This window comes from Lepidochelys olivacea (assembly GCF_965140295.1).
Source record: "Lepidochelys olivacea isolate rLepOli2 genome assembly, chromosome: 4".
Lineage (NCBI taxonomy): Eukaryota > Metazoa > Chordata > Testudines > Cheloniidae > Lepidochelys > Lepidochelys olivacea.
The window spans coordinates 91,558,034-91,834,771 of NC_140414.1; the positions used below are offsets into that span (position 1 = coordinate 91,558,034).

General features: G+C 41.7%; 4 protein-coding genes across 6 annotated transcripts; 2 read left to right on the top strand and 2 right to left on the bottom strand.

The window, feature by feature from the left end:
* The first annotated feature begins 39,445 nt into the window (after positions 1–39,445).
* MTMR7 (myotubularin related protein 7) lies at positions 39,446–126,982 on the top strand. The gene is made up of 14 exons (XM_084625552.1): positions 39,446–39,635; positions 69,611–69,733; positions 71,981–72,143; positions 78,119–78,276; positions 82,010–82,138; positions 82,809–82,943; positions 94,282–94,414; positions 104,475–104,584; positions 112,040–112,165; positions 112,790–112,839; positions 117,823–118,023; positions 120,174–120,314; positions 124,480–124,606; positions 125,280–126,982. Exons 1-14 carry the CDS (start codon positions 39,579–39,581, stop codon positions 125,634–125,636), a joined length of 2,010 nt encoding a protein of 669 aa, XP_084481678.1. The 5' UTR covers positions 39,446–39,578; the 3' UTR covers positions 125,637–126,982.
* A 3,523-nt stretch (positions 126,983–130,505) lies between these two features.
* On the bottom strand, positions 130,506–150,821 carry VPS37A (VPS37A subunit of ESCRT-I). Its single transcript, XM_084626855.1, has 12 exons — positions 150,553–150,821; positions 145,404–145,478; positions 143,948–144,062; positions 141,780–141,880; positions 140,483–140,690; positions 140,202–140,272; positions 138,499–138,626; positions 138,357–138,415; positions 138,206–138,274; positions 134,309–134,452; positions 133,037–133,117; positions 130,506–132,713 (listed from the first exon to the last, which is right to left on the bottom strand). Exons 1-11 carry the CDS (start codon positions 150,678–150,680, stop codon positions 133,037–133,039), a joined length of 1,179 nt encoding a protein of 392 aa, XP_084482981.1. The 5' UTR covers positions 150,681–150,821; the 3' UTR covers positions 130,506–132,713.
* A 204-nt stretch (positions 150,822–151,025) lies between these two features.
* CNOT7 (CCR4-NOT transcription complex subunit 7) lies at positions 151,026–182,567 on the top strand. 2 transcript variants are annotated; one of them, XM_084625405.1, is made up of 7 exons: positions 151,026–151,165; positions 152,567–152,767; positions 153,271–153,464; positions 156,492–156,653; positions 171,104–171,248; positions 177,186–177,296; positions 180,958–182,567. In XM_084625405.1, exons 2-7 carry the CDS (start codon positions 152,651–152,653, stop codon positions 181,084–181,086), a joined length of 858 nt encoding a protein of 285 aa, XP_084481531.1. In that variant the 5' UTR covers positions 151,026–151,165; positions 152,567–152,650; the 3' UTR covers positions 181,087–182,567. The 2 variants fall into 2 exon arrangements, with proteins under 2 accessions (XP_084481531.1, XP_084481532.1); XM_084625406.1 differs by lacking the exon at positions 151,026–151,165 and adding an exon at positions 151,384–151,405.
* Positions 182,568–199,052: 16,485 nt separating this feature from the next.
* ZDHHC2 (zDHHC palmitoyltransferase 2) lies at positions 199,053–276,136 on the bottom strand. 2 transcript variants are annotated; one of them, XM_084625404.1, is made up of 13 exons: positions 275,904–276,136; positions 245,901–245,927; positions 234,855–234,949; positions 230,118–230,238; positions 228,901–228,970; positions 226,187–226,219; positions 219,972–220,092; positions 214,801–214,933; positions 212,890–213,016; positions 212,589–212,681; positions 208,268–208,377; positions 207,629–207,715; positions 199,053–202,572 (listed from the first exon to the last, which is right to left on the bottom strand). In XM_084625404.1, exons 1-12 carry the CDS (start codon positions 276,052–276,054, stop codon positions 207,666–207,668), a joined length of 1,131 nt encoding a protein of 376 aa, XP_084481530.1. In that variant the 5' UTR covers positions 276,055–276,136; the 3' UTR covers positions 199,053–202,572; positions 207,629–207,665. The 2 variants fall into 2 exon arrangements, with proteins under 2 accessions (XP_084481530.1, XP_084481529.1); XM_084625403.1 differs by having other exon boundaries at positions 199,053–203,730.
* Positions 276,137–276,738: the final 602 nt, after the last annotated feature.

The window sequence follows — 276,738 nt, forward strand, 5'->3', positions numbered from 1 at the left end:
TGTCCAAACCAAACAACGACTACGGGATCTGTATTGGTGGCCAGGGATGGACTCTCAAACTGAAGAACTCATAAAATCCTGTGTCACTTGCCAAATGCATGATAAGACAGCAGTGACATGTACCCCTCCATTACAGCCTGTTCCTCTTCCTGATCTGCGTGGGAAAAAGTGGCGATTGACATTGTAGGGCCCTTTGGTACTGCTCCAATTGACTGCCGTTATGCCATCACTTTAATAGACTATTTCAGTAAATGGCCTGAGGTAGTGTTTACATCGCAAATCTCTTCTGCTACAGTAATTAAGTTCCTCTCTTCAGTTTTTAGCAGGGAAGGTAACCCCAAAGAACTGGTTTCAGATAATGGTAGTCAATTTTTTTCCCTGGAGTTTGAAACTTTTCTATCACAGAGGAACATTTTACACAGAAGGTCATCCCTATATTACCCTCAAGCCAATGGGGAAATCAAATGGTTTAACAGAAGTTTGAAAGAGAGTTTGTAAATGGCTAAACTGGAAGGGCGATTGTGGATAACCTTCACTACTGATTTCTTGCAAGCATACCGGGCTACACGACATGCCACAATGCAAAGATCACCCGCAGAGTTACTGCATGGGAAGCAGATGAATACTAAACTGAACATTGCTGTATTGTTAAAGGCATGACCTGATGCCCCAAAGGAAGATGATGTGAGAAAAACAGTTGAACAGAACCAAGCAAAGTCTAAGGCTTTCAGAGACAAGCAGCGGGGTGCTGAGGAACCAAAGTTTGAGTGTGGTCCCTTCGTTAGAATATGAAAACCTGGAATTTTACGCAAAGGGGATCATAAATTCACAGCTCCTCTTAAAATCATAGAGAAAAAGGGACCTTACACCTGTCGACTTTCTGATGGGCAGGTATGGAATGCTTCTTATCTTGCACCTGCCTATGCACTAGGAGGAGATTATGCCAACACCCAGTCTGCATTGGATGACTTCACCATAGTACCAACACAACAAGACGACATTGCACTGGAACCAGGGCTTGAGAGACGGACTGTCAGACCCGGACGACAACCTGTCTGGACTAGAGACTATGTTATGTAGTATCTACAGGTTTCAGAGTAACAGCCGTGTTAGTCTGTATTCGCAAAAAGAAAAGGAGGACTTGTGGCACCTTAGAGACTAACCAATTTATTAGAGCATAAGCTTTCGTGAGCTACAGCTCACTTCCTCAGATGCATATCGTGGAAACTGCAGCAGGCTTTATATATACACAGAGAATATGAAACAATACCTATTCCCACCCCACTGTCCTGCTGGTAATAGCTTATCTAAAGTGATTTCCAGCACAAATCCAGGTTTTCTCACCCTCCACCCCCCCACACAAATTCACTCTCCTGCTGGTGATAGCCCATCCAAAGTGACAACTCTTTACACAATGTGCATGACAATCAAGCTGGGCTATTTCCTGCATAAATCCAGGTTCTCACATCCCCCCCACCCCCATACACACACAAACTCACTCTCCTGCTGGTAATAGCTCATCCAAACTGACCACTATTACCAGCAGGAGAGTGAGTTTGTGTGTGTATGGGGGTGGGGGGGATGTGAGAACCTGGATTTATGCAGGAAATAGCCCAGCTTGATTGTCATGCACATTGTGTAAAGAGTTGTCACTTTGGATGGGCTATCACCAGCAGGAGAGTGAATTTGTGTGGGGGGGTGGAGGGTGAGAAAACCTGGATTTGTGCTGGAAATCACTTTAGATAAGCTATTACCAGCAGGACAGTGGGGTGGGAATAGGTATTGTTTCATATTCTCTGTGTATATATAAAGCCTGCTGCAGTTTCCACGATATGCATCTGAGGAAGTGAGCTGTAGCTCACGAAAGCTTATGCTCTAATAAATTGGTTAGTCTCTAAGGTGCCACAAGTCCTCCTTTTCTTTTTATGTAGTATCTACAGTGTTTTCAGTGTAATATTTCTGCCAACAGTATAGTGTCTTGTTTCATATTTGTTCCTGTGGTTAGAACAATAATGTTTATTTTAATTGGGAGCATTTCTTAAGAGAGGAGGGAATGTGGTGTTTAGATATTGCTTGTAATCATTAGAATTGGGAGCACTGGCTGTTGGGAGTCTGGAAGGAGCAGGGAGGAGTTGAGAGGCTGGGAGAAAGCTACAGAGGGTGCAGCAGCAGCTTGGTAAAGAGTTTTTTCCACTTTGAAAATAAAGTCTGGTTGAAGCTTGTTAGTACCTTGCCTGTTTGATACAACAACCTTGTTGTGAGATGACATTGCATGCAAACTCCTGCTGCCAGCCTGCGGGATGCAAGAGATTCCATCCAGGATCCATGACAGGGCTGCCAGATGCACAAGTATCACATAAGATACAGGACATGCAGAAGCTCTGTCTCTCCATAGCTTGTCGAACTTGTGTCTTCCCCGCATATGCTAATGTTCAGCTAACATATCTGAGAGCTGCATATCACTTTCCCCCAATCCATGAGTTTAGAATCTTTGTGTAGACTACAAACACCAAAAATAGCTAGGGGAAATTCTTACAAACTTCTCTCACACGCATCACATACAAGCATATAACTTTTCCCTCATTACTACTCTAACATAAAATATGCCCATGATTAATAAAATCGCAGAAATGATTGTTCTCCAAGTTTCTACCTATCTACTTTCCACTCCATTTGTAAAGCCCCATCACCATAGTTTCTAGGTGCCAGAAATACTAACCACAACTTTTAAATGTTCAAAGAAAAACACAAAACAATGATTTATCAAATTATATTCTCACTTGAAATCTTGAATTTATAGCCATTGTAATATTAATTATTTTGGTATGATTGGTAAAATATAATTTAAGACATTCCAAATGGTGAGGACAGAAGTGACATATTCATCCATCAAGGTTATGCACACTGTGCTGTTATTTACCTTAGTAAATTAGATAAGATTAAAAGCAGCAGTGTTGAAAGAAAACAGAAGCCAGAGCTCCAAGTAGTTTTTATTTATTAGTGAATTCAACAATATTTTTATTGGTTTACTTAAACAAGGGAAGTGTGAGGGATGTTAAATGGTTTAAAGGAATTTAGGTCTGTTCTATACTTAAAAGTTATATTGACATAGCTATAGCACGCAGGGCAGGTCTACACTAGAACGCTACATCAATGCATCTGGACCAATGCAGCTGGGCTGCTGTAGCGCATCTGGTGAAGACATGCTACGCCGATGGGAGAGCACTCTCCTACCAGCATAATTAGTCCACCTCCATGAGTGGCAGAAGCTGTCAGTGGGAGTATGTCTCCCGCTGACATAGTGCCGATGTGGACAGTGATTAGGTTGATATAACTTACTTCGCTCAGGGGGGTGTCTTTTTCTCACCCCTGAGTGATGTAAATTAGATTGATGTAAGCGGTAGTGTATACCAGCCTTTAGTGTGAAAATCTACATCTCTGAGTGCCATAGCTATGCCAACCTAACCCCACACGGTAGATGCAAGTAAGTCAATGCAAAAATGCTTCTGTCAACCTAGCTACCACCACTCAGGGGAGAGGGTGTTCCTGCAGAGATTGGAAAAAAACCCTTCTGTTGCTATAGGCTTCATCTACACTACAGGGTTACACCAATCTAGCTACAGTGCTGTAGCTATGCCGTTCTAGTCTCCATAGCATAAACATGGTCTAAAATCTGAAAAAGTAAAAAGGGAAGGGAGTTCATTCAAGGCAGTGTTCAGACATGTCATTTTTATTTTACCATATGAGCTCCTGTAGTCTTCTCCCTAGTGCAAACTTGCATTTCAACAGTTCAGTATATGTTAAGGCCATGATCTTTCAAACACATGAGCTTATCTGTGTAAATTAGTCAAGTGCATAAGTGCTTGCAGGATTAGAGCTACAGTGTGTAAAAGTGGTATTAGTTTGAATGTATTGTAACTTGAGTTAGGCACTTGGAAATAGGATGACTAAATGTGACATTCTTTGCCATCTTTGATAAAGATCCTACATTAGTATGGACAAAGTTCTGTATTAAAGGAAGGAAGCCACCATGTCTTGACCTATTCTCCAACTACTCAAAGAGTAGTTCTACTATTCAATACACTATTGTCTCATCATTCCTGTTTTAAGGGCTGATGATGAATAGGAATTCTCTTTTGCCCTGTATGCTCTTACATTTTTTTTAAAACCAAGAATGAGTTCATCCACTTCTTTTCTTCCTAATTCTGAGCAGAGGCTGCTGTGCTGCTTTGCCATTCCTCAACGTGGAGAGCTCCCAGAGCTACTCATGATGCTGCTCTCGGCAGCTGAGGGGGCTGTGGGAGAACTTAGAGAGAATCCCAAGATGCGCAGCGATCAGCTCTTCCTTCCCACATCACTGCACTGTGGGATACATACCTCCGGTGCATTGCTCACCCTGCCGACGATGGTATCCCCAATATGGACATGATCTGTTGACAGAGGGAGCAAGTGTGAACACACTTTTGTGATTTTTATTTTGTCGACTTTTGGGTGTCGACATAAGTTCTGTCAACAAAACTTGGTAGTGTAGACAAGCCCTAACATGTCTTTGTGGAAAAAAGATTCTGGCCCTTTGTGACGTTATTTGATTAAAATATGTAGACCATTATTGCTACAACTGTTATATAATTGCAACAAATATTGTGCAAAATATTTCAAGTAAGGTGTCTATGGAAAGGGTATGATTTGCTGAATATGATTATGCTATCTGTATGCATGTATCATTTTTGTATTTGAAATTATGAGTATTGGCACTATACCTCTATTTCAAATATGTCTGCTCCTGTGATAACGCCCACAAGATATTTAGCCTGCACATCTTGAAGGGACTATTCAAGTTAATTGGCACATCAAGGAACATTTAACTCACAATGGACCATGGGAGATGCCTATCTACACTTAATGGGCTTTCCTGTAAATATTCTATCTGGAGTATAGGTAATGGCTTCTGCTGTGACTAAGAAAAATTATGCATGGACATGTGATTTGCCCATGTGACTCCAAACACATCTTGTTCCTTGTAATTTTCCACAGTGAGAACAATGGGTTTCCCTTCACTTGGCAAAAGCTATAAAAGGCCCTGGAAACATTTCCATTTTGTTTCTTTCCTGCTCAAACCTCTGGACTATGGACTTATACTAATGGGAGCATTCTAACCAAAGGACTGAGGAACTGCCAATGATTTGGAAGCAAACAAAGACTTGACTTAAGTCAACAGTTTATTCAATCACTGCTACAAGCTTGAACCAAGAACTTTGCAATTATTGTATGTATTTGATTCCTTTAGCCAATTTTAACTCTCACCTTTCTTTCTTTCTTTTTATAAATAAACCTTTAGATTTTAGATACTAAAGGATTGGCAATGGTGTGATTATTGGATAAGATCTGAGATATATATTGACCTGGGTATGTGGCTGGTCCTTTGGGATCAGAAGAACCCTTTTGTTTGATGAAATTGGTTTTAAATAACCACTCAACATTAAGTCTAGTGTTTTTGGTGGTGATACAAGAACTGGAATGGCTAAGGAGACTATTTTTCTGACTTCTTGTTAGCCAGTGTGGTGAGACAGAAGTTTACTTGTTAGCCAGTGTGGTGAGACCAGACGTTGCTGGTTTGGTATATCTTATGGGAGAATAACCACTAGTTTTGGGGTGTGTCTGCCCTATTTCTCAGCAGTTTGTCCTGAATTTGGTATTCGCAGTTGTGACCCATGAGATATGGTGACACCTTTAATTCTCTTAAAGGCTAAATTAGTGCCCTTTAGGAAATGTAGTAGTATTTTGTCAGATTTATTGTCGTAGATGAATAGGTTTTGCCTGTTAAACTGTGTATGCTTCTCCACCTGTTCAGCTCTTTAACAACTTACTATTATTTGTATTATTATAGAACCGAGGAGCCTTAGTGAGGGACAGGGACCCATTGAGCTGGGTGATATACAAATACAGAACACAAAGACAATCCCTCCCTCCAGGAGCTTACAATCTAAGTATAAAACCAGAGACAACAGATTAATATGGGCGCGAGTGGGCTAGAGGAGGGGAGTACAAGGAAACAATGGGACGGTATTGGTCAGCATGATAGACAGTGGTCTCAGTACACCTAAGCATTGTTGAGGTTTTTGTAGGCATCACAGAAAAGAAGAGTCTGAAGGAGGATAATGTATTTGTTTTGTAGATGTTTACAGGGAACTCCTCCCAAGTGTGAAGGGCAGCATAAGAGAAAGCATGAAGTTGCTTGTTTGAAAATTTAACAAGAGGGTGATTGAGGCTGGTATCATGGGCCAATTGGAGGTGGGAGTCAACAGATCAGTAGCGAATAAGAGATGATAGATAGTGCAGGGATAGGCTGCAAAGGACTTTGAAGGCGAAGACAAGCAACTTATGTTTGATGCCATAAAGGAGGGGTCAGTGAAGAGATGCAAAGAGAGGGGTGAAATGGTCACAGCGACCAACTAGGGAAATGATCTTTGCAGTAGCATTCTGAATGGATATCAGCAGAACAAGATTACATTTGTCAAAACTGAGAAAAAGATGTTGCAATAATCAAAATGCAAGATTATGAGACCCTGGATGAATGCTTTAGCTTCATAGATGGATAGGAAAGGCTGTATCTTAGAGATGTTATGCAGAAAGAATATGCAAGTTTTCAACAGAGTGGATGTGATGATCTAGACAGAGATTCAAATCAGAGATGACATTGGTATGTGTGACAGGCAGGATGGTGGGATTGTCCATAGTGATCAAGAAAGGAAGTAGAAGGGTGGGCTTGTGGTAGTGGTAGGGGGGAGATTAAGAGTTCTCTTTTAACCATAAAAAACCAGGAGTACTTGTGGCACCTTAGATACTAACAAATTTTTTGGGGCATAAGTTTTCGTGGGCTAAAACCCACTTCACTGCATGCATGCAGTGGAAAATACAGTAGGAAGATATATATACACAGAGAACATGAAAAAATGGGTATTGCATACCAACTGTTGTTACTCACACCTTCTTGTCAACTGTTTGAAATGGGCCATCCTGATTAGCTCTACAAAAGTTTTTTTTTTTCCCCTCCTGCTGATAATAGCCCACCTTAATTGATTGGTCTTATTACAGTTGATTGGTCTCATTACAGCCTTAGGCTTGGTCTACACTGTGGGGCGGGGTGGGAGGGGGGAAATCAACCTAAGTTACATTGACTTCAGCTACAAGAATAGTGTAGCTGAAGTCAATGTATCTTAGGTCAACTTACCTAGTGTCCTCACGGCACGGGGTCAACTGCCTCTGTTCCCCTGTCGACTCCGCTTCCGCCCCTCACCGCAGTGGAGTACAGGAGTTGATGGCAGAGCAATTGGGGATCAATCACTACCTGCCTATCCGGCGGGTAGTGTAGACATACCCTAAGGTGCCACAAGTACTCCTCGGTTTTTTTTGCTGATACACACTAACACGGCTACCAGTCTTTTAACCATGTTGAACTTGAGCTGATGACTAGACATCAACAAGGAGATGTCAGAGGGACAGGCTTGAGATTTTAGTTCGGATTGAAGGAGACAGGTCTGAAGTAGGGAGGTAGATTTGTGAGTTGTCAGCATAAAGAGGGTAGCTGAATTTATGTTTGTATTTCCTCAAAATTTAAAGACAGAGTAGTTGAAAGAAGTCATAATGGTTGCATAGCAGCATATGTCACATTTTACATGGAATAGTTTACAAACTATAGTAGTTAAAGGAGCAATAGAAGCAATGGCCATCTTGCCTATGAGGAGAGAGGAAAGGGAAGGGAAAGGAAATTAACAGCTTGTCTGCACAAACAATTAGTTTATGGCCATCAGCAGGTTCATGGGGATAGTCAGAGCATGGTAGGCTAGTGCAGGGGAGATTCATATCAAAGCTTGTCATGAACTAAATGTTTGTGTAGACAAGCCCTATGTTAACAGAACCATTGAGCTGTATATGAGCAACTGTCATCTTATTAGTATGCAATGTCGTTGTAGCTGTTTTGATCTTCTTCAGGTTTAGAGTTCTGTGTAAGTTCAAAAGCTTGTCTCTCTCACCAACAGAAGTTGGTCCAGTGAAGGATATTACTGCACCCACCTCATCTTACAAGTGCCACTCTGCCCTTCTTAACTCATTCCCTGCTTTTTTGTCTTATGACTCTTGTTTATTGTATCATACCAAGTTTAGGTTGTAATCTGGTTGGGGTAGGGGTCATGTCCTGGTCTTTTGTGAAGTGCCTAGAATATTTTTGTTTACTCAGATTATAGCTACTGTTGTTAAAAGGAGTTAGACAAGTAAATGGGGAGAAAGCCAATTAAAAAAAGGCAAGTTGTAGGGGACACTAGAGCAGTAGCTCTCAACCTTTGCAGACTGCTGTACCCCTTTCAGGAATCTGTTTTGTCTTGCGTACCCCAAGTTTCACCTCACTTAAAACTACTTGCTCACAAAATCAAACATACAAAAGTGTCATAGCACACTATTACTGAAAATTGCTTACTTTCTCATTTTTACCATATAATTATAAAATAAATCAATTGGAATACAAATATTCTACTTATATTTCAGTGTATAGTATATACAGAGCAGTATAAACAAGTCATTGTCTGTATGAAATTTTAGTTTGTACTGACTTCACTAATGCTTTTTATGTGGCCTGTTGTTAAACTAGGGAAATATCTAGATGAGTTGATGTACTCCCTGGAAGACCTCTATGTACCCTGGGGGTATGTGTACCCCTGTTTAACTCTGGTTCTGTTGGACTAGAGCCTCTTCCATCGCTACAATTTCCTTTCCTAATGGCCTTTTTAAAGCAGCAAAAACTATCTGGTTGGTTAGGTCAATGCATTTCCTATAAAATATGCATCACTAACATGGACGAATGACTTAATTGAGAAATTTTCTTTTAAAAGGAGAGAGTTTAGCAGTAGGATAAGATTTGTCCGGGTATAGTGCAGAATACTATGGAATTGACTTCAGTCAATTCCACTTTGTCTTGTCAATTTATTTTAACTACTGGAAACAATACTCAGGGCATAGAAATTTCCCTTAGACTCGTGTACAAGGTGCTAAATAGACTAACATTTCATTAGAGAGTTAAACATCAGGTAAAAGTTACTGCAACCAACGTTGATAAAGGCTCTAACAATTCAGTTCTTCTTCTCTTCTAGTTTATCACTAATTCCATTAGTTTTCAATTCTTTTAAAACTTGTTTTGCCACATTCTAGAGACAGCCTACAGAAGCTATTGGTCTAGAAAGATGTTTTAAATTTAAATCCAGATCTAACTATAAAAAGAGCAATTCCCTCCAGAATCGAATTAGATAATGTTTGGAATAAATAACTGTTGATCAGGACCCAATCAGTGGCGGATTAACCAATGGGCACATGGGGCCTATGCCCAGGGGCTCCGGCCTATTGTGGGGCCCTGGAAAAATGTGCACCCCACCCCCAACAGACAACCACTGGGGTGGGGCGGGGGAAGTCTCCACACCTCAACCCTGCTCCCCAGAAGAAGCACTGGGTGGGTGGGGCAGGGCAAGCCCCTGAATCCTGACCCCATTCCCCGGCAGCAGCGCCAGAAGGGCTGGGTGGGGCAAACCCCCATGCCTCAACCCCAATCCCCGGCAGCAGCACCAGGCAGGGCAGGGGAAGCCCCCTGACTTCGCTCCACTCCCCAGCAGCAACGCCGGGCGGGCAGGGCAAGCCCCTGCACAGTGACCCCACTCCACTCTCTGACATCAGTGCAAGGTGGGAGGGGCAGGATGAGGGAAGCCCCAGCACCCCAACTCCACTCCGTGGGGGAAGCCCCAATGCCTGGATGCCGGCTGCAGCCCCGGGACTGGAGGAGCTCTGGCTCCCTACTGCAGCCTCAGGGCAGGGGGAACTCTCACTCCCCGCTGCAGCCCTGATGGGGAGAGAGAGCTTCTCTGGCCTTGGGGCCACAGTGGGGGGGTGGGGGAAGAAAGGAGCAAATGGGAGGCCTGCAGTGGGGGGGTGCAGAATGAGCGGTACCGTGGGTGGAACAAGGGCAGGGCTGCAGGCAGCATGGGGTGGGGCCATGGGATAGGGTTGCCTGATAGGATTGCCAGTTCTCTGATTTTCAACTGGAACGCCCGGTCAAAAAGGGACCCTGGTGGCTCTGGTCAGCACTGCTGACCGGGCCATTAGAAGTCCAGTCAGCGGTGCAGCAGGGCGAAGGCAGGCTCCCTGCCTGCCATGGCTCTGTGCACCATGCGGCTCCCTGAAGCAGCGGCATGTATCCCCTGTCCAGCTCCTACGCATTGGGGTAGCCAGGGGGCTCCGCACACTGCCTCTGCCCCAAGCATCGGCTCTGCAGCTCCCATTGGCCGGGAACCACAGCCAGTGGGAGCTGCAGGAGTAGCATCTGCGGATGGGGCAGCGTGCAGAGCCATGTGGCCACACCTCTGCATAGGAGCTGGAGGGGGACATGCTGCTGCTTTCAGGAGCTGCTTAATGTAAGTACTGCCTGGAGCCTGCACCCCTGACCCTTTACCATGCCCCATTCCCCTGCCCCAGCCCTGAGCCCTCTCCTGCCCTCCAACCCCCTTGGTCCCAGCCCAGAGCACCCTCCTACATCCCTGGCCCCACCTGAGAGACTACACCCCCAGCCAGAGCCCTCACCCCCTCCCACATGTCTACTCCATGCCCCAGCCTGGTGAAAATGAGCGAGTGAGTGAGGGTGGGGAGAGCAAGCAACAGAGGGAGGGGGGATGGAGTGGGGGACGGAGCGTCAGAGGAGGGGTGGGGCGGGGGTGTTCAGTTTTATGCGAGTAGAAAGTTGGTAACCCTAGCTGCAGATGGAAGGGGCAGAAGATGTGGGGTGGGGCCCCCCCACTTGCTCTGGCCCAGAGCTCCACAAAACCTTAATCCGCCTCTGGACCCAACTGAGTTTCTTTTTAATTAAATGTTTTGGTTGTGAATAAGGTGATTGACATATATGTTTCAGAGTAGTAGCCATGTTAGTCTGTATTCACAAAAAGAAAAGGAGTACTTGCTCAAATAAATTGGTTAGTCTCTAAGGTGCCACAAGTACTCCTTTTCTTTTGGCATATATGTGTAACCCATGTGCCTAACAGGGAGATCTCTTTAAGAGATCTATTGAGGGGTGGGTAGGAATGAGTTGGTCTGGGTCATTGTTGCTAGGCAGATGCACAATTAGTTTTCTACACTCAGAACTTTCTGGAATTGGATGTGGTGGTTTTCGGTGTGCTCAACAGGTTCCCTGTTGCTGGACTCAGACTCCACAAGGACGAGTAGTCAGGGCAACTGCTTTGCACAAGGTCATGTGCACTGTGGGGGTTGGGAGAAGCTGTGCCCAAGGAACAGAAAGCAGGCTGTTGTCCCTAACTCTGAAGCATTTTGCAGCAGGTTAGTGATGTTGTTAACTCTCCAACAAGGAAGCCCTGGCAGTGTTAATTATAGAAAGGGGAAATTGGGAGAAAAAATTAATTTTTTATTTTAATTCTATACTTTGGATGTTGTTTGATTTTAGCCAAACTCTTTTAGTGAAATTGTCTCAACCAGTATGATTCACATTTAAATAATAGAAAAGTTGGTGATAATGGGGAAAGAGTTATTTATATTTTGCTACTCAGATTTGTATTTTCTTGTCAGAGGTTTGTTTTTTTTTTATTTATATACTTAACTGGAGTGGTTGGTTAATTGGTTAGCTGATGAGCTAACAGTGATTTCAGCAGAGGAGGAGGAAGAGTCTACATGGATTCCAGCTGGAGATTTCTACAAGCAAGTGGAGGGAAGACCTTGCTTTTGACACAGCAGACTGTATAAATTTGATGATCAAAGACTAACTGAGATTCAGGTGAACTCAGCCTAAGCTTTTGGGAGCTCTTGAGTTTCTTCTCACTGTGCTTCTGTTGGGCGTGGGGACTGACCTGTTTAGATGCAACTTGTTTTTCTTTCTTTATGTTTATCCATAACTGTAGATAATGTAAGTAGCTATGTTATGTTGTAAAAATTATTATTTATGTTTCTTTATCAAAAGATTTTATAAAGTTGGTACTTAAGAATTAAGTTCATTCCTGTTGTTCATTTGGACTTGAATGTGAGGCGGTTGACCCTGTGCAATCCTTGCTGAAAATCCTCAGTGGCTGAATTCTGGGTCTCCAGTACTTTTCAATGAGATTTGGGTTTCTTAGGCACTGGAAAAGGGCAGTGAAGTAAACTTCAGCCTACCCAAAGATGTCCATACACCGCAAGCAGTTGATGGCCCTTATTATTGTGAATTTAGGGACAGATTGTGCCTATCTCTTGCTTGGGTGGGTGCAGAGGGATCCTCCCTCCTTTATACCATGCAAGGCCCCAATCTGTCACAGCCTGTCACTCCATTGGATAGCTCCCTTCTGATGTTTCTAGGGGCTCAAGACACCCCATGGGGGCAAGAAAGAGGCAGCATAATGGATTCTCTCCTCCCTACTGCACTGGTAAAAGTGGCTGGGCACAGAGATGGGAGTTTGCTATATCACTAGGGATTCTGCAACATGCACACTTCCTCCGCATGCCAGGGAACTTTGGGACACAATCCCTCCCACACCTCCCTATAGGGCAGTACAGCTCTACACCCCCACCCCAAGTGAGCCAGTGTTTACATTGCACAATCAGGCCATTTATGTAATTGTACGCAAAGTCAACTCTACCAAACAAGTAGGACAGAAAAACACTAGGAGCAGCAAAATGTTTAGTGACACAACACTGCGTCTGTGACTGCAGGACTGGAAGGAGTGAACAAAAGTCCTAGAGCCACTGACTGTCAAGTTTTTTTCTCCATATGGGTTGACCTCTATTACTCTTATTCTCAATAGATTTTTTTCAGACTTTTCAGGTCCAGCATGGAATGTCATGGGCATGCTGAGGGGAAAAAAAGATCTACACTGTTAACTTCAACAGTACATCAAAGAGTTTTTCTATATTGCACATCACTTATTTGAAGGGATTACAGTACTATGAGGAAGGCTATCAAGCCAAAACACGATCTCCAGAATGACAATAAGGGTTTTAACTGAGTATTATAATCCGTCAGAATAAATGGTGTGCATCACCGGAAAACCCTTTGAAGTACTATTGAAGCAGTAATTTTATACCAATCAGATCTGACAGTGACCCTTTACCTAATCTCACTGTGCTCAGATATTACAATACATATATAATATCAGATGCGGATGGTAACTCTGTGGCACAACAGGACGAATTACAGGCATCACAGCAACTGTAATACAAACTTCTACTCTTTTTGCAAGTTTCCCTGAACATTATCATTATTGTTGAACTTCATGTTTATTATTGTGGGAATACACAGGTCCTTTTCCATCCCCTTCATTTATTGGGCCAGTAAAAGATTTTTTTTTTTTTAATCACAAATAAAGAAATCTATAGCCATTCACCCTTTCCTCCCACCCACAAAACTCCTACTGAAATGGTGCATGAGGAACATAGGACTGGGCCCTCAATTTGTAAGATGTTTCTTTCTGTCAATAGCTTAATGAATTGCTTTTCCCTCCTGCCATTTCCCTTTAGAGAAGATCCCAGTACAATTCTCTATGGGCTTATTAAATTGTATCTATGTAGAGCATCACTCAGTTATTAATGGCTTGCTTTATGTGATAAGTGAGCCTTTTACACTTGGGGGGAAAAAAGCTGCAGAGATATTTTTATATTTTGTGGCCAAATTTTTGAAACGTGGATCCCTGAAGTTAAGCTGGTTAATCTAAATTTAGACACCTAATAAAATGTATTTTCAAAGGTGTTAAAAAGTCCCAGAACCTTCTTCCTCCACCCTTTACAGTGGAATTATATAATATTCCAAACTTTTAACTAATGTTGTATGTAAGAACGTTTTCTAAGCAAAATGCAGGATTACGTTGAACTATATATTTTTTTGCTACAACAAACTTTGACGTGCTTCTCTTGCATATAATATATTACATGACCACTGAATATGTGCAGTAGTTAAGTTTCAAACAGAATACCCAATCCTGCAAACAGTCCAATATCTATGCTCGTTTTAGGGTTGCCAGCCCTCCCAGATTGGCCAGGAGTCTCCCAGAATTGGCTTTGTAGCAGGGTGCTTGTGCAAAAGCACCTAATTAGCCCCTGCCTGGTCAGCTCCAATCAGGGGAAACCGATTGAGTCTGATGGAAAAGGCCTGATGCTGGCCTGAAGATTAGCAACACCTGGTGGCCTGACAAGCCAAGGGTATAAAAGCTGGGAGTGAGCCAAAAGGGAGGGGGCAGCCAGTCAGGAACTGGAGATCTCCTAGCTGAAGGCTGGCTCTGCCTGGAAAGGAGGAGATTAATCCTGTAAAACTTGTACATAGATGGATACTGGTTGGGCGGTTAAGTTAATAAAGGCATGGTTGTTACACAACCCTGCAGCCTCTCTGAGCCTTATTGGGGAGGGAAGAGGGGCAGGTCATGAATCCTGTTATAGGCCTTAATCTCCCAGTTGGTATTGAAAGCAATCCAGGAGATTTTAATAGGCCAAAAGTCTGGTCAGCAGCACAGTGGGGCTAATGCAGGCTCTCTACGTGCCCTGGTTCTGCACAGCTCCTAGAAACAGCCAGTATGTCCAGGTCCTAGGTGCACGGGTGCCCAGGGGGGTCTCTGCACACTGCCCCCACCCCGAGCACTGCCCCTGCAGCCCCCATGGGCTGGGAACCACTGCCAGTGGGGGCTGCAGGGGTGGTGTGCAGAGCTGTCTGACCACCCAGGAGCCACAGGGATATGCCACCGCTTCCGGGAGCCACCTGAGGTAAGCACTGCCCGGCTGGAGCCTGCACCCCCTCCCACACCCCAGCGCTGAGCCCCCTCCAGCATCCAAACTCCCTCCCAGAGCCCACACCCCAACCCCTCTCCAGCACCCCTGCCCCAGGCTCAGCCTAGAGCCCCCTCCCACACTCCAGAAACCCCTGGGCCCCAGCCCAGGGACCCCAGCCCAACCCCCTGCTGCAGCCCAGTGAAAGTGAGTGAGGGTGGGGGAGAGCAAGTGATGGATGGAGGGGGGATGGAGTGAGTGTGGGATGGGGCCTCTGAGAAGAGGCAGGTCAGGGATGTGACCTCAGGGTGGGGTGGGGCAGGGCAATGGTGTTTAGCTTTGTGCGATTAGACAGTTGGCAACCCTATATGATTAGTCCCATTTATCTCAGTTAGACTATGCATAGTAGTAACCATAAAGTATGAGAATGAGATTGCAGCAGCACATCCTTCAATATCTTATTTAATTTCTCCCCCCTCCCTTTCTAAGTAGAACTAAAAAGAGGACTCACTTTCTGGGAAACTTTAATTAAAAAAAGCTAAAACACATACACAGGTAGTTCTATTGAAATCAACGGAACTATTCAGTTAGGGAGAGCAGGATTCAGTCTATGGTTTATTAGTTTGAGGAAAAACAGCCAAAGCCATATATATCTATTTCTATAGTTCTGTAATTTCTGCTTGCTTGATCTGTGCATCATTTATAAAAAAAGAAAGTAAATACCTGTAGGGTTTACAAACTTGGGCCCTAATTCTGCAGTATTTCTGCACATAGAACTCCCATTCACATCAAAGGGAATTCACCACATCCAGTGAGTGGTGACTTAAGTAAACTTGATCTCTATATAATTTCAAACAGATTAAAAATCACTTTAGAAATAAATTAAGAAACTTTTAATAATTGTTTGTCATTTTGCTTTTTTTCTTTTTTGGTAAAATACTTATGAAAAATCCAGGATTAGTTTTTTTTTTAAACTCTTTGCTCTGATGTCATGGTTTATTACCATAGCTTTTAGTAAAGCTACTCTAAGTAATTTTTTTTTAAAATGACTTTAATTAACTGGTTCCAGATTGGGGGTTGCACAGAAAGGTGACAAAGCTTCTTGAATAAATTCACTTGACCTTAAACTCTCTCTTTAGGTTTCTAGAGAAAAGGTGAGGGAGCTTTTAGAGTTTGTGTATGGGATTTGTTCCAAGATCAGTGAAAAATTTAACAAATTAGCGTTAAGTCTAAAGCATGCTCTCTGAGCTCACACAGAGCAAAGGAGATCATTTAACCTCACAAATCAGTAATTCCACATATTAAAAGCTGCATAATCTTTGGGCAATGGAAAAGTGCTTTTTGTGAGGATTTGAAAGCTTGCGGAGAGTTTTTCAGGTTGACAGTATGTTATTTTGTTATGGGATGGATTTACAGTGTAAACCACTAATACATTTTCCTCAAGGGTAAACTTCTGACACTATGTGATTTAGCTACATATGGCAGGCTTCTGATTAGAGGCACCAAGGGGGTGTGTGAAGGGGTGTGTGAGGGGGAGTGGTAGGGCAAGCCGCAATCGCTTTCAAACTTCCCCAGAACACTGAGGTTAGTGCCAAATACCAGGAGCAACTTATGACAAGCCTCAGATGTTGGGCAACTGAAGTGGTGTCAACGTTATAAAAAGTAGCGCAAATACGCGTGTACAATTTTCTTGGCACATCTGTGTGGAAAATATACGGTTTATTATCAGCAGACTGTTTACATATTAACCACTGCTGTACAGCCTCTTTTCTTGGCAGCTAGAACAGCTCACAAGCTCTACATTTTCTCTACTGAGGCTTCAATCTAACAAAGTACTTAAAACTATGGTTAAAATTAATCATGTGAGTAGTCTCACTGACTACTCACGTGCTTAAAGTTAGGTGTGCCCTTAAGTACTTTTGCTGAATCAGGACCATGCTAGGGGAGTTTCTTCACACTGAAGGAAGGAAGAGGTGCTCTCTGTGATCATAAGTGTTGTCTGGCTATAGTCTCTATTGGAGCTCTTAATTTTTTTAGTTAACTGCGTGAGTTAACTGCAATTAATCAATTGCAGTTTTTAATCGCACTGTTAAACAATAGAATACCAATTGAAATGTATTAAATATTTTTGGATGTTTTTCTACATTTTCAAATATATTGATTTCTATTACAACACAGAATACAAAGTGTACAGTGCTCACTTGATATTTTTATTACAAATATTTGTACTGAAAATAAAAAATAGTATTTTTCAATTTTATACAAGTACTGAAGTGCAATCTCGTTATCGTGAAAGTGCAACTTACAAATGTAGATTTTTTTTGTTACATAACTGCACTCAAAAACAAAACAATGTAAAACTTTAGTGCCTACAAGTCCACTCAGTCCTATTTCTTGTTCAGCCAATTGTTAAGACAAACAGGGTTGTTTACATTGATCAGAGATAATGCTGCCTGCTTCTTATTTACAATGTCTCCTGAAAATAAGAACAGGCATTTGCATGGCAATTTTGTAGCTGGTGTTGCATGTAGCTGGTGTTGCATTTACATGCCAGATATGCTAAACATTCGTATGCCCCTTTGTGCTTTTGCCACCATTCCGGAGGACATGCTTCCATGATGATGCTCATTTTAAAAAAAATACATTAATTAAATTTGTGACTGAACTGCTTGGGGAGAATTGTATGTCTCCTGTTCTATGTTTTACCCGCATTCTGCCATATATTTCATGTTATAGTAGTCTCGGCTGATGACCCAGCACATGTTCTTCATTTTAAGAACACTTTCATTGCAGATTTGATAAAATTCAAAGAAGGTTCCAATGTGAGATTTCTAAAGATAGCTACAGCACTCGACCCAAGGTTGAAGAATCCAAAGTGCCTTCCAAAATCTGAGAGGGATGAGGTCTGGAGCATGCTTTCAGAAATTGTAAGAGAGCAACACTCTGATGTGGAAATTACAGAACCTGAACCACCAAAGAAGAAAATCAACTTTCTGTTGGTGACATCTGACTCAGATGATGAAATGAACATACATCGGTCCACACTGCTTTGGATCATTATCAGCAGAACTAGTCATCAGCATGGAAGCATGTCCTCTGCAATGGTGGCTGAAGCATGAAGGGACATATGAATCTTTAGCGCATTTGGCACACAGATATCTTGCAAGGCCGGCTACAATGGTGCCATGCAAACACCTGTTCTCACTTTCAGATGATATTGTAAACAAGAAGCAGGCAGCATTATCTCCTGCACATGTAGACAAACTTGTTTGTCTGAGTGGCTGAACAAGAAGTAGGACTGAGTGGACTTTGTTTTATTTTTGAATGCAGTTTTTTTTGTGCATAGTTCTACATTTGTAAGTTCAACTGTCATAATAAAGAGATTACACTACAGTAATTGTATTAAGTGAATTGAAAAATACTATACTATTTTTAGTGTACATATTTATAATAAAAATAAATATAAAGTGAGCACTGTACACTTTGTATTCTGCATTGTAACTGAAATTAATATATTTGGAAATGTAGTAAACATCCAAAAATATTTAAAATAAAGGGTATTCTATTGTTTAACAGTGCAATTAATTGACTTTTTTTTATCGCTTGACAGCCCTAGTCTCTCTTTTATCCTTCACACATGAACTGCTCATCAAAGTGATGCCCTAATCCCCATGAGAGGATGGGACATAGGGCAATCTCTAAAGTCAGGTAGATTGTGATTTTTTTAAAAAAGTGTCTCCCTAAAACATGAAATAGGGTTCAGTTCTGCAATCTGATCTGTGCAGGAGGATAGGCGGAGTTCCACTGAAGAAAACAGGGTTCTGCACTGACATTGGATCTGACTGTGAAGATTTGATTGCAAGGCTAGGATCATAAATAGAGAGAACAACAATGCCTAGCAGCAGCAGGGTGGGGGATGGGAGACTGTGGGACTTAAATTGCAGTTCCATTTTGAAAAGCAGTAGTGCAAAAGTGGCATTATGGGGTACCATGGCAATTATCTCTAAATGATATCCAGGACCAATGCCCTCAGTTTACCAATAAGAGAGATTCTCTTCCTCCCACCCCAACCCCCCCCCGCCAGCCCTGCAAACTCAAGGCAGGCTCTAGAAGGCAAGCTGGGTTATTTTCGTCTTGTACATTATTACCAGAGCCAATTCATTCCATGATTCTGTGGCCTCAGTTCTCTTCCTGACACAAAAATGTGCTCCCAAAATCTGCTTTTAATTCACAACGGTGTTTTTTCCTCTTATGATTGTAAAGAGAGCCTAGAAAACATGACCCTAATAAAGAGATGCAATGGCCATCTTACGGGGTTTGCAGACAGCCTGAAACAACTGCTCTTAGAGACATGAACTGTCCCATTCATCTTAACTGGCACTTTATTTTGAAATCTAGAGAGAGCAATTTAAATGCCAGTACTGTTAAATAATTTGCTGCCAAACATGTGAGCAGAAGCATGAAGCTAATATGCTTACTCTGCACTTCTATATGGTCTCCTATACCTATCAGCTACCAAAAGCCTCAGTTGTCCTCTACTCAGCTGCCAAAACCTCCGGTTTCCTCCTGGTGCTTTCTGTGATGCTGTTAGGTACTGTTACAGAGCCTCAACTGGCATTTTTACAGCATCACTTTACATTATTAGAGCTGCATTTTAACCAAGATTTCCCAGGAAGATTCCATTGACCTCAGGGTTGTAGCACAGTCCCACACACAGCTATTCTTCCCCTTTCCTTTGGTTAGGGACATGAGAAGAGAGCTTCCCACAGGAAAAGTGTGGGAGAGGGCAGCCAGATGTGGAAGACTAAACAGCCATGCTGTCCTTGGAAATGAGAGCATATGAACACATTTTAATCTCAGCATCTGCCTAAGAGAGAGGGAAGGAAGTTATCTGGATCATTCAAACCCACACTAGTTACACCACTAATGAAACAACAGTGTCAATATGCCCGGTTCCCCCCCTTTACGTGTCAAGAATATTCTGAAATGCTCCCCAAGGAACATAATTTTTATACTTGGGGCCTGTAAAAAACAGTAGATAATGTCACCAACATCATTATTAGGAATTCACATATTCTGAAGGTTTTTTTTAAAGCAGGGGGGAAAAAATCCCTAAAGAGTATGTTTGCAGGTTTCCTCCCTAGAGATAAAAATATATATGTTTAAAATGGTAAGGAAGAATTAAACACTTAAAATATGGGATTGTTTTGGATATTATTTCAAAAGTCCCCCATTTGTTTTATAATTGATCATTTGAAGCTGTCTGTACATTTGGGAAAAAATTAAGACTTGGGGCTCTTTTCTGAAGTTACCACTGGATTTGGCATTCTTTTTTACTTCCTGCTGTGAACTCTTTAATACTAGACAAGAAGACAGCTGAACAGTTCCATCCCAGAGTTTACTATGCTTCAGCACTGGATGAAGTGATCCTTGTATATTTAGTTTGTAAAGTTCTTTGGGATCCTTCAAAGTGAAAGGTGATTAAATATCTAAGATATTATTCATATGATAGACATGCATATATCTTGGCTACAGGTCTTTATTTCATACACAGCTAATGTGGTTTGTACTCAGTTAATTCTGTTCTGATATCTACAATGTTGGCCTCTTAAGTGATGAAAGAGAGCTTTAATTTTCTGCTGTAGAATTTATGTGGATCAGCAGCCATATTTATGCCTTTTCCGCTTTTGGCACCTTATCTTATAGCTATCATTCTTTAGGCAGAGAAACTCCAAATGTCCCTCCTGAGCCGCTTTAGGTTGAGAAGCACCTGTCAGTACCATTCATCAATCAACAGGAGGGGCTGTTGAGAAACTGAAGGAGCTCCATCTTTCTCAAGACCTCAATGGGATTATTCTGGAGCACTCCTAAATTTCAATTGTCCTAATCAAATACATGCATTTGCTCTGAGTATAATGTCTGATTGCTGGATGCAAGAACTTATTGCTAGACGGAAGGATCCCATTTTATACAAGTTTCACAAATTAAAGGTAGAGGAAGTGATTTTGATATTGTTAGACAATTGGTTTTATTACTCATAATGCAAAGAGGTTAAAAGAAAAATCACTCTGGTCTAGCGATTCTAGCAGAATAGGAACCAGCTTAATTGGACCATTTTCTCTCTACAATACAAAGACGCTCCTTAAGAAAAAATTCCACATCTGCAAGGCCCTCTGTAGAAGCCCATGGGAGGAATCAGTAATTCTGATTCATGAGCACATGCAGCTGTGGGAGGAGTAAAGCTGAAGCATTATGCTGTGAATGCTGGTACAAGGAAATCTGCAAATTTTCATGGCTTTAAAGATAAATTTGGACAAACTTCATTAGAATCACTATGTTTGGGTGACAGAGTAACAGCCGTGTTAGTCTGTATTTGCAAAAAGAAAAGGAGTACTTGTGGCACCTTAGAGACTAACCAATTTATTTGAGCATAAGCTTTCGTGAGCTACAGCTCACTTCATCGGATGCATACTGTGGAAAGTGTAGAAGATCTTTTATACACACAAAGCATGAAAAAATACCTCCCCCCACTCTCCTGCTGGCAATAGCTTATCTAAAGTGATCACACTCCTTACAATGTGTATGATAATCAAGTTGGGCCATTTCCAGCACAAATCAAGTTCCCCCCCCCACACACACAAACCCACTCTCCTGCTGGTAATAGCTTATCTAAAGTGACCACTCTCCTTACAATGTGTATGATAATCAAGGTGGGCCATTTCCAGCACAAATCCAGGGTTTAACAAGAATGTCTGGGGGGGGGGGTAGGAAAAAACAAGGGGAAATAGGTTACCTTGCATAATGACTTAGCCACTCCCAGTCTCTATTCAAGCCTAAGTTAATTGTATCCAATTTGCAAATGAATTCCAATTCGACAGTTTCTCGCTGGAGTCTGGATTTGAAGTTTTTTTGTTGTAATATCGCAACTTTCATGTCTGTAATCGTGTGACCAGAGAGTTTGAAGTGTTCTCCGACTGGTTTATGAATGTTATAATTCTTGACATCTGATTTGTGTCCATTTATTCTTTTACGTAGAGACTGTCCAGTTTGACCAATGTACATGGCAGAGGGGCATTGCTGGCACATGATGGCATATATCACATTGGTGGATGTGCAGGTGAAATCATATGTTGAAATCATGGTGGAATTCTTCAAGGGCTTCTTTTCCATGGGTCCAGATGATGAAGATGTCATCAATGTAGCGCAAGTAGAGTAGGGGCATTAGGGGACGAGAGCTGAGGAAGCGTTGTTCTAAGTCAGCCATAAAAATGTTGGCATACTGTGGGGCCATTCGGGTACCCATAGCAGTGCCGCTGATCTGAAGGTATACATTGTCCCCAAATGTAAAATAGTTCTGGGTAAGGACAAAGTCACAAAGTTCAGCCACCAGCTTAGCCGTGACATTATCGGGGATAGTGTTCTTGACGGCTTGTAGTCCATCTTTGTGTGGAATGTTGGTGTAGAGGGCTTCTGCATCCATAGTGGCCAGGATGGTGTTATCAGGAAGATCACCGATGGATTGTAGTTTCCTCAGGAAGTCAGTGGTGTCTCGAAGGTAGCTGGGAGTGCTGGTAGCGTAGGGACTGAGGAGGGAGTCTACAAAGCCAGACAATCCTGCTGTCAGGGTGCCAATGCCTGAGATGATGGGGCGCCCAGGATTTCCAGGTTTATGTATCTTGGATAGTAGATAGAATATCCCAGGTCGGGGTTCCAGGGGTGTGTCTGTGCGGATTTGATCTTGTGCTTTTTCAGGGAGTTTCTTGAGCAAATGCTGTAGTTTCTTTTGGTAACTCTCAGTGGGATCAGAGGGTAATGGCTTGTAGAAAGTGGTGTTGGAGAGCTGCCGAGCAGCCTCTTGTTCATATTCCGACCTATTCATGATGACAACAGCACCTCCTTTGTCAGCCTTTTTGATTATGATGTCAGATTTGTTTCTGAGGCTGTGGATGGCATTGTGTTCCGCACGGCTGAGGTTATGGGGCAAGTGATGCTGTTTTTCCACAATTTCAGCCCGTGCACATCGGCGGAAGCACTCTATGTAGAAGTCCAGTCTGCTGTTTCGACCTTCAGGAGGAGTCCACCTAGAATCCTTCTTTTTGTAGACAAATTGTTAATTTTCTTACGAGTGAAAGACCCAAAAAGCTAAATAAATTGTAGATAATGATAGAGTTTTATAAAGAGGAATACAGTATTTGGGGTTAGATAGCATCTGATTTAGGCTGTAATACTTATTTTGGTTCTTTTATGTAGCAGTGAAGTCATTACCTTGTGCTCTCTGCTAGTCAGTTGGTAGACTTTGTCTATGTGTTACGTTATGATTTGGTCATCTGTGATCGATATTTAAGTTTGTTAAAATTCAGGCCCATTATCTTGTATATAATATGTTAAACATATTATACATTAAGTATTACTAAAACACTGAAACTGAATATAATCTGGATTCTCCCATGGCAGTGTAGATCTGACTGATTGAAGTTAATCAGAGATTTGCCATTAACATTGACAGGGGCAAGATCAGGCAGGCCTGTTAGCACATTAAACCCAGAATAAATGGTTATCTAGCCTCTGCACACCAAAATGATCCCACATAACCCCATAGCCTGCAAGCATGGGCAGGAAAATCCTTGAGGATTTAAAATTTTGATAGCTTACAATTTTATTGTAGTTTTCAATACATCACATGCAGTTCTCAAGCCTTTGGACTACGTGGAGCCCCAATAGAATTCCAGTGCTGGAGTTTCTCAATATCTTAAATATATTTTTGAAGCAGGCAGCTCTTACACTACTGTCAATGACTGCCTCAGTTTAAAGATGAAGATATTTATTCACTGAGCATTCTCTGTGTGTGCCAGGGAATGTACAAAAATAAAGAAAGCACAGTTTCTGCTCCAATTAGCTTATGATATCTACAAGTCTGATCCTGAGAAATCCTGAGCTCCCACAACTCACTGAAATTGGGCACAATCTATATGTTCGATGTAGCTAATATAATTCACATAATACAGAAGATACTGACCTCATTTGATGAGGACTGCCACTTGGTGGCTGGAAAAGGAACAATTTTATTTTGAGTTCTATATAGTATGACTGGCTGCAGTTTTATACATATGCAAACTAAAACAAGGTTTTGAACAGGTGTCTGACTGGTTGAGATGATAGTTATATAAAGTGATCACCACACCCAATCATATGAGTGAGTCACCAATCGAAAAACCTGGTTTTAGCAAATTATATATGCTACATCAAGTTTGTATAGCAGTTTTAACAAGACAAATTCTTTGTCACTTAAGTTATGCTACCTTCTTGCAAGCCAGCCTAGATGAGCATGTAGCTTATATGTACTGTTAATAATAGTCAATCATTAATATCTCAATTTTGAAGAGAGGTGAAGCTTTTATTCCTTTTTTTATTTGGCAGAAGAAAAAGCTCCTTGAGAAGTCAGCTGACTTTCCAGACTTATCACTGCTAAAAAGATGCTATACTACAACTAGAAATAAATGTAAATAAAATGTAAAGAGCTAGATGGTAAATTCCTCTGATCCTGGGATACCCTCAAAGTATCAGCGTACTAACTGACAGGCATGGTGCACCACTATGTTATGTCGTTCCCTGGATTCTTGTCTTAGCAAGGTAGCCATTGGCCAACTCATATCAATGATACCATTGACATCTGAACCCATCTTGCTTGTCATAACAGTATGTGACCAAATAGAATGTACCTGAAGAGTTTTCAAATGGTTGCTTAATCAGCATAACTGCAGTAAGTCAGCACATCAGCTATGGATGCAACCCTACCATCTTATGTAGGCAAAAGAGCCACTGAGTTCAATTAGAGTTTTATATACAGGACTATATACACATTGTGTAGGTTTCAGAGTAACAGCCGTGTTAGTCTGTATTCGCAAAAAGAAAAGGAGTACTTGTGGCACCTTAGAGACTAACCAATTTATCTGAGCATAAGCTTTCGTGAGCTACAGCTCACTTCATCGGATGCATACTGTGGAAATACACTTTGTGTATTAACTGATGACAAGTCCCAGATAATGGTGTGTAGATACCTATCCTGCCTGACATGAAACGTACATGGTTATTGCTATTTTTTCTTGTTGTTGAATACTGATATAGGCTCAATGATGTTCTGGAACAGAGATATCATATTTCCTGTTTTAAGGAGAGTAAAACTAGAGAGACTTGGTATCTTCCTACTTTGTGTCTATAAAAAGAATTAAGGAAAAAGCACCAAAGTTTTACTAATCTTGCTTTCCCATATAGCATCTGTAACAGGTTTTGACAGAGGCACGGATCAAATCTTGCACTTAGCAGCTTCAGAATAAAACACACTTTTTAACTTCATATGGTCTTACTTAATTTGATAACACTTGAGGGTTTTAATGTCTACTTTGACATTACTGTTAGTGACAGATACACACTAGTAGAGGATGGGGTAAGGACATCCCTCTTCTGAATAGATCAGAATTCTCATTTTGAGTCTTTTGACTCACCTAATTGTCCTTTTTCTAGAACCAGGTTGGTGTTACAGATGGTTTGAGCTCATACATTAATGCATACCAGAGTGGTCAGTCTCTTTTCTCTTGGCTGTAGACTTCAGACTTGGGTTAGCTGGTGGTTCACCGCTCCTTCTCCCAGAAGATAGCAGTGTAAGGCTTCAAGTGTCATCATTGGCATGAGAGAGCACTCATACATATAACAGTAGCTGAACTGCCAATGCAACGTTTTTTCATGGATTGCATGCACTGAATGTAAACTTATTTTAAAAAGAAGGGTCTTGTACTCAGGACCCAATCTTACAAGATGCTGAGCATCTTCTGGGAGGTGCTAGGCATCCCCATAATTCCCACTGAAGTCAGTGGGAGCTGGGGGCACTCAGTATACTGCAGGCTCGGGTCCTCAATCACTAGAGAAAAACATGTTTTCATTAGAACAGAAAGAGCAGTTTGGGTGTAGAAGGGTGTGGGACTATTCCCAGAAAAATGAAGATTTGCAGCTGACTCACACAAAGTACTATCTAGTAACAAAAACAGAAACACTTTTTCTATACTTAATGTAACCCACACTCCTTCTGGATGTGGTGTTCTGTCCCATCTAGTGGCACTGAGACCCCTTATAGCAATGGTTCTTAACCTACGGTGCGAAATGCCCTTTCTGGGGGTGCGAGACATGCCAGATTGTTTTAGAAGGTAAATCATCAAAAACACAAATTAAGCACAGGTATGTAAGTACAACTATTTTGTTTCATCAAACCTATGTATTTATTAACATTATACATTTTTTTAATGATTATTGTAATATACAAACAAAAAATATATCTAGGTTTAAAGAACTGACCTACTTCAACGATTTTTGAGAAGGGGTGCGAGAACATATTTTGAGAACCAAAGAGGTGTAAGCTGAAGTAAAGGTTAAGAACCACTGCCTTAGAGAGAGAGATAAAATGAGTCTGCTCTATAACCTTAGCTAACAGGCAGTTGGCTTTTAGCTCATGTGGTAGAGGCTCATGCATTAAGCTCCAGAGGTCCTAGGTTCGGGATACAGACATTACATTAGCACTACTTGATATGTGTCTTTTTTTTAAGTGGAGGTTGGAAAAGGGATTGCTCTATTCCTTTCCAGCCAGGCCTGAAACTTTTTGTTATGACTCACTATACTAAATGAGAGCTCTCATCCTGTTCTCATTCTTACCCTCTAAATAAGGCTAATTTTGGCAAAATATTTTTAAATTAGATCTTTGATTTTATCTTACGTATTTGTCTCATTGGGTTCCACTCAACTAAAGCAAGGGAGACAGCTACATATTTTAGATGTAGCTTTTTCCTACCAGTTTTCTACAGTTAACACACGAGTACCCTCAGCTTAATTTTTTGATCATGTACAGACATAGAAAAGACAAAGGCATTCAGCTTAATCTTTTCTGTCAGGTACAACAGCCCGTAAGAACTCTTTACACAAAAACGCCTCATCTCACAATGCCTCAATTACACAGGAAAAAATGTTTTTATAAACATTCAGAGTAATACAAAACACTTCTCGCATGTCATAGAAATGACATAAATTTCTTCTTTGTTTTATTTGCACTCTCTGGGCCAAGCTACCATTTATGGCTCTGCTTTTTCCAGTACCTTTCAGCTATATGATCACTATAAATCCTCAGAAAATACAAATATACTTTGCTCCAAAGAGATAGAGTTAAAATCTGCATTTAATCCAGTGGTGTAAAATCAGATTCTTGCCCATAGTCTCTGAAATTCTGGTCCTTTTCAAGTCAATGAGAGCTTTATATCAAGGGGATACAGGATTTTATCATCTATATCTATACAGCTTGCTTAAATAGATACTCAAAGATCTACAATTACCAGTATGATGAAGAGTTTTATTACTGTTATTGTGACATCATAACTATGATCCAAATTCTAATAGACAGTCACCAGTAAGCCTGCTACTTATGTAGGATGGCCAGGTGTCTGGTTTTTGACTGGAAAGTTCAGTCGAAAAGGGGACCTGATATGTCCACTCAGATCTACTGACTGGACACCCAAAGGGTGTGGGCAAGGAAGGCAGGGAGGTGCCAAGTCATCACCTGCACCAGCCCCTACTCAGCCAGGGCCACCTCCTACCTGCATCAGGTGGATGCAGCTCCTAGCCCCGGCTCTGCAGGTGAGTCCCTCCCAACCCATGCATGGGGGTGAGGGAGAGTGGAGAAGGAAAGAAAAGCGAACAGGGGGCGGGGTCTCAGGGGAAGAGGCAGGGCAGGGGTGTAGGCCAAAAGCCTAATGGGAAAAAAATTGTTTCAAGTAAATTGTACTCCATTTTGCTTATTACTCCATTTTGCTAGCTTTAAATTAGTAAAAACAAAAACTGTAGCCTTAAATTAGTAAGAAAAAATTGTTTTAAGTTTATTCTTTGCTAATTGTGTTAATAATCATTCTTAAAAGAATAAGAGTTTTATGCTGTAATTATTGCCTTATTTACTGTTTGGTGTGTAAGTAAAAAATGTTTGGTATACTAATTAACTAAGACGAGACAGCTGGGCTGAATAGTCAAAAGGGAAGTAAAAAAGTCAAGAGGCACCAACTTTATTATCAAAATCACCCTGATGGCAAATTAACAACCTAAAGCAAAGGCATACACCCCAGAAACAAATTAAAAAGTTAAGCCAAAGGAACAAAATAAAAAACAGCTGCGGATCCTCCTGGTAACAACTCAAAGTAATGCTAATTAAGAACAACCTTGAATACCACATAATTAACAGCTCCAGTGTGACACAGCAAGGTCCATAGACTTGTATGGAAACTTATTACTATTAAAAAAGGGTGTATTGCCATGGAACTTTGCGTTCATTCTGCATCAACATTGGAGCTTCAAACGTGTTCAACAAAGACCCAGCTCCCCTCCCTCGTATGCAGTTTTCAGCTGGCCACTGGAACTGACTGAGCAACACAAGGAACTGGTAACTATAAAATCCAGCTGCAAAGCCTTTTGGTGTGTGTATGTGTGTGTTAATTTTAATGCTTAAATTCTACTCTCAATAAATGTGGCATATTGCCTTTTCCCTTTAAAAGGATTCTGTGTGCTTCTTATAAGCATAACAGGGATGAGGCCTGGGGGGAAGGTTCCAGTACTCCTGCTGGAGTGTCCAGTTTTTAAATATTACAAACTTGGTAACCCTATGCAGTAGCTCAAGGCAGAAGCTGACTGCCTCAGTGCTGGTTCTTCCTAAAACCTGTGGAACTGTAGGCTGTGGAACCTGTATAATATGTGGAATCTGTAGGCTGTCCACAACAGGAAGTATCTTCTGGCGTAGGGCCCAGGCAGTATGGTTTACTTGTCTGTGTGTGAACATTGCGTAGCTAACCAATGATACCTTCATACAGGTACCTGTGAAGACTATGCATTCTCCTGGTGGGAGACAGCATGAATGGGCTGCTGCTGGGCAGGATAGTAGTGCATATTAATTCTGCTTTTCCAGGGGGGCCACACCACTTTCCACTTGCAGTAAGCATTTGACTCATAATTAATTAATTCTATAGTATGTATGAATATAAAAGAGCCATTCAGAAGAGAAGAATCTAGCTGCAGAAGTTCTGGGTATCCATAAAGGCCACACACATTAGGCCCAATTATCCAACTGTTACAAATTTGATAAAAACAACATGTGAGGAATTAAAGTTACACTAGTTATAGAGACAATGGCTGAGTGTTGCACTCATTTACACCCTATATATCAACAAAGGGTATAAAACGGTGCAGAACTCCCCACAAATTCACTTCTCAAATGTCTGAATGGATTCAGCCTCTGGTTTTGCACCTTATAACACATTCAAAGTTAATCTTTTGACGTTAGTTCCAGTACACTTTATCTTGTGGGGATTGTACCATTCATGAGTTGTGGGCTTAACAAATGTTACAAAAATGTGTGATTATGACGAAAGCTCTTTCTCTAAATTATGCTGTGAACATTTTATTTTATAAAATAAAATATATAGCTCAGGATTTGTCTCTCTTTATGCCTAGAGCATGACTGTGGCAGGCAGGTCAACAGTTATTGCTAAATCCAATCCAAATACAGGTCACTCATTGCAAGTTAGAGCCTCACATGGTTTAACAATTGTGGGGGAAAATATTTCCTGTGTTTGTTTACAGAAATAAATCGCCTGCAAATGAAGGAGCCTCTTGTCAAGCCAGCATTCTAAATAACACAACACCTCTGATCCCAACTCTAATCTAGCCATATTATGTGCCCCTATTAAAGCAAACTCCCAGGTCTAACTGACTGTGAAATATGTTGTTATACACATTGATAATGTCAAACTTTGTAAGAAGTTCAGACAAAATCGGAGGGACTATATCTGTTGTTTGAATCATGCATCTTCTGATCATATCAGCCAGCCAACTTACCTCTAACTCATGTTGGCTGTCACATAAAAATAAAAATACTTCGTATTCATAGGAAAATGTTTATAAACATTTTAAATTATCAGCTACCTAATACCGCTGCTCCTCCCAGAAACATCTCAGCTTTGTCACTTTAACTTTGCTGCAAAAAGGTCTATGCCTCTCGTCAAGGTGGTTTTATTTTGTTGGCAAAACAGCAGAGTTTTGCCACCAAAAGTAGCTTTGTAGTGTCTCCACTGTTTTGTCGGCAAAAGTTGCCTTTTGTCAGCAAAAACTGTGTAGCGTAGACCAGGCCTGAGCATGTAAGCAGTATACACCATCCAGGCATCTAAGAAACAGAGTTCTCTGTAACACTTTAGAGCACTAGTCGACCCCATCCAATGTCCAACAGCCTGCTTTTCAGCCTCTGAATCATTTTTGTTAGTGCCCAGCACACACTGAGTTCTCCATGAGTATTTAATTTTCTTGCAACCATTTGGAAGAGACATACAAAAACTGATGACTGCACATTAACCTAGGCAAAACAAAGGAACATAGGAATTGTCATCTCAGATCACACCAATGTCCCACTTAGTCTGGTTTCCTATCTCTGGCAGTCGCCATTAAGGTGTAAAACGTTCAGGATGGACAGTTGTACCCAATCTACCATGACTGTTGCCTCCACTGAAGATATCTGTGCTTCATGAAACACCTTCTACTACCTCTGCTTTTACCTAAAGATCACCTCTTTTCTTCTCTGACAAGGACCCATCGGTCATGTTGACTACATGCGGCAGCTCAGGATAGGACTACCGAAATTCCTAGGGTTGTTAGCCAAATCCATCAGAAACTCCACCTTGAACAGCATGCAGCAATTCTTGAACAGGACTCGCCAGCAAGAACATAATATGCCAGTACTCCGGACATCCCACTAATCCTAATCTTCAAAGCCTTCAGAGGTTTGGGAACAAATTATTTGAAAGACTACCTGTGGGCTAGTGCCGTAGTGCATCCGCACCTCCTTCTGGTCAGGTGGATCGTTCCACAGAATCAAGTGTGTGTCTGTACAGTAGTCGCATCCTTGGGGTAAGGATGTTAGTTTCGGTCTCTCGGATGTGCATAGGCTTCCCCTGTCATTTGTCGGGGGACGGGTCCTTGTATTCAAGGGCCTTGCAGGCCCACTTTGGTCCTAAGTCTCTGTTAAGGAGCAGCTTAAGAGACCAAAGCCTGAGCCAAAGGGTTAATTGGAGTCACAGTCAGAAGGTGGAAGCGAGGGTCAGAGCCAGGAAGGAGCTGGAGCAGGTATAGCCAGAAGCAAGGCTAGAGACCATGGAGGTAGGGACAGAACTAAGCACAGCTGCAGGCTAAGAATGTGGTAAGCAACCGATGGACTGCTGCTGCTACTTAGCTTAGTATCAGCATGCAGACCCCTGCAGCCAATCAGATGCTGTGGTCAGACAGCTTCTATCAAGGCCAGCTGCATTCATTGAGGTCCCAGGATAGCCGCTCTGCTGCAGGCTGTCCCCTGAGATGCCCACTTCTTGGGAGAACAAAATCCTCCTTCTTTTGGCAGCCAGGGTGATGCTCTACTGAAAAAAGGCTGCCTAGAATCTGTTCTATTTCACTGGCCACCTCTGTTCAGCTTATCAACAGGTCTCTAATACTATCTTTAAGTGGGGCCAATCCTGTCCCAACAGAACTGAGTGTGGTAGTTTATGTGGTGGCCCGTTTGTCTGCCTACTGCTAAGTGGACGTTAGTATAGAAGTAGTCCCTCGTGTGTCCATGAAAACATGTCAGGGACACCAGGCCTTCTGAGTGGACTTTGGCCTCCTTCAGCAGGTATTCCCTCAGTAGGATTTGTTCGCAACTCAAGTCCACCAGGGCTTGTAACTCTAGGTCATTGATGTGTACTATGGTTGTCAATTTTGAACTGACCAATGTTTGGTTGAGGCTGGGGAAGTTTGAACCTGCACCATAACAACACTCCATGGTTAGGCAATTTTTCTTCATATGATCTTCCTGCTCACACTGGAAAGAGACCACCCTCCCTGGGAATCCTGTAATGGCAGGATACTCAGGACTTCAGCCTGGTGCAGCCTCCAGGGTCAGAACTTCAGAACATGGGTGGGGAGTAAGTTATGGAAAATTCTTTTTGTGAGGTCTTATCTCTTGGGGGTGACATTGGAGACCACAGGATGAGGGCCAATCAGATGCTCCCCGTTCAGGCAGCCCTTGTTGAATCAGGAGAGACAGACTCCATCCTCCTGGGTCAGGTTTGTGGGGTTTCAGCCTCTAAATAGTTCTGTTAGCCTCATTGCTTCTTCCAGAGTCTCCAGTCAGTGTCTCTGTAGCCACTCTTGCATGGCAGTGGGGAGGACACTAAGGAACTGTTAAGGATGATCAGTTCATGCATCTGCCTGCTTGTCCTAGTCTCAGGTTTCATTAACTTCCATCTGACATCTTTGAGTTTCTGGGCCAGGGCCATACATGGGTGAGTTAAATCTCTGCTGTGAAATGTGATGTTAAGTTTCTTCACTTAACTGCAGCCCGTCATCTATGGCCTTTACCATTGGATGCTCAAGGGTGGTTTGCAGCTCAAGGACCCTGTTGGTTGCCTGTGCTTCCTCAGTCAGGATGGGCACTAGGCGGATAGCCCATGTCTCATGTTTCCAGCAGATATAAAAGTGGCGAGTGTTAAAAAGTCTCCAGAAAGGCCTCCAGATCATCATCGGGTACCATTTTGGACAACACAGGGCTGCTGGACCAATTTGTCAACTCCATCCTAACCCCAGCTGGTGGGAGTGGCGTTGCCCTGGTGATTTCCCTCATCAGTTTATCCAGCTGCTGTTGCTGGGTGGCTATCATGTCTAACATTCATTGGCTCTGTTGTTGAGCCACAGCCTGGGCCTCCTGCTGCTGTAGCTGAGTGGCAGCTCGTTTTGCCACTGTTGGGCTTATAAAAGCGGTAGCATGAAGGTGAGCATTTCTTGTTGTTGTTCCTGTGCTGTTTGCTGATCTAGAGCAGTGGCCTGTTGCTGGGATAGCAGTCATAGGGCTTCTTCCATCTTGGGTCTTGCCAGGGCTTGCTTCTCTGTGCTGGGGTTGTGGGGCAAGGACACAGAGGAATCCCATTTCTGGTACCACATGTGGCCTGGTGCCTGAATGCATCAGCACACCCTTTTGGTCACAGAGTCTGCTCAGTCCAGCTGGGTGGTCAATCAATCCTCCAGGTCTGACTCTCTGTAGTAATCACATTCTTTGGATACGGATGTTAGTTTCCTAGGGTGCACAGGCTTCCGCTTGTATTTGGCAGGGAACTAACTGGTCTTTGTCCACAAGAGAGTTGGAGGCCCCCTTTGGTCCTAAGTCTGTTAAGGAGTAGATTAGGGAACCCATGCCCACCCACTCCACTGGGTTCCAGCTCAGGACTCTTAAACCAGGCAGGCAGAATCAATCTTCAGTAATTCTCCTGCTGAGCTCTGAGCACCTTCCTACCTCCCTTAGTTTTCAGGCTTCTTCAGCTTGTGATTCTGGTCATCCCTTCTCTGGTGTGTTGTCATTAGTCAGGATGGCATCCTACCAGTTTGCTGGTAGCACCTTCTCTCTCTAGCCTGCTTGCTCCTCTGGTAGCCACCCCACCCCTCTGCTTCTCAGCTCTTTTATTCTCCCAGCTGTTGTGAGGCTGCCAATCAGGGTTGGCTGGTACTTCCTGCATTAGTCCCTTGGTTGCCAGGCCAGCATGGAACATACACATCCCATAACACTACCTCTTCATGCACAATCCAGGAAGGTAATTAGTAGTTACCAAGGATATAGAGCTAACAGGCTGGAGGATGAAACTTTCAATAGTCACAGGCAAGGTATTTTCTGAGGCTTTCACAGGGACTTGAGCTGGGTCTTAGACTGTGGAATATTCTGCTAGGGAAGATCAGAATGAATCTAATTGTTTTCAGAACCCAGTCTAAAACTCACCTTTTCACAAAATTCTACCTGTAGCTGTGGAAACTGAAGAAGGAAGAACAAGGAAGAGAGATGCAAGGAAGGATAAAACACAGGTATAACTGGTCAAATTATGGAACAGCAAACACAGAGTCCGTTTTGATTCGTTTATAGGCTTAGCTACTGAATGTGGTGCCCAGAGATTGTGTTGATAGATGCTTTACCAGTTAGATAGATGATTAGATTAGATCCATCCTCAATTTGGAGAGGAAAAAGTCTCTTCGTTGACACAAGGAAAAATGTGAGTGGGATGGAGAGAATTCAATCATTTTTTGCAATTTAAACACTGAGGTGTCTATGATCCTTGATTAATCAGCTATTTCTTGGAAAACTATAGTTATTCTCTGTATTTGAAAGATTATCACTTAATCTTAACCTCTTTTCTCAAAATGCTTGGTAAAACCTCATTGACTGTACTTTTGGAAAAATCAGCTTAGCTTCTTAACACCAGAGTAGGCAAGGAGCCAATAAAATCAATCCCTCCAAAGCTGGGAAAGTGATAAGTCTTGTCAAAGATGTAGAAGTCAGCCAAAAGTGATTCTGACCACTTACTGTGATGGACGTTTGTCACTCAATGCCCTAGCACAGTGTGACATTTTGGTTCTTACTCGGTTACCAGTAAAAGAATATTAAACTGTATTTTCCTGGTACCTTTTCAATCATTTGTATATATATTTGATGTAACATCCAGCTGTTTCACGCTATTTTTCACAGAAATTCAACATATTCTATTTGTTTTCATGATTTTAACAGTTAGGTCATCTTATTAGAAACCCCACATCCCTATATCAAGTCCTTTGTGCTTTCCTCTCATGTGCAGAGGGGAGCAAAATATTTCTTTCCATTGTTTGATGAATTTTGTTTGATATGAAATCATTTATGGATTCTTCCAAACTACATTTCTGTATCATTGGATTACGCTTACCTTAGACACACAGAACAGTTAGGAGGTAATAGAAAATATTTTAATAAAGCTTTAGCTAATTCTTATGAGGCTCCTATAGGAGACAGTGCCTCTATCATCCACTGTCTCGTTCTCCTCCCTCCTTTCCTTTCTTTCCTTATATTGAATGCTGCACAGTCTCACTCTTCTTTTCTCTCATGCTGCAGAGCATGGTTTATGCAGACCACTTACAGGTATAGCCCCAGCCGTTCAGGTTTTCTTCTTGAAAATTTTGGAAGTTGCTTTATAATCATTTTATTTTTATTATTTTTCAGACAGCAATACCATGTTCAGAGAAAAAAAAAAGAGATCTGCTTTGAATACAGAGGTTTTATTTGTCTCTAAGGGAATGTGAGAATTTTGGAAACTCTCTGAAATCTGCCAAGGGTTTGAAAAATGTCCAGGCCTTCTCAATGTACTGCAGAAGATCATGGGGTGCTGGAAGAATTCCCAGTTCTGATTGACCTTCTGATTCTGAACTTTGGGATGAAAAGAACTTGAAAAGATAAAAATATACTTCTCTCTTTTTATATTACTCTCATATAATTTATGGAAAAGTTCCCTGTATGGGATCTTGGATGAAATGTTCTAAAAACATTTAATGTAACACAGCCAATGTCATCTGGAGAACCCCTACATGATTCTTTATGTGTTGGGATATACTTAACATTTCTTCAAAAAAGAGAAGATCACTCACTATTATTCCCATTATTCATGGTTCACATTTGCACGTCAGTAGAGTTAGTTGTAAAATCTCAAATTTTGAATTTGTTTTCTGAAAAAGGGACACATTTTCATGAAAAATGTTGTTTGTTTGTTCTAGTCTTCATTCTCTTTCCACAGTTGTAGACTTATCAGAGGACCAGGCTGGCCCAAATACATCCTTTCTGGGGCTGCTAGCACTGCTGATATAGTGGCTGGCCTCCCTTTGCAGGATCCCCAATAGAGACATCCAAATATAGCTGTTCAGATGCAATGAGGGATGAGGGGAGGAATCATCTTTCCTTTTATTATCTAACCAACTAATTGGCAAGACAATGTGGTTAGAAATATTTCCATGGTCTTGGTGATGGATTCATTGACCCAAGTGAAAGTCTGTGCTCATTAGCTCCTTTGTTTGTCTACTGTACCTTTTGATGTGTTGTAGCGGATCTGTATTGTGTTCTTCTGTACAGTGGGTGCCCTTAAAATTTTGTACATTTTGAAAGATTGTAGCATTTCAAGTGAAATTCCCCATTCTGTACCCTGTAAATATTGCTGAAAGGAGTAGGATCTTCCAAAACAGTGGAATTTTTTAGTTTGCCTACTGTATTCACAGAAGTTTTACAATCTTCTCTTCTAGTTATGGTGAATCTTTCGCTCAATAGGGAGACCTTTCTTATCTTGCCAATATACTAACAGCTGTTTGCTCAATTTTGAGGATCCTTGCCCTAGTGGTGACCCAAATTAAATCCTCAGTAGTTCTACAGTTGGATCTATTTTATTTCTCTCTTTCCTACTTCAGACCAATAGCATTTCAATTCAGGACATTCTGACCATAAAAGTCAGAAAGCTCCTCATTGCTACGGTTTCCCTAGCACAACTAATTCCCTCTTTCATTAGATCTAAGGTAAGGTAGCAATGAAATATTTATTTGAATGACAAAGTAAAAGTTAAACCAAATGGCTTTTAACCAAATTAAAGGTTAAAGTTAAAACTGACCTATCCTCAGGTGCAAGTTCTGTCACATGCAGCTTCCTGCTGGACCAACTGGAGGAGAAGTTTATTTGTCCAAGCACATCAGCAAGGAGAAACTTGGGATATGCACTTTCCCAGAAAATGGCCACATATGTTTATATTTGTTTAAAGACTTATCTAGCATTTCCAGATCCATAAAAATTCATTCCTCTGGTTACATATACAAGTACTGTAAAAACACAGACGCAAAGTATAGGTGCATTTGCACACTTGGATGCATGCCTATGTTCTTTAAATTAAGCATGTGCTAAAATGCTTTGCTGATACTGGGGTCTGAAAGCTGTCTCACTCTAATGACTATTTGGGGGACTATATGAATAAGTGTAGTGGTCCCAGTTCTCAATGGACAGGTATTCACATGACAAAAAATATAATCACTCCTATGCTTGGTGTTAATTGACAACTCGGTTGGAGGTTTCAGCAGATAACTCAAGCACTGAATGGGCATGAAAACTGAACTATCCTGTCACCCCTGAAGATAGTCACTCTAGGTCAGGGTTGAGGTGCATTGAAGGAGTTTATTGCCACTACCTGTGCTGTACCTCTCATCTAGATAAACAAAGGATTTCAGTCTCCAGGGTTGTCAAAATGGCACATTTCATGAGCACTAAATACACATGAAAAATGTAAAAGAAACTTAAAAAAAAAAAGCAGAGCTTACTACAGCTTTCTATGCAAGTGCGACTGTCATAACTTTTATTTAAACACTGTTTCTATTGCCGTTTCTACGTGCAGTTCTCCATTAATGATTTAATCAGTTCAAGACAGTAGCAAATTCTTGCAGCATATTCAAAGGCTGGTAAATAAACAATACTGTGTACACATTCTTGTCTTAGCACCCACTTAGGAATCTGAACTGGAGATGAAGGTACCGGTCATGTTCCCATTTAAGTCTGGTAGCTTTGCTATTGACTTGAGTGGGAGAAGGACTAGGTTGAGTTTGCACAAAATGTACCCAGGAAAATATAGATATCAGCGGTGACAGGCAGGAGTGCTGGAACAATTTTTATAATGGGGGTTCTGAGAGCCATTGAACCAAACTGTCAATAATGGAAAGCATTTCAAGCCAGGGGTGGTCCTATGGTGACAGGGCACTGAAAATTGGAAGCCTCTTTCTTATTCCAACATGATGATGTTCTCTTTCAATTTTCCCTATTGTACTGACAGCAATGACTGCCAAATGATGATAATATAAGCAGTGCACCATATTATTGTTACTACAAAGGAAACATTTAATGACTGGATAATTCTTAGCAGTTGTCTTTGCCAAAATGCTCAGAAGAAAGAAAAAAGTGCCACTAGTTAAATGTCTGTGAGATTCAAAACCTAGTAAATGCAAATAAGTTTATGGATCCCACTCAGTGTATTTTCAAGCAAGGCAGTGCATCCCAGCCCTCATTCCAGATCATAATTAGATACTGTCAAATGAACCATTAAAACCTCCCACCCTATTAGTTGATGATGCCTAGTGGTGTCTCAAAACAGAGGAGTTCAGGGGCTGCACAGAGATGTAGAACTCCTCCATGAAGTTAAGATTTATGGAGGTGAGCGCACACATCCGGACCTCCAACCAGGGATTTTCCGCAGGAGAGTGCAGCAATCCCCACGCAGGCACAGCCCTGGCAAGTTTCAGGGTAGATTATCATCCTCCGTTAGGGAACGTGCTTAAGCCATCCGAGCATGCCCAGTAAGAAACATCAAAACATCCGCTGAAGCAGCTGCAGAAACGGGGAAGAGTGTGCAAAAATGGGGGCGAGAGACGGGGAGAGCTGCAAAAATAAGGGAGAAGGGCTGGCCCTTGATAGCACCCCGTACACAGAACTGCGGCACTGAAGTCCCAGCCCAGCCCAGCCCAATGCTTACACAATGCAGCGGTGCTCTGTCAGGAAAGCTGTAAACAGCTGCCCACTAGGGATTGATCCAATTACTCTCAGGCCGGCCCCCATCTCCCCCCAGGGTTAAATGCTTCCTTCCAGATATGGTTTCGGTGTTTAAAAGAATATCCTGCCGATTGAATTAATGCTCACACAGGCGCTTTTTGCCCCACATTCACCCCGCTGAAAAGCAGGGAAGAGGCATGAAACGGGGGCTAGGGGAGGACAGCTGCTGATCCAGCGGGGGCGTCGCTCCACACCCCCATTCTTCTGCGCTTTTGCGCGCCTGCCTCTCTCCCAGCCACGCGCGCCTCCAGCCCTCACGCAGGAACCGTCATTTCCGACAGATTCAGCACAATATTTACGTCCGATCCTCCCAGAGGATCAAAGTGAATCCCTAGGGTGGTTCACGCCAGTCTCTCTGTCTTATTGACGGGTCTAGCCGGAGGCACATAGAACCGAATAGTGGCTACAGTTCCCCCTCTCTGTTCAGAGAAGGGTGGCAATTCCCGGTTGGTTTAGAGACAGCTGTTTCTCTCCACTTTGCTCTCCGGCCCCAACAGCAAAGGACAGGCTGGGGGAGTCGAGGTGGTTCTCTTTGGTCCCTTAGCCTGCATCCTGGGGCAAGGAACGGGTGGGGGCAATTTCTGACGCAGGGCAGTGATTGTGTCAGGATTGTGTCTCCCCTTGCACAAAGTTGGGGATGCGATTTCTGACAGGGCTGTCTGTCAGATATCAGAAACGCCATCTCCTGGACCTTGGGGTCATGGGAGGCGGCAAGGCCAGCGACCGCAGCGTCTGGAAGTCGCTTACACTGGACCAGGGGATGAGAAAAGGAGAGGGGATGCAATTCGGGCAGAGTCCCTTTCTCATCTGTCACATTTCCCTTCCCCAGGACCTAGGGGATGAGAAAAGGAGAGGGGATGCAATTCGGGCAGAGTCCCTTTCTCATCTGTCACATTTCCCTTCCCCAGGACCTAGGATAAGGGGATGCTTTTTAAATAATGGAGAAAATACTGATGTCAGCTAACGTCAGAATTTGCAACTGGATGCAAAATTAGACAGAGATGCATTCATTGGCACTACTCCGGCATCTCTGGAGCGGCACTAGATAAAGGCAAGCCTGAACCTGTCAGTCTTTAGGGCCTTGCTGACGGCGGTTCCTTGCCGCCTGTGCGGGCTCAGGCTGCATCTAAGCTGGGGGGGCATGGCAGCTGCCCTTGGGGGTGGAGCCAATGACTGACCTGCACGCATCGAAACAGAGGTACAATGTATCCCCCCGCCCCATCTTCCCCGGAGCCCAGGAAAATAAAAATCTGATCTACAGACTAGAGATCCCTCTGAATCCATCCCTGCTCATTGTGGAAGGTGCATGAGACTCTCATCTGGGAGCTGCCTGGACGCCATGGAGCACATCCGAATGCCCAAGGTTGGTACCGGAGAAGCAAAGCGGAGGAGGTTGGATGTCTGCAGTGATGAGTGATGGCGAGGCTTCAATGCTTGGCTCAGGGGAAGCCAGCAGGAAAAAGATGTCTCTTGTGTGTTGCTGATGTTTTATTCTGGTTCGTATGGAAAGAGATTAGTTCATCTCTAGTTATTAAAAAAAATAATAATAAAGCCCTGCAGATATCAGGGATGAATATCAACCTACCTAGCTGCTTTAACATTTTAGACAACTTCCTATTAAATTAGGCAAAATATTCCAAGACATGCAAAGCATTGCTCTGTAAAGTTGATTGAAATGTATGCGACGGCTTAGTTACCCTGGCTTAGCCATTGTTGCTAATGGAGACCTCAGCCATGGCTGCTCTTGCTTACCAGAAGTAAGGGAACCCAAGCTTATCTGCTTTTCATATTCCTTTACTTTTATTTTACTATTTAATTATCTTGGCCAAGATTTTATTTAGATTTTGGAATCTTGTATTTACCTAGTCTAATCAGTATATTTATATAGCTGTGCAGAGAGAAGGTCTATATTTATTAACAAAACTACAGGCTTCCTAAACAGAAGGAAATGTGATTTCAGCATACCAAAATTCAATATAACAGAAAATTCAATCTGAAGCAAAAAATTAAATTGTAGCTACAAGTAACATTTAATTTAGAGGAATAAATGCTAGTTTAGTTATTTATTTATTTTAGTTTTGGCTAATTTTGTGTGTGTTTATAACCCTAAATCAGTGCTTCAGCATTGTTGTTTTTATCTGGTTTGTATATATTCCTTGTTCATTATTGTTAGCCATCATGGTACCATGAATTCAAGATCAGGGCCTCTTGCTGCTGAACCAAGATTACTAGGCCTGTAGCTGCTGGACAGTGAGTATACTGTGAAAATAGAGTGATTTTCTGCATCAGAAAAGGCCTTCTTATTTCTTGGGATTTTGCTGCCTTCCTGGGTAGAGGAAGAATACCTGTTTTTAGGGTCTGTTCTACCATGGAAGGAAACACCCATTGAGAATAGTGTGTGTAGATCTTCTGCCCATCACACAGTGAAAGTGTGCATGAGTAAAAATTGAAAATACTGACAGATGGGAACAAAAACTTAAACTAAAATAAATATTTGTGTTTCACTTTAGATAAAGGGCCTGATCCAGCTGCCATTAAGACAATGAGATTTGGCTCATTGGCTTTTCCAGAAGCAGGCTTTCAAATTGTTCCCACATAAAAAGAAAATATATTGTATATCAGAGTGTCAGTGACTTGAGACTCCCAATGTTTCTTTTGCATTGAATACTCTATTCAAAATTGGATGGCGTTGGCTCCTTGTCTTCCAGCCAGGGCCTTATATTGTGTATCAGTAATAATGAAAGAAGTTACCTCTCTGATATAATACAAGACATTTAGAATTAATATGTTTATTTAGAACAGTAGCGTTGTTACAAAATCATTTGTAATCATAATCATAACAGTTGATGAGAAAACAAGATGCTAAATGTGAGTGGGGTTTGAAATAACTCACCTGCCCAGTTACTCCCAGATACCACTGAAATATCACTACTATCAGCAGTTAGCTGACCTGCCTGGTAACAAAACAAAAATCTTTGGGTTCAATGTGAAAAAAAGAAAAAATTAAAAAAGGAATTACCAGAAAAATAATTGTGTTTCATTGACTTCAATCCTGAAGCACTTACATGAGAGGAAAGTGATCAGGAACAGTCAGCATGGATTCACCAAGGGAAGGTCATGCCTGACTAATCTAATCGCCTTCTATGATGAGATTAGTGGTTCTGTGGATGAAGGGAAAGCAGTGGATGTATTGTTTCCTGACTTTAGCAAAGCTTTCGACACGGTCTCCCACAGTATTCTTGTCAGCAAGTTAAAGAAGTACGGGCTGGATGAATGCACTATAAGGTGGGTAGAAAGTTGGCTAGATTGTCGGGCTCAACGGGTAGTGATCAATGGCTCCATGTCTAGTTGGCAGCCGGTGTCAAGTGGAGTGCCCCAGGGGTCGGTCCTGGGGCCGGTTTTGTTCAATATCTTCATAAATGATCTGGAGGATGGTGTGGATTGCACTCTCAGCAAATTTGCGGATGATACTAAACTGGGAGGAGTGGTAGATACGCTGGAGGGCAGGGATAGGATACAGAGGGACCTAGACAAATTGGAGGATTGGGCCAAAAGAAATCTGATGAGGTTCAATAAGGATAAGTGCAGCGTCCTGCACTTAGGACGGAAGAACCCAATGCACAGCTACAGACTAGGGACCGAATGGCTAGGCAGCAGTTCTGCGGAAAAGGACCTGGGGGTGACAGTGGACGAGAAACTGGATATGAGTCAGCAGTGTGCCCTTGTTGCCAAGAAGGCCAATGGCATTTTGGGATGTATAAGTAGGGGCATAGCGAGCAGATCGAGGGACGTGATCGTCCCCCTCTATTCGACATTGGTGAGGCCTCATCTGGAGTACTGTGTCCAGTTTTGGGCCCCACACTACAAGAAGGATGTGGATAAATTGGAGAGAGTCCAGCGAAGGGCAACAAAAATGATTAGGGGTCTGGAACACATGACTTATGAGGAGAGGCTGAGAGAACTGGGATTGTTTAGTCTGCAGAAGAGAAGAATGAGGGGGGGGGATTTGATAGCTGCTTTCAACTACCTGAGAGGTGGTTCCAGAGAGGATGGTTCTAGACTATTCTCAGTGGTAGAAGAGGACAGGACAAGGAGTAATGGTCTCAAGTTGCAGTGGGGGAGGTTTAGGTTGGATTTTAGGAAAAACTTATTTACTAGGAGGGTGGTGAAACACTGGAATGCATTACCTAGGGAGGTGGTAGAATCTCCTTCCTTAGAAGTTTTTAAGGTCAGGCTTGACAAAGCCCTGGCTGGGATGATTTAATTGGGGATAGGTCCTGCTTTTGAGCAGGGGGTTGGACTAGATGACCTCCTGAGGTCCCTTCCAACCCTGATATTCTATGATTCTATGACTTTGTCTTTAGTTTTTACTACCTGGAATTTAGTATAAAGCAGACCCCTTTCAACCCCAGCAATTTTAAAGGAAATAAAACAGAATAGTGTGCAGGTAAAAGATATCCTCACTGAGCTGTCTGTGTTCCTCTGAAATGGATTCCCCCATTCCAAATCCATCCTCAATCAAGTAACTGGCTTGTTCTGTATCTCATCATACTGACACCCCCTTACACCCAAAGAACCCTAACCAACCCCTCAAAACAAATGTCCCAGGAAATTAATAAAATCTAAAAATTCAAAAGAAAATCCCTACCCAAAGAGAATTTTCACCCTGAAAAGGGAGAAGTGCTGAGATTCCTTGAAGTCCACTAGGGGCTTCATTATTGCTATTGTTTTTACGAAGAAGGTGGTTAGATGCTACTTTGATGGCTGCCAGTATAAAACCCTGAGATAAACCAAAAGTGTTATACATATAGCTTTGAATATCCTGGCATGCAACTGTTTATTTTTATTTATTATTTTTAATAATCTGTAATTATTTCACAAAAAGAGTGACTAGCCAATCTACTGTTGTTAAACTACTTAATAACGATCATGTCCTCCCTCTGAAATATATTGTGTAAAATATATACATATTTTAGGAACAGTGTATGAAATATAGTAAGTCCCTGAAGTGTAATTTATAGAGCTGTTTGAAAAAAAATCAGATTTTGAAATTGTCTAGCAAAAAAGGGGGACAAATTTTCCACCAAAAGTTCATGAAAATTTCCAACTTTTCAATGAGCGCTAATAATTTAGTCAGGCAGATCCACCTTTTTAATCTGAAATCTCCGTAAGAAGCATCCTTTTAGAAGTTGAGGCATAAAACCAGGGGTGGGCAAACTTTTTGGCCCGAGGGCCACATCTGGGTGGGGAAATTGCTTGCAGGGCCGGGGCAGGGGGTTGGGGTGCGAGAGGGTGCGGTGTGCAGGAAGGGGCTCCAGGCAAGGGGTTGGGGCAGAGGAGGGGTGCAGGGTGTATGAGGGGACTCACGGAAGGGAGTTAGGGTGCAGGAGGGGTGTGAAGTGCAGGAGGGGGCTCGGGCAGGAGGTTGGGGTGCAGAAGGGGTGCGGAATGTGGCAGGAGGCTCAGGGCAGGGAGTTGGGGTGCGGGGTGAAGGAGGGGTTCAGGCTCTGGCCCGGCGCTGCTTATCTAGAGTGGCTCCAGGGTGGCAGCGGCGCGCACCGGGGCCAGGGCAGGCTCCCTGCCTGCCTGCCCCGGCCCTGGCCCCACGCCATGCCACTCAAGGAAGCAGCCTGCACCACATCCCTGTGCGGCCCCTGGGGGTGGTGGGGGAGTGCAGAGGGCTCCGCGTGTTTCCCTCGCCTGTGGGTACCTCCCCTGAAGCTCCCATTGGCCGCGATAACCCGTTCCTGGCCAATGGGAACTTTGGGGGAGGTACTCACAGGCAAGAGCAGCGTGCGGAGCTCTCTGCTGCCCCACCCCCACGGGCTGCAGGGACATGGTGTGGCCGTTTCCTGGAGCGGTGCAGCGCCATGCGGGGTGACAATCCCATGGGCCGGATCCAAAGACCCAAGGGGCCGGATCCGGCCCGTGGGCCGTAGTTTGCCCACCCCTGCATTAAACTATGGCTATATTGATCAGGGTCCTTCCATTTCCAAAAATTTCACCTTAATTCTGAAGGTGTGCTCCAAGCACAGTACTTTTTGGACAGTACTCAAGTCAAGTAGAGAAGCCCATTTTTGCCACAGTTGACTTCAGCCAGTTTATCAGTTCCCAATATACTACAATTTGTGACTTGTTCCGTTAAGCATGTTTTAATCATAGAGGCTGACTGAGTTATTTAAATACTCTGTGGCCAAGAGAAAAAGATGCAAGCAATTTAACAATTATCTAACAGTGATATTCAGAAATGGTATAAGTGAATGTACAGCTTTTCCTGCAATTAGTGATAAGAAAGAGACATATTATTATTATTTACAACATGTATTACAATAGCACCTACATGCCTCAACCAAGATCAGGATTCTATTGGGCTTGGTATTGTACAAACATATAGTAAGGGATAGTCCCTGCCCCAACAAGCTTACAGTTTAAGTAAACAAGACCAGCAAGTGTGGGAAGAGAAACTGACACACAAAGAGGTAAAGTGACTTGCCCAAGATCACAGAGCAGCTCAATGGAAAAGGCGGGAATAGAAAAGAGATCTCTTGATGCCTATGCCTATGCCAATGTGCTAGCCACTAGACCACACTGCTTTAGTTCAGTACTCTCTCTTTTGCATTCCTTAATCTCTTTGGGAGTCAGTCTCTTCCAAAAATTGTAGCTGGCATGGGAGTGGATGGTAATTTCTGCCATTAGCACTGTTTAAGAACATGAATTCTTGCCATTGAAACATTCTGATTCTAGTGTGCTTGATAGCTATGTTTTCTACAAACCTGTTAAGATCCAGCCTTATATTTCTAAGGGTGTTGTAGGTCCTCAGCACCAATCAGAATCAGGTCCAGTAACGGCAATAGAGTCATTCTAAGTTAAAAGAAGATATGGAGACCTTGAACATGAAGCATTCTATTTCCAGTTACACACAAACCAATGCACATATTTCTAGTAGCACATATAGTAATAATTAACTGCACATAATCCATTGAATTCCCCAGTAAGTAATTATGTAAGGCTACATATGTATTATACTATGGTAAGGTCCTCTTCACACTGTAGATGCCTTCTTATGCAAGAGAGGTATAATGTGACCAGATTTAGCAGCAGCTTACAATCACCCATTGTTAAGCAGTGCTGTGCATACCATGAAAAAAAGGACTATCTTTTTAGAAGCAAAAATGAACAGTCAATCACTTTCTGCCATTAATATGGATCAGACAGTAAGGAACTTTAGAGAAGCTGCCACTAAGTGAAACTAACAACCCACAACAATCTTCAAAAATTAATAAACTATGTTCATGCACAGACTAAAAATACACATTGTTAATCTATATAGAAATGTTTCTGACCATGGACATGTTAAGAGAAAAAGAGCCCAAAAGATACATTGGCTTCAAATAGAAATTTCATTCACCGTTGCTAGTGAGATGTTACATTTTGTTTAGCCACATCTTGTAGCGTTCATCTTTCACTGTGTATTGGCAGCAGGCCTTCTGAACTGCAATATTATCATAATGAATATACCAGACTGATCCCTGGTGTAATTCTGTTGTCTTCAGTGGAGTTATTCCAGGGATGCATTTGGCTCAGTATCTTTTGTTAACATAGCACTTACGATGGTTAAGGTTGCTCTAGTACTTCCATTTTTACGCAGTTATAAAAAGATCTATTTTGATAGTCTATAGCTCAGTAATTATTTAAGGTAGTGGTTCTCAGCTGGGGGTATGCAGCAAGGAGGTTTCGGGGGGTCCACCAAAATAAATCATGCTTCAGCCCTGGGTGACAGGGCTCGGGCTTTGGCTTCAGCCCCACTTGGTGAGGCTCAGGCTTTGGCTTCAGCCCCAGGTGGTGGGGCTCAGGCTTCAGGGCTGTGGGGCTCGAACTTTGGCTTGAGCCCTGTGTGGCGGGACGAGGGCTCTGACTTCAGCCCTGGGCAGTGGGGCTCGGGGAGGGATTGTTATCTTCACCCCCTGACTCCCCTTAGTGGGCCACCCAGTAACAAGTTTCACACTGAGTAAGTAAAACAAATATTTTTTTATTTTTGTACCTATTTTATCCTTTTCTCTTTTATATTATATGTGTGTGTGTTTAACTGTATAACTATCAATCTAATACAGCTTTTAAGCTCCTGGGTATGCAGAAAAAAAGCAATGCACAGGTGGGCTGAGGCATTGTGAAAGCACGCTGGGAGGCATCAGAAAGCAAAAGGCTGAGAACCCCTGAGTTAAGATATAGATACCATTGTATATGCTTATATGACAATATTCTTGCCTGCCATATTACACTCCAAAGATAATTTTAAGTAGCCAGACTGAAAATTTGTATCAGAGTATTGTCTCCTTTAGTTTTAAATTCATTTTTAACTATTTTCGGCCAATAAAAATAATAATACTGTGCATTTATATCGTGCTTAGCCTACTTTTCTTCTGAGGAACTCAGTGTGGTTTCTTAAAGCTTTTTAACACTTCCTCTGTGAGGATGCAAATATTAGCACATACTTATATATAGGGCACAGAGTGCAGATGATTTGCCCAATGTCACATCTGGGTCAATGGTAGAGCCAGGAACAGAATTCAGGAGTACAGTCTTCCACTCTCCTCTTATGATCACAAGACTATGTTCCCGAATGGGAGCAGAAGCTCATACTTGAATCATCCCTGTTGACTTGCCAACATTCCAGTTTCAATGGGCAGAACATATTATCTAAACTGATTACAAGATTCAAATTGGTGAAAGTGGAAACAACTTCTGACCTCTGATCTTTTACTTGCAAAAAAGCACACGTGCTTTTTTTTTTTTTTTTTTGATAAACCACTCGTGCATGTAGAACATGGACTGTCAGCAAGTTTCTTTCTTTTTTGGAGCTGTGTAATGATTATGTGACCAAATTATAACATATGTCCAGTTTCACTGCTACTGAATACCACCCCATGACTTCACTTTTGAATGCTTGGCAAGTAGCTTGGCAACAAATCTGTGTTTTCCATGACCTTTATGTCTCAAAAGAATTGGATTGGAGGACTCCGCCACTTCAAGGACAACCTCGACTAAAATTAGCTATTCTTTTTCTCATTCTGTATGTAGAGGCATAGCAGTGATGGGGCTTGTTTGGCCTTTGCTCCTGATTGAGGCTTTGGGTCATTTACTTAACACTGTGTAAGGTACTTGTAACACAGTGCAGACTCACCACCACAGCATCTCCTGCTGGTCACTCTGGGAATTAGCTCACATAGCCACAGAGCACCCTCTATGGGCCGGTGTCTCGCCCTCTGTTACTTGCCCCATTGTCTCCACCACCTCTGGCCCCGTGTCCCTCCCAGACCCCAGTGTCCCTTACCTGTGGGTGCTGCCCCACAACAGTGCCCCCACACTCTGGGTCTCCGCTTCCAGGGGAACCCCAAGCCCCTATACCCACCTTGCTTCAGTGTCTGCTACAATTCCTCATCTAGCCCCTTCTCTCAGGGGCAAACACTCATCACGGGCAAGGGAGTTGGACCTGCTGTCTTTTTAGTCCCAGCTGCCTCCTTACAGTCCTAGTACCTCCCCTGGCCTTTAGCAAGGCCTCAGCCTGGAGACTCACCAGGCCAGAGCTCCTCAGCTCCGCCTGCCCTTCCCCAGCCCTGTTCTGCCTCAGATACCCTGCTTGCTCTCCCGGGTAGCCTGGTCCTCTCTGCTCCCCAGCTGAATCAAGAGTCTCTCCTATTGTATCAGCCTGCCCTTTTATTAGGGCCGGCTGTGCCCTAATTGGGTGCAACCACACCTGTGGCTGACTACCCAACCAGCCTCCCTGGGCTGCTTTTAACCCCCCACTACAGTACTATGACCCCTTTTGAGTGCCAAGTTTTTTGTCTGCTTTCCAGGCACTGTTTTGGCCATTATTTACCATTCTGTTCTGTAGGCATGTAAAAGAACTCAGCAAGTACTGGTGCTTTCAGATTTGGTAACCATTGTTCGATCTTTTACTGTGTTCAGAAGATTTTAGTTTACATTTTGATTAGCCTTTTTCTTCTATTTTGAATATGATCACGGTATTTGACTTAGATTTGAAGTAATGGATTTTAACAGTTACTCACTCACTTAACTGAAAACGGCCTTGATGTCATGGTTTTGTGATAGTGCATTATTGAGTTTTTCTTATAGATAAGACTCCTATTTTTAGGCCACTATTAAAAGAATTTTTAAAAGTTTCCAGTTACTTTGGTTTTGTGCCCTTTGACCTTGACAATGACTCAGAATCTGACTGCTAATGACATTTAAAATGTAATGCACTGGAAATCATTGTGATCAGACACTCCAGAGATACATTTTCTAGAGATGGGCAAAAACTTGAACTTCACGTCTGAACCATTGGGAATATTTGTGGACAAAGGGTTGGATTTGAATCCCTAGATCTGTACTTAATCCTAAAATTTTGGTTCTGGGTTGAATTAGAGTGCTGAAGGGGCTTGTTTACTACTATTAGTTTGGATGTAGCCTAACTCTTTCAAGAACAGCTATTCTAATAATATTTCATCATAAAATTGTGGAAATCTTATGAAAACAATTGGTTTTGTGCAATTTCCATCATTCATAGAATCATAGGACTAGAAGGGACCTTGAGAGGTCATCTAGACTAGCCACTGCACTCTTGGCAGGACTAAGTAATATCTAGACCAACCCTGATAGGTGTTTGTCTAACCTGATAGGTGTTTGTCTAAAAAATCTCCAATGATGGAGATTCCACAACCTTCCCAGGAAATTTATTCCAGTGCTTAACTACCCTGGCAGTTAGGAAGTTTTTCCTAATGTCCAACCTAAATCACCCTTCATGATCGTTACCTAATGAAATGTCAACCATTTGGGTCTGAAATTATACACAAGAACATCTCACAAGATTTCAGTCCTTTCAAATCTCAGCAAGCACTCTAGTAGAGATTTGAACCCCAGACCATAGCCTAACTACAGTGTGGCTCAGAACAGCTCTAGAATGGATGTTTATGTTCTAGTTCACTCACACTATTTTATTTCATAAGCTAATGACACTGACCTACAAGCCAGCTAGGAATTTCCCATCTCGGTCTCAGTTTTCCTATCCGCTTCATGGTACTTTATGGTACTGACTACTTTATGGTAGTCAGTACCTCTTTAGGAGTAGCACTGTTGGAAATCCAGATCTGTCTTTGATTTGGGTGGGCTTCAACATGATTTAATTATCTAGAGAGTTAAATTAGCTTCTTCTAATCAGCAATACTACACTACAGTTTAAGTGTATGACATAGCCAGAATTGCTCTTCAACGGTTTTCTTCATTACTCTAAGCATCATTGTTGTCTCGCTCATTTCCCACTATGAGGAGACATTGGAATGTTTTTGTTTATCTAGATTAGCAGGATTCTGCTCAGTAAACTGTTTTTCCTCTTCCTTGTTCACCATCTTTGATATTTGATTCCTTTCCCCCAGGTTTATTTAGTAGTATTGTTGTGCTCGTGTCCTCTGTTAGAGTGTTAGTTTAAATTACTCCCCTCTGTCTACTCTCCATCCTCAAGTTCCACAAGTTATGGCTGATCCTCTTAACAGTATAGTTAATTTATTGCATGCATCTTGCTTTCTGTCAGAATTTCAATGTGCATTAATTGTTCCTGTTTATAAAAATGTGTCATTCATTCATAGCCTTCTGTAATTCACAATTTCTGGCCTATAGGCCTGATTCCAAGCTCGCTTATGCCAGTGTAAATCAGTATTAACTCCACTAAAGTCCCTGGGCCTCATTCATCTGTGCCTCACAGTTCCTTTATGCCAATGTAGCGGAGTCATAATATGGTTGTAGGTACCGGCTGGAGAAATTCCGCCAATATTGAGGGAGCTCTTCGGTAGTTGTAGAGACAGATTCTCAGGCACTACGCCATCCTCCCACACAGAACCCCAGGCATAGGAGATGTTCAGGGAGTTGGAGAAGACATGGCCAGAGTGTCCCTTAACCCATAGCAATACATCGTTGCTGAAATTGGGCACAAGTTATAGGGCAGGCCTCAGGGCTGCTCCAGCTTGACCCAAGGGCCAAACCAACCTCCAGGAGCTCCAACATAGGAGAGGCACAGAGGTGTCATAAAACCCCAAATGCCCTCCTCCCTCCCCCTATGCCAAACTTGACTGTAGTATGGGGTGAAGTTGGCCTGATGAAGTTATACTGATGTAAAATTGGTGTAAATCAGATCAGAACCAGACCACAAAATGTCTTGGTTTTTTTTGTCTCAGAATTGTTGGAATTTAAAAATTTTATCTGAAAATTGAAAAGGAGTACTTGTGGCACCTTAGAGACTAACCAATTTATTTGAGCATAAGCTTTCGTGAGCTTAGCTGTAGCTCACGAAAGCTTATGCTCAAATAAATTGGTTAGTCTCTAAGGTGCCACAAGTACTCCTTTTCTTTTTGTGAATACAGACTAACACGGCTGTTACTCTGAAACCTATCTGAAAATTGTTGCTCAGGATCAGTTCCTAACAATCCTCTCTCTTTTTTTCATCTGAGCTCAGAGTGGGTCACTCAACAGAAACTGATATGTGGTCTGTAAAGACCTTGACAAGTCTAAATCAAGTGGGTTGTCATTTCTCTTGATATTTTTGGCTCTGGTGACAGCATTTGACATATTAGTACATGCAATACTGGTATCTAAATGATGTTGTTCATTTGGCACCAAATCCTGTTCCTGTTGGAGTCAATGGCAAAACTTGCTTGATTTCACTTGGGAAGGATTGGAACTTTGGTGTCCAGTTTTGGTTTGAATTTTACCTCTCTGATCATTTTTTCCCCCAGGTAGTTTGCAGTACTATTTTCCCCTCATGATTTCCTTTTTGGTGGTCATTTGGGCTCTATGCTTTATAAGCACCTCTTCCCCTTATGTCTTTACCTTCTCATTACACTAATCTATGTCTCTGGTTTTCATTATGTTTTAGATCTCTTCCCATCTCCTTTAGTCTGAGTCACATCTCTAAATGGATGTATGCTAATCTCCCATTATAAAAGAAACAGAAAACTGCTTTTGGCATGTCCACTCATCTTTCCACTTTTGAGCCTTTTCTCATTCCATCTTATAGTACTTCTGTGTCTGTAATATAGAATCTGAGTAACATCTTTGATTCTGGCCTGTTGTTTCATATGCAGACTTGATTAAGTTGTTAAGACCTACTGAGACATTTGAAAAATTTAACATATGAAAAATCTATTCTGGTTTATCAGTCATTACACCTAAAATCTGGTGAATGCAGTTGATTACTCTATAAATTCATTGCTGATTAGCATTTACTGGCTATGTCCGAACTGCTGTCTATCTAGAATCATCTGGCTCATCTGATCATTTGCTGTTCATACTTGTGTCAAGTGAATCAATTATTCAAGTGCATTATACAGAAATTGTCATACCAGCTGTGCATCTAGTCCAATACCCAGGGTTTCTGACAGTGATTACTAGCAGATGCTTCAGAGGAAGGTGCAAGAAGCCGCATAATGGAATCACCTGTCTATATGACATTTCTTTTTAATTTATGCCCTGAAGCATGGGAGTTCATGATCCTGATCCAAACCCCAGTTAAGTCAGTAGAAGACTTTCATTGACTTTAATGTGTTATATCCTTCAGACATTTTTTTATCCTATTTTCATTGGTGACTTTTATTTTTATACAACAATTGAAAGTTTGGGTCTAACAGCAGAGCTCTCCAGTTTTGGATGTTTTTCTAAATGTGAGATTTGATTTTCACGAACATCCCTGCTCACAGTCTCTGGTACGATTCTAGTGTAATACTTTTTTTTTTTTTGCCACTCTGTCTAAATATCATGTTTTTCTCACAATGTCCAAGCTTGGAGGAACTTGCTCCCTTGTGAGATCCATGTCATTGACTCATTGTATTAATTGAAAAGAAAAAAAAAAGTTTAAGTCTTTTTATATTTTTATATTTCTAGCTATTATTTTTCCTAGATCTTGTCTCTATTGATATTACATTGCTACAATTCTTGCAATGAATGATTTAATAAATCCACCATAATGTAAGTATTTTTCTCGTTCTCATGAAATTGGCAGACTATGCTCAGATTTTCTATACCAATCTTGTATATTTTCAATAATGTTAATCTTACTTACTGGATTAAGCAGTATAAAGTGTATTATATAGCCACCATCTTTCAATTTACAGCCTGTGTCAATATCAGCCTCTATCTAACACAGTGCATCCAAAGTTTAAATTCCATTTAAAATATGAAACTGATCTCATTAAGCAGCTTGACTGCAGTACAATCTCTTTATAAACTAGACTGGAACACTACATGTTTGTTTGTGACTGATGTTCTGGCGGGTATTTATGGGGAGCCGATTGTTAAAATTCTGCTAACAAACTGAAGGGAGGATTAGGATGATTTCCCTGAGTCCGCTAGAGCAGTGGTTTTCAACCTTTTTTTGTTTGCAGATACCTAAAAAAATTTAAATGGAGGTGCAGACCCCTTTGGAAATCTGAGACATAGTCTGCGGACCCCCAGGGGTCCGTGGACCACAGGTTGAAAACCACTGTTCTATGATAATGACAACCTTTCGCAGACCCCTTAGACACAGTCTGTGGACCACCAGGGGTCCGTGGACCACAGGTTGAAAACCACTGTGCTAGAGTTAACCTCCCTCTGGATACTGCTGACCTATTCCTGACAGAAATCTCTTATCTCTGAGGCTCTACAACAGGGGTGGGCAAACTTTTTGGGCTGAGGGCCACATCTGGGTGGGGAAATTGTATGTAGGGCTGGGACAGGGGGTTGGGGTGTGGGAGGCGGTGCGCTGTGCAGGAACGGCTCAGGGCAAGGAATTGGTGCAGAGGAGGGGTGCAAGGTGCATGAGGGGGCTCAGAGAAGGGGGTTGGGGTGCAGGAGGGGTGCAGACTGTGGGAGGGAGCTCACGGCAGGGGGTTGGGGTGCAGGAGGGGTGCGAGGTGCAGGCAGAAAGTTGGGGGCGGGGGGCAGGAGGGGTTCGGGCTCTGGCCTGGTGTCACTTACCTGAAGCGTCTCTGGGGTGGCAGCGGTGTGCACTGGGGCCAGGGCAGGTTCCCTGCATGCCTGCCCTGGCCCCACGCTCGCTGCTCCGGGAAGCTGCCGGAAGCATGTCCCTGAGCAGCCCTGGGGGCAGGGAGGCACAGGGCTCCGCACACTGCCCTTGCCACGCCTCCAGGTACCTCCTCCGAAGCTCCCATTGGCTGTGGTTCCCCATTCCCAGCCAATGGGAGCTTCAGGGGGTGGTGCCTGGAAGCAAGGGCAATGCACAGAGCTCCTCCCCCCACAGCCAGTTCTGAGAGCAGTGCGGGTCCTGCGGCACCATGGGGGGCAATCCCACAGGCTGGATCCAGCCCGCGGGCCATAGTTTGCCCACCCCTGCTCTACAATATACTGTTGACATGCACATATTTTTGCATGTGTAATGGAGCAGCTTACTCCAAATGGTAGGTATTTAAAAATTAATTTTCCCCAGGAAAGGATACTTCTTGGTTTCATACAAGGTCTTCACTCTCCACTCCTGGTGATCATTGTGCTATGCTGTCAGAATTCTCTGTATATATTTCAGGAACAAAATATAAATATTTTGAGTAAATGCAATAAATTTGACTGGCAAGAGGGGTTGCTTCTTTTCATGGTCATAGCTACATGAAAGGATTTTTGTCCAAATGAGACACCAAATTAATAGATTCCCTAGTCCTTCTCTTCCTCCCTCCGCCCGCCCCCGCTTTCCTATGGGCACACACATTCCTAGTACATGAGGTTTATCGCAGGCTAAGGGTGAGAAATTTTGTGGAAAACGCTTGTTAAAATATTCACATTGTATCATTGGGTTATGTCAGTGGTCCCCAAACTTTTCAGGGTCATGCCCCCCCTTACCCTTGTCCATGCTCCCCCTCCTCCAGAACCGGGGACAGGAATGTGGCCATGGCTCCCAGGGTCGAGTGGGGGACGTGGACAGGGATAAGGGAGCTGAGGCTCAGGCTTCAGCTGGGAGTGAATCTGGGGCTGGGAGCAGGGCTGGGGCTGGGAATGGAATCGTGGCCAGTGCCCGAGGATGGGGGTGGGGCTGGGTCCAGGTGTGGAGGCGTGGCTGGGCCATGGCCAGGGGCCAAGGCTGCGAGTGGGCCTGAGCGAGGGGCCAGGAACTGGAGCTGGGGTTGGGGGCAGGGCTGGAGCAGAACTGGGAGCGGGGCTGGGTGGCGCTCCCTTCCTGCCTCCCATGGGGGCTGGCCTGGGCCCTGCAATGCCTCCTGAATGTTCTTCCCTGCCCCCCAAGGGAGTGTGCCCCATAGTTTGGGGACCTCTGGGTTATGTGAAACTGTAAAATGGCACAGGAAGTGAGTGCTGTGCTATCCAGCATGTGATCACTTCTCAGTTATATGTGGTAGGATGAACATGACATCCTATCTGTCCTTCAGATCATAGTAATAAAAATTAGAGACGAGAAGGATCTATTAGTTATGCTAATTCATTCTCCTGCCAACGTACCAGTTGTTTCCTACAATATATTTTTCAGTGCTTTGTCTTTTCCAGTTTTAGCTATTTCAGTTAATGAGATTTCTACCATTTTTCTTGGATGATGGCCCTCTAGTCTAATTAAGTTTACCCTTAGGAAGCTTTCCTGATATTCATCCTAAGATGTCTCTGTCTTAATTTTATTTTATTATATCTTGGCCATGCTAGTTAAATCCTAGTGAGGAAAATAGAAAGGAGCATAAACACTGGCAAATGAAATGTAAAAATACAATTTGGAAGGCCAGAAAAGAATTTGAGGAACAATTAGCCAAAGACTCAAAAAGTAATAGCAAAAAGTAATAGCAAATTTTTTTTAAGTACATCAGAAGCAGGAAGCCTGCTAAACAACCAGTGGGGCCACTGGACGATGGAGGTGCTAAAGGAGCACTCAAGGACGATAAGGCCGTTGCGGAGAAACTAAATGAATTCTGTGCATCGGTCTTCACCGCTGAGGATGTGAGGAAGATTCCCTCCCTGAGCCATTCTTTTTAGGTGACAGATCTGAGGAACTGTCCCAAATTGAGGTATCATTAGAGGAGGTTTTGGAACAAATTGATCAATTAAACAGCAATAAGTCACCAGGACCAGATGGTATTCACCCAAGAGTTCTGAAGGAACTCAAATGTGAAATTGCAGAACTACTAACTGTAGTCTGTAAACTATAATTTAAATCAGCTTCTGTATCAGATGACTAGAGGCTAGCTAATGTGATGCCAATTTTTAAAAAGGGCTCCAGAGGTGATCCTGGCAGTTACAGGCCTGTAAGCCTGACTTCAGTACCAAGCAAATTGGTTGAAACTATAATAAAAGACAATATTATCAGACACATAGATGAACATAATTTGTTGAGGAAGAGTTAACATGGTTTTAGTAAAGGGAAATCATGCCTCACCAATCTACTAGAATTCTTTGAGGGGGTCAACAAGCATGTGGATCAAGGGGATCCAGTGGATATAGTGATTTTAGATTTTCAGAAAGCCTTTGACAAGGTCCCTCACCAAAGGCTCTTACGCAAAGTAAGCTCCCACGGGATAAGAGGGAAGGTGCTCTCATGGATTGGTAACTGGTTAAAAGATAGGAAACAAAGCGTAGGTATAAATGGTCAGTTTTCAGAATGGAGAGAGGTAAATAGTGGTGTCCCCAAAGGATCTGTTCTGGGACCAGTCCTATTCACCATATTCATAAATGATCTGGAAAAAGGGGTAAACAATGAGGTGGCAAAATTTGCAGATGATATAAAATTACAAAAGATAGTGAAGATCCAGGCAGACTGTGAAGAGCTACAAAAGGATCTCTTAAAACTGGGTGACTGGGCAACAAAATAGCAGATGAAATTTAATGTTGATAAATGCAAAGTGATGCACATTGGAAAGCATAATCCCAACTATACATATGAAATGATGGATCTAAATTAGCTGTTACCACTCAAGAAAGAGATCTTGGAGTCATTGTGGATAGTTCTCTGAAAATGCACAATGTGCAGCAGCAGTCAAAAAAGTGAACAGAATGCTGGGAATAATTAAGAAAGGGATAGATAATAGGACAGAAAATATCATGTTGCCTCTATTTAAATCCATGGTACGCCCACATCTTGAATACTGTGTTTAGATGTGATTGCTCCATCTCTAAAAAGGTATGTTGGAATTGGAAAAGGTTCAGAAAAGGACAACAAAAATGATTAGGGGTATGGAACAGCTTTTGTATGAGGAGAGATTAATAAGACTGGGACTTTTCAGCTTGGAAAAGAGATGGCTAAGGGAAGATATGATTGAGGTCTATAAAATCATGACTGGTGTAGAGAAAGTAGGAAGTGTTGTTTACTACTTCTCATAAAACAAGAACTAACAAATGAAATTAATAGGCAGCAGGTTTAAAACAAATAAAAGGAAGTATTTCTTCACACAGTGCACAAAACAAATAAAAGGAAGTATTTCTTCCACAGTCAACCTGTGGAACTCCTTGCAGGAAGACGTTGTGAAGGCCAAGACCATAACAGGGTTCAAAAAAGAACTAGATAAATTCATGGAGGACAGGTCCATCAATGGCTATTAGCCAGGATGGGCAGGAATGGTGTCCCTAGCCTCTGTTTGCCAGAAACTGGGAATGAGCAACAGGGGATGGATCACTTGATGATTACCAGTTCTGTTCATTCCCTCTGGGGCACCTGGCACTGGCCACTGTCGAAAGACAGGATACTGGGCTAGATGGACCTTTGGTCTAACCCAGTGGGGCCATTCTTATGTTCTTATGATAGCAACACCTTTCTTTCCTTTGATGTTTACACCCTTCAAAATAGTTCTGTTTCAGACCACCTATTATTCTGCTGCACATAGCTTTCAAGAAGTTAGGAGCAGTCTTTTCAGTTAAGAACATGTAAGGAAGAACATGGTAACATGGGTGAGGCTTCATGACTTGTGAAATATTTGGTAGAAAAGCACATTGAATGGCAACATCAGTTCACAAATCAGTTTTCTTGTGTTCTTATTCCAAACCTGGGTAGAAGACTAACAATGTATATTGTGTTTGATGGACACTATATTATACTGTATTGGCATTAGCACGTTGTGCTACAAAACCATTGGTTGTCACTGTTCCACATTTCATAGGTTTTTTTGTTTTCAAGATTGATGGTAAGTGTAGCAAAGAGGTGTGGCCGCCCTCGGAGATTGACAATGAGGGACAGCCAGACACCCTCTGTTGGGCAGAACCAGGAAGGCCACGCTCTCCATACCGTACGCAGAGGGGGGGGACAGGAAGAGGAAGTATAAAAGGTGGGCCCTGTAGCTCAGGTGGGAGGCAGCTGCCAAAAGAGATAGATGTGTTCTCCCCACTGCTGATGCAGGAGCCCACAGAAGACTACTGCAGTCCCGAGGGGTCCCTGAGCTACCTGACATGCCTGATGTTGAGGAGTTCCTGGGACTGCTGCTTGCAGTGTACCCTGTAGAGATGGAATATGACCCTTGGATGCAGGTACACCCGAGGGGAAGTGTAGAAAGCAGCCCGGGGAACCAGACTATTGTCTGGCTGTGGTGCTGCCAGAGATATGGTCAGCATGTTGCTGGTGGATTCCCCGCTGACCCAATGGCAGACCACTCTACCACTGTTAGGATCCTGTGCTGGGATGTGGGGGAGTTGGGTGGGTCTGTGTCCCACCCCACCTAGGGGTGGCAGTATTCCCCCTCCTGAGGTCAGGAGGCCTGCACTTCTTGGATGAGCATGCTAGACTGTTTGCTGGGTGCTCTACCTCTGCCCTGCCTAAGGGCCTGAGCCCCTGAACTGTTTGCTGCTCTACGCTGCCTGTGGGTATGAGCCCTAGAGACAGCTAATTTCCCCCATGTACACACTGCCGTTCCAGGTGTGTGACAGCAAAGAGGCATGGCTGCCCTTGGAGATTGACAGTAAGGGATGGCCATGCGTGCCTACATAAGTATGTAGATGGTTGGAGTCAAAATTCAGATATTCCTCTTGGGCGCAAATTGTACCAGCTGTGCTCTGTTTTTACTGCTAGTCTCAGCCTCTTGGCTGTACAAGTTCTTTCCTGTAACTTTCATTACTGTAGCTGTGTGCCGGCAATATTGAAGTCAATGGGAGTTTTGCCATTGATTTCACATGAAGCAGGGCTGGATCCTAAAAGACAATTCCTGCTTGCCGTACTCACACATATGATACTATTGAAGCCAGTGAGATTATTTGGGTGAGTAAGGGAAGCAGGGTGTGGCCCCCAACTGGCTGTTCAGCCCCAATGGCTCCCAGTTTCCGTATTCCTTCCTCCATTGACACTTATGCAGCGTGTGTTCCAAATAGTCTGGATCATCGTTAATCTTTCCTTTTTTTATGTCTTTCTGCTGCTCCCCTTCCTGAGTCAACCCCAGACTTGCAAAAACCACATTTTCATCAAGGCTTTCTTGTAATAAAATCCTCATTGGGAAGGGGGATTGAGATATCGCTGTTGTCATTTTTACTCATGCGAGTTGCTCTGATGCTATGGTGATGGGGGCTGGGGGCCATAGAAGAACCTAGACAGAAAGACATGTCCTTTAGAGAAACTTTCAGAATTCAGTCTCTCAGTCATGGCTTCAGACATTCCACTGGGCCTGGTGACGGAGATCCTCCCATATTCTCATTTTCTTTTACTAACTCCTGATGAGCCACAACAATCTCTATTTTTTACAATTGAGGCCAAATGATGTGGGCCTTAACTCAATTTATTCAGATCGTATTCAGGCAAACTCCGTTGAAGACAATGGAATTTTACCTTAGTAAAAACTAAGTCAGGTCCTCAAGTTTTGGCCTTAGCCAGGACATTTTCTTGTTGCCATTAGCTACCAGAACTCTCAATACCTGACATGTAACATCTACAGATTTTATTAACTGTCATACCTTTGAGGCTTGTCTTACTTTCTTTAATGGTGTTAAAGAAATGAGAGCTTTAAAGGGGTCTTTGGTGGTGTTCTGTTGTAGGAATATTTTTTTTCAGTTTGGCAGTTAGCTGTGGTCCTTCCATTTTCCTTCAAGATGTATAATTTTGATGCCTATTGCCCTTATGGCGACAGACCGCAGCAGCTGCTGAAGAATCGGTGATAGTAGGCCCCTGTAGTTAAGGTTTAGTTAATAAACTGATAAAACTGATGCAACTTGGTTTATGAGAGGGGTCCATTGGGGTGACTTTGCCTTCTGTAATTTTAACTTTCATTGTATTTGATATTTCTGAGGTGAGACTGTTAGTTTATGGCACTGAAACAGGTAGACAAATGTCACTGTCGTATGAAAACATTTATTGCACCCAGGGGCAAGGAGAAAGCAGGGTTGCAATTGTGACTGAGAGGTATATCTCTGAGGCACAATGCTTCTCAAAGCTTCGGCGCAGCTTACACAGGGCTATACTAGAAATAAAAATCTAGCCCACGTTATTTTAGCTGAAAATGCTTTTCTGTACGAAGTTATAAAGGACATGAAAAATAGAACTAATCCCAGTTGCCTGATATTACAGTGACGTGGTAACAAACCCCTGCCCTATTCATATTAAAACAAGTTGTCTCATGGTTGGAAGTGCTTTCATTTGCCAGCTGTAATATTTAGTTAGGCACGAGATTAAAGAAGCATTTAAATACAAATACTGCTGTCAGTACTTATCCAAAAATATCTGTATCAAATGTGAAAACATATTAGGGTACACTAATATTTTTAGGGATGCTTTTAGGGGCATTCTGGCATGCTAACTTTTAAAAAAAATCTTATAGGGTCACATCTTTGGAGTCCTAAAGGTCCCATTGAAATTAATGGGAGTAGTTCCTGAATAAGGATTTGGCCCATGCTTTTCCTAATGTGACATTTTTCTTGAATGACCTCCCAGCAACCTGGTCCAGAGGTCATTTGTCATGTTTATTCTCTGAGTAAAAAGTGCCAACATCTGTTCTTAATTTGCTTTCCCATTAACTTCTATTTTTGCCTTTTTTTTTCTCTCATCTGTGTTTTATTGCAAATAGCATTTCTGGTAAACTTTATTTATACCCATGTAAGGGGTTCTTATAGTCAAAATAAGTCCCTTGAGTGTCTTTTGTTCAAGTTTCACATTCTCCTTTAAGCCTACAAAATCCAGAGTCCTCAAGCAAAAATAAATTATGAGGAACACAGTTTGATAAGTGACTGAAGTTGTATTTAGGTGCACAGGCTGGCACAACTCTGGAGACAGACTCAGTTCTCTCTCCCTCTCTCTCCTCTTTCCTTTGTGAGCGCTCCTAGCTCTCCACTATATTTCACAGGTTGGCTTAGCTATCTTTTGTCCATTACTGGCCATTTCAGATCTACCCTCCCTCATGTGTGGCTTATGTTGGGCAAGGCTCTTGCAAGTTACGTAGACAGCTTGACCCAAACTCCCAGATTCTATGGCACTCCAGTGCAGCAGAATATAGTTTATGTGGCATCTTCACATGAAAAAAATTGAATGGTTTTAGGTAAATTAAATAGGAAAATCAAGTAATTATTAGTTTCTGTTCTGTTCTGACTCCTTTGATGAACTTAATGAAATCAAAACTTGCTGCTGCGGCTCTTTCTGTCTAAGGGTGAAATCCACTTCTCTTGCATAAAGTTTGAAAAAGGGTGACAGAGGCAGGTGAGTCTTTTGGAAAAAATCCACACAGCCACCAGCCTGGGGCTAGGGAATAGAGCTTCAGCACAAATGCCCACAACTGCTATTCCAGCCCTAAACATGACTTGCTCATTACAATCATACAATTAATAGAGAATAATAAAGGGAGCCTTGTCACAGAATGTGCTATATGCAGTTCTGAATTCCAAATAAGCATATGGATTGGAAAGGGGATTATAGGAACAAGTCCAAACAATGCAAATGTACAATATTCCCTTTAAGAGGTGGTAACCATAAAGCTCTATCCATGCTACCAGTTTCAAACTGTGTGGGTTTAAAACTGGATAGTGTACTTTGCATTTGCATGACAGCGTTACAATAGAGTTGTTCCAGCACTGTGTTTGAGTCCTGTGTTGGAGTTTAGAGTTTAGCACGACCCTGATTTAGCACAGTTCACATTGCCTCTGGAAATAGTGCTAGATGCACAAAAATAATTCCCAGAGGGCTAGTTTATTAGTAAATCTGTTTTCAGAAGTGATTTAGCTTTCTGTTAGTGTAACCAGAGCTTGACATAGGTCTTCTAAGAACTCACCAAGACGAATCAGTGAATCATAGCAATTTTTATTGAGCCAAATCCTGAGGTCCTCACTGACTGTAACTTCCGTCACTCAGTTAACTTGAAATCACTGATAGTAAGTATTGAGTAAACACTCATTAAGGACATTAGTCACCCACCTCTCAAACATTCCCTTTTTTTTGTTTGAGTAGCTTGACAGGAAATAATTCTAGTTTGTTCTGATCCACACCCATTCACTCTGAAAAGCCTGATAAGGATTCGGGTGTGTTCCCATGTAGGATACTGAGAGTTTATAATATTTTGAACAGTTGGCTCATTTTAATGAGGCATATCTTACCACAGTGGCCTATTTGCAACTCTTTCCATTAGTTTATATCTTTTTTTGTGGGGTGGTGGTGTATATTTAATATACATACAAAGGTCTTTAGCATTGTCATGTCTTAGAGTACATTTCCTATTTGCCAGACAGTACCTTAGGTACCTGCTTTTGTTTGGCAAGCCTAATTTTTTCTCTTTTGTTTATTTGTTGGTTTGTGATGGGGTGCACTCACTCCCCACTGAACAGGTAAGGGTTAACTCTGCATTGTGGGCTGAGGATGCCACACCCTCTTGACCCTACTGGGCATGCTCCAAGCGTAGCTGTAGTATAAAAGGGAGCAGATCAGCTCAGACAGGGCTGACAGCTGAGGAAGAAGGATGCTCACTGTAGGTGCCAGCCCAGGAACTGCCAGAGACTCTGACAGCAGGAACTATGGATGTTGAAGCCTAGGTGGAGACCCAGACACTGGCAGAGGTCTGCGAGAACCCGGGGTTGCTGGTAGCCATCTGCGCTGGAAACCTTGGAGATGCCCCGTGCTGATAGGAAGTATCCCTGGGAGAAGTGGCAGCCGCACACTCGGGAACAGTCAGAATGTTTCAGTCTGGATCCCTGCTGACTCAGTGGCAGAGACCCTTGCTACTGATAGGGTCCTGGGCTGGGACCTGGTGGAGCAGTGAGGGCCCAGGTCCCCAAACCCTGGCTGTCACCCATCTCCAGATGGTGGCCCACTTTCCTGACTGGCTGCTGGGCCGTTCAGCCCCAAGAGAGGGGGCAATCCTATTGACTCTGGCCATGAGGCCTTACAGACCTGAGAGCCAGGGTGACGCTATTGACTCTAGCTGCTAGGCCTTACGGGGTGAAATCCACTTCTCTTGCATAAAGTTTGAGAAATGGTGACATAAACAGGAGAAGTGCAGGTGGATCTTTCAGATAAAATCCACACAGCTGCCAGTCTAGGGCTGGGGAATAGAGCTTCAGAGGCCAATAGCAGTCCATTGAAATGATTCATGGGGTGCACTGACCCTGCACTGGATGGGGTACACCCACCCCATCAGATGGCTCTTTTTAGAAAGTATTTTTAAGCTACCATTTTATTGCAATCCCTGTTTTGTATGACATTCAGTTTTTTTCATGGGATCTCCTCTTTCACTTGATACCAAATGTTTACTGGGGTTGTGCTGTGTTTCTTCCATTCTTCCTTTCCCCAGTATGTGACCTCTGAAGTAGATGGTCCTGGGAAAAGACTTCATCCAGGCTTTCTAGCAGTTTTATTTTTGTTTAAAACAGATTGTAACTGGCCTTGTGGGAGCATACTTGGTTTTATAATTTAAGAATTTTTCTACCAAACTGGCAAATGGTGGTTTTGAGGGCTTCTGTGTAAAATCACTGATTTCTCTTTCCTATTTTATAAAGTGGAACAATACACTCAGTCTGCATATTACATGCATGTGATTCTCAGGTGATGTCAAAAACAGAATAATGCCTTACTTCCTAGCAATTCATCTGAAGTTTGCATGTGTACGTCCATTTTTAATGTACTTGTTTTATTGCATACCCCCATGTAAACAGTAAGGTCAAATCCAGCTCGTTTAAGGGTATGTCTACATGGAAAAAAATACCCACGGCAATGAGTCTTAGAGCGTCGGTGTACAGATTCAGGCTCATGCTGCAATGCCAAAAATAGCCATGTAGATGTTTGGGCTCAGTCTCTAAAATCCACCCTCTTTCTTGGGCTGCGTTTGTTTCAGGATGGATTTTATTTTAATCAAATTGATTTAAAACACTAGTCAGGAAGACTCAATTTAATCATGGATTTCTACATAAAAGTGCATTCTTGGTGGTGGTTATAACCTTAATACATATTCTTCCCAACTCCGAGATGGATGTAGGTTTCATTTTTAGAAGGTATACACTATACATTTTTTTTAAGTGATTGATTTTGAAAACTTTTCAGATTAGTTTTACAGCTGTATCAGAAAATGAATGATTGTTTGGTTATTTCAATTACCAAAGATAAGTGAAGCAGATATTTATGAAGTCATTGGGAGGTGAACTATCTCCAATTCAACAGGTTAATATTTGGAGGATTTTCTTGCCATGCTATATTAGGAGGAGAACATCACCAGACAGACATTTAAATTGTTTTATTTAACTAAAACAATAATGTTATGTATTCAACAGCGAATAGATAATATTTTAACAAAACAAGCATATGAATTTTTGAAGTTAAACATTCAAGTTTTTTAAAATCAGTTTTTGTTAAAATTGTTAACTAAAATAGTTAAATGAAATATATATTTTTTATAAAACAAAAATTAAATCGACTTTGTAGCCAGGTCAACATGAGAAACTTAAAATATTGGCTCCTGCAGCTAACTCAGTTGTCTTCACCTTCATTTTCCTCTTTGTTCATAATCTGGAAAAGAAAAACAAGCTTTCCTGCTTTTTCAGGTCCCAACGGATTTCTCAATTTGGAATAAATTAGTCCAAAGGAAGAAAATATTCTTTCTACACCAGCAGAAGAAGCTACTGCTGTTAAAAGTGAGACTATCTCCAACAGTCTCTGAATCCAAGTGCTTAAGTAACTTTCACCAGTTTACTGGTGTGACTTTCTTTAAAGCAGCATCTGCAAACATATGTTTCTTGAATGGTTCTTATTCTCAAACTGGGTCTCTTTTATGGCCTGCTGCCATTATAGGTTTTCCCTTCTAGTGAGAGGATGGTATGGTAGATCTCAAATCAATGAAGGCTACGCTCAGAAAGACCTCAAGAATTCTGGAATATGCTGCTCAAACAGTTTCACTTTTGTTTCTAATGCCTGTCCTTCCCTTCTCACATTTATTTCCAGACTTCTCCTTGTCCAGATCTATTCTGCCCCCAACAATCTTTGCATTTTTAGAGAGAGGTAAGGGATTGACTCTGTGTATACAAATTTGCAGAGGGACAATAGAGTTGAAGTCTCTTATTTCTCACCTTTATATATTTATTTATTTTAAAACATTTTTGCTGTTAACTGTTAGAGGGCTTTCCCTCAACCCTCCCACTTCCCTGGTTCTTGTCATGCAGACAGCAAGCAACAGAAGACCAGAAGTCCGAAGTGCAGACAATGCGATGTTCATTGGGGTTAGTTTCCAAGCAAGCATATTCCGAAAGTCCGACTGTTGTGAAGGGCATCTCTATATGCCAATAGAATTGGTTCCCCAGTGTCTCCCTTCCCAGCTCTGATGCCGCAGAGCCTTGCTTGTGTCCCTGTTCCCCATTCCCTATTCCCGTTTCCCACCCCCCCACTTAGCAAGCATGATTCCAATTTCCCCTTTCATTTCCTGTTTGACCCCAGTTTATATAGTAATATTCTCAACTATACCTTAACAAATCATTTTACTGAAATTAAACTAACCAATCCTAACACATTGTAACACAATTCTCTAACCAATTATATCACACTACCCTAATTAACTTACACCTAGCAAAATTAATTATACAGCAGACAGAAACAATTAGAGAACCAGACAAATAAACAATAGAAAGGTGGGGGCAATACAGATAAAACAATATAGAAATGAGGGTTTCACAACCATTGATAAGTGATTTCTTGCCAGACAGGATGTTATCAGACTAAGTTTTCTTTAACCATCTTAAGATCTGTTTCTTTAGCCGGTGGTGATGGGCACTATCAGGACAGGATGGTGGTGATGGGCACTATCAGGACAGGATTGTCTTCCTAACAGCCCAATACCACCTTATTTCAGTGTGACTGGTTTGGAATGTGAGGATGAGCCAAAGGCCTTAGCGTAAGAACAAGGCCTCAGACTATCCTAGTGAGAGAAGGCCCATACACAGGCAGACTTGTAATTTTGATTCTTTGTCTTATACCTCTATAACTAGCTAAGTGATTAAAAATACACCTGTGTTCTTAAATTATGTGCCTTTATAGGCAGGCCTGAATATCTATATTCTAACATTAACAAGCATGGAGTACTAGTGGCACCTCAGAGATTAACCAATTTATTTGAGCATAAGCTTTCATGAGCTACACCTCACTTCATCGAATGCATCAAATAAATTGGTTAGTCTGTAAGGTGCCACTAGTACTCCTTTTCTTTTTGCGAATACAGACTAACACGGCTGCTACTCTGAAACCTGTCATTAACAAGCATGTTATCTCTGGAGACACAAATCCACAGTTTGAGAACTGCAAAACTAAGCATCTCTGATGGTATCTTCTAGACTGAGTCCCATTGGATAGAGAAAGATTAACCTCAGTCTATACAGAAACCCTTGGAACCCCGTAAGATTGGATCCCTAATCCATGAACTACTGGAACTCACTTACAAAATTTTTCATAAACATTACATGAATATGTTGTCTCATACTATAGAATTAGAATTTATAATCCCTATTCCATGATGAGATATCAGCAATTTCCACCCCACCATCAACCTCAGCCTAGACCAGTCCACACAAGAGATCCATTTCCTGGACAGTACAGTGCAAATAAGCGACGGTCACATAAACACCACCCTATACCGGAAACCTACTGACCGCTATGCCTACCTACATGCCTCCAGCTTTCATCCAGACCACATCACATGATCCATTGTCTACAGCCAAGCCCTAAGATACAACCGCATTTGTTCCAATACCTCAGACAGAGACAAACACTTACAGGATCTCTATCAAGCATTCTTACAACTACAATACCCACCTGCTGAAGTGAAGAAACAGATTGACAGAGCCAGAAGGGTACCCAGAAATCACCTACGACAGGACAGGCTCAGCAAAGAAAGTAACAGAACGCCACTAGTCATCACCTACAGCCCCCAACTAAAACCTCTCCAGTGCATCATCAAGGATCTACAACCTATCCTGGAGGACGATTCCTCACTCTCACAGACCGTGGGACACAGGCCAGTCCTTGCTTACAGTCAGGCCCCCAACCTGAAGCAAATATTCACTAGCAGCTATTCAAGGGACACGATCATAGGACCTAACCACATCAGCCACACCTTCAGGGGCTCATTCACCTGCACATCTACCAAAGTGATATATGCCATCATGTGCCAGCAATGCCCCTCTGCCATGTACAACCGGACAGTGTCTATGTAAAAGAATAAATGGACACAAATCAGACATCAAGAATTGTAATGTTCAAAAACCAGTAGAAGAGCACTTCAATCTCCCTGGACATTCAATAACAGACTTAAAAGTCGCCATTCTTCAACAAAAAAACTAAAGAAACAAACTTCAATGAGAAACTGAAGAACTGGAATTAATTTGCAAACTTGACACCATCAAATTAGGCCTGAATAAAGACTGGGAGTGGCTGGGTTACTACAAAAAGTAATTTTCCCTCTGATACTCACACCTTCTTGTCAACTGTTGAGAATGGGCCACATCCACCCTGATTGAATTGGCCTCGTTAGCACTGACCTCCCCACTTGGTAAGGCAACTCCCATCTTTTCATGTGCTGTATATTTATACCTGCCTACTGTATTTTCCACTCCATGCATCTGATGCAGTGGGTTATAGCCTACAAAAGCTTATGCTCAAATAAATTTGTTTCTAAGGTGCCACAAAGACTCCTCGTTGTTTTTGCTGATACAGACTAACATGGCTATCCCTCTGAAACCTAATAAATGAGCGTACCCCAAAGTAACAGGCAAATCTGGTGACAATCCTGATCATGAACCGATTATGTAGGTTTTGGTAGTCAGGAGTTTTGTTAAACCCACAGAATTCCTACATTTTAGGTGGGCAAATGGACTCAGTCTCCTTTGACGTTCTGTAAAATTCTCTCAGTGCCTAAGAGCACTGTCTGCTGAAGGTCACTGATAAGTCATGCACTCCTAATATGTTCTTTAGCAGCTCATTCATAACCTTAGGGTTTATTATTTTATTAATACTGAAATACATCAGAAAATCTAAGTGGAGATTCAGGTAGCTCTAAATTCCTGTCACACATCACACCCTCCACCCCCCTATGTATAAACAGTCATTTTGTGCAGCATCAAATGAACTTGGTTTTGGAGGTGTTGGGGAACATCATTTTGTCATACTTTTGCATTGTGGAGTGTATTTATCTGAACATTTTCTGGTTACAAACTGGTTTAAACTCTGTTTTTTTCTGTGCATTTTTTCCATGCTGAGGCTAGCTTCCCTCATTATTTACATGTAGTTTGGCTATGCTAATACTGAGTTTGCTTGTTTTCAATGTTATTCCCCTTGTAGTCATTCTGTACTAGTCTAAGAACCAGTAGTGCTATGGTTACCCGGTGGGATTTTGGTGGGGAATAAACTGTATTCTCTGCTGCCACACCTTTCAAAGCAAAACAAGAACCTTAGGGTCAAATTCACATCCCTAATTTCATCTGCCCCAAATTCCAGATTAGTCACTCATCCTGTCAATTGAATGGGGTTGCATGTATATTACTGAAGACAAGACATGGAACGCACACACGGCTTCCACTGAGATCAATGGGAGCTGCATGCATTTGATGGCAGAATATGGGTCTAGATGTACTTTTTGCTTGTTTTGTTAAAGAAAATAAATACAATGGTGTCAAGGTTCCTCCCCCACTCTGAACTCTAGGGTACAGATGTGGGGACCTGCATGAAAAACCTCCTAAGCTTCTCTTTACCAGCTTAGGTCAAAACTTCCCCAAGGTACAAAATATTCCACCCTTTGTCCTTGGATTGGCCGCTACCACCAAACTAATACTGGTTACTGGGGAAGAGCTGTTTGGACGCATCTTTCCCCCCCCAAATACTTCCCAAAACCTTGCACCCCACTTCCTGGACAAGGTTTGGTAAAAAGCCTCACCAATTTGCCTCGGTGACTACAGACCCAGACCCTTGGATCTTAAGAACAATGAACAATCCTCCCAACACTTGCACCCCCCCTTTTCTGGGAAATGTTGGATAAAAAGCCTCACCAATTTGCATAGGTGACCACAGACCCAAACCCTTGGATCTGAGAACAATGAAAAAGCATTCAGGTTTCTTACAAGAAGACTTTTAATAGAAATAGAAGTAAATAGAAATAAAGAAATCCCCCCTGTAAAATCAGGATGGTAGATACCTTACAAGGTAATTAGATTCAAAGCATAGAGAACCCCTCTAGGCAAAACCTTAAGTTACAAAAAAGATACACTGACAGAAATAGTTATTCTATTCAGCACAGTTCTTTTCTCAGCCATTTAAAGAAATCATAATCTAACACGTACCTAGCTAGATTACTTACTAAAAGTTCTAAGACTCCATTCCTGGTCTATCCCCTGCAAAGACAGAATATAGACAGACACACAGACCCTTTGTTTCTCTCCCTCCTCCCAGCTTTTGAAAGTATCTTGTCTCCTCATTGGTCATTTTGGTCAGGTGCCAGCGAGGTTACCTTTAGCTTCTTAACCCTTTACAGGTGAGAGGATTTTTTTCTCTGGCCAGGAGGGATTTCAAAGGGGTTTATCCTTCCCTTTATATTTATGACAAATGGTATAAAAAGAAGATAATTTCCTTGAATGAAATCTGTAGGCATGACCAGAGTACCAGGTATAATGTAATATTTGTATGTTTCACTCATGCAGTCATTTGTTTTCTTCAAAATATTTTTAGTCTTAGAATTCATTTTGTTTATATAAATGGAACAACCTCTGTTATAATTCAGTTAGTGTTCTTCTTTGTTTACATGGTAAAATGTGTTGTATGTTTTAGCATATAAAACTATATTTGATTCACTTTGTTGTTATGGGTACAAGTATAAGAAATGGGATTGCTCTACAGTAAAATCAGACTTGCATGTCTTAATCTAACTTTCTTTCTTTATATGTCATCTTTTTGTTTAGGTGGAAAATGTCCGCTTGATTGATCGTATATCTTCCAGGAAAGCTGCACTGGGGACTCTGTATTTAACAGCTACTCATGTTATTTTTGTGGAAAATGTGTCTGAAACTCGTAAAGAAACCTGGGTATGATTATGTATTAGACCTAATTTTTACACATAAGCTTCTTGTAGTGGCGATCTTATCTTATTTTACAATAAAAATAGTTTACATAGTAAAATATTATGTAAACCTATGGCATTGTACCAATTAATAATATTAACATTTGTAAAATAATTGGCTTAAAGTTGATAACTGAGCTGATATATATTCCTTTATCCATTCAGAATCTGAATTTTAGATGAAAACTTAATTACCTAGATAAATTTAAAAATTTTATAAGAGAATTGGGATTAGAAACACAGGAATAGAAATGTAAGGACCCCCATAAAAATATTAGGGTACTACTGTAATCCCAATGGGAACACTGTTTCAAACTAGAATTAGTGGTATCCTGTGGGGAAGAATAGTCCAGAAATCCTGAGCTGCTCTGAATTTGTGTTCCTACATGAAGGTTAAGATGCTGATATCAATAGCTGTCTGAGCAGTATCAGTTATTTCTCTCTGTCCCCCTTCCACACAGAGAGGTAATTTAGTACAGTAACTCTTCGCTTAACATTGTAGTTATGTTTCTGAAAAATGTGACTTCAAGCAAAACGACGTTAAGCGAATCCAATTTCCCCATAAGAATTAATGTAAATGGGGGTTGGGGGGGAGGTTCCAGGGGAAATTTTTTTTACCAGACAAAAAACTATATAAACACAGTATAAGTTTTAAACAATTTAATATTGTACACAGCAAGGATGATTGTGAAGCTTGGTTGAGGTGGTGAAGTTAGAGGGTGGAAGAGGTTGGGATATTTCCCAGGGAATCCCTTACTGCTAAATGATGAACTAGCATTCGGCTGAGCCGTCAAGGGTTAATACATTGTTGTTAATGCAGCCTCACACTCTACAAGGTAGCACAAATGGAGGGAGGGGAGACAGCATGGCTGACAGAGACAGACACACCCTGTGAGAGAGAGAGACGTGCATTGCCCCTTTAAGTACACTGACACCACTCTAAGTACATTGCCTTTTTAAAAAGAAAAGGAGTACTTTTCTCCTTTCTCCACAAGTACTCCTTTTCTTTTTGCGAATACAGACTAACACGGCTGTTGCTCTGAAACCTGCCTTTTTAAGTAGATCAAGAAGTTGAGACAGCAGCTGCGGCCAGTAAGCTCCCTCCGTCCTGAGCCCTCTCGTGTTCCTCCCCCCAGCTCTATGGAGAAGGGGTAAGTGGGGTGCAGGAGCAGGGGGACACCCTGACATTAGCCCCTTTCTTCCCCCCTTGCACAGCAAGTAGGAGGCTCCAGGGAGCAGCTCCAAGGCAGAGGGCAGGAGCAGCACATGGCAGCGGGGGGAGGCTCAGCTGAACTGCCGGCAATTGATAGCCTGCTGGGCGGATGCCGCACAGGGAACTTAGGGGAGCAGGGAGCTGATGGCGGGCTGCCGGTCAACCCTGGTTCCAAGCCCCTCCCCCCCCCAGCTAGCTGCAACGGGCTGCTCTTCCTGCAAGCACTGGACAAAGCAGGTGGCTGCCAAACAACATTATAAGGGAGCATTGCACAACTTTAAACGAGCATGTTCCCTAATTGATCAGCAACGTAACAAGGAAACAGCATTAAGCAGGATGACTTTAAGTGAGGAGTTACTGTATCTCTGTCTACCTGTTTTATGTGTCTCAACCAATTTGTCTGTCTATTTTATCAAATCTATCTAGGTACTGATGTGCCTCCCTCACTATACTGAGTGTCTATCTGTAGTTTAGTTACTAATTCTATTGCCCATTTGACATTAACCATAAATTCTGTCATTCTTCCCTCCAGTCCTCCCCTTTATTTTACAGTATCATTAAATAAGATCTGATATTTGAGCTTTTGCCAGTGGAGAGGGGCAAAGTTTTGGCCTAGATTTTTTTTTTATTCATATCACTGGTGCTGTTTCAACTTCTCATTATAAAGCTGGATCCAAAGAGCTGTCTCTTTTATAACCACTAACTTACATTTTAAGAAAGCAATTAGATGTCATGAATTAGATAGTGTTTGTAACACCCTTTGAATATCTGAAGCATTAGAGAACTTTTTCTTCTGGGTTATGTTAGGAGCAATATCAGTCTCTTATCATTTGTGCCCGGAAGTGGAGAAAAGAGGAAAGAGCTATAAGAGGAGGGTTGTGAGGATTCTCTGAAATGTCTTTGCTATTGTTTAGACCATGGGAAATCAGTGTAGTGTTGTGTCTCCTTACCACAGATGTCATTTTTGCTTGGCATACCCAATTTTTGTCTTTTTTTCAGATTCTTCACAGCCAAATTTCCTCCATTGAGAAACAGGCCACAACTGCTACTGGCTGCCCTTTGCTGATTCGCTGCAAGAACTTCCAGATCATCCAGCTTATCATACCTCAGGAAAGAGATTGCCATGATGTTTACATATCTTTAATACGTCTGGCCCGGCCAGGTATGCAAGGGGAGCGCAGCACTAGACGTTAATGCTTGTAAGCAATTAGCCTGATTGAATGCCCTTTGACAGGAGCTGAGGTTGTTAATGGACTGTTGCCTGCCTTTTGAAAAAGATGCTGACATCATCTCACCATCAGGGCACGGGCAGTTTCTGTTTGTAATCTGCCTGGAGAGGCTCCCCTCGCTCCACCAGCAGCACTCCTATAAGAGGCAGCCATAATGTGGCAGTAAGTGCTAGTGAGCGCATATATAGTGGGACAACTAATGCTGTCAGTAGAACAAATAAAGCCCAGGGGCATGGCTAGGTAGAGGTCACTAGCATGCACTAGCTGGGGAGCACTGGGCTGATGGCAGGCTACCCCTTATGGAAAGTCTGAAAGAACTTAACAGTTATAACCTTTCCACACAGTTTTGAAATGTGGCTGTACCTCACTGAAGCCAACCACAAAAAGCTCAAATACCCATGATCATGCTGTGAACAATTGTACAGTCTTCTGTGAATGTCATCCCATTCTGTGCCTCAAGTGGCTGGATCTAGTTTAAGTGACAAAACCTGGAAGAGATTTTCTGCCTTTTTTCTCCTCAGTTCATTCTGGCCAGTGGCACTAGTCTAAATTGTTTCTTGCTATGTGCAGATTTGCACATGACAACAGGAGGAAATGAACCTCTCCCTGCTTCACACCTGCTCAGGATCCAACCACAATGTAGCTGAGGAGTGCAGAAAACAATCTGACCTTTCATTTGTAATATTACTGTTCTGATATCACAGCTGCAATATACAAAACAGCCTCTCTTTTTTCACCCCTGTATTTAAATTTCTGGAAAAATGTTCAAGGAAGGTAAAATGAAATTCAATAGCCTTGGATGTTTTCATGCTTGTATATTCCTTGTCTGTACTTTGCAGTTTCACTTCTATTACATCTAGGGTCAATACGAGGATATAATGATCCTATTTTATTCTTTCAAGATAACTAATTGGTTAAGTATAAAACTTAAGAGAATGAACTTAACTGAATTAGACACATTAGGAGTAAATATTTACATCATCATAGCACCCAAAAGCTCCAATTGTGCACAGCACTGTGCAAACACAGAAAAAAAGATTATCTTTGCCCTGAAGGGGATAGAAAATAATGGGAAAAATGTAGCTGCCTTTGTGCTTCCCAGTTTTAGGAGATATATTTCATCCAAATATACCATGTAATTTGTGTGATGGGGAAATAGGGCAATGAGCACAATGGGATATAATTAAAATAATGGTAAGTGCTGGCTGTACACAAAAAATTGCTTAAAAAGTGAAGAGTTTGTGTTAAGTTAAGTATCTCCTGAGAAAGATTTAGCTGTACAGCATCAGTGGTATGACATTACTTTGTGAATAACACCTGCTTTAAGGATGTTAAGTTAAACTTGGGGGCCTTATTGAATGTGCTTTGAATGTATAACCTGTTCAGCTTACAGCTGTTGCTAAAAGGCTACACTATATCTTGCAGATATGTCAGATTTCATTATGTTTTGTTTCTTTTTACACTGAACACAGATTGCCAGGTATCAAAGAAAAGCTGCAGAGCAGGTGTTGTATAAAGAATATGCAGGTTGGCAGCTTGGCAGTGATTTAGTCTACCAGTGAATCTGTGTTTTGATTCACCTGTATCTGGATTTTGATCATGTTCAAATCTAGGACCTACTGTCAGTTTAAAATACTGAATTCAACTGTGCAACCAAAGGTAATTTTGACCCTTTACCCTTAAAAGTGAGAATCCAAGTATTGTAGCGGAGTCCAGCATCTCCTCCTGTGTTTGTGCTGTTAATTTAAGAATTAATTGGAAAGAATGCTGGACGCAGACTGGTTTGATGCAAACAATCCAGTCTGAAGCACAAGGTCCAACTCTGTCTTTTAATGTTATTTTGAACTTTGTGTAAAGGAAACATTGCTATAGTTCACACAAAACTGACAACATCAATGTTAATTTTCATCTTGCAACAAGACAGCTTGTTAGAGTCGATTTTCTCTGGTGTGTTAGAAAAAATTGCATAGCAAGCCACAGCAGCAGTTGAAGTTGGTAAAGTGCTTACTATAACTGGAATACTATGAGGGGAATATGTACACTGGAGTGAGTGTATTTGAGTGAGCTAGGTGATGTAGGGTGAAAATAATTGGAGTGAGTTATAGAAACAGTTAATCAATTTAAGCTCTTGGTTCCGCTGATGTAAATCTGGATTAACTCCACTGGCTTCAGGATCTCATCATGTTTTCATACAAGACTGGAAAAATGAGATCCTGTAATGCTCCTTCCCTTGACAGGACAGAAGGTGTATATTAATGCCCGTGGAGAGGTGGGATTTTGACCCTGGTGTTGCTGTTCTCTGGAATGCCACAATGAAGAACAAATGAGGCCAGGAATGCAAATTGAATGGTAGGCAGCTTTTGAGAAGATGCCTGTTGGGCAGATCCACTGGTAGCATAGCAGAAGCAACTTGAGCAGGACACCTCTGCGAATGAGGACAGACAAAAGGATGGATTTAAGTGGCAGGCCACAACTCAATTAAACTTAATACTGGGGAGGGACACTATCTACCCCATCTCCCTCATTTAAGTGAGTCTAGTGTGGGATTTACAGGCCTCCTATAAGATATCCCGTAACTCAGGATAGATATTCCTCAGCCTTCACCTTGGATTTAGCTCATTCTGCTGAAACATCTCATCCCTTTCTCCCATGAGGGAGAAAGACAATACCAAAGAGATCTCTGTCTGCAAAGGCTTATGGTCTTTCTCTTGCTCCCACAGACCTAAGGTCTATTATTTCTGGGCAATGACCCTTTTGGCCTTTTATTTGCACTGGACACTGTCTGCAAGTTGTGTAGAATAAAATATTCTTACAAATTACTGAGATGAGACTTCTAAATCTTATTCCTATTGAACCTAACTGTCCTTCCATGTTGCTGTCATGAAGCCAAAAAAAACCTACCAGGCTTCTACCAATTTTTTCCTAATGGGAAAAATATTTCCTGACCTCTAAAACAGGCAATTGGTCAGACCCACAGTATCCTAAAAACACGGTCTTTACAGTATAACTACAGAAGGGGAGGTTGGGGGTCAACTAAAGTGGAACAAGAGGCAAGAAAAATCTTGGGCAAGGATTTAAATTAATGGGGAAGGACAGGGAGTCCATTGGCTCCTATCTCCCTCTGGCTGGCCAATGAGTGGCAGAGTGCCTATGGGGATTAGAGACCTACCCTTGCAAGGACTGCCCCTCCCCTTTCCTTCTGAGGCTGTCCAGTGCTCTGCAGATCCAGTCACATTTTCCACCAGGTGGGGGACATTGCTGCAGAGCAACATCATGTTTTGCCTCTAGCAGCAAAGCATCTGACATTGACATGGTGGGGGGGATGGGAATCTTACTCACCTGATGTTGAAAGGACTGATTGTAAAGTGAGCAAGATTTGGCTTACCAATACTAGTGGTTGCAACTTTTCTATCCTCGGTTTCCATCTGCCAGAGTGCTGCACCCTCTCGAAGGGTAATATAATTGCTGTACAGTTGTGGACTGCGAGTCTTCCCCAGGAGGAACTCTGGCTGAGTCAGGCTCTATTTTCCCTCCCCCACTTGCCTTTTTTCGTGAATTATACCGTACCTGAAACTGTGTAAGATCCCATCTTCTGTAGTGATATTGTGTAACGTATTGTAACAGTTTGTGACATAAGGTGGCCAAACCAAACTAAAGGGTCTAATTCTACTTTCAGTTGTACCTGTCAACTTCTAATGGAGCATGCAGAGGTACAACTGAAAGCAGAATTTCGCCCTTTAGCTTGGGCTACTTTGTGTCACAGTAACATTTGAAGTTGTACAAAAGCAGGATTTGGCATAATGACTATAATACTGTGTTTGTGTCAGGTCCTAAATATTACAGAAGGTATATGTTAACTAAGCTTTAAGGCACAATTGATGCATTTGGAAAACCTGTATGTACCACCATATGATATTAAAACCTGAGATGATAGGCAGGCTAGATTTACATACAACCAAGATATGTATATTTTAATTTGATATACAGTAGTTGTGAAAGTTTCCACTTAATTTTGTGAGTAGGTACAATGGAAAGGAAATATCTGAAGTGTAGTTTTATTCAGCTAGTTTAATGCATGCTTTGGCAACTGGGGTGCAAAATAAATGTCAAGATTCCAGCCAAATTTGTTATTTGAAGTTAAGCTTAACCTGAAAAAAGTAACAATTGTACATTAGCAAATGAGACATAAGCAAATGAGACACAGGCTTATGAAACCTGTGCCATAAAAAAACAAACAGAACGAAGTTTGATCTATCAAACTGCGTTTCAGTGGTCTTCCTTCTCTTTCTCTAAATAATGACTTTGCTGATCTTGAGTTCAGTGCCTGAGTCACAAAGATTTAACAAGGGAACTTTCCTTCCTTTCTGTCCTCATATTTGTTAATAATTGTTTCGAAAGAGGGAACTGAGTTCCCCAAGGAACTGTGATAACATTATAAACCACACCAGCTTTTTAGTTATGGAAACCATGTTATTAGAAGCCACAGACGTGTTTAGCTTTATTTTTTACCCCTAGATTCCATATACTATATATTTAATGGAAACTTAAAACTACTCTTTATTGCTCTGTTAAATCTAAAAAAAAAAAAAAAAATTACCTATGATGGAAGTACAATAGATGCTTGCTGCAGAAGAGGATGGAAGTTAAAATGAAAACTATTTTTATTAAAGCCATACATAAGTCCCCATTCTCTATTTTTTGACCTATTCTCCTTATCAAGGGCATAAAATAGAAGTAACTGAGGGTTGTATTTAAACCTGTCTGAAATCAAGACAGTCTGAAACAGATTTATCAAATGGTGACGTTTTGATAACAGGTGTGACTCAGTTTACCAGAATTCAGTGTACTTCAGTTCGTTTATATGCTAAAATCTTTGATCCAAAAGCTATACGGACCTTACAGTGAGAGGATGAAACATGAACTTTTGATGTGCTAGAGTTATAGTTCTTATAACCAATTTTCTTCAGTTTATATTCAGATTGGTGGGATCATCTCATCCACAGAACACAATAGTTGGCAGTGGAGTTTGGCCATGAAATATCTGTTTATATATAAATACTGTGTTTGAATCCAGTCAAGTCACTTCATATGCATAAATACAGCTATTCTTAAAACAAAGTTAAAACTATTTAAAATTATATTTATTGTATGTTCATGAACTGAAATGTGAGAATTGGCATAATTATGCAAACAAGAGTTTGAAATAATTTACATGCAATAATTTAGATAAATAATATTTTCATGCTGCTACAAAGTAGTCTGTGTAGCTAGAATGTCATTGCTAGTCATTTAAGGACAGATTTTCCAGTCTTTACTCATACAAACCATGGAGTTAATAGAAATTTTACTTGAGTCAGGGCAGAGTAAAACTTGAGTTAAGATTTAAGAATTGATGCATTATTACTGAGTCCAGTGAAAACTTCAGGATTTGGTCCATTGTCTCTGCCACTGGCTCTGTAATCCACTAATTAAAACAACTAAATTATCTCTGGTAAAAGAATTCTGCTGGACCACATGTGTTGATCCTTTCCTGATCTTAGTTTTTCCTCCTTTCAAGGAAACATGTTAGCTTTGACACTGCACCCTTTTGCTAGCTATGAGAATGTTTACAACTGAGCAGCAAAGAGGTGTGGGAGAGCTACTATATTGTAAGTAGGATCGATAATACAGGCCTATACAAGTAGGGGGCAAAGGGCCACAAACAGCAGAACAGCCCATTACTTTCAAAGTAAGCTTCTATGGAGTTAGATGCCGGTATGTGGGCTTTTGCATAGCAAAACATATGATCTGAATGGGATAACAGAGAATAGCATCCCATACAGAGAATAACATACCAGCTTTGCTTTTGGAGACTTTGATCTCAGCTTAGATTTATTGTCCTGTCTTATTGCCTCTTTTTCTCTTTCAGTGAAATATGAAGAGCTCTACTGCTTCTCATTCAACCCAAAATTAGATAAAGAAGAGCGAGAACAAGGATGGAAGCTTGTGGGCCTCAATAAAGAATATAATCGGATGGGCGTTCCAAATAACTATTGGCAGATCAGTGATGTAAACAGAGACTACCAAGTGTGTAATTATAATTTGTATTACAGTAGATTTTAGAGGCCCCAACCAAGGCAGGGGCCTCATGGTGTTAAGTGCTCTACATAGCATCCTAAGAGATAGTCCCTGTCCCGAAGAGGTTAGACAGAGTGGGAGAAAGGACTCATAATCTGTTTTACCCATGTGGAATGGAAGTACAAAGAGATAAAGTGACTTGTCAAAATCACTTTAAGCACATGCTTAACTGCTTTGCTGCACAGGGCTAGATTTAAGCACATGCATAAAGTTAAGCACATGAATAATGGCTTTGGTGAATTGGGGCTAGTGAGTATTTAAAGACAATTTTTTTTCTGCCTAATAATTACACAAGCCATTAGTTTGAAAGAATTAATTTAACACTTAATCTTACCTTCTTGTTCCTGAAATTACATGCAGTGCTGCTGAGAATTGTTTGTGATGGAATATTCTCACAATGGTCTGAGAAGTCACAAATCTTAATTCCACTCCTTTCTACCTAGCTAGTTGATGTTCCTATCCTGCCCTACATTTGTTCAATTCAAACTTTAAAAATGTGATGAAGTAACACTAATGGAAAGAGATAACAGACTAAAGTTCTGAAGTCAGCCTGTCGATACAGGTCAGCTCACTCCCATTATGCCTTGGCACTGGAGCGCACACATGCTACACGTAGATCACTTGGGATTTTGAGACCTCCTCAGAGGGGACTGTATGTTCTGCCAGAAGTTAATTGTTTTTTCTTGTTTCTAATATAAAAAGCTTGAATTTATTATAGAATTGTGGAAATAGTATGATAGCAGTCATAATTTAGGGCAGGGGCTCTCAACCTGGGGATTACAACCACCCCTGGGAGTGGGGCTGGTGTTTCAAACAGGTGTCAGGGGTTGTGTCCACCCTTCACTTCCTAAATGATAAGGGAGGAGGAGAGAGAAACAGGTGGGACCTGGTAAGGAAGAGGTTGAAAACCTCTGGTTTAGGACAAATTTAAGGGTTAGTGTGACACAACTTTAAATGTAAGGGATCAGAATGAGCCACAGAAGGAAGGATGAATCATGAAATGTTATAGAAAAGCAAGGGAAATTAGACACCAAAAGCACTGGAAATGATTCTTCTAGATGGATCATAGAAGGGAAGAAAAGGGTAATGAAGGCAGGGTAAGGGAGAAAAAGGAGGAAAGGATACACAGAAGGAAGAGACAAAGTAGTTATTTTTATTATTTAATATTAAGTAATATACATTATAAATAAAGAAGTGTTTTTCATATATACATACATAAAAATCAGTCATTTTTTCATGCCCCAGAAACAGGTCTGAATCTGATCTCACTTAATCAAAAATAACTACATTGGAGCCAGTCTTCATTGTTGCAAAACCAATTTCTCATGTGACAATGGTAAAGAATTACAAGAATTCAGTGCTCTCTTCCAACACTGAAAAGGGAACTCTATTAAAATAACATCCAAAAGAAATACCGTAAAAGAACATTAAGGTTGCAAAGTCAAGCCCTTACAAGTTAGGAAATGCCAGCATTAAGGTTGCATGTGTAACCTCAGTTCAGCCTCCCTTATGTGGCTAATTACATGATCACATTTTTTCCATGGCATCCCTGCCTCATCAGGGAATGAGTAGTTATTAAATATTTCTTTTTCTCCTCAGTCAGCTTGTGCCCCCAGATCTTAACCACACAATATCCAAACCCAGCACTGAATATACAGTTATTAATTTCCTCCTGAGTGTTTCTGTGGTGCTCATCATACTATGGTAGGTGGTATTTTTATCCCCGTTTTACAGCTGGAGAACTGAAGCACAGAGAGGTTTAGACCTAAAGTTGTCAAGTGTCCATCAATTTTGGATGCCCAGTTACAGATACTTAGGAACTGATTTTTCTAAAGAACTTAGCATTTTGATTGCACTTTTTATATTCAAAGTACAGCTCCTGGTGACTTCAGCTGCAGCTATGAGCACTTAGCACTTCTGCAAATCTAATCTCAGGTGTCTCATGTTGGGCACCCAAAAATGATGAACATACAGTTAGTCACTGACTGCAGACACTTCAGATGAAGTGAGCTGTAGCTCATGAAAGCTTATGCTCAAATAAATTTGTTAGTCTCTAAGGTGCCACAAGTCCTCCTTTTCTTACTTCAATTTAAGTGACTTGCCCAGCATCACCTAGGAACTCTGTGGCAGAGGCCAGATTCCTCAGGACAGCATTCAACTGTATAACCATGAATCAGCCAGGAAGAGAAAAGGCAATTTCCTTGCACACCTTCCAAATTCTGCAACTGATAAGACGGGGTCCTACAGACAATACCTTTCTTTACTACACAATCCTGATTCATTCCCAGAACCCCTGTTCATCCTGTGTACTGAAATAGGCACATAAAGTTATTGGATACACAAATATATAGCACTCCCCTTTTTCTGCTTCAGTTTTACCATCTGTAAAATTGGGATAATGATAATAATAATTTCCTATCTCCTAGAGGTCATGTGACAGCCTGTGAACACACCATAGCACTGCCTCATGCCAGAACATGGCATTGCAAGCCTTCTTCTGTTCTTGTACTGCCTTCTCCACTGTTCTGGTTCTGCAATGGTCTGCAGCTTCCATGGCTGGGCCCGCCTGTCTGGTCACCTTTCAGTTCAGTCTCCTTCTGGGGTAACAGAAAAGTCCAAACAGAAAACCCAGAATCTTTATGCCAGGCCCAAGGTCCCCAGCCCCAGCTAGTATTCAGCTGTCTTTGCCTCTTTCAGTCCCAAGACTTGTACCTTCCGTATTGCTGGGGGAGGAGAACCCAGGTCCACCTTCTCCTCTGGGTTCCAGCCCAGGAACCCTGCGTTAGGCAGCTAAGGACCACTTCTGCCAATCTTTTGTCACTTCCTTGAGCTGCTTCTCTTTCCCCCCACATTTGTCCACCTTTCTCTCAGGCCTACAGCTTCCATTACTTCCACCCTGGAGTTTTGTCTCTTCGTGTGACTTTTCCCCAGCCTGCTGCTGAGGAGCTTCCTTAAGATCCTACGCAGTTTCTCTGGCAGCAGCTGGGTTGTACTGCAGACAACCACCCTCTCTCTCCTTAACACTGACACACACCCTCCTTCTGGAGATGGGGTTGTACTTCAAACAATCTTTCTGGTTTCCACTCCTCTTAGAGTCAGGGTTGTGATTTAAACAAGCTGTAGGGCCTTAGCTAGCTTTTCTTTCAACTAGCTTCCTTTCCCCCAGTCAATACTCAGAGGATGCACCAGACAACCTCCTCTTAGTGGTGTCTCCCTTGCTATGAAGGAGAGACAGCAGATATACTAGTCCCTTCCTAAAGCTCATCCCAGTTGGCTGAGAGAGAGAGAGGAGAGCCTTGTGCCATCCACTCTGCAAGGCTCCTGGTCCTAGGCCCTTAAAGAAACAGTAATGGGATTTCCTTCCAAACACTCCTTATTTCCAAACCACTTTCTTTCTACTGGTATCTGCTTGGTCCTTATATATATCAGGCCTTCCAAAATATTAAAAGGACCGTGCCAAGTGGTGGGGGTGGGTTAACTCTGAGGCCCTCTTCCATTAAGGGGATTAACTACCCCATCACAGGGGCATAATTAATGTTTGAAACACTTTAGGATCCTCAGAATGAGGGTGGTATGTAATTGTGATTTTGTTTTTGTAATGGTGATGATTAAAGTTAACATTCATGCTAAGTTCTGTTTGAATAAACAAAGCAAGCAGACAAACAAAAGTTTCCTTTGGCAGGTCTGTGACTCATACCCTACTGAAGTGTACGTACCAAAATCTGCAACTGCACACATCATTGTGGGGAGCTCTAAATTCCGGAGCAGAAGACGTTTCCCAGCCCTTTCCTACTACTGTAAGGATAACAATGTAAGTGTGGAGCTGTGATTTGGGGTGAGAGGGTGTGTGACCACCTGCCCTGTAACCCTGGTGCCTTAAATGTTCTGCTGCTGTAGCTCACAGCCTGGACACCAACAGTCACCCAATAAGCATATAGTTCCCTGACCCTGCTGGTGGTTGCTACTCTGCAAATTATCTCTTCCTGCTGCAACCTCTAAACAAATGAAGAGCCCATTGAATTTGGCCACACCTGGTTTGAGGTGTTGGACTCTTTCCATTGCCTGAACAAAGGCGTTTATCAACGCCTCCTGACATGCCTGGTTTAAACGCCTTTTAGTCACAGACTTTAAAGCATAATATCAGTGAGCATCCATAATTTCACATACAGCATTGTTACATATATTTTACAATGATACTATTGACCAGAATATTAGTTTTCAAATGGTATTTCACAAAGCATATTTTATACAAAAATCATTGCAGTAATATGTAGGGTGTGAATACGGGTGCCTACAGACACAACAACATTAAATTATTAATATTCAGCTACATTTAATTAATAATATTGCTCTACTCTTCCTGTTAATTGTACATGTAATGGAGCTATTTTGTTCATTTCCTAGTGATCTGTTTTGTAAATAACTTTGTGTAGTAAATTATTAATGCACATTAAACACACGGGGGATTTGTTTTAATTCAGGCCTCAATCTGCAGGAGCAGCCAGCCCTTGTCTGGCTTCAGTGCTCGGTGCCTTGAGGATGAACAGATGCTACAGGCCATCAGAAAGGCAAATCCTGGAAGCAATTTCATATATGTTGTTGACACTCGGCCTAAAGTAAGTATGTTACAGTGCTGGCACATTTAACAACACCAGGTATGTGTTGCGAAGTCAGAGAAAATATAAAAGTCCAAAGTATGGTGGCCACTAGGGGCTAGATTCTAATCTCAGTTGCTTCCAGGTAAATCCACAGTAATGCCGCTCTGTAAAGTTACTTTGGATTTACCTTTTGAGTCTGAACTCCAGGTTATAAATCTTTGAAATATCACAGTTCACACATGCTTTGTAGAGAGTTGCTAGAGCTTAACAGCTCAAATCTCCAAGATTCTATCTGCACTGAGCCTCCTCCATCCCCTCACAACTCCTACCTGTGAGTGGACTGAGTATATGCCATTCCAACAGAGTGACTGAACATGCTCCAGCCCAGAGTTAAGGGCTCAGAGAGACTTCCTCAGTAATGGCTGCTCACAGCTGCTCCAGGCCAAGGTGGGGCCAGGCACGGGTACTAAGAGCAGTGAGCCTGTCTCTCTTGGGCTCTCAATGGTGGCACCCAGGCAGTGTGGAAGAGGAAAAGATCTGATTCAAATTCAGGGTGGACAAAAGCTGAGTCGAGGGCATTGCAGAAGAAGGCTGGGGGAATATATTGGCACAAGGAGCCTGGGAGGCAGAGACTGATACTGGCTGGGCAAGGAGACTGGGACCTGGGTGGGGTAGGGAGGCTAGGACTGGCTAGGTAGGAAGGCGGGAAGGGGAGGCTGGCACTGGGAGCCAGGGGAAGTAGAAGGCTGGGACTGGTTGAGCAAAGAATCCATTGGGAACCGTGGTAGGGAGATGGGAGTTGGAATCTGTTGGGACAAATAGGGGGGTTGGGATGATTTTTTGCATGGTTGGTTGTTGTTGCTGAGAGGCTACATCACTTTGTGTTCGAGAGAACACGCATGTCTAATTCAAAAGGAGAGAGAGAGAGATTTGAATTCAACAGATTATTTATATCCTCCTAGCAAGGCATGCTGAGGACCGTCCTGAAAGAACACTGTCCAGACGCAACTTCTTTTACATTGTTCACTGACATTAAAAGATGAGCAGATGGGCGTTTAGTGCACTTGGTAGAAAATAGTCTGCCTACTTCTATATATATATATAATAAAGTCTGCTTACTTATATATAAATAAATGAATGTAACCCTTCTGTCCATCAGAGTTGGCAGCAACAAGGGCCGGGTTCAATATCTAGGGGATCCATTCCAATAACACAATGCAAAACTGGCTCGAGCCCCCACCCAGTGACCTGGGACAAGTATATACCACCCCCGCTGGGCGCCTCAAAGAGGCAATACTTCCCCTCTCGCAAGCACAGAGTCTGAGTGTAGCAAAAGCCTTTTAATAACAGAGAGAAACAACGTGGCATTATGTTGGGGAAACACCACCAACAGGATCCATAACACAACCCATGAGCAAAGAGCAAAACCCCACCCCAAGCAAATTGGGCCGTGTTCTTTCTCTTCGGCTCTTGAGTCCAGCAACCCAAAAGTCATCCAAAGTCCCAGAAGTCCAACAACCTAAAAGTCTCTGTCCCTGGTCAGGGCAGCCCCAGAGTCTGAAAGTTTATCTGCAGAGTTTTACCTCCCAACCTGGGTGGAAATGGGGTGGGGGGGAGCTAAGGGGCACCTTACGTGGTCCAAAGCCAACTGCCCCACCTCTCCATGGGGGCTCTGCTCTGCTCCACCAGCTGTCCCATGAACTGCTCTGCTCTGCCAGCTGCTCTGCTCCACCAGCCATCTCGTGAGCCACTGCAGCCGTCCTGCAAACTGCTCCATTCTGCCAGCCGCTCCGCTCTGCCAGGTGTCCTGTGAGCTGCTCCAGCAAACTGCTCTGCTAGCTGTCCCATGAGCCACTCGACGAACTGCTCTGCAATATATCTTCAGCCCCCACCCCCACTTAACACAACACTCAGTGATTTCAGCTCTTAGTAATTTTAGCTCTTTAGTGATTTCAGCTTGTAGTAGGGGAGCCTCAGTGCTGGTGCACCATTGGCTCAAAGTGAATTCAGCTTAGCAGCCTGTAACTAGACTCCAAGTGGAATCAAGACTAGCTCTGATATTCCACAGTGGAGAGAGGAAAAGGTGCAATTGGCATGTAGAGTCTCTCTCCATTCACTGGGTTTTGGAACCCATGACCCTTGCCTAGCGAGTGGTGCTTAGTTGATGGTGGGTCCCTCCATCATAACAAAAGGCCAAGTACAGTTCAACTGTCCTTGATTCACGTGATCAGGATAATAACAGTTTATTTTTCCTGCCCCAATAACAGAGAAACTGGGGCTCCTACAGCAGCCAAAGTGACCGTCTAGGCGGGGTGGGTGTGCCTATGCAAATGAGATCAGCCCCTGAAGTTCTTTTCCACAACCCACCACGACTCGCCACCAGATGTCAGGGTAGAGCTCATCCTGACTCTGCTTACATCTATCTATCTGTCTATCTGTCTAACTATCTATCTATCTATAACACACACACTGCAAGTTAAAAGAGCTTTCTGTATTAGAGATCTGGGATTAGATTCACAGGACACCCAACAGCCCCTTTAGGCTGCTTTGTCCAACATTTAGGTGCCATTCTGAGTCACAATGATTGGGCAACTGAGCGGTCCCAGTCTCTTTCATGTGAGGCGAGGAGAGAAGCTTGGAGTGGGGTGAGGGCTCCATCTCTTCATGCTGCCGCCTCCTCTTTTGCTCCCAGGCCTGCTCCAGAAGGAGAGATTGTGACTTGGTTTGGACATGATGGTAGGTAACCTGAGAAAAAACCTGCTCCTTAGGAAAATTCTAGTTGTGCCCTTGCACCACTGGCATTCACAAGACCTTTGCTCAGCCACTGTTTAACCCAGCAGATGCCTAAGTTTCCACTGCTGAAGTCTTATAGGTGCCTAAATTTCAGCCAATGGGCATGTGCAAAGTCCCTAAATCCTGACACCACCAAGCTGCTCTGAGCCTAACTCATAAACCTTGGTGGGATTCATAAACTAGGGGTTCCCCTGCCTGTGTCACCTGTGGGGCCCAAGTCAGTAGACATGCTCAGAGTACATCTAACCTGCATAAAAGACAGAGGAGGAATTGGAACCCACACCTTAGCCCGCTTGCTAAAATACCCAGTGATTAGAGCACTCATCCAGGATGTGGGTGACCTCGGTTCAAACCCCTCCCTGTTCTGGAGCAGAAATTGGAATCCTAGTGTCCCACATTTTGGATGAGTGCTCTAACCATTGGATACTAGATGTAAGGAAGTGGCATCACCACTATCTCCCCATTGTTTTTCACAAGAAAGGGCTGGCTTAGGCACTCAGCTTTGGGAGAGGGTTCACAGCTGTGAATCCCAAGTGGAGATAGGTGCCTCCCTCTGACTAGGACCTAGGCATCTAACTTCCTTTGAGAGGCAGGGCCACCATCCTACTGGCCATCTGACTAGAAGCACATTCCTGTATGCCTGCCCCTGGTACCATTTCTTGAGTACTGAAATATCATACTATTGTCAATTTTAGAAGAATGTAGAAAATGAATTGTGTGTATAGAGCTGCTCCCATTTTAGAAATGTGGTACTCTGGTGGAATGAGGCCTGCAGATTAGCAATCAAGGGAGGAAATAGGGCATACAAACAAGCAAAAAACTCAATGAATAGTAAAAAGTTAATGAATTATAAAAGATGTAAGGCGGTGGCACAAATGATTATCAAAAAGCCAAAAAAAGAAAGAAATTGGAGAAATTTCGGTGGGAAATTGAACAAAGATTCAAAGCTTTCAGAAATATATAAACACATTAAAAGTGAATGGATTTCAGAGTAAAAGGAAATATCTATCTGCTCTTACTGTAAGCCATGAAACTGAGGTTTTCAACTTAGGAAAGGAATCTTTAGCAAAAGAATCCCGAAAGGCCAGTAGTGATATGAATCAAAACAACGAGTTTGGGGGTGGGGGGGAGAGGGGAAAGGAGGTTTATTGAGGATAACTGTGATCGATTATATGGCTGGAGGGTCTATAGTGATGATGTGTTAAACAAAAATGTTAGTGTGTAGGAGCTTATTGCAGCCATTAGAAACAGGAAAAATACAGCTCTAGGTAAAGATTGAACACTTGTCAGAAGGGAGCCTTAAGATTCTATTATGATTTTGTTATAATGATATATGGAAAAAGGACTGCTGGTAATAGAATGGAAACAAGTATTGGTGCTACTAATTAAGAAACAAGGTGTAAAACCCTGTGAGATTAGAACCTGGGACTATTGGGGATGCTGCTACATTACCATTGAAAGCTTAGGGGAGACTTTTTCTGGAGGACCCTGTAAAGCTAGGCTCTGCAGGAAGTACCACCCAGCAGGGCTTGAGTAGCAGCTCCTGCAGCCCACTGATTGGCTCATGCTGGTATATAAACAAGAAAGCTATCCTAGAGAGTGGCCTGAACAATGATGCAAACTGCCTGCTTGCTTCTGCTATAGACCCTGCTTTGTTGTAGACCCTAGACTCTGGCTTCTGTCACTGCTTTGTCCCTGACTTTGCTATTTGCCTGCTGTCTGTAAGCTGGTGCATGACCCTTACTTCCTGGTATCCTGACCCAGCTTGATCCTGATCCTGCTACAGAGAAACAAAAAAGCATGAGGACCAAGAACTTTATGATAATGGTCTTCCTGGACATTGAAAAAGCTTTTGACAAGCTATGGAGGGAAGTTTATAAACTAAACACACTTGAGTAAAAGAGACAGTATTTCAATGGATAAGGGACTTTTTAAGTGACAGAACTATACAAATTAAAGTTGGAACAGCTTTATCAAAAATGTACAGATTTACAGATAGAACTCCACAAGGCCGTATTATCAGCCCACTTTATTTTCTGTTATGATGTATGACTTCCTGGAAAGTGTGCAAATGGGAGTAGGTTCTTCCCTTTTTCCAGACAACTATGCTATATGGATTAAACATAAAAGACTTAAAGTAGCCATGGAAAAGACAAATCTGGTACTCCAGAGGATTTCCAAGTGGTGAAATGATTGGGGATTTGAATTCTCACTTGTAAAAACTAAGGAAATGCTTTTAACTAGAAAGAAAATTAGGGAAGAATAGGATTTATGGTGGAAAAAAATCAGATCATTCAAAAGTTTATGTACCTAAGAATAGTGTTTTGATAATAAATTAACTTGGAAAGATCACATAGATAATACCATGTAAAAGTAGGATCAATTTACAGGTGTAGCTCAAAGCAAATGGGGTACAGAAAAGAAGGTATTGATGATGTTCAGAGCATTGATAAGACCAGTTTCAGACTACAGATGCCAAGCTTTTGGTTTAGCCTCAAAAACAATTCTTAAAAACTTGGAACTACTCCATGCCCAAGATCTGTGATTGACACATGGTGTAATGTGACACCAATGTGTGTGCTGCAAATAGTCACTGGAGAGCACCTGTCATAAATATAAAGGGAAGGGTAAACCCCTTTAAAATCCCTCCTGGCCAGTGAAAAAAATCCTCTCACCTGTAAAGGGTTAAGAAGCTAAAGGTAACCTCGCTGGCACCTGACCAAAATGACCAATGAGGAGACAAGATACTTTCAAAAGCTGGGAGGAGGGAGAGAAACAAAGGGTCTCTGTCTATATGCTGCTTTTGCCGGGGATAGACCAGGAATGGAGTCTTAGAACTTTTAGTAAGTAATCTAGCTAGGTATGTGTTAGATTATGATTTCTTTAAATGGCTGAGAAAAGAATTGTGCTGAATAGAATAACTATTTCTGTCTCTGTATCTTTTTTGTAACTTAAGGTTTTGCCTAGAGGGGTTCTCTATGCTTTGAATCTAATTACCTTGTAAGGTATCTACCATCCTGATTTTACAGGGGGGATTTCTTTATTTCTATTTACTTCTATTTCTATTAAAAGTCTTCTTGTAAGAAACCTGAATGCTTTTTCATTGTTCTCAGATCCAAGGGTTTGGGTCTGTGGTCACCTATGCAAATTGGTGAGGCTTTTTATCCAACATTTCCCAGGAAAGGGGGGTGCAAGTGTTGGGAGGATTGTTCATTGTTCTTAAGATCCAAGGGTCTGGGTCTGTAGTCACCTAGGCAAATTGGTGAGGCTTTTTACCAAACCTTGCCCAGAAAGTGGGGTGCAAGGTTTTGGGAAGTATTTTGGGGGGAAAGACGTGTCCAAACAGCTCTTCCCCAGTAACCAGTATTTGTTTGGTGGTGGTAGCGGCCAATTCAAGGACAAAGGGTGGAATATTTTGTACCTTGGGGAAGTTTTGACCTAAGCTGGTAAAGAGAAGCTTAGGAGGTTTTTCATGCAGGTCCCCACATCTGTACCCTAGCGTTCAGAGTGCGGGAGGAACCTTGACAGCACCTGTAAAATTATGATGCTAGTAGATCTAATCTTTTGGGCAAAGATAAAAGGAAATCTTGAAAATAAAAGAACATAAAAGATTTATGAGGATTGCTAGGAACTTAGTAGACAAAAGTAGTATGAGGAAGTCTTTGACAATCCATGTATCAGGCCAAAAAATGGGTAAAGGAATTTTATCGAAAGAAAAATTGAGAGAACTAAAATATTTTAATAATGGAAAATCAAACTACAGCTGGACAATAATTCACCCATATGTGGATATGGAACTGTATGGAAAAAACTGAGGGAAAGAAAAACCACACATTATGACTAGGGCTGCGATTCCGTGACTTTCTGTGACTTCTGCAGCAGCTGGTGCTGGCTTAGGGGTTACCCCCTGAGGTCAGGAGCAAAAATTTGGGTGTGTGGGAGGGAACTTGGGGCAAGGAGTTTGGGGGTGCTGAGGGGTACTTACCTTGGGGTGGGCAGCTCCCCGGCTCCAACTGGCATGGCTCTGCAGCTCCTAGGTGGCAGAGGGGCCGGGGGCTCCGTGTGCTGCCTGCATTCGCAGTCACTGCCCCGACAGCTCCCATTGGCTGCAGCGGGAGCAGCATGCTGAGCCCCCGACGCCTCGACTGCCTAGGAGCTACAGGGACACGCAGAGCCGGGTAGAGAGACACCCTGCCCCCCAGCACCAGTGGGGGTCCCGGGCCATGCGCTGCTGCCCCCCCTGCACCAGTGCCCCCCCCCCAAAGTTTTAGTTAGGGATATATAGTAAAAGTCATGGACAAATCCTGGGCCGTGAATTTTTGTTTACTGCTCGTGACCTGTCCATGACTTTTACTAAAAATATCCGTGACTAAAACGTAGCCTTAATTATGACCAATTAAATTTTTGAATTTATTTGTGAAAAACTGGGCCTGCTTTGCCAAATCTATACAGACAGATCAAAAGATGATAGCATGGGTAGAGCGGGAACAGCCTTCTGTGTTCCTAGTCAGAATCCAGAAATCTAAAAGGCTGTTGAATTATGTGACTGTTCTGATGGCTGAACTAATGGGGATAATTGTGGCAGTGAACCTGTGTTGGCACTAACCTGGATAAGAGATGTGCATCCGGCTGCAGCTGTAATTTTAACTGATTCCTTCTCAAGCATAATGGTAATCAGAACAAGGACTTCAGAAAGCAGAAATGACATAAGTGAAATAATGTTCCTAACTATGGAAGAAATGTGAACAGGTATCCATAACAACAGCACGGATTCCGGTTATATTGGAATACCTGAAATGAGATGGCTGACAAAACAGCAAAACATGCTCTACAAAATGAGGAGGTGGATATTAAGATACCTTTAAGCACATAAGAATTTAGAAGTGTGGTCACGAAGGAGCCTGCAAAGGAATGGCAAGAACTATGGACAGGTGATGGTGGGAAAGGACAAACTTTCTGTGATGTAGGCTCAAATTGAAGATAATACTGTACTCCCCTGCCATGCTAGAAAAAGTGAAGTAGTCATTTTTAGAGTGTTCGGTCATTGTGCCTTAAATGATAAGTTAAACCTATTAAAAAAGACAAAGTGTGCACAACCAAATAAACTGTGGATCATGTTCTGTGGCAGTGTAGTGGGCAATATTTTATGGAAAGAAAGTCTCTATATGAAAACTTGACTTGGCTTGGAATCAAAGATTTTTCCCTAAAGGGACCAGTGAGAATGCTAGAGAAATGTAACAGTTATTCCCCCCCCCTCCCCATGCAAAAAAAAATCTTTGATGCATTTTCTTAAGGATACTAGAATGAGTGAAAGGATATTTTAAAAAACAAAAACAAACTTTGGCTTAAAAATGATGAAGATAGTGATGGTCAACTCGTATGATGAGGCTGCTGGGCCAAAAAACAAATAAAAAATAAATGGGGGAGAGAGAGACTATAGGAAGTAGGTTGCATCTTGTGGTAGTCCTTAGAGTAGGGAGAGAGATGGAAGAGGAAAGGCAACTGGGTGTCTGTTGAAACGTGACCCATAAATCCCTCAATGCCAGCTGACAAGGGGGTTACCAGAATATCCTGATACTGGTATGTACATTCTAGTTCACTAAAGAATATCATGTGAGGTCTTAAATGAAAGCCGGGATCACACTGGTTGTTAATATCATTGTAAAATGTATGTACAGATACTGTGTAAGGAGATATCTGTGCATACTAAAACATGTTCCGAAAGTCTGTATTGAGGCAGAGTTGAAAAACAGGTTTCTGCCAGACAAAGGATGTTTATTCACCTGTCCTCTCAGTCAGTGTTTAAATTAAGCACTGTTGGCCAACACAATGGAATCTCCTTTTACATACAAAGTTGACGGGAGGAGCACACTGGAGAATGAGCTATGTGAGGTCATTCTGACTCAGAGATACAAACAGCCAACTTTGGAGAATATAAGGAGAAGGCAAGGGAGACACCCCTTTAACCTGCACATAGGATGTAATTGGGCAGTGTGATTACATTCCTGAAGATGGGATTACAACCAACTTTGGTTGAAACACTGCAACCTCCCCAAGCTTCAAGAAAGTGTGTTTTGTTAACTCTCTGGTACGTTGGGCAAACTAATTCTAGCCATGGAAGATTAATGATCAGGGAAGGATTAGTATACTTACAAACATGAAGCTGTGGAGTGGTCAATAGGACACTTCTGGTTATATTCTACCATTAAAGGCAATGTTCAGTAATTGATTAAAATAATAAAATTAGGTCAGCTGTGTAAGAACAAATAAAACCCATGACCTTGCAGTAAGATCCCAATAATCTATATACAAATGGAGCTTATACAGAAACAAGGATCAGCCTCTCTGAACTACAACTTATATAGACCATACTTTTAGTCCTTAGGGCCTGGCTAAATCCTAGGTGTTTCATGCCATAAGGAAGCTAGGAGGAGGGAATGTTTCTAGCTACAGTGGGAGGGCTGGGTTGGGACTATTGGGAAGAGCCACTTCAGATCCAACCTGTCGCCACCCCACTTGGAACCCTCTCCAGCCTCCCTCAGCTACTCGTTTAGGCTAAGAACCAGCATGGCACCTGTGGTGCATGTCTAGAGGTCAGGCCAGAGAAGGGAAGAACTGGCACAGACACCAAAATGGCTCCATGTGACTGTTGGCCCACTAGAACATGGGACCTCTTCTGGCATGCAGGGTTCAGAGGTTTGGAAGGGGCTCATTTGTGTTATGGGAAAGAGGGTCAAGAAGCAGGGAGAGAAGCTGAGCCCCTGATGACAGAGGGTGAGAGGAGTGTATTTGCCTCATGAGTGTAGAACCCTCAGGATGTTGCATACTCATCCCCACAGGGTTAAATTGCAGTGCTGTACTCTCCTCTGCCAATGTCTGATTTGATTATTATTTAAAATTCTGACATTCCAGCAGCTTCGTTCAAGGTGACAATGTTGGTACTAGACAGTGTCTGTCCACTTATTGACAGATTGACAGAGCCAGAAGAGTACCCAGAAGTCACCTACTACAGGACAGGCCCAACAAAGAAACTAACAGAACGCCACTAGCCATCACCTTCAGCCCCAACTAAAACCTCTCCAACGCATCATCAAAGATCTACCACCTGTCCTGAAGGACAACCCATCACTCTCACAGATCTTGGGAGACAGGCCAGTCCTTGCCTACAGACAGCCTGAAGCAAATACTCACCAGCAACCTCACACCACACAACAGAACCACGAATCCAGGAACCTATCCTTGCAACAAAGCCCGTTGCCAACTGTGTCCACATATCTATTCAGGGGACACCATCATAGGGCCTAATCACATCAGCCACACTATCAGAGGCTTGTTCATCGGCACATCTACCAATGTGATATATGCCATCATGTGCCAGCAATGCCCCTCTGCCATGTACATTGGTCAAACTGGGCAGTCTCTACATAAAAGAATAAATGGACACAAATCAGACGTCAAGAATTATAACATTCAAAAACCAGTTGGAGAACACTTCAATCTGTCTGGTCACTCGATTACAGACCTAAAAGTTGCAATTCTTCAACAAAAAAACTTTAAAAACAGACTCCAGCGAGAGACTGCTGAATTGGAATTAATTTTCAAATTGGATACAATTAGCTTAGGCATGAATAGAGACTGGGAGTGGATGGGTCATTACACAAAGTAAAACTATTTCCCCATGTTTATTCCCCCCCACCCCCCACTGTTCCTCAGACGTTCTTGTCAACTGTTGGAAATGGCCCACCTTGATTATCACTACAAAAGTGATAATTATTCCCCACCCACTCTCCTGCTGGTAATAGCTCACCTGAAGTGATCACTCTCGTTACAGTGCGTATGGTAACACCCATTGTTTCATTTTCTCTATGTATATAAATCTCCCCACTGTATTTTCCACTGAATGCCTCCGATGAAGTGAGCTTTAGCTCATGAAAGCTTGTGCTCAAATAAATTTGTTAGTCTCTAAGGTGCCACAAGTACTCCTTTTCTTTTTGTCCACTTATGAGTGATTGAATAAAAACCTTTAAGGCAGTGGTGGGCAACCTGCAGCCCGTCAGGGTAATCCGCTGGTGGGCCGCGAGACAGTTTGTTTACATTGACCAACCACAGGCACGGCTGCCCGCAACTCCCAGTAGCCATGGTTCGCTGTTCCCAGACAATGGGGTCTGGGGGAAGTGGTGGCCAGCATGTCCCTGTGGCCCCGCCGTTTCCTGCAGCTCCCATTGTCTGGGAATGGAGAACCGTGAACACTGGGAGCTGTGGGTGACTGCGCCTGCGGATGGTCAATGTAAACAAACTGTCTTGCGGCCAGCCAGCGGATTACCCTGGTGGGCCGCAGGTTGCCCAGCACTGCTTTAAGAGTTGAAGCACCCTTCTAAAAAAGATAAAGCTACTAGAATACACAAGTGACATGAGAATATTCAGTTACAAGCTTTGCATTTTTAAATAACAGCTTAATTAATCCCTTTTTCTTTTCTTCACTGCAGTAGACTGAGAGTTGTCTTTTGAGCATGACCTGTTTCCTGCTCTCACCCAGTGTCTTTTTTTTTTTTTACCTTTGCAGCTCAATGCAATGGCAAACAGAGCAGCAGGGAAAGGATATGAGAATGAAGACAATTACTCCAACATCAAGTTTCAGTTCATTGGTATTGAGAACATCCATGTCATGAGGAGTAGTCTGCAAAAAATGCTAGAAGGTAAAACTTTTCTTGATATCGATATACAGAGAGGTGGCCTAATTCTTCTGTCATGCAGGTGTAAATCCAGAGTAATTTTCTTCAAAGTCAGTTGTATTTCACTTGTAAAACAGGTGAGAGAGGAGAATCAGGCCTATTGATATTGTACAGTGTATATCTCCCTGTTTGCTAAAACACTTGTGCCAAATATCATCATCCAGAGAAGAATGTTCTCTTGATTACAACAGTGTTTTACTTTAAGTGATATTTCACCAATATTACTTTTCTTATGTGGTTTGTAACTTGGCTGTTTAAAAAAAACCAACAGTTTGAATTGAGGGGGGAGAAGTGGAATGCCATGGGTACAGACTGGAGCCAGGAGGTTGATAAGAGTGTGTTGGCAGTGTCTGGGGGGAGCATGGGAAAGAGTTTTACGACAGCGGTTGCAGGGGAGGGTGGGCGTGGAGCTGCTTGGTTTGAAGAGCTAGTATCTCCTGGAGTGTGGCTGCCTGGCGTTCCATAACCTTTAAGAGCCGCTCCGTGGCTTCATTCTGGCGCACCGCATTCTCCTTTCGGTCCCTCTTCTCACTGTCCTGCCTCTCCTTCAATTCCTGTTTGTTGGTGGCGGAGTGCATCATAACATCACGCAGAAAGTCGTCCTTAGTTCTTCTTGGCCGCTTTCTAATTCTGCGCAGCTGTTCAGCTGCCAGTAACAAAGAGGGAGGCTGGGCTCCCAAGGTAATCTCTGTGAAGTTTTTAAATGCAACATTTTACAGAAGTAGTGTTGTTTGCAACACAGAGGACACTGATTCAGTGGTTTAAAACACAGCCAATACTCTCACACCTCTCACTAACTGGCTGCCCCAGGCAAGTACACATGAGCCACAAGACATACAAAATGGTGACCTGGACCCTGCCATACACTGGGCACATGGCTCTTGGGGAGAGCTAGCACTGTAGGGGGGTGCCTGATAATCATTCCTGTCCCCACACTTTGCTGCTGAGAGTGAGCAGGGAATCAAGGGAGGGTCTTTTCCAAGACTGCGGCTTCCGCCCTTGTCCCTATGTGGCTCGCCTGTGTACAGCAATGGTCAGTGTGTCGTTGTCCCCCCTCCCCCCCGTGACGGCACAGTGATGTGGGAAAGTTACCGTTAATGGGGCAAGAGACAAAGCAGCTCTGCCAAAGAACCTGTGGCAGCAGATTGCCCAGTATCTCCATGAGAGTTTCCTGGAGATCTCTGAGGGTGATTCCTGTGAAGTGAGCGAGTCAATCAACAGCCTGTTCCAGCACTCAGACTAGGCATGTGGTGGGAGACAAGCCTGCTTTCTGCAACCCTCCTGCCCCCAACAACTCACTTCAGCAATTCCCAAAATCAAATCCACTTACTAGTGGCCTCCTCTCCTGTTTGCGCTTCTCCAAGATTGAACAGCTGTGACTGGTTAGCCTCCTCCGGGGTAGAAAACAGCTCCTGGTTGCATGCATCTCTGGCCTCCGAGTCATCCCCTGCCTCTGGGTCCCCCTCCCTCTCCACATCCTCATCCAAGATTTCCTCTTCCTGGCTCAGTCCACTTTCGACTGGCCCACAAACCACCTAAGTATCCACAGTGGCCTTTGCAGTGGAAGTGGGGTCGCTGCCAAATATCGCGTCCAGCTCTTTGTAGAACCGGCAGCTCGTGGACTCAGCACCGGAGTGGCAGTTTGCCTCCCGTGCCTTGTGGTAGGCGTTCTGCAGCTCCTTCACACTGCAGTGTGTCCTGGTCATGTGCCCTTTCAGTCATGCATCATGAAATCTGCCCGTAAGGTATCATAATTCCTATGGCTGGAGCGCAGCTGGGACTGCACAGCCTCCTCTCCCCAAATGCTGATGAGGTCCTGCAGCTTGGCATTGCTCCAAGCGGGGGATCGCTTAGTGCGTGGAGCAAGCATGGCCACCTGGACACGTCACCGAGCAAACAGGAAGGGGACTTTCAAAATTCCAAAGGAATTTATGGGGTGGGGATGACAGTTGATCACCTGAGGGCAGGGCAGTAGAGTTCAAACCGATGACCACAGAGGCGAGAACAGGCATTGTGGGACACCTCCTGGAGGCCAATCGCAGCGCTGTAATTGACCAGGGTGTCTACATTGGCACCGCAATGCTGTAGTCCCGGCGCAGAAAGCTGTACGCCTCTCATTGGGGTGTTTTTTTTAGAGCACTGCAACTGCGCAGTTTCTGCACACTAAGTGGCTTAACAGTGTGTGCACCTTGGGAGTTACACCGAGAAAGCTTCTTCACTGCGCAGAAACTTCCAGGTGTAGACAGGGCCTAAGATATTAAACTCTAGAATTAACTATTGCAATAGCATATGTGTTGTGCGAATTACAGACCGCACCTGAATCTTCAGCTAATCAGTTAGCTAAAACCTCTAGAGTAGGTTTTGCCGCAATAGTGCCTTAATATCATAGTGAAATGACAGAAGCATAAATCATGGTAGTGAGATCTGCATCTGAAAGAAAATCACAGCCTCCTGGCCAGATGCAAAGGTAAGAAAAACTCCCTGGGCTGTCCACTTTTAATGGGAAGTGCAGTCACAATTGCTCTCCTTTGTATGGTGCAGCATAGACCCCTGCTGCAAACCAGTCTCAGTTTGTAGACTGATACAGAATGGTGGGGAGGCCATGACACCCCCCGCACCACCACCACCACCACCCAGTTTGGACACAGTACATCTCAGGGGAGTTTGGAGGGACTGTAGGCTTTCCTGGCCTGTTAAACATGCTGTCTGATTCGGGGGAGAGTCTCCTTGCACACGTCTCCCCAATTATGCACCCATGTAAACTCGGCCCTAAATGAGTTTGCTGGTTAATCCAATATCTGCAAGGCAATTTATTTTCATACAATACATCAGCTTCTCTACGGGGTATTATTATTAAGTTCCTTAATCTAAGAGTTTTAGGATTAAGGCGCAGTGGATTTCCAGTTAATGGTAATGTATTGTTTGGCTAGAAGTAATGCCAAGTGAAGAAACCTGTCCTTGTATTTGTTCAGCGCAAGTCCATCAAAGATAATATAGTAAAAAAACACCAAGCTGCGTGGGATACTAATGTGCTTTGGCTCTAAAATGATGCAAAAGTTCATCAGATGGGACCATGCCCAAAACCCCTATCAAGCAACATCATTTATTTATTATGTATCTATGGTCTTAATATCTCACACAGTTTGGGAACTAAGCATCACAGCATCTATTTTAAAGAAGACAGTGTGTTGAAGCAGCCTTTTTTTCTTATAATATCCCATCTATAAACCTGGAAAGATTGATAAAAATTAGAAGTTTGAGAGGCCCAGGCCATGATTACAGGTACCAAGATATTTAAGCACATCACCATTATATTGACAGATTTCAGAGTAACAGCCATGTTAGTCTGTATTCGCAAAAAGAAAAGGAGTACTTGTGGCACCTTAGAGACTAACCAATTTATTTGAGCATAAGCTTTCGTGAGGTTATGAAGTTTCATAACTTCATCATGAGCTGTAGCTCACGAAAGCTTATGCTCAAATAAATTGGTTAGTCTCTAAGGTGCCACAAGTACTCCTTTTCTTTTCACCATTATATTGAATCTTTTACTGAGTCTTATGGCTTTCAGCTCATGAGGACAAGTTAAGTCTGGTTTAAGAGTCAGGAAATCAATTTTAAAACAGTTGAAGATGTTTTATAATATACAAAGATGTACTCTGGAGCCTCTCTCTTCTCCTAGTTACAGTAGCATGCCATCATCTGCTTCTCTTGTTGGCCTTTTTCAATAGGTCTTACCTAAACTGTTTACAAAAAGTAACTCTGATTCAAAAGGAGACAAATAATATTAATATACATTTAATACTAGTTTTAAACCTTTGTATCAATGTGTATTTAGCTTAACCCAGTCCAATCTACAATGTAAATGTTTGTTTTTCTTACTTTCAAGCAAATATTTAGATATTAACACACAAACTGTCTACTGAGTGTGAGACATTGTGGAGCATTTCAGGGAACATAGAAATCTTTTAAAAGAGTAAACTGTGGATGCTGATTGAAAGTGATTTCAGTTCACCATGTGCTGCTGCTGGTTTTAAGTGGGCAGTGTAGAGAAGAAGATACGGAGACACAGAGCACCTGTTTCTGATTTCCCACTGGCATAAAATAGGGGTACAGTAACTCCTCACTTACAGTTGTCCTGGCTAACATTGTTCTGTTATTTGGTTGCTGATCTATTAGCAAACATACATGTTTAAAGTCGTGCAATGTTCCGTTACAAGGTTGTTTGGCTCGCCCCACTCTGCCCACCTGGCGTTCCAGGCAGGGAGTGGGCAAGCCCCTAACCCTGCTCCCTGGCAGGAGTGCCAGGCGGGTGGAATGGGGCAAGCCCCCCTGCCCGAACTCCTCTACGCCCCTGCCTCAACCAAGCTTCACAATCATCATTGGTGAGTACAATATTAAATTGTTTGTTTAAAATTATTTAAAACGTATACTGTATATGTATATAATGTCTTTTGCCTGGCAAAAAAAAAATCCCTGGAACCTGTTTCCCCCCCACCCCATTTACATTAATTCTTATGGGGAAATTGGATTCACTTAACATCGTTCCGCTTAAAGTAGCATTTTTCAGGAACATAACTACAACATTAAGCGAGGAGTTACTGTACTATAATTCCATTGACATCAATGGAGTTAAGATGGAGCAAGAGGAGAATTGGTTCATGAGTCTAGGATAGTGAAGGTTGCAGATGGCTTTTCTATGATGGAGCTCAGATAAATTCCCTGATAGAGCTAGCTGAATTTTTTTTTGACAGAACAGTTTTCCATCGGAAAATCTAGTTTCTTTGGGACTGAAATGTTTCACAGGTACATGTCAATTGTGAAGAAGAAATTTTCTATGGGAAAATGTCAAAATAGTTCATTTCAATTTTGTTTTGATTAAAGTAAAAATATTTCTTTTTGGCTTTATCAATTGATATAATTTCATTTTGACTTTATTGTATATTGATGCATGTATTTAATATTATATATAATTTGTATTAAGATTTACTCATCAAAATGAAACCATTTGATATTATCAAAATAACTTGATGATTGTGAATCAAAAATTTTTCAGAATTTCCATTCCAGGAGAAGTTCTGAAATTTTGTCTTTTTGTCCCGATTCAGAATGAAAACAAATTTCAAAATGTCAGAATTTCCCATTTTTCAACCAGCTCATTCTTCGCTAATTAGTGTGAGAGAATTTAACTGTAATACTGTAATACACACTTAATGACTAAGGGAAAATCCTACCCCATTGTTCACCCATGGGAGAACCCAAACAGTGGATGAACTGCACATCCATTGCATGGGGAAGCCAGCTTGCAAAGGGGCTGAGCACTGCAGTGGCTCTTTGTGCTGGAACATAGCGGTGATATATGTGCAGTAGAGAGAAATACCTGAACTCTGGAACAATGATTATAGCCACTTTTCTTCTTCATTCTGTGGAGGAGCACATCTGTTGTGCCACCCCACACCCTAATTATCCTTCCTCAGTTTTTCTCCATTTTGCTTTACCCTCCCCCACCCCCCAACAGGATTTAGCTCTAATTTCAAGGACAATAAACTTTCACTGAATTGTTGTCCAGATGAATAAAAAAGTAATGTTTAATGTACTGAATTATATTAACAAAGGGCCAAATTCTGGCCAGTGCTCCACATACTCACCTCAGAAGATCCACAGCCAACATTGGGAGTGCTGGGCAGAAGTTGGCTGACCATATCCTGCCTCCTGTGAAAAGCTGCAGGGAGATTGCTCCTCATATGTCTGGAAGGACATAACAGGGCATGGCCAAAGGGTCAGGCAGTGTGGTCCACACCCTCATGTGTGTACACATTTGTGGTCACTGTGACCAGGCAATAGCCCCTATGCACAACCCTGTGCCAAATCATTCCTGTGCTAAGTAGGAAAGAATGCACAAGGGAGCTGTTTGTAGGGCTGGTCTCAGCCAAGTAGGGGAACCAGATATCCCAATTTTATAGGGACAGTCTTGATATTCAGGGCTTTTTCTTATATAGGCACCTATTACCTCCAGCCCCGGTCCCAATTTTTCACACTTGCTATCTGGTCACCCTACAGCCAAGATTCAGGGGCCCATTAACATGGATTTGGTAGCATATTTGTTTTCCTCACTGGGTGAGTTTAGTTTCCAGGTGGCAACCAGAATTTGATCCATTATGATCTTTACATTTAGATGATGCACATCATGCTTTTTGTCTGTATTTGAACAACAAAAATAGTGAAGAGGGATTTCTCTTCTATTAGTATTCAGAACATCAGTTGCTTAGATAGGAACAAAACCTACAGTCTTCGGACTTCATTGAGAGTTCTGCTACGGTAAGCACTGCAGGGTTTGGCCCACAGACTTTAACCCAGTGGTCTCCAACCTTTTTACACCCAAGATCTCTTTTTGAATTTAAGGGTAACCCAGAATCTACCCTGCCCCTTCCCCAAGGCCCTTCCCCTTCCCCAAAGCCCGACCCCACTCACTCCATCCCCCCATCTCTCTGTTGCTCGCTCTCCCCCACCCTCACTCACTTTCACTGGGCTGGGGTAAGGGGTTGGGGTTCGGGAGGGGGTGCAGGCTCTGGGCTGGGGCCGAGGGGTTTGCAGTGTGGAAGGGGCTCTGGGCTGAACCTGAGGCAGGGGGTTGAGGTGCAGGAGGGGGTGAAGGGTGCTCGCTCCAGGAGGGGGCTCTGGGCTGGGGTTTGGGGTGCGGCCTCCTGCCAGGCACTTACCTCTGGCAGCTCCTGATTGGTGGTGCAGCGTGGCTGCTGCTAAGGCAGGCTCCCTGCCTACCCCAGCCCCACGCTGCTCCCAGAAGGGGCCAATGGAGGCAAGCAGGGGTCACATCGCTCCATGCGCTGCCCCTCTCTGCAAGCACTGCCCCCGCAGCTTCCATTGGCCACAGCTCCCCATTCCTGGCCAATGAGAGCTGCAGGGGTGGTGTTTGCAGGCAGGAGCAGCACGTGGAGGGAAACCCTACCTCTGGGACCGAGCTGGCCGCTTCTGGGAGCAGTGTGGGGCCAGGGCAGGCAGGGAGTTGCGACCAGTTGATTGCGATTGACCGGTTGGTGACCACTGCTTTAACCCTTCCCCCAACTGAGCAAAGGCCAGCTATAGGATTTGTGGGGCCTCAAGCTGCTGGAAATGGGAAAATTAATCCGGCAGTTGCCTCCCCATCTGGTGCTATTGCTGGTGGGCACTATAGATCTGACAGTATGCTGTTTCTTCTCCCCCTCCAGTACAGTTAATGGGGAGAGAAATAAGGGCAGCTTGTGAGTTGCTGAGTTTCCATACAGTGTACTGCCCCAAGTGGCTCCTTGATTTTCCTGTGTGTAAAGTCAGCTCTGCCCCATACCATTCTCCTTATGAAATAGCTGAAGAGCCTTCTATAGTTCAAATGTTTTGATTCCTTTTCTGCTGATACACAGATATTTTTGTGTCTTCATATATGTTTTGCCTAGTAACTGAATTCAGCATTAGTTGAATTTAGTATTAAACTACAGATCAGTAGCCAGCATTACAGATCAGTAGCCAGCATCACTTAAAATATGTGGCATTTGTCTCTAATTTAGGACAAAATGGACTTTGCTCAGTAAAATGGTAAGTAAATATTGATTCTGATTTGGTAGCAGGAATGAGCAAAGTAGTATTTCAGCTTTACCCTGGGCTTTTGCAAACAGAGCCAGCAGCTTCAATTAAAATTCAACGTCTAATTGCTGATGCTTCCATCTGCACAGGAGCATTAATCATCTGAAAGACTGTTTGCTTTCAATACTGTTACTCAGGGTGGTTTTTTTTTGTTTTGTTTTGTTCTTTTAAGCCTTTCAAAAATGACTTGTAAAATAAACTTCCGTGAGAACCTGTATATTCAAAGATTGCAATGCTTTATATAGTACACGTTAGACTAATGTGCCTTAGAATGGAAAAAGGTTAAAAAAGTCCAAAATTGAGACCTGGTGTGCACTAATTCTGAATTTCACTTATAGAGTGAATTTCTAGCTACACTGAAGAAAATGGGAATTTATTTCTTAGGATCAAATTCACTGATGCAGCTGTACCCAAGTCACCGGAGTTGCATGGTCTTATGTCTGTGATGGATATGGCACATGAAACTTTATAATGGCTGACACAGAATTTTATTGCCCTTTTAAAGAAGGGTTTCTACTGGATTGAGACCACATACTAGATTTCAGATGAGAGCGAGGTGCTTTTTTTATTTTTTGATTATTTTTTTTGACAGTGTTACTAATTTTGGAATAGTTAAAAAGAGAGAGAGGGAGAATGAAGATACACACTTAACTACAATGGGATGAAACTATCTCTATCATACAGACTCTAAAAAAAATTCAGACATTTTATAGAGATGAAAATATATAAATGTTATAGTAATTTATGTGTAGCATATAAGATTTCAAGGGATGAATTTTCATGTAATATAGCATGTCCAATTTTCACTCACAGATGGTTTAGCAGAACATCTGAATCCCATGTTAGGTACATAAGTTCTCATTGTGTATATCTACAAATTGATTTAGCATTCACATGGGATTTTGACATCCTGTTAAAGCCACCAACGTTGGAAAGATGAGCTGAGTAACTCTCCTCCCTAATATTTGATATCTGCTTTGAATGTTGTGTGAATTGTGTGTTATTTCAAAATTAAAGGGAAATAATTAATAGAGATTATAAACTCTTTGAGGCATGGGCCATCTTTTTATTTTGTGTTTGTCCAGTGCTGGGCACCATGGGGTCCTTGTCCACAGCTAGGGCTCCTAGGTGCTACAGTAATACAAATAATACAAAAAAAACTACATGAGAAATCTTCACCCAGGGTAGTCAAGCTAAATGATGTTGTAATTTCAAATTAAACTCTTGCTGAGATGGTGGCTGTTGGGATTCCCTCTCAGACCTTTTCCACTTGGCTTGTCCAGAACACCTCAGCCAATTCTAGGAGAACACTTGTCTGCACCTCCACTAACATATACGAAGAAAATAACTTTTGGAATAATATGTGGGCTCCTAACAAATAGTATCGATTCTTTGTGAGAGGAAAAATTGTTCTGAATGGATTGGTGCAGTGGGCAATATCTCTGGCTATAGTGGATGAAAAGGGGCCCCTACGTATCACAGGAGGTGCCTTGGAGCCTGCAGGCAGCCAAGAGAATGGATTTTATTCACCCTGTCCATTTGCAGGATATCCAGATAAACATCAAATATTTTTGCTGTATACAGGGCTTCTGAATGTCACCCTTGGATGCTTAGCCCAGCACATATATGAATAAAATGGCCATTTACCTGCCTAACAGCTGATTAGAGCATTAGAGTGTGGGATTTAGACTTCCTAATACATTTATTTTCAATATTATTTAACTTCTTTAGGACCTTCTATCTGAGGAGCTCAAATTTTTTTCACAGTATTATTGAGTTAATTCTCAGAACCTTCTTACAGATGGGGAAATTGAGACACAGTGAGATTAAGGCCAACAGCTTCAATGGCTGGCTTAATTTCTTTGTGCCCAACTTAATGGCCACTTTTGAAAATTTTATCCTGCAGGACTTGGCCAAAGTCACACATGAAATCTGTGGCAAAGCTGGGAAAAAAACACAACCCTCTTGACTCCAGGTTCTGATAATTAATAACAGGTTAATCCTTCCCCACAGTAATGGATTTAATTACTACTGTTAAAATGGTTATGCTTATGGAAAACCTGCACCACGGAAGAAATATTTATATAAAATTCCAAAGTACTGCTTGGGAATCTTTTAAAAGAAGCATTTCTCTTATAAGTTTTGTAAAACCTTCCTTTTTTTCAACAACTTTTTTTGAGGCCAGATTTCACCCAATGCTGTCCCTTTAATTTATGCTTTCATGCATACTGTATAGAACCTTATATATACTTAAAAGTAATCTTTCCATTTCAGAAACTGTCTGTTTTAACCAGAGAATCTTCAAACATATCAATTCTTAGGTTGAACAGTCAGTCGGAACTTATGAGTTAAAATGTTATGTTGTGCGTTAAAAATGTGGCTTACTTTGCAGTTTGTGAGCTGAAGTCCCCTTCTATGAGTGACTTCCTCTGGGGCCTGGAGAATTCTGGCTGGCTAAAACACATCAAAGCCATCATGGATGCGGGCATCTTCATTGCAAAGGTAAATTATGTAAAACTAAATCAAAATTGATTGACCTGATGCAGAAAACTGAGGGCCAGCGTCTCTGCCGGTGAAACTTCATTGACTTAGATGAAGTTACACTAGAAAATAATCTGGCCCTAAATGTGTAATGTTTCTGTGTTGGAAGAAGAGACAATTTTTAGTGTGGCAAAAGTTGTCATTTGGACACTTTGCTTTTAAATTAGTGTTTTATTTCCCTCTATTCTTGTGTGCTATTTACCTGAATTGCAGTGCAGCCTCCACTACCCAATGCTGTATATCTTAATTTCTTAACTTTTCCCTGCAGACAGTTACTAAACCTGTTTCTCCTTAAGTTCCCCTTGTTGCAGGTTAAGTGTTGCAGCACTACCTCAAGGTATGATTGTCCCTGTGCACACATGTCAAACTTAATTATACTCTGGTCCCACTTATCTAATGGCTCAACTTCATTCATCGCCTGAACGAACTCCTTTGTGTTACCAAGGTATGCAGTGTTGTGACCATGTCGGTCCCAGGATATTAGACAGACAAGGCGGGTGAGGTAATATCTTTTATTGGACCAACTTCTGTTGGTGAGAGAGAGCCAAGCTATCAAGCTTACACAGAGCTCTTCTTCAGGTCTGGGAAACTTACTCAGAGGGCAGATTTACAGTACAAACTTCCATCGACCCAGCTGCGTAGCACTTCTGGTGAAGATGTTCTAAGCTGACGGGAGAGAGCTCTCCTGTCGGCTTAAAACCTCCACCTCTGCAAGAGGCGGTAGTTATGTTGGTGGGAGAGCTGTCTACGCGGGGGTTAAGGTCAGTATAACTACCTCACTCATGGTGTGGATTTTTCATACCCCTGAGTGACATAGTTATACTGAATCAGTGTGTAGTGTAGACCTGGCCAGAGTGTCACAACTAAATACAAGGTGGAACAGATGATTTAGCATAAGTAGTTAACACATATTTCAAGGAACCATTCAAGATAAGTGGCCTGTTAACACTCCTCCAGCCATAGGGCAGAGAGCTTGTGGGAGTGGGGAAAGCAGCTGGGGGTGGGGGAGGAGTAGCATTGTTAGTGGGTTATAGACCCTTGTAATAAGCCATAAATCCAGTTTCTCTATTCAGTCCATGATTTTTAGTGTCTAGCAAAGTTATGAATTTAAGCTCCCAGTGTTAACTTACTTAACTAAACAGTGTTAACTAAACAATCTGTTCCATTTTGTATTTAGCTGTGACACTCTAAGTAAGTTTCCCAATCCTGAAGAAGATCTCTTTGAGTTCGAAAGCTTTTCTCTCTCTCACCAACAGAAGGTGGTCCAATAAAAAATATTACCTCACCCATCTTGTCTCTCTGTTACCAATATCTAATTCAAGAGAAGCCCCTTTTATTCATACTTACCTATTTGTCCCAAGAAGCAGTTGTTTATGGTACTGAGAAATTGTTTATCCAGTATTTTGCATTTCATAGAATCATAGAATATCAGGGTTGGAAGGGACCTCAGGAGGTCATCTAGTCCAACCCCCTGCTCAAAAGCAGGACCAATCCCCAATTAAATCATCCCAGCCAGGGCTTTGTCAAGCCTGACCTTAAAAACCTCTAAGGAAGGAGATTCCACTACCTCCCAAGGCAACGCATTCCAGTGTTTCACCACAATCCTAGTGAAAAAGTTTTTCCTAATATCCAACCTAAACCTCCCCCACTGCAACTTGAGACCATTACTCCTTGTCCTGTTCTCTTCTACCACTGAGAAATAGTCTAGAACCATCCTCTCTGGAACCACCTCTCAGGTAGTTGAAAGCAGCTATCAAATCCCCCCTCATTCTTCTCTTCTGCAGACTAAACAATCCCAGTTCCCTCAGCCTCTCCTCATAAGTCATGTGTTCCAGACCCCTAATCATTTTTGTTGCCCTTCGCTGGACTCTTTCCAATTTATCCACATCCTTCTTGTAGTGTGGGGCCCAAAACTGGACACAGTACTCCAGATGAGGCTTCACCAATGTCGAATAGAGGGGGATGATCACGTCCCTCGATCTGCTCGCTATGCCCCTACTTATACATCCCAAAATGCCATTGGCCTTCTTGGCAACAAGGGCACACTGCTGACTCATATCCAGCTTCTCGTCCACTGTAACCCCTAGGTCCTTTTCCGCAGAACTGCTGCCTAGCCATTCGGTCCCTAGTCTGTAGCTGTGCATTGGGTTCTTCCGTCCTAAGTGCAGGACCCTGCACTTATCCTTATTGAACCTCATCAGATTTCTTTTGGCCCAATCCTCCAATTTGTCTAGGTCCCTCTGTATCCTATCCCTGCCCTCCAGCGTATCTACCACTCCTCCCAGTTTAGTATCATCCGCAAATTTGCTGAGTGTGCAATCCACACCATCCTCCAGATCATTTATGAAGATATTGAACAAAACCAGCCCCAGGACCGACCCCTGGGGCACTCCACTTGACACCGGCTGCCAACTAGACATGGAGCCATTGATCACTACCCATTGAGCCCGACAATCTAGGCAACTTTCTACCCACCTTATAGTGCATTCATCAAGCCCATACTTCTTTAACTTGCTGACAAGAATACTGTGGGAGACCGTGTCAAAAGCTTTGCTAAAGTCAAGAAACAATACATCCACTGCTTTCCCTTCATCCACAGAACCAGTAATCTCATCATAGAAGGCGATTAGATTAGTCAGGCATGACCTTCCTTTGGTGAATCCATGCTGACTGTTCCTGATCACGTTCCTCTCATGTAAGTGCTTCAGGATTGATTCTTTGAGGGCCTGCTCCATGATTTTTCCGGGGACTGAGGTGAGGCTGACTGGCCTGTAGTTCCCAGGATCCTCCTTCTTCCCTTTTTTAAAGATTGGCACTACATTAGTCTTTTTCCAGTCATCCAGGACTTCCCCCGTTCGCCACGAGTTTTCAAAGATAATGGCCAATGGCTCTGCAATCACAGCCGCCAATTCCTTCAGCACTCTCGGATGCAACTCGTCCGGCCCCATGGACTTGTGCATGTCCAGCTTTTCTAAATAGTCCCTAACCACCTCTTTCTCCACAGAGGGCTGGCCATCTATTCCCCATGTTGTGATGCCCAGCACAGCAGTCTGGGAGCTGACCTTGTTAGTGAAGACAGAGGCAAAAAAAGCATTGAGTACATTAGCTTTTTCCACATCCTCTGTCACTAGGTTGCCTCCCTCATTCATTAAGGGGCCCACACTTTCCTTGGCTTTCTTCTTGTTGCCAACATACCTGAAGAAACCCTTCTTGTTACTCTTAACATCTCTCGCTAGCTGCAGCTCCAGGTGCGATTTGGCCCTCCTGATTTCATTCCTACATGCCTGAGCAATATTTTTATACTCTTCCCTGGTCATATGTCCACTCTTCCACTTCTTGTAAGCTTCTTTTTTATGTTTAAGATCCGCTAGGATTTCCCCGTTAATCCAAGCTGGTCGCCTGCCATATTTACTATTCTTTCGACACATCGGGATGGTTTGTCCCTGTAATCTCAACAGGGATTCCTTGAAATACAGCCAGCTCTCCTGGACTCCTTTCCCCTTCATGTTAGTCCCCCAGGGGATCCTAACCATCCGTTCCCTGAGGGAGTCGAAGTCTGCTTTCCTGAAGTCCAGGGTCCGTATCCTGCTGCCTACCTTTCTTCCCTGTGTCAGGATCCTGAACTCAACCAACTCATGGTCACTGCCTCCCAGATTCCCAACCACTTTTGCTTCCCCTACTAATTCTTCCCGGTTTGTGAGCAGCAGGTCAAGAAAAGCTCCCCCCCCAGTTGGCTCCTCTAGCACTTGCACCAGGAAATTGTTCCCTACGCTTTCCAAAAACTTCCTGGATTGTCTATGCACCGCTGTATTGCTCTCCCAGCAGATATCAGGAAAATTAAAGTCACCCATGAGAACCAGGGCATGCGATCTAGTAGCTTCTGCGAGCTGCCGGAAGAAAGCCTCATCCACCTCATCCCCCTGGTCTGGTGGTCTATAGCAGACTCCCACCACGACATCACCCTTGTTGCTCACACTTCTAAACTTAATCCAGAGACACTCAGGTTTTTCTGCAGTTTCGTACAGGAGCTCTGAGCAGTCATACTGCTCCCTTACATACAGTGCTACTCCCCCACCTTTTCTGCCCTGCCTGTCCTTCCTGAACAGTTTATAACCATCCATGACAGTACTCCAGTCATGTGAGTTATCCCACCAAGTCTCTGTTATTCCAATCACGTCATAATTTCTTGACATCACCAGGACCTCCAGTTCTCCTTGCTTGTTTCCAAGGCTTTGTGCATTCGTATATAAGCACTTGAGATAACCTGTTGATCGCCCCTCATTCTCAGTATGAGGCAGGAGCCCTCCCCTCACAGACATTCCTGCCTGTGCTTCCTCCCAGTATCCCACTTACCTCAGGGCTTTGGTCTCCTTCCCCCGGTGAACCTAGTTTAAAGCCCTCCTCACTAGGTTAGCCAGCCTGCTCGCAAAGATGCTCTTCCCTCTCTTCGTAAGGTGGAGCCCGTCTCTGCCTAGCACTCCTCCTTCATGGAACACCATCCCATGGTCAAAGAATCCAAAGCCTTCTCTCCGACACCACCTGCGTAGCCATTCGTTGACTTCCACGATTCGACGGTCCCTACCCAGGCCTTTTCCTTCCACGGGGAGGATGGACGGGAACACCACTTGCGCCTCAAACTCCTTTATCCTTCTTCCCAGAGCCACGTAGTCCGCAGTGATCCGCTCAAGGTCATTCTTGGCAGTATCATTGGTGCCCACGTGGAGAAGCAGGAAGGGGTAGCAATCCGAGGGCTTGATGAGTCTCAGCAGTCTCTCCATCACATCGCGAATCTTAGCCCCCGGCAAGCAGCAGACTTCTCGGTTTTTCCGGTCAGGGCAGCAGATAGATGACTCAGTCCCCCGGAGTAGAGAGTCCCCGACCACCACCACCCGCCTCCTTCTCTTGGGAGTGGTGGTCGTGGAACCCCCCATCTCAGGACAGTGCATCTCATGCCTTCCAACCAGCGGAGTTTCCTTCTGCTTTCTCCCCCCAGACATATCATCTGGTCCACTCTCCGCAATGGTACCTGTGGAGAGAACATGAAAGCGGTTAGTTACCTGTGTCCACGTTGCTGGAACCCGGACATTCCCCCTTCTTCTTCTGGAGGTCACATGTTGCCAAACTTCTTCACTGGCCTCTTGGCTCCGCTGTGCAACCTGCTCTAAATCTTTAAAGCTTTGTGCCTGTAGAAGCATATCCTGACTTTTGTCCAGAAAATCCTCCGTTTCTCGTATGCAACGCAGGGTCGATATCTGTTGCTCCAGACCTTCAATCTTCTCTTCCAATATGGAGACCAGCTTGCACTTTGTACAGACAAAGTTGCTTCTGTCCTGTGGAAGAAAGACAAACATGGCACATCCAGTGCAGGTCACAACAGCTGAACCCCCCCCTTCCATATCACCTTCCTACTATGAGCTTCCTCAGAGAAGTTGGCAAGATGTAAGCCTCACTGGGCTCACTCCAGGCGAACTCCCAGGCAAACTCCTGCTGTGTGCTGCTCTGCTGTTCCCCGCTGCTCAGCTGGTTCGCGAAGCTCTAGCTATTTTTAAATAGCCAGGCTTCCCTGAAACAAACAAACAGACAGCCCCAGTGCCCACCCCCTGCAGGCTACCAGCCAATCAGGCACTCGCTCAGGCTCTCCCACTGCCCTCCCAGCAAACACACACTCGGATACTTACTCAGCAAACACGCACTCGGATACTCACCAATCCCAGGCAAACTCCTGCTGTGTGCCATCAGTGTTCTACTTTTGAGCCTGCTATTACTCTCCCAACTAGTGTATTTTATTGTAAAGACCTGGTGTTTGTGCCTAGAGCAGTTCTACTTCATGGTATTCTCCTCAGAAATTTTATTTTGTTAGTCTGTGATATCTGTTATGGTTACTGCTATTCCCCTGCCTATCGTTTTTATAGTGAATAGAAATTATGCCATCCCTTTGATAATCGCATACACCTCATGTTTCTGAAATGTCAGCTACTTGCAGGTCTTCCCAATGTCAGACACTCCAGTTCTCTCCTTTTGGCTCTTACAGTGGTAATTAGTATATAAGTGTTTACATGACTATTTTTTTAAAATGATGTGCCCACTCTCATGTTTTTGCTGTCACTCTGTAACTGTCAGAGTTCTCTTTCTTGCCTTGCTTCTGCCTTTCCCATATATAGCTGCAACTGTCTGTTTTATCCCAGGTGCAGGCTAGATATATGTGTTTGTCTATCTATAGCAGAATTCATTAGGTGAAATCTTGGCCCCACTGAAGTCAATTGGCATTTTGCCATTGACTCCACTGCTGCCAGGATTTCACTCACTGACCTCAGCAGTTGCCATCTTTCCCCCAGTGGCAAGTTTAAGTAATGTCTGCAAATCTTCTTTATTTTTGTTGCATATGTGCCCACCGTCTTCCTGTTTCTCTTTGTTCTGGAATGCAGATCTACTTGTATAATTTTGGTTCCTGGGTAAAAAGCTACTTGGAATTTTTGCTCTATTTCTGGCTAGTCTCTAGTATCCAGAATTTTACCATTGCCAATTGTTAAATATTGGTATTTTCCCCAAATGGATCCATTCTGGTGGAATTATCTGCCTCCTAAAATAAACATTGGTGATTAATTATTAGTCATTGTTCCACTTCGATTTAAAGTTTTCTAGAGTTTATTTTTCTAGGTACTATCTTTCTTAACTCATTTTATTTTTCCCCATTGAGATTTAAGTACAGCTTTCTTTACAAATCATAAAGAAACAAAAAAAGGCAAAAGTCTTATTTAAAATAAATCCTTTTAATCCACAATGAATTCTAACTTCCCCAAAAGGATCTCCCAGATTTACTAAACATAACCCCTTCCTTGTACGCATCGCTTATACTATGCCTGAAACAGCTCTCTTCCTAATAATGTAAATTAAGATTACAGAATTATAGACTTCAAATCTTGCATATCGAATATTGACATATATCCCAAACACAGGGTTCCCCTGAAGTTTCCCTACGTGCTTTGGGGTCTGATACTCTTGTGTTCAGTAAGCTCCTTGAACTGAGAAAGCTATTTTTCAGATGGAGATACTACTTTTATCGGTCTAGATACCTCAGTGCTTACATATCCACTGTTACCATGGTATCTGAGCACCTCACATTCTTTCATGCAATTACCCTCACAATATACCTCTCAGGTAGGGAAGACTTGCTATCCCCATTTTATAGATAGGGAAACTGTGGCACAGAGAGGCTCTTTTGAAATCAGTAGGAGTTAGGCTTTTGAGGACCTGGGCCTCGGCTTACACAGGAAATCTGTAGCAGAGCAAAGACCTGAACCCAGGCCTTCCAAGTGCTAGGCTACTACCCTAAACCACTGGACCAGCGTGCATCTCTACTGTTACCCATTGCCATAACCTTATTTACTACTTCTATGAATCTTTCTGTATTTTTAGGCTGTGGCAGAGGAAGGCGTGAGTGTTCTGGTTCATTGCTCAGATGGCTGGGACAGAACAGCTCAGGTTTGCTCTGTAGCAAGCCTTCTATTAGATCCATTTTACAGAACTATGAAGGGATTTATGGTAAGCAAGTGTATTTTACAGTGGATGTAAATGTTCTGTTACATCATGTGCACAGTATTAACACTAATGTTCTTTCTGTGTGTAGAGAAAATAAGCTTTTCCTTAAAAATGTCTTTTTTCTTAAGTAGAAAGTTTAAAAAAACCCAAAGTGGTTCAGATTATTGAAGCCAAATTATCCAAATTAACATCAAACATTTGGTTCCATCAAGTGCAGTCTGTCTTTGCTTTTTGAACCATGTCAAAGAAACTGTCCTGGGGGCATCAGTTTATATTTAGGATAAAATTTTCAAAGATGGGCATCAAAGTTTTGCCTATCAAAATTGGGTGCAAACCAGGGGGGTCGGTTTGGGGAAACCATGTTTGAAATCTGTTCCTTTTCAACAAGGGGACCGATGTACAAATTGGCTCTGGCAGAGTATGCACGAATGTTTACCAACCTTATCGTCATTCCTGCGAAGATAGGTTTGCAAGGCTTGTAGAGTTTAATAAAAAATGATAGGCGGTCATTCTGAATCAAGCTTTGTTAAAATACAGCAGTGCTCATTTCCATCATTCTTTTGCTTGTTCTAAAAGTTAATCTTGATTCCATGACATGACACTTAAGTGCACTTTTGCTCATTTTAGGTATTAATTGAAAAAGATTGGGTTTCCTTTGGGCACAAATTTAATCACAGGTAAGGGTACTCTCAGGTTTGTTTTCTATGTACACTTTTTTCATAAGGGAAGGTCAGCTCTCTTCTGATGCTATTTTAATTTTATTTTCAAATGGCAATGAGAAAGTAAATGAACATGATGCCCTCAAGTTATTCCTCAAGTTATTTTTTCATTATTTATTATAGACCGTTGGAAAATAAAATAGAAATATTATTTTCTTACCATTCTTTCCCCATTGTTTACTATTGAGTATATTGGATGCTTGTCTCATGCTTACTTTTACCATTGAAGCATTCATTTTGGAGAGAAATTTCTGTTGAAGTCAATGGGAGTTCTGTCATTGACTTCAATAGGAGACAGGATTTCACTCATGCAGAATTAAGGCCCAGATCATGAAAGCATTCCTACTCAGGACAGCACTTAATTTTAGGCATGTGCTTAAGTGCAGTTGACATCAAGGATCTGTGATCTGAGACCTACTGAGTCTATAGGTAAATATTCTGTCAAATTAAAGCAAAACATACTTCAGGTAAAGGGAATATAAAATGTACTGATTTTACAAATTGTTTTATGCCTCCAAATATCATAAGAACGGCCACACTGGGTCAGACCAATGGTCCATCTAGCCCAGTATCCTGTCTTCTGATGGTGGCCAATGCCAGGTGCTTCAGAGGGAATGAATAGAACAGGCAATCATCAAGTGATCCATCTCCTGTTGTCCGCTCCCAGCTGCTGGCAGTCACATCCTAAAGACACCCAGAGCATTGAGTTGCATCAGTGATCATCTTGGCTAATTGTTGTTGGATCTATCCTCCATGAATGTATCTAATTCTTTTTTTAATCCTGTTATAGTTTTGCCCTTCACAATATTCCCCTGGCAATGAGTTCCACAGGTTGACTGTGCATTGTGTGAAGTATTTTCTTTTGTTTGCTTTAAACCGGCTGCCTATTAATTTCATTGAGTGACTCCTGGTTCTTGTGTTATGTGAAGGTACAAATAATACTTCCTTATTCACTTTCTCCACACCATTCATAATTTTGTAGATCTATGTCAAATCCCTCCTTAGTTGTCTCTTTTCCAAGCTGAAAAGTCCCAGTCCTTTTAATCTCTCCTTATAGGGAAGCTGTTCCATACCCGTAAACGTTTTTGTTGTCCTCCTCCAATTCTTATTTATCCATCCATCCATCCGTCCACTAATGGTTCCTAACATTTTGTTAGTTTTTGTGACTGCCGCTGCACACTGAGCAGATGTTTTCAGAGAACTATCCACAATGACTCCAAGATCTCTTTCTTGAGTGGTAACAGCTAATTTAGATCCTATCATTTTGTATGTATAGTTGGGATTATGTTTTCCAGTGTGTATTACTTTAACATTTATCAATATTGAATTTCATCTGCCATTTTGTTGCCCAGTCACTCAGTTTTGTGGAATCCTTTTGTAACTCTTAGTTAACCCCAAAGCAGACTATCTTGAGTAATTTTGTATCACCTACAAATTTTGTCACCTCACTGTTTACCCATTTTGCCAGATCATGTATGAATATGTTGAACAGCACTGGTTCCCGTACAGATCCCTGGCAGATACCACTATTTACCACTTTCCATTGTGAAAACCGACCACTTATTCCTGCCCTTCCTTTCCTATCTTTTAACCAATTTCTGATCCTTGAGAGGCCTTTCCTTCTTATCTCATGATTGCTTACTTTGCTTTAGAGCCTTTTGGTGTAGGACCTTGTTAAAGGCTTTCTAAAGTCCAAGTACACTATATTTGCTGGATCACCCTTGTCCACATGTTTCTTGACCCTGTTCAAAGAATTCTAATAGATTGAGGCATGATTTCCCTTTACAAAAGCCATGTTGTCTCTTCCCCAACAAATCGTGTTCATCTACATGTGAGATAATTGTTTTCTTTACTATAGTTTCAACCTGCTTGCCTGGTTCTGAAGTTGGGCTTACCAGCCTGTAATTACCAGAATCATCTCTGAAGACTTTTTTAAAAATCAGCATCACATTAGCTGTCCTCCAGTCATCTGGCACAGAAGCTCCTTTAAGTGATAGGTTACATACCATACTTAGTAGTTCTGCAGTTTCATATTTGAGTTCCTATAGAACTCTTGGGTAAAAACCATCTGGTTCTGGTGACTTATTACTGTTTAGTTTATCAGTTTGTTCCAAAACCTCTATTGACACCTCAATCTGGGACAATTCCTCAGACTTGTCACCTAAAAAGAATGGCTCTGGTGTGGGCATCTCCCTCACATCATCTGCAGTGAAGACCAATATAAAGAATTCATTTAACTTCTCTGCAATGGCTTTATCTTCCTGGAGTGCTCCTTTAGCACTTTGATCATCCAGTGACCCCACAGATTGTTTGGTAGGCTTCCTGCTCCTCATGTACTTAACATTTTTTTTTTGCTGTTAGGTTTTGAATCTTTTGCTAGTTGCTCTTCAAATTCTTTTTTGGCCCACCTAATTATACTTTTTAATTTGACTTGCTAGAGTGTATGCTCCTTTCTATTTTCCTCAGTAGGATTTAACTTCCAATTTTTAAAGGATGCCTGTTGGCCCCTGACGGATTCTTTTACTTTGTTGTATAGCTATGGTGGCACTTTTTTGGTCCTTTTACTATGTTTTTTTAATTTGGGGTATCCATTTAATTTGAGCCTCTATTATGGTGTTTTTTAAAAGTTTCCATGTGGCTTGCAGGCATTTCACTTTTGGGATTATACCTTTTAATTTCTGTTTAACTAGCTTCCTCATTTTTGTGTTGTTCCCTTTTCTGAAATTAAATGCTGCTGTGGTCAGCTTCTTTGGTGTTTCCTCCCACCTCTCCACCCCTCACAAGGATGTTAAATTTAGTTATATTATGATCATTATTCCCAAGTGGTTCAGCTGTATTCACCTCTTGCATCAGATCCTGTGCTTCACTTAAGATTAAATCAAAGAACTGCCTCTCCCCTCGTGCATTCCAGGACTTGCTGCTCCAAGAAGCAGTTATTTATGGGTGTCTAGAAACCTTATTTCTGCATCCCATCCTGAGGTGACAAATATTTAGCCAATATGAGGACAGTTGAAATCCCCCATTATTATTGAGTTTTCTATTTTTTTCGTCTCTCTAATTTCCCAGAGCATTTCATAGTCACCACCATGATCCTAGTCAGGTGGTTGGTAGTATATTCCTACCTCTACACTTTTATTATTCAATCATGAAATTTCTATCCATAGAGATTCTATGGTACAGTTTGATTCATGTAAGTTTGTTTTGCTCTCTTTGTCTCTATGCTTTCTTTTATATCTAGTGCCACTTCCCCACCTACTCTGTCATTCATATATATTTGGTACCCTGGTATCACTGTGTCCTATTGATTATCATCATGCCACCAAGTTTCTGTGTTGCCTATTATATCTAAATCCTCATTTAATACCAGGCACTTAAGTTTACCAATCTTAGTATTTAGACTTCTAGCATGTATCACTTTTTAGTTGTTTGCCATTATGTGATACAATTGAATGGGACTCTTTTTCATTTGACTGTTTCTCTTCAGTTCCTACCTGTGCTTTATTAACTTCTATCTTCTCCTCCTTGCTAGAATAGAGAGAATCCCCATTAATAGATCTTCTCGTAGGGATGTCTCTGTCTGAACCATGTGCTCCTACATACCTGTCGGCTTTCTCCCAGCCCTTGTTTAAAAATCCCTCTACAATCTTTTTAAATGTACATGCCAGCAATCTGGTTCCATTTTGGTTTTTCTGGAGTCCGTCTTTCCTGCATTGGGTCCTCCTTTCCTAGTCTATAGGCAAATATTCCATCAAATTAAAACAAAAGATACTTCAAGTAAAGGAAATATAAAACAATGTACTGATGTGACAAGTTGTATTTTGCGTCCAAATCTCAACTGTCTTTTTGCTAATTAAATAAATTGCAGGCTTTTTGTACATAATGTGGACATATGTCTACAGTTCCCTGGTTTCGTGGGTTAAGTCAAGTCCTTAGAAAAACATTCAAAGTGCAAAAGTTATGCTGAAGGTTCATTGTCATATTACTTAATTTCTCTATAGGCTGAGCTACCGTGAGAGTTATTAAATAACATTCAATAATTTGAGGCGGTTTTTACTGGAATAAAGTTTTATAAGATTCCAGCAGGAGTTTCAGTGGTTAAAATGACATTCTACAACATATTTATAATAATTTCTACATACGTAGATTGTAGGCATACAATCACCATTGATAACTGTGATCTCCTTAATGATACTGTTATACCTCTTTGAGCACTTAAGTAATGGCAGGTTCTAATTTAGAAGAAATTATTTTTATGGTTTCCTACTCCATTGGCCTATATATACTATATACAGAATAAACAACTAAAGATACTTCCTCTTTTACAGGTCAAGGTCAGACATACAGCATATTGCCTCAACTGTATGCATTACATATTTTCAGTCCCCTCTTAATTGAGGTAATCCAGTGTGAACAGTACCAATAAACCTAATTCTATATAGAGAAGCGGTTGAAAGCACACCTGCTAACACAACAGAATGTAACTGTGCCCCAGGATGCTCTCCCCAAGGAATTCCACCAACAAAGGGCAGCCTTAAATTACGATTGGGGGTGGGGTGGGGGGGCACCATAAAAGTCTTTCAGCAAAGGTTGTCCTGGAGATTTGCTAATTAATAGTACATAGACAAAGGGTGTTCATGGAAGTGAGAGACTTGCAGTGCACACTACTACCAGGTATAAAACAGCAGGGGACTCTGGAAGTTTTCCCACAGAGCTTCTCCTGTGTGCTCTGTTCCTGACTGGCAAGCACCACGCTCCTTCTGTTCTGTGAACAGAGGTTTCCAAACCTGCCTGATTTTGTGATGTGACTAAAAATTCACCATGAAACCCATGACTCAACTCTCTCTCACAAAGTATTTTTTTTCAACCATGTAGTGCTCTGGTTTTCATAAAGGATTCCTATTGGATTTCAGGTTATAATGGTAATATCTTGCATTATTTTAGGTACGGCAATTTAGATGGAGATCCAAAAGAGATATCCCCCGTTATTGATCAGTTCATCGAGTGCGTTTGGCAGCTAATGGAACAGTTTCCCTGTGCCTTTGAGTTCAATGAAAGATTTTTGATCCACATACAACATCATATCTATTCCTGCCAGTTTGGTAACTTCCTGTGTAACAGTCAGAAGGAGAGACGAGAGCTGAAGTATGATTTTCTGTTCTTAAACTACATAGGTATATGTTGGTTTGGCAGATTGTGTGTGTATTAAAGATTAAAATGTCTATATAAATTTGTATGCCACAAAGTGAAGCAATGTAAAATTCTTGCCTGCCTTTATCTGGCAAGATAATTCAACAAAAAAAAGTTGAGCTTCTGTAATGTAGGGCGTCACTTGAGCCTTGGCATTCTCCTCAGTGTGATTGTTCCAATCCCAGAGTTATGTATGTATGAGAAATCCATTTCCCCTCCTAGGGTTGAATCTTCAAGTTTCCCCAGAGCCAGATTCCTCTCTGTCCCACCCACTCTTTTTGGGTAAAGAACTGGGGTTCCCGGTGGTGACACCCTGGTTACCCTGGTCAGGGGAGACAGTGAACTGACCTCCTGCACTGTTAGTTTTGTACTCTCTGATTGTACTGGAGTTCTTGTGTTCATCACATACTCATCCCACTTCCTGTCCAGCAGTGCAGATTTCCTGGTTTCTTGTCCACTAGCCCCATTTTAAGATCATGTGGCTGGACATTGTAGAACTGTTCCAACCCACCCAGTGCACACAAATCATCTAGTAGTGGCTGTTCCGGTTGCAGATGTACTCTCCCTTCTGGGTTGACATTTCCATATAAGTCATCTCATTGTGCTTTTGCAGCCCCAGAAATTTTTTCCTGTAAGCCTCAGGAGTCAGTTCAGGTTGAAGGATCGAGGCTTTTAAAAATTGTTCATAGTCCACAGAACCTGTCCCTACATTTGACTGTTTCCATCTATGCCTTTTACTCACAGTAAGAGGTGTTATAGACCAGAATGTAAGCAGTCATACCTAGTGGTCAGAGCAGTAGTGGTCAGGAACCACAGGTCAGAGACAGAGTCAGTAATCAAGCCCACGGTAAGAGCTGGGGCATAGGAGCAGGGACTTGGAGCAAGGCAGGAGTACAAGACCTAGGAACAGGATGGGAAGGCAGGAGTCAGGAAAGAAGGCAGAATCCAATGTAGCATCCAGCCAAGGATTCCTGTAGTTGCTCAGACAACCTCCTTTGTCTCCTTCTGGCTTAAATAGTGAGTCTGAACCATGCAAAGAGGCTGGACATCTCCTCCAATTGGGAACTTTGTGGGCAGTGCCTATGGTGAGCTAGGGTCCACCAGCCCACACTCCCTGCTGGTATCAGCAAGCTGCCATGGGGTGGCTTTGGCCTGAAGACCCAGGTTCAAGACCTGTGACCCCTCCGAAGGGGGTCAGAAAGGGCTCACCCTCCTTTCTGGGTTTCAGAGTCCAGGCTGAGCAACAACATCTACAGTGCTGCTTTTTAGCACCATAGGTCACACAGCACACAACTGTTTCAAATTGTATCTGCACAAACTGCTGATCCCTAGAACCTGTAGTGATCTACCCGCAGATAAAAGTAGAACTTGGCATAACTCCTGTAGCCTTATAAGGGAATGGTGCCCCACTGGTAACTGGCCATTCCTCCTGTAAAGGCAGAGTTGCCGTTATTTGTTACAGTGCCACTGTGGCTGATCAGCAATCTGGTGCCAACTTGAAATGTCAGCACACTTGCATGTGGCTGAAATTCACCCATGGTGTGGAGAACCAGTGGAAGGTCCTCTGTCTACTTATGGCCTGTGGGAGGAGGGTTAATCATTGAAGAAGCAGCCGCAGTGGAGTGCCTGACCCATTACATGCTGCAAGAAGTGTCTGTGCACCAGGCCCATGTAGGTCAGCAAGGCCATGAAGAGCGGTGGGCAGTGAGAAAGTGTGGGAGAGGCCCAGGGATTCATGAATATACAAATCAGGTGGCCTCAACACAACACAGAACTGATACAAAGAATCAGTGGCTGCTGTTTAAACTCATAGAAGCCCTGGCATGGGCCCTGAAATGGAGGCTGTGTTTTATTTACTCAACCCCCATACATTCCATGTCCAGTTACTCTTCCTTTTCAGAGGTGCATTGAATTTCATCTTTACAGTCCAATGAAGGAAAAGGGGCCTCTATATTCTACAGCTCTAATTTGTGTAATTTTCTTAAGAGGCTCTGAAGCTGATTCTAGTGACTAGCAAAGAGCACTGAAGTGTCTTCCCTAGTCTCTAGCTATACCTGCACCTCTGGAAAGCAGTTTATGTATTTTTCTTTTAAATCCTTTCTCAGAATTCAAGAACGAACATATTCACTTTGGGCTCACTTGTGGAAGAATCGTGCAGATTACGTGAATCCTCTGTATAGAGAAGACCACAGTCAGACCCAGGGGACATTGCGCCCACAGACAGCTCCCTGCAATTTCTTGTACAAGTAGGTGACTTCACTTGTTGTTGCCACTGCACTGTGAATTTTACTAGTGGGGTGTATTAGAACAAAACTGCACATCTCAGAACTTAATCTTGCACTGTATATTTTATTCTACAGTGGTTAATTCAGATAGCGTGGTAAATTCAGTGCCAGCTACAGTGAGTAAACTCCCTGCCTGCCAATACTCAGACAGGGCCTCTGCACTGTGTCATAGCATTGGATTGGCTACAAAAGAAGCTTGTGACTAAGACTGCATTGATCGTTGAGTGTACTTATTACATGCATAGGCACTTGTTCCACGGGGAGATGGCTCTTTGAATTCTAGTCTAGTCTGTGGGTACTAGATTTCTGCCATATCAGATTTTGTGATGAATCTTTGACTCCCTGGGTCAGTCAGCATCACAGGTGAAACAAGTGGTTTCAGAAAGATGGTAGGGTCTCACTCACACTTGTTCAAACAAGTACTTCATAAATAAGCAAATTCAATACTCTGTCCAATGTTGCTGCTAAATTCTGGGTAACACTGGGAGGGTAATTTAGGCCTCACATATTTTTTACGTGTGTACAAGTGTCTACAGAGTCTAATATAATCCAAAATGTTACTGTTGTTTTTTTCAAATAACAGTCTGTTTTGCTGCTAATACAAGAGAAGTGAAAGTGATTGATTGAAAGTATTAGAAGTACAACTACATAGTTAGTTTCATATTCCAAGCTAGAGGATATGTTAAAATGTAAACAAACAACCTAAATGATTAAAAATTAATTAATGTTATTATTCTTTCAGGTTTAACACTCTAGGTCACATTTGCAACCCAGGTTTAAAAAACCAGTTTAACTAAAAACTCTCATTGTAATCTGTCAGTGTCCCTTTAGGTACAACGATATTTGCAAAAGAGCTTTACAAAATAGGGGCCTGATACTGCAGACACTTACTCATGTGAGAAATCCCATTAATTTTAATCAGACTACTTTGAGTAAGGGTTTGCAGGATTGGGCCTTTTGTGTTAATGAATATAGGGTTGGTGGGGGGGAACATTACTAAATTAACATAGGTTGTTTGGCAAAGAAAAAAGAAACCACTGAATACTAGGTAAAAATCTCCTAGAACTAGGGTGACCAGATGTCCCGATTTTATAGGGACAGTCCTGATTTTGGAGGCTTTTTCTTATATAGGCACCTATTACCCCAGCCGCTGTCCTGATTTTTCACACTTGCCCTCTGATCACCCTACCTAGAATAGCTCTGCCAGCCCTTTGGCTAGACAGCTGAATTCAAGTCTGTTACTTAATCTGTCTGCTGAGCTACTTACGTAGACAGTCAGGTGCTGGCCAAATATTACCAGAGAATTAGAAAATAGAGGAGTGATATTACACAATTATCCAAACATACTTATGGCATACACCCTCATCCAAGCTGACTTTTTATTTGCAGGCTAACGGGAACAGTTATTTAACTGAGGACTATGTCAACAAATCACACAAGAGCACGCAGATGGGTGCGTCGCTAAGGACCAAATACACAGAAACTGTCTTGTAAAACCCCATGCTGCTTCCATGTTCCCAAAGGCTTCTTTTTTAGCCTGGGTTATTATTTTACAGGTCTCTTACTTTAAATTAATTGCAGTGCAGTCTACAGTAGCTTGGTATCACTAACCTGCAAAGATTTCATAAAATCAGTTGTTGAGGACTCCTTTCAGGAATGCTCTTTAGCATATACTTAAATCCATCCGTATTCAGCATGCTCTAAACCCTGCCTCTCAAAGGGAATTAGGTGCCCAAATCTGGGTTGAAGGAAAATGCCTACCTCTTTTTGGGATTCACAGCCATAAACATACGCCTGGAGTTGACACCTAAGCCAGTTTTTGAAAATGCTATACCAGGAGTCCCCCTTATAAACTTTAGTCCAGTAATTAGGGTACTCACCCTAGATGTGGTTACCCCAGTTCAATTCTACCCTCTGCCTGATGTGGAGAAGGGATTTGAAGTGGGGTTTCCCCTCTTCCCACAAGACTGCCCTAATCGCTAGGCTATCGGGTTATCTGGTCGGGTCTCTCACAATTTCTCCTATTGGAGCTGTTCCACTGTGTGTAAATAATTAATACGGGGGGCAGAGACTTGAGTTCAGATCACGCCTCCACATCAGGCGAGGGGGGTGGGGGGAATTGAACTCAGGTCTCCCACATCCCAGGTGAGTGGGCTGACCACTGGGCTAAAAGTTATAAAGGGGGTGGAAGAGTGGGTGCAGGTCGTGGGTCTTTCTCTTCCTCTATTTTGTGTGGGTTTAGAGATTTAGGTTTAGGGTTTAGAGAACACTTACTGGATCAGGCCCCGCAGGCGAGAGCGGAAGGGAGGATCCCCAGTGGGGTTTAGGGGTGAGAGAGGCGCCTGGTGCCCAGACTGAGATAACTATGCATATGTTCACTGGCAGACACTGAGATGCTTAGGGTACTTTAACAGTGGAAATTTAGATGCCTGTAGGGTTAGGCCTGTGTGAGGGTTCTGAGGATCTCAGTGATGCCTAAATATTGGACTTAGGCACCTAAATTGGCTGTTAGGCATCCAACTGCTTTTGTGGATCTAGCCCTAAATGCTTTCCTGAATCAATCTGGGACCTAATCCTGAAAGTTGTAGAGTATCTGAGCAGAACCAGCAGATTTCATTAGTTTCATTGAGAGTTGTGGCACTCAGCACCTCTCCAGATCAAGTTCTATGATTGTTCAGTGACAACCTGAGAAGAAATCATCATAATAAAATACAGTTTTACCCATGTGATGCAGCAGGTGGAAACAGGCCCCATGAATCTGTCAGGTATTTCATTTTAAACACATATTGAGACATCTCTGTGCCAATATGTGTAATTTTGTCTTTTAACATTAGGATCAAATTTAGAGCAAGTGTAAATGGGTACAAGTCCATTGATTTCAGTGGAGTCATGCTTATCTACACCAAGGACCCAAAAGCACTTTTCAGCCAAGCCAACAAAACACAAACTCATCCTTGAGATATTTTTTGGCTTTTGCTGTTAAACATTTTTGTTAAATATGAATTTTTAAGTAACATTTCACACCATAACTTTTAGATGACTCTTCTGCTTTTTACCCAAGGTTCCAGAAAAAACTACGCTCAGATGAGTTGTGGCATACAAAACTTCAGGAGGATCAGTTTTTGTGGAAAACTGGAGAAGGGCTGAAATAGGACTTATAATGGAAAGCTGGCTTCAACCTTAATTTTGATGCAGCTATTACTGCTCTATAGTATATTTAAATAGAGGATATAGAACAAATAAAAAATACAGCTTAAGTTATTGTTCTTCTCAGCAAAGGTGTGTATTTATTTTGACAGACCATGCATTTTTGTTGACAGTAAATACCTTTAATAAGTTAATGTTTTTTTAAAAAAGAATTACTATCCATCAGAACTCCAGACAGATTAGATCAAAGTTGTGGTCTAACTCAAATGTAGCCAGATGTTTCTTAAAATTTTATATAATGGATTTATGCCAGTATTAGTCTATAGATTTACATTCTTATGCTTCTTTTTCATTGTCAGTCATACATATCAAAAGTAGTAAAACACGATTTTGTGGTAGTAAATCTGTTTTTCAATTAACATAGAATATCAGGGTTGGAAGGGACCTCAAGAGGTCATCTAGTCCAACCCCCTGGTCAAAGCAGGACCAAGTCCCAACTAAATCATCCCAGCCAGGGCTTTGTCAAGCCTGACCTTCAACACCTCTAAGGAAGGAGATTCCACCACCTCCTTCGGTAACCCATTCCAGTGCTTCACCACCCTCCTAGTGAAAAAGTTTTTCCTAACAGCCAACCTAAACCTCCCCCACTGCAACTTGAGACCATTACTCCTCATTCTGTCATCTGCTACCCCTGAGAACAGTCTAGATCCATCCTCTTTGGAACCCCCCTTCAGGTAGTTGAAAGCAGCTATTAAATCCCCCGTCATTCTTCTCTTCTGCAGACTAAACAATCCCAGTTTCCTTAGCCTCTCCTCATAAGTCATGTGCTCCAGCTCCCTAATCATTTTTGTTGCCCTCCGCTGGACTCTTTCCAATTTTTCCACATCATGCAGTACAGTGCTTACATATGTTTAAGACCGTGTACTCCTGCATAACGCCTGCATTTAACACTTCTGAGAGTCCCTGCTATCAATTCCAGGTTCTGGAGTGGTATGTATACCCGCTTTGAAAAGGGGATGCATCCCCGGCAGTCAGTTACTGATTACCTGATGGCAGTGAAAGAAGAAACTCAGCAGTTAGAGGAAGAGCTGGAGGTCTTAGAACAGGTAATAGACACGTGATCTGATTTCCCAGACTTCATATTCTCTAAATAAGGCTAGTTACTGGGGAAGTCTTTGATGAATTTCAATTGGTTAGTCTCTAAAGTGCCACTAGTACTCCTTTTCTTTTTGCTGAATAGGTAGTTTTTGTTCACCTTTCTACAGGACATGTGCAATTCAGGTCAGGCATATATAATACCAAGCTGGCAAGAATAATCCATACATTTATACTGTTATTACTCAAAAAGTGGTGGCACCTACCATCTGCTGTGTGCTTTTCAAACACAGAGGGAGTTTCTGGGATTGAATTCAATGAGAATATTTTGCCTTTGACAGCTGTAGAAGCCAGGATTGGGGTTTCTTTTTGGGGAGGGGGGGGGGAGAGGGAGGGTGAAATTTGGCCCTGATACCTTCACAAAACACACACATTCCCAAAGAAGTTAATTTTTCTTGGTCCCATATGGCCTAAAGGCTGACGTGATTAAAGGTCTGTGTAATCCCACTGCAGTTGAGGGAAGAACTCTGATTATCAAATAAGTAGTTGCAAAGGGTGTATGTCAGATTTTGACCTCAAGTATTTACATTGTGCCCATCACCAGGGTACACAAGAGCAGAATTGGGCCCGAAACTTGTGCGTGTGTGTGTGTGTAATATATAAACTATATTGTTTCTCTTTCAGAGATTGGCAGATCTCAAAAAAGTGCAGTTAAACAATAGAAAAGAAAACTCTAAGCAACAAGACCAAAACACACATTTAGGGCTTTCTACCTCTAACAACAGCATAGCTAATACACCCCAGGATTACATTAACAGTGTGAAATCATTCCCATCCCGGAGCCCTTCACAAGGAGACGAAGAAGACTCAGCCCTGATTCTGACCCAGGACAACCTGAAAAGCTCTGATCCTGACCTATCAGCCATCAGTGATCAGGAGTCAGGTGTGGAAGATTTGAACTGCAGGTCCCCAAGCGGTGGTTGCCTGCCTAGTGAAGATAGTGGCAAAGATTCAGATGAAGCGGTGTTTCTCACAGTCTGAAATGACATCTGTTCATCAGATGAAGAACAGGGACTGTCCTTGAACATTTTTAAAAAAAAATTCCAAAGAAAAGGAGCTGTGCAATTGTGTATGTAAAGGTCCAGGCAGAACAAGCACTTAATAGCTGTAATAAGACACAATGTTAAAGAAAGGTAATCTCTGCTATTATGAACATTTATTTAAGCCCCTTGCGGTTGCTTCTTTTAACCTTATCAGAGCCATACAGAATTATTCATTTATTTTTGCTTTCCAAATGTTATTTTTATATTTCCATAATTATGCCTACTGTACATAACTGTTTTTGTTGAGTATTTTTGCCTTGAAGGTAGCTGTGTACATTGTGGAAATATTGGGTTTGTTTCTTAAAATTTTCAAATTTAACAATTTTGTGAAAATTTTTCTATTAAAATCCTTTTAGCAAAGTAAAAGTAGAACTGAAGGAAGCAAATGAACAGGATTACTTGGGTGCGTAAATGGGACCCTGACCCTCCAGTTGGATCTGTGTGGGTGGGTCTTTGAGTAAAACTGGAAGAATATAAAAATAAACGCACAAACATTTTGGTAAACCATGACTTTGCACTGAATGATAGGCATTAGAGTTTACTTTATTTATGATTTGTATTACCATAGCTCCTAGGAGCCCAAGTCATGGAGCAGGACGCAACTGTTCTAGGCATTATATAAACATAGAACAAGGACAGTCTCCCCCCAAGGGTCTTACAATCTAAGTAACAAATAGCTTTGTTGTTTTTCTAGCCTTTACATAGTATTATTTCTATAATCATTCCAAAACAGACCAAAAAAGGGCAATTTTTAAAGACCACAGGTAAAATTTTCAAAAGTGCCTATGTCCCATTGACTTTCAATGAGACTTAGGGTAAAATTTCCAAAAGCACCTAAGGGCCTAAATTACTTTTTAAAATATTACCCCAAAACTGAAGTTAAAGGGATACTTTCAGTAGACGAGGCCCAGAAATTAGATATTGCAAAAAATATTTTCTCAAATCCTAATACTGATAGAAATGTCTTGTTTTAAAATAAATTCAATGAAGACATTTTCATCTGAATGTAAACTTTCTCTTGCTGTTGCATCTGATGAAGTGAGCTGTAGCTCACAAAAGCTTATGCTCTAATAAATTGGTTAGTCTCTAAGGTGCCACAAGTACTCCTTTTCTTTTTTCTCTTGCTGTATTTGCCAACCCAAACATGGTTGAATATTACTAGGACATAAACCCTTTATGTGAAACGGACTAGAAATAAGTAATTTATTTTCATTGAATGAAATGGAAAAAAGCAACAAAGTATGCTGTTTAAAATGATTTTTTAAAACATCTATCCATTTTAATAACTTAACATCTTATTAGTAACAAAGGTCTGGAAATATGCAATTTTAAAAAATTAAAACTCTGTTTGAAACCAGTAAAATACTAACATTTTTGATTCTCTTGTTTATACTAAATTACTTTACTTTGTCTTTTATTTTATGTGCCAGCATTTACAATTGAATAATTTAAAAATCTTCTTGAAGTCCCTTTGGGCTTGAGCTATAGTTGAACATAAAATGGTAAAAGGTGCAAGTTTGCTTTAGTTATATTTCTTGTTAATCTTTCAAGAACAGGTTTTACAGGCAGAGTTTGCCTAGTCAGATGCCATAGCTATTCCTAAATTTGTTGATTTTTAATATATTTCTAGTAATTTAGTCCACTTTTGTAGGAAAGTTTTCATTCGGATAAGCAGCTTTGTGTGTAAAAAGACCGGCTAGCCCCCAGCCTCATAGGAGAGCTACCATAATTGGACAAAAGCGTAACTTGCTCTTATTTTAGCATTAAACTGAATGACCAGATCCTCAACTTGAATAAATCCTTGTAGCTCAATTGAAGTAAATGGAGCTATGTCAATTTATACTGTGCTGAGACTCTGGCCCTATATATATTTTAAAATGTTTATGCATTTTTAATAAATGAAAGTCCTGATTTTAATTGTACTTTGAAAAAGTGTATTTCACATTTTGAACATAAACTTTACAGCCTATGATGTTAAAGGAGATCTTGAATGATTTTTCTTGAAGAAATATACACACAACAAGAACAACGATGCAAATACCTACACAACGAGAACAAGTGATGCAAATAGATTCTGCTTTAAAATACAAAAGAATAGTAGTTTTCAGAGATTCTGGCAATATCATTGCACATTAAAATGTAACATTGCAGATTATGGTGTTACTCTGGGTGGTTAGACATATCTAGAAATAGATGCAAAACTTAAGTATGTTATATATGCAAAATGGAAGCACTAGCTTCATGTTGCTTGTGAAATTATTGTAATGATCTTTATAAGTAAAATATGACTGTTTTAGACACCCATCTTTATAGAGCAGTTCCCATTTGTATACCTTACAGTGCCTGGAACTTTGGTTTAGTCATTTTCATTGTAAATGTGTGTGTTGTAGCATTATACCAGCCTGATGAAAAATACTTTAAAAAAATAAACTGCAACTGTTGCATGTTGTTGAGTCACATTAGTGCATTAAAGAGAGGCTTGCTCACACAGCTTTGTAACATAAGGCTTAGGAAATTCAAGAGGCATATCAATTGGAATGAGAGACTCTCCCCCTCCCCCCCCCATGTTCTCCTACATCAGATAGTCATTATCTCCATTTTTGCAGAAGACAGACGTGGCCACTATTATGAAATCCTGTTTTAGTCCCCCGATAACTGTTGCATGACTACTCTGTAATTTGAGACACAACACAATGAGTATGATGGGAGGAAGAAAGAAATTAAAATAACCATGTAATATAGGTTAACTGTTTATTGTGGCAGATGGTTCCAACAGTGAAATCCTGTTAAAATCAATAACCTCGTTCCCATTGAGTTTATTGGAGCCATGATTTCACCCATCTTTAATTTAATAATAATAAAAAAAATCCCTAAAAGCTGGTATCATTGGTTGTCTAACTTTTTTCCAAGCAGGATATGGAGTGGGAATTTGAAGGGGTGGGGTGGTAATTTCACAAATTAATTCATTTCTACACACAGAGGATGCATGGATGAAAGCATGGAGATGGCATGGGAGAAGCAAATAAAAAGAGGAATGATTGGGCATTAGTTGTGGAGCACACAATATAGTAAAAAACAAGACAGTTGGGAAAGGCTTTAAAGGTGAGGCGAAGAAATTTGAACGAGATGGCTCAAAACCAGAGGCAGGCAATGAAGGTTTTTAAAATAATCAAGGAGAGGAATTATGTGGTCAGAGCCATCAGCAAGAAAAAGAATGCTAGAAGCCATATTTTCAGTGGATGGGGCGAGAAGGTAGAAAGCAATGCTGGTTTGTGAGGCTGGAGATGAAGGTGCACTAGTACAGATGGGCAATGTGTCAAGAGACATGCACACACGTCAGTTTCATAATGAGAAGGCAGGATTTAGAGACTGTGTGGTACAAAGCACAGGGAGTTGAAAAAAAAAAAACCCCAATTACAGGCCTACATGACGAGGAAGAATGTGGTGCCAGCAGTGATTAGAGGCTTTGTCTTCACTCAAGAAGTAACATGGGCTCTAATTTGGCTGATGCCCTTAACCTGGCTCCTGTGCACAAAACCCTCTCAGCCAAGCATAATATTGATTTACATCAGAGCAAACTGGCTTGTCCTAGGGTACAGGCTAAAGCCTTTGTGCTATTTACACATTGGTTAGTAACCTGCCAGTTTGCAGGGAATATGCAGGCCAAACCCCTCAAGCGCTTATAGCCCTGCACTGCCTTCCCACAATTCACTGGGAAAGAATCATAGCGACTTGGCTTACTGCAGCACTAAGAACTATGGGCTGTGTGATTAATTCCAAACCTGTTTATAATATGGTTATGCAACTGACCCAGCTAGTAACTTACAATCTGCTTATATTTAGTAAAGTCTGTTGCTCATAGTGCTGGTGGATAGAGTTGAAATTTGATAGTTATCAACCTGACTTTAAAATAAAAGAATGTGAAACAGATTGGGAAGTATATGGCAGATGTTAAAATGGCCCCTTTCAGGAGAGTGTAATCCCAGTGGGAGATCTTGTCAGCCAGGTATAGTTGTATATGAGACATTCCCAAAGGAACATATTTGACTTCGCTGCTTTATACTGCAGGTGGAAGAAATCTTTTCAATATATGAAATGTTACAACCCCTACACAGAGAATTCAGTTCTGCATTTCAGCTGTCAGTTGATCCAAAGGAGAAGGATAGAGATTTACATTAAATACAAAAGATTTTACTGCCGAGATAGAAGTTAATATAAGCTAGTTACCATTAAACTGCAAACAGAAATTAAATCAGTTACTGCAGTACAGAAGTAATCAACTAAAGTAGAAGAATAGTGATGACAAATTAGGTCCTCTGTTCCTATTTTGAAAATTACTGAAGTCTGTCTCTCTTCTCTAATAGTACGTATTTCCTATAATAGTAGGTATTTCCTAAAGTTTCATTAGGCCTAGAACATGCAATATTATAGAAAACAGACTTTCTATAGGCCCACAAGCAGCCTCCATGCTCCAGCACTCTCAATGGGACAGCTATTTCAAAGTGGAGTTGCAGTAAATCTACTTAATGTACATGCACTACAAGGGAAAGGAAGAGGGAAATTGTGAGCTACTTATTGTTTTGAAAACCACACCTACATACTTTCATTAATCAGTGTGCAGAACATACTGTAAGGGCTACAAAGGAACTTAATATTTGGTTCAGGTGAAAAAAAAAAAAAAAAAAAAGTCAGCCTGAAACAAAAATGTTTTGAAATTACTGGCAAACTAATATAAAAAAAAGTAGTGTCAAGCCAAAACATTTAAGTTTAGATTGACGGTTTTTAAAAATAAAATTGAGGAAAATTCCAAAATATTTTTCTTAAACAAAAGTTGAACCATTTAACTTTCAGAAATGCTGAAGTAAACTGTTTCAACACTTCTGATGGGTGCCCCTTCCCAACTGAAATCAATTCAAATTCACCAACTGTTTTAGTGGACCAAATCTGCATTTTTCAGCAAAAAAAAAAAAATTTGAGGCAAAACTTCTCCCAGCTGTACATTTTTAATGTTCAAATGTTTTTTGAGGATTAAAATGTGTAAGTCATCTTTCAGGGTAATGCTTTAAGTGGTACAAGGAATATAATAATCATATAGTCTCTTATTTGCCCAGCGCTTCTCATCCTGTAAGAGCTCTATCTGGTTTACAAACTGAAACTATGCCCAGAGATCACTTTGCCCACCACCATATTCAGCAGCTGTTTAAAACAGCACACCATGGTACAGAGGATAGAGAATAAGTTTTTCTAAATAAAATTGCCGGGCAACTATATGAATTTAAAAAGCACCCATCAACGTAATTTAAGTAAAAAGAATATTACCCCATTTGAAATTTGGGTAGCATATATGGTTTAACATTCCTACACTTGTAAGAAGTGCTAATGGATCTTTAATGACTACGAAGAGTCAGATTTAAGTTTTACCTCAAGCCCCTCCCCCCAAAAGAGCATTTCCAGGAACACAGTGGCTATATTAACACAATGCTGGGAGCATTCAATTCAGGACTGACTTAGAGGTTAGAGTGACACCTACTGGTATGAAACCTTTAGTACTGACCTGGTCTGACCCTGTTTAGCTTGTCAGATTTGACGGAATTAAGTAGTGTAGCTGTAGACTCAAGATCATGAAAAAAATTCTCTCTTTTCAGAAAGAGTCTAATGTTTTTCCACCCTGCTTCTCTTCACCTTGTCAGAAGAGGTGTGCGGGAGAGAGAGAACAAGATCAAGATTCCTGAAGAAAGTTACAACTATGATAGAAATAAAACAGAGAATTGCAGTAACTTAATCTATCCCAAAATTCAGGATGTAGCAAATGTATCTATTTCTCTAGAATCTGTATTTTTACTTCATGACTCAATTAATTGGTAAGATAGACCAGAAAAAAAGAATATTGTACCTTGGGCTCAGTTTTTCACCTGTAGAACATTATGCGGCCTTCGTAATTTTCCTGTTCATGCATTTTAAATATATATATCCCCTCCCCTCAAAGGGAGAGCACTTGACAGACAGGTCTCGTGATCAAAGGTCAAAGATCTAGAAATCACCAGATAAGAGTTCTATTCATGGCCCTTAACATGACTCTCTGCACAGCCACTGAAAAATCAGTTTCCTTGTATAGTAAATCCAGGTAATTACTACCTCAGAAGGGACTTGAGAATTAAATTAATGCTTATAAAGTGCTTTGTGTTTCTCAGATGAAAGACACTAAACACCACCAAAACTATGTAAAGAGGTGGCCTGACTTTTTTTTTTTTTTTTTTAATGTTGTGCAACAACAAATTCCTTTGGTTTTGCTTAAAATGAAAGGTGATGTCTGGCTGACAGCTCTGTAGCTAGTTAGTGATGGGTGCCTTGTCACTTCAGAATGAAGAGTCCATTTGTACTTTTAGTATAATAGATATATCAGCAGTCTGTAAACATACTATTTTTCCAAAGCATCCGTTCCTTAAACTGACTCTACTTATCCAACAAGATGCAGGTAACGTTTAGTTTGATATTATTTGAAATAAAAATAAACTGGCATTGAACATTTTTGGCATCAAGGAAGGGAAGTCTGATATTTCACGGACAATTATAAAAAGCACTACCAATCTCCTCCCCACAAAGTTCACTATCCTCAAGAGTCTTCATAAAATAACCCAAGCAAATGTTTTAAATTCAAAATACAAAAGATATGAATTATGTTTTATAAAATGTACAAAGCTAGCCAAAGTTACATGTTTAGATATTTAATCTCTAAAGAATGGCTGGATAGCAGTAGGAACTTAAATATGGTAAGGACTATCAACAATAAATACAAGAAATATTAGTGCAAAGATTGCAATAGAAGGATTTCTTGAATAAAATGAGAATATAAAGAGTCATTCTAATTTGTACAAAACAGTCCCAGCACTGTATACAATCTGTTCTATAAATACAACCATTTACGATGAAATGCTTATTTGCAAATAGGTGTTAGAAAATGTGCTTTGTTGGGTTTGTTCACTCTTCTCTTGGCAGGTCTAGTTTGCAGGATAGTCTATGAAGACAAAAGTTTCTATAATTAGACAGCTTACCCCTAAAAAGCTATTTTGCAGCTCCTTCCCGCCCCCCAGTTACAGATACGTATTTCAGAAAGTAGATGTTCTCCCCAACCCACACTTTTTGAAGATACCAATTATTTCCTTCCTTTGTATAGAAACAGACAAACAAGGAATTTTGACTTGAAGTTGGTCTACATCCAGAAATGTTATGGGAAATACCAATAATTTTAACACGACGGTTTGCAGTTAGTAAATATAGAGTAAGTGCTATGAAGGTAATGCAAAGTGTGTGGGAATTTGTCTTCATGTAGCAGTTTACCTATAATGGAGCATGAAATTGGCTGTGCATTGTTATTGCCTGTTGAAGTTTCTCCTCTTTGGCTCTTCTACAGTGGCAAATCTAAAACACAAACAAAGTGGACCAGTTAGCTCTGAAAAGAATAACCTGCTGTGTTTTATTATTGTATTTTACACACCCAATCCCTATTTCTTTTTTAGTTCAAAAGTTGCCTATTTCATGGAATCTTAAAAGAGAGACTGACCTGGGGACCACTTCCCCACCAGCAATTCCACCAAAATTCACTCATATTTGCAAGAACATTCCTGAAGCAGTTGCTTATGTAGAAAAGTAATTAGGAAAATATTTACAGTATCATTAGATGCCTTTACTATGATTTATCTTTTGAAAACAAGGACAGAGACGAAGAGCATGTGCAGTGATCATGAACCATATTTTAAGACTATCAATTTTAATTATTCTCTATTATTTAAAGGGTTAAGGAAATTTAAAAGTGATGAGGTTGAGACTCTTAACATAGCAGATTATTCTACAGATCCAGTCTCTTCCTTCCCCCTCTTAAAACTGGTTTTCTTCCTTATTTCTGTGCAAGAATAGAAGGACAATACCATATGTGGGAGAAATCACAGAAATGTAGTACTGGAAGGGACCTAAATAGGTCAACTAGTCCAGTCCCCTGCACTGAGTCAGGACTAAGTATTACCTGAATCACTCAAAATGTACACTCAAAGATACATTTCATTGCTCTTGCTCAAAAAATGGGATAGAAGACTACATTTCAGCACTCATACACATTTCTGTCCACCTTGTAACAATGATATTATGTCTCTGACAAAAAAATCAGTGCACACTCTCCCTTTTACAGTTTAGCACACAAAAAAATATACATAGAGCAAAGAAAGTTACGGGGTCACTGCTATGTGAGTGTGGCAAAACCACAAGAGATGTAAATCTCTGTCACAAAGCACCTTCTAAGATTAGGGGAACTGGGCATAATAAAAAGGGAGTATATAGAAGGCACATACAAGAATAACCTAGAGTCCAAGGACGTGAGAATGAATTTACAAGACTACAAACCATTTCTAAGGTTACGGACAATCTATATAATAAGATATGTTGCCATCTTGGAAGAATCAGAATAAATTAGTTAAGACTTTAAGAAGTGTGCAGCAGGTCACAGAATCCAGCATTCTGAATCACAGAACTGCTCCACTCTTAAAAGTGATAACTCAAGTACTGGTTTCATACACACCACTTGTACAATTCATTTCAGCTTGAGAGTATATTACATACTGTTCTCTTTTCCATGAAGCTACTAAGAAAGTCATCTATTTCCATTTTTCCTTCCAAGAAATCTTCTGCAATAGTGTCAGACTCCTCTTCGGCTTCATGAGCAGCTACTTTCAGTCTGGCCTGCAAAGCACTGGGACTGCAACTCTGAGGAAAAAAAGTTTCCTGCTAATCTTAAATAATCATAGAAAACCACGTTTATACACCAGACCCTCGCTAGAACGCAGGATTTGGGATCCATGCCAAGTACTGTGTTATAGCGGGGACCACGTTAAAATGAAATTACCGTATACAGTAAATGTCACATCCATAAAGTAAAGAAAACCTTAGAAAATAATCTCCTACTTGAAGGAAACAATAAACGAGAAAAAAAGTGTTGCTTTATTAGAGATTTAAAGTAGACATTACAATAAACTAGTCTAGTTTTTCTTAAAAGAGTCGGTGAGATGCTTTCGCTTCTTGCTGCTGTGCTGCTTCTGCTTAGCAAACTGCAAAAGACTACGTAGCTGTAGAATTTTTTTGGCTCAACGTCTTGCGTCTCAAACCATCTCAAAGCAGTCTCTAACCCAGCTACAGTCGCAGCGGATGTTGGAATGATGTCCACTTCATCGTCCTCTTCTTCCACCGCGAAGGCCAATTCTTCAGCTTCTGGAATGTTGTTTGGTTGTACCGCCTGAAGAATTTGGTCATCCATTAGACTTTCAGCAACGGGACAAAATTCTTCTGCTTCATTGTTGCCTCTTATCCAGGACTCAATATTTTGTGGCAGAACAGTTACCCCGAGCCCAGACAGTTGCTGGCACAGCTCCTGCATCCACTCCATGTCTGTTCTTCCAACTTCCTCCTCTGTAAATCCCTCAAAGTCGAATTCCTCGTCAGACTGTCATCTGCTTTCTTCATTTTCTTCCAGGAGCAGGTGGCCAAACGACACTCTCAGTCCCACCATCCAACAGCGGTTTATCATTTCAGCACATAATAAATTCCAGGAATCGCTGCCAATGTAAAAGAAGTCTTTTATAGTCAACTTCTTCAGGAAATCGGTGACAGACAACTTGCTTTCTATCATTTGTCGTACCAAGTTCCGTCGCTAGTGCTGCTTAAAAATGGCGATAACACCTTGATCAAGTGGCTAGATTTTGGAAGTCGTGTTTTCAGGTAAGTATTGAACCCGTATTTTACGGTCATGGGTTCTGAGTCTTTCGGCTGGAGGATGCGCTGGACAGTTGTCTAGCAAAAGAACTGCCTTTTCTTCTAAGCGTTTTGCCCGCAAATGCTTTTGCGCAGAAGGGACAAATTCGGTGAAGAAACATTGTTCAAAAATCTCTCCTCATCCAGGAATTTTTGGAGTTCTTGTAAGAAAATGGCAGGCAATTCACATTTACGTGATGAAAGCACCAAGGCATGTGAGACTTTCCAATGCACAATGGTTTTAATTTATGGTTGCCTGTTGCATTCACACAAAACAATAAAGTAAGGTGATCTTTTGCCTGTTTATATCCTTCTTTCTTATATTCATCTTTTCTGACAGCCAGGGTTTTATCAGCCAACATTTTATAATAAATTTCTGTTTCGTCTGCATTGTAAACCTGTTCCTCTGAATAACCCTCTGCCTGTAAAATTTCCCTCAGCTTCGCAGGGTATGATTGTGCGTCGTCGTCGTCAGCAGAGTGTTTCTCTCCCAGAACTGCAATCTGAGAGATTGTGGGTCTTTTCTGAAATCACCACAGCCAACCCGAACTTGCCTTAAAATTGCTGAATTCGCCATTAAGTTCCCGGTCAAATTTTTCCACTTGCATGGCTATAAGCGGACCAGAGATTGGAATGCCTTTCTGCTGTTCTTGCACAAACCATGGGTACACCACAGAATCAAGATTGGCATCATTCGCTAAATGGGCTCGTTTTCTTTGAAGGCCATGCTCTTCATCCAGGTTATGAATGTAAGTTCCGAGCTCGTCAGTATTCTTTAGCCATCCACAAAAGATGAACTCGTTGATGCCAATATCGCGGCTAATCTTTGCCTGGGTTTTGCAATTTTTAAGTTGTTCGATAGCTTCCAATTTCTCCTGCACCGAGTAAGCCTTCCTTTTGCCCGACATTTTTGACATCTTCCTAAAGATAAATACAGTACTGTACCTGTAAATTTTTGTTACATTACATTGGTATGGCGTTCTATGCCTACAGCAATCGTCTTAGGGCTTGTCTACACTACCGCACGGGGTCGATCTAAGATACGCAACTTCAGCTACGTGACTAGCTGATGCTCTCGCATCGACTGCGCTTGTGCTCCTCGTTCTGATGGCATACTAGAGTCGACAGGAGAGAGCTCAGCGGTCGATTTAATAAGGTGAAAAAAAAATTGTACTGTACTTAAATTTGGGATCCATGACCGCAACCGCGTTATATCCAAATTTCCGTTATACAGATGCGCGTTCTAGCGAGGGTCCGGTGTATTACACAAGGTAGATAAAGGAATGCATGAAAACAGCTTAATGGGTGTGGGAGAGAACATTACTGTAGTATCTTAAAATTAAGACTGCTAAGCAACTTAGAAATTTGCCACCTACAGGAATCAGTGAATGTTTAAATTGATTAAAAAAAAATCTAGACGGGAACACAGAATGAAGACAACATTTGGAAGAGTAGCTGATTTGGGCTGACTTACCCTTACACCTGGGCAGAGCTCCACTGATTTCAGTGATGCTGTGTGTGGTTGTTAAAGCCCACCCTCACAGATCTGACTGCAGGGTCCCCAAGGCCTTTGAGATCACTGTTTCTAGAAGTCATTATTAAAAGATGCTCTAAAGCAAAATATAGAAAGTAATCAATAGGCTTCACACTTGAAGTTCACGCCAGAAACGTAAGGACTGGTCACAAACCTGAGTAAGTGGAGCCAGGTGAAAGTACAAAATCTTTATAATCATGGCTTTCAGATACCTTTGGAATAAAACTGACTGAACAATTTAGTTTACTTTTTCTAGTTCAAAAAAGTCTATTCTCCTAGTCCCAACAACGTGCTTGTATCTGTAAATTGGTATCTACGTGAAACAAAGAACTGAATGCATCAAGACAAAGGGAAATTTAAGCTGAACATACTGGTATTTTTCCTGAAGAAACACCAATTTGACAAAGAGGAAAAGTTTTATGGCAGCTCAAAACCAACTTTTAAGCTAACCAATTCCATTCACCTTTTCTTTATCCAGCTAGGCTCAAAGTCAATTACACTGGCCTCATCTCTTTTTTTGAAACACACTTTAGCTTTGAAAATAGTCAAGTCTTGTTAAACTGCGATACTGATATTACGTGAGAATGGTTCACTTATAGTTGGTACTTTTATACATATTATGCGGAGAACTAAGCTGGACTTCAGCCCTGGTGTTCCTTCTCCTGAAGTAAGTTTATAGTGTCTGGCCTAGAACTCTTAACCAGGTTTTAACTGTGTTCTTGATTTTATTACCTCGTCTGTTACAACTCCTCCCATCATAACAAAGAGTTTGATTAAGTCATCCTGCTAACTGGTTTAGTTAATGGATTTTTTTTGGGGGGGGTGTGTGTCAATCTTTCTCCCCAATACCTGCCTTTGACCAAATTTGTCAGGAACAATTCTAATGGCACTATCACTCAGCATCTGACAGATTTTTTGCTACTGTACCACTGAATGTGAAATAGGATTTGGTTGTACTACTACTGTCTGTTTTGTTTTTAAGCTAACTTTACACCTAAGAATTGACTGTCGCAGAAATATTACATAGCTCCACTTTACTCAAATCATGGGAGCCATGCAGACTCATATAAAAGCAGAATCTGGCCAGAATAATATTCTTTACAATTTTTATTATACTTTTGTCCATAGTTTGCAGTATGTTATTCAAAAGTCAACATGAAATTAAAAAAAAGTTATACCTCACTAAGCTCATGCTGTCTTTGCATCTTCTTTTCAAAGGTGGCTTTCATCTGAGTAAGATGTTCATACTAGGGGGGGGAAAAAGATTTCTTAAATACAAAGAACATTTCAGCTATTTCTTTTCCAGAAAATTTATTTTCATTCACTTACTTTATCAAGCACTGTTTGCCTTTTTGCCTCTAGACTGGGTTCCAACAGTAAATTTTTTTCTGTAAAATAAATAAGCTGTTTAATTTTAAGAGACTATGGTTCTGAAAACACACCCATAGTTATGAATATGTTGAAGTCTTACTTGCTAACTCTTCAATGCTTTTCACTAAGTCATCTTTATCCACTATGATTTGCTTCAGCTGGGGCAGATTCACAAACTGTTCCAGCAAAATATCCTCTTGCTCATTCATATCTGTCAGTTGTGGTATACTGGATTTAAAAAAAAAAAAAAAAAAAAAAAAAAAAAAAGGATATACAGCAAAAAGGCCAATCAAAAATGAAAGCTAGTAACTTATTTGGGATTTCTTTTCCTCCAGCAAAGAAGCCATGTTGTTTTATCTTTTCTTACACTGGACTCTACCATCTGCAGTGGACAGGCTTTGAAAGGTGGTATTAGGGCATGGCTACACTGGAAACTTCGGGAGCACTCCCACAATTGCGCTTTGAAGTGTGAGTGTGGTTGCGTGTGAGCACTGGGAGAGAGCTCTCCCAGCGCTCCTGGTAATTCACCTCCACGAGGGGATTAGCTCCAAGCCTCGGAGCCGGTTTACACTAGTGCTTTAAAGTGCTCTAACTTGCTGCACTCGGGAGGGTGATTTTTCACACCCCCGAGCCAGCAAGTTAGAGTGCTATAAAATATAAGTGTAGCCAAGCCCTTAGTGTCTTTAGTTTCAATCTTTACTTCCTTAATGTACTCCTGAATGTGTTATCTATTTCTGATGCAACACAATTTGAGAAATTAGACTAGAAACATCACATTGTTGGCAAATTCTGAAGCGCTATGGAAAAGCTTAGAAGATGATACATTGAGTCCACATTTCTCTTTAGTCATCTTGGAAGGCTCAGACTTGCTGGTAATGTTTCTTTAAAAAAAAAAAAAAAAAAAAAGAAAGAAAAGAAAAGAAACCAAAACCCCTTTGCTATATATTAAACATATGCTACTAGTGCTTACAAGCCTCATATCTAAACTGCTTGTTGATACACCCTTAAGGAATTCTCTGTTTCCAGAGACACTAAGAAACTGTTGTTCATCCTGCCAAACCTGGAAATGTATAGGAAAGGTCAACTGATTTGCATTCTACAAGAAAGAGTTTTTGGTTTAGTCAACTATTAAGAGTAGGACATCAGAGTGTGAGCAAATCCATTGTCTCAGACTAATTTTAACTGAAGAATGTATTTCTTTCAGACAGATATATCTGGCTTCAGAGGCTGTTTCAAAAGCCTGAAGGAAATTCTCCAGTAAAGGCTACTTGTTAATGCCTTGCCACAGCTTAAAAAACCAAAATCAGCCAAGTGGCAGTATGGATAAATGTTTATTGTAAGAGCAAGTATTTACAACATAAGTAATAAATATTCACAAAAGTGGAAGTCTTTTTTATGGGCAATTGCCGTAAATACAGTATATGCCTTCCTGCCTTTTTTGTGACTTTCATTTTCCAGATGTTACACTCATTGGGTGCCTGGTGATGCACAGGAAAACAGTTTGAAGGACACAGCAAGAGACTCTTTTATAGCTTGTTAGAGTAATGTAAGACAGCATTACCTATAGTTCCCAATATATTTTCCTATTAAAAACCCTGAGCAAGAAAAATACCTGAGTTAATAAAAAATGTCTAGCAACCTACAGAAACTAAGGAAGTCATGGTAAATACGAGTACTCTTTTCTCCTAATGAAACTTTTTGGTGGCTATCTAGCAACAAGAAAAAAAAAATCTTTTTCCAGTTCAAGCAGTAATTGTCATATGCATTACCACAAAGTAAACACTTTTCTCTCCAAGATCTTACCTTAATTCTGAGAGCTCTGGAAAAGCATCAGGAACATCAGGCATCTTGTAACTGAAGCCATTCTGGCCCACCTGAATTGAAGTTTAAAAGCATTATTTAAACTTTGAATAGTAATTTCTTTCTTTTGCTTCTAATCTCATCTAAAAAGCCCTTGCCATAGCAAGAATGGTTGCCTCTGCACACATCTGCCCTGAGAAGGATTTGTATTCAAATGTCTGGACTAGCTCTGAGGGATGTAGGTGTAGACTGCTTAAGTGATAAATCTCACTACACATACAAACCTGTAATAGTGCTTCTGTTGTTGGAACAGGTAATGGCAGGTCTGTGATCAAGCCATAGGATGGAGCAGCGGGTTTGTCTGTAGTGTAACCTGATTCAGCAACTGGCACAGAGGCTATAGATCTATTTGTTTCTTGTGGTGGGTATGGAGGAAGAAACGGAAAACCCTGAGGAGTATAATGAGGCATTCCAGCTGGTTTACTGTAAAGACTAAAAAAAATTACCATCAGCAACAAATTGTTTACTCTTCATTTATGATATTTTAAAAATACATCTGAAATTACTAGCGCACATGCAAGGTACATGGTTGTTGAGCTTTTGAAGTAGTACACAAGTATTTATTATCTTAAAAGTAATAATAAAAATGAGAATAAAAAAATAATTCTGAGAGATACACTTTACCATATGTTGCTATTTATACAATATTTAGAAAGTTTTTCATAATGCAGTAAGCTCAATTGTCTCAGTTATATGCTCTCAGATTTGATATAGAGCCAATTGTAAATGTAAACTCAAGTTTTATGCTTCTCAGAAGTTTGTGAAAACATCAGTTTAAACCTGGTTTCCACTAAGAAGCCCTTAAAAAAAATGAGTTGCAATGTCTATTAGGGTTTATTCACCCTACAAAACTTAAGAGCATCAGTAACAGATAAAGCTTTTAAGCAGTTTCTGAAGTGATTAACTTTTTTTTAAATTCAAAATTGCATATGATATTGCTTGTCTGTGATCAATAATTTCTGAAGTATGGACAAGGCTATAGTGTCATTTGTGAATCTGTCCAATAGATAATATTTTAATCTAATTATCTATTGGACAGATTCACAAATGAATTAAAGAAAAGTTGCCTTCTAGTTTGGGAGTTTCAGATCCTGAGGTAATCAGCAGGGCACCCAGGAACAAACAACTGCTTACAGGAATCATTGCCTGAAGTGCTTGTTTTGCTAGTGGTACACATTCATTAATCTTCAGAAACATAAAAGCACTAAAGTCAAACTAACATGCTAATACAGGAAAGCCAACTATATTTATCATTTTAAAATTGACCCGAAGTGGCCAGATCCATACAAATCAATTAGCTGAATTATACATTTCCAGCCTGAAACAAAACCATTCTTTGGACATTTTGCCTCTCCTTCAACTAATTTACATACTAATTGTTTCCAGTTTGTTCCTTGACATACTGTTACATTCATACATTTCCTAAGAAAATCTAAAGATTAATCTGGAAATTGCTTGTCCAGGTTTTGCATACACTTGAAAATGGTCTGATTTCTCAATTTTACCTTTATGTATACTTACTATGGAAATGACGTTGAGCTAGGAGCCAAAACTGGAGGATTCTTCCAAAACTCATCCAGTAAACTCTGAATAATTTTTCCAAGGTCAGAGTGCATTGTGAACTGGTAGAGAACAAAATCTATATTATATTTAGCACTCCTAAAGTATCAAAGAAGCTCACCAAAAAAAAAGTACATGAATGCAATTGTGACGTCATTGACATAAACTGTGACTGTATAGATTGTTGCAACCAAGGTCACATAGTGACATCAAATTTTGTACAAAAGAGGTTAAGTAAGGTGTCTATGACAAGGTTATGATTTGCTGGTTATGTTTATGCTACCTGTATGCATGTATCATTTTTGTATTTAAAGTTATAAGTATTGGCTTTATACTGCCTGTATTTCAAACTTGTGCTATGCTTCTGGGTGACATCCCAGACAATTTGGCATCAGCACTGCCTAGCCTGCTTGATGGCCCATTAAGGGCCATCAGCTATACAGCTGACCCATTGAGAGAAGGCAGATATACCTTGTGACTCAGCAAGGCATGCAGGGACATGCCAATGGACAGAACTCTAAAGTTTTTCCATGCCATGTGCTAGGTAGCTTGTTTTTGGAACAAAGGAAGCACAGGCTACATGGCAAGAAGACTATAAAAGGCAGCTGCATCTCCTCCATCTTGTCTTCAATCCTGTTTTTTACCTCTGGAGGAACTTTGCTACACTGAAGCTCTGAACAAAGCCACTGAATGACCCATCCAAGCTGTGGATGTACTCCAGAGACTTGATTTGAACTTGCAGTTTATTCCATCACTGCTACAAGCCTGAACCAAGAACTTTGCCATTACTGTATGTAATTGATTCCATTTAACCAATTTTAACTTTCATCTATATCTCATTCTTTTATGAATAAACCTTTACATTTTAGATTCTAAAGAATTGGCAACAGTGTGATTTGTGGGTAAGGTCTGACTTATATATTGACCTGGGTCTGGGGCTTGGCCCTTTGGGATCGGGAGAACTTTTTTTTTTTTTTTTTTTACTGGGGTATTGGTTTTCAGAACTATTCGTCCCCATCACGAGTGGTGACACTGGGAAACTGGAGTGTCTAAGGGAATTGCTTGTATGACTTATGGTTAGCCAGTGGGGTGAGACCGAAGTCCTCTCTGTTTGGCTGGTTTGGTGTGCCTTAATAGTAAAGGAAACCCAGCCTTGGGCTGTAACTGTCCTGCTCTAAGCAATTTGTCCTGAACTGATACTTTCAGCTGTGTCCCGCCAGAGGCCGCATCATTATTCATATGATATTGTTGTATGCCTAAACATGAGTTATAACTCATGTATAACTGCATCCACATTAGAAGGTTGTATAACAGTACAGAAACAGATCATTAAAGTGGTAACTCAAAATGTGTGTAAACAAGCCCTTAGCATTTTTAATAAGTCATTTCTTTAAGAGTTGAAGCCTCCTGAGCTGAGAGTAGGTACTGGAAATCTATGCATATCTTCCATTATCAGATATGGGCTATCTATATATGGAATTGTTTCATAGAAAAATGACTAAACAGACCTAATGCTCATCTGAAAGCTCAATAAGTTAACACATTAATCTGAAATAAAAAGCCATTCAAATAGTCAAAACTACAAAATTGGCTCTGTTATTTCTAAGTATCCAAAAATGACTGGGAATTTCCTAGAAAGAATTTTCTACTAAATGAACTGGAGTAAAACAACTCTGATATACATACATATACACACACACACCCTGGCAGAGAAAACACAATATGTCTTTCATTTGTTATCTAGGATAGGTAACATCTTTAAGACCTGCTTAGTGTTGCATGCATCAGTAAATTGCAAAGTAATCTAATTTTAGATTACAACAATTTCACAACAAAGCAGGAAGATGTCTTTGCAAATCAGACTTAAGTCACAACACATGGTGCTATCCATATTTAAGAAACCCTACAGTAACCCTCCAAGTCACTGAAGCTTACAGCAGTGCAATAGAAGTTGTTCTGAGTGATTATTCAGAAATATTGTGGGTTTTTCTGTTTTTACACAAAGCACATATAGATTAAGTTTTCTATTCCTAGTAATTTGTTATTAGATGTACTAGAGAAGTCAGAGTGCTACATATATGAAATCTGCTATATAACCGTTAGGGTGTGACATTATGAATTATACATACATTGCTTATTAATGGACATGCCACATACACTCCTTGTTTGTCCATTAAGTGATGTCTTACTGGTGGGAAAACACTGATCACCGGTTTTTCCTGAGGAAACTGAGGAGGAAGCAAGCTGTAAACACAAAAATACTTTATTATTATTGGCATTTTTAACTGTCTATTATAAGCTTGTCTTATTAAGAATGTGTTGCATTAAGAAAAAATATCAGATTATCCTACTTCCTAACAGGAAAAACTACGGAGACAGAGTGAGGTGCACAAGAGGGATTTTTACTTCAGGTATATATTACTAAATTTGTGGAAAAAAAAAGAGACAGTAACATGAGTAGTGACCTCTTTGAATACGTCTTTTCTGGGATCAGATCAGTTTAAACAGCAGGAAAAAAAACTGCATCATGTCTCTTCAATAAAAGGAAGAGAATGTTAATCAGAATGTTAAATGGCACCGAGGAAGGCAACTGGACTGAGAAAAGGAGAGAGCAGATTGTACTCTCCAGTGCAGCTGAATAGGCTTAAATACCTCCATGGTGTTTTGGGATATACAAACTTTGGGCTTGCTTACAACAGGAGACTCACTGCAGCAAGCCAGGGTGTGAATCTACCACTTGCATTGTGGACCCTCCAATGCACTAAAAGTTTGGTAGTGCACTTATACATACTCCTGTTTCAAACACCAGCATGTGAAAGGTTTCAGAGTAACAGCCGTGTTAGTCTGTATTCGCAAAAAGAAAAGGAGTACTTGTGGCACCTTAGAGACTAACCAATTTATTTGAGCATAAGCTTTCATGAGCTACAGCTCACTTCAAGCATGTGAAAGTACACTATGGAACTTTCAGTGCACTGGAACAGGGTCTACACAGGACATTACCATGTGGCAAGCTAGTGTGCCACAGAGTCACACCCTGGCTTGCCATACACTAATGTCCCACATAGACAAGCCCTTCGAGAGAAAAGGGCGATGCCCTGGGAACCACAGGAGAATTAGGTTCCGTGACCAGGCACCAGAGCAAATGCTCTAGGCTAAAGCAGTAAAAATGTGCAACTAAAACAGCCTAGGGTGCCAGAGACCATGGCATGCAAATTCAGAGTAAACACTGTAAAAAACTTAATTTACAGTAGAAAAGATGAATGAAATAATGATCTTGTATGACTGATGTTTTAGTACAGAAAATAAAGAGAATTAAAAGGAAAGTTTCTATTAGTAATTCAATTCAAACTTTAGAAACTGCTTGCCATTTTATGTGACTTAGCTTCCTGCTGAAAAAATGTAGGCTTGCTTTAGAACTGAGCCTGAAAATATGACATGTACTTTGAGCGTTTACTAGTACAGTAAAGATATGCACATCTGTAAGTGTTTGCGGGAATGGGGCCTTAAGTTTTATTATTGTTACTATTTACGAGGCAAGATTTTAAGTTCCTAAAGTTATGTTTAAGTAGATCTCACGCTACTCACACGTTAATATTAATGGTCAGGTTGTTTACGGTGAATGGCAACCTATATTCCACATCTTTCTGTATTTCGGCAATGCTATAAAGGAAAAAATTGTTAGAGTCCAATTAACAGTAGATCCAGACATTACTTTGATTTATTTTTCTACTATACTTGTAAAAAATGAAAGAAAACAAATTGTTGCAATTATTTAACATCTTCACAGAATGCTGACCTAGATAAAATGAAAAAGAGAAGGACAGTTGTGAACTGTTAAGATACGTGACTGCAGGCAGCTTACATAAAGGCACGAGAAAAATCCAGGCTTCGTAAATGTAATGTCATCTCCATTTCCCCAAAACATAATTAATCCTTCTAATTGCAAAGATAATCTTCATACTCTGAACAGATTCCTGGTTGCCTTTGTTTCAGTGTGCAGCCAAGCAGGCTGAAACAACAAGACTAAGGGCTTGTCTACACAATGCAGCTTTTAACGACAAGGCAGTGTCGACACAGCCTTGTTGCTAAAAGTCAGTGTGTGTAAATGCTTTTTGTTGGTACTTTGTCGGCACTTTTGCCGACAAAATACTTCCAGCCCTGCGAGCGGTGTTAGCCATGTGAGCAGGAGAGTGCTCCTGCCGACAAAGCCACGTTCACACTGCAACTTGTGTCAGCAAAACTTTTGTCTTTTGCGGGGAAGGGGGGCTTTTTAAAGTACCCATGAAAGACAAAAGTTTTGTCAACAACTTCGCAGTGTGTGAACTTCTTGTCCTCGTTTATGATAAATTAAATACCCACTTCACCAATTCACTGCAACTTTTCCTATTAGCCTGTCAAAAGTGCTGTTCTATGGCTTTGCCATAATAGATGAATTTTATATAGCACATTTTATCTATAGTTGAAGCGCTATATAAGAGCTACGTGAGCTAGCTATAGAAAGAGTCATTCTTGCACAATTGTGTTACAGTCTATTTTAAGAGTTATTAAAATTTAGTACAATAAACCCATAGCATGTCATTTTTGACAGATTAATAGGGAAAGTGAAATACATATCTATAAAAGACACTTTCAAACTGGAAGTCATATTTAAAACAAAATGCCTTACTTGTGTTGCTAAAAGTATCTTGTTTGCTAATAAAAGAAGGTTATTCATCTTTTGTTATTGCACTACCACCACTATAATGTAAATTGATTAGTCACTCTGACCTGTTTCTAAAGTTTCTAAAGTTCTAAAGTTAAACTTTCTGTTTCACTTTCAGGTTCTCAGGCACAGGATCAGTGCTTCAATGCACAGATTATAAATAATGTAGAAATGTTTAAAGACAAAACAGTCATTCCTGTAGCAACTTCACAGATATTAACAGAAAAGTCTGAAATTTGGGGGAAAAACAATCACACGCTCCAAGATCTTCCTTTAGGGGACAGAGCAGTGATACTCATTGAAGGGCCACTACTTTAATGAAGTGGAATCTCATCGTGAAATAAGTAATTGTAAAAGATGTTCTGAAATTGTGTTTGACACTTGACTTTTGCAACATTCTCATTGTTGGCCTCTGAAACATACACATGGCATGCCTTTAGTCCATATAAAGTGCATCCAAAAACTCATCTTCACTGCCCATCAATTTAATTACATAACTCCCCACAATGGGTCTCCATCTACTATCACATGGAAATTAAGCTTCTCACCACCTCAAATCTTTCGTGTCAGGCTTTGCATTGTCCTCTGTTCCCTCTGCTCTGCCAGTGCTCCCAGTCTCGTCTGCCCATTTGTTAGCTTCTCTCAAAATCACCTCCATGCCTTCCTCTGCACTGTTCCCTAGGCATGATACACCCTCCCTGAACTACTCCACAAAGCTCCTGTCTTGTCCACATTTAAAGTTCCACTCTACCAAGCTGCTTACAATGAATCAAGCTGACTTGTACAAACTTGTAATGTATATATTATGCTGGCCAGGAGCTCTGCTAAAGTTAAATTTGAGATTAGTTTACTGTTTTACAGCCAATATTTCCAAGTTGTCTAAAATCCACATACTTACTCAGACTGCCTAGAAAATTTCTCTGCCTCATGGGGTATGGGGTAGGGCTAGTGGTCCAAATTTGAGCTCTTTTGCTCCAGATATAGAATCATAGAATATCAGGGTTGGAAGGGACCTCAGGAGGTCATCTAGTCCAACCCCCTGCTCAAAGCAGGACCAATCCCCAATTTTTGCCCCAGATCCCTAAATGGCCCCCTCAAGGATTGAACTCACAACCCTGGGTATAGCAGGCCAAAGCTCAAACCACTGAGCTATCCCTCCCCCCCAACATAGTCTGCCTAAAAAAGTCACAGGAATCAAATTTGTACAGTTCTTATAATGAGATAATCTTTACTACTGATCAGCTAACACTTTTTGGTGCAAATTTGGAGTCAAGGGATTCCTCAGATAGCACACTCCAAATAAGGAGCTGATTTCAATATTGAAAGTGCTCTAAAACTCAGAAGCATAATGAGTGTGTCTTGAAAACTGGTATTCCACAATTGGGTCTTGGGCAACCTTTAGCAGGAGGGGGAAGGAGAACACCCAATTAGATGAATGAGTCAGTTCACACTTCTGAGCGTGGCTGTTGTATTTATCTCCAGGTCCCAATTCATCTGAGACTGTCCAAATGAGTCAAATGGGCTACTTCACACCTTTGCAGCCCTCCTATTCCACAGAGGGTTGTACAGAGCCCCTTCCTTCTATATTAGCCCCCAAAGTGGAGTACAGAGTCTGGGACTCTGCTCCTCTCCACTCCCCCTTTGCTGCCTTACTGGTTACTATTTTCCTTCTTCCCTATGGCCCCTCCTGCTGTATCGGGGGCACTGAGTGGCTGGGAGAAAGGCAGAGCTGGTAGCAGAGTGTCAGGCTATGTTTACAGCAACAGGAGTGTTTCTCTGGTCATCCTAATGCTATCTACACCAGGGGTTATGTTGGCTTAACTATGCTGCACAGGGGTGTGGATTGTTCATACCCCACAGTGACATAGCTGAGTCAACCTAACTGTTTAGTATAGACCTGGCCTCAGCAAGGTGTACCCAGAAGCCTCCTTCTCTGCGCCCCCACTCACACACGCCCTCACTATCTCCACTTCCTCAAAATCAAGGAAAATTCACTGCCAGAAACTTTTTTAATGCAGAATTCCTTAACTCTTTATTTTCAGAGGTTTAAGTATAATTGCACTCGATGTTCTGGAAAGGTATACGGCATTGCCAGCCATCTTTAACTCTGTGTTAATGACATTTTTGGGCAGTGAATTGTATATGATTTGCCTATTTTTATTCACATTCTCTTTCCCCTAATTTCTGTCTACTTGTCTGTCCTTAGATCATGAGTTCCTCAGAACACGGACCATCCTTACGGAGTGTTTCGGAAAAGCCTAGCTCTTAGCAGGCACAACCTTAAACAAACAATAGCAGTATCTCAACATCTGAGTAACACCACAACTCGAGCATCACAATGAAGTATCAGGATATTATATCAGGATTTAGCGGTGCTCTGCAACTACTAAACTTAACTTTGTTCCCCTCTCTTGGCTCTTGAAAGGGAGTGTGGTTTTCTTCTCCTGCCCTGCATTCCTGTCCGGCTGATGGAAGAGGAAAAAGTTCTCTCCTCTGTTTCTCATGCCAGGTTCTTGAAGGGATCACGCTTTATCTGTTTAGCACTCTCTTGCACATCTTGAAAGTATGGTAATGCTTATGTGATCAGTGCAAATATGAATGCACCATGAGAACTGCACATGGCTCTAAAGCCACAAGTTGAGCCACTGGGTTATAGTGCTGCAAGACTTATGTTTAAGAATACACATTTCCAGTTAAATTTAACTAGGCAAACCTAGTTTTGGATTCTTATAGACCAGAAGTTTTCAACCCATGGCTCACATGTGGCCCAATTAACACACAGCTGCAGCCTAGCTCAGCTGTGTGCAAAAGGTCACAGGCCGGTTCACCAGCTGCCTCCTGGCCCTGCATGGTGGGCTCGGGGTCTGGACTGCGGGCCTCTGCCCGGCCCCGCACAGCGGTAGTGTCAGGCTATGGGCTTCCCCCCTCCCCGGCTCTGCAGAGAGGCAGGGTTGGGCTGTGGGGTCCCGGCTGCCCTTCCCTCCTGCAGCAGCGGCAGGGTCAGGCTCTGGGGTCCTGCCTGCTCTTCCCCACTCCTGGCTCCGCACAGCAGCAGAATCAGGGTCTGGGGTCCTGGCTACCCCCTGGCCCTGCGCAGCAGCAGGGTCTGGGATTCCCACCCTGCGCTCTGCTCCTGGCTCCACTCTGAGACACTTTACTTTGATTCTTGTTATACCTTTCACCACTAAACAGAAGAGCCCTTTAGTTCCAGGTACTTGTGAAGGTACTAATATATCAGAACCATGACGCCTCACACTCTTCTCTTTGATAAAAGAACAAACTGAGCGTTAAGTTTCTCATTGTAAGACTTTGTCTACAGTAGGAGGGCTTTGCCAGGATAGTTACACTCGCAAAACCCACCAGTGTGGAGGCCATTCATATCGGTACAAAAATGTCCGTACTGATGCAGCTTAAGTTCAAGAGAATAAATTATATTGGTATAAACAGATATGCTAGTACAATTACTTCTACATTATGGCTTTCATAAGTGTCACAACTTTAGTCACTTCTGTTATGTTTTTGCATGGATATGAAAAAGGCAACAGATACCGCCACCTCATCTGAATTAGCAACAACATTCAATTGGCTACTTTTTATTCCTGAAGAGCCAAAATAAAGGAGGGCACAGCTGGTCTTCTGCATCGTTAACAGAACCGCTTAAGGAATAATTGGAGGGAAGGTCCGCCCTTTACAGACGTGCAAAGGCAAGGAAGGAGATGAGACTGCCCGGCTGTCACAGCGCCTAGCACTATCTCTGATGACGATGCAGGAGAAGGAAGCCCCCGGCTTGCCTCTCGTGTCCCAGGTGGACTTTGCAGGGCTAACAGTCACAGAACGGCTCCCCACAGCCCCGGACTCGCCAGCCCCTGGCGCGGCGCCGAGTAACTCTCGGGCGGCGGCTGCCCTGGGGCTCCGCGGAGAGCGAAGCAGACGCCGGAGGGAGGAGGGGAGGCAGGTACGGCCGGGCAGCCCGGGAGGGAAATAACGGGGGCGGCTCGGGGATGACTCCCGCCCACCCCGCCGGTCACTCACGCGGAATGGGCGCTGCGCAGGGACTCGATCTGCCGCTGCTTCTGCTGCTGGAGGCTGGTGAGGGCGGGGAGCGGGGCCGCGGGGGACGAGGAGCCGCCGCCCTTGGACAAGGGGAACAGCCAGTTCATCCTCCCCGCGGCGCCCGGGCCACCCGCCGCCCCGAGGGGGAGAACGCCGCTCTGCCCGGCCGCTGGCGGTGCCGGTTTCGGTGCCCTCAGCCCTGGGCTCTGCTCGGAGACAGGAAGTAAGCAGCGCGAGCCACTGTCCTCTCAGACATCAACACACGCCCCGCGTGATTCGCCATACGTCATCACCGCTCGGCGGACGCACCTATTGGGACACGGCGGCGCTGCTCCCAGAGTCGCTTGACGTGCCCCGGAACGCGGAGCGCGATTGGAGCCCGCCCGGGGTCAGGGGTCAGAATTGAAAGGTCAGGGCGCGGCGCGCGGAGATGATGTAATGGCTTTGTGCGGTGGGGGCGGCAGGTTCTGCGCTTCTCGGTGCGACTCGCTATTCTGGGGCCGCCTCCGCCGCCGCTGCCGGGTCCCAGGCAGACCCACCCCCACCCCCACCCCAGGCCCGGCTCCGCCCAGCCCGTGTGAGCCCGGAGTAGGTGAGAGCGGGAGGGGCCTGGCTTCCGGGCGTGGTGGGCCGTGGGGATTCGGGCGGGAGGTTTTTAGGCGGTGGAGCCGGGCTGAGGGGTGCGGCCTGGGGGCTCCTCCGGTCCCCGTGGGGCGCGCGCCGCTCTCGGTTTTCAGTTCCCATGGGCGGAGCGGCCTCTGCTTGCGGTTTGGGTCCCGCGGCACCAGGCGCTGCAGCCCCTGACCCGCGCCGTGCTCCGTGTGGGCTGAAGGTAGCTGCCCTTGGGGAGGGTGGATCACGGACAGTGGGGGTTATGAAACTTCTGTCTGTTTTTATGAAACTTCTGCCTGTCTTTCAGTAGGATGCCATTTTTTAGACTCACTGAGCTGTAGGGCTGAAAGGTCTCTCTCGAGATCTAGTCCAGCCCCCAGCGCTGAGGCAGCACCAAGTAAGCTAGACCATCCCTGACAGTCCAAACTGTTCTTTAAAACCTCCAATGATGAGGCTTATGCAACCTTCCTTGAAAGGCTGGACCACAGGTCAACTACCATTATAGTTAGAAAGTATTTCCTAATATCTTACCAACATGTTTCTTGCTGCAGATTAAGCCCATTACTTTTTGTTCTGTCATCAGTAGACGTCCTGTTTATAACAGCCCTTAACATATTTGAAGACTGTTATCAGGTACCCCATCAGTCGTCTTTTCTCAAGATTAAATAGGTCCAGGTTTTTTAAAACCTTTCCTCATGAGTCAGGTTTTTCTAATTCTTTTATCACATTTGTTGCTATTCTCTGGACTCTTTTTTACTTGTCCACATCTTTCCTAAAGTGTGGCTCCCAGAATTGTACACAGGACTCAGCTGAGCCCTCACCAGCACCAAGCAGAGTGGGACATTAGCTCCCATTTCTTATGTACAGTGCACTTGTTAATACACTCCAGAATGATGCTAGCTTTTTTAGCAACTGGGTCACATTGTTGACTCATATCACTCAGTTTGTGATCCACTACTCTCCCAGATTCTTTTCAGCAGTACTTCTGCCTAGCCAGTTATTCCCTATTTTGTATTTGTGCATTTGATTTTTCCTTCATAAGTGAAATACCTTATACTTATCTTTACTGAATTTCATCTTGAGTTCAGACCAATTCTCTAATTAGTTAAGGTTGTTTTGAATTTTAATCCTGTCCTCCAAAGTGCTTGCAACCCCTCCCAGTGTGGTATCGTCTGCAAATTTTATAAGCCTACTATCCACTCCTTTATCCAAATTGCTAATGTAACTATTGAATAGTACCATGTTCATAAGCTTTCAGTGACTAACTTTTTCTTTCATTTGAGTTTCAGGAAAACTGTTGGATCTTGCTCTGAAATTTAAGGAAGCATTCTTTTTCAAATCATTGGGAATCAAAATTTGTATTTATGTTCTTGTCTTTTAGGTAAACAAATAAAATCTATTTTATGAAACTGACCCTCAATCAAGTATAACTCTTTGATGCCTGGTATCTAAATCCCCCCCCACTATGCCAGCAGCTACAGTAGATCATAGCCAAAGAATTTGTGAAGTTTGGGCTTGTAACCTGGATGAAGAAATGAAGAAAATTCGTCAAGTTATACGGAAGTATAATTATGTTGCCATGGTATGTCTATGACAGATCCCTATTTAGTGTACTACGTGGTCTTGTCATGTTTTCTCACTGGGTGAGGTAATATCTTATAGAGACACACAGCTGAGTAAGCTCGAAAGCTTGTCTCTCGCACCAGTAGAAGTTAGTCCAATAAAGGATATTACCTCACCTACCTTGTCTCTCTAATATTCTGGGACCACTATTGTTACGACAACACTGTATACAAGTTTTCTCAGTGACAAGAAATTAGTCTTTTTAAATGGCTGGATCCAGAATCCATTGAAGACCATGGAAAGTCTGAATTATCGCTCCAGGTAGTCTATTGTGGTGATTGTAATGTTCATCCCTTTTTTTCTTTTTTTTTTTGTAAATAATACAGCCATATACCATATTTTCAGTGAGAGTTATAATGTTAAGTGTTTGGAAAAATGCTGTTTAAATATTTATATTTGGAGTGGGTGGGCTGCAGATAAGTTGTATCTCTTTTGTTGAAGCTGTAAACTTATTTTTTACAGGACACAGAGTTTCCAGGTGTAGTTGCAAGGCCTATTGGAGAATTCAGAAGCAATGCGGACTATCAGTACCAACTGCTGCGCTGTAATGTAGACTTGCTAAAGATAATTCAGCTAGGACTGACATTTATGAATGAGCAAGGAGAATACCCTCCAGGAACTTCAACTTGGCAATTTAATTTTAAATTTAATTTAACGTAAGTGGTGATAAAATCTTATTACTGTTGGGTTTTTTTTGTTTGTTTTTTTTACACCCAAGCATGTTGTTGTTATTATTACTTGCACAGTATTTATTTAAAATCTCAAAGGACTGATGTTATGGTCCTTTCTACTTTGAGTATAAGACACTTTAGAGACAAGAAAAGGCCATTCAGGCAAATGGACTTCTGCTTTCTTGGTTTTAGTCCCACATTCCTGTATTTTCCTTTTATATATTCTGCTCTATCATCTGTGTAACTTAAGGGTCAGTCATGTGAGGGGCTGAGCTGGGAGTTGAAGGCACTCAGCCCCTTGAAGATTTATCCTGTATTTCTTTCATATGCATTTTTAGCCTTCAACTAAAGTAGTTCTGCCTAAATTCTTTGCTTCTAGATTGTCTAATTTCTGATGGTGCTAATAATGTGAAATATACTGTAAAAGGAATCTTTCTTAGTATGTAGCATGATATCGCAAAACCATTAAGTTGAGAGAAACCAGACAAGGATTTTTTTTTAAAAAAAGAGTGTTAGGAGAGAGAACTTCATTTTTGTTGCCAACAGAAGTTGTGTAGGATGTAGAACAAGATCTTGAACTTTCAGCCCAAACTTGGTTAGTCGAAAGAAAACAAGTAAGCTTTTTACAGTTCAGAAGGAAATTTCTGGATTTTATGAATAAAATTTAATCCTGAATATTACATTCACTTCCTGCTCATTAAAATTAGATTTTTTTTTGACATGCACTTGTGTAAGTAATGGATTAGGATTTTTTTAACTGAACATAGGACACCAAAGTCGTCTTCTACACAAGTACAGCATAGGCAATGACATCTAATGTTTATAAGATCTGATTTGGAGCGGCCCATTCTTATATAGTGTCATTCATTCGTAATGTATCAAAGCAATTTACAGAGTGAAATAATAATTAGAGAAATAGCAGAAGAGGAATGAGAAATTAAGAGACAATTGGGGGAGATTCCAAACTTGACATCAGCAGTTGCTAGAATGTTGACTTACATGAGTAAGTCTTCGAAGGACAAGCCAGTGAAAGAACAAAGCTATACTCATGTTTGTTTAGAGACCAAAATGTGGTTGGTTACCTGAATAGGGAACCCGGTTGGCTTCATTAGGCCCCAGAAGTTAATAACTAAAAGAATGTTGTTGGTTGGTTTTAGCTACAGTTAAGGATTTGCTTCTCTCCCAGTCTCCTGTGCTGGTAGTCTTTGTTTGGTGGACTTGTACAGCAGTGGAATATTAAATATATAAAGATCTGTATGGGTCTCATTTACCACAATGATAAGTGTTGTACAGGACCTACCTAAATGTATAAAGTTTTTTTTATGGGTACCCTCTGAAATACATAGTATTGGCAATAGTATTCCCTCTTCTTACTATGCATCATTAGTGAATATATATCCAGCAAACTAGAAGTTGTTTAGGTTTTTTTAATCTCATTATTACACTGATCAATAGGAGGAGAGAAAAAAGTCAAGATTTATAACTTCAGACCTGGGAGAAGCAGGGAAGGAATTTTCCCTGAGTAATCTTCCCTCCCTAGCCCTTCCAGTGTCTCAAAATCAATATGCTCAGCTTGTCTCTTTCTTACTTGTTTTGTGTCTAGTAATAGCGTCACTGAAATTTTTGCAAGGGAAAATAAATTTCCTAAATATTTAGGGTGTATCTCAACTTTTAATTTCCTTGATTAAAGTATTGGAGTGAATAATATATCTTGGTTGAAATCCATTCTTACTACGTTAGTAGGGCCCAACCATGTTCACAGTCCATTCTGATCAATTTCACAGTCATAGGATTTAAAAAATAGTAAATTTCATGATTTCAGCTATTTAAATCTGAAATTTCAGAGTGTTGTAATTGTAGGGGTCTTGACCCATAAAGGACTTGTGGGGGGGTCGCAAGGTTATTGGGGCAGGAGCGCGTTGCGGTACTGCTACTCCCCCCACGCTTACTTCTGCACTGCCTTCAGATCTGGGCGGCTGGAGAGCAGCGGCTGTTAGCTGGGCACCCAGCTCTGAAGGCAGTGCCCCTCCAGCAGCAGCGCAGAAGTAAGGTGGCCAAACCATACCATGCCACTCTTACTTCTGTGCTGCTGCAGGCGGCGGCTCTGCCTTCAGAGCTGGGCAGGTGGAGAGCAGTGGCTGCTGGCCGGGAGCCCAGCTCTGAAGGCAGAGCCAGCAGCAGCAGCGCTGAAGTAAGGGTGGTGTGGTATGGTTTGGCCACCTTACTTCTGCGCTGCTGCTGGAGGGGCACTGCCTTCAGAGCTGGGTGCCCGGCTAACAGCCACTGCTCTCCAGCCACCCAGATCTGAAGACCGTGCAGAAGTAAGGGTGGCAACACTGGACCCTGCACCCCCAAATAACCTTGTGACCTCCCTGCAACTCCCTTTTTGGTCAGGACCTCCAATTTGAGAAACGCTGGTCTCCTCTGTGAAATCTGTATAGTATAGGGTAAAAGCGCACAAAAGATCAGTTTTCATGGGGGGAGACCAGATTTCACAGTCCATGATGTGTTTTTCCTGGCCGTGAATTTGGTAGGGCCCCAGACATTAGGGAAAGTAGTTTGGTTATGAGAAGGAAGAGTTTATAATCTTGTCTGAACAACCAGTCTTCTGCCAAATATCTATGATTAATATAAGAAAATAGTCCTATGTCGATCCCTAGAGAGCTTGGTTCAATTTCTTTGCTATTTTCTTTAAACATTCCTGAATTTTATCTTCTAATGGGATTGAGGATAATGTTAAAACTGCTTAGTCAATACTGTGTAAAAAATTGGTGATTATAAAACAATCAACTCTAAGTGCATGGTTTTCAGATATGTATATATTTAACTGTGAATACTTACAAAATGGAGTCTAAATTGTTAAATGTATTTTAACGTTGCCTGTTGAAACAATGGGCAAAAGGTTCCAAGTATACACAGCATTCTGTGCTGGCTTTTAATTATAAACTTGATATTGAGGTTGTGGTCTTTGTGTGGATCTGAATGTTGTGTTACTTATATCTCTCATCCTAGGGAGGACATGTATGCCCAGGACTCCATAGAACTACTAACAACATCTGGTATCCAGTTTAAAAAGCATGAGGAAGAAGGAATTGAGACTCAGTATTTTGCAGAACTTCTTATGACATCGGGAGTAGTGCTGTGTGAAGGAGTCAAATGGCTTTCCTTTCATAGGTAAATACTGCACCTACAGTAATATTTGAGTTGGCCATTTCTTAATCATCTATTCTGATGCCAGACTTAAAAATGATTGGCCTGTGCATTTTAAGCTGTACATCTAGTGCTGAATTAGTTCAGGGTATAGTGAAATAATTTAAAATGCTTTGTTAATGTTATTCTTAGGATCTGGGCTTCCAACTTCACAGTAGTTCATTTAGAAACTAATGACCTGTGTCTTGTAACAAGATACAAAAACATTGGTTTTCAGGAGCAGCCTTATAGAAAGGGAGCACTGTATCTTTCTATTTGTTTTGCTTTGACAGTTTCCCAGGTCAAGGGAGAAAACAAATACATAACTCTCCTTGTGTATGCTAGCTAGTCAAGTAATTGGAAAACTGAAAATAGTTGCTTAACATTGTTTGGGGGGGATGGACACCTCAGTACAGCCCTGAAGACTTTAATAATGCTGGCAGGAAAAACATGAACATGTCATATTAAATGCACAAAAAACAAAACTTTCAGATGACTTTGAAAAACGTATCTTGTTCTTATGTAGGACACTCTCAACTACTTAAACACTTTTTTTTTTTTAAAGTAGACACCTTTATGTTCTTGGCTGAGAGCATGTGGCCTCTCTAAAAGAACTAATTCCTTGTGAATTATTATTTTGGACATATGTTATTTAGGATGACAGTTATTAACTCAGTTGCAGCAATCAGCCTTTTTTGGGATGTTTTTAGCTGAGCCAAAAAAGGGGAAGACTGAGGATTGTGTGCCCAGGAAAAGTGATGTTTGAAGAGTGCTCCTCCCATTTTACCATGCTTAGTGTTATGAAAGTTTTACATGAAACACTTCTTTCTGCACACATGCTTTGGGCTGTCTTGTGGAAGAAAGTTCTTACTACTTGGTGTGCTTAGCTTATTGAAGAGACATTATTTCTCAACGAGATGAAAGGGAGGGGTGTGTGTCTGTGTGTGTGTGTACACACAGTGCATATAAATGAAGAGATCCGTGACTGAGTTTTGTTTTGTTTGGTTTCTTTAGTTCGGAAGTGACTGTAATCAGGTTTCAAATTCCATTCTTCTATAATGAGGTGGAAGTGAATATATAGCAGGGTGGATTTGATTTAAATCACTAGTGAGGAAGACTTGATTTAATCGTGGATTTCTACATAAAAGTGCATTCTTGTTGATTGTTATAACCTTAATCCATATTCTTCCCAACTCAGAGATAGATGTAGGCTTCATTTTTAGAAGGTACACGCTATACATTTTTAAAGTGATTTATTTTAAAAAAATTTTCTGATTAGTTTTACAGCTATATCAGAAAATGAATGATTGTTTGGTTATTTCATTTACCAAAGGTAATTGAAGCAGATATTTATGAAGTCATTGGGAGGTGAACTATCTCCAATTCAACAGGTTAATCATTAATATTTGGAGGATTTTCTTGCCAGAACATCACCAAACAGACATTTAAATTGTTTTATTTAACTAAAACAACAACGTTAATGTATTCTGGATTTTTTTTCTTCAACAGCAAACATAATATTTTAACAAAACAAGCATATGAATTTTTGAATTTAGTTAAACATTCAAGGTTTTTAAAATCAGGTTTGCTTTTGTTAAAATTGTTTTTACTAAAATAGTTTAAAGGAAGTATTTAAAAAACAAAACAAAAATTAAATCGACTCTGTCAGCCAAGTCAATATGAGAAACATAAAATATTGGCTTCTGCAGCTAACTCAGTCATCTTCACCTTCATTTTCCTGTTTGTTCATCATCTGGAAAAGAAAAACAAGCTTTCCGGCTTTTTCAGGTTCCAAATGATTTCTCAATTTGGAATGAATTCGTCCAAAGGAAGAAAATATTCTTTCTACACTGGCAGAAGAAGCTACTGCTGTTTAAAAGTGAGATTATCACTTCAACAGTCTCTGAATCCAAGTGCTTAAGTGACTTCCACTAGTTCACTGATGTGAAATTTTTTTAAAACATCATCAGCAAACATATTTCTTGAATGGTTCACCCTTAGCTCTGAAGTTTATTGTAGTTGGCATTATGGAGGGATGATTGCTGGATGTCCATGTCGTAGCCAACTCCTCTTCTTCAGCAGTTAAGGTTTGACCCTAGTACCGAGTATTGAGAATATTTGCAAGAAAATGAGCTGGAGATAGTGCTTGTCCCATTTGTTTTGTTAATGCTTGTAATTTAACTCTGTCATTGCATATTTCTCTTTTTAAGATCTCACTCATTTCCTTCCACATTTCAACAGAGTCAGCTATTTCCCTGCATTTTGTTCAAGGCTACAGAAATAGGCTTCAGGGCACTCGGCATGTGTTCAACATTTCTCTTAAGCCCAAAGTTGAGAACTTTGGCTGTGACAGTGCCATCTGTTTTTTCACTATTTTGTTCACACACTGTCATCAGATTAGGCCAGTTCTTGATCGAACCAGTCCGCTACTGAGTTCCATCACACATCTTGTGGGAGGGTTAGCTTGTTTCCTCATGCTTTTTTCGCAGCAGCTGCTGCAAAGTGGTTGTTACAGAAGTATTTTGCAATTTTAACAACATTAGCCTTTATTTTTGGAACACTGAAGTCTTTGGTTAGGAGGTGCATTAAATGAGCACTGTAACTGTATGTTATTAGCTTAGGGCTCTCTTCACTCTTGTAAATAATTTCTTGGATACATTTGCAGCATTGTCTGTGACCAAGCTGTGTACTAGACATTTGAATTTTTTTCCAGTTTGTTTTAGCTTTTACTGCTACTTCTTCTAAGTGTTCTGCTGTGCATGCATTTCCTGATGTATCAATTGTTTCTGTAAGGAAGACCTTCTCTTCTGTTGTCACACAAGCACATACAACAGGATCATTGTGGACATTGCTCTACCTATCAAGACTCAGGTTAACAATTTCATCCTCTAGACCTTTTGCACGCTGCTCAATTTCTCTTTCATACACTTTATGCAGCAATTTGCCTGCGACATCTGCTCTGTTGGGTGGACTGTATCCTGGTCTTAATGTCTGAACCAAGTTAATGAATTGTGGGTTTTCAGTCACGCGGAAAGAAGAGTTTGTTGCATAAGCAAACGGGGCAATTTTTTCATCAGTTACCTTTTTTGTAATCTGCTGGTTCTTATCACAAACTTATCTATGGTTGTTTTTGGATGGAGGTTTTTTTTTATTTTTGCTACAGGTGATATATTGTGGCTATGTGACATACATGATGTGACTGAAACACTATAATTGGCAGATAACTCCGAAACTGTAGAAAATGATGGTGATCTTGAAGGTGGATATTCTTCAGAATCCTGTATGTTGAGGATGGATTCTCCTAAACAAAATGTCAGTGCAGTTATTCTATTATTAACATACTGCTCATTTAGTATTACTCATTGCATTCACTAACACTCAGTACTACTTTAAAGGTGAAATTGTAAAAGGAAGATCTGCCTATTTATTTTTTTACCACAACTGCATCTAAAATGATAGTACCATAGAGGAACAACTATATTTTTTGCTCAAACATGAGAATTCAAGAATAGTCCAGAAGGAAGACAGGCAGTCCTTAAGAAAGAAGTATGAAATAAAAAATATTTACCAACCTGAAGATCCTGCATGATCAGACGTGTTCCTTTCATCATCTTCAACGCAGCATCCTCCTGAGAAAGAACACTTCTCATGATGTTGTTTAATTTGGGCATCCAGGCCTTGCATTTCTTTGTTGCACTGTTTGCATTTTGCACACATGCCTGTCTTACCCACAGGTAGAGGAACTTCATTAAAATATTCCCAAACTAGGTCTCTTTTACTGCCTGCTGGCATTATAGGTTTTCCCTTCTAGTGAGAGAATGGTATGGTAGATCTCAGATCAATGAAGGCTACACTCAGAAAGACCTCAAGACTTCTGGAATATGCTGCTCAAACAGTTTCACCTTTCTTTCTACTGCTGTCCCTCCCTTCTCACATTTATGTCCAGACTTCTTCTCCTTGTCCAGATCTATTCTGCCCCCAACAATCTTCTATTCATTAAACTTTTTGAAACTTTGTACTTTTAGAGAGAGGTAAAGGATTGACACTGTACACAGATTTGCAGAGGGACAATAGGGATGAGCTCTGTTGTTTCTCGCCTCTATATATTATTTATTTAAAAACCTTTTTCCTGTTAACAAGCATGTTATCTCTAGCAACACAAATCCACAGTTCGAGAACTGCAAAACTAAGCATCTCTGATAGTATCTTCTAGACTGAGCCCCATTGGGTAGATAGAAAGATTAACTTAAATAATCTATACAGAAGCCTCTGGGACCCCATAAGATTGGGTCCGTAATCCATGAACTATTGGAACTTGCTTACAAACTTTTTTTAAACATTACATGAATATATTGTCTCACACTACAGAATTAGAATTTATAATCCCTATTCCATGGTGAGATATCTTTGAGCTATAATGTGTCTTAATTAAAACTATCTTTAGATAGGTTTTTTTCCTCAAAAAGCATTTTTTCAAAAAAATCATTGATTTTTATCCACCCTGATAGAGTGGTAGGGGGAGTGAATAGAGAGAATTCTTTTTTTTCCCAGTGGCCAGAGGGGGATAAGAAGATTTTTCAGCTTAAGATGCCTGCTAGATTGAGTGTCCGTGGTAAGAACTGGTTCACTCCTGAATGTAAGTTACTCCTGGGGAAATTCTGCACCAAAAAATTAAAAATTCTGCTCATGATATTTTAAAATTCTACAATATTCTGCATATGTTGTTTGTCAAAAGAACACAATATAATCATGCCAGTTTCAATTATTTTGGTAATTTATTTCAAAATATCTGTCAGCAAGTATGTCAGTAACAATACAGATTTAAAAAAAATCTGGTAATTTTTTTTTTTGGACAAATAGATTCCTTACTAGGCATATTAATACAGAACTTTTGAGTAGCGCATTTAATTTACAATACAGAACTGTATTTCCTGCTCTCGTCAGAAGCAGTGCAAAGACTTGGGAGTGTCAGGGGTAATGGAGGAACTGAGGGAGAGGGAAGGAGCCTGGAGTGAACCTGGAGGGTTGCTGGGTGTGTGTGGGAGAAGTACAGAACAGATTTTTGGGGTGAGGGACAGGATTGTTAGGGAGTTGGAGAGCCTACCCCATGCAGACCCCAGCTGATCCCAAGCCTCTCCCATTCAGTCAGGCACATCTGCCCCTGTCCCTGCACCCCCCATCCTGATGGGTGTTTGCAGCCTCCTCCCCATGTGGCCATGTACCCCCACTCCCATTCAGCCCCTGACTCAACGCTGTCACCCCACTAGCTCCTGAGCCCCTGCCCCAATCTGTGTCCCCCACTAGCCATTCTGAGCCCCAGTCTGTGACACCTAACCCCCAGCAGCACCATGTCTCCTACTCTGTCCTAACCTGGCTCTGCGGGCCGGGTGCTGTGATGCATTTCTACTCCTGGGGGAATTCTGTTCCACTGCACGCGCGTGCAAATTTTTTCCCCCACAGAAAATACATTCTGCCCCAGAAGTGCTGCAGTTCTGCCTTTTGCCCACTAGAGGCCACTGTGGTGCCAGAACAGCCAATAGCTGTTGAGTTCCAAGTAGCTGCAAGTTGCGAAAGTTCTGAAATCTGTATCTATCACACTGGATGCGCTATGATTATAGAATTGTGGGGGTTCAGTAGGCTGTGGTTTGTTGACTAGCTATATTTGACTTGTATTTCATTTGTGTGCTGTTTGACAGTAGTCTATGCAAACTTGCTCACTGCTATATTCAAGTTTTAAACAGATTGAAACTGTGGATGACAAATTAGAAAGTAAAGGATATTCTTGAGAGTCAGTTTAGAATTTCTTGTGCCTGTTCAGATGCCAATAGAATGCATTGTTGCATAATAGAAATTTTCCGTAATGATCAGGTAAAATATTCATGATACCTAAGTACATGCAGCTCTTGTTTTAGAGAAATAGTGCTAACCCCATTTTATAGATGGGAAAACTGAAGTTCAGAGCTGGGAAGAAAGGTCTTAAGACTCCTCCTGATCCAGCAGATAGTGCTTTCTCTTCTTTTTGTGCAACATGTGCACAAGTAGTAATGAAAATCAATGTTTTTTCCAATTTGGGAAAATATTTTTAAAATTGAGTGGATAATGTTTTAGATATCAGTGTTTATAGATAATCATGCAGTTTGAAAAAAATTATATGAGCAGCTTCTAATAATTTTCTAGCCACAGAACCATTTTTCTTTAAATTGCCTCCTCAGCTAAGACTGAAGCTTGGTCTATGCTAAGAGTTAGGTTGACATAAAGCAGCTTATGTTCACCTAACTAGGTCAGTGTGTACACTACAGCTTTGCTTCTGCTGATGTAAGTGCCCTACTAAACCGACATAATAACTGCACCTCCGCTTATGTCAGTATAGTTAGGGTGACTCAGTGTCTTTGTAGACACCACGTTCCCTACCCGGGCTGTTAGCTGTCTTTGTCAATTTTATGGCTCCACTGAGCCGTGAAATTGACAAGAAAGCTGGCTCCCCAACTGGGCTGCTGCCTGGTCTCCGCTTCAAGCCAGGCTGCCACTCAGGCTCCGCACTCCGCAGTGGGAGCCTTGGTACTTCCTAGGGTCCCAGCTCCTCGCTCCCCGCTGGGAGCAGAGCAGCTGACTGGATGCGGGGTGCAAATCTTCTGGCTTGGGGCAATAAGTCTTGGGTGGCTGCCCCCCTGCTTCCGGCTGGGAACGGGGAGGCGAGAAGCCCGGGAGGCAACTGGGCTCCTGGTGGGGAGCTGCATGGAGCTGAGAGCCCTGGCTCTAATCCACCCACACTGCTCCTCTTCAGTTGGTGGAAGCGCTCCACGTGAGGGTACACAGCACTGATAGAAGGAGGGTAGTGTTGACATCAGCCATTGCAATAATTACTGCGGTGGCTGAAAATTGACCTAACATAGGTTGACTTAAGATTGTAGTGTAGACATGACCTGAGACTTAGTAGCCTGAGTTTCAGCCCACCCACATGGAATATCCACTCTGAATACCACACTGTGCACCTGCAGATCATTAAGATTTAGAATGAACAGCTTGAAGAGGTCCTAGCTATAGTAGCAACAATAAGTAAATTTTGAATCTCTCTTCCTTATTCCATTATATGAATGCATTTTCCAGCACAGAATGGAACAGGAAATATAAACGCGAAGCCTCTAAAAATATCTGTACAAAGTCTACTTGTTAATAGGAGTTTAAATCTTGCATTTGTGTAATGGACTTGTATAGTCAATTGAGCACCAAAGCTAAATTTTGCTCTTGTAGCCAACATTGAATTTGAAGACTTATTGCTGTTTAAATGCCCTCAACTTGTTGTCTTAAGTGTTGGCTCCTAGGCAATGGAACAAAGCCTTCCTAAAAATGTGACAAAAATATCTTAGCTGAGAATAAATAGCTCTTTTACAGTCCTATTTTGTTTACCATACACAATGGTAACACACAATTAATGGTTAGTACGGGTTTTAAAAAGATAGGGAGAATCTTTATTCATCCTTAAATACTGATGCTTTGTTCTTAATTGAGAACAAAAGAAACCTCTTTTCAGTATTTATTTGTTCATGATTTTCAAATAATTGAGAGAATAAAAAAAAAAATCTAACAAAGAATGGAGCCAAAAGCATACCAGTGCAAATGTGTATACAAGGGAGGCAAAGCCATTATTATACTAAATTTGTTGATAATACTGACTTTGAAGTTAAGGGAATAATAGTCTGTGTATTTTGTGCCTAGAGAGAGGGGATGAAGAGCATGTAGGTAGCATACAATTTTAATATTTGTTTCTTTTATTTTGAACACTTAACAGATATCAACAAAACTGCTGTGCTTATATGTATCAGTCTTTTGGCATTAATATAGAATATTTAATATAGAAATAGTGAGGAGAGACCTCTTAAATACTGAGAAGGTGCTATTTCAGGAGACTGTAAAGAATTTTGAACAATACTTTTAAAGAAGCCATTGGAAACTTAATCTTTGGATATTTCTTAAATTACAGCTACAACTAACCAGGAGACCAGTCTCCTGATCTGTTTACAACATGATTTGCAACTAATAGTGTGACTAGGAGCCGTCTGTCTTAAGTGTCCTGTAACTGGCATAAATCCTTGGATGGATGTTGCAACAGGATTGAGGACAGCTGTGTTGTAGAGAACCCCCTGACTCAATTATGTTTGTAGTGAACACTGACCCTAAAGTAGATCTCATCATCATCTTTGGTCTGCTCTACAGTAAAACTGAAGTGGCATAGCTATGTTGGTTAGAAGTATGGGGAAAATCACATCCCCTAATTGACATAGCTATACTGGCAGAAACCCTAGTGGAGACACAGATATACCGGCAAAAGTCTTTTTGCTGGAAAAGCTTATTTCATTTAGGGAACTGGTATAAGTTATACAGGCAAAAGAGCTGTTTTGCTGGTATAAGTTTGTCTCCCCATTGGGAGGGTTGTCAATAGTTATTTTTTGGAAAACCTTGTCTAGTGTAGACAAAGCCTTTAAGTCAGGAAATTTTTAGTCACCTAAGTATAAGCAAGTATACTCAAGACCTGATCTTGTGAGGTGCTGAGTGCTGCCCACTGTCACAGTTCAGAGCAACTGCACTTGCATTTCTCCTTTGTGGTCAGTGGTGGCACTGTTTTTTTGGCTCTGGCTCTCAGACATTGCCTCCCTTGGGTAAAGCCCCATGTTTGTCTCCCTCCCCGATTTTTTTTTTTTTTTCTGTTTTCCTCAGGCTGCACATTTGCCTACCTACACTGTTATTTCCAGCAAGCCAAACTGTCTGTCTGTGCCAGTACCTGCTCGTTGCTTACTCTTTGAAGGCTGTGAACAATTGCCAGCAGTTATGAGTTACTACACAGCTCTTACTAAGCAAGCACATTTATTCTTAAGTTGAAAGCATTACAGAGAAGACGTTTAAAACAATAAAAGTTGCTACACACATGCTTACCGGGTCACCCATCAGTCTTTTATTCCAAAGTATGTAGTTTCTGGATACCAGAACTTGTAAATAGGTATTCACTTGATTCCCCCCCCCCCCCCCCCAGTGGTTCCTATCTTTCAGTGGAGGGAAGTATTCTCTTTAAGAGTAGATCCAAAGAGATGGGGGGGGGTTTGTCTGTGTGTGTGTTCACTCCAAGTTTACTGAAACATTTCTTAGTGTCTTTTGAAATGTTGAGCAACTACAATTCTCGTTTACTGCAGTAGGAGTTGTGGATGCTTAGTACCTCTCAAGATCATGTTCTGTGAGTCAGTAGCTTAATCTTCACTTGGAATCTTGTTTCCTTGGAATTCACTATTTTGCAAATTGATTTTTCAAAGATACCTCGGAGTTCAACGGAGCAAAGCTGGAACCTGCTTCTCTGTCACAGTAGACAATCACAGTGTTTTCTGTTGACTACAGGCATTCTCAGTTGTTGCGGTGGTGATGTTTGTTAAATGTATCCGGTCCTCCAAAACAAATTAGTCATTTTTAAGGGACACTACTGACTTCAAAAATTATTTGTGTAAATATTTTGTACTTACTGTAGTTCCAAGTAACGCTTTACATAGCAAAAATGTCTGCGTGCGCGCATTTGGCATCCTTTCATGCATAATTAATTTTACTGTCACCCTAGTCAGTACTTTTTGGAACTTTTACACAACTTTATTTCAAAGCTCATTTTTAATAAGCTTGAAGGAAGACTATTCAAGAAGTTATCTCTGGATTTCTAACAACTTCAGTGACATCCTGACATAGCACTAACAAAGCTATTGTGCAGCCAGAGGCTCATACAGCCACCAATATGGGATGCTTTCCCATGGCTATCAGTTTGTATATACTGTAGTTTTCCCACAGTAACCTTGCTAAACCAGAAGAGGGACAGCAACTTCAAAGATGGGTAGTGGAGTGTTCTGATAAATGAAGGGGCCTAAATAAAATCCTGAAAACCCAAACCCCTGTTGAGGTCAGTAAGAGCTATGAGTGCTCAGCATGACAATTACAACACTAGTCAAATCATAGAATAGCTTGAATGCTAATTCTGAGGATAGTTAAGTTGTCCGGGCATTTGCATGGTGACTCCCTCAACAGTTGTATAGACTGATGTGCAGCTACCCTTTAAATCTTAACTTCAGTGCATGCCTGTTGTGTAGGGTAAGGGGAAAAAAAAGTTGTTCTGTTAAATTCTCTCGAGCAAGTCTTGTATAATGAGTGAGCTCCCCAAGAATCTTCTGATGTTCCAAACCTTGCAATTCTTGGTAGCCACTGTATTTTGCTAAGAAGATCAATTAAACTGTCAAGTAGGCAGCTACTTTCTAGTGCAGAAATAGAACTTACCATTATTAAAATGGGATAAAGCCTTTCCAGCCTATCTAGCTTTTGATAGTTCTCAAAATGTCTATTGGTAGCTTGAGAAAAGCACTTAACTCACAGTTAATTGGTTATTTTAAACTCTTCCCCACCCCCCAAGATAATGGCAAAGGAAAGAAAAATATGGGCTTTTCTCATCTTTTCAGAAACTTTTGGTTCTCGGTCAATTGCCTACAGCTAACTGTGCTCCTTGAACATACATGGTTTTGTGCACATGTTGCCATATAACTTCAGGGATTGTGGTTAGTTGTAAGCATCATAACTTTGAATAATTTTGTTAGCTAGGAAAAAAATATATAAGTAATAAAAGCCCTCATTTCAGGATGTAAACCACTAATTGCCGGATATTTGAAAGAAACTTCCCTAATGAGCAAGTAATTATATAATTGCTCATTGAGGTCTTTTTTGCCCCTTTCTCTACTGTGTCCAGTACTGGCTACTGTCCGATATGGAGTGCCAAGCTAGGCTAACAATTGGCTTGATCTGGAATGATAATTGTAATGTTCTATAAGTGGTGGAGCATAAAGGCATTTTATATGATGGCTTGAAATTTGTACTGTGGCTTGTGAAATGCAGTCTGTGGTGGTTGTCATGGCACAATTGGGAATGTGTGTCTAAATACTTCAGATTTATTGAATGTCCAAGAGAGATTGACAGGTGGTGAACTGACCAAAACTAGCTTGTGTTTCTTGTCCAGGAGCAGATGTTTGATTAAATGTCCATGTACTGGGAGGGGTAATCCATATTATTGAGCATTCCACTGTTAACACTCCTGTTGTGATTTCCCCCCCACCTCCACTCCCCCACCACGTGCAGGCCCTGGAACAAACTGCATCACTAAAACCCCAGGAATACCTAAAAGAAACCATTTGTCTACTACCACAAACTTCTATCATTTATTTTGGGGAAGTTCTATGGCCTGTGTTTTACAAGAGGTCAGACTAGATGATCAATTCATAATGGTTCCTTCTAGCCTTAGGATCCATGAACACTGTAAGTTGCAAGCCTGATACTCTAGTCCTGCTCAGCCAGGACCGGCTCTAGGCACCAGCAAAGCAAGCATGTGTTTGGGGCAGCACAATTCCAGGAGCGGCGTCATTCCGGCCATCCTTTTTTTTTGGCTTGGGCAGTTGCGCTCTCGGAGCTTGGGGTGGCAAAAAACCTAGAGCTGTCCTGCGCTCAGCACAAAATCAGTACCTCTTTGCTTTACTCTTTTTGTAATGGGTGGGTGTGTGGGGAAGAAAAGAAGGGGGTGGGTGGGTGCTTGTGGAGAAAACAAAAGCTCAGATACTAAACTGTATAATAACTGTCCATCTATATTGGAAGCAGAGTTCTGGTGCAGCCTCAGTTGTTACAGGGGATCACACTTAACTGTAGCATTATTTCAGTGAATTCCTGACTGCTACCTACAATCTCCACAGGGGCCCGATTTTCATTAATCTCTGAGCATTCTCAGGCTTCAGTTTTTGATGTCATTTCCCAGGTTTTTAAGATTTTCTTTTTAAATGCTTTATTTTGCTAGTGTAAGCAAAAGAAGCTGCTTTTATGATCTCAAGTCTACCTGTGAAGCAATCAAGTTGCCTATTCTGTAGTTTTATGCTATTGGTCTCCGGTGAAACTCCTGCCTTTCCAAGCCAGGGAGCAAAGGAGTCAATCTTCTGCTGTAAATTTTAGATTGCAGCCGCAAAAGGACAACTGCAGCATTGGGAACCTCAGATGCTGGGTCAGATTTCTAGTTGTTTGAAGGAGTCAGTGGTAGAATATGGGAAACTCTCTTGGGAGAACCATAGTCAGCTGTACCGTCGCTTGTTCCCCATTAGTGGATTTTAAGAAATGACCTGTTCTTCCCTGGTGTTGCTGTTAAGGATTTTCTAGTCTTTTTCTCCCTTTGGGCAGTATAACAGCAAGATCATAAAGATGATCAATAATATATAAATAGGGTGACACACATGCTATAAAAGAGCATAACTCGTCTTGAACCAGGGGAAAATAGCATTCAAGATAGAAATGAATAATGCAAGTTAAAGCCCCAGTCCTGCATCTGAAATCAGGGCTCCACGCAGGTGTGGGCATCCAGTGTCCAGGAACATAATACAAGATTAGAGCCTTGTTTAGTAGTATCAGCCGAACAAACAGTCCTGCCTCAGCCAATTTGCATCTTGTTTGCTTTTTGTGTTGTGGATTTTGAGTTAGTCGTAGATCGGAACCAAATGGGTGGAGATGACAGAAAAGAAGAAAGCTAGTAGCAGTTGGAGCAGATATCAGAAGGGGCAACCCGAGACAACACCTTACCACTGGGGGCACCCCAAGGCCCCACCTACACCCCAAGGAAAACCCCAGATACCTTATCATCCTACTTCTCCCACCATGTCAGGGTCGTCCCATCCCCCCCATTCTGAACTCTGGGGTATAGATTTGGGGACCTGCATGAAAGACCCCCTAAGTTTATATTCTACCAGCTTAGGTTAAAACTTCCCCAAGGCACAAATCCTTTCCTTGTCCTTGGATGGTATTGTTGCCACCACCAAGTGATTTACATAAAAATTCAGAGAAGGGTCACTTGGAATCCCTGTTCCTCCAAAATATTCCCCCCCCCCCCCAGCCCCTTTACCTCCTTTCGTGGGGACGCTTGAGACTAATATACCAACCAATTGCCTTAGCAATGTGAGCACAGACCAGACCCTTTGTCTTCAGGACACTGAAAATCAATCAGGTTCTTAGAAGAAGAAATTTATTTATAAAGAAAAAAATAAAAGAATCACACCTGCAAAATCAGGATGGAAGGTGACTTTACAGGGTAGTAAAAGATTTAAAACACAGAGGATTCCCCTCTGGGCTCAGCTCCACAGTTACAAAAACAGGCATAAAACTACCTCTGTAGCATAGGAAAATTCACAAGCTAAAACAAAAAATAACAACGCATTTCCTTGCCCTACTTACAATTTCTGTGAATTTAAATGGATTATTGCAGGTATGTTTTCAGGAGACGTTGTACCTGCCTTGGCTTCTCCCTCCATCCAGAGAGGGAACAACAAACAAATCCTCTTCTCCCCTCACCCTTCCCCCGCCCTGATTTGAAAGTATCTTCTTTTCTTATTGGTCCTTTTGGTCAGGTGCCAGCTAGCTTATCTGAGCTACTTATAGGTAACCCCTTACAGGTAAGGCAGTTGCTAACCTTCCCTTTATATTCATGACAGTCCACAAAAGCCCCAGTCAAGATAGTACAGCACAAAAGGGCCCCAGACATACAAGAGGTACTTCCTGCCCTGAAGAGCTTACAGTCTGACTTTCTCAGCAGGCAGCAGCAGTACACGTTGCCCTTTAACCCAATCAATATATGTATTTTTATTTATGTAAATTAGTTTAGAAAATTCCCCTGTCAACTATCTATAAAATAGGTATATAACATAGTATTCTCTCAACATGAACTTACAGCTAATGGGTAAGTGAACTATCTAACAGTTATATCAAGGGTTTCCAATAACAAGATGTAGAGGCAGAAACTAAACTCGTATTGTTGCAGAACCCAGAGGAAGGGGAACTATGTGCAGCCTTAACTAGAGCAGGTGAAGTTCTTCAGGGTGCAAATAATCCATGATTCTATGTACTTTAGGTTCTGGCAGCAGTAGAAGTCATTTACTTTCAACTTCTACCGTCTCATCACTAGAAACTTTCAATGCATATGAAAAGAGCCAGCTTGAAATCTGTCCATTATACATTCCGAGAATAGGTCCAGTGGTGGCAAAGTAGTGACTCCTTCATAATGCTGCCCTGACAGTGTTTCTGCAGGAAAGTCTTCGTGTTCATTCCATCATTTGGCCTCCTTGAAGAGACTGCCAACATGGATTCCAATTTTGATAGTTTTTATGATGGTGGAAACTTGTCCTCTGCAAACTGCAGTGAGAACATCTGTGTTTCTCGGCTGTTAATATTTGAAGAGTCACATGATCCTTAAATTTTTTTGGTTAAATTTATATATAAAACGGCTCCCTATCTTTTGTTTTTAATTTAAATTTAACTAATTGGAGGTTTGACATTGGAGGTGAGAAGGATTTTTTTTATTATCTGCCTGACTTTGTTTTGTATATGTGATTAATTTGCAGTGGTTATGACTTTGGCTATCTAATCAAAATCCTGACTAACTCTAATTTACCTGAAGAGGAGCTGGACTTCTTTGAGATACTCCGGTTGTTTTTCCCTGTCATTTATGATGTGAAGTATCTCATGAAGAGCTGCAAAAATCTCAAGGTAAATGATTTGATATCTGGTTCAGAAAAGAATTTTTTAAGACGGCATTTTTTCCTACTGAAAGAACATATATGGCATCTGTTCACTGCCCTGTCCAGTAGTGAGCTCTACCTTGAAGGTATTATTTGTTACACACAGTTGACTAGACTAATGGTTATTTGATATATAAAAAGTTATTGATGAAATGTAAGCGGCAGGGAGGAGCACATATTTTTGTTCTTGTGGCTCCTAGCTATTTAAAAATTACAAACCAATCCCATTTATTGGCAGCATCATAGATCCATGCTACCAAATGATAAACCCATGTTCGGAGGAAGTTACGTCTTGCTGTTAACTTCTCAGGCTGTTAGAATTGATGGGCTTGGCCTCTGTGAGCAGGGTATTAATGACACACTCTTGCATCATTCCTCACTGCTCAATCCACGGAGGGGTGGCAGTTATGATAAGGTGTAGTGAAAAGTGACTTTGGTGTGAAGGGATGGAATGGCTAGACCTGCTGGTCGCCGTGTAGGCAAAAATGAGCAATGACAGATATGCTCAGAGCCAACTCATGACTTCTAGAAAAATAGACAGGGTTAGAAACTAACCTCTCAACTCAAGCCAGTTGGGCTATTAATTGGCTTGTTCTATTAGGCATAAAATTTGGAGAAGATTTGATTGGCCTGGAGAATGAATGTGAACTGGAAACAAATGTATGAAGGGAAGGACATCAAAAAGATATGCTGCTGGGATTGTTACAGCCATGCTTGCCAAAGAAGGCCACGTATCTGGACTGGTTTTGAAATGAAAGGGGCACAACTCATCTGAGGCAATAGGTGGCTCACTGTTTTGATGGAAGGCGACACAGAACACTCTGGGTTTTCTAAATGAGAATACGTGGAAACTGGACACAGACTGACTGACTAATGCAGCCACCTCCTGAGTACAGGGATGGTATGCTACTCTTCATCTCAGAATGCTGAGCAAGTGATTTAGACGATGCTGATGAGCTTGAATTTTGTGAGGCTATGCAGGTAAAGGACATGTATCTTTTAATGAGGATCTTACTGGTGACTGAAGTAAAGAACATAATTTCCACCATCTCCTATGCTATTCAGTCTGCACTGGATGTGGCGAGGAGTGGGTGGGATGGTCTTTTCCAACTATCAGGAAAAGCAAACTAGCCTAGTATCTGGTCAGGAGTTTTGCATCCCAGCAGCAACCCTCACCAGCTGAGTAAAGAATGTTTATTGGGGACCATCTCATTGAAACTGGGTTTCCATTGGGATCAAGAGAAGTAATGAAGTAGTTGGAAAAACTGCAGAAGTCAACAAAATTGTGCACCCTCATGGACTGAAACAAAACCTTTGCTGCTTATATACAGTTGTTTTGTCCCAAGTACTAAATGTGTAATCCACCCTTATGGACTTGTGGGTGGAGTTGACAAATTTAACAGCTGCTGTCATTAGAGCTTTGTGATAATGGCAACTAAACTGCAGACCAATTATGACAGGAGGGGGAGAGATTGGGACTACTCTGTTCCTCCAAACATCATTGCTGAAACAGTCCCATTACTGTCCACAGCAATGAAATGATGCCAACTGTGTTGATCTGTCCCAAACTGAGAACGGCTGGTGTGAGTCTTTGGAAGCCGAATCCATTAATTACTTGCATGCACTGTTGCCTAAATGAATTTCTTCGCTTTTTTTGTTTAAATCTCTATTAAATTGCAGTGAATTGAATTGCTGTGTTGAGGTCCTTTATTGATTGGTGCAAGCCACTCTTGATGGTCACTTCATTTTATTAGAGACACTTGATTTTCCTAAGACACATTTTGGTGCTGATGGTCAGCCCTGGGGACCGAAACCTGCTCTACAGAATTGTGTGGATGGTGGTTGCAGCCATTCTGTAGAATTACCTCCTGACTCCAGCAGAAATACTACAGAAAGAGTATAGTCACTTGCTGTTGCTCATCTACGGCACTACTCCTGCTCTCCATCTTCTTTTGAGTGGGGACCATGGTGCAGCTGTAGCCTGGTGACCAATAGCAATACAGATTCTTCCCTAAAGAGGAAGAATGGTCCAGTGGTTGGAACACTAGCTGGGGACTTGAGAGACCCAAATTCAGTTCCCTACTCTGCCATAAACTGCCTGTGTGACCAGAGGCAAGATACTTAGTCCCTCTGAGCTGCAGTTTCCCATCTCTGAAATGGGAATAGTAATACCTCCCTGCCTGATGAGATGTTGAGGATAAATACGTTAATGATTGTGAGAGGTTCAGATTCTGCAGTAATGGAGGACAAATAAGTACCTTAACTAGACAGGTAGATCCTGACTGAATTTAATGGTGGGGTGGGGCTTGGCAAGCTGCACAGAGTAGTTAACACTCTATACCAATGTCCTGAGATTTGTGGAGTTGGGCTTGTGCTCCCCATTGATCTTGGGCCATCATCTGTGGTGATGTGGTTACAAAACCAAGCTGCTAACCTGTCTGTCTCAAAGGAATGATGCATCTGAAATATTTTGAAATATTTTTTTCTTTTCCTTCTTGTGGCTATTTATATCTAAGGGGAGGGAGGGTATGTTTTGACCTACAGTTTATAAAGCATTTTTGGTTCTCAAGGTTATATTAAAAACCTTTTGATCAGCACTGCCTTAATCTGGAGTTTAAAAAAAAAAAAAAGTGACTTAGAGAAGAAAGGCTCTGTATCCCATAATTAGTCTCCAGAGAGATCCAGTGTTTCCCTTGTTTTTCCAACAGTTGTAAACTATTTGGTGTGACAAACTTTTAGGCACCCTTTTTGGAAAATTTTGGCCAATATCCACAACCAAAGGTGATGCTTTTACCCTGTCCTGAATTTTTTTTCTAGATCAGTGTTACACACACTGCAGGGGTTGGAATGTAATATTTCCACATTTTTTCTTTTTCTTTGTAACAGGTAGATTTAAGACATATGACATTCAAGCTAAGTTAGAATTGGTAGGTGTGCTGTCTCACTGCAATCACTACCCAGTAATGAGAGAAGTGATCTTCAGCTACTGTCTAGTCAGGCGGGCATGTGGCTTAAAAGGGATGAGTGTGGGTTTTAAGAGAGCCCAGTTTTTAATGAGGCATGTTTCTAATAGCAATCCATGTTAATGCTATGGGAACTGCTGAAAATGTCTATTCAGCAGCTCAGGTTTTCCCCCTTCTTCCCTCCTACCCTTGTCCTCATGGTGCTTATTTAAAAAGGGGAAGTTAGGTAATAGTGTGAGTTGAAATGCATGCAAAATTCAGATTGTAGCACAAACCAGCAAAAATGGCAAAAGTCAGAGAGACATGGTCACGCTATAAAATATTTAAATTACCCCACACATTTTCTTATCTGTCACATTAACACCTTACATAATTAAAATAATTTTTAAAATGTAGTTTTCACTACCTTACACTGTCTGTTTTTTTTAATTCAAATGGAAACTTTATTAATTCCCAAGTGGCATCTGCAAGCCAAACACTACAGAATTGTGCTAGGGCATAAGAACCTGACATTGAAACTAACTAGTTTATTTTAAATCATCCAACATGTGAAAAACAAGCAAACTACCTACTCATGGAAACATCCTTGTTGGCTGTAACATTCATAGTTCTTTTGAACAACCTGCGTTTGGGGCCAAATTTGACTTTGTTAAAGTTCAATCTTGAACTTGCATTATTTCACCTCAGCCTCTTCTCCATCTCCCAAAATGGTACATGGTCAATGGAATTCAAATACTATATGTTCCCTTTTTAATATTAAAAAGAACTTGCTTTGTGCTAGCTTCATTCCTGTCTTTGACTACTTCTGTGTTTTGGTTTCCTTTTTTTTTCAGATGTAAAAAATGTAGTGCAGGCTAAAAGCATTTTGATGCTCTTCCTAGTTTCAACCTATTGCTGGCAGAGTAGTGATCCAAAGCAGTCTGCCTAACGCACAGTTTCACTATGCAGTATAGTGTTTCAAAAATTATTGTAAGGTAACTGATTTTCTCCCAGTTGTACAACCCTTTAAAGAGTGGTAACCTCCGCAACGTAGTCTTGCACGTACTGTAACTATATTGTCCCAAGGGGATCAGTTTAGCTAAGATTACACTAACCTGTCTAAAGCTGAATTGATCTGCAGAGAGGCTGCTTCTGCTTGTAGCACCACAATCACTTTCGTGACACTAAAATGAATGGGCGGAATTCATCAATACCTGTTTTGGGGATCGTTATAGGAGATGCTGCTAATCTTAGGGAGAAACTGGAGTAGGGATAGTCTGATTTGTTCAGTTGTGTGTTTTTTATTATTATTATTTTTTATTTGTCCGTGAAAGTCTTTTGGGCATTTTCATTCTGTGGACCATTTCTCAAGATAGGACTCATACCATTGGCAGCTTTCCTCCCAATCTCTCACCTGCTGTGCAACTGTAGTGTTATGAAGTTATATGAAAAAGTAGTGCTAGGGCAGGGTAAAGGAGTGAAGATGAAAATAAACGTGGTTTGATTAAATGGATACAGCTGCTTGGTTAGTTCCCCTCCCATATTGTAAATTGTGCTATTTGTTTTCTCTCCCTGGATGTAGGACTTATATTTATTAGTTCCAAACCTTCCCCCATTGCCTGCAACCCCTAAAGACTCTGATTTCTCCTAGTGCTTTACTTTGGTTCTGTGTGTATGCACTACCTTGTCTATTTTGAGATTTTCTCCAAATTTGATTCAGTTGAATTTACACCAAAAATACACCCAGTAAAAGGACATGAAGGCGCTGTGCTTAGTTGGTCAAAAAGCTTCTGGAAGTCACAAGTTCCCCACTGGGCTGCAATTAACAGGAAGAAAAATTGCTTGAAGACTGAAGGATACTTTACTGTTGTTAGATAAGATGTGTAGACCACCAATGAACCATGCCCTACAATTAGAGACTCTCTGTAGAGCAGTTCCCAATTTTGAGCCCTATGTTTACTTGCTACACGTAGTGTCTAAAAGCTGTCCTTTTTGTACATGGGCTGTTTATGTGTGTGTGTGTGTGTGTGTGTGTATCGAGGGGCTTTCAGCACAGATGTGGCTTAAAATGTTTTCTTCAAAAAATACACTCAATAGCACAGTGCCTGTTTTTTGTGTGCTTATGGTATCTAATATCTTCTTTAACCTGGTTACGCTGCAGTTTACATTACTTTTTACACAGATGTTTCATTTACTCTTTTATGACAGTTGTTAAAACAAATTAAAACATTGTTAAAGGTCGGTTGAATGTTAGCTTTTTCACTTTGTTCTTTTTCCCCCTCTTGAATTTTACAACTTCACCTGGGTTCAGGGTTCTCCATTAATTCCTAAGGTAGACCATTTTCCTGGATTCCCTCTACTTTAGATGCTTTGAAGTTTTGTGGGGGAAGCACAGAACCCTGAACTTAGGTGGTGGCAGGTAAGTGAAGGAAAAAACTGTGTTTTTTAAATGAAAGCTAATTCCTTTCAAGACAAGTTGGAGTGCACATGTTTGTAGTGATTTGGATCTTAAATTGCTTTATATTTGAATTACCATTGTTCACGTTTAAATTCTAGCCCTATTAGAAAAGTAGGGAGTTTAAAGAAAGACCTTGATTTCTGAAAGTGTCATTCAGCAGCAGCATCTATCCTTTCAGTTTAGTCAATGTAATACTTGAAGGAATTGCCTTGTTCAGTAGTAATTCCTTCAACTTTAATTGGCTGGTGTGCCTAGGCTTATTAGGTCTAAGACAGTCATTAATACTTGAAAGTGCTTGATACTTAAAGCCTGAATGAAAAGCTTGGCTTTTCCAAGTGTGTGCTGGTTGTATATCTCTACTATAACCGCTATTGTGCTAAGCTAAATATATACAAATGGTGGTTGAATAGACTTCGTTATGCAGAATTCTAGCGCTACTATTGAATGATCTGACTTCATAATTATTATCCCCGCTTTGACTGTGTAATGCTCCTTCCTTTTTCAGGGTGGATTGCAAGAAGTCGCAGAGCAGTTGGAGCTGGAAAGGATAGGACCACAGCATCAGGCAGGATCTGATTCTTTACTCACGGGAATGGCCTTTTTCAAAATGAGAGAAGTAGGTGTCCATATTGCTTTCTGTTGTAGTTTATGTGGATGAAAGTAATCTGCTTTAGTAGTCAATATTGACTACTGTTCACACTTATGAGATGTCCTAGAACCATTGACCCACCAAACCAGTGGCAGTATAACAAATTTTCAGAAGAAGTAAGAGAAATGCATGAGAGGGCATCAATTCTGTGACAAAGGGCAGAGTCTATGATGGGCATTCCCATGCAAAGTACAATCTACCACCAACAAATCCTTTCCTTTCCTTGTTTTGGTTTGTGTGTGCACTTAGTGAGGGGATGTCTCTACACGGTTCTCTTTCTCCTCCTTCCTCCCCTTGCTGGTGCTGTTCCTTCCTGTAGTCTGTGGGCCTTCATCTTCCACGGCAGGGAGCCCTAGCTACCTGAACCTATCGTCCACTCCCTGGGTCTTCTGAGAGATTGAAGTAGGTGGCTCAGGCCACTCTGTCGGTGCTTCTGTTCACCACCACCTCCTCCAGCTGACAAGTCATACATTCTTCTTTCCACAAGTCATACCTTCTTCTGTCCCTATGGGTGCTTCACATCAGTGCAGTCACCTTTTCATCAGCATTTTCTGCACATCCATGCCTACGTCCTAGATATCCTTGTGTCTGGTATGAGGGTATATGGGAGGACCAGACCTGTCACCTCTCCAGGTCCTTCTCAACTGCCTGTGCCTTGAGACAGAGCATCATGTCTGTTAGACACACAGCTTACTGTCTCTCTCGCTTAATCTTTCTCTCTTCTTTCTGGTATTGTCTTTTATTTAGAAGTTTGTGCTCTTCCTCCCCCACCCCACCTTCTTTGTTTGCCCAATCTGGGCCTTGTCTTTTCTCAGGACTTGAACCATAGTCTCGAGTATGGATTATGCCTGAGAGCCAGGGCTTCAAACCCTGCCAGACTTGGCATAAATATTTCCCCCTCAGTGACAGACATTCAGGCTGCCTCCACTGCCTGGGACAGATATATGTCCCCTCCAAATGAAAGAGCTGCTCTGGATTTAAAAGCAGATCTAAGAAATTGAGGGACAACTTCAGGTCCTCATAAGAGAAGGTCAGACAATTGCCAAGCTCTCTCTACAGGCCTCTCTCAATGTCGCCAATACAGCTGCATGTTCGATGGCTACAGCAGTAGTCATGTGCCAAGCTTCTTGGCTGCGCTCCTTCGTATGGCAGCTAGGGATCAACTTAGGGTAAAGGCACAAATATTTCTAGCCTTGTTAAGATGTGAGGAGTGTCCACGCTAGCTTTTACAAATGTGTGGCATACCTTGAGTTACTGGCAATCCGTTAACTTAGTGTACCAGTTTACTGAAGATGAATCTTGTAAGTCTCTTGCACATCCCTAGGACTGCTCTGTGGCTGGGGGGAGAAATTGGTTGCTGTTAATGTAATTTTATTACATTAATGTATTTATTTTTCACACAAGAGCATGTGTTAAAACATTGGCACAAGAAACTTCTCTTTTACCAGTGTGTCTGTATTCTGGCCACATGCTACAGACTTGTGGTTCTCATTTAATATGCAAAAAGTGTTCAGACAGTGGCAACCCTCATCTTTAACATCTTAATCCAAGTTAAGTTGGAGCATTGAATGCTGGGATGTGTAGCTTCTGAAGTCCATGTTGCCATATGAAGGAGGCGGCAGCTGCATGCCTCTGGCAAATATTGTTTCATTCTAACCCTTACTGTACATCACACAGTCTCCATGTGGTTAGGCTTGCATTAGTGTGATTGGCAGGGCACAGGCTAGAGCTGCAGGGCTGGACTGATCTTTTTCTGGTAAGATCCAAGCATGAGGCACTGGTACTGTGCAAGTTTCATAGAATCATAGAATATCAAGGTTGGAAGGGACCTCAGGAGGTCATCTAGTCCAACCGCTCAAAGCGGGACCAATCCCCAATTTTTGCCCCAGATCTCTAAATGGCCCCCTCAAGGATTGAACTCACAACCCTGGGTTTAGCAGGCCAATGCTCAAACCACTGAGCTATCCCTCTCCCCACAGTACTCCAACTCCTCCGTTGAGCTCAAGCTTTACATGGGATCTAAAACAATGAAGGGGGATAGAGGGGAAAAGTGAATAACATCCATATCTTTCTCAGTTCACAGAGTGTGATTCTACATTTAAATGTGATTTGAGAGAAAAGGTCCAAACCCATGAAAATTCCCCTAATAATAAAGTGCAGCCAACTTGCATTCTTCAGTTACTACCACTGTACCTTGTTACATTTTCACTAACTACTAGAGCTTAGCTGGGAGCAATAAGAATCTGAGTTTTCTAATTAAAATGAGGCGTGATCTCACTGTTTTTATAAAACAAGCAAAGATTTTTAATTCTATTGTTCAGACCTTCATAGGAGCTTTGAAAATTTTTCTCCTCTATTGACTCTTGCACTGTTTTATTTGGGAAATGGTGAATTTTATGTTTGTATTTTGAATGAATCATATCAACAAGGCTTTTTGCTTTGCTAACTTGTGTTTTTGTCCTAAAACACACGTAATCTTTCACCAGTATTATTTTAGCTCTGGAAAAGGTTGTGTATTGATTGTTGATGTAGAACCAGCAGGGGGAGCACAACTTTCTGGTCTGGCTTTTAAGTGCCACAAAGGAGGTCACTGATCTCTCTCCTTTTCTCTCCCAGTCTAAAAGAGACTTTGCTTCTTGATGCTGCACCCCGGGGGAGTTTTTTTAGAAAAGCTAGTGGTGGGCTTTTTAAAGACTTTAAATTTAAAAAAAAAAAACAAAAAAACACCCCAAAAAGTAAAAGTGCCCTTAGGCAATTCCTGGAATTCACTATCCTACATGCAGGAAATGCTGCTCTAGGCAAATCCAAGTTTTTTGGGAGAAGAGAGGGTGGATGACTTGAAATAATGTCTTGACTTTCTGCCTGCACTCATCCTGTCTCCCTTAATTTGTTGTGTGAGCTCTCTTCTCTTCATATTTACTCTAAGCCCTTTCTCTACTTCTTCATCTTTTAGCTCTTCTGTAATTTTGTAAAGTGCTGCATCCGTGCATTATTTATTCAGTTTTTATTTTAGCTTTGCCAGTTTCTCATTACAGGGAGAGGATTTGTTTAAAGGTGACATACATGTATTTGCATCTTCCTGCATTCCCAAAACTTCATCATAGATGCTGCAGCCATGTTCAAGCAATAGGAAATTAATGCCCCTGAATGTAGACCGGGATTTAAAGTAGATAATGGTGGATAAAATCTTTAGGAAAAACTGGTTTAGTTAGATTTACACCCCATTTAAACATTCAGTATATCTTGAAAACCACACTGAGTAGTGTGTGGTGCTTAATTAGGAAGGGTGAAGGAGAAGGCCCACCAAACTCACTTACAAAGACAGATTGTTCTGTTGCATTTGTAAGACACAAGGCTCTAATTCTTGGGTTAAAATAGACTCCTGAGACTTCTAGAGTTGTCACCATTTACCACTGATCAAAATAAGGGAAGATGCATTGAAGGGCTAATATTCTTTCTCTCATGGCCAAGAACACTTCAGTGCCAAGAGTCACTTAGTTATTTTGGTTTAGTTTCACTTACATGTGGAGTATGAAAATTCAGACTTTTACAGAAACCTGACAGTATTTGATCTCATTAAGACTCTTATTTTTCGGTATTGATTTTGTCTTTTTTAACTCCTTTTTAGATGTTCTTTGAAGATCACATTGATGATGCCAAATATTGTGGTCACTTGTATGGCCTCGGTTCTGGTTCTTCCTATGTACAAAATGGCACAGGGAATGCATATGAAGAAGAAGCCAACAAACAGTCATGACATGAAATGGGAGGTCATCTTTTCTGAGCTCTGTGTGCTTGTATATAGGTTTTATCTCTGGTTGAATCCCTTGGACAATTAGGCTCCCCCCACACTTCTCAGCACACTTTATTTTCTGCCTTTCTATGTACTAAATCTGACTGTTCCTATCACAGATCTGATCTTGATATGTTGAATTTTCTGAGTTAAATTTGGCCTTTGTACCTACCCAATCTGTAAAGAAGCATGTCTAGGATCAGCGTGGCAGAGAGAAGGGGAAAGCTAAATCATAATGAATATTCTGGTAAACTTACCTAGTTGGTCTTAGTTTTGTTTTTTTCCCCTACCCCCAAATTAACTAGCACTGATTTGTAACTAACTTCCCTGTTTCATGTCTGTCCCTTCCAGTATGCTGGTGTTTTAGCTATTCAAGATTGCGGACCATCAAATTTGCACTTTAGAGAGTGACTCTGACTCAGATCCTCTGTTTTATCTGAAGTTTTGGGGGTTTTTGCCCTGAGCTAGAAAAATAAGTCTGCCAACTTTAGCAACTTCACACTGTATTCCTTGGTTTTTGAGCCTGCAGAACATAACACATTCACTGCATAACAACGTACGTTTGTTCAAGCGAAACAAACTACTGAAATCTTAGTAACTGCTGTTATCTTACTGGTGTTCAGTCTTCCAAGCACATCCTTCCTGCGCATATCAGCTTCTAATTGGCCTGCTGCTTTAAAGCCACTCTGTGATGGAAGAAAATGTTTGAAAACCAGCTTTACACCCTTCAGGAAAAATTGAGAGACTTACTTTTGTATTTTTGCCATTGAGCTGAAAATCTGAGGATATTGGAACTGCAGTGGTTCTATTATGGCACACTTCCCTGGATTCAGTTCCTAGCTTTTATTCCAGTAATGTATTACCTAAATATTTTTTATTTTTTAAAGTCATATTTATTATGTACTTGATTTGATGATTTTTGCAAGTGAGTTTAGTTAAGGATAAAACCCAAAGACCTGAAGTAAACTTTATATTGAATGATTAAATTAGAAGGAAGATAAATTGTGCTTTTGTAGTTGCTACAAAGACAGATGGTACAGATATATTTGTTGTAAAACAACAAAATATAAATTACTTATAGCTAATAAAGTTACCTGAGGAGTGTAATGCTAGTTTTATTTTTTGAGTGTATCTTAGCAATATATTTTATATATATTGTTTTAAAGGACTGTAATGTACTTTAACCATGCATAGCAGAGCAATTGTGCAGGAAGACTTTTTTGGGATTGAATAGCTAAATACTAGCCTGAAATGATGGAATGCACGCCTCAGTGTGAGTGCGTTATCTTCACTGAAATCAATATTTGCAAATCTCCAAATGTTCGCCAAATTGATCTGTTTACCTTGTACTTTACAACATTCTTTTTTCATTAAGTTACAATAATATAACTGGGTGGTCCTTTTTAAAACAAGAACAAATTATTTGCATAACAGAGGGTATTATTTGTTTTTAAAGCTTTTGTAAATAAAGGCTTCAGAAATGTTTTCTTACATATCTACAGACTGGTAGTTTTGTTCTGAAACCTTTACTGGAATGTATATTGTACCCCATTCAGTCCCTGTATACTTCCTATTCCACCATGCATACTAATTCGTCTTTCTGGTGTCTGAAAGAGCTTTTAACAGCGCCCAAGTGGTGCCAGCACCAGCTTATTTCTGCCAGTTGAGAGCATAGCAGGAGTCTGTTTCTGTGTCCAATTATTTCACTGCTGTTAGCCTAATTTATGAGTGTGTGGGTACAACTACCCAATTAAGTTTCTCTCTTCAGGTATCTAGAGACTGTCATTCTAAGAAGTTGTGCTGGATCACTCTTTATTTTGACCTCTGAGTCAGATGGGCATAGATAAGGACACTGTTGGCATTTAACAAATAAACATAGGTGTGTATCTTGAGGCCCAATCCTGCTTTCATTTGAATATCCAAATCACCTGATGACTTCAGTGGGAGTTCAGAGTATACTAGGAATGCAGGATTGGGCCCTTTGAAGGGCTGATGTACTTTTGTCAGACAGAAGCTGTTAAGATTTAAAACACTATGATGGGATTATATGTGGTTATGCTTTGAGGGAAAACTAGTTTTTATATGATTTTTTTATATTCGGTTAACTTTTGTTTTGAAGGATCTTCTCAGCTGTGGATAAAAGGGACTTTTCTAAGTTTTTGAAATATTCCTTGGTTGTTTGTGGTGGTAGACATTTCTGCTCTCTCCCTCTCCTTCACAATGGGAAGGGTCAGTTTTTTTAATTTAAAATTGGACTAACTTGTTTCAAAGGTGGACATGATGTCTTTGTGGAGATAAATCCATATACATATTTTAAATTGAACTGCTCCAGAAATGTAGACACGTGCCTCCTTATTCTAAGGCCAAGAATTCTCATCATGCCCCTGCTACCTCCCAACCTCCTCGAAATCTGTTACTAGATAGCCTTGTTTGTTGTTCACATTTCCTTTGACGTAAGCCTATTTGTTGCGCCTAATGTTCCTTTTCTTGTCACTTGCATTTTGGCTTCTCTGGTTAGCTGTGTCTAACTCTTTGGGCACTGGTTTATGTGTTAGAGCTAAGTAGGTGCTGGGTGGCATGATGGCTAAAGAGATAAGCTCCATCAGATATTCAAGAAATTCAGCAAATGATTGAGAACTTAGTGTTTTTCGTTGAGTGATTGTCCACACGGATTCAATATGTGAGTGAGAGGATTCTTTTAGCAGCAGATTCTGTTGGGGCCAAGCCTGTGCCCTAGGTGTTTGTGCATCTCCTATCTATGGCAGAGCAGGCCCAACGGTTTCTCTTTACCACCTGTGACAGCAAGATGGAAGCCCTGCAGTTGTCCACTTTCTTTGCACATTGTGATTGTTTTAATTCTTTTTTTATTACCATTGTCAAAATACTTATTATTCAATTACCCTAAATGACTCCCCTTACAGGAGTACTAGCATTATGGCAGAAGCCAAGTTAACTGGGACTTAAGGCCTGTCCCTCATGTGACACTGCAGTGCTTATTGATGATGGGTATTCCTGCTCCCTGCTTTGTCTTGGAGAAGGACATGTCCCAGAGTGATGTTCCATCTGTTTGCTCTTTCTCCAAGTGAACTCAGAGTGAGGGAAGCCCCTTTGAAGCTGTTTCTACGAGACCAAATGGATGCAAGCCATCTCATGCCGAGAGGAGAGCTGCAGCCAGGCCTCTACTGTCCAGTTAGACTCTCTGTAAGTGTGTTGGTGAGCAGTGATTCCACCCTGAGCTCTTGGGCCACATCTACTCAGAGGCCCCACTCATCTGCCACTACATCGGCATCGAAGTCTGACAGGCAGAAAGGAGCACCGATAAGCAGGCAAAAAGGAGCAAAGATAAGCCCAGACACAGGCTGCCGTCCCTGGCACCTGGCAGAGTGAGACAGAAGGGTCAGCAAGGCCATGACTCATCCTGGGTTCATCCATCTGAAGACCCTGAGAAGGTCCATTGCATTGTCCTGGTACAGACTCCCAGTGGACAGCACTGCTCTCTGTAGCAACCCTTCAGCATTTACCCCGACACTGATTTTCTTGGTACTCAAGCCTCAGCACCAAGTGCCTCTGTGATAGTAGCCCCAGTACCATACACATTGGTACCCACTACCTTGGAACCAATTCCGTCTGCATCTAAACCATACACAGTGTTCAGTGATTTTAGCTGTGGGCACAGTGTCAGAGTTGTCTCCTCCAAAAAATTAAGGAAGGTGATAGCTAAACCCCCAGCCTTGGAGTCACTGGTATGCTGGGGTAGAGAAGTATTCCCAGTACCAACCTCCTCCGTGGAGACAGAGTACACCTGACAGAAGTGCCTCTCCCTTAATGGAGGTCTAGTCCTTTTCGTCGTCGTCCTCCTCTGCTGAGCATAGCAGAGAATCATCTACCACTTGCCCACCATCCCCTCCCTTGATAGCCATCTGGGAGTCAGGAAGGAGTCTGTGAGAGGTAATAGAAGTCTAGGCTTCATGGGGATCATAATATCTGTACTGTTCTCGGTTTCTTCCACCTCAATATTCCTATCCATACCAGTTTGGGTTTACTGGTGTGCAGCCGTACTCCAGGAGACTTGCTTCATCCTCTGTCTGCAGGGCAGGATTGCCCTTCCTGAAAGGTAAATCAAGCCAATTACTTAAGGGAGGAAGAGAGTTGAAGAACATCATCAGCTACCAGAGGAAGTGAAGCTGATCTCTGCTATAATCTCATCCTCCTCTGATGAGATAGTGTCCACCTAAATTGGTCTCAGCTGAGTTTAATGAATTCCAGGACCTGATGAAGTGCATGGCAGAAACTTTGGCTATACCCCTGGAAGTAGTCAAACAGCTTGTGTTGGTGTTCTCGAACATTTAATATCCTTTTACAACAGGGAAACAAATCTAGTCTGTTCATAAAGGTCTACTGGAGCTTGCAAGAACTGTCTGGCATACACCTGCATCTATCCCAGCCAAGTCAAAGGAGCTGACGGGATGTACCAGGGCCCTCCTAAAAGTTTTGAGTATTTCTATTCACATCCAACACCAGGTTCTCTCATAGTGGTAACAGTTCAGGAGAAATCAAAACAGCAGAATCCTCGTATGTCCATACTTAGAGAAGAGAACCCAAACAAATTGTCCCTGTTCAGTGACCAGGGGTATTTGTCGGCTAGTCTCCCGATGAGGCGAACAACGTGGCCCTTCTCTCAAAATAGAACTACCTATAAAATGAGAAGCTTGTCCTAATTTTAAAAACTCTGTAAAGAACACCAGGATGACATGAAGCCTATTGTGGTGGAGGGATAACTGACTGCCCATAGATCATTACAGGCTGTGCTAGATGTTTGACAGTATGGCACATGCAGTGACCATTGCAGTAGCCACGAGGGGTTATCATGGCTTCAGTCCTTGGCCATTTCCAACAGTGAGGACCTTCCATTTGAGGGTAACAAACTGTTCGACAATGGAACAAATGAGGCCTTCCGCTCCTCAAAAAAATTCACTGGCAACTGGGCTCTTTGGGCCTCTGTTCCAACCTCTAGAAGAAAGCAGTCATGCCAACAACTGCCCTGCCAACAGTGTCCCGCTGTAGGAACATCTCCCTACCAATACAGAGTCCTGCCCTTTGATCTTTCTATAGTATCAAGGGTATTCAAGAATGGAGCAATAGTGGCAGCTCATCTACGGAGAATCCAGGTCTGTCCTTACCTCAGTAACTCGCTGACTTGTGGAAGATCACCGCAGCAGGTGACCGACTCTAGTCAAGTAATTCTAAATATTTCTGCTTTACTAGGTCTCAAAATCAACAGACAGAAATCCACATTGTAGAGTTCATAGGAGCACTGTTAGACTGAAGGTCAGTGAGAACTCACTTTCCATGAGAGATTCTAAACTAACCAGGTCTTATCAATGAACTAAAAGCTCATCCAAAGATACCAGTGAAAACATACCTTAGACTTCTAAGACACGTGGCCTCATGCATTTATGTTACAGAGTATGCCAGACTTCACCTATCCTGCATGAAAGGGTGGTTGAAATCTGTGTATCTATCCAGCATTCACCACATGAACATGATGGTCACCGTCCCACAAGAAGGCATTTCCTCATTAAACTTATGGAAAGATCCTCTTCACGCATTCAATGAAGTACCCTTCTCTACAGCTTTGTTTGCCAAATTTCTGATGACATCTGACTCCACTCAGGGATGGGGGCACCTTTAAATTCAGGGCATGTGGTTCCATCATTAAGCTTGCCTCCACATAAACATTCTAGAGCTCAGACTTATCCTGGCATGCAAAGTATTCTTGACTCCTCTTCGGGGATCCACAGTAAAAATGTGGATAGTCAATGTCACAGCGATAGATCGTCAACAGGCAAGTGTGGATGATCTTGCTCCCCCATCTGTCAGGAAATCACATGTCTATGGGATTGGTTCTTCCAAACCAAATCACACTGGTGGGTCTTCACTTTCCTGGCCTTCAGGACATCTTGGCAGATCAACTGAGCAAGCAATTCTCTGACAACCACAAGCGGTCTCTCAAAGACTCAGTCCTACAGAACATCTTTCAGAAGTGGGCATTCCCAGAAATAGACCTGATTACCACAGATCGGAACAAGTGTCAGATATTCTGCCCCAGAGGGGTCACAGCCCAGTCCTGGTATTGAGATTTGATTAACATTTCAGCAACCCCCTCCCCCATCTGCTCTGTCCAAAACAGTCTCTCGGAATAGTCCAGACCAATGTTAGTTGGATGAGGTTCAGAACAGTTTGCTCCAAGGCAGGAAACCTTCAACCAGACTGACTCTTATAAAGCTAAATAGGAAAGGGTTTCTATTTGGGCATCTCAGCACCAGCTTTCTCCCTTGACATCACCAATTTTCAGTAATACTGGACTGTTTGCTATTCCTGAAACAATTTGGATTTTCCATCAGCTCCATAGGGATCGATCTAGCAGCAATAGCTGCACCCTCCTATCTAGAAAAGTGGGTCTCAACCAGGGGTATGCATGCCCCTGGGGGTACATAGAGGTCTTCCAAGGGGTACATCAACTCATCAAGATATTTGTTTAGTTTTACAACCAGCTACATGAAAAGCACTTGCGAAGTCAGTACAAACTCAAATTTCATATGGACAATAACTTATTTATATTTCTGTATATACTATACACTGAAATGTAAGTACAATATGTATCTTCCAATTGATTTATAATTATATGGTAAAAATGAGAAAGTAAGCAATTTTTCAGTAATAGTGTGCTGTGACACTTTTTCGTATTTGTATGTCTGATTTTGTAAGCAAGTAGATTTTAAGTGAGGTGAAACTTGGGGGTACGCAAGATAAATCAAATTCCTGAAAGGGGTACAGTAGTCCTGAAAGATCCACTGGTCTAGAGCATTACTGTATTTTCCCTACCCTACATATTAAGGTTCCTGAAAGGTCTCATCTGTGGTTTTCCCCACAGCTGGGGAGCTCCCTCCTCTCTCTTGGGATCTTCATATTAGCAGGGTTGATGAGTTCTCCCTTTTGAGCCCTAAGCAACTTGTTCCTCATGCTACCTTTCTGGTGGCCATTACATCAACTGGAACGGTAAGGGAAATTCAGGTCAAGTCCTCCTTATACAGTGTTCATAAAGACAGATTTAATCTGTGACCTCACTCCACACTTCTGCCCAAGGTTGTCTAAATTCCATATAAAACAATCCATTTACCTCTGGGTTTTGTTTCCTAAGCCTCTTCACACACTTGATGCCGTAAGGTAGTTTTACTGAGACAAACAATAAACAGGAATCCCTGAGGACGGCATATTTCTAAGATCCATGGTAATGTAGGGAGTGATCTCCAACCTTTTTATGACCAAGATCACTTTTTGAATTTAAGGGCAGGATCTACCCCGCCCCTTCTCCAAAGGCTCCCCCCTCCCCACTCGCTTTCCTCCACTCTCTCTCACTTTCACAAGGCTGGGGTTTGGGAGGGGGTGCAGGCTCTGGGCTGGAGCCGAGGGGTTTACAGTGTGGGAGGGGGCTCTGGGCTGGGCCTGGGGCCAGGGGTTGGGGTATAGGAGGGGGTGTGGGCTCGGGGCTGGGGCAGAGTGTTGTGGTGTGGGGTGTTGGCTCTGGGAGGGGGATCAAGGCTGGGGTTGAGGTGCAGGAGTGGGTTTGGGGTGTTAGCTATAATGACCCAAGCCAGTGCAATAGCAGGTACACTTCAATTGTACACCCAGTGTATTATTTGAATGCAATCTTCCTAACTTTTTCACCGTTTAACTAAGTGTGTGCCCATTAAGCATACTTACACTGATGTTTGATGTTTCATATAATGTGGGTCACCTTGAAAGCTGCCTTTGCTGCAATGGGTGCATTTGTGAAGAAAAGTTATATGGGCAAGTTAGACTCAGTCATACGAAGTCAAATGGAAGAATAATTTTATGCTCACTTGGTACACTATATTAAATATAGTCTAACTGTGCATTTGACATCTAAAGAAGTTAAATCCTATTGATTGAAAATTCAATGTTCCGTTTTGTAACACTGTGTAGAGCTATAGTGTGTTAATGTATAGCCCTGTTTGTGCTGCCAATTGTTCGGGTATGGTATGGTAGAGAGGACTATTTTAAATGTAAGCCAGCATTGAACTTTCTCTTCACATTCAGAAGGAAACCACTATCCTCCTGTGTGTGTCTGACACGGCTCATAGAAAAGGAGAATGGAGTAAATTGGTAGGGTATATGGAGGTGCAACCACAAAAGTTCAGAAAGTAGATGGTTTTCCTCAACCATGCTGTATATTAATGTGCAGTTTAAAAAGAAAAAGCAAGGTTACCAAAAATATCCTGGCTCTGATCCAGACATCTTTCCTACCCACTCAATAATAGCAAATGAAACAGAACTTCCAGCAGAATGTGTGCAGTACAAGCAAAAATGACCAAGTTGTTGTGAGGAGATTTAGAATCCTTTCATAAGTCTGCCAACAGATGGGTTTCTGGTGTGTTTTAGGACAAGAGGACTTCTCTCTTAAACTGGGCCTTTTTGTTAGCTTGCTGGTTGCTGTGAATGGATTGTAAAAGGATTACTCTGAGTGGCATTGATTATATTGAATTCTGTTATGCTTGGTCTTTTGCATGTGGTGGACTGAAAAATCACAAACTGCTTCAGTGCAGGTTTCCACTTCCTACAGTGAAGTTCCGCTCCAGGGTACCCAGGCTTGAGAGTACTAATCCTTTTCATATACTCATAGGACTGGACGGGACCTCGAGAGTTCACCTAGTCCAGTCCCCTGCACTCAAGGCAGCACTAAGTATTATCTAGACCATCCCTGACAGCTGTTTGAACCTGTTCTTAAAACCTGTTTTTAAAAATCTCCAATGATGGAGATTCCACAACCTCCCTAGGCAATTTATTCCAGTGCTTAACCACCCTGACAGGAAGTTTTTCCTAACACCCAACCTAAACCTCCCTTGCTGCATTTTAAGCCCATTGCTTCTTGTCCTATCCTCAGAGGTTAAGGAGAACAATTTTTCTCCCTTCTTCTTGTAACAACCTTTTTATGTACTTGAAAACTGTTATGTCCCCTCTCAGTCTGCTCTTCTCTAGTCTAAAAAAACCCAAGTTTTTCAATCTTCCCTCAAAGGTCATGTCATGTTTTCTAGACCTTTAATCATTTTTGTTGCTCTTCCCTGGACTTCCTCCAATTTGTCCACATCTTTCCTTGAAATGTGGCACCCAGAACTGGATGCAATACTCCAGTTGAGGCCTAATCAGTGTGGAGTAGAGCAGAAGAATTACTACTTGTGTCTTGCTTACAACACTCCTGCTAATACATCCCAGAATGATGTTTGCTTTTTTTGCAACAGCGTTACACTGTTGACTCATATTTAGCTTGTGATCCACTATGACCCCGCAGTACTCCTTCCTAAACAGTCATTTCCCATTTTGTATGAGTGCAACTGATTGTTCCTTCCTAAGAAGAGTGCTTTGCATTTTTCCTTATTGAATTTCATCCTATTTACTTCAGACCTTTTCTTCAGTTTGTCCAGATCATTTTGAATTATAATCCTATTCTCCAAAGCACTTGCAATGCCTCCCAGATTGGTATCATCTGCAAATTTTATAAGTGTACTCTATGCCATTATCTAAATCATTGATGAAAATATCAAAAAGAACAGGACACAGAACTGATCCCTGTGGGACCTCCCTCATTATGCCTTTCCAGTATGACTGTGAACCACTGATAACTACTCTCTGGGGACGGTTTTCCAAGCAGTTATGCACCCATCTTTTAGAATCTAGGTTGTATCTCCCTAGTTTGTTTATGAGAAGTTTCACGCGAGACAGTATCAAAAGCTTTACTAAAGTCAAGATATACCATGTCTACCGCTTCCACCCTAGCCACAAGGTCTGTTACCCTTTCAAAGAAAGCTATAAGGTTGGTTTGACCCAGTTTGTTCTTGACAAATCCATGCTGACTGTTACTTATCACCTTATTATCTTCTAGATGTTTGCAAATTGTTTGCTCCATTATCTTTCCGGGTACAGAAATTAAGCTGATTGGTTTGTAATTCCCCGGGTTGTACTTATTTTCCTTTTTATGGATTGGCATGATATTTGCCCTTTTCCAGGCTTCTGGAATCTCTCCTGTCTTCCATGACTTTTCAAAGATAATCGCTAATGGCTCAGATATCTCCTCTCTCATCTCCTTGAGTATTCTAGGATGCATTTCATCAGGCCCTGGTGACTTGAAGGCCTCTAAATTGTCTAAGTAATTTTTTAACTGGTTCTTTCCCTATTTTAGCCTCTGATCCTACCTCATTTTCACTGACATTCTCTGTTTAGACGTCCAATCACCGCCAATCTACTTAGTGAAAACCGAAACAAAGAAGTCATTAAGCACCTCTGCGATTTCCGCATTTTCTATTCTTGTTTTCCCTCCCACCCCTTGAATAACAGGCCTACCCTGGTCTTCGTCTTGCTTCTAATGTATTTGTAGAATGTTTTCGTGTTACCCTTTATGTCTTTAGCTAGTTTGATCTCATTTTGTGCCTTGGCCTTTCTAATTCTGTCCCTGCATACTTGTGTTGTTTGTTTATATTCGTCCTTTGTCATTTGACCTAGTTTCCATTTTTTTGTAGGACTCTTTTTTGATTTTTAAATCATTGAAGATCTCCTGGTTAAGCCAGGGTGGTCTCTTGCCATACTTCCGATCTTTCCTACACAGTGGGATAGTTTGCTCTTGTGTCCTAAATAATGTGTCTCTGAAAAACTGCCAACTGTCTTCAATTGTTTTTCCCCTTAGAGTTGCTTCCCATGGGATCTTACCTACCAGCTCTCTGAGTTTGCTAAAGTCTGCCTTCTTGAAATCCATTGTCTTTATTTTGCAGTTCTCCCTCCTACCGTTCCTTAGAATCATGAACTCTACCATTTCATGATCACTTTCACCCAAGCTGCCTTCCACTTTCAAATTCTCAATCAGTTCCTCCTTATTTGTCAAAATGAAATCTAGAGCAGCCTCTCTCTTAGTAGCTTTCTCCACCTTCTGAAATAAATAATTGTCTCCAATACATTCCAAGAACTTGTTCGATAATCTGTGCTCTGCTGTGTTGTTTTCACAACAGATGTCTCCCCCCTCCCCCCCCAGTTCTGTCTTCTCTCCTTTATTTCTGCTATAATAGCCCTTTCCCCCCAAATTCTGACCCTTTTCCTAGCTCTCCATGTTTTTGACTTACCTGTGGCTTTGGTCACCTGCCCCCTTTGAACCTAGTTTAAAGCCCTCCTCACTAGGTGTATCCAAATATGCTCTTCCCCTTCCTCAATAGGTGGATCCATATCTGCTTAGCAGACTTTCTTCCTGGAACAACATCCAGTGATCAAAGAAGCCAAAGCCCTCCTGGTGACACCATCCAAGCAACCAGGCATTCATCTCCAGGATGCATCTGTCTCTGCCTGGACCCCTACCATTGGCTGGAAGAATCTAAGAGACCACCACCTGCACTCTCAACTCCTTCACCCTTACTTCCAGAGCCCTGTAGTCACTTCTGAACTGCTGAGGGTCATTCCTCACAGTATCATTAGTGCCCACATGGATGAGTAGCATGGGGTAGTAGTCAGATGATCCTCAACAGTTGCTCTGTAACATCTTGGATAGGTGCCCCTGGCAGGCAGCATATCTCCCGGGATGTCATGTCAGGGCGACAGATGGGTGCCTCCGTCCCCCTGAGAAGAGAGTCACCAACCACCGCTATCCTATGTTTCCTCCTGGGAATGGTGGCTGTGATCCTTCTAGCCTTGGGGTCTTCTCCTCCTCCACCTTTTGGCATGATTCCTCATCGTTTGTTACCAGGGCAGCATAACGGTTCTCCATTACCATGGTGGGTGGGTTGGGAGTACGGGGGGAGCGCTGCCTGCTGCCAGACGTAACCAGCAGTCAGTGTCCTCCCTGTGACAGAGCCATATCTTCCTCCTCCCCCAGCGGTGTAACAGCAGTCCTCTAGCTGGATAGCGTCCTCAGCCTTGGATGTCTCCATATGAATACTCTCAAGGAATTCCTTGTGGGCACGGATGCTCCTCAGCCTAGCCACCTCCCACCTGTAGCTCTCCCACCTGTTTCCAGAGAGATTCCACCAGCAGGCACCTTTCACACTGGATGGCTTTATGTGAGTAGGAAATGCAGGCCACAGTCTCTGCAAATCCACACCAGGATCTGGGTAGAGGCACCCATGGTTAGGTTCTCAGTCTGGATACATTGACCTAATACAGCTTTGAAACTTTACTATAGTAGCAAGGGGGCGTGGTCTCTCTCCCTGACAGACTGGGAGAGAGCTGTGACTGCCCTCTGGTGGGCAGAGCTGGTACACCCACGACCATCCCACTGGAAGCAGAGGGATGGGACAGGAACCGGAAATATAAAAGACTAACCTTCCAGCTCAGTTTGGGGAGAACTGCCAGAGGAGCAGGATGTCTCCTCCCGCCCCCCACCACTCCCAGCGGCTAGAGCTCAGACCCAACAGAGGCGCTACAGTGCCAGAGACCCAGAGGGACTGCTGGAGCTGCCAGACACCGGGGACACAGCGGAACTGTTGGGGCTGCCACTAGCTGTTTACCCCTGCGAGACAAATGATGACCCTGGAACCCAGGTACCCCCTGAATAGGAGTGCAGGAAGGAGCCCAGGGAAGCCGAAATAGGGTTCGGCTGCGTTACTGATGGCTGTTGCCAGATTCCACACTCACAGATCACTCCACCACTGTTAAGGCCTTGGCCTGGGTTGCAGTGGAGTCGGGTGGGCCTGCATCCCCCTATCTCCTGCTGCCCCACCCAAGAGGCCTGCCTTGGTCTGTTGTCCACCTGAGCTAGGATGCCAGATGGTTTTGCTGCCTGCCCTGCCAGAGAGCTGATCCCCCTAGACCAGGGATGGCCAACCTGAGCCTGAGAAGGAGCCAGAATTTACCAATGGACATTGCCAAAGAGCCACAATAATACATCCGCAGCCCCCATCACCCCCCCAAGCACCTCTTGCCCACTGGCAGCCCTGCCAATCAGCACCTCCCCTTTCCTCCCCATGCCTCCTGCCTGCCACGATCAGCTGTTTTGCAGTGTACAGGAGGCTCTGGGATGGAGGGGGAGGATCAAGGGTGCAGCAGGCTCAGAGGAGGGGACAGGAAGGGGCAGGAGCCTTGGGGTAAGGGGTGGAGTGGGGGCAGGGCCTTGGGTTGAGCAGTGGCAAGTTGGCACCTGTAGCTCCAGCCCCGGAGTCGGCGCCTATGCAAGGAGCCGCATGTTAACTTCTGAAGAGCCGCATGCGGCTCCGGAGCCACAGGTTGGCCGCCCCTGTCCTAGACTGCTGTGCTGCCCTGCCTGACAGCAAGCCAGAGCCATTAACTGTTTGCTGCCCTTCCCTGATTGAGGGCCCTGGGCCTCTAGACTCGTCGATGTTCTGCCTGACTTCAGGCCAGAGCCCTTAATTGTTGGCTGTCCCGCCCTGACTTAGGGCTGGGGCTCACAGACTCAATTGCTGCCCGGCCTGGACTGCAGGCTTGGGCCTACTAACTTGTTGGCTAATTCCCCCCTGAACTGAGTTGCTCCAGAGGCATTGTAGAGAGGGGGCGTGGTCTCCCTTCCTGACAGATGGGGAGAGAGCCACTACCGCCTTACAACTATGCAGAAGAAAATGCTGCTTTCCCTTTATTTTTTAGCAGTTTGCATTTAACACAGTACAATACTGTGTCTGCTTTTTTGGGGTCTCTGTGCTGCCTGATTGCGTACTTCTGGCTTCAAATGAAGTGTGTGAGTGACTGGTCATTTCGAAACTCTGGTGCTTGTAACCCTGAGGTTCTACTGTACATAAATGTTATGTTGCTAGCTTGATTTGAGATGTGGGAGGCAATCAGATGTGAATATTGGCTGCATTTCCCAAACATACTCTACAGTCTTTCTTCCCTTTTGTGTAATGACCCAGGGTTGCCATTCCAGTGCTGCCTGCCCCTTTTGCTGTCTTGCACTTCAGCTAATACTATTTTCAGTTGGGACAGTCAAACTGTTTTCTGCAACAGTACAACTTTTAGACTAGTTTTTGGAAATACTCTGCTGAATTAAGAGCCATGGTATCTGGGCCTTGCACAACGTCATGCAGGAGCTTGAGACTCTACTAAAAATAAGACCAAATATAAGCTAAATCAGTGGTGAAGGCCCTGTGGCTCAACATTCAAAGGTGGCTGATTGAGCCATAGTGGTCAGGCCCCAGCTCTTTTCTCAGTGTCCTGAATAAAGAAAGCAGGCACACTTTTTTGTTTCCTTGCTTGTTTGTGGTTACTCACTGTAACTAAAATATTTACCTACCTGGCAAGATTGGTCTAAAAATAAAATTTGTAGAAGCACACAGTGTATGATTTCAGAGCTTGTCAACGGTGTTAGACTGATAATGCTAGAGCCCTTTATTTATCTACAGATCTGGTCCAGCTCAGCCAGTGGCAATGAAAGTTCCTCTATACTCCTTCATTGCTGTGCCTCTGCCTGACACAGAAGCATCTCTTGTGCGGGGTAAAGTGGCGTGCAATCCTCTTTCATCACAGCCACCGTCCTTTGGGGACTGATGCCTAAGCTTGCTTAAACCATAGCGAGAATTGATTGTATGTTCCTATATTTCAGATTGATATGGCTTCCTGTTAAGGTATTCTGCTTTCATAAATAGGGCCTTCGGTGTACATTGAGAACAGAAGAATTCTTCACAAAGTGAAGAGGGGCAGGAGCAGTGGCTAGTGGCATTCTGCAGCTAGGCCAAGAATGTTTGGCAAAAAGAGCGAATAGCCACAAGAAACTGACGCAGGCCTTAAGGGACCAGGTACAGCTTTCTCAGTATTGGCCGCTTACAATAAGGCAGTTGATTACAGCCCAAAATACTAGGACTTATTTGTCAGATTCCAAGATGACCAAGTAATCAGATACTCCAAGAAAGGGAGCCATTGTAGGAACTTAGCTAGATGGAATAAAGGAGGGGCTTTTCAGAATTGGAGCCTAAGAGGAGGTAGACTCTAGAGAATGCTGAATTTGAAGGAAGATTTCTTGTTCACAGTTCCAGCATGAAGAAAATAATTGCGGACAATAAGAGAGAACTGATAAAGGGTTGCAAAGGGAGGCTGTAGGCAAGTGTATTGTGCCAATACAGATGCCTTTTGATCAAATGCAGAGCAGCGGAAGCATCTGTCACGCCGGTGTATGCTGCTGCTTGTTTTTGTTCTACAGCATCGTCACTGATGACAACAGTTAGCAGAGATGTGCTCTTCTTCAGTTCTGCGCACTATTCAGTCTGTCAAAGGTCAGATTCAGCCACATTTGTGTTAACAGTGCAACGCTGTGTGGGCACAAGGTCAGGGATCTTACCGCTGCTGTGTGCAATTATGCACAGGAACTCTCCCAGCTCTAGAGCCAGCTGCAACATGCTGTGGAGCAATGTTGCTGACGGATGCTGTCCCTGTTGCTCTAGGTTAAATCCTAATTATATGTGCCCTGCAGTCTTAATGATAACTTGACCCAAACACTGCCCCCCCCCCAAAAAAAACAAACAAACAAGTGGTACTGGTGGGGAAGATACAGTGAAATTCAATCCACCTCACAGTAGCTATATTGAAGCGGTTATTGGCACAGTGCTGTAAAATACGTGAGGGGTTTACTAAGTCAGCTTTGGAGGAGGAAACATGGGCTGGGAGAATAGGGTTTAGTAATGCAGCAGGCTAACATAATGCAATGCAATTTCACCTACTGTATGTAATTTGTTGTACATGAGGGATACAGTACATTTCCTAGCCTCTGTGGGTGGATAGGGTGATCTGGTCAATTGGTTTGCCTTCGTACCTCTCAGCCTTATTCTGAAAAATTTTCTTACACTAAGAAAAGTAAAGCCTTTATAGTCCGTGGCAAATTCATGATCACACAATTTCATCTTTTAGCAGCTTTGATAGTATTACAGTGTGTACACAGTCATCCACCATGCACAAAGCCATCATGTTTGATGTGGAGGGGGAAGTGTGTGTGATGATAAAGCACTGGAGCCCCTGAATTGAACTGCATTTGAACTGGAACCTGCTAGCCAAATATTTACTCCACTGAGCTAACCACAGCCTCCGCTTTACTTAAGTAGAGGGGCAGCTACCACTCTCCAGGCATGCTGCCCTTATCAAAGGAGAGCCTGGGTTAAGGTTCTACGTGTTACCAAGCACTTAGGCATAAAACCAAGCAGCTATGATGACAACATGCTGTGGTACAATACATAGCATGCAAGTGAAAGGCAGCCTCTAGCCAAAAAGGGAATGTTGGACATGCCTTTCATTATGAAATGCCAATTTCTTTGGACTTGCTATTTGGTTGGAAGGAGGTACTTCTCTTTTACGGGAAAGTCAGCTTTCTCTTCCCCATGCTCAGAGCCAGAAAAGCCTTTGGACTATCTCCATAATCTTAAAAGCATGTTTATTTTTATTAGCTTGTCTTAATGGTGCAGGAAGACTGTACAAACACCATCAGCGTTGGGGGAGTTGTTCTCCAAGAAAGGGAGTCTAGCTTAAGAAATGGTGCAGTGTATGAAAGCTTAAGTGCTATGTAGGGGGGGAAAAAGCTTCCCCCTTGAAATGTGTCTGCTTATTGGTTTATCAGCACAAAAATGGCCTATTGTACTAACAGGTATAGACTTGTAAGGGACCTGAATTTTGCAGTACATTCAGCATTTTGAACTTTGAATCCTGACACTCATCACTCCTCTTCCAGATGTAGGCATAGAACCCCAAAATCTTAAACGTCAGTTAAACATGCAGAATTCAACAGCTGTGCAACCCACAGCCATGGATTCAATCCCACAATAGTGACTGGTCCAGGGGGAGAATTAGAGTATGTGTTTGAGATCTGAGTGTATTCAGTTCAAATGCTACTGATGACCTACTGGCTATTTAGGGTTATACATTAGAACTTATTTTTTGAGTTTTCCTTTTAAACTGGCTTAATTCATACAATGATAAAAACATCTCTAAAAACAACTTTCATAGTTTGTTTATACTCTGTCAATTATAGTTCAATGGACAATAGAATACAGATGTCCCCTATTTTTGTAATTTGTCACATTAGCAAGTTTGAGTTCTGGTGTACTTTCATAGGGAACTATAGAGAAGACACTTTTATATGCATTGTTTTCCGTTCTGTTTGAAATAACCCTTAACTCTCTGCTGGTATAGAATTGGATTATGTCACTGAATAATGTCACTAGGCCTCTGGAATCTTTGTTTCCACTGGGGGCAATGCTGAAAATTTATAAAGAGAGCACAAGAGTCAAAAGATGAAAGGCAGCAGTGTACTCTAGTGCAGAGGACTGGGGAGACATGAGTTATTATATTCTTAATTGGGCTACTGCGCTGACATATGGCTTTAGCTTTATCTTTCTGCCTCCTACAGTGTGTTTCAACTGAAAAGCTCTTCAGGAAGACACTCTTTCCCTGTGCCACCTTCATCCCCCACCCCTCCCAAAATCTTGGTCTGGGCTAATCTACTGGCTGAAGGTGCTCATGAGAGGGGTGGATCTCTTGCTATAGTTGTCAGCACAGAGATGATTCAAATGGCACTTCACCTTTCAGTGAGATCAGGCTCGCTCTTCACCTCTGATCCTGTACTGAGCTGCTCTCATGACAGTGTAAGCCGCTTATAAGTTATAAGATCAGGCAGGTTCAACACTTCGAATGCTGATGTTTTCATACTACTTCTAAAAACAAATGGTTGATCTCTTGCATAAGCAAAATGAGTTTAATTTTTTTCCAGCAGCAAGTTAACATGATACAAAAATACGTAATACTGTTTACAGAATACAAACAAAAGCAACAAGCTCCTCCAGGATTTGTGCAACATCACTAGGTATATACACTATCACTTCTCAGCAATGCATACTCAGTTGTTCTGGAACAATGGTCACTAAGAGAAAATATCCAAATTGTTTTGAGAGAGCTCTCTTGGAAGCTGATTTTTCTGACAGCTCAGCTTGTAGAGTGTTTTGCTACTTGTGGTAAAGTGTGGGAAAAGTCCAGAGGGAAAAATGCTGTCCTAGTAAGCTAAAGGCATACCTAATGTGCACCTTCGTGTTCTCAAACTTGCTTCTTGTTCTTAGTACAATCTTGAAGGAAGGGGAGAGCATCAGTGTGTAACAAAATATTTCCCCCCACCCCACCTGTGAAATTGCCCTGTATATTATAAATGCTTCCTAGAGATGATAATCTAAAGCAGCAACAGTCATCCTCAATCCATTTAGTACCTAGTTAGGTGTGTTGCATGCAAAACACCACACTGGGCTCATAACTGAACAAGAGAGAGAGAGTGGGCTAAAGTCAGATCTCAGTTACAGCTGTAGACTAGCTATATAAAATCAATGGCAACATTATGTATCAGAGCAGAGGTGGGTTCATTGTTTCTTCCTCTCAACAATTCAGTCTCCCCTTCTGTGATGCAGTTGATCATTTATTTCATACACAGTATTCCTGTAACCTGGATCCTCAGCTACTACTTTTCCAGTGGGAGCTGCAGTAGCTTTCACTCCTACTATCTGACAAAATTCTGTATTTGGCTGCCTAACACCATTTACAGTTTATGCAATGGGATGGCTTGTTCCCAAGTCGTTAGTTGTCCTACAGAAGCTTCCTCCTAAACTAGTGGGACTAGTTTAATACCCTCACTGGGGGTTGAGATTAATATCTTTTTGTAGCCTTTTATTTATTTTATCCATTGACTATTAGGAAGGGAGAGCATGATAGTGCTGTCTTTTACTCCATAAGGTGTTCAAGACAACAATCATTCAAAATATTGTGCTGCATTAAATAGGGCCATGCACTAAAACAGGTCCTGATAGAAATATACCATGCTCTTCATTCACTCTCGCCTTCAGCATTTGATTTTTGTCTGGACAAACTGCAAAAAGACAGACGTGAAAAATCTACTGGTGTATTTATAGTAGACGTGACTAGTTTTCATTGTTTAACACCTAATACTCAAGTGATGCACTAACATTGGTATTTGTTTTTTTACTTGAAAAACTGACAGTATTAGACCACTTTCATTGTAGTTATGATCTCCACAGGCGTTAAAAACAACCTAGCTGCACCTGGTCTACAATTACAAAGTGATTAAATGGGTGGAGCTCAACCTTTAAGTTTGCAATTTTCTTTATAAAAATATAAATTCCCTCTCTCTCTGGAAAAAGATTTCTAGATTACAAAATATTTCAGTTACGTAAGTGGGGTTCAGAATCCATGTGGACCTATGCACCAGCAGATGTGTAGTCTGTTGTAATGAATTGTTAAATAGATGTGAGTGTCCAGTAATTTTAATTCATACAAATTATCTACACACCTGGGGGGCAATTCATTCTGACTTATTATAGTGCCTGGATGAAATGGGGGGACTCAGGCCCATCCAGAATCCCACTGAAGTTAGTGTCTGTGGGGTATGTCTGTGCATCCCAGGATCAGGACCATAATTAACAGAAAATCGGCAACAAGCAGTTGCTGGTACAATAAATATAAAACACTGTGTTCTTACATTTAAAAAAAAAATACGAGTTTTACACATGTTCGAGTACAGTCAAGTGCCCAACAAATTTATGCTGACCAAAAGAATCAACGTAATCTGACAATTCCTATAGTTACAGTCTTGCTCTAGGTTTGTTCTCCCCCCCGAAAAACAAAAAAACCCTCATATTTGCATTGTAATACCACAATGGCTGAACCACAAGGCTTTGAAAAGAAGCTATGTTCCCTCATATAGAAAGCTTTCAGAGTCCTCATCAAACACAAGTCAGGAATAATAATTTAATGAGGGCCCAGACAGCTTTGACCTACCATAGAATCTGCAGCAGGTGGTGGTGGGAACTCCACAATGATCCCTTCTCAAATCATTTGCATGTGGGGATTTGCCTCCGCACACAAAACAGGCCTTAGTGATCACACACAACCACCTCTACCCCTTCCTCCCTGGAGTGAGAGAGCTGCTCTAGACTACAGCTGGTCACTGCTGCTCTAGGAACCCCTCTGAGGCTGTATTACTTTTTAACCCTTCTTTCTGGAGAAGGGCTGAAGGGCATTCCCTGTTCCCAACCCACCGAAGAGCTGCCCACATTCTTCTTCCTTCCCCTGCACAGATCACTCTTCTTATAGATCAGAGGAGGAAGGAGATCCAGATTTAGAGGGATCCCCTTCTGGCATGAATTTTACTGCAAAGATACTGTATATTAAATCGTATTTACTGTTACATAGAATATTAGGCAAGTTACATTAAAGCTAATTTTTAAGAAGTTGGACATGTCATATGTATATATTTTTAATGCACACTCGTGATTGACAGACAATACTGCAGCTGAATAATTACTTACAAACAAATATACAGATTATGAAAGCATGAAGAATAAAGTATTTAGTTCTTTCTCCACCCCATCTCTATAATCATGTTGACAGTTACCAACTTTTAAATAAACACTGATACAAAGTAAACTCCTGACAGAGTAACACTGAGGAAATTCTGGCAGCAAAATGTTTACATGTATCATGTAAACAGTGTTACCCTCAAAGGCTAGTTTAAAAATGTTCCACATCTATAGATCATATTCTGGCACTTCTGGTAATGGAATCCGTAAGAGATGTCTTCAGATGAGTAAAATTTAAGGAAAAAGCTCATTCATAATAATAAAAAAAAAACATTAAAACCCTACCTACTGAACATTTTTCCACAGAGACATTGGTCCATGTCAGATCAAAATTCTCATCTAAAAGTGATAATGGTTAAAACCATCTCAGGAGAACAATTATGAACCAATGATCTAGAATTACATGGTTGTAAAAGAGGTAATAATAATAATAATAATGATTTACCGGAAACAAAAAAAATCCTATTAACAGTAATTCACTCCAGTTCCTCTGTGTTCTGAACATTTCTTGTTTCTTAAAGATTTACCTTCCTGCTATTACAAATACAGAAAGAATAATCGATCGGTTTTATATCCTGTACTTTATCTTTCTGTTTTATGTAATCCTGTGACCCAATCTGATCATCAACTGAGTTTTGAGAGCTGAATTCCCTATCTACTTCTCAACTGTGCCCTGATCCCATAGTCTTAAGTGCAATTTTAAAGATCCCTATTTTAATTTTTCTAGCTAGCCCACTAGAAAGTTAATTATTTTTAAAATGGTTTTGCAATTAACATACTTTGCATTTTATGTAAACATTTTGTAATACCGTAAGTGTAGTGCATATAAAGGCACAAGACAGAGTAAGGTTTGTGTCGCTGAAACTTCCTTGGTTTCAGAAACTAGCAATACACTTTCTTCTTTTTTTAAATCTGGCTGGTAAACTCTGATCCTTTGAAATCCAACATCTGATTGAATATGTACATATCTCCTTCCTACTTTCACTGTAAAAGGTTTTCTATGGGAAATAAGTTTGGGTTTTTGATGTGAGTGATCAGATGTCCAGTGTCCCTGTAATAGAGCAAATACTACATATTGTTATGACCATGAAAGTCTCTTTGTAAGTACATCATTAAGTTGCAACATTTTAAATACAACTGAGAAAGGAATGAGCTTATGTTCAATAATTAGTCTAATGACTACCAAGCTATGAGAAGCATATTAATGTTCTTGGGCCATGTACTTCTCAAAGTCCACAATTTAGATTAAGCATTTTTTGGTCCAAATGTTTCTAAGTAACATTAAGTCCATACATTTTGTTTTTCTAAAGAGATACTGGCCCAAACCAAGAAGCTGTATCACACTAATCCCAATTTCATAGAAATCATCCTGTGCAGCTGTAACTGAAAGCCCTGATCTAAACACCTCCATTTACACACACAGTCAATCTTAAATATGGGCCTCTTCTTACTATTCTACTAAGAATGAAGATTAACCTGAACTGTAAGCACACAATCCAGTTAGGTGAGAGGTTATTTCAGCTACCAAGTGTTTACAGTTCAGCAGTCATATCTGTATAGGGGAAGAGGGGATATTATCTGCAATCAAGTCTAAGATGATCCAACCTAATTCATGTAGGTTGATTTTAAATCATAAATTAGCTGACTCAGTCAGAATCTGAAATCAAAATATGGTACCTGACCAATCAGTAAGCCACCCAATTACCAAAAATCAATGCTAATAATGCTTTTCCAAGGATAAAGCCAGCAGTACAAAATGTATAATTCTTTTTTTTAGATAACCTACTTATGGCCATTGAAATTCATAAGTAATATCAAGATTCAAAACTGATGTAAAAGCATAGACGGGCTATATATAAGGAGTTTGTTTTCTTGTGCTATCAGAATACCAAAGTAAAAACTAGCCCTAGAATTGCACAATTGTAAATTTTGTCCCGCTAATCCTAACGAAAGGATTCTCCCTTTCTCCTTTCATAATACTCAGAAATGTCCTTTAGCATTTTAACAGTAATTTGTGTATGTTGAAACATTCTTTATACAGTTCAAAAATATCAGTATGTCTTATGTTTCAAGCAATGACATGGCAACAGCTAATCAGCTGTCAATTTCTTCTGAGCATATCCACACAGGAGCAGACAGGAACAGCTGGCTGATGGGGGCTGATTTTTGGAAGATTGTATCTTCCTTTCATCAGCAGCTTTACCTTCAACTGGAACAGAAAGCATAAAACCCCAACAACATTTTAGAAACAAAGGCACATTTAGCAATTTAATGACATTTGTTATATATTTTACAGGAAAAAAACAACATATAATGGAACATATAAAGACTGGATTGATAATAGAGCTGCCTTCAAATCAATCCATCTTAGGCTGGTAGTGACCAAAAGTTGTGATCATCATGTGGGTATTCTATCGCCAACTACTGTGTGCAATAGATGGGTAATCTAAGTTCCGTTCCTACGGGTATGTGCCTCATAAAAACAACGGTTACAAGTGGTACTAAAATGAACCATTTTTGTCAATCTCAGTAGACACACAGTGAATGACCATGTAGTATGAACTCCTATCCCTAACAGTGGTGCAAAGAAGCTGGTAGCACAGTGTCAGGAATGTGGCATTGTGCTGCCAGTATAATGGTGCTCTGGAGAGAGAAATTCATTCTTTGTTACTATCAATATAACCGAGTGAATGTAATTTTTCACTATTTCTCTATGAACTTTCAGAGGCACAATCCAACTCAGAAAAGTTTATATGACATACATGAAAGAACTTACATAACTGAAGTTGTGTTTATTAAGAAACAACAGAAATATTTGTCCTGGGAAAATACCTTGAAAAAGTTTTCAGAAAGAGTTGAATAAAATACTGAATTTACACCAGCTGTGTTCAGATTCTTTTCTGTTAGCTTTCCATGAATACTTGCATGAGTAAGTTTACTTGTTTAAAAAAAAACAAAACAAAAAAAAAACCCTCCCTCACAGGCATTGTGATTTTTAAGCAAATAGTCACAAAAAGCAAGACATACAAGTATTCAGACCAGAAATCTGATTCCAAGTTATTCATCAAATTAGGGACAGAAACGATAGAATGTAGGCTCTATGTCCAATCAAAACTAACAGTTCAAATTTTGAATACTTTCAGACTGCTTACAAACAACGTATAGTCTAATAATTATTAATAGATATTCATTGGAACAAGGCAAATAATATATAAACAAAAAAAAAATCTATATGCTATTCACAGATAAGATGCAAACAGGAAAGAAGTTAAGTTTTTCCAAATTATTCATTATGCATTATTCACTCAATAAAAATATATTTCTTCTTCCTAATTTTAATTTTATAATAGGAGCTTTGAAAGCTTAATATATGAGCATGTGTATTGCTAATTGCCATGGCCATTGTTATACTCCATTTTTTGTGACTGCAGCCATTAAAGCAATGGATTCCTTTATTTTAATGGAAAATATCCATGAATTTTGGGATTTTGCATTTGAGTGGGTGGATGAGAGAATAGTCAAACAATTTCCATGAGAATCTTGAAAGCTGCCAAGTTAAAAACTACGTTTCATAAGGTATTATAAAAATACCAGGAACTCCGATTATGACTAGTGATTTGTCACATTAGTGGTTATTCTACGGGTGATCTGAGAAGTCATTTTAATTTTAAAATAGTGTCTCCAGGTTTCCTAGGCTGCCTTGCTAAATAACGTCAGCCTGTAAATGGTCCCAGGCAAACAATGACATGCATAACTAACCGAGGTGAGCAAGGCAGCTATTTTTCTGTGGCAGCTATCGTTTTGCTAAGATAAGACTGGGTTAAACAGGGCGCTTGCATGTCATTTGAAGAATGTATCCCTCAACAACTTTTTGACAGGGTTCTGGAGAGGGCTGAGGGTATGCTTCCTATAATGACAAGGGGTGGAAATGCATTTCTGTAGGTGTCTGAAGAAAAGGAGTACTTGGTGCCACAAGTCCTCCTTTTCTTTTTGCGAATACAGACTAACACGGCTGTTACTCTGAAACCTGTAGGTGTCTGAGTTTCTCTTGGAATAATTATTTCAGTGCTGCTGTGATTTCATCATGTTGGATAGTTAGTGAACGTGTTATAGTGCCCAGAGCCTTGGGTAGGCATTGTGATGTTGCACTCCATATGTTTTATGGAAATATGTTTGTAAGTGTGAATATGATGTAATTGGCATATGCTTTATGCAAAAGGTCTCTTGTAAGGTATCATTACAAAGCTTATGATCTACCGAGTGCGTTCATCCTATTTGTTTGCATGTATTAGTTCTATGTCTGGAGTTAGGAGAATAAGATACAAACTTGTGTTACTGATGTAAACATGTTAAGTGGAAGCCATTAAGGGTGCTTCAGATTCAACGAACTGTGAATGGGTTTGTTTACCTGCAAGCCTTCCTATGTAGTGTCTTTCAGCTACTAGGTAATGAAGAAGGAGGTCTTCCAGTGACATCTGATCATGTCACCTGAACTAGAATCCATCTTAAACCTAGTGCTTTTCCATTTAGAAGGAGGGGTGGGGACCCAGAGAGACAAAAGATTCCCGCCTTGTGCCAAAGCGATAAAAGGGGGCTGCCAGTCATGAGAAATCCTCGAGTTACTACCTGAGCAGAAACTCACAAGTAGTGTACCAGGGAAAGGGATTAGGCTCAGACTAGGAAGAAGTCTAGTCTGTGAAAGAAGCTTATTAAAACATCTGAGGGTGAGATATTACCTGTATCAGTTTCTTAATGTATTAAGCTTAGACTTGCATGTTTTTGCTTTATTTTGCTTGGTGACTTACTTTGTTCTCTCGGTTATTACTTGGAACCACTTAAATCCTACTTTTTATACTTAATAAAATCACTTTTGTTTATTAATTAACCCAGGGTAAGTGATTAATATCTGGGGGAGCAAACAGCTGTGCATCTCTTTCTATCAGTGTTATAGAGGACAGACAATTTATGAGTTTACCGTGTATAAGCTTTATATGGAGTAAAACAGATTTATTTGGGGCTTTGAATCCCATTGGGAGCTGGGTGCTGGAGAGAGGAGTACTTGCAGAGCTGTTTTCAGTTAAGTCTGCAGCTTTGGGGGCGTGATTCAGACCCTGGGTGTGTGTTGCACCAGGCTAGCATATCTGGCTCAACAAGTCAGGGTTCTGGAGTCCCAAGCCATCAAAGAAAACTGGCTCAGAGGTAGACCCCCAAGGGGGTCTCTGTGATCGAACCCTTCACAGGCATCTTTTTATAATTTTAAATCTAAATAAATAAAAATAAATAACTTAATAAACAGAAGTCACTGAGCAGCCTTCAGAAGGTAAAAGCTTTCAATTACGACCAACCCAATGAAGAGTCTGATATATCACTACAAATTCCCAGATCGTCATCAAATCCCTTTGCTTATATTTCTTTGCAGATTAAGATTTCATCGACTTGTTCCCAGGAATCATCAATTTGGCAGTTCCATAAAATAGACATCATATCTATTTATCATCATCATTATCAATACGATATAGACGTCTGCACTCTCCATTATTTCTAATGATTAATGGGAATTGGCTCTGTTTCTTTTTGGCATGAAAGAACAAAACGACAAGTTAATTTATTCCAAGTTGTACCACTTAAATTACCTTATAGGTCTTTGCCTACTTCTCTTGATTCAAAATACTATCACTCAGTAGCACTGATCTAGTGTATTGAGTTCAGGGATGAGAGTCACAAATTCTTTAATCTGAATCCTAGCTTTGGCACTGAGTTGCTCTAAGGCCTTGGCTAAGTCACAACGTGCATGTCTCTGTCTTCCTACTAGATAATGGCAATAATACTTACAGCACTCTTTAGATGTAGACATGTAAAGATTAAGTTAATTATTTAGAAAAAGTATTGTTCAATCAAGAAATGTGTGTTTTAGGATAAACAGGAGAAATTGTTTCAATGTCTGAGGTAGGAACAAAATTAAATTGGAAAAAGCAAAAATGCTGACAAAGTGAGAATAGAAGCAAAACTACCAAGCATATTTTTAATAACTTTTCTATTGGGCAGAAGCACCTCGGAAGGCGTTTAATAGCAGAGTGGTAAATAAAACATAGAAAATACTAGCCTACCTTTCCTTGAACATTTAGATGCTTCCATTAACAGTGACTAGGTTTCATTTTCCACAGTTAGTCCAGGATTGCTCATACCTTTGGGGACTGGAAAAAAATAATGTTGTAAATAAAGTATTGTATATTATTTTTAAAAGATATTAATCAAAACAGCTTTATATTTGGTTGCCAATCTTCTTCTAGTTTTGTTTCATGGTCTATTTTGTGTAAATACTTAAACATGTATAATTATACAACATCCACTAGTTGCAATAGTCATGAAGGTGCCATCACAGTTTGGAACAAACGATTAGATATAATGATTACCTCTCTGACTAAAAAATATTTGGATTTATCTTGCGAGCCAGTGAACATCTGCAATTAGTATTATCCTTTGTGAGAGCTGCAGGTATTCAATATCTTTCATCATCAGGCTCATTCATAGTTAGAAGTATAAGAGGGCTTAAAACGTGCAAGGGACATTTTACAAACATGCACCCTAAATATTACACTTTGTAACAACAGGAATTGTTTCCCACCTTATAGCTACATCAAATTAATTTTGTCTCACAAAGAGAAGTCTTTGGCAATTTTCAGATTACATCTTTCCAACAAGAATTTACATTAAAATTCAATGGGTGTAACAAATTAATCTCTTACCAACTTTGCCCTTTTCAGTATTTGCACTACTTTCCGTCCAAGACTGAGTATCAGTAAGAAGGTGGCTCTGGGAATCTCGTAATGTCTTTGGAGGAAAAATGTGATTCTCGCTAATATGTAATTAAAAGAAAATAAAAAAAGTAAAGATTAACTTTTAGTTAATACCAATACCATTACACACTTTAAACAACTGCTCATGTAAAGGTCTTAGAAAATCTTACCTTGGTCATTTTTTGCTGAATCTTTGATTCTAATAAAAACCTTCACTCTAATACACGCTAAATTTTAGTTCTGTCACAGAGACAGGGTGCAGTCTAAAATGTAATGGTTTAAAACAGAACAGAGAAACATTTAACTTACATTTTAACTTTGCTCTTTGGTATTTGTTAGGGACTGGTTAACATGTTTTTACTAACTCCAAACCCACCTAAAGATAGTGAGTTCAAAAGAACGATCACATTTCATTTATAGCTGAAAAAAATGCCACACGTCAGCTTCAGCTAAACCTAACCGATGCTCCATATACCAGCAGCCCCAATCTAACAGCACACGTGCTCCTAGCATTTCTATGTCCTCAATCCCCCGACCTCACAGAGTATGTCTACACACTCACTGGGAGGTGTAATTCCCAACTTGGGTATGTGTACGCAAGCTAGCTCTGCTTGAACTAGTCCCAAAAGTAGCAGTGGGACCATGACGGCACAGGCAGCAACTTGGGCTAGTGCCAAATACGGATCCAGGGGCTAAGGCGGGACCACAGTTGGGGAGCTAGCCAGAGCTGCCACCCAACCTGCTGTGGCCACACTGCTGTTTTGACGTGCTAGCTCGAGCAGCACTTGGTGAAGATAAAAGGGGGAAAAACCGGGGCAATATCGTGGTGGGGGTCTACGAAAGACCACCACATTAGGAGACGGTGACGGATGAGGCATTTCTAGAACAACCCAAAACACAACACCTGGTAAAAATGGGGGACTTTAACTACCCAGTCATCTGTTGAAAAAGTAATACAGCAGAACAGAAAATGTCCAAATAAGTTCTTAGAATGCACTGGGGACAACTTCCTGTTTCAGAAGGTGACCGGGTAGCATCAGTTTTAGATTTGATTTGGACAAAGAGAGGAATTGGCTGTGAACCTGAAGGTGAAAGGCAACTTGATTGTGAAATGATAAATTTCATGAATCTAAGGGAAGGAAAGAGTGAGAGCAGCAAAATAAGGACATGGATTTCAATCAAGCAGACTTTAGCAAACTCAGAGAACTGGTAGTATGTAAGGTTCCAGGGGAAGAAAATCTAATGGAAACATGAGTTCAGGCGATATTAAAGACACAGCAGTAAACTCTCTCAGTGGAAAGGAGAGAAGGAACAATAGCAAGAAACCAATACGGCTCTACCAGGAGCTCTTTAATGACCTGAAAAATCAAAAAAGAATCCTAGAAAAAGTGGAAGCATAGACAAATTGTTAAAGAGGAGTACAAAAGGACAGCACAAGCATGTAAGAGAAGGCACAAAATGAGGTACACCTCACAAGGGACATAAAAGCCAACACAAAGAGGTTTTATACATACGTTAGGAGCAAGAGAGAGACAAAGGAAAATGTAGATCAACTACTTGACGGGGAAGGAGAGCTAACAACAGGCAACACCAAGATTACTGATGTGTTTAATGCCTATTTTGCTTCAGTCTTCACTGACAAGGTTAATTGTTACCAGCTGCTTAAATATAATTAGTATTAAGAACAAGAGGGAAGGAACACAAGCCAGAACAGGGAAAGAACAAGGATATTTAGATAGCTTAAAGGTATTCAAATTGGCAAGGCCCGACAAAATTCACTTATGTTACTTAAGGAACTAGCTAAAGCAATCTCAGAACCACTAGCGATTATCTTAGAGAACTCATGGAGGAAAAGTGAGGTCCCAGAGGACTAGAGAAGGCCAAACATAGTATCTATCTTTAAAAAGAGGGTCTTGGCAAATTATATACCAGTCAGCATAATTTCAATTTCTGGAAAGATACTGGAACGTATTATTAAACACTCAATTTGTAGAGGATAATCAGGTGATAAGTAATAGCCAACATGGATTTGTCATGAACAAATCATACCAAAACCCACCCAACCGTCTTCTTTGACAGGGTTATTGGCCGAGTGGATGGGGGGAAAGTAGTAGTTATGATCTATCTTGATTATAGTAAGGCCTTTGACACAGTCACACCTGACATTTTCATAAGCAAACGAGGGAAATATGATAAGATGAAGTTACTCTAAGGGGGCTGCACAACTGGTTGAAAAAACATAGTCAAAGAGTACCTATCAATGGTTCACTGTCAAACTGGAAGGATGTATCTAATGGGGTCTGCCTTAGGTCTGGTACTATTCGATATTTTCATTAATGACTTGGATAACAGAGTGGAGAGTATGTTTATAAAATCTGCAGATGACATCGTGCTCGGAGGGCTTACAAGCACTTTAGATGACCAGATTACTGTGACAAATTGGAGAATTAGTCTGAAATAAGATGAAATTCAATAAAGACAAGTGCAAAGTACTAAACTTAGGAAGAAAAATCAAATGCACAACTAGAAGAGGGGGAATAGTACCACTGAAAAGGATCTGACAGTAATAGCTGATCACAAATTGAGTATAAGTCAACAATGTGATGAAGTTCAAAAAAGGCTAATATTCTGGGGAGAGAGTATATATTACGAAAAACTTTCTAATTATAAGGGTAATTAAATACTGGCACAGGCTTCCAAAGGAGGCTGTGGAATCCCCATCACTGGAGGTTTCTGTGACCAAGTTAGACAACACCTATCAGGGACTCTCTAGATATACTTGGTCCTGTCTCAGTGTGGGGAGGATGGACTAGATGACCTCTCAAAGTCTCTTCCAGCCCTACATTTCAATGATTCTGTATCCTTACTGAAGTCAGTGAACAGACAGGACTTATACCGACTAAAATTAGCGTTTGGAAAGCCAAGCTGCCAGACACACTTAAACAAGCTGTGGGCAAGCCCCTGCTCAAGAACTCATGTTTGAACATTAACAGTCTCACCAAATATCAAGCTCTCTCAAGCCTCCCATTTTTAGGCAAAGTAATTAATAAAGATGATGAGCCAAATTCAGATATACTTGGTTTCTAAACAAATTTCTAATCTTTATAATCTCTTCTGTTATTGCTTTGTGATTGAATCTTGTAATTAAAGTGTCTAATAGCCATGGCCAGGAGTGCTACAGCAATTAGTAAAACAACATTAATAGTGATTATATATATTATTGCTACATATTTAGGAAAGTTTTTTCCATTTTTCCGAAGTTGAAGAGCTAGACAACATTTCATGTCGTGTAACAAAATAGTAGGTCAGGTTGTAAGACGATAATGGTGTATTGGTAAAGAAATACAATTCGATTTGGATGGATCATTTATGTTAGAATTACTGACTGAATGTAGCTTGTTCACCTTCTACTGATCTCTGCCAACATTAACAAAAAGTATCAGGCACACTTTCAGTTCCACAAGAAATTGCTAAAAATTGTGCCACACAATGTTAGACATGAGCTACTATTATGTAGCCATACCTACCTAGGTTAAGAGGCATAGACCTCCATTTATACCGGTTTTGAAACAACTGCAGCTGTGAAACGTACTATCACTAGGATTGATAGTGGCATCTAAATATGAATGAATCTGACACGGAGACTGACCATTGTGGAATCCCACACTGGTAAAGGCTAAGGGTAATACAGAAGTCAAACACACTGATATTTTTTGGAATGTTATCGTTTGTATTGCACATTGTCCCAAAAGCACCACTGAAGATTGGGGCCCCCTTTGCAAGATGCAGCACATAATACAAAAAGAAACAGCTCCTATACTGAAAAACTTGGAACTTAATTTGGGAATATCTCAATCAGGCTCACCAATTACCTGTTTTAGTAGCTATGCAAAGTACGATTTGTTGTGGCTAGATAGACTGTCAAAATTCAGGGGTTGGGAAACAGCTAAACTGAAACAAGCAACACAGCTGATAAAAAGAAAATAGAATGTATTGCTCCCACATTCAGCAGTATTATTCATATGGCATGTTAGGGAGATTGCTTTGCCAGGTTTAAAATGATGAAGGTATGAAACTGAGAAATCAGCTGAATTAAAAGAACTTTACATAGATGCCTTAAATTCTGTTTCTTAGTAGGATACTTTTAAAATGCACATATATATGACTGCATTAGTGACAGCTGCCTAAAAATAATAAGCAAATGAAAAGTGGAGAAATCCACAGTATGACAGGTAAATGACAAACTTAAGGCAGACATAAACAGACATACTTTTTGGTTGTTGAATTAAGTCCAACAGGTGTGGAAACTTGTTCAGGATCTTGGTTAACAAGACAAGTTGGGAAGGAGCAACCATCTCCTAGACTACAGAGAAAAAGAAGTTTAGAATCAGTGTAGCACTTATACAAGCAAAATAAAACAATACTTCAAATATTTATTTTACAATTCCTAATTTCAAAGCACCTGCTTTATTTCACATGATTTCGTGTAAAAAAAAAAAAAAGTGTTGCTGACTACTTTCTGATATCCATATCTCATGTATTAAAAGACCGTATTTTTCTTCCAAGCATACCTTGTAAATACAGGGAGCAGCCAGTATTTCTTCTCATCACCAAACACCTGTCTTAGATTTTTGCTGAAGCCCAAACTAAAACCATTCTTGTCTGTTCCATGACGAAATATAGGTGCTCTGAATGCCTCTAGAAAATGAAATAGGTTTGTCATATTTCCTGCCTAAATACATTTTTAATTAACACCCACTGATTATTTAGATAATTATGCTGGTAACAACAGGCTTATTGGCTTTCAGCTATGCAATATTTCCTTTTGGTGGGGGTTGCATAATGCCAGTTCAGGTATTGTGCAGCCTCCAAAAACTACTTCCTTTTGAAAGATGAAGACACTGGTATTAGTTCCCAATTGCCATATCTAGAGAAGTGGCCAAGAGTCCTGTGGCACCTTATAGACTAACAGACATACTGGAGCATAAGCTTTCATGGGTGAAAACCCACTTCATTACATGCATTCGACGAAGTGGATATTCACCCACGAAAGCTTATGCTCCAATACGTCTGTTAGTCTATAAGGTGCCGGAGGACTCTTGGCCGCTTTTACAGATCCAGACTAACACGGCTACGCTTCTGATACTTGACATCTAGAGAAGCCGCCCTACTGCTGGGGAGGAGGCAGGAGTTTTCCCTTGTCTGACAGATTCAGTGAGCCAGGGAGTTGTGTGGTGTAAAGAGGTTTCCGCATGTAACTGCCCCATAGCAGAGTCCAGCAAGGTAAAAGAGAGGCCTCACTGAGGAAACTTTTCAACCCATTCTCAAATCAAACAACTACAAAGGGAGAAAAAGGAAAGGAGCCACCCACTTTGACATTCGGGTTTCCCTCACACACCAGGATGGATGTGAGAAGTCTCCTTTTACTCCTCAGACTTTTTATAAGGGCCTGAGATCTTCATTCTACCCTTTTAGGGTTCTGTAGGGAAATTACTGCACCGACAATAGGAAGAGAAGAGACAGTTAAGTCTAGCACAAGGAGCTCCAGTGTGTCCGATCCAGAGAGCACATTCACAGGAGTTCTCCTTCCACCATGTAACTCCTATAGCTTGGTCTTTCCCTTATTGGCCTTATGGAATAAGCTAATCATTTCCTTGTATAAAGTTTACTGCCAGTACACAAGACCCACCTGGGACACTCCAGAGATTTAAATTTTTGTAGCTTTATATGTCAGTTCCCTTGCACTAAAATAGCATATGATTGTTTATGAACTCACAAATCTTCATGGGTGCAGTTTATGGTATTAAAAATAAGTATTCTACTTATTTTATTAATGGCTTTTAAATAATCTGACTCATATTTCTTCTCTCATTATTACCAATTTGAATTTGAGTCACTTTCCTGCACTTGTTACTAATTTCTAAACGGACGTTAGATTTTTTGGGATACTGTGAAAGAGAAACACTCGAAGGAATGGGCTTGAAGCATGCACAGACTCCCCTACAACTGTTAATATCTGCATTAGCAGGAGAAAACCCCCCAGACCTAATTCTTCCACTCCCCTGCCTCAAACTGAGCGTACACTAGCTCGTAGTGTAGATGTAGCATAGACACATCTTTTAGGACCCATGTATCCTACAACTATTATGGAGTCAGGGACCCTGATGCAGTTATGGATGTCGCCAGACATGGACGTGGCCAAATCTGTTACCAGGTAATGGAGACACAGTTAGGCCTCATCCAGGCTACCAGTTTTAACCACGCTGTAACTGATTATACTTTTAATATAGTTAGGGCTTTACACTGTGGTACCATCATCCTGAGTATCTCTGCACTCATTTATTACTAAGAAAGCAAAGAGTCCTTTAAAATCCACCTTTTCTGTGTGATTCATTACGTGATATCAATAGCTTGATATAACTGGAATAATCACAAAGGTAATAATACTCATTGATGGCAAGGTACACTATGACATTACTTACCTAATGTAGATTTATTCTTGCTGACTAGCCAACAATGATAACCAAAAAGAGAGGATAAACTGACTGAAAACATGGCTGCAGCAAAGAATAAAAACATGATATGGAACTTGGCTTGAGTATCAGGAAGGCCATTCTATAAAGAAGGAAAGAAAACCAAAATGTTAAGGCAGGAAAAATAACTACTCCTTTAGCCATATTAATAATATCCACTCAACCAAGATTCTGGGTCAAGCTCTGCACTAACTCACAGACCCCTGTGCAACCGCATCTCTCAGGAAAGTAATATAGTCCCTTTAGAGAGAAAGGGCCACATTCCACCCCCCATGTTCTTTCAAGGGGCATGAATTAGAGCAGAATTTGGCCTTTTTAAGAGAGAATATACAGCAACTCCTCACTTAATGCTGTAGTTATGTTCCTGAAGAATGCAACTTTAAGCAAAATGATAAGCAAATCCAATTTCCCCATAAGAATTAATGTAAATGGGGGGGGTGGTTAGGTTCCAAGGAAGTTTTTTTCGCCAGACAAAGGCATTATATACATATACAGTATAAGTTTTAAACAATTTTAAACAAACAATTTAATACTGTACACAGCAATGATGACTGTGAAGCTTGGTTGAGGTGGTGGAGTCAGAAGGTGGAAGAGAATGGATCATCTGGCTGCTCCTCTTGCAGAACTTTCCCAACTCAAAAAAACACATCTAGAGATTGTTGTTTTGCTTTCTTTTTCTTCCCCTTGGTAAACTTCTTTATAGCAAATCATTACGTGACCAACTGCCCTAATCACTTTGGAGCTGCATTCCCTGTCAGGATCGTCATCACTGAGGATTTTCAAGCCAGCTTCAATCATTTGGAAAGCTTCAAAAAGACGTCTGGCAGTCAAATTCCAATGCGTTGGTTCTTCTTTTACTTCTTGGCCCTCTTCTTTCTTTGCTCTCATCACCTCTAGTTGCATCAGATCTTCATTGGTTAGCTCTTCTTCGTGTGATTGCAGAAGTTGTGTAACATCGACTTCTTCCAGCTCATCAAAACCCATTTTCTTGGCCAAGCCGAGGATATCTTTCTTCATAGCGGGGACAACATTTTAAAATCCTTTTAAGTCACTGACACATTCAGGCCACAACTTCCCCCCCCACACCATTTATGCATGCCTGAGTAACTTCAGCCCAAGACTCACCAATGGTATTGATGCACTTGAGGATGTTGTAGTCATGCCAAAATTGCCGAATTGTAGGTTTGCCTTCCCCATCGGTGCCTCTGATGAGCTGGTTGAAAGTACAGCATAAGTAAAATGCCTTAAATGCAGCCATGGATCCTTGGTCCATGGGTTGGATGAGTGATGTGATATTAGGTGTCAGAAAGACAATGTGGAAGTTTTCACACAGGTCGTCTAGGTTGATTGGATGAGCCAGTGCATTATCAATAAGCAATAAAATCTTGAAATCAAGATTTTCCTTGGCACAGTATTCCTTCCATGCAGGGACAGCATGGAGAGTCAGCCATTCTGAAAAAATAGCTCCAGTTATCCATGCCTTCTTATTGGATCTCCAAATGACCAGAAGGTGTTCCTTTGAAAATCCCTTGAGAGCTCACGGTTTTTCAGATTGGTACACTGTCAGCGGTTTCATCTTCATGTCTCCAGCAGCATTAACTCCTAGAAGCAAGGTTAGCTGGCCTTTAGTTGCTTTAAATCCGGGCGCTGTCTTCTCCTCTTGGAATGTAAGTCCGCTCAGGCATCCTCTTTCAGTAGAGGCCCGTTTCATCGACACTGAAGACTTGTTTAGGGGAATTGCTGCCTTCCTCAATTATTTTCTTGAGATATTCTGGGAATTTTTTAGCTGCTGCAGTATTGGCACTAGCCACCTCACCCGACATCTTGATGTTATGCAGGTGGAAGCGCCTCTTGAACCGATCACACCATCCCCGACTTGCCGTGAATGTCTCTGTCTGTGATCCTTTACCTTGGTCTCTCTTCAAATGGTCATACAAACTTTTTGCCTTAGCTTGTATCAGTAACAAATTTAGAGGTATGTTCCATTGGTTTTGCCCCTCTATCCACATTGAGAGAAGACGCTCCATGTTTTCTGGCAAACAATTTCTTGATCGACTTATTGTAGTAGCACTACGTGGTATTACACACCGAGCACTATCCCTGATCTTGTCGGCATTACTCCGAATTGTTCTCAGTGGTCGGAGTAAGACCTAGAGCAATGCCAACCGCACGCTCACCTGCATCAAAAGACCTTAAAATGTCTAATTTAGTACCCTAACTAATGGTTTTCCTACTGCTAGGCACTCCACTATCACTTTGCTGGATGTTTTTGACTCATGATGCTGCATGATACTCCTCTGGACAGCACATGCACGTGCTACTCTTCACTCCCTTCAGCCTGGAGTGATTGGGGTCATGCAGCATCAACCAACTACTGAAAGAGAAAGAATTTGGAAAACCCATGTCATTCTCCATGCTCCCTTACTGAAAGCCCTGTGGGTTTAGGCTAGAACTAGTTATGGAATCAGTTACACCTGCAGGTTCTTACTTTCACAGGAACCCTGCTGGAGGACCAAAGGCCCGTCTTCCAGGGTGCCCTGGACAAACCGGCCCTGTGTACCTCCCATAGGTAGTCTACATAGGCAGTCAACACTGGGGCAGCACTGCAGCCAATGTAGTTGTCACTGTTGTAAGAGGAGGAAAATAACATTTGCTGCAGGGCTGCGCCCCTCCCTGCTGTGTGCATGCGGGGGCAGAGAGATGCAGCTGGCACTGAAGCGTATGGCAAAGCTCCCGTGGATTTCGCAGACTTTCATGAGATCAGGGCCAGGTTCTGTGCATCCATACACCACTTCTCCACACTTGCTAGAGCGAAGCAGATGCTAGAATGCTCTGAGCTTGCTTTGGGTGGGCTGTTGCCCCCTGGGTTCTTACCCCACTCCCACGAAGGGGCGGTGAGCAAATGGACGTTGTGTATTCAGGCACAAGATATCAAGGTGGGGCTCCCACTGTGCACCCCCGCAGCTGCTCTGGAGGCAGCTGGTGGCCTCGGGCGAAGCCTCCACAAGCGCTTGGTGTAGTGCTCTATTCCCGAGCAGGGAGGAGGGCAGCGGCTGGGCCATAAAGCGATGGTGAATCACTGCGGGGTAGCGTGCATGTGGAATGTGATTACAAACATATAGTAGTTGGGAGGTGCCCTGCCTTACCCCACACAGACGCAGCCTACTGCAGACAGTGAGATGGGCAAGGAGGCTGAAGGTGCCATGTTAGGCTAGGAAGCACCTTGAGCAGCGGCAGCTTTCTCCGTTGTGACTCAGGTACAAGCGCAGACGCCGACTTTGCAGGACGGTGCTCAACCCCCGGCTCTGCCCCAGGCCCGCCCCCACTCCACTCTTTCTCCCCAAGGCCCCACTCCTGCCCTGCCTCTTCCTGCCCCCGCTCCAGTCCCTCCCCCCAGCACGCCGCATCCTCGTTCCTCCTGTCCCCCTCAGCCTCCTGAATGCCGCAAAACAGTGGATTGCAGTGGGCAGGAGGCATGAGGAGGGAGGCGCTGATCAGCTGCTGGTGGGTGGAAGGTGCTGCCCTGGGGTGGAGGGGAGGTGATAGGGGGGCTGTCGGCCCACCCTAGTTCCAAGCCCCCACAAGGACGGGCTGCTCTTTCAGAGAATCCTGCAAGGAGAGGACAAAGCAGGCAGCCAAACAACATTTATAAGGGAACACTGTGCAACTTTAAACGAGCATGTTCTCTAATAGAGCAACGTAACAACGTTACCGGGAGGACGTTAAGTGAGGAGTTACTGTAAATATTAACAGAAGTCCTTTAAACTCATCTGAATCTCAATTACACACTGAAGTGGCTTTTAGAGTAGAGCCTTTTATATTTAAAATAACCAACTTGTGAAACTAACCCTGTCAGAATGACTGATCTATAGATCACAAAGAAAACAGCACTGTTACAAATCTAAGAGCATATTCTTTGCTGTACATTCAGATGACAGTAAGCAGGACATTTTCATATGCATGCCTAGTGGACTGATTTAAATCAAAGTGATTTATTTCACCAATTTTAATTATGATTAAAATCAACAAGCCAGAAACCTTGAGTTTAATCTTGTTTTGCATTACTTTAGTTACCTTCCTAATGTGGGGTTGATTCTCATTGATTGGTAACCATTAAAACATGTTGATTTGTATGTCCCATGAACTTAAATGAAAGTTACGTGCGCACAGCTGATGGGATGACGGGTCTTATACTTGAAATATACTAGAGGTGTTCTGTTACCACTGAACAACATATACCCACCAACCTGTTCGGAAGCAAGTCAAACTACCTGACATCCAAAAGCATATTCAGTTTTGCAGCTGAGGACTCTTAGGGTATGTTTACACAGGAACTAGACAACCGTGGCTGGCCAATGCCCATCTACTCAGACTCACAGGGCTCATGCTGCGGGCCTGTTTCATTGCTGTGTAGACATCTTGGCTCGGGCTGGAGCCCAGGCTCCAGGACCCTGCGAGGTGGGAAGGTCCCAGAGGTTGGGTTCCAGCCCAAGTCCAGAAGTCTACACTGCAATGAAACAGCCCCGCAGCCGGAGTCCTGCAAGCCCGAGTTGGCTGGCCCTGGCCAGCCACAGGTGTTTAGTTGCTGTGTTGACATGCCCTTTGTTTGTGCTTATGATACAGCACATATATGAACACAAAATCAGGGTCAACTGCTGAGGCCAGCTTAAATTTGTAACTTAGTGACCAAACGTTACAGAGTTATATATTTCTTATAGCCTCTTTTCCATAGTCTCTCTTTTCTGCTTTTCATACATTGAACAATTTTATTGTCACCATCTTAGAAGTGTAAAGACACACAGAAACTAAAATCTATTCATTTCACTTTCTTCCACATCACAACGTTTGGCATATCACCACCACTCAGGAAAACTTTCAGTTTTTAAGAGAAGACTGTAGCCTGTGGAAGGAAAGTTCATGCTTTATATGAACACAGACTACAAATTAAAAACTAAACAAATGAGTTAATGTGACTATAAATATTGATATTTTACAACTCAAAAAGAGATATATGTATACACTTGCTAAATATATAGCTCTGAACATACAGATCTGAGAGCTTTTACATTTACAGAACCACACTTTTCAAATAAGAATATGGGTTAAAGATAAGTACTTACTGTCCAGAATTTGATAAAATACTGTAAATCTGTTGCAGCAATGAAAATGCAGTACAGTAGAGAATAAGCCAAGAAAAGAAGGAAAAATTTGTAATTGGAGAATCCAACGCAGTTGTTCACCCTGGCAACAAAAAAAAAAAAAAAGTACATGAAAAACTGAATGAAAACAAATACATTTTAATAATCTTTCTTTAATTGCTTTAGTCTAATTTTTAATGTTCTCATTTACTGTAAAATAATTTTAACATAAATCTGTAAACAAAAATAGTAGCTTCCTGTATATCTCTCTAGTACCATAAACTGTCTATGAAATTTTTCATTAAGACATTACTTTAAAAAAAAAGTATTTAATAGTGATGGACGAGACAAGCAGCTGTTTGCTTTTGGACTCCAAAGTAGTATTTTAAAGAACTTCCACAAGTCCTCCCCACGCTCTCTCAATTTCAACAAAAATCCTCAGGCTGAAATCAGGCATAGAAAGGGCCTAATTTGAAAGGAATATTTTTGACAAATTAATATATGGATGAATATCAGGATTTTGTACAGAAACTTCCAAGCCTTAACTATGGCAATCTCCAATATGATGTTTTACTATTATAATATTTCTTAAACATTTAAAACTAACTAATAAAAGATAATCACATTATTGAGATGGGTACACTGGAAACCATATCAAGCCATTACCAACTGGAATGAAGGGACACTACATTTACAATCTTGTAACTATAGTTGCACGTATTTTGAACAAGACTAAAATTGCTTAAAAGGGTCAGAATTTTGGAATCACAATCCTTAACATATTGAAAGAAAGGATTAAATAAAGAATCCTAACCTCAAACAAAGAGACAAAATGAAAAGCTCTTAAGCCTGAAAGAATATTTAATTCAAAGCGACAAATAAATCAAGCTTATGAGGTGCTGAAACTTGAAATGACTCAATTAATAAACAAAGACTGTCTTTTAAAACAGATCAACACAAAGAAAAAAAACCTTCTCTTTACAATGCAAAAGATAACCATTTCTGTAGTCTCCAAAGAAGCAAAGGAGGATTCTGCTGCAGCACATTTCCTGAAATGTTCCTGACCTAAACCATCATTGGTGAAGGCTGGCTGCATCTTATAGGGAACGTGGGCCAGGTTTGAGTTTGGGTCTGGATAACTATTTGGTCAAATGCTAAATGAAGTTTACTACTAATAAGGAATGCAAAGGACAGTTTGATTTTAGGCGAACAGGCACTGCAGTAGGCCACAGAATAGAATTCAGAGACACCCGAGTTCTCCAACCTTCCATTAAGTGTGCATATGTGGGTTTTGTTTATTACTGTTTCCCCAAGTAGACATTAAAACCTTCCAAGTCTGTTATCTAATCAGTTAAAGATACAGGAACTATATTAATGTGTAAATGGGAAATAAGCTAAATAAATGGAGTATAACATAGGTTGTATGATAGAGAAACTTAAGGCGGAACTCTAAAGTGGCAAGCTACAAAGAAATAATTCAAAGAGCTTGTCTACACAGTGGGTTAGTGTGCACCAGGCTTGGGTGTAAATTCTCATGTGCATCAGCATGTTTCACACTAACCAGCCATGTGGACTCTGCTGGCACACACTAAGTTCCCTAGTGCAAGCATTTAGTACGAGCCAGCAGGGTCCACACAGCCAGTTAGTGCACGACCTACTGGTGCACACTAGAATTTAGACCCTACCTAGTGGGTTAATGCACACAACATAGACAAGCTATACTTCCTTAAAACAACCGCAAGAGTCAGCTTAATCTTTTGGCAGACTCTTAGCCCAACTGACTGGATTAATGGAAAAGCAATCTTCCTTAACTTTCTTTTGAAGAGTGACCTCACAGCATATTAAGCGGTGGTGGCCGTTGTTTGGCTTGTTGGAAAAGGTGTGTGCCCCTTTAAGGGCTAGAACACCAGAAAGTGACTTTCTGCTGTGGCTGCAGATCAGGTCAGCATGGGGACACTGACCCATTTCCCCCCCCCCCCGCCCCCACCCCACATCACATGACCAGAAGAGAGTGGAGGGACTATATCGGTCCATTCCAGTGCAGGAAAAACCCTCTTTTACCTGGACCGGGCAGAGCAGCAACTAGAAGTGGTGACATACCAGGTTTTGTCAAAATCTGCTGTGGGCACTGCACTAGTCACTCCTTTATCCAGGGGCTGGGAAGGAATTTGCCCTCACTGCCAGACTGTCCAAGATGAAGTATGGGGGGAGGTTTGCCTTCCCCACAGTGGGTTCTGAGGGGCTTAGTTGGGGCGAACATGAAGCGGGAGTTAGGCTATTATGTTGCAACTCGTTATGTAAATGTGGAGCAGATGTCCAGTGAAGGTACTTCCTAGGGAAAGGATATAGTGATCAGTTGAACTGAATTGGTAAAGGATTTAAAAAAGGTATTCTTTAACGGAGTGGAAACAAGGGGGTTCAGGGCTTCTATGACTTCAACAAGTTAAGTACAAATCTGTATTATGGATTTCATAAAATGTCCCTTGAAATTCATCAATACACTACCAGCACCCACTCTATATCCTCTACCGGCCTCATTTTGGCTCAGGGTTTATTGGATTAAAATGAAAGACAGTGAAAGAGACTTGCTTTGAGCCTGATATGTCTGCCCTATACAAAATCTATCAATTTGGATAGAGAATGTCTTCAAATGGGTAAACAAAGCCAACTCTACTGAAAGGAAATTAGTTTGTATTCCTAAAAGCCTATGGTCTGACTAAATAGATCTGTTAACTGCCCTTTATGTGTCAAATGAGTGCTACTTTTGCAGTATGTAGCTTGAGGCAATGGGTTTCTAATTTGACTTCTAAATTCACATGAAAATTTGGGTCTCCCTTAGGATAACACATGACAAATCAAGTTTAGAAAAAAACTACATGTTTTGTGAACCTTATAATAGCTTGATTTGTAATTAAATATTGAAAACCTCCAAGACTCTGAAGATAACATCAATGGAAATAGCATTTTCCATGACAAGAATCTAGTTGTGCTTATAAAGGGTTGAACAATTTGTTCAGCATTGAGAATTAACACTGTAGAAGAAAAAGCTAAATTTTATGAGAGACACGAGGTGGGTGAAATAATATCTTTTATTGGACCAACTTCTGTTAGTGAGAGAGACAAGCTTTCGAGCTTATGCAGAGCTCTTCTTCAGTTCTGGGAAACGTATTCAGAGTGTCACAGCTAACGCTACGTTTATGTCACAGAGGTCATGGAAGTCATGGAATCCATGACTTTTAAAGACGTCCGTGACATTCTCTCCTTCAGCCCCAGGGGCTTGCAGGACTCTGGAGCTGACAGCCAGTGTGGCCCTGGCAGGGTTCCGGTGACAGCAGCGACAAGTGACAGGGGGCCCCCTGCAAAGTTGCAGCGATAAGTGACAGACTCCGGAGGGGGCCCTCCTCGGGGTTCCACCAATGGGTGACCGCTTCACGCAGGGGGCGGGGGCGGCCTTGGGAAATGGGTGGGGTGTCCCATTTTCTCTTTGGGAAATATGGTTACCCTGCAGTTCCCAGCTGCTGCGGGTGGACGGGAAACCCCACAGCTCCCAGCTACCACGGTGATGGGGGAAACCCGAGGCAGCAAAAGTACAGACAGGTCATGGCTTCCATTAATTTTTGTTTATTGCCCGTGACCTGTCCGTGACTTTTACTAAAAATAAGCATGACAAATCTTAGCCTTAGTCACAGCTAAATACAAAGTGGAAAAGATTGTTTATCATAAGTAATTAACACACATTTCAAGGGATCATTCAAACTGAAGTGGCCTGTTAACACCCCTCTAGTCATAGTGAGGAGAGGAAGCGGGTGGGAGAACACAGAACAGGAGGGGAGTGTTAGTGGATTATAGATTGTTGTAATAAGCCATAAATCCAGAGTCCGTAATTTTTAGTGTCTAGCAAAGTTATGAATTTAAGCTCCCAGGCTCATCTTTTTAAAGTATTGTGCAGGTTTCCTTTGAGGGTGAGGACTGATAGGTCAGATGTGGAGTGATCACTTAGTGAAAACTGTTCCCCACAGGTGATACAGTGTTTTTTTTGTCATTTATCATTTTCCTGTGAGAATTCATTGGAGAGTGTAGTGATTGTCTGATTTCACCCACATAGTTGTTATTGGGGCACTTAGTGCACTGGATGAGATGCACCACATGTTGCGATACACATGTGTAGGACTCATGGATCTTGAGAGGTGTGTTGTGGGGGTGCTGATCATTCTAGCAGTGGAGATATGTCTGTAGGTTTTGCACCTGTTGTTCTGGCAAGGCCTGGTGCTGCTTTGAGCTGGTGTGTCTTGGTCTGCGGGGTGCTTGCTTCTGATGATGAATTTGGAGGGATAGGGGTGTTGTTTGAAGGCCAGAAGAGCTCTATAAACCAATGTCCCAATTTATTTTACAAACGTTTATGCTACTGGGGTAGCCCACTTCTGTAACACATGGTACTGTGAGCATGAAAGTCACATACAACTGCTAGAAGTATTGGTGAAATTATTATTAACTGTTGAAATTACAGTAGTGCAAGAGGCTCCAGATTAAGATCACAACCCCAGTGTATTAAGTATTTTACAAAAAGACACTGTCCAAGGCACTGTAGAAAGACAAGACACCAGGAATGTGTTTTAACTAGGCCTCGACATTATTGAGGAACACATCTGGGAACTGTCCAAGAGTAACCCATCCACTGCAGGTCATCGTTCCTTTGTAATCCATACCAACTGGTGGAGGACTGCTGTCAGTCCCCCATCCCATTCATCTGGTGCCAGCAGCAGTGCTAGGACCCCATTGCCTCCTCATACAAGGCTAAAGGGGGACAGAAGAGGCATTTGTCTCCTTGCTGTTCCAGACATTATGACTCCCTACCCCATTCCCCACCTTTATTAGGAGATGCCTTCTCCTAATCCACTTCCAACTTCAGTTTATCAGAAACTGGGCCCCCCTATTACCTGCACTTGGCACCTGCCAAGTTGCAACAAAAAACTTAATTTTACAACCTGACTTACCCACCAGGGCCCTGAGCTTCTGAGAGAAAAGCAAAAGAAAATCTCCACAATGCCCAGGTCATTCCAGCAGTGAGGGAAAAATTGCTTCCTAGCCCTAAGGGGTGACTAGCCTAACCACAGCAAGGCCCCAAAACATGATCCTACTCTAATCCCAAGGGGGAGAAGCTTTTCTTCCCAGTACAGAATGGTGCCCCTCTTCAAACTCCCGTAGAAAAGCCAAAGGTTTTTTTTCCCCAGACAAAGCCTCTCCCTCTTACCCCACACCTCTGAGGATGATAGGGTGGAACAATATGGTAATTGCCTAAGTAACTGACATATAAAGGGTAAAAGGAAAGGAATATGATTAAATCCAGTTAGTTTTTGTTTTAAAAATATCCCCAGCCATATACACATTATCAGCATGTTTGTAGTGATAAACAAATAACTCCATCAGCCTTTCAAGCCATCATTAATTAATTGATGTCTTATAACAAACATGAACATGTCTGCGATTCCTCTAGAGACATGAGTTTTATATCCTTTATAGATCTGACAATGGCTAAGATGGCAATGTAGGGGACCCTCTCAGGCTACCTTCATTGACATATGCTAGACTAAGTGGCTCCAGGAAGCAGGCTTCAGGAGCAGCTGAAAAAGGTAACTTTGAAATCCAAGGTTTTGGCCCCGATCATCAGTCCATCCTATGTCCTGACTGGGTTCTACTTATTCCTTAATAATTTTCTTCCCAATTCATGAAGAATGAAAAAATCTTTTAGTACCTAAAATATTATGTATATGTTCATCCAAGTTTAAAAAAATGCATATATACAGTGTAAAATGGGAACTGCATCACTCTACTATGCCAAACTATAACAGACTCATCATTGGGCTGGAAAGAATCTTCTCGTCTATATACTCCAGTCTCTTGTAATAGTGAAACATGTTTCAGAGTAACAGCCGTGTTAGTCTGTCTTTGCAAAAAGAAAAGGAGTACTTGTGGCATCTTAGAGACTAACCAATTTATTTGAGCATGAGCTTTCGTGAGCTACAGCTCACTTCAGAAGTGAGCTGTAGCTCACGAAAGCTCATGCTCAAATAAATTGGTTAGTCTCTAAGGTGCCACAAGTACTCCTTTTCTTTTTAGTGAAACATGTCTTTCACATGAAGCCCCTCAAAACTGTATCTCATCTAATTTGGGAAATAAAAGGTATGAACTATACTCACCAAGGGCAATGATGGTCCATTTTCAAAATACATCTTTAAAAGAAAGCAAACAATTATATATATGTTAAAATTATAGGAAAATAAACAGGAAGTTTAGAGTTTAAACTAAACACAATTGCTACAAAATATCTGATTTCATATATCCAGAAGAATGGGTTGCCAATCAGCTACATAGCCTTCTTCAGAATAAATCTCATTCACAGTTATAGTCAAGTCTGCTCACATAATGCACCACCTGCCTACAATAGAACAAGTAGACTTTCCCCCACTTTGAAAAGTAATAGTTGGCGGTTCAAATTATATTTTTGCCATCTTTTATTACACAACTTAACAAGTTACTATATATGAGCACATTACCATGAATTTGTATTGACATTATCCACAAGTTGTTGCAGAAGTTCACAAAGATCAACCTACGATGCCAACCTCCAATGCCCAACCGTTACATTTTCAAACAAGCACATTTGTGCTTTCTCTCAAGCTGTTCCTCATGCTTGGGAGGTACACCCTCTAAACAGCTGCAAAGCTACCCCAGTACTCCTTCAAACTCTTTTTTAAACTCTCCTTTGCTGTGATGCCTACAAAATTCCTGACACCAGTTAGGCTGCTTGTGTACTGAGACCACTGCCTACCCATGCTGACCAATCCTGCCTCTTTCCTTGTACGCCCCTGTCGGTCTGTATCCATCTATTGTCTCTTTAGGGGAGGAATTGTCTTTTGGTTCTGCGTTTGTATAGCATCTAGCACAATGGGGTCCTGGTCCATGACTAGGGCTCCTAAGCACTAGGATAATTACTCCTGAGGGAATTCTGCACCAAAAATATAAAAATTATGCACGCAATATCTTAAAATTCTGCAAATTTTATTTGTCAATAAATAAATGTGGAGGCTCCAGGATGGCAGTGGGGAGCAGAGGCCACTGGCTGCACAGAGGTGGGAGATCACCCTGCAGCCCCCCCACTCCCAGGACATAGACTCAGCGATGAGCTACACTCAACCCTGACACAGTGCAAGGGCCGAGCCCACCCCAGAAACACTTCGTGGCCCTGGCCCTCCATGCCAGGCACACCAGGTGTGGGCAGGCAGGCTCATCATGGCAGGATCCAAGTGTGGAGGAACTTAGTGTGGGGGGCATCCAGGTTTTTATCCTTCAAAAGTTATGTCCACTCTGGAAGACAATGGATGACTGGAGAACGAATATGTTTAAGACCTCAGAGATACCAAGGAAGTGATGTATGATTATTTAAGAAGGCTAGAAATCTTTATTTGGACTGTTTAAAGCACCACATTTTGTTAACAGCAATTTAACTAAAACGCTCAGGAGAAAAGCTCTTCATTAACAATTCAACATCCTCACCCTTCTACTAAGGGAAGAGAGCACTCCTAATCCACATGCGAGTTATCTACGGTGGATAAAAATCAGTGAAAGATTTTTTTTAAATTTAAATTCAATACATTTTTTCTTTTTAAAAATCAACCTATTTAAAATTAAAATTGAAACTGACAACCTACATTTAAGGCCTAAATTTACTATAATCTATTAAAATAATTTAAACTAAATTAAATTGAATATTCAACCAGTATATGTTTGCTGCCACAATTTTAAAGAAATTCAAACCATTGAACTGGTGAAAGTCACTGACTAAGCACGTGGAACCAGAATTTACTGAAGTGCTAAACCTAGCTTTTGACAGGGGCAAAAGAATAATATCTTAAATTCAGTTTATTCAACTAGCTCAGTTCAATGACTAGTTCATTCAAAGTCAAGCAACCCACTGGGAGCTGAAAAAGCAGGAAAGCTTGTTTTCCTCTTGCAATACATGAATAAAAACAATGTGTGAGGATGAGATCTACTAGTTCTAAAATCCCGAAGGACATAGTGGACAGAATCACTGTTCAATTCAGTAAAAGACAATACTACTTTTGTTTAATAAATTAAAGTTTGAAATACAAAACAGTTTGATTAAGCTGATTTTTTTATGCATCCAATACGTTTAGGGTAGTTTTATTTATTAAAAAAACAATTTAAAAATGTTTTGTGCATTTTTAATTGAATTCCAATTTCCATCCAAAGGCAGCTTGACACATATCACAAGTTAAAAAAAAATCTAATAAAAACAAGAAATGGCTCTTTTGCTATTTTCTTACAATCAAAAAATACAAATCTGAATAAATGTATATTAAGCTATATAATTGCTTAAATAAATGTATACAGATATAGTGTATCCTACAAGTTAGCAAAAAAAGAGTATCAAATGGATAATCAAGGCTATATTTAGTTACAAAACATGTTTTAATGGTTACCAATGAGAAAGTACCTCTCTTTAGAAAAATAACTAAAAAGTACAGATGTAATACAAGATTAAAATTAATTATTTAAATCAAGGTTTCCTGTTTGCTGATTTAGATTTTAAATCACCAGTTTAAATCACACCTCCCTGAACTCACCCAAGAAATTGTCCAATAAAAAACAAAAAAAGAAAAGTAAACATTCTTGATGCTTGTACGGAAAATTAAAAGCAGAAACAAACCTTTAAAAATACCTTTCAGAGTGTCTTTGTAATGAAACACCAAATAATTTTTTGTAATTAACAAGAAAGTAGCAAAAAATGTATTGCTCAGTTCTTTACCATTTAGCAGAAGCATTTTTATAATTATTTTCTTTTGCATTAATAAGATTTAACAATTGTTTAACATTAAAAAATTGTTCTTACTTGTCACACACGGAACAGTGATGGCAGCGGTCTGGTTTTACAAGTTGGCATCTGTCACAGTATCTGATTGCTGAGAAGAAAAAATATCCATGTTGCATTAGATCTAACATAAGGTTATGCACATTTTAACATCTTTAGACCCACTCAAAAATAAATATTTATAGTCAAATCCTGAATTCCCTGAAACTTCCAATAAAATGATTCAATTTGAATTTAGTGGGAGTTGCACATGTTCAGCACCTAACATAACGGCTATTTAAGAGCTACTTGTGAAGTGCATTTTGAATTTTTAATACACATGAGAAATATTCCAACAAATTGCATTCTGGATTATTTATTAAAGCTTTTCACTGAAGCTACTTTTCAAATAAAGAAAAGTCAGCATTGCAAAACCTAAAAATACAATAAAAGGCTATGTAACATGATTAGTAATTAATAAATAAATTCACATTAATTCTAAGAAGCCATTTTAGGATTTTATCCTAATAATAGATTTTATTTTGTATATTGCCTTTAGGGTTTGCTTACTTGGCAGACATGCGTAATCTGAAACTAATTACACTGATGATATAATGCAAGGCCTTTGACTGTTTAGTTTTCAGATTTGGCGTTTGCTCTTGCTAATATTTCTTCATCACTGTAGCTGACGTGCATAGGTACACAATAGTAGGTGCCATAGACAATCTGATATTAATATTTACCTTTTCAGGAATGAAAAACAGAAGTCAAATTATGTAACCTTCAAATATATATTTCACCTTCCTGTAGTGTTTGTTAATACTGCAAGCTATCAAATAACTACAGGTAAACCAGTGCTGCTTTTGAAACCAGTCTTGACACTAGTTAGGATTTGAATAGTATTAGTGTGTTTTCAATCAGTCTTCAGTTACAAATCGTGGGTATGTATAAAGCTTAATAGAAAAATCAGATTAACTTTGACTAATATTTGAGTATTAACATTCTTTATGTTTTTAGTGACTTGTAAATTCTATTACCATAATTACTCATTACTACATAGAATCTGCATTTGCAGAATCTTAAATAATGTACTTCTACTAAATAATAATAATAGGGCATCATTCTTAGGTCAGTTTTTTCTTTTAAGCTTTGAAAGACAATTCATTTTTTTAAAACATTGTCTAAAAATCTCACTTCCTACGGACAATGAATGTATCAAGACACTTGTCTCACTGACCACAGAAACAAACAGAATTTACCTCCAGACATTGTCCTTGTATAGATAGGAAGGTCCTTGGCTGCTCGCCTAAAAATTTCTTGCTGGGCTTCACCTCTAGGCTCCCTTTCCAGCAGTTCTTTGTCTGCATATGACAGATGGAACTGGAAAAATAATGTAATTTTTAATTAGTAATGCCTAGAAAATTACATCTTTGTGGACTTTTACTCCAATTAAAAAGAAAGATATTCATTAAATAATGATGAAGTAGCCGTATGTGCAAAATACTGTAGCGAACAACCAATTATTCCCAAGAGAGAGAAATTCAAGTTTTGGTATTTTTTCATTTCTCTTCTTAGTCAAAAGCAATTTAAAACATTTTCTGATTCCAGTGTGTATCCACCTAATATTGATTGCTCTCCTTAAGATAAAATAGGAACGCCAAATGTTTAAAATTAAGCAAGATTAACTGATATATCCTTAGACCATTTGGTTACCATTCTCTTGACAAGTTTCAAAGAAGACTACCTCAAAGTGTATTAATGAACTGTTAATGCATGTCAGGAGGGTCCACACAGTTCATCCGCAGCAGGCTAGTGCAGAGTAGATTTAAATTCACATCCCAACGTGACATGAATGAAATGTTCCTGTAGACAAGCCCAAAGTCCACCCCTGTGATACTGAATAAACCCAACTGGCTATTGAACAGAAGTTAGTTACTTTAGTCTTTCAATGTCATAAGAGGGGGCAAAGAAAAGAAAATATAATACATAATAGGTAGGAAAGTAGGAAGGGGAATTGTGTTAAGGAATCATACTTAGCAAAGTCAACAAATTAGTGCACACTATGCAATGTCAATTTTCTCCCTCAACACACCTGGACAGACTACTCAAGCAGCACAGGAAGAACATACTAGGGAGTTATGGCGACTTTAACCTTATAAAGGAACAGAAGCAGTATGTTATAGTAGAACCTCAGAGTTACTAACACCAGAGTTATGAACTGATCAGTCAACTACACACCTCATTTGGAACTGGAAGTATGCAATCAGGCAGCAGCAGAGACCAAAAAAAAAAAGCGGGGGGGCGGGGGGGGGAAGATACAGTACAGTACTGTGTTAAATGTAAACTACTAAAAAATAAAAGGAAAGTATTTTAAAAAAAAAGATTTGACAAGCTAAGGAAACTGCTTCTGGGCTTGTTTCATTCAAATTAAGATGGTTAAAAGCAGCATTTTTCTTCTCCATAATACAGCTTGAAACTTTACTAAGTCAATGTTTAGTTGTAAACTTTTGAAAGCACAACCATAATGTTTTGTTCAACGTTACGAACATTTCAGAGCTACGAACAACCTCCATTCCCAAGGTATTTATAACTCTGAGGTTCTACTGTACATCATTTTATGCTTACCTAGAACCCAGAGTATTTTGTAGCACTAAATTACTTGTAATTAATTAAAGGGATGATGTCCAGTAGACCTGTCCTTTAGCATCCGTTTCTACACTGCTGAACAAGGATGTTGTTGCATAATGCTGCTGGCAATGAAGTTCAAAAGCACTACTGAAACAGTAGACATTGCCTTCTAATAACTAGATTTGCTACATTTAATCTGATAGTCCATTTTAAACTCTAACGGTATGAAATAGCGGCAAAGAGTCCTGTGGCACCTTATAGACTAACAGACGTATTGGAGCATAAGCTTTATGCTCCAATACGTCTGTTAGTCTATAAGGTGCTAACAGACGTATTGGAGCATAAGCTTTATGCTCCAGTACGTCTGTTAGTCTATAAGGTGCCACAGGACTCTGTCACTTTTACAGATCCAGACTAACACGGCTATCCCGCTGATAGTATGAAATAGTTGCTTTCCAACCCAGGTATATTTAATGATTTATCATATGACTAGCACTCAGTAGCAGCCTTTTCTCAACATCTTCTATTGAAATTGGTCTATAAGAATTTGAGTAGATCCCTCGTCTAATTATTCCTATATAGTCTTCACGCACAAACCGACACTCCAAAAGAGTATAATTATAAAAAATGTGGCATGTAAAAACAGGTTAAACTTTAAAAATTTTTTAATATTCCCCCCCAAAAAGATACAGCAAATGTTGCTAAGTTAAGTCAATAGAAGTCACTGATGACTGTATTGTGGCAGAATGCAGAATTGAACTGTTTATTTAGAGCAACAGTGATCTTTCATGATAAATTATTTGTAAATGTGTTCATGGTTCCCACGTTAAAAAAAAAAGGGGGGGGGCATTTGAAAAAGCCCAAACATTAACCATGAAAATCACAAGTTAATCACAAGTTGATACATAAGCAATTCAGCATCAAACTTACTATCCAATTCTTGTGCATAAACCAGTGAAAAGCAAATTGTTTCTACTTTTTGAAAAAGGCTCATGATGAGTGCTTGCCACTTGAAGTTTTCCCTCCTACACATGTGAACATTTTCTTTTTCTCCTTAATCATAAAAATTTTCATAGTAATAGCTCTTTGCTATAAAATGACAGTGGGTTTGTGGAGAGTAGGATGGTTAAAATATGATTTACAAAAGGACTCTTAATTGACCTGCAACTATGGAGGTCACATGACGAGCACATCCATAACATATATACCTACGAGTATTGGATGGTGCTCTAATTATCTTGAGTATTTTATCTGAGTGGTGGTGAGGGGAATATGGGAACCAAAAGTTGTGGGTCTGGGGTAGGAGCAGCACTAGAGCAGTGGACTTCTGGAGCTCAGGACGGAGGAGGAGTAACATAGGTCTCTACGTCCATTCCAGCCCTGAAGACAATTTTGGCTAGTTAAGCATCGCCAGCTTATTTAGACTTGTGGGGTGAGGGCCAATGGAGGAGGGTGAGTCTGTGTGGAGAACACAGAGGAGGGTGGAGTGTTGTGCAAGGCCCATGAGGGAATAAAGGAGTGTGCAAGGGGGCAGGGAAGCAGAAGGTAGCAGCTGGTTTGGTTGGCTAATAGATATAGTTTACTTTCATACACCAAATATCATGAAGGGGATTCCATTCAAAAAATGACAATTACATTGTTATTCACCTTTTTAAAAACTACCTGAAAGGGTGTTCCAAAGAGGTAGCTGCTAGGCTGTTCTCAGTGGTGGCAGATGACAGAACAAGGAGCAATGGTCTCAAGTTGCAGTGGGGGAGGTTTAGGTTGGATATTAGGAAAAACTTTTTCACTAAGAGGGTGGTAAAGCACTGGAATGTGTTACCTAGGGAGGTGGTGGAATCTCCTTCCTTAGGAGGTTTTTAAAGTCAGGCTTGACCAAGCCCTGGCTGGGATGATTTAGTTGGGGACTGGTCCTGCTTTGAGCAAGGATGACCTCCTGAGGTCCCTTCCAACCCTGATACTCTATGATTCTATGAAAAAACCCCATGCCTTTACAAATAATCCTTTGCTCAATGCAGGCCAAAGTATATGTGCCAATTCGGGAGTTTAAAAGTGAACCCTGTGGTGGAAGCAGTGGAGATTAAGAACATTTTCTGAAGCTCTGCATGATTTTTTCAAGCTGTTAAGTTTTGATTAACTTGTATATGGAAACTACGTGCACAGTCATGAAATTTTCTGGATGAAAAAATGATCCTTCTCTTTTACGTTATCCAGAAAATTTTAACCGGTTTGCTTTCTGAGATCAAACAGATGAGGAAGAGGGGAACAAAATAAAAACTCTTAATGCAACCTCAACTATGGAGGCATGGTAGTGAGTCCATAGTATGGTAACCGGATAAATTACATAGGAAAATGTATTTCTTTCTTATGTAATGATTAGTTTGAAAAGCAACAGATAACTTTTCTTCAAAATTAGGGCCAAATCCTGCCTGTTTTACTCACACAAGTAGTCCCACTGACTGTAGTGCATAAGAGAAGCATAATTTTGTCTTCTAGTTTTTCTAATTTCAGGTGTGAAAGTTCCATATGCTTCAGAGAATGGTACCTAGAGAGTAAACCTGATTCAAGAGGCAACATGTACTATTCCTGGAGCTGTATTAGGATGAATTCAGCTTTCTGCTCCATCTTCCTCATATTCTTCCAGACAAGCGGATCCCTCTTATCCAATCCCTCTGTAGTACTATAACTAGACATTAGAATTTAGATTTAACTGATTAGCTGAGTCAACTGTAGCTGGACTTACAGTATGAACGTCTTAGACCTTACCTGAGCACAGACTAATTGGGATTCTCAGCGTCTGTAGGCTGCTGTTCTACAAGATGACCCACAAGTGAGCCTCTCTCTGGCTGAGCCAGTAGGGGCGTCCACTTTAGAAATCCCTCTTACCCCTTCGTGCAATGACAGCATGAGGACTTGATTGTTTATGCTCAGAAAACAGTACTTTTTGAATGGTAGGCAAAAGTGATTTTTCAGAATATAACTGACACTAGGACAATAGGACATCTGAACTAATTTAAAACACTCCATCTCAAATACATTTGCAAAAAATTATATATTTATGTGCACTACCCCCCAAAGAATGAACACCTCCCTAACTAAAACATTTGTATTTTATTGTCCTCTGTTAGCACACAAATGTTTGCTACATTTAATTTCTTTCCCATAATATATCAAACCACCAACATGATGGTAACAATCACTTATCACTACCAGTCAGGGTCACATTAGAACTGGTGACCTTCAGGTATATAAGGTATAAAGTGTACATTATCCAGCCCCCCAAATGTCATTTGACCACTTAAAATCACCTGAAAACTGCATGCATCAGAAATGAACATAAATGTAATTTGTCCCAAATCTCAACTTACTTCTTTTGAAGGATTCACTGGTAATGTAAAGATTGTTTTCCAGTAAGACCAGACAAACAGCATGAAAAATAGGTGATAGGCAATCAGGCACACAACTAAAAATAAAGAGGGATGTAATTAATATATTATACAGAAGAGAACAGCAACAGTATATTAATTATATTATATATGCAAACTATCAGCATCACTAAGGCTGTAAGAAAATCATGTGCCACAATTTTGTTGCAGAAACTGCAACTTTTAACACACACAGCAACTTTTTAGAGTTGCTGCAAATGTTAGTGGCATTGTGACCCATGCACCATGTTGCAATGCTACTCAAATTTGGCCAGCAGGTAGGCTAAATCCCAGAGAGTGGCACCGCAACTTGGCACACAGGGTTGCAATGCCAATCATTCAGATTTGGCCCAGCCACCCCTCCATCATGCTTTTTTGACCACCAAGTGGGACACATGGCATTTCTTCTGTCCTGCTGCCCTACTTTGGAAGGTAGGCTGCATGTCTTGAACCACAACTTAAACTATGACTGCAACTTTTGAAAAAAAAAAAAAATCACTATTTTTTTTTACAGCCTTAAGCATACAGGTGTACAGGTACCCTAACGAATGCAAGTGTATCCATTTAATACAGTGTAATGATATTGGTAAACAAGATGTTGCACTGAAACCTTAGATGAAACACAAATTTACTGTTGTAAAAAATAATATTAAAACATTAAACTGAATTAAGGTAGTAAAACCCTAATTAGCAAAAGGAAAAAACACAAAGTACTCCCAGTATTTTCCTGGATGCTCTGGGTAAATTTAACTGACCCTTCCCTCCCTTTTAATATTATGAGCTATATGTGAAATCGTTAGCTGCGCAAGAAAGGGAATATGACAACCTAAACTTTATGCTGCATAGGCGATGAGAATCTTTCAAATACCGTACATGGATACATTTGGATGTGAACGTTAGCCTTAATGTGTACTAGTTTTTTGTTCATGGTAGTTTTGCTGTTACACAGTCCAAATACAGGTTTTTAAATGGTCAAAACAGTTTATTCTTTAGATCCATTGTGATGTATTCTTATAGCTCTTAATAGTACAATCAAGATTTACTGGGCTGTGGTATTTTGTCACATTCTCTATTCTTACAATGAGAACTATGTCAGTAAATCTGTCTTAAGCGGATGGTGAAATTTTATGAACACCACTCATTGTATGTCCAATAATTGCTCAATATTCTTGATCTCTCTCATATTAACATATAGCAAAATTCACTACAATGAAGGACAAGGCCAAACTCGAGTGCCCACTCCAAGTAGCCTGACCAGATATCAAGAAGATGTGCAGGGAAGAAGAATCCATCTCATTCCTCCAGGCTGCAGCATGCTGCACAGCTGCCACACGCGACACTTACACATCCCCTATATGGTGAATTGGAGAGAGGATCTGCACAGAATACTCTGCCCCTGCAGTGCAAGTGGGTTCTACACCACACAAGATGTCTGCACACATGTAAGCCCCCCTCCCCCTTTGTGAGAGTGACAATAACTGTCACCTACGCTCCCAAATTTATTGGGCAAGGTGATTTTGGCTTCTGTTGAAGGATCTCTCACCCCCACATCCACGTGTCCCCTGCCTGGCAATTATTTCTGCCCCTTCCAACCCAAGTCATCAGTTCTGCCCCTCCACAAGCCTCATTTCTGCTCCCTCCAAGCGGGGTGGGGGCAGGGGTGGGGAGGCTGCAGCAGAATCCCCTCTCTTCCAGCAGGCTTGGGTGGGGGGCAGCTCCAGCAGCTCTTCACCCCCTCTGGCCCCTCCCAGGCCAGATGCTACTGGGCCCTTTAGCTCCCTCCTCCCCTCCTGTGAAAACAGCTTCAGGTTGCGAGGGAGAGGGGGACACAGAACCCTGTATCAGCTCTGATTGGTTGTTCTGCCCCAGGAGGTAGTCAAGTGGGGCAAACAGCCAATCAGAGGGCTCAAATTCACTTGTGGTCTGGAGCGCCTCTCATCATTGTGAGACTGGTGCCTGCCCCCGTCAAAATCATGCCACTTGTGAAAAAGTTGAGGGAGTTGGCAACACTTGTCAAATAGTACACCAGATTACTCAGTGCTAATGACTTTTCCATAATGTACACATGCAAGAGGGCAGAGTAAAAGTTCTAGCAGCAAGTTCAGCTCTGAATTTCCCCACTTTCATGAGTTCAAAATATCAAAAGTAACAGAGGAGTAATGTAGCTGGCACTGAATTTTTGTTAATTTAAAGTTAAAGACAAGCAGAAATGCTTTAAAAATTTATTCTTGGCTCACATGCCAGTCATAAATTAACTTATTTGTAAAAACAAAAACCTGAATCAAACCATACTGTAAGGTACTTTGCTAAACAGGACAAATTGGTCTCTGAATGGCTTAGGCAAACAGTAAGTCTGTTCTTCAGATCAGTCAGAATATCACAGGTCAATAGCAGGCAAATATCACTTTATTACATCAACACTGGTCACTTTATTTGATAGATTTAATCATTTGACAGAACAATTTGTATTTACTCTATAATACATATTACCTCAAGAACAATATCAGCTATTTTGAAAATAAGCAGTATGATGGTACAAAACATGAGTGAGAGAAAGCAAATATTGATTATATGACTTTCTCTGCACCATATCCTTTTGCTAATTTGTGAGTGTTATTCCCTGTACATTTTACCTCTAATACAATACTGGGAAAGATATCTCAATTTCATCTCCATTTTTAAGTAGGAGGAAGGAACCACTATCTACAGAAAGTTTTATTCCATTGACATACCAGATTCAATGCCTTGAGGTATCCAGTGTTTCTCCCTTACTTGCAGTTTAGTGTGTCTGCAGAATTCCTAAACTCTTCAGGCTTCCCTGGCTTTCCAGTTTCTGGGAATTAGGTCTGGGATCAGAAAGGTCCCTGGAAATCTATGAAGTCTGACTGGGGAGCTAGGGTGGCCAGAGAAAGCCTAAAGAGTTTAGCAACTCTGCAGACATACTAAACTGCAAGTAAGGGAGAAAGACTGGATTGCTTAGGAGTTCTCTGGGGACTACAGGAGTTGAAACTGAGCTTCCTATGTTGGTCTCCGATAAGGTGATGCTGACAACTGCCACCTCTCCACTACTGACGGATATGGACAAGGTAGCAGACAATACGCTAGTCCTGTGAAGACTGACAAAGTAATTTGGTAATGGCATTTCATGGACAGATGCCATGGATTCCACAGTACTGCATCATTTTCTTTAGCCCCACAAATTTCTTCTCCCTTCATTTGCTGGAATCAAAGGTGTATCATGCCCATGACGGAAGATTCTATCACATACCTCCCTAAGTGAGTGAGGAGAGAGTTCTGCCACCTTCTCCTTGCATTTATAGGTGAAAGAGAACTCTTACTTATACACAGGACAAGAGGGTGTAAAGATTCCGTACCACCAGCCTTCCCAGACAGGGGGTGGCAGTGCTGCTGAAAAGCCTGCTACTGTGCAGGAAACTTTATACACCACCACATTTAACCTGCAGATGAGCGTGCTGAAGAGTTTACCCCAGAGAACTACATCAACATCCATGTCCAGCTGCCTTTGAGCAGATTCCAATGAGTCCGCATTGTTCTGGTGAAGGCAGTCTTGTGTCCAGAGTCATGGCAGTGAAGGGCAGCTGCACTTCCCTCCCTCACCAATGTGGCATGGGGATACCTGTGGGCTCATTTCCTGGAGTCTTCTCAATAGCCACAGATGCTTTCAAAAGACATTCCCAGCCTTTCCTCCAAACTTTTTTTCCCCGGAGAGGAATGAGGAATAACAAAATTGGCTCAGGTGGTAAAGAAGTAAGAACAGATTCTCCTGGAATGAAACAGCTAGTGCTAATGAAGACAAGAGCAGAAAATTGAGGGGAGTGTATAAGAAATGAAAAATCTGCCGGGGCCAGTCTCTTTTAGTACGTAAAAGTATCAGATATGGCTAAAAGCATCATTAACAAGAATTTTAAAGATATGATTAATACTCTTTTTTTTCCCTAGTACCATATAAGAAAATAGTTTCCGAATTACCTCAAATTTGAACAAAAATGGTTCTTTGGCCACAGACTATTTATGCAAAATTTGAAGAGGAAATTACCATTTTGAGGATTTTACAGGAGGGAGCAAGGCTAAAAGAGGGCTTATATTATAAATCTAGAGTTAGCCTTTGTGAAGAAGCTACCACCTCTCCATACAAAAGATTCTTAAAAGCCTGGCACTGCTCAACACAAACATGTAAATTCTCTTGTCAAAATGAAAAACTCTTTTGCTCTTTCAAAAGCAAGTGCTATCTTTTTAGAAAATGTCACATAATCCGTTATACAAACTCGTTAATGGAAACAACATGAATAGAATACTCACAATTCATTCATACTTTTTTCAAGCAATCACTGATAATCAAAGAAAAAGCAACCTGACCATCTTCGTTGCTTTGTGTCAGGAGAAAAAGGGGGATGGCCAGGATTAAGTCAAGCCTTAGCTAATGTGAACAGAGCGGATAATGGTAGAAGCATTAGGCAAGCACTGTTGATCAAAAAAACACAAATCCTAGTTCACGAGGCTACATAATCCCTCCACAGTGACGTGACATGACAGAGAGTGATGGGTTATGACAATTAAACAGGGCTTAACTGCAGCATATAATAAAGAACTATATGGTACTGCAGACCACTGACAGAGAAATTCACAATTAAAGTAATTAACAAGGGCTATTCAAATTGCTGTCCTTCATGGCACTGACACAGCACAAAATATTGCAGTGCACTTCATACCCAGTAGAAATTATTGTACTGAAAATGGGAAACATTCATTACACTATAGAACACGCTTGGAAAAAGGGGAAAATCATATTGCAGGGATGATTTTGAAAAACCGCATACCCATTAATTGACAACACAATATGCAATTCAGCATATTGTTTATTTTCCATTATGATTTACAACAATACGATGACAGCACCACACACATTCGTGGTACTAAATGACTATAAATCAGAGGACTTTCCTGGTGCAATATAAATATCAAATAAACTGTAATTATAATTATATTCAAAAATACGTTAAAAGAACATTAAGGTTGCAAAGCGAAGCACTCAGAAGTTAGGAGCCGCCAGAATTAAGTTTGCCTGCATACCCTTCTACGTATGCAGTATGATATGCTCTTTAATTATGTGATCACATGCTGTTTTTTCTCCAAAGGACCCCTGCCTCACTCAGTACCCAGAACAAATAGAGTTTACTCAATGAGTAGCTATTCAATGTTTTGTATTATCCTCGTTTTACAATGGGGGGGGGCTACTACCTCATTTTATAGAGTATGATCTGAGACACAGAGGGATTAAGTCAAAAGTTTCCATTAATTTTGGCAGCCCAATTTGAGATGACAAGGACCTATTTTTTTTCCAGAGTACTTAGCCTTATATAGCACTTTTTATGTTCAAAGCACAGCTCCCATTGTCTGCATTTGCAACTGTGAGTGCTCAGTTCTTCTGCCAATCAGACCCCAAAGCATCAAGTTGGGCACCCAGAAAATGAGGCAAATACACCAAGTGACTACCTGTGGAAAGTTTGGTTTAAGTGACTTGCCCAGCATCTCTGTTGCAGAGGCTGGGACAGAATCCCATTTTCCAGGGCAGCATTCAACTGTATAACCATGAGACTACTTTCTCTTCCTGTAATCTCGACTCATTCTCCACACACCTTCCAACTTCTGCAACAAATGAACCAGGGGTCCTACACAGAACAGCCTCTTTTACTACACAACCCTGTTTCATCCCCTGATAGGTCCATCCTGTGAACTGAATGAGGCAGAAGTTCTATGAAAAAAAAAGAGTCTTATTTACATGATCTCATACTATCATAAGGCATACACACAAGGGGGCCAAATTAAGATTTCACAGGCAAACATAGTTCTGCAGTTCCGTGCTTGACTTTGCAACCTTAACTTTCCTTAATGTAGTGGTTTTGTGTCTCATTTCTTATGTAATTAAAAAGGCAAAGTGAAAACAAATTCCATCACTTGGCATCATATTGATACTGACATAGGTCATCAGTTGGAATGTTTAGACCAGGGATGGGCAAATCTTTTGGCCTGAGGGCCACATCTGGGTATGGAAATTGTATGGTGGGCCATGAATGCTCACAAAATTGGGGCTGGGGTACAGGAGGGGGTGAGGGCTCGGGATGAGGGGTTTTGGGTGCAGGCGGGTGCTCCAGACTGGGACTGAGGGTTTCAGAGGGTGGGAGGGGGATCAGGGCTGGGGCAGGGGTTTGGGGTACAGGAGGGGGTCAGGGGTGTAGGCTCCGAGCAGTGCTTACCTCAAGCAGCTCCCGGAAGCAGCAGCATGTCCCTCTTCTGGCTCCTATGCAGAGGCGCAGCCAGGTGGCTCTGCATGCTGTCCTGTCCACAGGCACCGCCCCTGCAGCTCCCATTGGCCACAGTTCCTGACCAATGGGAGCTGCAGGGGTGGCGCCTGCGAGAGGGGCAGTGCGCGGAGCCCCTGGGCTGCCCCTAAACCTAGGAGCCGGAGGGGGGGCATGCCACTGCTTCTGGGAGCCACAGCACACGCATGCGGAGCAGCCCCAAACCCCGCTGCCTGGTTGGAGCATGGGAGTGGGGCAAGCCCCAGACCCTGCTCCCCAGTGGGAGCTTGAGGGCCGGATTAAATCAGCTGGTGGGCCGGATGTGGCCTGCGGTCTGTAGTTTGCCCAACCCTTCTTTAGGCTCTCAGAACTTGTGTCAAAGGAGAAACTGATAGCAGTAGTAGGTTGCCATTCTCCATATGGACCAGCACTAGAAAGGATGAGGCATACACATAGACAGCAAAGGAACAGAAAGACTCAGGAATCTTGGGTTCCATCCCAGGTACTGCAGTGTAACATGTTCCAGCCCTCTGTAGAGAAAGAAGTGGTTCAGGACTATTTAGAAAAGCTGGACGAGCACAAGTCCATGGGGCCGGATGTGCTGCATCCGAGAGTGCTAAAGGAGTTGGTGGATGTGATTGCAGAGCCATTGGCCATTATCTTTGAAAACTCATGGCGATCGGGAGAAGTCCCAGACAACTGGAAAAAGGCTAATGTAGTGGCCATCTTTAAAAAAGGGAAGAAGGAGGATCCTGGGAACTATAGGCCAGTCAGTCTCACCTCAGTCTCCGGAAAAATCATGGAGCAGGTACTCAAGGAATCAATTTTAAAGACTTAGAGGAGAGGAAAGCGATCAGGAACAGTCAGCATGGATTCACCAAGGGAAAGTCATGCCTGACTAATCTAATTGCCTTCTATGACGAGATAACTGGCTCCGTGGATGAGGGGAAAGCAGTGGACGTGTTGTTACTTGACTTTAGCAAAGCTTTTGACACGGTCTCCCACAGTATTCTTGCCAGCAAGTTAAAGAAGTATGGGCTGGATGAATGGACTATAAGGTGGATAGAAAGTTGGCTAGATTGTCGGGCTCAAAGAGTAGTGATCAATGGCTCCATGTCTAGTTGGCAGCCGGTATCAAGTGGAGTGCCCCAAGGGTCGGTCCTGGGGCCGGTTTTGTTCAATATTTTCATAAATGATATGGAGGATGGTGTGGATTGCACCCTCAGCAAGTTTGCAGATGACACTAAACTGGGAGGAGAGGTAGATATGCAGGAGGGTAGGGATATGATACAGAGGGACCTAGACTAATTAGAGGATTGGGCCAAAAGAAATCTGATGAGGTTCAACAAGGACAGGTGCAGAGTCCTGCACTTAGGACAGAAGAATCCCATGCACCGCTACAGACTAGGGACCGAATGGCTCGGCAGCAGTTCTGCAGAAAAGGACCTAGGGGTTACAGTGGACGAGAAACTAGACATGAGTCAACAGTGTGCCCTTGTTGCTAAGAAGGCCAATGGCATTTTGGGATGTACAGATAGGGGCATTGCCAGCAGATCGAGGGACGTGATCTTTCCCCTCTATTCGACATTGGTGAGGCCTCATCTGGATTAGTGTGTCCAGTTTTGGGCCCCACACTACAAAAAGGATGTGGAAAAATTGGAAAACGTCCAGCGGAGGGCAACAAAAATGATTAGGGGACTGGAACACATGACTTATGAGGAGAGGCTGAGGGAACTGGGATTGTTTAGTCTGCAGAAGAGAAGAATGAGGGGGGATTTGATAGCTGCTTTCAACTACCTGAAAGGGGGTTCCAAAGAGGATGGATCTAGACTGTTCTCAGTGGTAGCTGATGACAGAACAAGGAGTAATGGTCTCAAGTTGCAGTGGGGGAGGTTTAGGTTGGATATTAGGAAAAACTTTTTCACTAGGAAGGTGGTGAAACACTGGAATGCGTTACCTAGGGAGGTTGTGGAATCTCCTTCCTTAGAAGTTTTTAAGGTCAGGCTTGACAAAGCCCTGGCTGGGATGATTTAGTTGGGGATTGGCCCTGCTTTGAGCAGGGGGTTGGACTAGATGACCTCCTGAGGTCCCTTCCAACCCTGATATTCTATGATTCAAGGGTTCTCAACCTTTTTTTTTCTGAGGCCCCCCCAACATGCTATAAAAACCTCCATGGCCCACTTGTGCCCAAGAACTGGTTTTCTGCATATAAAAAGCCAGGGCTGTCATTAAGGGGTAGCAAGCAGGGCAATTGCCTGGGGCCCCATGCCACAGGGACCCCCATGAAGCTACATTGCTCAGGTTGCAGCTGCAGCCCCAGGGGTTCCGGTCCCATGCGGTGGGGCTTCGGCTTTCTGCCCTGGGCCCAGCGAGTCTAACGCTGGCCCTGCTTGGCGGTCCCGGACCCATGGTTGAGAACCACTGTTCTAGTGCTCACAGACTCTTCTGCATATTCCCTGTAAGCCTGGCCCCTTCTGCCTTTATCCCCTCTCCCAGTCTCATCTTTTCCTCCCCAGCACCTCATCCAAGTCTCCCCTCCCAAGGGGTTTCTCCTCATCTCAGTTCCAGTCTCCTCGCCCATTCGATCCTAAGTCTCCTTCTCTGCTCTCAACTTCCAAGTCCCTGAGATTTTTCAAAGGTTTATAACTTAGCCAAATTTGCAGTTTTTCTAGGCACATCCCTGACACAAAAGCAATCCACCTGCCAAATTCTGAGCCTTGCTCCGGAGGCACTAGAGTTTCTCAATGAAATAGTAGTAAGATTTTTTAAAACCAAAAATATGGGCAAACCGATGTATTTTTCTCGAATCTCATTCTCAGAAATGGCTGAACTATTTTTGCTGAAACTCTGCATAAACATTCAGCCTGAGGAAGACAGTCAGCACAAGAAATTTCATCCTGAGTGGTTAAAGCTTGCCCAAGTTATAAGCAACTGAAAACTGGGAAATGCAGGCAGGACTACCAGTGCCGCCTATTATAAAAATGGGAATTTTGAGTGCCATCTAGTGCACTACAAGGGAATTACTGCAGAACTACCATCTGGTCTCTGCATGCAAAGACAGGAAAATCCACTGGCATTATTGTTTCAAAATTCTCAGATCAGGCGTGGGAAACTACAGATATGTTTTAAGTTTACACATGTCAAATAGATCATTAATGGAAATCATGAACTGCACAAAATTTGATTATTTTGAATTTCTTAACTTGACAAAACTCACTGCTGCACTGAGAACCACATATGTGGCAACACAAAAACTACTGGAGTTACACAAACACAAGAAAAAGCTGAACCATTTCTTTTAAATGGGTGGAGAGGTGGGGGGGAAGGGAGAGACTTGCATCCCTGAACTACCCCGTACATTTTCCTAGATGCTACTTCAATAAACTTGAAAGTAATATAGCCTAGAGGGAGCAATTCTAGTGATGACTGAGAAGGCATTTTCATTCCAATCCTCTATTTTCAAGGGTTTATAATTCTGAAAAAGTCCTTCTAGCTGAAATTATTCATGCTTCTTAGTCTTTTTCTGAAAAGTCTGAAAAAAGTATGTTCAGCTGTTTGTTTTGTGTGTATGGGGGGGAGGGGGATCCTCTGCAAATTTCTAGATCTAATCCAGACTAGGCAAGTACTAAGCAAACAACATTGCCATTACAGCTGGTTGACATTTTTCAAACAAATTTTCCTGTCAGACATGTGGTTTCACTGAAATCAACATTTTCCTGTTTTCAATTTTCCACTTGGAAGAATTGTTTGGAATGGATGTTCAGAAACCTTTTTTTAATTTCACAAATGTTAATTTGAAATGACAAAATTTGTTTCAACAATCTGACTTTAGTTTTTGATAAAAATGTTGTAATTTCCAATCTGAAGCTTTTTGGAATTTTGATTTGTAAACATTGCCATTATTTTGAGTTTGTTCTGCTTCAGAATGGAATGCAATTTCAAAATGTCAACATTTCCCATTAGAGGGAAAATGTAGGTTTCCTCTCTTTACTGTGCAATGGCTATTTGGAGCTCAATGTGAAGGAAGTTTGATAATCAAAGTCCTGACTGAACAGATGTTCACATAATAGAAACCACATCACACCTGATCTCTCTGCTGGCTGTCCCTACAGACACATCAAATATTAAATAGGTGTAGAGAATTAATTAACCTCATCCAACAGAAGTAGATTTTTTTCTAGTCAAGTGAGTAGTGGAAAAGCTTTCACTACTACTGCCTGTCCCCAGAGGTAACTTTTATTTCCACTAAAATTCACATATTTTAAAGTACTTTTTTTCAAAGGGGCCTCATTAAAACAGAACAGTACAGATAAGGAAGGAAAACAGAACTCTTCTATTCTACAGACCTAGTACTTAGAAGAAGTCTAAGCAAAATTAAAAATAACTTTTTAAACACTACAAACTTGAGAAAACTAAAAATCACTGAAATCTCCTTATTTTTTAAAACCTTACTTCTTACAGATAAATCCGTGGTCGTAAAAACAATAGATTACCTGTTTGTAAGTGAGATTCATAGATCCAGTTAATGTGATATACAGGATTTTGCAATAAATTTGAGGTACAGGTCTGATTATTTTTAAATGATCAGAAGGCCTGCTTATTTTTCTTTTGTGTTGCTCAGCTTCATTAAATGACAGTATTGTTTAAGATATATATAGATATATCTTACCTTTTTCTCCAATATTTGCCATGGATACTGCAAAAAAAAAGAAAAGAAAAAAGGAATAAAATAAAAAACATGATTTGCCATCATTTGGAAACAGATAAAGTCCTAAATCAAATATTTCAAACATTAGTTTCCCAACATTCCTTTGATAATAAACAAACATCAAAACTTCAAGTTTAGACACCCTGTATTTTTACACTGAATCATGCTTTTATTAAAAATATGTTCATGGTGTTGATTTTTTGTGATGATTAAATAAATTATCAATGCCACACCAGAGCTAAGCAGTGGTGCTGGAACAATGTTTATAGTGGGGGCGCTGAGAGCCGCTGAACCAAACTAAACTCTGTACATAATGGAAACCACTTGAAGCCAGGGGGTGCAGCAGCCCCCCCAGCACTCCTAGTTCCAGCATCTATGGAGCTGAGATTAGAACTCGGATGTTTTTGGCAGACACTCCGTTTCACTAGACCATACTGCCTCTCCCATTAGGCAGAATTTCACATAAAACTGCCAACATTCCAGCACCAAGGCCTTAATCAGTAATCCATAAAATTATGGAGACAACCTTCCGAGAGAACAAACAAGTGACCTAACAAGAAGCAAATTGTTTTTATTCGGAGCGTTATACAACAATACAGAAACTCATTACCGTCACTTGAAAAGGATGGTTCTTTTAAAAGCAGTCACTAGCTTCTTGATAGGAGCACTTGTGGCACCTTAGAGACAAATTTATTAGCGCTAATAAATTTGTTAGTCTCTAAGGTGCCACAAGTACTCCTGTTCTTTTTGCGGATACAGACTAACACGCTGCTACTCTGAAACCTAGCTTCTTGATGTGCAGCTGGAGTGTAATACAGAGCAGATACTACAAAAAAGAATAAAGCCATTCCAGCAACTCCTCTAAAGGTGAAATGTAAAGCAAGACACATTTATGCCATTTACTGCTCGCTTATGATATATTAAAATGGGCTCTACTTGCTCATTTATTTTTTATTCCCTCCTCCCCATTCCAGCTTGCCTTGTTTGTTTTATCGTTGGGAATACCAAGTACTGACTTCCCTTTTTTTGATGAGGACTTTTGCAAGATTTTGGAGGACCAGAAGGATGACACTGCTAAAGACTGCAATCAGAAATGAAACTACCACCCAGGTTAGCTTACAAGGAAAACTTCATGCACAAAGGCCATCTTTACAATCGACTTCTGTTCTTCAAATTTCCTTGCTGTTACTACCACTACTGGAAACACTGTGAACTCAGCACAGATGGTCACCAGCATTTTAATCACTGCACAGAACTGACCAGTTAGGAGCAGGTTTACATGATAAGGCGGTTAAGATATTGGTGCCCTGTCTACACGCCAATGTTACTACCACGAGTGGAGCTCCCTTCCTTTCTAAGGGCTATCTGCTTCAATGGAATCACCTACTGTAGTACCAGATTGACTTACCAACTCAAAGGAAAAGGCATAAACAGAGTCCTGCTCAACCTGATACAGAGCAGCAGCAAATTCCATGGCCTTCCACTCAATGCTCCTCCCCTTGGTTCATGCAAGACACAGAAGATACCTAGCCAAAGTATTCCTGTCAATCAGAGTTATTGTTTCACACCACAGAGGGAGAGGCAGTTACTCTGGTAGTTGATACAATAAGGATTCTGAAGAGGAGCACCAGCATCTTGAATTGGACTCTCAATTTAACTGGCAGCCAATGTTAAGTGCAGTGTAGCAGTATGATGTGCTCTCACTGGTGGGCATAATTCGCATGTGGAATGCTACGAGCAGCAGCAGTTGCTCCTTTTGTTGACCTTCAGGATCAGCCTCCTGTGAAAACTATTGCAATATAGTCTCACCTTAAGGTGATAAAAGCACGGATCACCATGGCTAATCACATCCTCAGTAGAAAGGGTACATTCTCATCAAGTGAAGATGAAAACATTACTGACTACTTGGAAACCCACAGAAGAGTTTAAAAGGACAATAAAATAATGCGGCAACTGAAGAATATATGCAACTTATCAGATATCCACAGACAATCCATCCATTTCTCAGAATGCTGCTCTCTTCCTGTTGGATCATATTAAAGAAGTTCTGTATTAAAATCACAAATGAGTTTGATTCCCCAGAGTTTAAATTCCAGGGTATTACTAATTAAGAGGTCTCTTGGTTTTTGGTACTGTTTCTCTCCCTCTATGTGTGAAACTTGCAAGCTGCTAATTGTGTTAGTACGTTCTAAGACAGAGTCTGTTCTCAAAGCAATTCACAGAGAGAGAGACTCAAAGCAATACTCTAACAACAGAAACAGCACCCAGAGACTCCCCGCCCTTTTGTTGTATTAACAATTGTGATTAAAATAGAGATAGAGGATGTATGTGGATGGATGCTTGGTGTGGATAATAACTTTGAACGATCAGGGAGGTGCCAGCCTAAGAATCCAGTGTCCATCGGCTGAAGAAGGCGTCAAGTGGAAATAACCAGAGGACCCCCCCCCCCCCGGAGGGCAGACTGGAATCCACCCAACAGCCTCAAGAATGGGAGAACCAGAGAACAAGATAACATCTTGGAGCCGTCAGGAATGTGCTATCTGCTGATTGATTCAGCAACAGCATGATGAAGCAATTCCCATAGACTGGCATAGGAAGAAATTCCTATAAAAATAGACTCTAAAAAGTGAGAACTTTGGGGTCTGATTCTGCAAACCAACTTCCAGGAGCATCAGATGAGCATCTGACAAGGCCCTGCTCCCTCCTCATGTCCAGGCCACCTGGCCAGTGGCTTGGCATGAGCAACTCTAAGGCTGGTAACTATGATAACAACCTTGCAGAACCTGTGTGTGTGTGTGTGTGTGTGTGTGTGTGTATGAATGAATGAATGAATGAATGTGAGAATAAATTTGAGATTGAATGGAATGTTATAACTATAACTAACTGCTTACTATGATTCTTTCTGTATTCACAATAAATGTGGTATTTTGCCTTTTTCCCTTTAATAAGATCCTGCTGGTTTTTATTTTATTGGTACAACATTTTGGTGGAGAATTGCGAAAGGGGGAATATTGGTAAAAAACCTCAGTTATTGTAAATATTGGTGTGCACACCGCCAGCTCTAGTGAGCTTGGCATTTCTATTAGGTTAACCAGACCTGCTGGCCTCCGAGAAGGTAGCAGGGGACCTGCTGGCCTCTGAGAAGGTAGCAGGAAAAACAGATTAAACCAGACCTGCTGGCCTCCGAGGAGGTAGCAGGGGACCTGCTGGCCTCCGAGAAGGTAGCAGGGAAGAACAGGTTAACCGGACCTGCTGGCCTCCGAGAAGGTAGCAGGGAGAAATAGGTTAACTGGACCTGCTGGCCTCTGGGAGGGTAGCAGGGGACCTGCTGGCCTCCGGGAAGGTAGCAGGGGAAAAACGCATAGATTAAGCTATGGTTTCAGAATCTAGGCTGTGTCACTTGCTAAGTAATACCGGCAGTGACAAAGAGATTGAAATATCCATGTTAAGATGTTTAAAAGAAAACAGGGTAAGCCAGTACCAGAGGGAGGAATGGAGTCAGAAGGAACTCCAACCTCACCTTTTGTTAAAGAAATTACACCTTTTAAACAAATCCTTCAAAAATGTGGGCACAGTCCTTGGACTAAACAAGCCCTAGCTGATGTCTGCACTATTTCGGACCTAGAGGGTAGATTGGCTCAGTATATCCTCATATACAAACCTTCTAGTGCTGCCAAAAGAAATGCAGCAGCAATTTGGTTGTTGTGGGAGGCATGTAAGGATTCTTCCCTCCGCTTGTCTTCATGTAAAGAGGAAAAGGCACAAACGGAAAAGGGAGCAGACAATTGGAAGGTGCTGGCTACAAATACCCAAAGCCAGCTGAAAATAGTGATAAGAGGCACTCCAGGAATACAAAAAGAGTGAAAAAGTTAACTCTGCAGAGGCTGGAGGGACGCAGGTAAAGGGGGAGAAGGCCCTATGTACGGCACCCCCAGGCATAATTACAAAGAGAAAAGAGAGTAAAAAAAAAAAAGTTAACTCTGCAGAGGCTGGAGGGAATTAAGCAGTTAAACTTTGTATTTCACCCAAACAACTTTTAACCGAAAATGTTAAAAAGGAAAAGTGTTAGAGAAAGAGCATTCTTGGTTTCTTTGCAGCCATTCTGAAAGAAAAATGGGCCCTTTTCCAAAGGAATGTCTGTAAATTAGCCAGGCAAAAATAAACTATCTGATTAAAATCACTTGACTGGACAATTTAGTCAAATTTGATAAAAGAACATAAGAGGGTTCTATTGGAACTTAACTGCCTCAAATGTATAAAGGGAATGTAAGATGTAAAAAACAGAGCAGTGTGGAAGGGATGTTAAGGAAAAGAAAATGTGTATGTATCTGTCTGAGTGTGTGTAAATATGTAAAGTTCTAAGGACCAGTTAGTTTTGTTTTTGTTAATGCCACTAAAAATCCATTTGACTCTTTAATTCAAAGTTGCAAAACTGACAGACCTTTTTGCTAGACACAGGTAATTAGTGTTGTTTGGCTTTGGGATTTGGCATTTAACCCTTAAAAGGTAACTCAATGCTTTACAAAATTTAAAATGTTTTTAAGTTGTGGCTGCAGCAGGGCAGTAAAATCAGGAGAATATAAAAAAAAATTTTTGGATTCTTTTTGTTTGTTTTTTGTTTGTTTGTTTTTGTAACAAAATAGCAGATGAGAGTTGTAGTAAAAAAAAAAAAATTAAAAAAAGACAGTGCCTCTCTGAAGCAACAGCAGGGGTGAGGTGCACAAAACAAAAAGAAGCAATGTTAGAAACACTGAGTCTTAAAATGGCTCTGAGTAATCAGACTGTCACTCTGATAAAGGTACATGAAAACTCTGTAAGCAAAAAAAGAAATAGTGACACCTTATGTAAAAATGGATCTGGATAATGTTATAGAAGTTAAACTATGGAAGGAATGTGCATTTGCCCCAGAACATGTGCAGGGTATATTGTAGAAGGGGCAAAAGAAATGCAAACATACCATGCTACTTAATTAAAATGCTATTAGGGCTCCAAAGGGAGCCACAATAGGTTGGGTTTTCTTTTTCAGATTGCTGTGTGTTTTGGAAGCAGAAGTTAAAAGTAATCAAAACTCTGGTGAAAGTTGATTGTGTCCCTTTTAAGATAGAGTCTCTGAGCTGCTGATGGCTTTAAATCCAAAAGCAGGAAGTTTCTGTGAAAATGCAAATTACCTAAATGATAAAGGAAGGAAAGAACTAGCAGCACAAAGGAGCTGCAGATAAAGGACATACCTGGTCAGCAAACAAATTGTCTAAATAAAAGGCATGGGATAATAAGATAATTTTAATAAATTTAATGATAATAAGTATCCCTGTAACAACGTATAGTGTGTATGATTTTTGGAAAAATCCTTTAAGGTCGTATGGTAATGATGCTTCTCAGTTATTACCTGTAAATAAAACTTAAAGCTTAACACAGCAGGAAAAACATTATAAACTTGGTCTGCTGTATAAGAAGGAAAACTCAGGGATTTAATGACTAAACAGTGGGATAATTTCCCCATAACCCTTAAAAGATAAAAGCCATTGAAACCTGGCCTGCCTATAGAACAAAAACAGGAAAATATGGGGGCAATTTCTCTGTTTTGCCTGCAATCAGCAAGGGTATTTGTAAAAGAAATATTTTAAGCAATAATCTGCCACCCCAAAAGGGGTAGAAACATGTTCTTTTTGTCTTTCAGAAAATCAGGAAAAGCTGATGCCAGCTGAAAAGCAACCCAATACCATGAATCTACTGTCACAATAGAAATTGTGTTCTGTGTTCTATGTTTTGTCTTGTCTTGTTGCTAGCACTGTTGTGTGTTTAAAAAAAAAATACTGAAGACCTGCAGGAACTTAAAAATAAATTAAGCTTTCTGTCCCAGCTACAGGACAGCCTGATACAAAAACAAGTACATGCCAATGTAGACTTGGTCCAAATTGGTCTGGGTAACCTAAAAGGCCAATGGAATCTTTAGTAATGGCTTAATACTACCACATGGCTTATCCATAAGAAAAAAAAATATTAGAAATAGGAAACTACACAGCCATAGCTATGGGATGCACTGAAATGCAGATACTTGCACTAGCTACTTTGGAACACAAAATGTTCTGGGTCATATTGGGAAATATTAAGGGTTTGATGCATTTGTTAAAAAAGAAAGAGATCATTGTTTGACACTTATCAATATGAATGGATGCAATATGTTTCCACTATTGTAAACCAGACTTGTTAATGGGAGAAATTGTTGTCAAAATTGCACACCAACAGTCCCTGGAGGCAAAGGTATTGAAGGTTAACCCACTCCCCATATTACACATGGGATCCTTTTGGCTACCCTGGACCTTGAGCCAGTGGGCTGGGGAGGGAGGGAAGCTATTGGACACTAGAGGCTGTACCGAATGGACTCCTCAAAAGTGGGTGTGCCTCACCTTGCCTGTTGCCCCAGAACCTTGTAGTAAAGATACATCACTAGGATCATGTATGTGGCATGAATTGGAATCACAAACTCAAATTGCCTCACAGTACTTTCTCTTGAATAGGCTACATAGAAAGTGACACTGACGATTATAAATCTTAGTGTCAAAAGGGGGATTATGTTGGATCATATTAAAGAAGTTCTGTATTAAAATCACAAATGAGTTTGATTCCCCAGAGTTTAAATTCCAGGGTATTACTAATTAAGAGGTCTCTTGGTTTTTGGTACTGTTTCTCTCCCTCTATGTGTGAAACTTGCAAGCTGCTAATTGTGTTAGTACGTTCTAAGACAGAGTCTGTTCTCAAAGCAATTCACAGAGAGAGAGACTCAAAGCAATACTCTAACAACAGAAACAGCACCCAGAGACTCCCCGCCCTTTTGTTGTATTAACAATTGTGATTAAAATAGAGATAGAGGATGTATGTGGATGGATGCTTGGTGTGGATAATAACTTTGAACGATCAGGGAGGTGCCAGCCTAAGAATCCAGTGTCCATCGGCTGAAGAAGGCGTCAAGTGGAAATAACCAGAGGACCCCCCCCCCCCCCGGAGGGCAGACTGGAATCCACCCAACAGCCTCAAGAATGGGAGAACCAGAGAACAAGATAACATCTTGGAGCCGTCAGGAATGTGCTATCTGCTGATTGATTCAGCAACAGCATGATGAAGCAATTCCCATAGACTGGCATAGGAAGAAATTCCTATAAAAATAGACTCTAAAAAGTGAGAACTTTGGGGTCTGATTCTGCAAACCAACTTCCAGGAGCATCAGATGAGCATCTGACAAGGCCCTGCTCCCTCCTCATGTCCAGGCCACCTGGCCAGTGGCTTGGCATGAGCAACTCTAAGGCTGGTAACTATGATAACAACCTTGCAGAACCTGTGTGTGTGTGTGTGTGTGTGTGTGTGTGTGTATGAATGAATGAATGAATGAATGTGAGAATAAATTTGAGATTGAATGGAATGTTATAACTATAACTAACTGCTTACTATGATTCTTTCTGTATTCACAATAAATGTGGTATTTTGCCTTTTTCCCTTTAATAAGATCCTGCTGGTTTTTATTTTATTGGTACAACATTCCAACCATCACCATCTCTATCTTGTCTATTCTGAACCTTAGCCTGCTGTTTTTCCTCCACATCCCTATTTTAACCAAACATCAGAACGGCAGGGAGACCACAATGCCAGTCCTAGGTAAGAGGACAGCTAGGTCTCATCAGTACATTGGTGGCACAGCAATAGGTTCTCAACCTCCTTTATAAGTTAAGCGAGAGGGACTGGAAGATTGAGCGACATAGGACTCCAAAAAGGTAAGCGTTCTTAGTGAAGAGGAGCAACTGCTATCACCACTCAGATCTTTCCCAGAGGAATGCTCAAAGCTACCATAAACACTTCACACAGAAGTAGGCAGAAAGCACTTCATGATTCACAGTATCACAGCTACACAGTTCTGTAGAAGATCTGGATGGAAAATGGTTTTCAGAAAAAGTTTCATCTTGAACCAGGACAAAAAGTCAAGCCTGAAATTTTTCACAAGGGACTTCCAGAAAATTCCATTTTGGGAGAAGCTAGAAAGCTCTTGTGAATTTCACTTTCTACCTGTAAAATTGACAAAAGCCTTCCATCCAGTTAGCAGGGAGGCAGTGTCATGGCACTCAGCCTCAGCAGCCCTACTGGAAGGTTTTTTTCAATTTCACTTTCTGGCTGCAGGTAGACAATGACATTGGCAAAAGCCTGCCAGGCAGGCTGCCCTCATTTAAGTTTTCCTAACAGAAAAATAAAATTACTCAATAAAATTGGAGTTTTCCCATGGAAAATTTTGATTTTGCAAACAAAGCCATTTTCCAGTGGGAAATAATTCCCAACCAGCTGTATTCGGTAACTACTTAGGCATTATATATTGTTGTAAGACTCCACTTGTGGTTATTTATCACACTTCCTTTTAGATGATCTGTTTAAGATCAAAGTTTCCAGAAGCTATTTACTAACTGCTACTGTCTAGACTCTAGAGGAAACTACCCTTTCATTTCAAAGGGCTTATCTAGACAAAAAAGTTTCACCAGTTTAAACTTGTTGTGATTTTAAACCTATTTAGCTAAACCAGTGCAAAAGAAAGACTGTATGGGCATTCTTATTTTGGTTTAAATAAGGCTTATTTCAGTTTATTTTAAGTCAATTAAGAATTAGGGCTGGTCTACAAAAGCCACCTTGCTTTGACCTAGTTGTGCATGAGACTACACTTAAATTTCTCTCCTACCGACGTTAAGTCCTCTGTTACAGTGACACAGTAACATCACCTCCTGAGCAGAGTTCAGCCATGGTCAATGTACTGAGGTCGACACAGGGTGAGTGTACACATTATTACTTATGTTGAGTCTAACAGCCTTCCAGCAGCTGTCCCAAAATGCCCAACACTGACCACTTTGCCGAGGGGTCATGGAGACCAGAAGGCCCCTCTCCCCTTTAAGGCCCTACTAATTTTTGAAGTGCCAATTCCTGATTGTCCAGAATGGCAAACACAACATGCAGCTCTCCCTTGTTGTGTGTAACTGCCCAGCTGATCATGCCAGCTACATACTCCAGATGCACTCTGGCTTGGAGATACTGGATCTTCTGGGCCTGTGGGAAGAAGAGGCTGAGCAGGCACAGCTATGAACTAGCCATAGAAACATGGTCATCTACGACCAAATAGCATGGGGGATGGAGGAGAAGAAACTGCAGCAAGCATATCAGAAGGCCAAGGAGGCGAACAGTCATTCCAGTGCTGAGTCGCAGACCTGGTGCTTTTACAAAGAGTCACGTGCCATATTTAGCCAAGACCCCCTGACCCCACAGACCACCCTGGATACCTCTGATGGGGGACATGTGACCAGGGGTCCAGCTATGCTGCAAGCCAGGACCTTTTTGAAAGTCCACTGCAGTCCAGTCAGTCCCAGCAGTTGAGCACAAGTAAGCCTGACGCAGGGGCAAGAACCTCAGGTTAAGTCAGTAACTGTATTTCCCATTACAATGATGTAGTGATGGCACTCCCAACTTCAAAGGACACAGCTATCCACTCTTCAGTAATATACTCGTACTAGCAGAGGTAGCAATACAACAAAGAGAGGTAGCATTATCTTATTTTTCATTCCCCATAGTTAGGCCAGGGGGTCCAGGTGGAGCAGGTTGTTTATGTATCCAGGGTTGTCCCTTGAATCCTCCTGAAAGATCTCGATGGAGCTCTCATGGAGGTACTCTGCAATCTTCTGCTGAAGGTTTCTACATATGGCAGCCTCTTCCCCTGCAGTAGGACACTTTCTCTACACCAGTCAGCAATAACTTCAGTAGGCAACACTGCAATACACAGTCTAGCAGCATACAGGCCCGGGTGGGCGCTCTGGGACAGCAGCAGCAGCTGTACTTTCCATGCTTTTGTTGCACACACGAGTGAGAGATCAGCTAAAATCACTACCGTCTGTGGACAGTGGTGCCAATTTACAGTGCCACTGCCCTATACTTATAATTCCATGCAACTGAGCAATTCCCTCCTCGTTTCCCTCTCCCCTGCAAGCCATACTCACCAGGGCTGGTGCTGTGAGTGGTGCCATACGCAAGCACTCCCAAGTAGAAGTGTCAATAGACATGTCTTGTTTAAAACTTTAGGGGAGCAAGGGAAGGGAGTTCCGAATCTTAACGCTTGCTCTCTGTTGTGACTATATTGACAATGGTACTTCTGTGTGATTTATCTGCAGCTGCTGCCATGGCACCCTTGAGGGGTTCCCCCTCCACACCCACACAACACCTGAGCCAGACAAGGAGGAGAAAGAAGAGGACCTGGGATCACATGTTCAATGAGATCCTGCAAGCCAGTGCTGCATCCGACCTTGAGCAAAAGGCCTAGAGGGTGAACACTGCAGATGGCCTGGAGAAGGAAAGTGCAGACTGGAGAAAGGCTCTGGAGTCCAAGCAGAAAAAGAAGAGGGAGATGCACCAGGACATAATGGGCTTCTCCAGCAGCAAACACAGGCTCTTATGGACCTACAGATTTAACAGTCACAGGCTCTCCTCTCTTTGCAGTCCACGGACATCTCCATTACAGCACCTCCCTAGACCTGCCTTTCAACATTGTATGTGGCATCAGGGGCCTCATCCTTACCCCTACTACTCCACTCCGGGGGACATTAAGACAACCACAGCCTCACATACACTGACCTGTGAAAGCCACAGTTGCTGAATGCGTAGGTAAAATGGACATGAATGTTCTTTCCCCTTCATAAATTCTGCTCCATTAAATTTATTAAGTTTTTAATATATTTGCTTTTAAATTACACAGATTTTTCTTTGCACTGGTTTTGTTACTGACTACAATTCTATTATTTGGAAATAATTCATCTTTATTAGTTCACAACATATGCTGCAGAGTGCCTAGCACTTCTGAAGGCACCCACTTATTTGTTACTGTTCAGCATGACAACTCAAACGGTAGTAATCATAAATGTACAGCAAGCATTGCAAAATTAATAGGTGCATTGACAGTGTTATATTCATAGATCTACATCAAGTACCCCAAAATTCCGAACAAGTCCCAAAACAGCAGGACCAAGGGGAGCACAGTACACCACTATTCATTACTGTGGCTCTCTGTTAAAGTGCTTTTTCAAAGCCCCTCTTGGCTGTATAACTCCACATTGAGCTCCTGTAATAGCCCTTGTGTCTGGCTATTCACACTTAGCAGACAGCAGCTCCACCTCTGCGGGAACTCCTCCCTCTTTGTTTCAGAGATATTATGCAGGACACAACAGACAGCTGTAACCTATGGGATGTTTTTTCATTGAGTTAAACAATGTTAGCATCCCTTCAGTCTACCAAAAATTCATTCAACTCTCATTCTGCACCTGCTGAGCTGGTAGCTGCATCTTTCGTTGGTGCAGTCGAGGTAGTCAGTGTATGGCTTCAGAGGAGCAAGAGGGAGGCTGGTGTGACGGGTTGGACCCCTTAAGGTGCCACATCATGTGCTGAGATACCACTGAGCCCACCTGTTATGCCAGCCTGGGCACCCTTTTTACCTGTCTTGCTGTGCTAGGCCATTAAGCCTTCTCCAACACACACCCAGGCAGGCCACACCCAACTGCAAAGCCAAACAAACACTGAGATCAGTTCTGGGAAAACTCAGCTTAAGAGACTTGCCCCAGCACTCAGGTGTCCACCTCTCTTGAAGTACAGACCCAAAGGTATATCATGAAATCTGCCTCCTCTCTCAATGTGGAGGAAGGCATGCACAGCCTCTTCTCCTCCTCTCCCCGCATTATGAATTGTACAAACTGGGTTACATGATAAACAAGAAATAAATGTATTAACTACAAAAGGTGGATTTTAAGTGAACATAAGAGATAGACAGGACAAAACAGATTACTAAGCAAATAAAACCAAACACACAAATTAAGCTTGTTTCACTAAAGAAATTGGTTACAAATAGTAATTTCTCACCCTAGATATCACTGCAAGCAGATTACAGAAAGTCTTGAAAGGCAGCTACACAGATCTCCAGTTTGACACTTCAAGTATTGTTATTCACAAACTAGACGCCCTTCCAGCTTAGGGCTTGTCTACACTGGCAAGTTTTCTCAATGAAACTAATGTCGACATGAAAAAATTGACAAAAGCAAAGTTGCCAAAGCATGTCTACATTTGTTCCCTCTGCCAACAGATTGTGTCCACATTCGGGGCACCATTGTCAACAGCGAGAGCAACGGAGTGTGGGTATGTATCCCACAGTGCCTGGCGACACCATCCATCGCTAGGTGTTGTGGGAATGCAGAAACGGAGTACAGCGCATCTTGGGATGTGCAAAATGTACCGTCATGCACCGCTGTGCGTCCCAGCCCTCCGATGGTTTCTGGCTTCCTTTTGCGACATTTTTCCAGCTGTCAGTCTTTTGTAGTGCGCGCCAGCATCTGCAGTGAGAGAGGATGGATCCCGCACTTCTTTCCTATGTGCAGTTAATTGTCATGAGGACACTGCGCATGGCAGCAGAGTTACTCGCAAAGTTACTCACAGAGGATGAATTGCAGGCACCCGAGTGTGATACGGACAGCAGTTACTTATCAGTGTTTTGTGCATTCACAGAGCAGCTGCATACAGAAGATTGTCGCTTTCGGGCTAGAGAAACAAGCACTGACTGGTGGGATCACACTGTCATGTAGGTGTGGGATAAAGACCAGTGGGTATGTGCTGAGCTGGCCCCCGAACTGCGGCGCAAGAACACCAGAATGAGAGCTGCCCTTTTGGTAGAGAAGCGTGTTGCAATCGCTGTGTGGAAGCTGGTAAATCCAGACTGCTACCGGTTAGTTGCAAATCAATTTGGAATAGGGAAGTCCACTCTTGGGGCTGTATTACTCCAAGTGTGCAAGGCAATAAATTGCATGCTGCTGTGGAGGACCATGACTCTAGGAAATGTGCATGAAATAGTGGATGGCTTTGCAGAGATGGATTTCCCTAACTGTGGCAGGGTGATCGATGGCACACACATTCCAATGGCACCAGACCACCTTGCCTCTGAATACATCAGTAGGAAAGAATACCTCTCCATGGTGTTGCAGGTGCTTGTGGATCACCAGGGGCGTTTCACGGCAGGCTGGTCTGGAACGGTGCATGAAGCATGCATCTTCAGGAACAGGGGCCTGTACAGAAAGCTGCAGGCGGGACTTTCTTTCCAGACCACAAGATCACAGTGGGGGATATGGAAATGGCCACAGTAATCCTGGGACACCCGGCTTACAGCCCTGGCTCATGATACCTTACACAGGGCACCCAGACATCAGCAAGAAGCGTTTTAACAACAGGCTGAGCAGGTGCCGCATGGCAGTCGAATGTGCCTTTGGCCGTTTGAAAGATCGCTGGAGGTGTCTCAGTGGCAGGCGAGACCTTACCAAGGACAACAGTCCTGTGGTCATAGCCATGTGCTGCACTTTGCATAATCTGTGTGAATCTAAGGGTGAAAAGTTTGCTCAGGTTTGGAGCACTGAGGCAGAGTGCTTGGCTACACAGTTTGAACAACCAGAAGCTAGGGCTGTCAGAGGAGCCCAGAGGGCTGCTATTAACATCAGAGAGGCTTTGAGGAACCACTTTGACAATGAGGGCAGTAACAGGTCTGCTTTGGAGTTGCTTCTCTGATGCATCCATGTACAATTTTGGGGTCCAAGATCCATGCAACACAACGCTTTAGAAGCCTGTTCCCAAGAGTGAATTGATTGCTGTACGCTTCTGTAGAACACAGAATAAAAACACTGTACCATTAAATACCTTAGCCTTTATTTATTGTTAAAAAAGGGTAAAACCTCACAACTGTGTGTAGCTCCAGCGATCATTGTGCAAGCTGTGAGGGGGGTGGAGTGATGGGGAGGCTCAGGAGGGCCGTGAAAAGGAATGTGTGGGCATAGAGGGGGGTGGGGTTGGCAAAGAATTGTGCACGTGCATGTGGTGCAGTGGAGGTCGACCACGGATCTGCTCAGTCTGCAGCTGCGTGTCAAAGGCTTGAGCAGCTCCGTCTGATCCTCCATCACTTTTATCATCTGCTCCGTCGCTTGCCTAGCAAAAGCAGCACTCTCTTTTCTGTCCTCCCTTTCGGCTTCCCAGCACTCTTTCCGTGCCCTGGTCTCTCTCTCATCGAGCTGCAGCGCCTCCCGGAACAGGTCTTCTTTGCTGCGCCTAGGGTTCTTCCTTATCTGCCGAAGCCGGTCCGTGGGGGTGTGTGGTGTGTTCCTCAAGGTCTGTACTGCACAGAAGAGGGATTGTTACATTCCAGCAAACAAATGAAATATTTTAGTAACCAGGGCCTTCTGCTAGTAGAAATCACTTTCTCTCCGAGACTCTAGGCAGGCACACAACTCTGCGAGCACCCCAATCATGGTGAGTGTCAGGAGTGGGGGGAAGGCGGTTGTGCGTACAGACAAAATGGTCATGGCTTGCAGTGCAGCTTTGCAGGGAACTCATTTTAAAATTATCACACACTTTTTCACAGGTGACCAACCTGCTGGCTGACAACTTACTACTGCGCTTAACCAGGGAAACCAGGGCACAACTATGGCATGCTTGTGGCTTTCACCCTGGTCTATATGCAGCCCAGCTACATGCCGCTTTGGTCCCAGCTCCAGTGATCGCTAAATGGCATGGTACAGTTTCCTACAATGGGAGAACTAACAAGACTGCAATCCCTTGGAATCTCGGCAGAGGATTAACAAGTACCTCTTTGAAACTTTCCAGAGCCTCTCTCTGGAGGATTCCCTGCAGGTCTCGATGTCCATCGACACCCTGCTTGGCCATGCAGATTAGCTACATAGGGCAATGTCCAGCTTACAGAAAATACTACCTGCCTCCCACTTTTCGATTCTCTACACAAGCCACAGCAATGTACCCGGCGTCTCATCTGCTTCCTGCTCCCCATTGAGAGCTTCCTGAGTGGAGAAAAGTTCCTGGCTGCCTGCCCCACCGGGTGACCCTGCTGGGAGCACCACATCCTCTTCTAGCTCGACTTCTTCATCCACAATTTCAGCCTCTCTTTCTGCTGCCTCCGAAGTAACCACAGGGCTATCGGCAATGGAAGTGGGATCACCACCGAGGATAGCATTCACCTCCTTATAGAAGCGGCAGGTCTTAAGTGCACCACCGGAGCGATGGTTCGCCTCCCACGCCTTATGGTACGCCTGCCTCAGCTCCTTTATCTTTGCTCTGCACTGCTGCGTGTCCCGATCTTAGCCCTTTTCACACAAGCCTCGAGAAATTTGCCCGTATGTGTCCCGATTCCTACGGGTCACTTGCAGCCGCGATTGAAAACTCCTTTCCCCGTATACTGATCAGATCCAACAACTCAGCGGTGGTCCAAGCGGGAGCAACAGCCACCCATGCTCACCTGGGAAGCCACCTGGGAAGCCAACAAGCAGGAAATGAGATTTAACATTCCCGGGCCTTGCAATGGGGAGGGGCTGGTTGGCTGCAGGGCAGCGGAATTCAAACTGCTGACCAGAGCAGCAGCATGGGAATTGTGGAACACTTTCTGGAGGCCAATAAAATCGGGGGAAAAAAAAAAAAACAGCTGTAGTGTCTACACTGGCTGTTTGTCGACAATAAAGGGAGGGGAAAAGAAAAGTCTTTCGCAGGGGTGGAAGTTTTTTGTTGCGAAAACTGGGTGGGTTTTTTTCGAAAAAAGTCACATTGCAGTGTGTACGCTATTGCTGTTTTGTCGCCAAAACCCTTCTCCCCACAGTTCAGTTCTTGCTTCCAAGTGTTTCACAGTGACTCTGAGTGGGGAGGCAGAGGAGAACCTCGATGATGTCACTCCCCTGCCTTATATAGCTCTTGTGTAAGGCGGGAACCCTTTGCCTCCCAGTGGAAGAACACTGCCATTCCAAGGGCTGGGTCTAGTACCAGGTGACTCAGACCCATGTTTCTGCAGGGCTGTGGCAGCCATTGCTCATAGGCTGTCTGGAGTGATCACAGGAAGACTACACTCTTTCGCAGTCCATTGTTTTTGCTAATAGGCCATTAGCCCTGTCTGGCATTTCCACTGTCTGAAGGGATAGTTGGAAGTGACACCCAAAGTAACACATTTGAAATACAGATACATGGTCAATATTCCTAACTTCAGATACCGAAATGACACAGGCAAACAAATTGGATAATCACATTCAGTAAATCATAACCTTTCCAATGATATCTCACATGAACCATCTTGCATAAAGCATATCTCAGTTATGTCATTCATAATATAAGCATATTTTCATAAAGAATATGGAGTGAAACGTCACAGCTGGTCCCCCAAAATCACTACTGGCATTTCAACATAGCCATTGGTAATCTGCCAGTCAGGAAAGAGATCCCTGCTTGCAGCTTTCTGAACAGTTCTGTGTTCTTGGAGATGGGAAAGTCATGCTTCTTCCCTGACCAGCCCACACTGATGTCAGTGAAGCATCCCCAAAGATCCACCAATATTTACATAAACATAGAAAAGTAGCCCTTTCTGTTGATGTACTCTGTGGCAAGGCAATCTGATGCCAAAATAGGGATATGCATGGCATCTATTGGTCCACTGCAGTTGAAGAACCCCACTGCTGCAAATTCATCCATTATGTCCTGCATAGCAGGAGACAATTAATGACCCTGCACACTTGCATGACAATGGACCCCATAATGGATTTTCCAACTCCAAAATGATTTCTCACTGACCAGTAGTAATCCAATGTTGTAAGTTTCACAGCTCAATCGCCACTCACTTCACCACTGTCAGTGCAGTTCTCACTCTGGTGTTCCTGTGCTAGAGGGCTAAGGCAATCTCAGCACACAGATCCAAGAATAAAAAGAAAAGGAGTACTTGTGGCACCTCAGAGACTAACCAATTTATTTGAGCATAAGCTTTCATGAGCTACAGGCTGTTACCCAGATCCAAGAATGTGGCCTTGCACATCCAAAAGTTTTGCAGCCACTGCCCATCATCCCAAACTTCCCATTATGATGTAATCCCACCAGTCAGTGCTAATTTCTCAGTCCCAGAAGCAGCGCTCCACCATCTGCAACTGCTCTATGAATGCTACCAACCACCCTGAATTGGTCCTCATCATGTCTCACAGCCATATGTCCTCTACAAAATCATCATGTTCCCGGCTGATTCAGTTCTTCTTAGGTTTCAGAGTACCAGCCATGTTAGTCTGTATTCGCAAAAAGAAAAGGAGTACTTGTGGCACCTTAGAGACTAACCAATTTATTTGAGCATAAGCTTTCGTGAGCTACAGCTCACTTCATCGGATGTAAATATCAGAGGATCATGCATCTATCTTACGCTTGCAACGCCTGTGATAATAGTAAGTTTGTTGGATTTTTTAAAAACGTGCAAAAATTATATGATATAAATGACAGTTGCACGCTGGGAAGTTGATCCCTTGCTCCCAGCACCCCTGAATGACGCGTTTCTGCCCCACCATGAATTGCCAAAACTTCCTAAAAGACAGCACGCTACACAATGGCAGATTGCACTGGGATACCTACACGTGGTGCACCACGCTGCATCGACAGAACCATTCCTGGTGCATATGTGTAGCACAGATGCAAGGAGCCAAGTATGCACACACACAGGTGCTATACTAACTGCAGCAGCCTTATGGTCGAAGCAAGTCACATAGGCAAAGTTTGCAGTGCAGACATGGCCTTAGAATAGTAAATTAACAATACTCACTGAAGTTTTCTAACTAACATTTTTTTACAAATAATAAATCTTCATGAGGTGTTCTCCATAAGCAACATTATCTACACTCACTGGCAAAACTGTAAAGATTTTATTGGCAGCCATCATCATGGTAAAAGTTATACAAATATATTAACATATTTACTTATTTTGGATAGCTCTCACCTCACTCAATTATTCTGCTTTACTCCAACACTCAAGAGTTGTGTTCAAATTAAACTCAGGAAAAAAAAAAACAATCCACTTTCCACCATTCTTTACCCAGTTTAGTGTTCCTAATACAATACGGTCTTGTCTTTAATTTATCATTGGCATAAACTATCACCTTATATTTGTTTAAGAGGAGATATTAATATTTTCAGCCTCAAGCAAAAAAAATTAAGAAAACTTTTAAAATGTAATAGTTAAAGCATTAAACCCAACAATGTACTTTGCCTAAATGTTTTCTTATTACTCCAGGTGCAAGAAACTAATATATGGAAAGTTAATAAAGACATGAATTAATAATGTCAAGCACAAGGAAAATAATAACTGTTTTACAAAAAAAATTTGATGACTCACTATTTTTGGTTTTAGAAAGGAACAAATGCTCATTTCACATAATGTTCCCAAAAAATAAGAAGCTGCCATAAATTTACTGAAAACAAATCTAAAATGCACATTTATTTATATACAAATATTTCTATGTTATTTAGGGTGACCAGACAGCAAATGTGAAAAATCGGGACGGGGTGGGGGGTAATAGGAGCCTATATAAGAAAAAGACCCAAACATCCAGATGTCCCGATTTTATAGGGACAGTCCCATCACCCTAATGTTATTTTACAACACTTTATTATTTGATCCTTTATGGCCTGTTAGGCACAGCTCTTTGTAGGTTTTTTTCCCCTCCCCTCTTCTCCTGGGGAGTAGCTACATTGCTGATACAAGAAAGTAGGTCAAGCTTACAGTGTATTCGGTCATTCGTAAATGGTAGCTTAAACACGGAAAATTTGCTGAATGGTGTAAACATTAAGCAGCAAAAGGATGTACATTTAAAGAAACATATTTCATAGAGTAGTGACCAAGTTCTGTTAAAAACAGCAATTAGACACTGCATACCCAGCTCACATTGTTCTCAGCCCCAAGATTCAAAATATTCAAGTTCAAATATTTCCAATATATTACACTGTCTAGGTTTTGTAATTGTTACAGTTTTCCACACTACATCTTTCCCTCTGCAGGTCGGAAATCTGTTTTTTCCTCACCTCTTTTCAAAGTTCTGAACTGCTGAACCTCACCTCATTTCAAATCTTGCAGCGTTAACAGATTTGTGCAGGTTTTCAGTCCCAAGTTTCTGATTATTATACTCGGAAAGTATTAGCCCATCTGCTCATGAAATACCCACAAATTATTTTATATTCTTCTTTCTCATTGTATTGTGTACACATATTATACTGCTCTTCTTCAGGTCCATTCCAATCCTTGCACCTGAGACTGTCAACATGAATCTTTCTACAAGTAAAAATAGCATATAACTTTTTAAATAATGCAAATATATATTTTTCAACTTGGCACATTATAATTTCTCAGATGAAAGCTGTAGCATAGCTAAAATTACTGGAGATTCTTATATGTGGGCAGGTTGACTGACAGGCAAGGAAGAACAACAGAGACAAGGAGAAAAAACTATAAACAGATCCTATGTCCCAGTGAGCAACCAACATTACTCAAAATGTACCCCTGGCAGCTTTGGGGGGAAGAGGGCTTTAGGTTGGCTGCGGAAAGAGGGCTCAATTGCTTCTTTCAGAGTCTCTTCTGCCCCCCTACCTTCAACATGGGAGCTCAATTCCTTCACGAGTTTAGGAAGGGGAAGGGTAGCTGGGAGGAGGGAGATCACAGCTAATTAGTTGGTCTATAGGGAAGCAGCAGCAGGCCACTGGCTCCCATGCAGAAGCACCTTTTCTCCCCTGGCTGGACTGCCATTACAAACTCAGAGCAACAGCTCCCACCCTCCCTCCTCTGGGATTAGAATAGAACTGGGGTCTCCTGTGGGCACTGCCCTCAAGTCAACTTTCTGGACTGGGAAGGAAATTTTCCCTGCCAAATTGGCCAGGGAAGAATGGGATTCTTTTCACCTTCCCCTCAGCAACCCAGTGAGTAGATTAGGAGATAAATTCAAGTAGTCGCACCTTAGCAGGTGGTTAGCGCATGTAATTGTTTGATTGGGGTCCGGTTCCCTAAATTACCAGAACTGGAAGTGGATTTAGGGGAACACATCCCCTAAAGAAGCTGGGGAATAGGGTGAGCACATTTAGTGTCTGGGACAGCAAGGAAATAGCCCCTTAACACTCAGAGGAGAAGGTGGTGGGGTCTCAGGAACAGGCAGGGGGAAGGTATGGAGGGGTGAGGAGCTGATGGAAGGCTTCCGCCATGTGAACAGGTTACAGACAGAAGAATGCCCTGTACTGGACAAGTTAATGCCAGATAGTTCTAGATGAGTTAAGTTTAATAGAGTTGTGGCCTTGTTAAGCCACATCCCTTGTTATCTTTTCCTTCTTCCTGCGTGTCCAGGACAGGGGACCCAAAATGAAGAGTGACCTCTTGGAAGCTGTCATCCCCAAGTATTGTTGGGAGAGGAGGGAAAGAGGAGCTCAAAGGACAAATAGTTCTACTGGTGATGCAGAAGAGGTGCTTGGGTCACTTCCCTCCAACCCCATGAGCTTCCTCCTGACCACACTGACCCCTGACTACAGAATGCTGGGCAACATTTCCAGCTGAACAGTCCTCCAGAGTGTGATCATGCAGAACAACAACAGCACAAAGGAACAGGAGACCTCTCATCAGGGTCACTTCCCACCAATAGAAACATCTGGCAGCTTCTGCCCCTGCTTGCAGACAACTTCCCAACTTTGCCTTCTGAATTCCATGGATCACAGGATAAGGGATATTAGACACAGGACCCAGTACAGATTCCCATGCTAATTCTGGAAGGTGAACCAAAATGCACACTTTGTTTGCTCTGTGCCCTCCTATGCTGTTGCATATGCCGCAAGGAGTATATATTATATACAAAAAATAAGTTACAATGGAAAACTGCAACCTGATGGTCACTGATACAGCTGCCCTACTGATTTCAGAAAGAAACAAACTGTTTCTTCAAGGAACTTTTCTTAAGAGTTTGAGACAATTTAAATAGATATTTTCATTTCTCTTAATTCTTAATTTGGGGCCACAAATGAGAATCTTTTTTTGGCATTTACAATGTGTGTGTGTGACTTATCTATAAAACACATAAGTGATTGAGATGTACATTTGCTATAGACAGCGTGGAGGATGTGTGTGTTGAACGTTTTGCTCAAATTTTTTTTTTAAAACTGCATATATGTCTGGCTATGTTCAAGCATGGGGGCGAGTTTAAAAGTAAGTTAGATAGCATTTTGTGAAAACCTGGACATTTTCTCTAATTCCTACTCCCTTGTGGACAGGGCAAGAGCTCGTATACGCTCCATGATATTTTCTATACACTTATCAAAAAAATTCTTGCTTGCATAGCTTTCAGTTTTAATAATCTGAGCTGACTACAAGTGCTTTGTCAATTCATTATTATAAGGGGAAGTTTTATTATATATGACAACACAGGCATTTTCTTTTTTGGCTTTGAAATCAGGTATATCTTCTGGTTCAACGTTCGAAAATTGACAAGTTATTACAGGGGCCATAGCCCCCAGATTCCTATGGATATAGTGCTAGGAACACAGCCTGGTGTGTTGAAGTTAAATACAGACACTTGTTTTGAATGTTTGTGGATGCACCCAACGTATTTGTATCCCTTCGGTTGCAAAACCCCCCAACAAAATGAAAGATTTAAGAGAAAGAGTGACTTATTACCTATATTAGATTAAAAACTGAGCTATCTGACGAAAAATTATACAAAGTTTCAGAGTCGGCAACCCCCAGATTTCTATTATTATGCTGGTAGGACAATATCTTGATTTACTGAAATTAAACAAAAAGAGATAGCTGTCTAGAATTTGTGACTGCAGCCAAACAAGTGATTTTATCACGTTGGTTATGGAAACAAATACCATTGCTCCACTGTATTTTCTTACCTTTTGCTCCCTCTTTTTAAAAATATTAACATATATAATAAAATAATAATATAAATATTAATATAATATGTCCTATTAACAACTGTTTATCTTTAAATAAAAAACACTATTTGCTTTCCAACAAAAATGTGTAACATATAATTTAGATCACAGATTATTAAAATGTATAATTATAAGTACTTAGTTCTTTTACAATTTTTTTCTCCAATTATTCAGGGGGAGGGGGTCATGCACATTGGGCTGCTTTAGTTAACATTCAGATTTAGATACCCATTTTTCCTTAACAGGTATCTCTACCCAGATTTTAAATGCCTCTGAATTTTAGTATTTTTTCATTATCTTCATTGTGGTTCTTTATAGTTTCCAGGAATAGTGCTAGTTCTCAGTCACTGGTTTAGGAGTTCGGGGCCATACATCAAATCCTATTACCATCTCTCCTTAGATTGGGGGTCAGTTGTTAGAAGGGAGAAGTCCAGGCACCAGAAAAAAGGTTTTATCTCATAATGTCCCATTAAGTGACATCGTCACCCTTATCTCTCAATCTCATTCTGACAGAAGTCAGGGGTAAGGTACCACGTAGGTAAAATACTCAATTTCACATCTTCTTGATTTTATTCAAGTTTTAATGCAAAAATCTATTAGAAAAAATGAAAATAAGGAATTTCCATGTCCTTAAAATAAAAAGTGGCCTCTTAATTATAAGATTCTTTAGATAACAGCTTGTTGACGTGAGAAAAATCTATTTGGGATGTGAGACTATCCATTTACCCTAATGAATAAAATTATAAAACTAATTACTAAACAAAAATTCTAAACCTTTGATTCTCCTCTCATATGACTTAATATTCTGCATCTGAATTCACAACAAAATTTGCACATATTTTATCTTTATTGAAGTTTTGAAGCTGTAAAATGGTTTAACGCTATCTGAAAATTTACAGTAACCCCTATCCTCTACACCAGCAGTTCCCAAACTTGTTCTGCTGCTTGTGTAGGGAAAGCCCCTGGCGGGCCGGGCCAGTTTGTTTACCTGCCGCGTCCGCAGGTTCGGCTGATCGCGGCTCCCAGTGGCTGCGGTTCGCTGCTCCAGGCCAATGGGGGCTGCTGGAAGACGCGCAGGCCGAGGGACATACTGGCTGCTGCTTCCAGCAGCTCCCATTGGCCTGGAGCAGCAAACCGCGGCCACTGGGAGTCGCGATCGGCCGAACCTGTGGATGCGGCAGGTAAACAAAGCAGCCCGGCCTGCCAGGGGCTTTCCCTGCACAAGCGACGGAACGAGTTTGGGAACCACTGCTCTACACACAAAAATGCCTTTTGCGCCTTTAATAAAGTGTGCTACTGTCATTTTCATTAATCCTGCTAGATTGTTTGCACTGTATTCTCCTGAACCATCTACCCCTTTTGTTGTGATTTGTTTTGTGCCGGAAGTCAGAATGAGTAGATGGAAATAAAATTCATAAAAACAATTGCGTACTACTTGGGTGCTTAAACAAAACATTACCATGCTTTACCTTAGTGTTTTACGTAGTCACCAAAAGCCAATAATATCTGAATGATGTTTGATGCGCTACATGAAGTGAATTGGCACCTTCTGTTTAGTTCCTAGTGCTGTCCACATCACAAAACCCACCACATTTGGCTAGGCTTTGCTGGATAGATCAGAAAGGACACCAAGGACTGAGCATGCATGGCAACCAAACTATCCTCTTAATTAGGCAATCCTTAAACAAATAGCGCTTATGTATTCAAAATCATAGCGATTACCTGGAGGTGTAAAGATTACTCACGTTAAGAGTTTCATGATCAGGTCCTTCTATGAGGTCCTTTCAGAACAGAGATGAAGCACACTTGCAAATAATTTATATCACATTGATGCTACTATGTATCAACTTGTGTAAAAGCCTTTCATTCCAACCCGATTCTCAGGGGATTATAATTTCACCACCACAAAGATTGATTTTGGGAGGAATGAAAGCATAATATCTAATCCTGGAAAGAATATTGTATGAGTGTAAGTTTTTTTCCCCAACTCAATGTGATGAACTGTAAGTTGAGCAAAAATCATGCTGAATATTGACTGAAAAAGAGTGTTTTTTTAAAGATTAGGTTTCACAAGCAGAGAATAGCAGCTCTGCAGAAACTGTACTTTGAGCAAACAACGTTCATCTCTGTTCTGGGGGCCAGAACAAGGCACATTCCTCAATGAAGTCCTATTTGGAGAAGTTAAGTGGGATTTTAAAGATGCATATGCATTTCACTGGCCCACTACACAAGGATTAATTTTACCCAGTCTTAGTTATAAGAGTTCTACAAATGTGTAAGTGTTCAAAGTTTTAGAAGGAGGAAAAATACAGTGCTTCCAAAATACGGTAGTATCATTAACACAAACTATCACGATTTCAGGTCAAACTGGATCTTCCTCCACCTAAATGTGGAAGTCCAGTTAAAGTTCTAATGCCTTTTTCTGTGTTCTGGTATATGAATCCCTACAGCAGAAACACCCTCAATTTCCCTCTCCCCAAAATAGATAGAAAAAACAGTTCTGAAAAATTCTCCTTTTAAAAAAATACAACTATTTATAGATAGCTGCTGTATAATGCTTCCTCTTTACATCTCTCTAACCGAAGTAATATTTATATCATTTGTGAGTATCTGCTATAGTATTCTAAAATAAAAAACCATGCATTTATTAAAATAAATGGGGATTCTCTGTCTTTCCCTGAGCAACATGATAAACCTTAGAATTAAATTCAGCAATATTTAGAAACTTGTTAAACTAGACAAACAACAGCTGATTTGTTTTGGTCTTGGGAGCCTGGCCTTGAACGTTGGTCAATGTTACTTTCATTTTAACTATAAATCTATTCCTAGCTAGACCAGAAGATTTAGAGTTGAAGTAAGGAGAAACATGAAGGAAATTTGTTTTCTTCACGCACCTACAAAAGAGCTTACTAAACTTAGTACAGTAGTATTATTGCCAGCTCTGATTTTCCTTGTACAAGGGTGAGGTGGGGAGAGGATTCCACTTAAATCTACTATTTCACTTACTAAGTTGCAAGGTCACTGTTTTTCAATGTTCAAAACGTATATCTACTGATTGTACCTAGCTTAGGTTCTTTTCCCCAGTTTTTTAAAAGTCATAATCAACTCTCATAATATGACATTGAACCTGATAAGCTGACAGAGAACAACGATGAAGAAAGAGGCAAATATTTAAAAACTCTCTAATTTAATTCTTATGCTTTTTCAGGTGTAAACCATTGTGGGCATAAGTGACTGAATTTAGATGTCTATGTCACTATGCCCACACATCTAATACAAATTATTTCATTTGTACCTACAATTTTGCCTGGAAACAATTAAGTGCAAAATCAGAGGCCATGCTGAAACTTAAAATTTCACACAAGGAATTTAATAGCCTTATTTTTAAAAAGTACTAGTACTCACAACTACTACTGAATTCAATAGGAGTTGCAACAACCTCTGCAAATCAGAACTTAAGTGATTTGCCAAAGGTCACGTAGCAAGTCAGTGGCAGAGCTAGATTAAACCCTGGGAGATCCTGGCACCAGATCTCAACCAGTCCAGGAGAACATGCTGCCCCTTTAGTAATGTATTTTTGGATTTACTCTTAGATGTGAGAAAACTGGTATCACAAATGATTAATATTTAAAAATAGCAAGTCACCAGGATTTCTGTTTAGAACTGCGTGCTATTTAGTATCTTGTGAAGCCCCCAAAACACAAGGTTAGTGCAAACAAATTATATTTCAGTAAGTCACTAAGTAACATACTCAGGCCGCAGGGACTGTACAGATTTAGAGTTTTGTACTGTTGTGTTTAGTTGATAACTTTTTACAATTTAAGTATGTGTACATATAGCTCCTATTCCAACTCCTGTAAAATAAATCCACATATGCACATACTGACTAGGTACGAAATAGTTTGACACTGAACTGCATCCACCTGCACTTCCTCTAGGACAGTGGTTCTCAAATTTTTTTTTACTGGTGACCCTTTTCACATAGCAAGCCTCTGAGTGTGGCCCCCCGCCCCATACATTAAAAACACTTTTTTATATATTTAACACCATTATAAATGCTGGAGGCAAAGCAGGGTTTGGGGTGGAGGTTGACAGCTCGTGGCCCCCCATGTAATAACCTCGTGACCCCCTGAGGGGTCCTGACCCCCAGTTTGAGAACCCCTGTCCTAGGAGATGCCATTCAAGTAAACCAAGCCCACACTTTCTCCTACAGGCCAGGCTTGCTGGCCAGACTACATCTCCTATGATGGACCCTCACAGCACATCATGGCAGACACATGGTTGAGGTATATTGTGAGAGACGCAGCCTTGCTGGAAAGCCCACCTCGGAGAAGAGAACATAGAGAAAAGGCACTGCAGCAGCTCAGAAGGACGTGGTTTAAAGTCATACTAAGTCAAAATGAAACATTTTCTTTCAATCCAAAGTGTAGAAAAGAAATGTTTCAACATTTCCAAACTGAAGTGTAAATGTTCATCTCAAAAACCAAAACGTTCAATTTTTCACTGAAAACCCAAAACACCCCAAACCCAGAAATTCTCCACAGAAAGCAAACACTTTTTGGGAAATTTTTTTTGGCTGTAAACCCAATTTTCCACTGAAAAACTGTTTTGGTGGAATTTTTGTAACCAACCTTCTTAATATCTTCTAATTACTAGAGAGGAAGGTGTTTAAAAATCCACAAATAGACCCTCATGTACTAGAAAACTTGCAGGTTAATGGAGGAGGTGGCATTGCAAGCTGCCATAAAACAACTTTGTGAAGATAAGGATTAAAAGAAGCACATACATTGATCTAGATGTGAGTCACCTAAATTTTCAGTAAGAAGTTTGTACTTGAAAAATTACAGTAAGCCCAAGGGTTATGTACTATACATGTTCCCAGTTGCATCACTCCTTTTCTACAACAGCCACTTCCTCAAATGAATATTTATCTTTAGCCATGGCCTTCAACATGACATCCAGAAAAAGTCAGAGAAAGCAGCTTCATGTTAGAACTACCAAGTCTTCAAGAGTCATTAAAAAAAAGTTAAGATGTAATTATTTTTATCATATTCTGTAATAAATAGTGGTCATGGAGCCTTTCCAACTAATTAATGGATCTTGTAGTTATCACACTACTGGTCTTTAGTGTTAAATCAACAAAGAAGCAGTTCACTGCCTTGTAAAACTACTCCACTAAGAATGTTATCCCTTAGTTGCATGTCAAAATACTTACTAACGGCACAGCTAAAGAGATTTATCATCATGATGTTATGTTTTTACCTTAATTCTTCAGTTTTGCTTTATACATGATAAAATGATTAACTCTTATACAGAGCCTTTGGTACAATCCTACAACATATTAAGCATCAACAAATTTGACTTCAAAATATCATTGTACTTTATGACTAGGCCAGATATGCACCTAAGTCTAATAAGAGGACAGTCTAGTTTATTAGCTAGGGTGCAATTTATCTTTTTTATAAGCTCCTTTGTTAGATAATACAAGTTATGTAACAGGAAGTCTGTGACTGAAATGGTCTATAACAGAGAAAGAGAAAATTAATGTTTATATTAATGAACATAACTTTTAGCAGTATCAGTAGGGTTCTTACTAGCACCTATAACCAGAATGACCACCTATGACAATCAAGGTCCAGACACCGGAAGAGAGCAGGTTTGATTTGAACCCCGCAAAAATAAGCAGTTAAACCAACTTGATGGCATACTACGCTATTCATTGTAAAAGTGTATTGAGTAAGATCTTTTATGAAAGCTTGCAATGCACTGAACGTAAGTCATTTGAGATATGTATACAAATTACAGTTACGAATGTATATGTAGAAAATTGTAATTGTAACTGTGGTACAATTTCAGCATCATCTCACATGGCAGTGAAGCAATCAGGCAGAGAGAGGTTACTTCTCCAGATGAGACTGCTTCTAGCACCTAGTCATTGCCCAGACCAGGAAAAAACAACGAAGAAACAAGGCAAATGAGAACAGCTTGAAAATGAAAAGAAAACCGCAGTCTTTGAAAACTAAGAAAGGAGAGGCTCTCCTGCTGGCATATTTAAACCACTCCCAACAAGTGGCAGTAGCCAAGAGCAAATTTACCATGAAACAAACCATGCGGTGGCAGGGGGCCCCCCCAACGACAGAGCAGCCCCCAAAATGCAGGACAAATCTCATCTGACAACCTGCCCCTGAGTTCCGGCCGGCGGTGCAGCAGGGCTCAGACAGGCAGGCTGCCTGCATACCGTGACTGGTGGCCCCATGCCGCTCCCAGAAGCGGCCGGCCGCTGGCACGTCTCTGTGCGCCCTCGATGGCGGGGCAGGGTGGGGGAGATGGCTCCGCCCGCTGCCCCTGGTCCGTGCAGTGAATGGAGACCCATTGCCCCCCCTTACCCCAAGAGGCACACAGAGATGTGCCAGCAGCACAGCAGGGCTAAGGCAGCTCCCTGCCCACTCAGCCTACCTCACTCCACGCCACACCACTCCCGGAGGGGGGTGTCTCCGTGAGCTGCCCCCACCCTGAACACTGACTCCATAACTCCAAGGGGAACTGCGGAAATAGGAGCTGCGAGGGCAGCGTATGCGGGCAACAGCACGCAGAGATCCCCCCCGCCTACGAGCTGCTGCCAGAGGGATGTATGCCGGTCGCTTTGGGAACCGTGCCACCAGAGGTAAGCGCCACCCCCTTGACCTCCTCCTGCACCCCAACCCCCTGCCCCAATCAAGGTATCTCACTTCATTTTCATTTATTTCCCATTATTTATATAGGAGGAGGATGAAGAAAGAAAGAAAGAATGAAAAACGGGGGAAGAGACCAAAGAGAATGTTCTTTTTCTTGGCTGGGTCCCAAGGGGGACCCCCCCAAAAATGAAGCTGTGCACAGGGTCCCACTAACTTTAAATCCACTACTGGCAGTAGCTATGTCACCAGGAGATGCTCTCCCACCAGCATAGTGCTGTCCACACTGGTGCTGCTGTCAGTGAAACTTACGTTGGTGATGGTGGGGGGGGGGTGTTTTTTCATGTGCCTGACCAACAAAAGTTTTGCCAACAAAAGTGCTAGTGTACACAAAACCTTAATGAACACAGAGTTATGAAGAGAGCTTCTGTTCACATACCATTAAGGGAACGCACCCCAACAGTTATAATGTAACACATAAAATAGATGGGAATACTTAGCATACCTGTGTAATTTAAGTGTATTGTTTTAAAAGGGGAATGGGATCTAGACAATACTAAAAATGGGCCTGAACTGCTATGTCAGATCCAAAATTCCTAAAGCATTTTCAAATGTTAGGTCTGGGATGTTTGGTCTGGGATTTCGGGCCAAACTCTAGGCAAAATACTATATGACAGAGAAAAATATCATGCCACCAATAGGTGTTCCGCAAAACGGAAGGTGTATTTGAATATGAACAGAAATTCTAAAGCGCTTTGTTGGCTCAATAAGCCTTGCAGACAGTATCATCAACCCACTACAACATCTAAGCCAGCATGCACAGTGTTTTCACCACCATCAATACTTATAGAGTCACAGTAACAACTAGTTCAGGAGTCACTGCTTATGACAAGGGAAAGGCTACTCTAGGAGGAATATTTGATTAGAGCTGAATCTCGAAGCATGCATCTCTTCTCCACACCAGCCCTGCCACCCTAAAATCCTTTGCTGTCTAACTGGTCTCCTAGGTTCAGCTACACTGCGATGCGCACAAGCCTGGCAAAGCACGTCTCATGACAAAGAAACACCCACCAGGAGAAGTGGACCGGGAAGAGACCCAGGAACTGGGCGCTCAGCCACGGGGCCACTGCCCGAGCTCCTCCGCCACCATCGCCCGGGACACAGGGTCCAGAGGCGGGCTCTGCCTCTCGGGGCGCGCCCGGGGCTTGCGGGGAGCGGATCCTGCTCAGCTCGGCAGAGGAAAGGCAAAGGCCATTAAGCCGCCAGCACCGCCCGCCGGGCCCGGCAGCCTCCTAGCGCAGGGCTAGGCTCGTGTTTACACGGTCACACCGCCCCACGCGGGGCAGCGTGGCGGGCCGGGATCAGCCACTGCCCTGCAGACAGACCCCAAACTGTCCCCGGGCCACCCGCCGGGGGTTTTGTCCCCTTTCCCTCCTGCGGGTCGGCGCTGCGGGGCAAGGGGGGTCCCTGGCAGGCCGCGGGCCCCACTCACGCAGGCAGAGCTGGGTGACATAGGCGTAGTAGGACCAGCAGAGGATGCTGGAGATGAACAGCACCGGCACCCAGTAGAGCAGCCGCTGGCAGCGCCGCCTCGCGCCGCCCCGGGTCCCCGCCGCCGGCGCCGCCATCTTCCCGCACCGCATGCCAGCCACTAGCCCCGGGCCCGAGCAGCGCAGCAGCCCAGCCGAGCCGCCGCAGCCTGCTGCCAGCGCGGGGAGGGCGCGGCGCCTGTGCCGCCCTCCCTCCCGACAGGCTCCTCCAGCGGGCGGCGCCGCGCCGGGGCTGCTCCGCCCCCGCCGCTTCCACAGCCAGTCACGGGCCCCCGCCTGCCGCCGGGGCGTGGGAAGGGACCGCGCGGAGCCGCCCCACGGAATGAGGCTGGGGCTGGCCGGGCTGGGAGCCCCAAGGCCACAGCGGGGGGTTCGACCCCCGAGGAAATGGGGCGGGGACAGGGCAGTTTGCTCCCACCTGCCCCTATAACAGCCCCGGGCCGAGGGCAGGTACCCGCCTGGGCAGAGGGGAGGCGGCGATCAGCTCCCCCCGCCTCAGCCCCTCATTAGGGGCTCGCTCAGGCGGAGGGAGGGAAACCCGGAAGCTTGATTTTCGCTTCAAACGACAGGAGGACCGAGCACCTGCCTCGTATACTGACAGGAAAGAGCCACGTGCCCCCTGGCAGCGGGCAAGGAGATTAGGATGCGCCGCCCGCTGCCTTCAGTTGCAGTGCGGTGCAACGCCACTGAAACCAACGCAGTTAGCGTCAAATCGGAGCAACATTGCTGATTCAGGCGAGCTGGGCCTGATACCCCGTGTGATCCTGCAAACCAGTG

Excerpts from the sequence above, each read along its gene's own strand:
- CNOT7 (XM_084625405.1), top strand. The coding sequence starts at position 152,651 with ATGCCAGCAGCTACAGTAGATCATAGCCAAAGAATTTGTGAAGTTTGG. Across the intron at positions 152,768-153,270 it reads AGTATAATTATGTTGCCATG|GACACAGAGTTTCCAGGTGT; the intron begins GTATGTCTATGA and ends TATTTTTTACAG. Across the intron at positions 156,654-171,103 it reads AAATGGCTTTCCTTTCATAG|TGGTTATGACTTTGGCTATC; the intron begins GTAAATACTGCA and ends ATTAATTTGCAG.
- VPS37A (XM_084626855.1), bottom strand. The coding sequence starts at position 150,680 with ATGAACTGGCTGTTCCCCTTGTCCAAGGGCGGCGGCTCCTCGTCCCCC. Across the intron at positions 140,273-140,482 it reads CAACAGAAGCACTATTACAG|GTGGGCCAGAATGGCTTCAG; the intron begins GTTTGTATGTGT and ends ACTTCAATTCAG. Across the intron at positions 138,627-140,201 it reads CCAGAGCTCTCAGAATTAAG|TATACCACAACTGACAGATA; the intron begins GTAAGATCTTGG and ends TTTTAAATCCAG.
- ZDHHC2 (XM_084625404.1), bottom strand. The coding sequence starts at position 276,054 with ATGCGGTGCGGGAAGATGGCGGCGCCGGCGGCGGGGACCCGGGGCGGC. Across the intron at positions 228,971-230,117 it reads TACAAGGACAATGTCTGGAG|CAATCAGATACTGTGACAGA; the intron begins GTAAATTCTGTT and ends TTTTCTTCTCAG. Across the intron at positions 212,682-212,889 it reads CTGCTCCCTGTATTTACAAG|TCTAGGAGATGGTTGCTCCT; the intron begins GTATGCTTGGAA and ends TTTTCTCTGTAG.
- MTMR7 (XM_084625552.1), top strand. The coding sequence starts at position 39,579 with ATGAGACTCTCATCTGGGAGCTGCCTGGACGCCATGGAGCACATCCGA. Across the intron at positions 39,636-69,610 it reads AGCACATCCGAATGCCCAAG|GTGGAAAATGTCCGCTTGAT; the intron begins GTTGGTACCGGA and ends CTTTTTGTTTAG. Across the intron at positions 124,607-125,279 it reads AGCTGGAGGTCTTAGAACAG|AGATTGGCAGATCTCAAAAA; the intron begins GTAATAGACACG and ends TTTCTCTTTCAG.